The sequence below is a fragment of the Ochlerotatus camptorhynchus genome, unplaced genomic scaffold (assembly GCF_037179485.1).
Source record: "Ochlerotatus camptorhynchus isolate MF236.1 unplaced genomic scaffold, CSIRO-AGI_Acam_v1.1 ptg000328l, whole genome shotgun sequence".
Taxonomy (NCBI): Eukaryota; Metazoa; Arthropoda; class Insecta; order Diptera; family Culicidae; genus Ochlerotatus; species Ochlerotatus camptorhynchus.
Window position 1 is genome coordinate 2309056 of NW_027040816.1, and position 288358 is coordinate 2597413.

The 288358-nt window shown below is 39.9% G+C and overlaps 5 protein-coding genes across 6 annotated transcripts; 2 read left to right on the forward strand and 3 right to left on the reverse strand.

Annotated features, from left to right (window-relative positions):
- Positions 1-453: 453 nt before the first annotated feature.
- On the reverse strand, positions 454-39991 carry LOC135708172 (solute carrier family 25 member 32). The gene is made up of 7 exons (XM_065230173.1): positions 39024-39991; positions 15764-16179; positions 3159-3312; positions 2850-3090; positions 2668-2781; positions 2461-2606; positions 454-1058 (listed from the first exon to the last, which is right to left on the reverse strand). Exons 2-7 carry the CDS (start codon positions 15927-15929, stop codon positions 929-931), a joined length of 951 nt encoding a protein of 316 aa, XP_065086245.1. The 5' UTR covers positions 15930-16179; positions 39024-39991; the 3' UTR covers positions 454-928.
- Positions 39992-50157: 10166 nt separating this feature from the next.
- LOC135708174 (electron transfer flavoprotein beta subunit lysine methyltransferase-like) lies at positions 50158-141622 on the reverse strand. 2 transcript variants are annotated; one of them, XM_065230177.1, is made up of 6 exons: positions 141409-141622; positions 82837-83069; positions 50940-51170; positions 50747-50877; positions 50482-50678; positions 50158-50404 (listed from the first exon to the last, which is right to left on the reverse strand). In XM_065230177.1, exons 2-6 carry the CDS (start codon positions 83013-83015, stop codon positions 50231-50233), a joined length of 912 nt encoding a protein of 303 aa, XP_065086249.1. In that variant the 5' UTR covers positions 83016-83069; positions 141409-141622; the 3' UTR covers positions 50158-50230. The 2 variants fall into 2 exon arrangements, with proteins under 2 accessions (XP_065086249.1, XP_065086248.1); XM_065230176.1 differs by having other exon boundaries at positions 50940-51173.
- Positions 101203-102558, forward strand: LOC135708187 (uncharacterized). The gene is made up of 2 exons (XM_065230194.1): positions 101203-101734; positions 101837-102558. Exons 1-2 carry the CDS (start codon positions 101396-101398, stop codon positions 102026-102028), a joined length of 531 nt encoding a protein of 176 aa, XP_065086266.1. The 5' UTR covers positions 101203-101395; the 3' UTR covers positions 102029-102558.
- Positions 140019-140937, forward strand: LOC135708181 (growth arrest and DNA damage-inducible protein GADD45 alpha-like). Its single transcript, XM_065230187.1, has 2 exons — positions 140019-140583; positions 140678-140937. Exons 1-2 carry the CDS (start codon positions 140305-140307, stop codon positions 140879-140881), a joined length of 483 nt encoding a protein of 160 aa, XP_065086259.1. The 5' UTR covers positions 140019-140304; the 3' UTR covers positions 140882-140937.
- A 10218-nt stretch (positions 141623-151840) lies between the features above and the next one.
- LOC135708142 (protein prickle-like) lies at positions 151841-222055 on the reverse strand. Its single transcript, XM_065230120.1, has 8 exons — positions 221109-222055; positions 188111-188711; positions 160666-160779; positions 160153-160281; positions 159888-160091; positions 159721-159818; positions 158589-159592; positions 151841-152770 (listed from the first exon to the last, which is right to left on the reverse strand). Exons 1-8 carry the CDS (start codon positions 221828-221830, stop codon positions 152271-152273), a joined length of 3372 nt encoding a protein of 1123 aa, XP_065086192.1. The 5' UTR covers positions 221831-222055; the 3' UTR covers positions 151841-152270.
- Positions 222056-288358: the final 66303 nt, after the last annotated feature.

Consider the following 288358-nt stretch of genomic DNA (forward strand, 5'->3'; position numbering starts at 1 on the left):
GCTCGGCACCGACTTTCTGAAATATCGTAAGATAGGAGAAATGGCACTAATGTTGGCCTATGGATCTAAGATTGGGCCCATCGCTATTAAATCTGCTCAATTTTATCTAGATGAACGCGTCATTGGGACGATACTATTGGAAATTTTTGGTCGCTATTGAAAATTTAGTCGATTGCTGAATTTATGTATGGGCCCAAATTAGGGGCATAACATCCTTTTCCCCTATGTGAAAACATACACAACCAATCATCCGACCATAGAGCACGAAGAGCACACGGACTTGCTGAACGCATTTTGAGAAGAGAACGTCGAGTTCTGAGAACCGCACCGCAGAGTTTCAAGTTTCAGAAGGCCCATTTCTGAATTAATCAGCAACCAGAAGTAGAACCGCGTCGCGCGACGAACGAAAGAATCTCATTGACTTTTCGGAATGAAACAATTGAAACCCAAGAATTTTGTAATAGAAACTGACGTGTACTGAATAGCATAAAAGAATTCATTCCAATCCAATCATCTCTTTTGACATGACTGCTCTCGAAACGAGAGCGAACGCTCCAAATAGGCGCGCTTCTGAAGAAGCCGTATTCCACTCGCTAAATCCTCACTTAAGTCTACTAATCTAGAAACTAGGCATCCAATGCCAACAATCGCGTACGATCGTGTGTTTTAAACAAACGCTAAGCTAGATTTTGGTTATTCTAAGCTAATTCTTCGGAAGGGAGTGAAGCTTTTCAAAAGCATAGTTTCACACCATCCTTCCGGATTCCGGATGCGACATGGCTCGGCACCAAGTCTTCTCGGCATCGAGAAGAGCGAAACCATGACGACATTGACTAAGAAAATTTTGATAAAGCTGCACCGCGACTACCTACGTTCTAACTGGTTCTCTTTTTTTTTTTTACTGGCTAATGAATCTCCTCTTCCTAATCTACGACTTTTTGACGGCCAACAGATAGCGCGACACATTCTCGTACGTAACGAACGTAATCATCGTCGCCGGCGTAACGCGCAACAAGTTCGGACCGAGCCCTTTATAGAAGCCACGCCACGATTCAAATCTGAAATGGTTCGGTAGAGAGAGAGAAAGGAGAAGAAGAAGAAAAACGTCTTTATTACTCTTTGATGTTTTTTCGCTTCTTATGTTTTTTGCTAATTTTCTATTTTTGTTTTTTTCTAAAATATATTTTTTTTTATGTTTATTTTTCTTTTGCATTAAAAGGGGTTACAACTAACAGAAATGGAATTCGGGATGTTCTGACTGTGCAGGTTGTACTGAATTGAAAACTAGCTTAAATTATCTATAAACTTTTTGCTTGCTGCTGTTTGCAGATTAAGATAAGTCACTTTTTCTATTCCGTTCTTTTTGCTAATCGAACTTCCTCGAGGGTTGTTTTTTTTTTGCTAGTAATTAACTATTGTTATTGTTAGTAGAGAAAATTAATCTGTTGGTGAGGTTAAATAAAGAGAATTTTGTGTTAGCTGCTGCGCAATTCGGTGATCATTCCAACGAGAGATAAGACCAACAATCACGTATCAACTAACAAAGAGTTGCATAAGGTTTTTTTTTTTTTTTATATAACGTGAAGAAACGGAGACACATTTCTTCTACCAACACCAAAAGCATATTGAGAAATAACCAATTGGGAAAGTAGTAAAGAAACAGTAATCCGATTACAAATTAAATACGCTTTTACCAGAGGTGGTGGACAGCTAAATTATACTTTTCTATATGGTATTTTTTTCTAACTTTGATAATTTCAGATTGAAACGGATTTTCGTACAGAAGTACCTTTGATACCTGGCCATTGAACAGTGGTAATGATTTTGGTTTTTAATTAATTGACCTTGAGTGTCATTAAGCGATTTAGCCGTTAAATTACACTAACTAACATTTTACCACTGGGTAAAAGCCAAATATACAATGCACAACTGTACACAACTTTATTTCAATCTGAAATTATTAACATTAGAAAACATAACGATTCCCCGAAGTATGATTTAGCGGTTAGCGGTTTTAGTGCCCATCTCTGGCTTTAACGTTGAAAATTTCTTTCAACAAGATGCGCACCCCCAAACGGATGACATCCTCTCCGAACACTAATAATAATAGTAATAATTTCTAGCTTCTTGTTTCCGATTTCATCGTACTTAAATAGTGGGTGAAATGATTTTATGAATATCGCGTTGAACACTGACACTTACAAGCTAGTGGCGATGATGGGACGACAATTGGAACAAGAAAAAAACGAATATATCGACAAAATAGCTTCCTAAACAAAACGTACTTAAGTATATAACTACTCAGGACAGCCCAAGAGGAGAGAATCTTTATTTCCTGACTGAGTACTGCACTACTGCTTGGTGAATTGCTCATAGATCAACATCACGAGGCAGATGTTGGGCGTAACGTGGACTAAGTACGGAATAAGGCCCTTGTAAAACCCTGACACTCTTTCGTACCTCCATGTCACCTTGATGCAGTCCCAGGTGCCCTTGTAGCTGTGGTTGTGATCTTGCAGACGGGCCCGTATTACCTGGTACGGGTAAGTGGTAGCCGCAGCAATCAACTTCGAGACGGCGGCGAACGTTAAATACTCTACGGTGGTCTAAAAAAAACAAGAATGCGGTCAGCACATTCCGTCACCGCACAAACCAGACGTCACTTACCAGCTTAGCATCGATGGGCCGCTTCCGGTGTTGGTTGTACCGGTTCTTCATCTCTTCGTACGTCATAAACTGAAGCGCCCCGTGTGACACTCCCAGCATGCCGGGTACGAATCCCTGCAAAACATAAAATCATCCATTCAATAACGCCGATCCGCTCAACTCTCCTCAATGCTCCATCGTACACTATACAACCCCCGGACGCCCTCGGTTCGGTAGATCTTCTTCAGTCCGTCCACCATTCCGTCGTAGCCCTTCTGACCCGGTTCGTTTAGCTGCAAACACAGCCGCGTCTTTACCACCCAAATCGGGTTGGTCATCACCAGGGTCATGACGCCAGCTTCGGCTGCCGCTAGCATGTGCAGGGCCGGTCCCAACGGCTGGGCAGAATTACCATCTTGGATCCACGTTTTGATGGAGTTATAACTGTGTGCAAATAGAACGATTAGAAACTACTTCCTATTACGGACTTACGGTCGGCTGCAAATACTCACAACAAAAAGTAAAATCCCCAAGCGCTGCCCGATCCCCAGATGTTCGGTGTGACTCCCTTGTAGAGACCCTTGAAGCCCTCCTGTCGGAAGATGGTGAGGAATGCTCCGGTGAGGCCTCGGTACTGCGGCAACGTTGCCGTTCGACCATCGTTTACTGGAAAGAGAGTGAATAAAGGGGAAATTAGTCATGATATTTTGACGGTTTCAATTGATTCTTCTACTTCTTCTTTGCTATTATATCCTAACTGAATCAACTACATTGAGTAATACCAGATCAAATTTGCTTAGAAAGAGCCAAGATTGTGCACGACCCTCCCTGAATTGGATGAAACATTTCATTTCCTCAAAAGCCATCACGAACACAACCGTATTCAGGATTTTTGGAAAGCTTCTTAAAAGTAAAGGGAACGTTGTGAAATTTTTAGCAACTTCATAGATGATCAAGAAACATCGTATAACTTTCCAAAACTTTGTAGACTTTTAATTGAACTGCATCAAAATTCTGGAAACTTTTTAGAGGTGCAGTATATTTTATAGAAGTTCAGCAAAGTTTGCAAAAGCTCAGTGAACTTAATCAAACTTCAGTGAATTTTGTAGAACTACTGCTTCAGCAAGTTTTGTAGATGTTCATCAAACCTTGTAGAAACTTTAAAGCGAACTTTAAAGAAATTAAGCGATTTTGTTAGAAATTCCGGGTACTTAGTAGAAGTTCAAGGATGTTTCTTTCACTTCATTAGAATTTTCAAGCTTGAGGAGCTTTGTAGATGTTCAGAGAACATCGTAGTAAAAAAATTAAATTTAATATAAATTCGGGCCACTTTTTCGAGCGTCGGAGTGTTTCGTAGAAATTCAGGGTGCTTTGTAAAAAATCGGACAACTTCGTAGAATTTGGAACCTTATACATGTTTGGGAAACTTCGTTGAAGTTAAGTTTGTATAATTATAAGAAACTAGATAAAAACGTTTTAGCTTCAGGGCACTTCGATAAAGTTCAATGGACTTAAAATAGATCAGGAAAGCCCCTCACCAACTAGGGAGTTTGGTAAAGAGAGATTATCAACCCGATTCGTACGTTCCTCAAAGTTGTCCTTGCTCGCTTTCTACTCTCTATGTACAATTTTCACACTGCCGTACTCTAACTAACCACTTTTAGTCTGTTATTTGAAGCTTAGCATCTTCAACTATGTAAATTTAACACATAAGAAGTTCTGTGGAGAAGGCTCAATTGATCATAAGAGAAAAAAAATATATCTATATAAATTAGATCTGCTATTAACTCTCCTAGAAACCCGCAGTGTTTGTGTGTACAGAGATGTACAGTACCGGACAAAAGTCTATCACCTCGTGATTTTTTAACTCTTCAAAAAAGTTCAAAAAGCTTCAACTTTTTTGGATGGGCATTAACATTTCTGAAACCTTGGTTGCTGGTACATAAACTATTCAAGATATATCGGTATGGTTTTGAGTTTGATTGGCTGAGTTTGTATTGAGCAGTTTAAATGGAAGGCTTCTTATTTGACTTTCCAACTTAACACTAATATTTATTGAAGTACAATGAACCGAATCAGCTGATTTATTTCTCATTGACCTTTGAAACATCGTGAACAGATTTAAGTAAAAAAATCTCAAACTTTTCTAAGATCAATGTTTGTATACAGTTAATTCGGTAATTCAGCCAATCAAGCTATAATAAATCAAGCAAACGAAGCATGGATGCAAAAACGATTTTTCGAGGAAGAGTCGAAATGGATTGAGTCTGTAGAGAAAATACGAAAAAAACATCAGAAGAATAATTGGTTGTGATTTTGATTTGTAGCTGAAACAATCAGAATCATCACCTTATCCTCTCGATAATTCTGCAACATCATCACCATCCGATAGTCGTTCAAGTACGTCCGACAACAACTCTTCCCCAACGGTTTCTGAGAGCACAATGTATCGAGAAGTAGGACGAAAACGACTCCAGTTCAACGATCTTACGGAACAATACAAAGCTAAAAGTTGTCAATGGCTTGCCCGTGATAATCCCTTAGATAAGCTGCTAAGAGCACGCAAACTCGAAAGCCCAGCAGTCACGAAGATTTTGAAATTGTTGAGAAATGGTGGTTAGTCCTGGGTACGTTTAATACGTCAGAGGTGTATCAGAAGATCGAGCCATCTCCCGAATCGTCTTTGATGCTGAAAAACAGACTTGGATTGAGCAAATCAAATTATCAAAGTATTAAAATCAGTGTTTTTTACGTAGGACTACGTCTTTAATTTCTATACTGGGGGTAACATTGAAAAAAAATCAAAATTCAGACATGTAACGAAAAATCCTAAACACGGACGCAACGATAGAGCGCACATGAGCGAGCTCAATTCTCGGTTGAGGGTCAGGGTCACCAATTCAAAAACAGAAAGAGTTAAGAACTAAATGATCAATATATTTGTTCCTTCCACTAGTGGTCCTACGTCAAGCTTCCGTTCGCTCCCCTAGGCACAGACCCTTTTACTTTTTTCAATTAAACACTATGACTTAGCTACTATGAAACAAATTTCTGAATTAAATAGTTTCAAGTATTTGTCACATCTCAAATTGGCAGCCAAATTTAACAAAGTATAATAGCTATTCAAGGTTACTAAACGGCGCCGGTGGTGTAGTGGTAAGCGTGATTACCTCTCACCCCAGCAGGCCTGGGTTCAATCCCAGTCGGCGCCGCCGGGATGTTCTGAGGCATAACATCTCTGATCACGCCTTCCTTCGGATGGGAAGTAAAGCCGTTGGTCCCCGGTTCATGAGTTGATGGGTCGATATGTAGGGTCCAGGTGTGGGAGCTGCCTTCCTGGCACGTCGGTAGCATTGGTGGCTCAGCACGGAAAACAAGATCGACGGAAAAAAAACAAACCAAAGGATTCAAGGTTACATCAAATTTATGAAACACGAATTCGACCTTGGACATTCTACCATTTTCTTCACCAAACTGTGAAGATGGCTATCTGTCGACCTTCAGTTCCGTTTGGCATTTAATAGAGAACGATGTTGAACGGGTCTTCGAACTGGATGACGTAAGATCCAAGATAATTGAGCTCTGTGCCGACCATGCTTGGCATACACAGTTGTACACACCAACTGCTCATTTGTTAATAACTTTTCGCTCAGTTGTTGAAATTTGTTTTTCTTTAAAGTAATTGATAGATGAGGATCATAGTTTACTACTATGCAAGGAGTAGGTGAATCTTAACATTTAAATCAACGACAATGGTTTTTTTACACTTAAAGTCCGAGATGTGCAGCGAGCATTTCTCATTTCATTTTTACCACGCAAAAGCAAATACAGTTTATTACTAGTATTAAAATCTACTTGTTTTTACGTATCTATAACAAGCTTAAACTCTATTCTATTTCCTGCTTCAAAAATAACTATGTTACGTCAACTGTGTGCGAAGTTATTAGCAAATGAGCAGTTCGTGACCAAAACTGTGTATGCCAAGCATGGTGCCTACTACAGAAACGTACCGATTGAGTGTGTGGTGAGGATTTCCGGAGGCCCTGAAGAAGGTTTTCTGATATATTTTGGTATATTTAAAGATAATTAGATATCTCCCTGAACTACGGCAGAACTTCTCTGAACTTCGGCAGGACTTCCCTGAACCCCAAGTCCTACCCTGAGCTTTGGTAGGACTTCCCTGAATTTTGGCAGGCCTTCCCTGAACTACGGCAGGACTTCCCTGAACTTCGGTAGAACTGCCCTGAACTTCGACAGAACTTCCCAGAAACTTCGGAAAAACTTCTCTGAACTTCAGCAGGACTTCCCTGAACTTCAGCAGGCCTTCCCTGAACTACGGCAGGACTTCCCTGAATTTCGGCAGAACTTATCTGAACTACGACAGGACTTCCCTGAACTACGGCAGGACTTCCCTGAATTTCAGCAGGACTTCCCTGAACTTCGGTAGGCCTTCCTTGAACTACGGCAGGACTGCCCTGAGCTTCGGCAGGACTTCTCTGAGCTTCGGCAGGACTTCCCTGAACTACGACAGGACTTCCCTGAACTACGGCAGGACTTTCCTGAACTTCGGCAGAACTTCCCTGCACAACAGCAGGCGTTCCCTGCTGCAGGACTTCTTTGAACTTCAGCAGGACTTCCCTGAACTACGGCAGGACTTCTCTGAACTTCGGCAGACCTTCCCTGAAATTCAACAGGATTTCCCTGAAGTTCGGCAGGCCTTCTCTGAACTACGGCAAGACTTCCCTGAACTTCGGTAGAACTGCCCTGAACTAAGACAGAACTTCCCAGAACTTCGGAAAAACTTCTCTGAACTTCAGCAGGACTTCCCTAAACTTCAGCAGGCCTTCCCTGAACTACGGCAGGACTTCCCTGAATTTCGGCAGAACTTATCTGAACTACGACAGTACTTCCATGAACTTCAGCAGGACTTCCCTGAACTTCGGTAGGCCTTCCTTGAACTACGGCAGGACTTTCTGAGCTTCAGCAGAACTTCCCTGAACTACGACAGGACTTCCCTGAACTACGGCAGGACTTCCTTGAACTACGGCAGGACTGCCCTGAGCTTCGGCAGGACTTCTCTGAGCTTCGGCAGGACTTCCTTGAACTACGACAGGACTTCCATGAACTACGGCAGGACTTTCCTGAACTTCGGCAGAACTTCCCTGCACAACAGCAGGCCTTCCCTGCTGCAGGACTTCTTTGAACTTCAGCAGGACTTCCCTGAACTACAGCAGGACTTCTCTGAACTTCGGCAGAACTTCCCTGAAATTCAACAGGATTTCCCTGAAGTTCGGCAGGCCTTCTCTGAACTACGGCAAGACTTCCCTGAACTTCAGTAGAACTGCCCTGAACTAAGACAGAACTTCCCAGAACTTCGGAAAAACTTCTCTGAACTTCAGCAGGACTTCCCTAAACTTCAGCAGGCCTTCCCTGAACTACGGCAGGACTTCCCTGAATTTCGGCAGAACTTATCTGAACTACGACAGTACTTCCATGAACTTCAGCAGGACTTCCCTGAACTTCGGTAGGCCTTCCTTGAACTACGGCAGGACTTTCTGAGCTTCAGCAGAACTTCCCTGAACTACGACAGGACTTCCCTGAACTACGGCAGGATTTCCTTGAACTACGGCAGGACTGCCCTGAGCTTCGGCAGAACTTCTCTGAGCTTCGGCAGGACTTCCCTGAACTACGACAGGACTTCCCTGAACTACGGCAGGACTTTCCTGAACTTCGGCAGAACTTCCCTGCACAACAGCAGGCCTTCCCTGCTGCAGGACTTCTTTGAACTTCAGCAGGACTTCCCTGAACTACAGCAGGACTTCTCTGAACTTCGGCAGAACTTCCCTGAAATTCAACAGGATTTCCCTGAAGTTCGGCAGGCCTTCTCTGAACTACGGCAAGACTTCCCTGAACTTCGGTAGAACTGCCCTGAACTAAGACAGAACTTCCCAGAACTTCGGAAAAACTTCTCTGAACTTCAGCAGGACTTCCCTAAACTTCAGCAGGCCTTCCCTGAACTACGGCAGGACTTCCCTGAATTTCGGCAGAACTTATCTGAACTACGACAGTACTTCCATGAACTAAGGCAGAACTTCCCTGAACTTCAGCAGGACTTCCCTGAACTTCGGTAGGCCTTCCTTGAACTACGGCAGGACTTTCCTGAGCTTCAGCAGAACTTCCGTGAACAACAGCAGGCCTTCCCTGCTGCAGGACTTCTTTCAACTTCGGCAGGACTTCCCTGAACTACGGCAGGACTTTCCTGAACTTCAGCAGAACTTCCCTGAAATTTAACAGGATTTCCCTGAAGTTCGGCAGGCCTTCCCTGAACGACGGCAAGACTTCCTTGAACTTCAGTAGGACTTTCCTGTCCTTCGGCAGGCTTGGAATCTTGGAATTAAAATTTTCATTTCAGTAGAAGAATTATTATAATTATACAATAATATTATATTTACGAATATGGTCAAAATTTCAATACTTCCCATTTTGCTCATTTGCAATGTTGGTATTAGCGTGGGTTGTTATTGGGTATTAGGTGTGGTTCGAACGGGTGTGGAGTCAATTTCAAAGGAAAAGCATTAACTTTCAACTTAAGGGAAAGTTTACCGGCCCGAAAAAAAAAATCGGTGCGTTTTTATTTCTCCAAATATAGCATGAGCATGAGCATGAGCATGATTGACCGCCCACGGTTGCTACTCTGTTATTGCCAGACCAGCTGTAATTACACAGAGAACCAATAGACGATGCTTGGGACTAGCAATCATCCTCAATGTGTAAAAACTGGTGATCTCAAACTAGGTAATTGACGAATCCAACTTAATCTAATGCGCGCCTGGTGACAGGAATAAGCACTATCCGAAGGTGATCAGATAGTGACAGCCCTTGGAAATTTCATTATTTTTATGGAAATTTGTTAATTTACAGTGCTAGTTCGTGTAAATATGCTGTTAAAATGAATGAATCTTGTACAAAACCTAAAAAACTATTGTGATATGTGTCTATCCTAAAATAAAAATTACTAGTTTTCAAATAAAATTGGAAAAACATGCTAAGGTTATGGGCATGGTTATGTTAACAGCCATACCACATCGATTAATGTTGATATGGAGACGCCATAATACAAATATTATGGTTAATTCGCTTAACGACGTGTTCAAGGTATCATCCAAACCATTTGTGGAATAGTTCAATGATTTGGGTTATCGTTCGTTTATGGTAATTTTTTTATTAGGGCGTGACCAACCAAACTAAATAAAAATAGAAGAGCCCCTTTGTAAAATGTATTCCAATGCAGGCACCCGAGGCTGGTTGTTGGTTTAATACGGTAGGATTGTATTCGGATACGATTTGCAACCATCGATCGAAGCATGCAGTGATTTAGTTGGTTTTATCATGTAGATCGTAGAATCGTAGAACATTTTTTTTATTTCAATGCTATTTCAATAATTTAGCACTTAAATATCTAATTCTACTTATCAGAGAGATTCTATTTATGCCAGAGAAAAAAGGGTTTCCGTTCGGCTATATTCCTTCAGCTATAGGAAAGATTCAGGTTCAGCTATAGAAAAGGTGATGTTCCTGCGGATGGAACAATATATTATTTTGATTGCTTCAATATGTAGAATTGTTCTAACAACTCACCTCAAACAACAAAACTAATTGATTTAATTAAATTTCCGATGGGATAATCCTTCAGTATTGCATTCTTAGTTTGAATACTGTAAGAAAATTGTTAACATTATTTGTTGATGTGTTGCTGGGAGCAACTTATTTTTCAATTTGAAGCAATCTCAATGATTTTGCATTTAAGAATTAGGATTTACTTACCATTCTTACCAGCGCTACTTTTCTGTTCATATTTGCTTTCTGTTATTGAATAAAGCAATTACAATAACACGTAAAACATAGTTTTCTTATCACAAACTTGAAAATATATGCAGTTTGACAGATGATATCAAGTTCATCACCGCTACGATTACAGCGCCGCGGTGGCCGGCATAAACTTGGATTTGTCAATATCAGCGCCGGCCGCGCCCGAACACAGGTCAAGAAAGGAAGGGGTAGGAATGTGTTGACGTGACACTCGCTCTCTAAATATATTGGAAAAAATATCAAAAATCCAAGAAAATCAGTTTTTCCTTAGATTCTTGAGAAAATTTACATGTAAATATTTTTTTTATCTCATCATGGAAAAATATTAGACTTTCTAGAAAACCAAAAAGTTGATGTTTTGTGGTTTTTTGAGTCCAACTTTATGCCATGATAAATTAAACTAAATATGTTTGTACCTGAATTAAAAAATATGACAAAATGTGATTTTTTAAGATTTTTGATATCTTTTTCCAATAATTTTAGAAAAATCGAAACGTAATTTTTTTTTAGCGGTGAGCTTCTCCTTAACATCAAATATCAGTGGTAATTTTTATACGATAGATGAGAAGATGAAATTATAGCACAGAGAACAGACATCTATGTAAGTCAAATTCCTAAAGTGAGTAAGAAATTTTACTGATTGATCAGTGGGTTGAATAGACATTTGAAACTAGCAATATCGTGGTGGCGCTAGTGTCGCTGCCCATCGCCGTCGATGACCGGCATACGTCGTCTTAACGAGAATGTCAAAATTGTTGTGAGCAAAACATTGTTTGTTAAAACCGATCAAAACATGTACGAGTTTTATTGGTGAGCAAATAAACAAGCGAAAATCTTTCACAATTTTCCTGAGGATACTGAATTGCCCGAACTACAGGAGATTTTCTTCTCACGTGGAGTCCAAGTGTTTGCAACGAAAAAGTTATGTTCCGACCACTTGCCCCGAAGGCTTTTCGAATTCCTGCAATAACGGATGCAGGGTAAGCAGTGTTCAAGTCTTACCACATTTTTCTGAATTTAAATTGGAGTTCACACCCTCACTGAACCATTTGAAGATACGCCGCCAGTGAACTCAAGGAAAGCCAGTTTTGCTCCTGACTACTATGCTCAGTTAAAATTGGAACGAAAAACGGTTGTAGATCTACAGGAAACTGTAAAAGAACTTAGTTTTTTATTCGAAAATAATGGTTTCCGCAGAAACTCGATTGATTTCCGTTGTTTTGAACTGATTCGACAGTTCATTTGGATACACGGTTAATAAGATCAACCCACATTTTAGTTCAGTTTACTCATTAATCACAAAAACTGATAAATCGAGTCGCAACATTCCGGACGGCGGCGCTAGTGTTTCTAACGTATTTTAATTTGAAATCTTACACATAATTTTTCGAACAATTTGTTTAAGCTTTGATGTCTGTTCTTTGTGATTATAGAGTTGATAGTTCCGTTAGAGTTCGGCAGTGTGAAAATTGTATATAGAGAGTAGAAAGCGAGCAAAGATCAATTTTGAGGAAGGCACGAATCGGGTTGATCATCTCATTTACCAAACTCCCCTGTTGGAGAGGGATGGTGAGAGGTATCTCTAAATAATGAAAGAAAATAATCTAGGCGTAAGACGGTCATATGAAATATCACATGATCTTGGCCATAAAGAAGGTTGCTGTCTTCGGCAAAATTGCAGAGTAGGTCAAGGCAGATTGGTTAGAAAACTGTAGTACAGAATTTTCTCTCCATTAGTACATTATACTTTTACGCGACGTTCATTGTTTCGATTTGGTCCTTACGTAAGACGAGGACAGAATTCATATAACCTCCATTTTTTTAGGCTACCATACCCATCACAATAAACTTCGACCGAAGCGACGATTGTTCAAGCCCTGGTAAAAGAAGCTATTCAAATCAAACCAATAAATAAGTAAAGACAAAATGATAAACTCCCAAAATTTTATAAAATGAAACGGTCTCACCAAAACGGATGGTTTGCATGACTGTGATCGATCATCACAAACTTTTTCATCTCCTCTCTTTTTCTCTATCAGCCGCTCACTTCCTTGATGATAAGATTCTGTCTGCTTTTATTTTAGTCACCCTTCTACTTGGCAGCGACAACATTTTCTTTTCCAACCCAATCTTTCACAGTTATATTGGTAGCGCTTCGCCATCCGGGTGACACTCTCAACCGGTCCTTTCCCAAATCGATATAACACCAATTGCGGTACTTTCTCAATTAAATCACACGCGCATCAGATTCACTACAATACCAATCAATCGTCCAAATTATTTGAACTTGGATTATCACTCCGCGGAAAAACAAATAAATTCGTGACAGCTCCTGAAAACCCAACCGGCAGTGGGCTGAGCCTACTGCGATTCTTTGTTGCATTTTGGGCATATCGCTGAAACTCAAAATTGAAGATGATGGCCTCTCTCTATCCTAAGCCAACGAGATCATGCAATCCTTCCAATCCCATTTAATAAGAAAGAACAGAACAGAAGTTGCTACAAATCTGAGTATTGGCGATAGGCTCAACATAATAGCCAAGGTCGGGATTGGATCCGGTATCACCACCTGATTAGTATTATTATTTGAATGTCACCTTGAAAAGCATGTTTATTGTTTACCAATCATTCCCAGGCACATGTTGATTTGGTTGAAGCTATCCTCGATCAGTGGTAGTTTTCCATGCCCAAGCGAAAGTAGTCCAGATGTGTTCTGTTATGTTGGACATAAGGGCACGCCAAGCTGTCTACTGTTCACGCACGTTTTGTTGAGTGGAATTTTTCAATATGTCCCCCCATGAATATATAATGGAAAAACTTTCCATGGTGTGCCCGAAAGAGACAGCTGACCGAAAGGGACATCTTTTGCATGCTTCTTCTTATTCTTATTCTAAGATTTTACGCTTCTGTAGCGAATAGCGACTCTCAACTTAGTGTTCTCGATGCACTTCCTCCAGGGAAGTCGAGAAAATTTCCAACCCGAACGATACCATATCAAAAACTTGAAAAGGAGGACATTTCATTTGAGGTTTGGAGATTAAGGAGGACAATGATTCCTTTTCTTAACATTAAAGGAGGACAATGAGTTTTTATCAAACGTTTTAATAATATGTGCGCTATCACAAAATTCATGATTTGCGAAGGTTCAATTGAGATTGTTCATAACTTGTGGTAGATATCAATTTAATTCATCTTCTCGTTTTACTTCTGAAAAATGCATCAAACTAGCCTTCATAATTCATGTTTGATACTTAGAAATGCTCTCGTCTAGCTGATTTGCATGAAAACTGCAGCTTTACAGCCTTAAAACCATCCCAGCCTTTATCATGTACAAACATCAGGAGACATGTCATCGCGATTGAAACCAACATGGAACATCTAAGCAACCTGTTAAATTTACCAGAGAGTTTTTCGAACATTATAATTTATTTTCGAAATGTCAAATTTAAGTAAAAATAGAGAAAAAATTGATGAATTTTCACTGACTCTTCTAAAATAATATATAATGTTGTTGATCGTCCGATTTTCGATAAATTGATTGTCAAAAATGATTCCTGGTTTGTCTGAAATATTCAGGTTTATTTAAAAAATTTCCATCCGTCAAATTTAGATTGAATTCACGAAATGGACAGCAATCTTGACCGCAGTCTAAATGTGGGGAGTTGACAGCTGTAGTATACTCCTAGTCCCACCATCGAATGGCATTTGCTAGATAAGATAAAGTTGCGACATAATTAAACAACCCAACAAACATTGAATGTTGAATAAGAGCTTATTCAGGCAAAAACGAGCTTCTTCAGCTAAAAAATTGCTTATTCAGCTGTTGATCAACTCAAATTGTTTGTTGGGAAATAAGCTCTGCAAACAACGCTTTTTGAAAACAATTTTATTAATATGTTACTGGAAATATGCAAGGATTAAAAAGGAGGACATTTTTGAGCAAAAGGAGGACGTAGAAAAATTGTTGAAAAAGGAGGACATGTCCTCCTTTAGGATACCATACGGTAACCCTACCTCGACCGGACTGGGAATCGAACTGAGGTCCCTAGCTTGAATTGGCTTTAAAATTTTGGCCAATCGTCATAACATTTATCAGCAGTAAGAGCCGGAAAATAGGCTCAAATTGATCAGTGGGTTCAGATCAAATATTTCAAAGTTACATTGAGAGAATCAATGAACCAAATGAAGATAAGGACACGCAGCAAACAACCAGACAGAACTAGCCTCAAATTTGTGGGAGCAACAACAGTTTGCAAACCAAACTAAACGTGATAAACAAATTAACACTTATGCTGCTGATGTCAGGAAAATGCACCGACGTCAGAAACAAAACACACAGAGATCGTTTATTTAGTAGTTGTTGGCGCAAATAGTTCAAATCTGAAGATTGTCGAGCAAATGCCACTGACTATTTTTGTTTACAAACAGTTCCCGAGTAAAGCCCCCTGCTGTTTAAATTAATTTACTCAACGATTGTCCAAGTATTATATGTACGAAACAGCAACAACAATAACAACCTGCGAGTTAAGAAGTGCTATTAGTTTCAGATTGCTTGGTAGACAGTTTTCCTCGCCGCTCTAATCAATGTTTACATCTATCACGTCTAGCAGACCGACCCCCTGGAGGAAAACAGTAGAACACTTCAATAACGAACGTTAACCGCCGTTCTTGGCTATTACGTCCCATCTGGATCTGTGCGTCTGCTCTCAACGGAATAGTATGAGCATTTCCACCGTGAGAGCTCTCTAACGCTATTACAAATGAGGAGGTTAGAAGGAAAGGGGTGTAAGTGACTTTGATCGATTCTCTTCATCGACTTTCTCTTTTGATAGCCACAGCCCTATAAACAAATTTTTCGCTATTTCTGCCACATAGTTTGATAAAGGAGGTTCTCATCTAGCATCCAGAATGGCACACGATGAAGAGAATCGATCAAAGTCACTTACACCCCTTTCCTTCTAACCCCCTCAAATGATAGCCCGTCGAGAAATAGTCCGACCGGAAATTGAACCCACCGCCTCCCATTATTGTTCTGCATTGCAGCCGCGTGTTTACTGACTGAACTAAAGGGAGACCCCACCGCCGTTCACTAAACTCAAATCCTTCCCCACCGATGACGACGTTGGCGACGGCAACGTGAAGCTCAAGGCTAGCACGTGGAAGCAATATCACACATCACCAAATTGCATAAGTTTCCCAACCCATTGAACTTAACCCTATAATTCCCCTTTCGGAACAGAGCACTCACCTGCGAATCGAATTTTGATCAGATCTAGCGGGTGCAGTAATAGCGTGGACGTTACACCACCGAAAACTCCGGCCATCAGATGTTCGTACTTGACGTGGGCCATCCAGCTGAACTTGCCTGCACTTCCTCCGGCCGACGCCGCGGGGTTCTTCAGTGCCGATGCCATTTCTTCTGGCGACGATTTGTTCTGCTGCTGTTGCTTATCTACGTTTGGCGCAATTTTGCCTTATCTTCTTCACCTGTTTCACAGTAACTGAGCTTCTTCTACTGCTCAGCTCTCTTGTTCAATGTCCTCCTTCAACTGACGTTGTGCGATGTCTGCTGACGAGAGTTGCTTCGTCCGATGATGGCTTTCTCTCTGTCGCCACTGGAGCTCTATAGATGTGATGTGTGTGCGTGTTGATATTTTGTGATTTCTGCGTGTTTCGAGAGGGAATAACAAACAAACAAAAGTGTTATGATTACGATTACAAAGTTGAACTAAGGATTGGGACTGTTTGTTTTGATTAGCGTCTGCCAACTGGATTGACGAGCGATGTGCGAATGGTGACAAAATTAAAGGTGTTGGCGAATAAGAATATCAGCAAATCTACCTGTCGGGTAGGTTTTAAGGGCTGACTACCCAGACGATTGGGTACGACAGAAATTTCCACTTGTGGTAAACAAAAGACGGAAATTCCCTAAATGGTGTTTAGTTGCTAATTCGCTTTTGGCGGTTTTACCTCTGCCCGGGGTAAACTAAACTTAAGTGAGTACCTTAAACTTATCTAATAGTTTGATTCAAGCAAACTTATTCCGAACACAATTTCCCCGGAAGTGCATGGACAGCATAGCGGGACTTCGTGATCTACATCCCCAACTGATTGTTGACACAGACAGATGTTTACCGAACCGAAGCACTCATAGCGCATATCAATGAAGAGTAAACAAAAACTTGACCTCGACTTGCAAATTACGTCCACATCTCGGGCACAGTTGATAACTTAAATTTTTGAATTAATTTGTTGAGCCTCAGCAACTGATGGTATAAACAAGTTCCGGATTTTTTTCATCAGCGTGGCAGCAACAGAACTGAAAAATTCCAGGTTTTTCCCGGTTTTCCTGTTCCAATTGAACATTTCGGTGGCAACATTTCATTAGGGCGAAACGGCTTTTGTAAACAATGACTTCAACCGTCGATTCCTTCCAAATAAAAGCTCATTCCTGCAAACAAACGATGGTGGAGGAAACATTCCTCTTTCTGATGGTGTAACTACTTTGTATTGTGAGCGTTAATTCGCGAGAAATCAACGGCTAAGGCCATTGTTTACAAAAGCAATGTTGCCCTGTTGACACGGTGATGAAGATTTGTTGTAAGAATATTTAAATGCTTGTATACATTTTATTGAAAATTTGACTGATTTGAAATGCAAAATGGTTTACCTAACAAAAAATAAAACATAACGGATTTTGCACAATTTGAATCCAAACAGAATTTTAAAACCTGATAAATTTGTCATAGGATTTTAAATCAACTGTTCAAACCACTGCGGGATTATTGAGCCCCACTCTAATGCTCCGGTATGAATGTATTTGTACAAATTTCTGTATAAATTATGAAAATATTCCAAAAATCCTATGCTTGCAAGCAGTGGCGTCGCCTTAACCTCAATCTACCTGTTCAACAACTCTCAAAACGTAAACAAACAAAACAATATTGGTTCAAATGGATACAAATCAGTCAAACTAGAAGACCCTGTGCCCTTTGAAACTGATTGGAATGTAGAGATGACCCTAAATAACGTTTTCAAAAGATGTTGAACAGGTAAAAAGTGAGGTTACGCGACACCACTGCTTGCAAGCCAATCTCGAAGTTTTAAATATTACGCACCATAGAAGGCCACTGCGCCAAATATAATCCCCCAGATTCCTCTCGCTCAGGTCAGTAAAAATTAAGAATTGATTATTTTGAATGTAATATACTGCCTATAATCGCATATCAGTCCCATATAAGTTTTCGTCTATTTTGAGACAACAACGTTATCCACTATCAATTGGCATCTATTTTTATATTGCGTGATAAAACGATAAAACTACGGACTTTGATCATGAAAAATGTGAAAACAATACCAATTCAGTTTGTCCTATCATGCAAAGTAATTGCATATCAGTCCCTTTCTGATATACAAACGTCCAGAGGTCAAGTTACTGTTCTGATTTTTGAGTTGCCATATTTTTCGCTGATATAACAAAACATGCAAGCGCGAATGCAACTTATTTTAACATGGAAAAATTATCAATTAATTTACTATGATTTTCCCTAGGGACAAGCCAGCTGTACTCAGAGTTAATATTTTTGCACCGAGTAAATTTGAGCAACTCCTAATGACTCAACAATGATCTAAGTAGTCTTATGACCTTACATTCATCAACAAATACAAACTAAATACAGTGTGAATAAATATGATGTGACAGACTGGTTTTCTTTTTTTTTATATTCATGTTACAAATCGATAGTAAATCAATTGAATTTATTACATCATGAATTACCCTGATAAGGGGAATCTAAAAACTTTGGTATAAATGTAAACAGGTAGAAAATGCCATATCCAGAGAAGGACCAACATGAAAAACGGATCTGTAACACCCAGCAAGACGTGCTTTATGAGAGTTTGCCGAAATGTGTTCAGCAAATCATAGCTTCTATAATGGATCACATTCCTACCACTCGAACTTTGGCGTGGAGTAGAATTTGAAAAAAAAATCTTCTAGAACCTCGAGAAAATAGGGTCTTATTTGTGGTTGTAGGAGGCCAGTCAAAGTGGACCAAAGAATCCAAACCAACTGTTGGAATGAGTTGACGACAAAATTAACTGATTAACACAATGAAGATGTCAAACTATTAGAATAGGGGAAATGGATGTATGACGGCCTAAATGTCCCTAATTTTTGCCCATACATAAATTCAGCAATCGACTAAACATTCAATAGCAACCAAAAATATCCATTAGTACCGTCTCAATAACGCGTTCATCTAGATAAAATTGATAAATAGCAGATTTTTAGCGATGGGCTTAATATTAGATCCATAGTCCAACATTAGAGCCATTTCCCCTATGTACCTATCTAGAGCGTATGAAATAAACAGCAAATACCACAGAAGACGGTTAAAATGTCTCATTTATTGAATTTGCAAATGCTATGGTCAGCTTCCACCGATAACAGGCTGCATTAGATTCGGATGAAAAAGGCATACGAATAATAGGTACGGTACGAAGAAGTATGATGGTCATGGGATTGAAGGATTTGTTGTTGTTGTTGTTGTTGGAGTTTCGATTTGTTGGCCCGAGGAGCTGTGCCTCATAAACGCCAGTCGCTGTGACGGTTAGTCGTTACCTAGCCATTACGGATTTATTCTTGCCATTCTGATGAATTTTATTATGTTTTTCAACTCTACGTTATTTACTCCTTCTTTGTCACGTACTAGGTCTTGTATACGTCTGTGATCCTCCCAATCAAAGTAGTTTCGAATGTGGGTGTACTTTATACAGTTTAATAGCAAATGTTCCGTTGTGTCAATTTCATCGCAAAGATCACATTCTTCTGATTCTACCAGCCGCATTTTGGCCAGCCAGTAGTTCGAAAAATCGTGACCGGCCATAATCCTGTTGAGTGTTCGCACCTCTTCACCGTTGAATTCCGCGTTCCAGAACCACGGTCTTCCAGGAAAACAGTTGAACAAATCGTAAAATTTCTTCCCTTTATTCTGAGTGAATACGATGTTGGTATACCACTCATTTGTAGCTTCTGCTAGCTGCTTCTTATAGCGAAGTACCACATCGTTCCAGAGGAGCTTGTTGACGATAACCGCATCATTGTTTAGTCCTGCTTTGGCCAAAGTATCTGCTGCTTCATTGCCCTCCAGGCCCACATGGCCAGGGATCCATTGTAGTATAGTGCCCGTTGATTGCAGTTCCTTGCAGATTGCTCCTGTTAGACTGTCCCAAGTTTTGCATTCCTGATGTTTTTCCAATAGCAGACAGGCTGATTGCGAGTCGGTGAGTATCACAGTGTTCACTCTGTCTAATTTTGAAATTTCTTCTAGGCCAATCCGTATGGCAACGAGTTCCGCCGTCATGATGCTGGAGTGTTGTTCTAACTTAAGACTTATGTCCATTCCGGTCTCGCGTTCGTAAACTCCTATTCCGCAAGCGTCCGCTGTTCTCGAGGCGTCCGTATATACCCTTCGCCATAGAGGGTACTCTTTGTTCATGTATTCCAGGGTGATTTGTCGCATAGTAGATGGAGCCATTTTAGTTTTATTGATAGGCATTCCTTCAATTTGGTGCCGAATCGTGACATCATATGCAGTCTCTGCCGTGACTTGCTCGTAGATTCTGCTAACTTCAATCGCGTTTTCAATGTAGACTTTCTCGATGGATGTGAATCTCTTGTTTCCAGCTGTATCGTTGTTTTCTAGTGAAATTAATTGATGATATACTGCATCTTGTTAACGAAAGTGGGATGATATTCTCTTCTTTGTCCAATAGTACCGCTGCAGTTCTAGTGGCTCCTCATTTGCTAGGGCAGCCAAGGTGTTGATCGGTGTAGTCTTAGAACATCCCGTAGCTATGCGTTGACATTGTCGATGTGTTACGTCTAAGTCGTTCCGGTAGGTTTTAGATGTGCTGCCGTAGACCGAGCTGCCAAAGGGATTGAAGGATGATGATCCAGTATAAACCAATATAGTACGTTCAGACTATAGCTGACTATTTTGATGTCAAAAGTCATTCTTACGATTTCCGGTGAAAATTTGAGGTATGAGTGCTCAAGCCTATAATACATGATATCAGCCATAGTCTGAACGTACTATTAAACTAGTCACTTAATCACAAAAAAAAACAGCTTGCTGTGTTACCGTGCATCGCATATTGAGCAACTAGAGTTACTCAGAGTTACTCAAAATTAACTCAAACATTACTCATGATCAAAAGCTGTCTTGCCCCCAGGATTTTCCAAATATGCACATGGGAATTGAATTTCATAACTTCAACTGCCATTTTATGAAAGCCTACTTTTTCCATGTGGGACTGATATGGGATTATACAGCCCATAATCGCATATCAGTCCCATATGGATAGGAAATCAAGCAAAGATGGGACTGATATGCGATTATGGGTAATAGGCAGCATAGTGGTGCATTTTACAATAGAATATCATATGGAACTTTGAAAAATACAGGGTTACTGGTAATTCGTGTTGCACCCGAAAGGAGGTGAAAGTAGACTACAATTACCATTGCCGGCCACGCCCATCTTCATAAGCAATCAAAAATGTTGCACGACCATGTACGGACTATATAGTGTATCGTTGGGTCTTTCATTTTTTGACAACCATAACGAGTTCAAGTGAGAGGCTCAACTCAAAATTAAGTAAAAAGAACTCAAATTTTGGGTAGTATTTTTTTTCGTGCACGGTCGTTGATTGCTTAAGAATACCCGAGCAAAATTAGGCACTTTAATAACACTTCAATAACTCGGTAAGCAATGATTTATCGACGTCACCTGTATAAATATTCGTTCTTTTCTGGCCTGAGCGAAAACAACTCTGTGGGCAGAGCGCAGAAATCCACTTTGGTCTACTTTAGGATCAGAACTTTCACATACTTTAAACTTTTATTAAATGCATGGCTGGCAATGGGTATGTAATGTAAAAATAGTGACTTTGTTCGGAAAAAAAATATGGTTACAATGGGCCGTATGAATAAAAAGAGCTTACTTTACTTTCCAATGCTTTTCTTACGGGAAAAGTAAAGTAAACGCTTTTATTCATACGACCTAATATTTCATTGACTGCAACTCACTTCGAAAAATTTCATAAACTCACAATCGCAACTCATCTTGAGCATTTTAACGGTCCCATAAATTTGAACGATTATTTGTTTAACTATGCAGGGTGACCACTGAACCGGGAAATCAAGAAAACCGGAAATTCTAAAACGCCAGGGAAAAAACGTAAATAAAGGGTGATACGGTCAAAATTTGGTCAAGGGAAAACGCGTGTAAATCGGTGAAATCGTTTATTTAAAAAATCAAATTAAATTTCTTTTTCAAGTTCAATTAGTATAAAATTCAGGAAAAATATTCAGTTAGGCTTCCGCTTTTCCAAATCCGAATTGCCGGGCCTTACGCTTGACCCCTGCCATCAGATTTTGTACAGCCACCTTGTCCACCTTCTTCGCCGCAGAAAGCCAGTTTGCCTTGAACTGCTGCTCGCCCTTAGCAGTTTTTTTGGTCTTCTTTAGGTTCCGCTTGACAATAGCCCAGTATTTCTCAATTGGGCGGAGCTCTGGCGTGTTGGGAGGGTTCTTGTCCTTGGGAACCACCTGCACGTTGTTGGCGGCGTACCACTCCATGGCCTTTTTACCGTAATGGCAAGATGCCAAATCCGGCCAAAACAGTACGGAACAACCGTGTTTCTCCAGGAAAGGCAGCAGACGTTTATTCAAACACTCTTTCACGTAAATTTCTTGGTTGACAGTCCCGGAAGCTATGAAAATGCTGCTTTTCAAGCCACAGGTACAGATGGCTTGCCAAACCAGATATTTCTTTGCGAACTTTGACAGTTTCATGTGCTTGAAAACATCTGCTACCTTTCCCCTTCCTTTTGCCGTATAAAACTCCTGTCCCGGAAGCTGCTTGTAGTCGGCTTTAACGTAGGTTTCGTCGTCCATTACCACGCAGTCAAACTTCGTCAGCATCGTCGTGTACAGCCTCCGGGATCGCGCTTTGGCCGTCGTATTTTGTTTATCATCGCGATTTGGAGTCACTACCTTCTTGTAAGTCGATAGTCCGGCTCGTTTTTTGGCTCGATGCACGGTTGTAGACGATACACCCAGCTTATCTGCGGCATCTCGGAGAGAGAGGTTAGGGTTTCGCTTGAAACTACCGGCAACTCTCTTTGTCGTCTCAGCGGCTTCCGGTTTTCGATTTCCCCCCGATCCAGACTTCCTGGCTGTCGACAAACGTTCCCCAAACACTTTAATTACATTTGTAACGGTTGATTTGGCAACTTTTAGCGATTTTGCCAACTTTGCGTGCGAGTAGCTCGGATTTTCGCGATGCGCGAGCAAAATTTTGATACGCTGCTCTTCTTGCTTGGACGGCATTTTGACAACTGAAGAGTGAATTCCAAAATCAAAATAGGAGCAACATTCTACACACACACACCTTCAAAATGAGGGGTGTTCAGGTTTTTTAAATGCAAAATTGAAAGAAATACGTCATGTTGATATTGACCAAATTTTGACCGTATCACCCTTTAGCCCGTGAATTTCGATGACAAATCGGGAAAAAATAAGGACCTTAAAACAATTTTAAGGCCCCTGAACTGGACACGGTTTTCTTGATACAGTCACTTAGATGAACTGAATATTATAAGAATTTTGAAGAGATTTTATAGAATGAATACTGCAGATAACAGCAATGTTTTCAGAGAGAAATTCCAACAGATTTTTTTTTAAAGAACTCTAAAACAGATTTGACTAGAACTCCAGGTCATTTGTGGAACTTCAGACGTTCAAAGTAGAATCGTTAGGTAGTTCTTTTGGAAAATTCATGGCAATTATGAAGAGGATTCCAGGTCCATTTCTAAGTTCTTAGAAGAATTTTAAAAGAGTTTTTATGGCAATTCGAAGGAAATTCTTAAATTTTAAGATATTTTAAGTTAATTCTAAAGAGAGTTACAAGGATCTCACGATAAATATCAAGAGGATCGAATTTTTTAGGTAACCATTCCAAAGGAATTCTGAAATGAGCTTAATGAGAATTCCAACAGCAGCCCTAGAAGATTTCCAAGCGAATTATCAGAAGAATTTAGTGGAGAGCTCCAAGATAATAATGAGTACCGGTAATCCTACGACCATCATAAATGCGAGTTTCTTGTAGCCCTATTTGCTGTTTTGTTTTGATTCTGCGTTCCGTTTCGCATCGTTCCATTTCGTTTTACTGTATTCCATGTGCTAGACGTCATTTTAGTATTTTTTTTTAGTTTGCACGGCGTGCAGATTAGCGGGGTTCAAGCTAGAAAGTGTTCAGATTAGGAACGGTCAGCTTACCGAGGGTCCACGGTATAGACATTTTAATAAATTTTAGATAAACACTGAAAATAACTCTGTCTTGGGAAATGATTCTAAAGGAAATTCATAAAAACCCAGTAAAACGTTTTAAGCGAACTTTTTCAAGATAGTTAAATAGGGTTAACTACCCCATTTCCGGCCTATTAAGCATAACCCGCACTTAGTCTTTCTTAATCTAGTTCAGTTTAGCACCAAACGGAATGTTATTATTACTGATGGCTTCCAAATTTATTTACCTTTCCGTACGTACCGTAAGATTTGAAAACGAGAAACCAATCGATGAGATATTGTCAAAAGTCTAACACTGCTTCTTGACGCCAAACTCGGCCTACGGATTTTAAACTTGAAACGCAATTGAAACGCCAATGAATTCACTTCGGCCTATCGGATGAAGATAAAAATTGATTCGGTCGAAGCGCTTCTTTTGTTTTTGGGAATAATGGGTGCAAACCTTCATACCACACGTTCTCATTGACTTCGTTCGGTAGCTTATTAACTAAAGTATCGTACCAAACGCATAATGGACTTGTTAACTCAGAAATCATGGATTAATTTGAAGTTTTCTGCTCGATAGGCCCAAAATGGGCGATTAGGCCGAAGTAGTTCTCTACCTTATACATTAGATATACATTTAAATTAAGCATATAACAAGATGCGGTTGAACCGAAGTGATCACTGAACTGTTTCAAACACACAGTTGGTACTTGAGCGGGTCGGTTTTCATCTCTTTTTGCCAGTGGTGGCGGAGGGAGACACCCCTCACCATCCCTCTCCAAAGGGGGAGTTTGGTAAAGAGAGATGAAAAAACCGATTTGTACCTTCCTTAAAAGTTGTCCTAGCTCGCTATTCTAATATCTATATACAATCTTCACACTGCCGTACTCTAACGGAACTATCAACTCTATGCTTTCATCTACTCCATCTATCGTATAAAAATTACCACTACAGTCTGTTATTTGAAATTAGCATCTTCAACTACGAAGTGATCACTTAATGGGATACCCATGGGATATAATAAACAGAAATTTTCCGGGCTCAAATCAACTGGGAAAATCACCAAAATTCCGGGAAAATTTCACATTGAGATTGCTGCCCATAAAAGTATAACTGTCCCATATGAATAGGAAATCAAGCAAAGATGGGACTATGCGAGTATCGGCAGTATGCTGGTCACCATTACCAATTATAGCTGATGCAAATTGATTTTTTGTTATATGTCAACCAAAAATTACAAAATTTAAACCTTTTTAAAATCGACTTTCGCCGTACGATTTATCGTAAAACTACAAACAATATTTTTTAATTATTCATTCATTAATTTATCACTAAATAAGTTGTTAATCCGTAAATATTTTATTCGTCCCATGTTATTTAATATTTGCCCCTCCTCAACCTATTTGAATGACGTCGGACTTAAAATGAAAATATTCCCCCTTATTCTGCGTGTCACGTGACTCTCTGTCACCGGTGAGGTGACAATTATCACCTCGTGTGAGGTGACTCTCCATGTAAATCAAATGGAGAGTCACCTCACATGAGGTGACTATTGTCACCTTACATGAGGTGACTATTGTCACCTCACCGGTGACAGAGAGTCACGTGACTCGCAGAATAGGGGGATTATTTGCATCAGCCTTATTAGGGAATCAAATAATAATTTTATTAATTCAATAAGGAAATGCATGGTCAATTTCCTCACCCTGTTCTCAATTTTCTGACTCAATTTATGACAACAAACAATTCACTAAGATCAGGCAGATCGCAAACTGGTGATTAGAACGAAACATTGAGGCACATAGCAAAACGTTCAAAGTCTCGGGGATTTAGACAAATGTTGACAATTTTTAGACAATCAATTTTAAAGACCTCGGTTATAGAAATTTTTGAAACTAGTCAAATTTCATAACTCTGGGAACTACACAACATTTCTAGGTAGCAGTCCAATGAAAAATCTTATTATTCTGGAACGAGGAAAATTTTCCAAGAAGGAAATATTGTGGACATACACGGCAAATTGATCTGACTCATATTAGAGTCAAGTTCACTTAAATTCGTAAACAGTAACACGTAAGTCACAGGAATGAGTTAATTTTATTAACTCAAATATGCATAAATGTCACTCAAATATGAGTGACATTTACTCAAATGTGAATTTGAGTAAACGGTAGTCACTTATGAGGCAGATTTATTTGCCTTGTAGAAAATTTTGCATGCGTCTAGGACTTAAAATCTGGATCTCGGAAAAAGTGCCGGTAATATTAATATTAGAGATTTTAGACCAATAAATTTTAGATCTATGAATAATTTTCATATTTTGAATAGGGGAAACGTCTGTAATGGGCCTATCGCTAAAAATCTGCTATTTATCAATTTTATCTAGATGAACGCGTCATTGGGACAGTACTAATGGATATTTTTGGTTGCTATTGAAAATTTAGTCGATTACTGAATTGATGCATGGGCCCAAATTAGGGACACTTAGGCCGACATTACCTGCATTTCCCCTATATAGAATGTTAGTTCACTAACATAGAAAAAATTAAATACTTCTGAAACGTCTTGGACATAGATTTTTTTTTCTAAAACCTGATCTTGTACATATTTGGACAAAAAAATTCTAGTCTTTGGAAAAATGTCTGGCGCATGTAAATTTTCCTATACATTATACGACAAGGGAAAAAATAAAAATTTTATAATCTGGTCTGGACAAATTTTGAAGATAACGGACTTGAATGTCTAGATCACGGAGTTGAAAAAAAAATCAAAATATTAGTCATTCCATCAACACCAATTAGACAGTTCTGGTCTGTTCGCAACTCTTCTTTGTCGTTGATTTTTAATTAATCTTTTTAACGCAAATTTGTTACAAAATCAAGCTGAGATTTGATGTGATTTATAAAGGCAAATTATTTACTCTCGACATTATTGGTCGTAAAAAGTGGCTTTAGTGACTTTTGGGAGAACTGACTTGAAAATAGTGGCCTAGCCACTAAAAAGTCACCTGCTCCCAGCCCTGTGATAAAAGATAGCTGCTTGATGCTTGAACGCTAAAAAATAACTGATCGAGTGTTGATGGAGCGATTCTACCATGCAGCTAACTGCCAACAGACACGGAACTGGCAGCAACAGGGAGCGAAACAGGCGAGAAACTGAAAGAATATGAAAAACGTTCTTACCGACTGATCAATAAGATTTAACATCAGTGAGTGAGTCGTTTTTGGCACAGATTCTACACATTTGGATTGATGTTATCTACTAAAACATAGCAATTATCTGCATCTCAATAACAGCGTTACATTTATGTTTAAAGCAGGGATTGATTTGGTCTATCTAGCTACCTGCAAATATAATTAAAAGTGACTCAGCGAAGTACATCAATCCAATTGATTCGAACATAAATTTGGAAAGAACGATAAATACTCACTGCATTAACTATACTCTTACTTGAGGTTAATTCTGAACTACTTGCAGCACACTTTTAGTTGCGTAGAAGTTTGTGTTTTAATATTTTTTAGTTTTGAAGTATGTGCCGATATCACTTACAGTCCTGTTCGCTATAAAAGTGCAGTGCATGCATACAAAATTTACAACTTAGACATTTCGTAACTTTGTTCTCTTAAGATCAATTGAGCTGAAACTTTGAAAATGTATGTACTGCAAATATTTAAACATTTTTAACTATTATGTATGTACATTTGTTAATTGGGTGGGGATTGTTTGAATTCACTTCACTCTCACTATGAAATTGTCCTTAGACCTATGTTGCAATTCTACTCAAAATTAACTTGCGATTCTCTTTAGAATTTACCAGGGGTTTTCCTCTCAATTCCCTGTGAAGTCTTTTCAGAATTACCGTAGAAATCAAATCATAAATTGTTTGGCATTATCACTGTCTTCATTGTAAAACCTTCTTAACAAAAATCACCGGAATTACAAACAAAAATGATTACAAGGATATTAATGAAAAACAAAATTAAATCGGCAATATGCAGAAAAAAATCCAAATCCATAAGCCTTGATCTTTTTTGATCATGGTCGAGTTTAAGTATATTACTTTCTGAAATGGATCAAAGGAAATGCTGAGGTTTTGATAGAACTAAGCTGTGGCTACCACAGTATTTTACATTTTACCGTCCATATACAGCGCCAAAAACATGATCTGCACACTTAGAAATTATCGCCGACTTCGGTAATTTTTACCGAAATCCGAACAGCTGAACCGTTCGGTAAAATTTATGCAATTCAATTCAATTGCTTTTCAGCTACTTTGAAACTAAATCTCCATTAAAATTACAAGATTTGATCCTGTAAATAAGGTTGAACATGTTTTGAATTTTTTTCAAATTCAATAGCCTTTAAAATGAAGGTCAAAGTTTCGATTTCGGTCAAATTTACCGAACACGAAAACAAAATCTTAGTGTGTGGTGGGTTCAAAACTTGACCATCTAGATTGATCAATTCGCAGTTCTGAGATTTTTTAAAAATATATCTTAGTTCAAGAATCTTGAAATTACTCCAACAACAAATCCAAAGTCCGAACGTTATTGTAAACTATCTAAAGCCACAATCTTCAAAGAACCTAAGTCCGATTTTTTTCTTCTAGGTCAGGATTTTTTATTCGAGTAAAGGATTTATTAAACAGTTTTAGTTTCACGCAGTACAGCAACTCAAAAGTGTATATTTTTATTCTCAATTGAATATTTGTAATTTTTTTTTGTCTATATTGATTAAATTATGGAATTAGGAAAATGTCCACAATCTTTAAGCTTAACACATTTTCACGGTAGATGAACTTATAGAAAAAAAAATCAAAATTATGGAGACACGCGCTCTTTCCTGCCTCCCTCTGACTACGTTCATGTCCTTTAAAGTAACAATATATAATATATAATAATATATATTATATAATATTATACACTCATAAATCCATCATGCGCTTCTTTCATGTTTCATAAAACAAAACAAAATAAAATATTTGTTCTCGAAACATAAGAAAGAATTTAATAAGCAAGAACACGGTTCAATTTTAACTTCCATTGCCTCACTCTGCACTCTTTTGTCTGACTCGATTTTTTTTTAAACTAACTATGTTGATATTATATGCAATTCGACACAGAGAAAAATGTCCAAATTGGGTTCTTTAAGGGTATTGAGGTAAATGCATATTCATAATCTGCATTGAAAATGGAACCCAAACCCAAAATTTCATCAATTTTGGTACACTGGAACTATTTTAAATAAGAACGATTACATTTGCAAAAATCACCTTATTAACGTCCTTCGGTGTCACTTTGTATGGGAGCGAGCTGTCATTTAGTTAGTTTAGTGTCAAACAGTGAAGTTATTATTTTGCTTTAAATCTTGATTTAAAAATCGAGATGAAAATGTGTAGATTCGAAAAAATATCGTTGTGCTCAGAAAACGAAGCTCTTTCAGATGATATATAAAAACCGATACATTTTTCAAAATTAAGAACCCAATTGATGGATTTAAACAAATTTTGACAATTTTAGGACATTCAATTTTAATGAACTAGCATATAGATGAAGCGATGCGTTTAGTAACGTAAAGAACTGCAGTCTAAAATTAAATGTAGATCTACGTTAGCCATGAGTATTTCAACACAATTATCGTTCTCTTCTTTGCAGTCGCTCTAACGGACTGGTCATCTCCATTCCTCCCAAGAATAGAATCTTGAAGTTTCAGTGACCCCTAGCCAAGTTAATATGATTTGGTATGCGAGGCTACCGGATTTTATCAGGATTTTCACGACTTGTTGATTGCCTTGGAAATTGAAAGCTTTTACATTTTTACGAACATTATTGAACACTTTGCAAACAATTTTGGTTTTTGCAATTTCATATTCCCATCCAAATGAACCGGGTAAACATTTTGAATAATGTTGCTATGTTGTTGTTTTTGACCGATGTTAATTAAGATCCAATTAAGATTATGACGTCAAAGAATGTGGTAACTTTAATTTTGTTTATTTGTTTATTTATTTACAACTGACGTCAATGCTTTTATGATGCTGTACTTTATTTCGCACCTAGAACAGCTTTTGCGCGTTATTACCATAGAGGTAACTCTAAGACCAGAAGGTCCCGAAGAAACGTGCGCAATTTTTTGGCTCAACTCTGGTACTCTCTTCGGTCCCAAGCTGATCGATGCACCCCTCGAAACATTGAAAAATCCACGAAACCCTCATTTTATCTGTCAAACAAACACAGTGTAGTACTAAAATTTCGACTAGAATGGGGTACGTGTCAAATTTTGACTGACGTAAAATCTGTTCAACCCGATGTCAATTAAACAGTTGGCAGATTATCTTTACAGGTTCAGTAATAAAGCAAAATCCTACAACCAGTGTCAGCGTCTTATCAAAAATGTAAAACAATGTCTAGACAGATTGGAATCAGATATAGATTCTATTTCTATCCTCTTCATAAAGCACACTCTGAGTGAACGCTCACGAATCATAAAATCAATGATTGTAACTCTATGAAAACGAAATTGACAGGTTTTATGAGTCAAACACATACTCTACAACCTCTTCTTCTAACTAACAATTAGGTACAAAATATCATTATCGAATCATCAGCGAATCCAAACACATAAAGCAACCAACGATAAAGACAAAACGCTTGCTACTACTGCCACGATAAACTCAATATTATCGGAAAGACGATTATATCATTATTGCTTTCCATTTCTGACGAAACGTTATCGTTCGGCACGTTTATCGCTTGTCACTTTGTCATTTGGAGATATTTTTCCTTGATAACATCTAATCATTTCATAATTCCAAAAAAAAACACATTTCATAGCGAAGTGAGTGAAAGCAACCCTGCCGCGGATGAGATTTGAACTCGTGGCCCTTAGCGCGAGAGACGTGGAATGCTAACTTCTAAAACATCAAAACAAACTTTGGCAATGTGTGACAATTATGGTGGCGTGATCTATCTCGTCGAAATGCTAAATGCGGCGCAGAAAGCGTCGTTTACCAAATGAATCATAGCATTTTAAAAGCCGTTGATCGATTGGAAACGAAGCTGTGTTGCTCTTCGTAAAGATAATGCAAACATTAAGATTCCGAAACGACAAGTTTGAAGAGCTTTGAGACAGAAAACAGATTTGTCGGTAATTGTCCTACATATCTACATAGTATTGTTTGGCGAATGTCGCCAATTTTTTGCCAAGATTAGCACAACCAAGGTCTCGGTGAATCATTTCTGCTGAAATCTCCGTTGACGTTGAAATGACGTTACCAGTGGTTTCCCACATGTGAATCGAAGAATTTGTATGATAGATTTGCAGATTTTTTAGCCAACTTAATGGAAAATTAAGAGATTATTCCAAGGGAATTTTGAGAAGAGTTTTTACAGAATTTTGAACCAGGTTGGTTCTGGGGAGAAAAACAAGACATTCTAATCAGAATTTCAAGAGAATTGTGAGGAGAATTTCTTGTGAATTCTAGGAAGGATTTCGAATCAGATCGGAATAGAATTTTAAAACTATTCTGAAGAGAACTCACATTGGGAATTGTGAGGAGAATTCCTGGTGAATTATAAGAAAAAAATCTGGTTTGTTCTAAGGAGATTTTCATTTAAAAAAAAAACACTTCTGAGGCGAACTAATTAAAGAGTTCTGAGTGGAGATCCAAGACGGAATTAAATTCTACCGCTATTTAGTAGAGTTCAACTCTCTTTGATTTGTAAATAATTTAAAAAATTCGTTTGAACGTCATCTAATTCCTTTTAAGCATAACTTTGAAGATCTCTTTAGAATCGTTTTGAAATCAACATTAGAATTTCGTTCAGAACTATCCTGGAATTTCTTTCAAAACTATTTTGAAATTTTGATAAGAATTATCCCCAGGATTCTCTAAGTAGAATGCTGAAGAGTATTACAAAATTCGTTGATATTATCCTTCGAGTTTTCCACGAAATTACTTAGGAGTTCTTGGATTCCTCTTTAAATTCTGCTCATAATTCTATCGGAGTTATTTTTTAATTAATTGGGATTATGCCACAGAATCCCCGTTTTTTTCACGTTTTACTTACTCCCGAAATTTAGAAAATTTTCTCGGTTGTAGTATATACATTTAAATTTAGTATAAACCAGAATGACTAAGATAGCAGCAGTTTTACAGGATTATGATTTTTCATGCATCCAAAATCTTCAAAATTTTAATTTATTTTAACTACTTTACTCTGAACTCTTTACAGCATTTCTTTGACACGTTCTCAAGAATTTCCTGAAAATCATTCCTCTTAACTCTTTTCAGAATTCCCTTGCAATAAACATGGGTTTCTTTATAATATCCCCTAGTAATTCTCTTTGCAACAGTCCAAAAATTCTCTGCAGAACAATGATTTTGTTTTTGGAATTACTCTTTGAATTTTTTATGATTCTCCAAAGAATTCGCTAAATCTTCCATTCTTGACTCTACAGAAAAATTGGTTTGAATTCTCCTTAGAATTCTCATGCGATTCGCCTCCGAAATTCAGCTTAGTTTTATCTTAGACTTCTCCTCTGAACTTTTCTAAAAATAAACTTGGAATTCTCCTAGGAACTTCCTAGACATTCGTCTCCATTCTTCTCGAAATTGCCGTAAGATTATCTGTTGAATCCACTTGGAACTATCCTCAAAATTTCCCTGAATTATTTAGAAATTATCCTCAGAATTGAACAGCCCCAATGTTCATCTTGGAGTTTCCTAGGAACCCTCATTCTGCTCAGTACTTATTTGGAAAATTCATTAGAGTTGAATCTAGAATCTTCCTCACAATCGTCTAGAATTCTCCTCAGAGGCACTTAAAAATTCTACCCAGAACTCGTCTTGATTTGCACCTGGAGCTATTCTCACAATTACTTTGGAATTCTTTTCACAATTGCCTTGAAAATCTAGTCAAAATTATCCTGTCGCAACCTTAGTGTTATTCCTGGAATTATTTTGAAATGCTCCTAATTTTTCAAAGTGACAATATCATGAAAATTCAAGGCAATGAAGACAGTCTAAGAACCACAATTTTAATTTTTTTTTTCAGGCGGAATGGCGAAGGCTTTTCGTCCCAAACTCGCGTTATTCAAATGTATAACGAGTCGCTCCGTCTGTCACTTCGTTTGTGCTTTGACGCTTTTAAACAAGCTTATGCATGACTTCAACTTAGTGCTCTTTGATGCAGCTCCACATGTAATACATGGGACGTCTCCTTTTGCTCACCGATATTATTTTCCTATAGGAGGTGCTAATAGCCCAGGTGGCAAAACACCGAGGTTGTGCTGTTCATCACTACATGACAGCTCATTCGTTTGTATTTATCTCCATCAGAGACTTATCTGCCACCGTTAGTATTAGTGAGTGGTTTCACTTAGAGAGGGTCCAGTATAAGAGAGGAGCGGACTGGACGGTTTAAACCCAAACGAACTGTCAAGGCTATAGCCAATCGAGCAGCGCCTATCTTGATTGCATTGGCAGTGTTGCTAGAAAAAACCTAGGCATAATAGGTTGCCAAGCCAGTTTGTTTTGAATCCGCTCCTTTTTAATACTAAACCCTCTCAGTTTCACTAATACATGCGGTTTACTGGTTGAAAATAAACAAATCGACAGTGAGCATGCATAAGGGCGTACACGTGATGATTGATTATCTTCGTCTATTTTCTGGTAATTGCCACAGGTAAGGGAAGCAATATTCTGAAATTTGTTCAATACAGTGCTGTAACAGTTTGTACTGACTATCAAAAGCAACAACAAACGCACCGAGAAATGTTAATCCAAGCGAGTTATTAACAAAAGAGAAATTCGACGAAGAGAATCGATCATCGTGTTTATGCCCTTATGCATGCTCACTGTCGAAATCTATTTTATACGGCTGCACTAGCGAATATATATCAGTGACAACTTGCAAATCAATCACGGATACTACCTACATACCGGGCTCATGGAAGAATGAATGTAGGTATGTACAATCCAACTCCAGGGCTGTTACAAGATTTTCTAAATTTGATCCGCGAAATCCGCGATTTCTCAAAAGAAATCCGCGACTTCAAATACTAATCCGCGACAAAAAAAAAAACTGTTTTCTTTGCCTAAAAATAGCATTTGTATGGCATTTCAAGCCTAACGCTTATATAGTAGCATATTAGATTTTTGCCTGCTCTCAACTTAGTGTTCTTTGAAGTACTTTCACATTTTAATTGAGAGCTTTCTTTGCCTGTACCATCCTATGCCAAAGAAAGTAAAGACATTCTCCAACCCGAAAAATTAATAGACCGGACGGGAATCGAACTCAGTCGCCTCCAGCATGGACTTGCCTTGTAGCTGCGCCTTTACCGACTGAGCTAAAGGAATATTGTTTGTAGCCGTTGATTTTTTTTTAAATAGCATTTATCATATTCAGTTATTTATGTATAGTATAAATTCTGAGTAATTAGTGAACATAATAAAACACCCTTACATTATGAGATTCTATTTAATAAGACCGACCTAGATTTGATGAAACATTATTTAAAAAAAAAATGCATTTTCATTTGCAATGCAATTTTTTTTAAATTTAACCTGACGTATTTTACTGTCTCTGACGTATTTTACTGTCCTAAATGTTTTAGTTAATTTGGCTTTAGTTTTCTCAATTTTGTACCGATTCATACCAAATACTCTGCACATAATCGAGAAATTACCAGAGTTTCATAAGTCACACTTGTTGGTCACGTTGCGGTTGTGTATTTACACGGAAATTGCTTGGGTTCGAAATTGCTTGGGTTCTGTCCAATGGTGAGTCATTTTTATGATTTTTTTTATTTTCAATGTGAACCTAGCACTTTTCGTTGTTAAATAATAACCGAATCGTATACATGTGACTTTATGGATCATGCACGACTTATTACATGTATACAGGAAATTATAGGTTTTCCAAATCGTCCAGGACATCAGTTGATTTGTTCTACTAGATCAACCAAGACTGCAATAATGTCTGTAGATTCAAAGTGTCGATCATGCATGATCTATTTCCGAGTAATCCAGATGTTCAAGGTTCTTCAAATCGCCCTGGAGTTCAGATAATTTGATCTATTAGATCAACGGAGATTGGGACAATGTCTTTACTATCGAAATATTTCCAGACAGATGCACAGTGTCTATGTGGATCGTGCATGAACTATGTTCATGCATACCAGATGTTTTAAGTTCTCCAAATCGTTCTGGAGTTCAGATGTTTTATTCTACAAGATCAACCATGACTGGGATAAAGTATGTAGTATCGAAATATGTCCAAACAGATTCACAGTGTCTATATGGATAATGTTTAATTATTTCCACGTATACCAGATGATCTAGGTTCTCCAAATCGTTCTGCAGTTCAGATTATTTGTTAACTAGATCAACAAAGACTAGGATAATATCTGTAGTATCGAATTATCGATTTGGAAATCCTAGAACATTTGGCATACACGGAAATAGGTTGGCATGATCTACATAGACACTGCAAATTTGTTTGGGCATATTTCGATACTACAGATATTGAATTAGTCTTGGGTGATCTAGTAGAAAAATAATCTTATCTCCAGAATGATTTCAGAACTTATAACGTCTTGTATACGTAGTAATACGTCGGGTACAATCCACATAGACACTTTGAATCTGTTTGGACATATTTCGATACTACAGACATTATTGGAGTCTTGGTTGATATAGTAGAACAAATCAACTGAACTCCAGGACGATTTGGAGAACCTAGAATATCCGGTATACATGGCAATTGTTTATGATGCTATGGTATGTTCATATTGGAAAAAAGGAAAATGTCTCACATTGAACAGACCTCAGGGAATTTCCGTATAAATCCGATGTGACTTATGGAATTGAGATCATTTCTCGATTATTTGCAGGGTGTTTGGTTTGAACCGGTAAAAAATTGAGAGCCAAATGAACAACAAAATTGATGACAGAAAAATAATCCGGGACGGAAAGATTACAATGAATTCCACAATTTTTGTGACAGCACATCAGTCCCTTCGCGATTTCCGCGACATCATTTAATGTTTCCGCGATTTTCGCGACTGAAAATTCAAATCCGCGACAAATCCGCGAAAATAGCGAAATCCGCGAAATTCGCGAAATCCGCGCCTGTTGTAACAGCCCTGCAACTCCCATTGTCTAGCGGTGACATAAAATCTATCTCTAACAATGTTGTATGGCTGCAAAAATCTTGAGCCCGCGAGTTGGAAGGTGATAGCTCTACCGAAGATCCACCGAGCTCACGGAAGAATGGTAGAAAAAACCAATGTTTTCTAAAAAATAATGAAAAGAAAATATGTGCTGGGAAGCAGAGTTGCGACCTATCACAATCACGGTCGTCAAACAGCTGATGGTAGCAACGCTTTGTACATTCCTATCAATGTGCTCGTCGAAGCTCTTTCCATGACCATCCATCAAGTTGACGAAAGAAGTAAAAAGCAACTGGTGAATGTCGTCTTCGGTTGTGATCCATCACCGATCTGATCATTCCCGACAATCACGATACTCAAATGTGCTCGTTTTGAAGCAGTTGCTGCTTTGCTTGCTGATGTGAGTGTGTCGGTGAGTGAGCCCAACAGCTTCCATTTAATGTTGCCTGCTTTGTTTGTAACTCACACAGTCGCGCCTGCCGAGACGAACTTGGAATGCGTAGGCATTGTTTTCATTTTCTTCTGTCGTTTCGCTTTTTCTCATGATCGTACTGCAGAAGTCTTCACTGTTTTCGTTGTGCTTTTCATCATCAGCAGCGAGTGTAACGTTTTACTTGTGAGCAGCGACCATTGCTGGTGATTGTTGTTTGCCATGGCTCTACCTCTCACTGCGTGACAAAACGTTCTGTCAGCGATAGTCGGTTGATGCGTAGACGAGTGTCATGATATTTTGCATCACTGCTGGGAAGAAATACTAATATCTAGTCGGAATACGGCAAATTTCGATTTCACTACCACTGATTTGAGATGAGAGCCATTCAGCCATCTGTTGCAATTGGCAAATCAAAGTTCGCTCTCGTGGAGCATAGAAGAACTACGAAAGTAATGATGATTTAAAATTTACGGTAGCTATGTTAAAATGCTTTTATTTTGCAAATGGAGCATTTTTTTTAAAATATTATTGCTGCTACGGTGGTAGCTGAAATCTATGTTAAGATCTAAAAATTAGAAAAGAAATTATGTTTTCTATTTGATATGTCTATTGAGAAGCCCTTAAGTTTGCTACCAACGTAGCATCAACCAGATTTTATTAAAATAATTTGTTCGCAAAATAAATGCATTTTATGATTGCACAAATTTTGAAAAATGATAATCACTTTCATAGTTCTTCCATTCTCCACAGGGCCAGCTTTGATTTGCCAATTTAACACTTTGGATTTTATCTAGATAGAGCTGAAATTAGGGCGTAACAGCTTTTGTAAACAATAGCTTCTCTCGTGAATTCTCGAAAGTCATGGCTCGCTTTGGCAAATCTATATCACCATCGAGTAGGGGAAGACTTACCCTACTCGATGGATATGTTGGTTTGTGTAGGCGTGCCTTGAATTCCTAGATATCAATAAGAGAAGTAATTGTTTACAAAGGCTGTTACGCCCTAATTCCAGCTCTATCAAGATATCATCTTGAGAGTTTTCCACGCCAAATAATGCATGATTTTTTAAATAGTGTCGCAAACACAATGGTGTTCCATGCCCAAGGATGTCGACAAAATTTTCAATCCGAAAAAAAGGAGTCCGCAAGGCCGTTGAATCCAACTCAAGCTTGAGGCCGCTTAATCAAATTGGCAAAATCGCAGATCACTTACAGACTGAGTAAAATTGTCCTCAAATATCTGCTTGATTAAGGAAAATTTTACTCAGTCTTCGAGTATACTCAAAGATTGAGTAAAATTGTCGTCAATCTTCCTCATAGTCGTGCAGATGTTTGAGGAAATTTACTCAGCCAGAGTGAGCGCACCTTGGTAAAACCTTGCCTTAAATGAGTATCTGAGAACTCGACAGTGAGCATGCATAAGAGCCTATACGCGATGATCGATTCGCTTCGTCGATTTTCTCTTTTGTTAATAACTCGCTAGATTTAACGTTTCTCGGTGCGTTTGCTGTTGCTTTTGATAGTCAATACAACCTGTTACTACTCTGCATTGAACAAATTCTAGAAAATTGTTTCGCTTAGCTGTAGCAATGCAAAGAGAAAATCGATGAAGAGAATCGATCATCGCGTATTCGCCCTTATAGACGAGTGCACGGATGGATTTGAGTTCACTCACTCGGCATAAAGTGACACAACAGCGGGGCCCTGTTTACTAAAAATGAACACATGAATAATACTCGCGTAACATATGAAACGGGTCTATACACTTTTGTACATAAAACTTGTTAAGCCCTTTTCGAGCGAACCGAATACGCCCACGTAAACTAACAACACCATCGGGTAGGGGAAATTCTCCCCTTCCCAATAGTGCTCTTGGTTTGCGTGGGCGTACTTCGCTTCTCGTGAAAAGGACCTAGGAAGTTGTTTACAAAAGATGATAGGCCCTTTTCAAAAGTTGCGCGTGCATTATTCATGTGTTCATTTTTAGTAAACAGGGCCCCGCTACTGTGTCACTTTTTGTCGAGTGAGTGAACTCAAATCCATCCGTGCATTCGTCTATGCATGCTCACTGTCGAACTATACGATTGCAAATTTACCACTCCCAACAATTTGGAATAATGCTTCCTAACAAAAAAAAAATTATAATCGACATACGTTCTAAATGCATCTTCAATTTGATTCCATATTTTTAAAAAACAATTTTCTGATGAAATAGCCATAAATATTTCATCAGACAACCCTGCCATTCACCTGCCGAACAATCGCTCTAAATGAGCTCATAGCTATGTTATTGCTACACACACACACACACACACGCACACTCGTCGTCAATCCGCATTCGCTGTGCAGCAGTTTGGCTACTCTCCAACAGGAGACGCTGCGAGCGTAGCAGCTTCCTTCCTATCATCAAGTAGCGCAGCCCAGCCTCACTCGCACTGTCTCTGTCCCCACCCTCCCGTAGGATTGCTCAATTTGTATCCGGAATTTTCTAGCATCTATCCCAATGAGTGAAATGAAAATTCTACATACTAAAGGCATACTTACTATTACTATTATTATTAGACAATTTTCAACGAAACGATGGGCCTCCTGTGCTCGTGATTTATCTCTTTTTTAGTATGCAGGAATTCCTCTTTTGTTATTATTGTTAGAGAAGGGAAACGATTTCAAGCTCGCATATGTACATTATATACAGAAAAAATCCAAATCGAAGCGAACACGACGACGACGACGACGACTCCCTGCTTGGGTCACGCTGGACAGTTCGTAGGTTGTAGACGACGGTGACGGTGTAACACTTCACGGATTTTCGGACACTTTTCAGCAGCCATTCAGCGACTGATAAGGGCACAGAAATATGACGTAAACGCAGTCTTTTCGCTGACGATTCCGTGGGCAGATATTTCTTCCTCTGCAGTCAGTGGCGTTTTACACATTTTGCGAGCACTTGCACCAGGTCACAAATTTAGATGATTTGACACGGGAATCCCTTTGATTCCGTAAAACCACGAACGACGATGGCGAGCGAACGAGGAAGAAGGAGGCACCGATGCACGAAAATGGCGAATTATTTTGCTTCCCACCAAAGAGACACCACGAACTAAACTCCGCAGCAACACTCGGTATTTTTCAGCGACGATTTCAAGGTTGCTTATCGATTTTCCTTTATGTTGCCTAGCGCCTAGCTACTGAACAACATGGAGGAGCACTACGGTGACGGATGCTGAGATGGTGGTGCGATGTGAATTCTTCCGCAGGAGCAAAAAACTGATGGAACGTGCAACTTCTCTTCACACTTTTACACTAATCTACTACGTCAACTATAGACTAGTTACAGCTTATGCTTTCTGTCTGCTGCCGTCAGCTCTTGGTTGTCCTGTTGTTGGAGTGCTGCTGTTTAAGGTTGTGTGCATGGAATGGAGTTTGCACGTACACAGCCACAGGCACACAACGAGAACGACCGCTGATGAGGTGAGCAGCAAGCAGGCAGTTGGCAACGCAACTGGCTCGTGATCGACTGATGGACCTGATGATGCCTGAAATGGATGAATGAATTCGTGTGACAGTTGTTTGGCGGTGTTTGCTTATGTTGGCAACCAGCGAGCGAAGCCCCTTCGGGAAAAATGGACCTTTTCATGGGTGTTTTCATAGCAGTCGTCGCTCGTCGGGTGGGCGCTATAAAACGACGAATGACGGGGGATTTAAACTAACGGTTTATTGTGTAGGGCCGTGTCGTTGCGTAGTAACACAACGATGAGGACGAGAAAGGCTTGGTGAAAGAAGGGGATTCGGAGTGAAGTGGACCATTAAGAAAATTTAATGTTTTTATTTTAATTAATTTAAAAACTGGAAGCTATTAATTTGAACGGGTAAGAATGTTGGTGCATCAACTCAACTATGCCGAGGAAGGCTTATTTTTTTAATGGAAACGTTTTTCAGTAACAATGATTATCATATAACTACAGTATCCGTTCAATTTTGGCACGGTCATATTTCGGCACGGGTTTCCTTTTCGGCACGATTACGATTTAGGTACCGTGCCAAAATCGAAAAGATTTGTAAAATAATGTATTTTGGCTTCTTGTGATTACAATTTTTAATATTGTCTGTTGCAGTGGTGACTGGATTTTTGGGAATATTTTGAGTCGCACTTTGATGGTATGCGAAAAACAACGAACATTTTGGTTATTTCACGCCTAGAACGCTATTGAGTTTAACACATTTGGAAACAAAAAGGTGAACCATTTGAATTTAAACACGTCTCAAAATCATTTATTTTCAATCTAATTCATACTTGGAAAACCATATTATTGTTCACAAATAAGTAATTTAGAATTGTTTGCAAAATTGCAAATATTTTGCAAAATTATTTTTACACGTGTTTCGAGTAGAATGCAATGACACTGTATGATCTTGAAACCAAAACAGACACTTTGTTGTTGTTTTGATTCCGAACAAAAATCAGTCACTTTGACAACTCCATCTGTCATACGCATGGCCCGCACTTTCAAAGAGCGGAGTCCAGTAATGTGCAAAATGCGCAATAACCGATTAATTATTAATAACGTCTGTGTCATAAAGATGACATACAGTGGTCCAAACCCAACAAACAATTGCCTATTGAAGAAACGACTTCTTGACGATTTTATTCCACTTCATGCTTAATAATACTTGTACTATTTTTAATAATAACTTCTGTTCAGGCTTTGTTCACACAAATCTGGAGAATTTATTCAACCACAACATCGAAATATTTGGTGTTGAATAAGGTATGTCGAGAAGCTTTTATTCGACTTACAAAAGTTTTAACAGAGCTTATTCGATCAAATTTTTGATTATTCAGCGTTTATAAGACCATCTGTACTTCCTTAAACAGCGATGGTATAAAGGTGTATATAGACGCTTGAATCTCATGTGAAATAATGTTTAATTATTACATCATTATACGTTTATTAAACGATTATTCAACTACGGGATAATTAATCCGAAAATAAGAACGGCACGAGAAGGGTTGTTTTTCGTTAGTGATTGTTGTGTCATTATTTCTGTCGAATTTATTACATACATACATACATACATACATACATACATACATACATACATACATACATACATACATACATACATACATACATACATACATACATACATACATACATACATACATACATACATACATACATACATACATACATACATACATACATACATACATACATACATACATACATACATACATACATACATACATACATACATACATACATACATACATACATACATACATACATACATACATACATACATACATACATACATACATACATACATACATACATACATACATACATACATACATACATACATACATACATACATACATACATACATACATACATACATACATACATACATACATACATACATACATACATACATACATACATACATACATACATACATACATACATACATACATACATACATACATACATACATACATACATACATACATACATACATACATACATACATACATACATACATACATACATACATACATACATACATACATACATACATACATACATACATACATACATACATACATACATACATACATACATACATACATACATACATACATACATACATACATACATACATACATACATACATACATACATACATACATACATACATACATACATACATACATACATACATACATACATACATACATACATACATACATACATACATACATACATACATACATACATACATACATACATACATACATACATACATACATACATACATACATACATACATACATACATACATACATACATACATACATACATACATACATACATACATACATACATACATACATACATACATACATACATACATACATACATACATACATACATACATACATACATACATACATACATACATACATACATACATACATACATACATACATACATACATACATACATACATACATACATACATACATACATACATACATACATACATACATACATACATACATACATACATACATACATACATACATACATACATACATACATACATACATACATACATACATACATACATACATACATACATACATACATACATACATACATACATACATACATACATACATACATACATACATACATACATACATACATACATACATACATACATACATACATACATACATACATACATACATACATACATACATACATACATACATACATACATACATACATACATACATACATACATACATACATACATACATACATACATACATACATACATACATACATACATACATACATACATACATACATACATACATACATACATACATACATACATACATACATACATACATACATACATACATACATACATACATACATACATACATACATACATACATACATACATACATACATACATACATACATACATACATACATACATACATACATACATACATACATACATACATACATACATACATACATACATACATACATACATACATACATACATACATACATACATACATACATACATACATACATACATACATACATACATACATACATACATACATACATACATACATACATACATACATACATACATACATACATACATACATACATACATACATACATACATACATACATACATACATACATACATACATACATACATACATACATACATACATACATACATACATACATACATACATACATACATACATACATACATACATACATACATACATACATACATACATACATACATACATACATACATACATACATACATACATACATACATACATACATACATACATACATACATACATACATACATACATACATACATACATACATACATACATACATACATACATACATACATACATACATACATACATACATACATACATACATACATACATACATACATACATACATACATACATACATACATACATACATACATACATACATACATACATACATACATACATACATACATACATACATACATACATACATACATACATACATACATACATACATACATACATACATACATACATACATACATACATACATACATACATACATACATACATACATACATACATACATACATACATACATACATACATACATACATACATACATACATACATACATACATACATACATACATACATACATACATACATACATACATACATACATACATACATACATACATACATACATACATACATACATACATACATACATACATACATACATACATACATACATACATACATACATACATACATACATACATACATACATACATACATACATACATACATACATACATACATACATACATACACACACATGTCCGTTAAATGGGATTCGAACCATGACCTTCCGATCACCAGTCGCTTGCCTTGCCATCTGAGCTATCCTAGAATACATCATATGAACAACTAAATAAGCAATAGAAGCTTGAATCTGAAAACATATCAGCACTTCCAGCCGTAACTCTAGCTAATTCAAGGAGATGTGAGAATGATTAATTCATTCATAGTTGTTTAACATTAGGCCAACGTTACCTCTCCATCTATCTAATTTCGATGGAAAGAATGCTATTCTTTTCAATAGATCTATGAATTGGTTGTCGTTAGTGATACGATTTATGATTACGATTTAAGTTAATTAGGAGTAGAACATAAATAAAAAAAAGGGTTGAGGCTGGGATTGAACTCGCGACCTTCTACTTGGAAAGCGGAATCGGTAACCACTATGCTACCAATTTCGTTTTGTTGTTAGCCTGAATCACTGTTGTGGAATAATGAATAAATACGCCGTTTGTAAAGCATTTATAAAGCATGAAATTAAAACATGGACGCATAGTGGAATAAGAGCTATTATGCTGACTGTATTCACCTTTATTCAGCAATATTGTTAAGCAATGCAATGGAATCTAGTAATGGAGCTAGAAAAAAATTATTAGACGTATAATAAAGCATGTTATTAAATCAATTGAAACATTATTAAATCAATTAAAGCGCCAATGTATGTGCAAATTATACTTATTCAGTATGTTATTAGATCAAACTTCTGGTGTTGAATCAGGAAGACAGTCATCGTTTGTTTAGATTTTAATAAGTATATTAATCAAATCAGAGCAATCAGCGAAATAAAGGCGCATCATCGATCTCAATGAGGTTTTCTGAGCACATTATTTGACAACCCGTTTTATTCAGCATTGTACACTGTTATAAAGCATTTATTCAATCTAAATGCTTATTTGTGACTCTGAATTGTTTTTTGATCAGTGTTGTGGAATAATGAATCTAATACGTCGCCTATAAAGCATTTACAAAGCATTCAACTAAAACATGGACGCATAGTGGTATAAGAGCTATTTTGCTGACTGTATTCACCTTTATACAGCAATATTGTAAAGCAATGCAATGAAATCTAATAATGGAGCTAGAAAACATTTATAAGACGTCTAATAAAGCATTTTATTAAAGCAATTGAAAACAGTCGAATTAAAGCGACAATGTATGTGAAAATTACACTTATTCTGTTTGTTATTACATCTTCTGAATCAGGAAGAAAGTCAACGTTTATAAAGCTTTTAATAAGTAAATTAATCATATCAGAGCAAACGGCGGAATAAAGGCGCATCTATCGATCTCAATAAGCTTTTTTCAGCACATAATTCGACATCTTGTTTTATTCAGCATTGTACACTGTTATACAGCATTTATTCAATGTGTATGCTTATTTGTGACTGTGAATTGTTTGTTGGGAAATCAACTGAATCATTAATTAAATTTCAAAATAAAACCGTTCGATTTATCAACACTAAATTTTGTTGCACGGGTACTGTATTTGGTAAAGTTAAAACAACTTTCAGAAAATGAAATAATGAAATTATGTTGTTAGCGGAATGCTTAAATAAAACAGCGAAAAAGGGTTATCTTCCATTTAATTTCACTTAAATAATTTTGGTATCCATGACAGATACGTATTTCGACTACAATGTGCAGTCTTATCAGTGTCATTCCCACTAAAGACTTATCAAAAACCTAACCCCCTAAGTACTCATCCCAAAGGTAAAAATGTCAAGATCACAGGTATAAAAATGAAAGTACGAAGCATGGGTCACTGGAAACCGGCAAGCGCATTCCTCGATTGGACTTCTTCTGGAAGACAGTCAATTGCATCTTATAAAGAAGTCAAAAACTGCAAAGCAAACCTGGAAGGCGCTCCGGGACCACTACGAGAAGCCGACGCTAACTTCCAAAGTGTCATTGCTGAAACAACTATGCGACAAGCGGTATGCTGATGACGATTACATCGGGCAGCACGTTTGCGAGATGGAAGACCTCTTCGCGCGACTATCGTTTTCGGGCCATGCATTGGACCGTAATTTGCAGGTAGCAATGGTGCTACGAAGCTTACCCGAATCCTTCAACACACTCACGACGGCGTTGGAGACTAGGTCCGACGACGACTTGAGCCTCGAGCTGATCAAGTTCAAGCTAACGGACGAGGTGGCCAAACGGGGAAACGGAGGATGCGGCGAATCCGTGCTCAGGGCTGATTCTGCGAAGAAGAAGACGCTGGTTTGTAACTACTGCCAGAAACCGGGTCACAAACATAAACAGTGCAGGGCTCTAATGGAAAATCGCAGCGACAAGGTGAAATCGAGTAAGCTGCACGAAAAGCGCCGTAATCCAAAAGCGAAGACGGCTCGTCAAGACTCCAAGGACAATGCGTCGCAGAATTTTACATTCTTGGCGTTGCATAAGGCGAGTGGACGTGATGCGTAGATCATCGACTCTGGCGCGACGTCCCACATGTGCGTCGATGCGGACAGTTTAATCGAGCTGGATGGCTGTAATGTACGTCCCGCAGTTCGAGACCAACCTTCTCATATCGGTGAAGAAACTTGCAGCCAAGGGAGCCAAGTTCTTGTTCGACGCGGATGGGTGTCGTATCCTTAAGGTGATTCCAGGCACAACCACTTCAGGAGGACTGTACAAACTGCGGACTGAGCATGCTGCGCTGGAGGTGAGTGAGTCCAACCACAATCCAGAGTGTTTGCACACTTGGCATCGTATCCATGGGCATCGTGAGCCAGATGCGATTTGTGATTTGGAGACGGAAGGACTAGCATCGGGAATCCACATCGAAGATTGCAGGTGTTACGTTACTTGCGAGTATTTCCTGGAAGGGAAACTGGCCCGTCTACCATTTCCAAAGAAGTCCAAGAAGAAATCCAAGCAGCCGCTGGACATTATCCATACGGAAGTCCAGTCCATAGAATTTATAAGCCAGCAGTTTACCACAGCGTACACCCCGCAGCAGAAAGGGGTCTCGGAGCGTAAGAATCGTTCTTTGGTGGAGATGACCCGCTGCATGATTCTGGAAGCGCAGCTGCCGTATTAGTATTGGGCTGAAGCAGTGAATACGGCCACATACCTTCAAAATCGTTTGCCAACCAAGCTCTGGACTGGAGAGAAGCCTGATCTCAGCCACCTCAAGATTTTCGGTTCGTGGGCTTACGTGTGGATTCCATCCGAGAAGCGCTGCACCATAATGCCTACCGTTTCATTGACCCCGAGACGCACAAGATGATCACGAGTAGAGATTGTCGCTTTCTGACATATCGGGAGGTTCGGAAAACCGAACCTTCGCAGGGAAGTATCGTTTCATATCCTTTTACTGAAATTTCTCCGACAATGGTCCCGCTTTTACAGCACCTGAGGAAGACGATGATGGATGATGCTCCCATAGCAACGGACTCCGAGGTCGATGATGATCAAGACAACGGTGAATCCAGCGACTTCAACGGTTTTGACGACACAATCCGTCCGGGTGACGCAGTACCACAGGCAACCGAGCACACTGCCATAGAGGTAACTCTAAGACTAGAAGGTCCCGAAATAACGTGTTGAACTTTTTGGCTCAGCTCTGGTACTCTCTTCGGTCCTAAGCTAATCGATTCACCCCTCGAAACATAGGAAAAACCAATAACCCCTCATTTTATCTGTCAAACTTTCATAGCGAATCAAAACAAACATTGCGTAGTACTAGAATTTCGACTAGAATGGGGTACGTTAATCGTTTGCTTGGGACCAATCGGCTAGTCAAGTAGTGAGCCAATTTAAAATCGTTAGTTTCGTATTGATTGTTGACACTACCGAGGGACAGGAGGAGTTTGGCACTACCACAAACGATCGCCAATCCAGCCCGCGCCACAGAGGTTCTTGACTGTCCAGGAGTACTGCGAGCCCCGTTCGTTCGAAGACACGATGAAGTGCTCGGAGCAAGATTTGTGGAAGCGCACTATGGAGGAGGAGATCCAATCCTTGCACGAGAATGGCACTTGACAGGTCGTTCCTTTGCCCAACGATTGCAGACCTGTTGGCTGCAAATGGGTGTATAAAATGAAGATGGACGGTGACGGTAATGTCACCCAATACAAGGCAAGACTTGTCGCACAAGGATTCAGCCACGATACGGTACCGATTATGACGAGGTTTTACCCCCGTCGCGAAGCAGACTACCTTTCGCACGCTGTTGTCGATTGCCGCCAGGAGGATGCTACTCCTGGAGCATGTGGACGTAAAATCGGCCTACCTGTACGGGGACCTAGCCGAAACCATCTACATGAGGCAGCCACCTGGATTCTCGACCGGTACGAAGAACGACGTGCGCCTGCTACGAAAAAGTTTGTACGGGCTGAAGCAGGCAGGACGAGTATGGAATCAGCGAATCACCGAAGTACATACTGCAAAGCTTGGGGTACGTGCCATCGGAAGCAGATCCTTGTCTGTTCTTGAGGAAGAAGCATGGTCGTTCGTCATTTGTACTGCTTTACGTGGACGACATGCTTACAGCTAGCCAGGATGAAGTGAAGTACTTCAAGATAACCACCCTCGGAGATGTCAGCAACCACCTTGGTATTCGTATTGAACGAGGACAGGATGGACGACTCCTGCTGGATCAAGCCTCGTATATCCGTAGAAACGCTGCAATATTAGGACGAGCAGACGCCAAACCATCCCGTATACCAATGAACCCAGGTTACCCGAAGCAACAGCAAAAGGAGGAGAAACCACTGCCACGGAAGGACGATTTCTAGTGCTTAGTGGGTGCTTTGCTGTATGTTGCGGTAAACACGCGGCCCGGTAAGTAACCCTAGCTGGGGCACACGGTAAGCAACCCTAGCCAGGCTGACTGGACCGAAGCCAAGCGGACTCTGCGGCACCTGATGTCGACTGCGGATTTAAAGCTGGAGCTCGGTGGACCTGGCCAACTGCAAGCATACGTGGATGCTGTCTGGGCCGGAGATCAACAAGACAGCAAATCAAACTCGGGCTTTGTTCTGCATCTGGGCGGACCGATTTCCTGGGCTGCTCGGAAGCAATAGTGTGTAACCCTTTCGTCGACCGAGGCGAAATACGTTACCCTAGCCGAAACTTACCGGGAATTGCTCTGGTTGCAGAAGCTAATGAAGGATGTTGGTGAGAAAGCTGCCGGGCTGATCGTTGTCCGCGAAAATAATCAGAGCTGCATAGTAATGCTGCGAGCTGAAGGAGGAAGTCGAAGAACCAAGCACATCGACACGCGGTTCAACTTCATCCGAGACTTGGTAAGCAGTAACGTAATCCAGGTTGTATACTGCCCTACCGAGTCCATGATCGCCGACGCCTTAACCAAGCCGCTGGCGACAGTGAAGCTAGAAACCTGCCGGAAGGAGATGGGACTTCAATCGATCCATTTTTCATTCTTCCTTATTTCCTCCATTTTCCTTCCTTGTGGTTTATAACAGCCCATCCATATCCATCTCCTTATTCCATGCAATTTTCCTACCATAGTTGATTTTTTACACCCTTTCGGACTTGTTTCACACAAATGACCCTATTTAGTTTATATATGTACATCAATTTCTGACTAATTCAACTAACAATAAACTTTAACATTTTTACTTTTCAATGGTTTAACTAAAAATTCTACAGATACTACTAACCCAACACAGACTAAAAAACACTACAGTTTGTAAACACCATGCACATATTGAAATCATGGACACTGTAACTCGACGGTTACAGGAGTCTTACCAAATAAACAAATTGAAAAAAAACCTTAGGTAAAACAAATCTTCAAAAGTTCAGAAATTTGCCTGTTTGCATGAAAATCAAATTTTTTTTTCCAGTTTTCTTCCAGGTTTTTACCATGTGAAACTGTTGGCAATCCTGACTATGACTGAAATTTCATTCGGTTAAACAACTCAAAAAATTAGGCGTGAGTCAAAATGGCCGAATTCCTGCATAAACTTCGTTCACTGCTCCCGGTTAATGATTTTGTGCAATTTCATGGATTTCGGAGAGGGAAAAATAAAATCGTTTCGTCAGTTGGCATGGAACTGCTTAAAAGCAAAATTATTCTAAGCAATCGATAAGCGAAGATCAGCAGCTAAATTCCGAGCATACATTTCACCAAGAAATTTCTACATAAACCTAATATGTAAAAATTTCATTCTCTTCGACGAAAATGTACACCCGGAATTCAGCTGGAGATCAGATCACTGATCGACCTTGTCCGCATTAATCATCACGCATACAAACATACTCCCTTAGTAGGCAATCAAATTTAGTGCTAACTCATCCGTTCAAATTCGCCGGCATCAGCAACAAATTTCCAAACATTGGCATGAGAAAATCCGTTATTCTCCAAGCAAACATTAGGCGGCAGCTCGAAGCGGGCAAGGTGAATCATGTTTCTCATTCGCGTCTCCGTCAGTCCGTGTCTCCCCGGATCGCCTATGTAGATCTACAATGACGAATTGAAGTAGAAAAAAAAAATTGAATAGTAAATCGAGATCGAGTTTATGAATGAATTCCGCTCACATCTTTTCCCGCGATTGCCAACTTGTTCAACCACGGCATTAGCACGTCAGCGATTTCGGCATCGTAGAAAAGGTCGCCAATCAGTATGACGTCATAGCGATCACATGGCGCTCCGATTAGGTTGGTCCCGTCCAGCTCCAACCGCAGCTGCTCGACGATGTTAAGTTCCGCGTTGAGAAGCGTGGCCTGAAGGGCAACTGTCGAATTAGATCAATTGATTAGCTACGTTCGAAATTAACACCTCTCGGTTTGGGGAGTTACAAACCCGTATCGATGTCATTGGCAGTGACGAAACTGGCACCCGATAGGAGCGCTGCAATGGAAGAAGCTCCACAGCCACAACCGACGTCCAGAACGGCTTTCCCGGAGAACAATCGCCCGTTATCTAGAATGAATCTGCGGGTACAAGTACGCTATCATACCGGTATTGATATTGTTGTAAGAAATTCAGTTCGCACCTGGTCAATGCTTGTCCGCCGGGCCAGAAAAATCCCCAGAACGGTTCGGCAGCGAAGCAAAAGCTGTCGTCGATGGGTCTGTGGTAGATGGTGCACTCTTCGGTGATAAGGTGCAGCGTCAACTGGGGTGTCAGGTGCTGGCGAGAGGTTTTCGTGTTTTGCAGTATCTTGCTGCGATCCGAGGGGTCTACGCGATTGGCGGCCGACGACGATGCGGGAGGGGTGGAATACCTGCTGGAAGAGATAACGTTCTAAATTACTCTGGCAAAAATTATTACTTAAGGTATTTTCATTAAACTATATAAATTCGTTTGACGTATTAGCAGTAAGTTACTAACACAATTGGTTTCTTTAATTTTGAGAAATCTCAAAAGCTCAAGTTGGTACACCACCTGTGGTCGATGTTACCGATTTGAGCCAAACTTGGTCAAAACGCTTATTTTGGCATTGTGAACAAACGCCTTTTTTGATTTTGCTCTGAATTGCCTAGATTTCGTTAGGCTACAACCCTGGATTTTCGTGATTTTCAAAAACTTTCATCTTTCAGAAGAGATAACCAGATAAGCTATTCGTGATCTTAGAACGATAATTTGAAGTTTTTTTAACGTAAATTCTTATAGATGTACCCAAATTTTGTTTTTGTTATAGCAACTACAGTAAACAGGCTCATTACCGGCAGGACTTGACTTTTTTTTTACTTTAAATGATCTTTATTTCTTGAATTTGTGTGGTTAACATGTATTACTTATCAAGTGACACAGATGCGTCTTTACAACTTTAGTTATTTTGAAATTTCAGGCCTGTTTTAAGAATGACCACCTTGGTGGGATTGGTTTGTCGATTACAGACAGGTATCGAAATTGTAAAAAATTGCCTATTTGCACCATGGGCGGGATTTTTTATTGTCTAATATTTTAGGCTCAAATTTTCACTACACTTTGGAAAACTCTTCTACTTGATGAGTTTCCACAACAAAAACAAAATGTGGGTACACCAATAAGAACCTACATGAAAAAAAATTGACGTTCTAAGACCACAAAAGATTCTGAAGGATGAAATTTTGAAAAATCTCAAAAATCCACGGTTGTAGCCCAGAAGGATCTGGGCACTTTAGAGCAAAATCAAAAAAGGCGTTTGTTTAGAATCTTAAAATAAGCGTTTTGGCCAAGTTTGGCTCAAATCGGTGACATCGACCACAACTTTTTTTAAATTCTGTACCCACTTGAGCTGACATAACTTCGTTTTCTGAGCACAACGATATTTTTTTTTTGAACCTATAGACTTTTATCCAGAGTTGTGACCTATCACAATCACGATCGTCAAATAGCTGATGGTAGTAACGCTTGGTACATTCCTATCAATGTGCTTGTCGAAGCACTCTCCAGGACCATCCATCAAGTTGACGAAAGAAGTAAAAATCAACTGGTGAATGTCGTCTTCGGTGGTGAACCATCATTCCTGACAATCACGACACTCAAATGTGCTCGTTTTTAAGCAGTTGCTGCTTTGCTTGCTGATGTGAGTGTGTTGGTGAGTAAGCCCAACAGCTTCCGTTTAATTTTGCCAGCTTCGTTTGTAACTCACACAGTCGCGCGTGCCGAGACGAAATTTGAATGTGTGGGCTTTGTTTTCATTTTCTTCTGTCATCACTGTTTTCGTTGTGCTTCACATCATCAGCAGCGAGTGTTGCGTTTTGGCTGTGAGCAGCGACCATTACTGGTGATTGTTGTTTATCATGGTCTAGCTCTCACTGCGTGACAAAACGTTCTGTCAGCGATAGTCAGTTGATGCGTTGACGACTGTCGAGTGAGTGTCATGATATTTTACATCACTGCGTTCATCTCGATTTTTGATTCCAGACTTTAAACAAAATAATAACTTCACTGTTTGACACTAAGCTCTGAGCACTCGCTTCCATAAAAAGTTTTATAATAATAGCTAATATGGTGATTTTTGCTAATATAATCGCACTTATTTGAAATAGGTCCAAAGTTGATGAAATTTTTGGATTTTAGTTTCATTTGTCATGCAGGACGCATTTCGCGCCAAATCGTATTCGGAGCTGGCAGCACCCTCTCAGATTTCAATGAAACTTTCTGGATGTGTGGACCTTGACTAAATATGCCACTTTGCATACTTAGTTTTTCCAAAATTTATCTAGACTAACATTTGAGAAGGGCCAAACTTTTTCTGCCGATTTTTTTTCAAAAAAATATTAATGAAAAATGATAACTCCGACAAAAATGTGTTGTATGGATGACTTTTAGGAAATTGTCCAAGTTATCGAAAGAAAATACTGGAAAAAAAATTTCATTTGAGACCTACACTGAAAAAATCGATTTTTAAAATTTAAAGTCGATTTAAAAAAATGGCCATGTTTGATTTGGATAAAACTTTGCCTCAAGATAGGTAATTTTGTTTACTATCAACCGTCCATACATCGCGAGATGGGCACTTTTAAGGAAAAAAAGTTTTTCTTACAAAAACTTTTTCATGTCTGAACTGATTTTTTTTTTGATTTGCCATTTTCACACAAAACTAAACCAGTGAAGCTCAAAATCATCTCAGAATCCAATGAAGCTCAATTTGCGATTCAATTTTGTCTAGAACCGTTTTGAAGGCCTTTATTAAAAAATTGGGTTGTTCAGGAGTATTGAAGTAAATACATATTCGAAATCTGCTTCAAAAATGGAACTGAATTCCAAAATTTTCAAAATTTTGGTGCGCTGTAACTAAAGATTGTACTTGACAAAAATGCAACACTTTCTCTTGTGTATAGCTTTTATTGCATGAATAAAAATTTATGAAATTTTGAGTAAAACTAGTTTAGAGTGTAATCTGTCAAACGGTTATCGAGATGGCTTCCAAGCAAGAAGTGCTTCGACAACAATTAATGGGAGCGGTCGTGGAAAATCCAGGCCAGTCCCACAGATGGATCGCAAAACAGTTTGGAATCGACAATTCGACCGTGTCCCGTGCGGTAAAATCGTTCAAGGAGACCCAGATGACCCAGCGGCGAGCTGACAGCGGAAGAAAAGCGAAGACGACCGACCCCGTGAACGTAAGGAAGGTGAGGGATTACTTCAAGCGCAATCCGAATCTTTCGATTCGGGACGTGGCCAAGAAGGCCAATTCGTCCAGCAGAAAATGAAGCAGGCCGGACTTCATGCCTTCAAGATAAGGAAGGTGCCTAAGCGAACCGATAAACAGAATAGTGGTTGGTGCCGCCGAAATGCATCGTAATGGACGTGAGGCGTACATGAAATCAAATGCCAAGCAGATCCCCGGCCTGGAGTTTTTTGTCGGCAAGTCCCACCTGGATGTTCCGGAGAAGTTCCGGAAGAAGAAGGTCGACAAATTTGCCAAGAAGTATTGCCAGTTCACAGAAATATTAGCATTCATTTTTTTTTTTCAGAAACAAGAAGACACAACCGCAGCTGTTATACATTCCAAACACTGACACAAAACATACTATGAATTGTAGACTCCAAACTTTCATAAAATTCAGATCTAGTCTAAACAAATTCTTCTGAGATACGGTCTGGCGCAGGTTCGGGCATATTTGACACTACTATGTAATCACAACCGGATCAATTATATCTGATTCTTAAACCTCATATATATTAAAAAGCATTTAATCAGCTCAAATTGTTTGTTGGGCTGTTTGTCCGAGAAATAAATTTTGGAAGTTTGAGAATAACAAATATCATTTATTTCCCGTTTACGGACAAACTGAACTGTTTTCCGCTGAACCGCTAGATGGCTTGGTTGACGGCTTCGAACGTGATGAGTATAGCTGGATCGCTCAAGGATCGTTATAAAAACTTTTCCGGTTTACCTAACTTAACTAGATTACAGGCTAGAATGCATGATGAACTTCTGCAGCGAATCCAAACACATAAAGCAACCAACGATACATACAAAACGGTTGCTACGACTACCATGACAAACTCTCTGGGTAACATAGCTCAATCGGAGTGGTAGAAGGATAATGCTATATTGCTTGCCTGCTTTGTTGAAATACACACGAATGAGCTGTGTTGCACGGAGTGAGCTGTGTTGTACGCCCCGAGTGAGCTGTGTTGCACGGACTGGTTGTTATGAAAAAAAGGAAGAAGATTATATCTAGACCAACAATTGAAAAAAGCCGGAACAACCAAACGTAAACAATGGCTTTAAACACAAAATTCTCGAGAATCAAAACACTCCCACACAAGCTAACAATGCCATTCGATAAAGGAAGTTTGCTCTATCAGATGATGATGTTAGATTTCTTGGATGTGCTTTGATTCTCGAGGAATTTACCTTTAAAGCCATTGTTTACGTTTGGTTGTTCCACCTATTTCAATTGTTGGTCTAGATATCATTAGTGCTTTCCACTTCTGGCATAGCGTTAACATTCGGTTCGTTGATCGCTTGTCATTTTGTCATTTATAGATATTTTTGATTCCTTGAATTTCCGGTATATTTGTATGCGGCTGCTGGATTTTCAGCTCGTTTATCGACTGCATTTTGTACTTCAAATAATCTTTATTTTCTTCTATCTAAATCATGCAAATCGGAGATGGCACAGCTGTAACGCTATAAATCCGCACACAAACTTAATTTTTCTTCGATTTTTACTCTGAATTTTCATTTGTTTAATCTAGGGGCATCCCACTCTAAGCCTTAGTTGCGATATTTATTGAATATTTTTCAATATTTTGCAAGTATTCTTAAACATTTTTTAAGTATTTTAAATCATGGTTTTATTTTCATTGTAGTAACGTTTGATTTATGTTCGGTTTCTAGTGCTGTATTTGTTGTTTTTTTCAATAAATTTCGTCACGTAAAAGAATAGTTTATTTGAAATGAAGTGTGGATTCGTTGTAAGGGGTATGTATTTCAAATTTGTCTACGTAATGATATAACAAAATGTCTGATTTTCAGTGATCAAGAATGTAAGAATGAAGTGAAGCAAGGTTGCAAAGACTCATTTCAGCTAAAATAATGTTTTTCGGAATAATAAAACCAAAAGATGGTATGATGGCATGTTTTACTTGTAACTTACAAGCAGAGGTTACAAAGTATGCGTTGGAAACATAAAACCTGTAAATGTTGCTTTCTATGAGTCACAATCAGCGATTTGCTGATCGCTGAGTGAGTGAGTGAGTGAGTGAGTGAGTTTGTGAAAAATCGCTGATTGTGACTCTCATGAAGTGAAATAAACAGGTTTAATATGTCAAACACATTCTTTGCAACCTCTTCTTGTATTCTATCAATTCAAAATTTGATCATGGCATCTAATTATTTCATAATTTAGAAAAACATTGTTTTAGCTGAAATGAGTCTTTGCAACCTTGAAGTGAAGTGATCAAAAAGAATGCAACCCGGGAAAATAATTGTAGAAATTACGAAAGAGTTTTAAAAGTATACAGTCCCCTATACTTCAAGAACACTTAATTACCGTATAGTCAGTCCAGCGTGTTAATCATATGAGAGTGTTACATAATTGTGGAAGACTGTGTGTTGTTGTAATGAAATGTACAGTGAACTCTCTACAAAACCATTGAAGAACCAAGGATGCTGGTGGAACGAAAGCACTAACAGCTTTAAAGTTATGGGACAATATGTAGAAGTCCCAAGTAGCATTTCTTGTTTTATTGCACTCTATTAGTGGTTATTGAGATCAATTTCATAAAACCGCCAATAAAATTAATAGCTCCAGCACAACCTTTTGATAACCGCTATAAGATCGTCATACAGCTTAGTGGACCACTCTTGATAAGGTTTATAAAGCATGTTTGAGAATCACAATAAAGCTGTCTTAAAACCTTTTGTCAGGAAGCCTCATACTCTACAAAAGGTTCTGATAGCCTCTATAAGAGTAATATTGTATCCAAGCAGTTTTATTACGCTTTGGTGAAAATCAGTTATAAAGCCAATTTAATTTTTATTGGCTTCAAAGCAACCGCCATAAATTAGCTTGTTGTTGTTCTGTTCTGCTGAAACTTTTTTTCCAAATGGAAATCTTTAGCGGTAAAAATATGTTTAAGTGTTGGTGTCAAGATCACCATGCCATCAATTTTGTTTCATGGCGACATTAGTGAAAATTTTAAAGAAAATATATGACTTTTTAGAAGTTCCAAAACATATGCGCTTGAAATGTTATCGTATATATTGAGATAATATGAGCGTTAAATAAATGCGCCTCCAAAATAAATCAAGTTATCAAAAAAGATTGTTTCAGAAATCAAATGAATTTGATGGAATTACCTTAATTTTACAGAAAATTGATCTCAATACATAAATTCATACCAATGCACACTGGAAATCATTTCGGATCTCTTATTTAGCCATTATTTTATTGAAATTTCTTGGATTTTATTCCAAGGCTAATGGCATTTTCATAATGACAATATGGCGACAGAGGACAGCAGGCAAGAAAAACACCAAGCGCAATTTCTTAAAATGTCTAATGCTTACATTGCACACTGGGTCAGGAATGCAACCTAGCGGATCAAAATTAATAACTCCGAAACGAAGCATTTCCGCGACTTGGTGTCTTCGGCAAAATTTCTCGTCATAATAAGGACCATCTATTGACATAAACAAATAGTTCAAAACTCTTCCGCAAAGATGGTGCCACAATCTAACTTCTTTCTCTGACGTTTTGGAGACTTGATGTTTTGGGCAAAGTTGTTTATCTTGACAAAATAAACAGCTATTTCAAAGACGTTAAATTTCCACTGTCTACTGGTTCCAAGTTATATGGAGTTAAAGAAAAAAATGTCGAAAATATGGTTTTTTTCTGTTTTGGTTTTTTTGCTTACAGCTTTATAATGTTTTATTATTCTCTTATGCAAATACACTAAATAAATAGCTTTTGTGAAGAAACATACTGGATTAAGCTTCAAATTTCAAAGATATTGTTGAAAAAACGAGAAAAAAAACACAATTTTTGAACATTAATATCTCCCAAAGCGCAAAAAATCGCAACTTTCTCTTTCGTTGATAACTTATTCACAGAACCGTTTCTTGATGTGTTTGTCGTATTGGATGCTAGATAAAAACTTCTTTTATCGATTTATGTGCTGAAAATACCTGGGAATGTCTTTACATGACCGTGGGGATGCAAAGAGAAAGTTGACGAAGCGAATCTGTCAATATTACTTAGAACCTAATGCAATGTTCAGCTTGAATTCATTTTTTTATTTGAGGGCAAATGTATATTTCTATTCTACGGGTGCAACCGATGAATTTTACAAACATTTAGAAAAGTTTTGAATGGTACATTAACCTTTATGAAAAGTTATGCGTGATTTCAACCTTTTTGCCCTAGGACTGTCACCATTTCGACCAAGATTCGACCGTGTCACCCCATGTATATGCGAGCGAGACGTATACACGAAATGTTTTCATGCTCATGCTAACAATTTTGTTGATTTTCTTTGCGCTCCGCTTGGAAGTACCGGAAAGTTTTGATTATTTTCTATGTTGTAAAAATAAACCACCTATTTACATTTCTGACAAGTCGCAACTGAATGCTTATAATTGTTTTAAAATAACTGTTTCATGGCCAACTAGTTTTATTGCGCTTATTTATAAAGCAACGAAAGGATTAATTTTTTGGTTTTATAAGGGCAATTTATATTACTTTTTTGTATACTTCAAAGCAATCATAAAACCTTTCATAAGTGAAAATAGCATAAGCATCAGTTGGTTTTTTAATTAGCTTTATAGGGGTTTTGTAGATAGCTATAAGAATGTTTCATGACTTGCATTGTATATGACCGTCATAAAGCTGTAGGTAATGGTTGCAGCTGCAATAAAACCTTTATAAATTTGGAATATAACCAAGCAGCTCTAGATTTGTTACTTGGGGTCGGTGTACCCTCAAGAATACCAACAACAACATTGTAATGTACATAGTCACAAATGTACACAAACAGGTAGTTTCATACTAACTTTATCAATTTTATTGTATACATAATGTATTCCAACTAGCCAATTTAAGTTTCAGCTATTTACGTTCCGGCACCATCCCACCCCCCTCCCCCCTCCCACCTATTTTTTTCCCTGTGGCAGCTAATTCACGAATGGCGATTTGGGTGATTTGTCGAAATGTTGCCCTAGCGGTGGCGTTACTGCAGCTCGCCTTGTTGCACATTCGTGAATTACACAGAACTTATTTAGCCTGCTGGTAAAGATACTGTGATGCCAACCCCCTGTCTATTGGTATAGCATGGATGGTGTCTAAACACACCAGAGACCTGGCCCTTGACCCCCTTCTATACTGCAAAATGAAAATGAAAATGAAAGACTACTCAACATTTAACAGACTAAGGAGCTGTTCATAGACGTTGAAGACCAATTTTGAGAGGTTTCAGGTTCCCCCTTCCCCTTTGTAAACAATCGTCGTTTGAAAATGAAATGAAAAGGACCGTGGACAAAGTGTCTACGTGGATTATAAACAGCCCCCATCCATACTTTACCAAACCATGGAATCAATAGTTTACAATAAATAAAAAAAAAACAATATAGTTTTTTAAATAGTCAAATGAAAAATGGAAAATGGAGCATTTTTGTAAGGTTATCATTCTGCTCATTAACCTATTTAATGAGCATGCCTCCAATATCGACACAATTTTTATAATCTGTGGCGCAAAATTAATTAAACTAACCACTAGGAGCAAGCTAAGTCGGTTTCTTTAGGGTGAAATAATGATTCTCGGTATTACATAATCTTTTTCCAACGAATCAATACCTGTAGGACCATAATATCCACTTGGGAGTGTTCAAAGTAAGCGTGTGTAAGAAAAATATCAGGTTAATTGAATGTTGTCATAGTCAAATTTAATATCCTTCCAAATTTTGTTTTGAACGGATTTTTCGTTTAGAAGGTTTTCAACTGGGCGAGTATGAGCTTCAAGTAGAAGGTGAAATCCGTGGATATGTTGTTCATTTCTGCGGCTATTAAGCTACGGATGCTACAAGACGCAGCTCTCTGGATGCCACAAGTATGATTCGAATGGTTTTAAAACCCTCAGTTAAAATCCCGATTCAGCTCCCAACAGCTTAAATGTCCGTTGTCATTATCACACGATCCAGATCCTAGTGGGTGAAAACTATACTTATACCACGGGAGTAATTTCCAGATCCAAACGATAAATTGGTCGAGCAATAGTCGAAAAGTTTCAATGTCCATTAGTATGGCTTTTTCCTGGAACTGTAGCCACGACTCACGCTGGAATCGTCCACACGTCAGATAAGCAAACTACTGAAATTTGTCTAGCAACCGAGCAAACATACCTAGATATCTATTTCTAAAGTATTTCTTAAGTATTTATAAATATTCCAGGTATCAATAAGTATATCGAGAGAAATACAAAGTTTAGACTGGGATGCCCCTAGGGTTTAATAGATGTTTTGTGATGCTTTTCGCGTTGTTATGAGGACATAGCCTTCTGCGAATAGTTTTGATTCAGTGCTTCAAAGTTTCATTGGCATTGGCTGTCAGTGACGATTGTCAATTTCGGTTGTCAAATCTAACGCCAAATGCTAACTTTCTCTGAGCTGGCAATACTTAGTGTGGCGGTGATCTGTGGGTGCGGCAAATTCAACAAGCCGTAAATAACGACCGGCACCATCAACGGCCAAATATATGAAGAAGAATGCCTCCAGAAGCGCCTGCTGCCCTTCCTCCGGTCCCACGAAGGTGACACTGCGCGAAACCGGTGGTACCATAGAGGTAACTCTATGACTAGAAGGTCCCGAAGAAACGTGCTCAACTTTTTGGCTCAGCTCTGGTACTATCTTCGGTCCAAAGCTAATCGATTCACCCCTCAAAGCATAAGAAAATACACGAACCCCTCATTTTATCTGTCAAACTTTCATAGCGGTCAAGATCCGAGGGAAGGTCTTCAAAAACGACAAGGATTCGAAGAAAGAGTGGATAAAAGCGTGTAAGAAAGATGGCGCAAGTGTTAGGATAGGAGGTTGAATAAACCAACTTTGAAAAAACATAGCTAATACAGTTCCCTGAGAGTTTCGAAAATAACCTTAAAATTAATTTTTGGTGATCATTTTTGACCGTTGCATTTTTTTTTCGAGTAAAGTCTTTATTTTAAATAAAAGCGATGACATTTGCAAAAATCACCATATTAGCGCCCCTCGGTGGAACTTTGTATGGGAGTGAGCTGTCAACTAATAGATTTAGTGTCAACAATTAAAATCTTGATTTAAAACTTGAGATAAATGTCTAAGGGACCGATACAAATATCGTTGTGTTCAGATAACGAAGCTCTTTCAGATGATGTATAAAAAAGGGTATATTTTAAGAAATTAAACAATCAAATTGATGTAATAAGAGCAGTACATACAATGATACCAATTCAAAGGATTGATTCAGAAGCTTGTGGCAAAGATTACAACTTTCACCAATCCAATCGTGAATCATTCTGCCACCAGCTGCTGTAATCGACCAAGTTTAACCTACTTTCGAAAATCACACGATATGATCATATGATCATATCGTACTAGCAGTAAGATAACGTCGCTGCCCACACTGCGCAATTCACTAATGGCACTTTTCAAACGCATTAAGCATTAAACAGCAAGTGGTTAACCTTCTTTCTAGAACCGAACTAATTTTCTCACCGTACAGAGAAAGCAAGGTAAACACAAATCGCATTCGCAACGACGATCATAACGGTCACCACGTTTGGAAATGCGATCACCCGTCAACTTTCTTGCCCCTACGCAATACGACCAAGGTCCAAGAGCCCAAACTGCGATTAAACCTGACCTAGTACCTAGTTATAATGGTTATAATATGACACCCTCGGTTCGTTGGAAAATAAACAAACAAACAAATTACCTACCTACTGCGATCGATGGCAGTGTGATTTATTTTCGGTTTTGCAATTCACCACCAACGACGCACAGAGACAGCCAGGTGACATAACTGTAAATGGCAGTTTCACTTTTCGGTAACAGGAGAATTCCCAACGAACGGGCAACGGAAGCGTGCATCAGCATCTTGGCCGTTTTATTTTCAGGGCCGGTCAATCGGTTCAAAGTCACCATCCACCGTTGCATGTATCCAAATTTGGCACGTAGGCTCCCCTGCTCCGCTGGCCTTTGCGCAGAAAGGAAAAGTGCGAATCGGGCAAATTGATCCGATCGATAGACGTGATCGCCAAAACGTAGTCGGTATGATTTGCGAAGCAGCCTTTTTCGAGGGTCACTTCACATGTAGTAGGACAAATCGGTGATTTTTGGTTATCCATCCCTGATTCCGAAGCCAACAGCAGCAGATAAGCGTTCCTCGTGATTGGATTGTGCTGTTATCTCATTGGGACGAATTCTCGGAATTGTTTGCTCGGTTGGTTATCACCGTACTCATTCATGAAAAAATGAGCTGCCCAGTTTGGCAATTTTGTTCTTCGTCAGCCGGTCCGTCGGTCGGAAGTACTTACTGGATCAAATGCAACCAAACGTGTGCGGAGATAATGCGATGGCTTATAAGCGTGAAATCTAATGAACTGGCGACAAATGTATGATTACTGTTCTTATCGGTGGAGTGTTCTCTGCTGGTTTGAACAGTGATAGAGGCGCGATCAATGCTCATTGTTATCAACAACAACATTGTAATTGCTCAACAGCTATAGGGTAGATGAACCAGTCATGGCTATACGTTCCTATTATGGTGTGTTACAATTATGGCCTATGGATTTCCCAGGAACGTATAGCCATGGCTGGTGCACCTAACCTACATGAGTTTAAGATGAATTGGGATCTTTAGGGGTATTGAGGTAAATGCATATTCGTAACCTGCTTTAAAAATGGACAAGAAATCCGAAATGTCATAAATTTTGGTACAGTGGAACTATTTTAAATAAGTTCGATTACATTAGCAAAAATCAGCACCTTAGTTTCCCTCGATGGGGATTTGTATTTAAATCTTTAATGGTGGTAAGCTCCAGCCGGTATTATGCTCGGATTAAATCCCGATCAAGAATGTCTGGCTGTTTTGATGTCGACATCAGAGTTATTCGATACGACTCTAAGCAAACATTTTGTAAACATAAATGCTGCATTCAATCAAAGTGTTTTGTTACTTCATACGTGACGTTTACGATTTTCAGAGTTGTGAGGAAATGCTATACAAATATCAACATGAAGCTTTAGTGCGATAATTTATTAGCTAGATAAAGTTCTGAAGAGGCTAGATTGATAGTTCCGTTGGAGTATGGCAGTGTGAAAATTGAACATAAGTTGAAATTGGGCGAAGGGCCATTAATCAAGGGGGGAGGTGCCTGTCCAATACCGGCAATCATCGCCTACCTCGCTTAACTGGTTCCAAACGAAAACAAGCCGTAAGCAACCGTGGTTTGTTGATGTTTGGAACCAAATTCACATATGGAAAATCAATGAGCGTAAAAAGATGAGGCCCAGTTGCCGGCGCCGGTGGTATAGTGGTAAGCGTGACTGCTTTCTAACACCCCAATGGGTCTGGGTTCAATCCCAGCCGAGGTCAGTGGGATTTTTCTGAGGCATAAAAATCTCTGGTCACGTCTTTCTTCGGAAGGGAAGTAAAGCCGTTGGTCCCGGCCCATGTGTGATATCCTACGCAGGTGTGGAAGCTGCCTTCCTGCACATTCGATTGCCGTCAATTGATGGCAATCGATGTCCGTCGGTGATTGGCACTAGATTGCGGAACAGAGACCGACGTTAAATAAAGGAAAGAAGTAGAGATGAGGCCCAGTGAATTTGTCATCTCTTTCGTTTTTCGGCTTCAACACTTGTATCACCAACAAACCAACAAGAATGATCATACAAATTACAAAGAAATTTCTGATCAAAGCACAAAACTGACATCTGCCACCGTGTTCGCGGAGAATATTTATCCTAGCCACGAACACGCGTACAAAATGTATGAGTTGGTTCGTGTTTAATCTATTTCGGACAAATTATTTTGATCAAGATAAAACATTTCTATGGTTTTGACAGATGGGATCGCTGTACATTTGAATTGGCCGTTATGGATTCTCGATCAAGAGTTAAGTTTAAGTTTCATGTCGGTTTGTCGGTGCTTGTATAACCATTTAAAAAGCGGGAGAATGAAAGAGACGGCAAATTCACTACGCCTTACCTATTTACATATCGTGGATGGATAATCAGTAGGTGGATTTCACAGCAAATCCCGCCCCTGCCATTAATGTGACAAAACTAATCAAATGTGCAAACCTTTGCCTAGTTCATACCTTGATGGATGAGGGAATTTGAGGTATGTATATTGATCCTTTGATTAGTATTGCCGCACTAATGGCCCTTCGCTCAATTTCAAGTTTTGTTCAATTTTCACACTGCCCTACTCTAGTGGAACTATCAATCTATCCTCTTCAGAACTTTCTCTAGCTAATAAATTATCGCACTAAAGCTTCATGTTGATATTTGTATAGCATTTCTTCCCAACTCTTTAAATCTTGATTTAAAAATCGAGATGAAAGTCTATGGGATCGAAAAACATATCGCTGTGCTCATATAACGAAGCCCTTCCAGATGATGTACAGTAACCGATATATTTTCCAAAACTAAAGAACCCAATTGAGGTTCAAATAGTCCTGACCTATACCAAAGTTTAAATTTTAGCTCATCATTCTTTCAAACCCGATTCACGATAATACAAATTGATAATGCCAAATCAGAGAAAAATTTAGTGTCAGCTTGGATAATCAGATCGTCACTAGCGACCACAACGACAGAAGACCACGGAATCCTAATAATAATTACAAATACAGTAAATGTATACATGTTAATATCCAAACAAGAAAGTTCAGTGGTTCTCAAACTTATGTCGATTGCGACCCACTTGCTAATATTTCATAAGCTCGTGACTCACCAATATTGAATCCACATGAGCAGTTCGAGGCTAAAAAGTCCTGAAACAACGCATAATTGTTCACTAGGGGCAAATAACCAAGTTTGTACTGGAGTTCAGCCATTTTGACCCACGCCTAATTTTTAGAAATGACGTATCTATTAGTTTTTTTTTTAAATAAATCATAGCACGAGAACGGCTCATCTAATCGAAATAACGTCTGAGACCAAGTTGTAGGAACTGCCATTCGGAAAAAAATTGTCCCAGCTTTGCCAATCAACAGAAAACGGCCTTAACAAAACCGAAGTAATGGATACGGAAACCCACCTAGGTAAGTGTCTTAACAAAGTTCCAGCTCAATAAAACCGGAGGAACCCCACAGTATCGACGTCACTCTGTCGTTTCTGATGCCGATCCCTGTATCATCCTCCTCCACAAGTGACGTCGGAAAACGAAAATCCGAAATGGATTTGAATCTGATCCGGATCCTCCAGCCCTCCCCCCCTTGCCCCCTCCTCCAACACCGAACATAGAAAGAGGCAGGTATGAGGACCAGCGTTAGAAACGACTAAACAACGCTAATATCACAAAGTTTCACTGGTTTTACTGAACTGGAACTTCCGGACACTCACCTCGACGGGTCCCCGCATCTCGGACCATGACCCCAATATCCACAGCCCACCCTTAATCACACCCGAAAAAGAGCAGGAGTTTAGATGCCCTGTCTGCAGATCGTTTTTTCATCTCTTTGAAATCCATTTTTTGCTTTATCCTACATTCAAATGCTTACATAATTTAAAATTAAGTATGTTTCTTTCAAACATAAGAAGCATGTTTAAAATAAACACATTTATTTTTGTTCGCGTAGTTGTCAAACCAAACAAAAACATTCACGTTTATTTTCAACACGAATATTTTTAAAATAAACGTAACATTATTTTTATTTTAAACCTTAATATCACATGACTTCAAGCATGGAATAAGTTTGAAATAAACCTTGTTTATTTTTGTGGCCCGAACAAACTGAGTTTAAATTTACCTCGAATATTTTTGTTTCAAAGATAAAATTTTCTGCGTGTAATAGCGAAGACATCATATCAAGAAGAAAACTTTGCCAGAATCCAAGCGACAGATACAAAAGCGCTGCGCTTGAGTGAAGATGGAAGCAACGCATAGAAAAATGAACAAATACACAAACCTTTCTTCTGAGGATGTAATCTTTGCTATCAAATTCGTTCGAAGCATTTACCATTGAGCGGCAGATGTCGCGATTGTACCTGTCTCATGGCGTTCGTATGAGAAAATGGAAAAGTTTCCCGTCTTCTTGATTTGTTGTCTTCGCTAGTAGTCAATGGGACCTTCCTTCGCTTCGATCACCAACTGCAATCGCTTTGGCATGCTTTCCACCATGTTTTTGAGGTGCTGCCAAATCGTCCCCAGGTTTTTTGCAATGCTGCAAACTCTGTTTGTCTGTTTATAACACAATTATCCATCAGGCTCTGGGGTGGCCATTCCATGGGATTTATGCTACAGGACCGGAAAAAAGTGCGCGTTTTCTTTGCTGTGTGCTTGGGATCGTAATTCTGCTTGTTATCTTCCAGTCCCATTTTCAGCATGGACTCTTCCAAATTTCCACAAAGAATATCGATATACCCATCCGCGGTCATTATGCCATGGATTTGGGTCAGATACCCAACAGAAATAGCCCGGAACATTTCCTACGCCGCGATTCACGGCTGTTGGAGATGTCTGTCCTGTAGCGCTTCCGTCATACCATAGAGGTAACTCTAATACCAGAAGGTCCCGATGAAACGAGCTCAACTTGTTGGCTCAGCTCTGGTACTATCTTCGGTCCCAAGCTAATCGATACACCCCTCAAAACATATGAAAATCCACGAACCCCTCATTTTGGCTGTCAAACTTTCATAGCGAATCAAAACAAACATAGTGTAGTACTGGAATTTACACTAGAATGGGGTACTTTAGTCGATTTGCTTGGGACCAATAGGCTAGTCAAATAGTGAGCCAATTTAAAATTGTTAGTTTCGTATTGATTGTTGGTCATACTCTTAGACGTCGTTTCTTCTTGAACAGCTCGAACTTTGATTCATCCAACCAAACAAAACATTTCCAGAACTTCAGCGGCTTGTTAATGTGTTTCCTTGCGAATATCTGCCGTTTTGTCCTGTTGGCCTTGCTCTTAAATGGTAGTTTCCGAGCAAAATGGCTCTTCAAACCACGTTCAGCACTACGTCGTCGAATGTTTGGTCAAAAATGAACAGATTCAGCCTTTCTTTTACATTCCGGATGGTGATTCGCGGATCTATTTTAATCTCACGGATTATTCTGGTGTCTGTTCGGGAATCACTTTTTCGTTAGATCTTTTGAACTGCACCACGGATTATCCCATACTTTCCGGCTATTTTGCTTTGCGATTCGATTCTTTGGCAATCACGCACAATGATACTTCGATGCTGCTTCAAAAATACTTCACTTAGCACAACAGGTCAACTTCAGAGTTCTACCAACAATCAATACGAAACTACCGATTTTAAATTGGCTCACTACTTGACTAGCCTATTGGTCCCAAGCAAATCGATTACGTACCCCATTCTAGTCAAAATTCTAGTACTACACTATGTTTGTTTTGATTCGCTATGAAAGTTTGACAGATAAAATGAGGGGTTATTCGATTTTCCTATGTTTCGAGGGGTGAATCGATTAGCTTGGGACCGAAGATAGTACCAGAGCTGAGCAAAAAAGTTGAGCACGTTTCTTCGGGACCTACTAGTCTTAGAGTTACCTCTATGGTTCTACAGTAGACTGTTGGGATGCATATAAACAATGAAATGTCAAAACCATGAAATCTCGCGCTACACGGGAAAAGGGCCTGTTCTCTATCCTACTGCAAGCTGAGCGAATTTCCATCAGCGATAGCCTTCCGGTCCTGCAGAAGACCAGTCTGGGTTATATCATCGCTGGGAAGGTACCCGCCAGCGCACCAGCTCCACTCGCGTGTCTGCATTCAACTTTTGACAGCTTGGACGCTTAAGTGAGGACATTCTGGGAAGTCGAAAATTTCGACCACGGCAAGACATTTACGGCCGAAGAACAACAATGTGAGGCTCACTTTGCTAGAACTCACACCCGAAACACTGACGGACGGTATGTGGTTCGTCTACCAATACGCCAAGAGATGTTACCTCTTATCGGAGAGACATGGTCAATGGCCGCTCGACGATTCACAACAGTGGAAAAACGCTTCCGGACCAACGAGGCTCTTCGCTCTAGCTACGTGCAGTTTATGGAAGAATATAATGAACTTGGCCCCATGGAGGAGGTGAAGACTCGCGTCGCGTTGCCCCAGTTTTTTCTACCTCATCTTGCAGTTCATCGTCCTGATTCATCTACTAAAATCAGAGTTGTATTCGATGGCTCAGCAAAGAGCAGCAATAGCATTTCTCTCAACGGATCTACTTCTTTGTGGACCAACAGTTCAACACCCGCTGCAAGCTACCCTGCTGAGCTTCCGCTTGCATCGATACGTCATGAAGGCAGACGTAGAAAAAATGTACCGACCGGTCATTCTTGGAGGTCGTATGGCGTGAAAACGAATCAGAACCATTGAAAACTTACCAGCTGAACACGGTTACATATGGTACATCATGTGCTCCATATTTGGCAACAAGAGCGCTCAATCAACTAGCGGATGACGATGGTGAAATGTTCCCTCTGGCAGCACCAGTAGTAAAGAAGGATTTTTATGTGGACGATGTACTCACCGATACCTGATACTATTGAAGAACTTGTAGAAGTAAATCAACAACTCACCAGTCTGCTTAACAGAGGCAATTTTCCGCTTCGCAAATGGAGTGCAAATCATCCAGCAATTCTAGAACATGTTTATGAAGCTCACAAGGAGACAACTACGGAATTGGAGCTTGATACTTCAGCCACAATCAAAACTCTTGGACTTTTGTGGTTTCCGTCAGAGGATCAATTTGGATTCAAAGTTTCAAATCTGCCAGCTTTGGACAGGGTGACCAAGCGGATGGCACTTTTGGAGGTTTCGCAACTCTTCGACCCATAGGGTCTCGTCGGGGCAATCAGGGCCAGTGCCAAGATGTTGGGACGATCAACTTCCAGAAAGGTTACAAGCATGGTGGCTATCCTTCCGAGCATCGATTGAAGAGATACGAAGCTTTCGAGTACTTAGATGGGTTCTCAGTTTCACATCAACTAACTATGAACTTCATTGCTTCACGAACGCTTCTGAAAAGGGATATGGGTGTTGTATATACGCAGTGTCAACAGGTGTAGGAACCGTCAATACCAGCAACCTACTTGTAGCAAAATCTCGTGTAGCTCTAGCTGGTGGCCTCACCATCCCTCGTTTGGAGCTCTGCGCTGCTGTCCTGGGAAGCCAACTAGCAGACACTGTGCTCCATTCGACCAAATTCTCCGGAAGCACAACATTCTGGACTGTCTCATCTATCGTTCTTCATTAGATCACCTCTCCTCCTACAACGTGGAAGGTGTTCGTGTCAAACCGGATTGCAGAAATTTAACAGCTTAATCACGGTTGCCAGTGGCGACAAGTCCCTACCAAGGATAATCCCGCCGACCGCATTTCGAGAGGAGTAGAGACCCGCCATTTTCGACATGGCCAGCTCTGGTGGCATGGGCCTCATTACTTGTCGCTCGCACAGGAAGATTGGCCAGCACAGGTCGTTACTTTATCTCCGTCGATGGTTTCGCACCAAGCGATGGAACGAAAGGCAACAGTAGCACTTCATGCTCTCGCTCCAGATGATTCGTTGATCCGATCTTACTCGGAACTCTCTCCCCTCCTCAAGGCAACTGCATACTGCCGAAGATTCGCAACAAACTGCAGATCATCGAAATCAATAAGAAGGGAAGGCAGACTGACGGTAACGGAATATGACGATGCGCTGAAATCCCTTGCTCGTCTTTCTCAGCGCATAGCCTTCCAATCCGAAATACAGTACCTGGAAGCTAAACCTCGAGGACAAAGCGTGCTGAAGGATGCTCTGTTCAAGTCACCAATTAAGAATCTTGGTCTAATACTTGACTCTGTGGGGCTGTTGCGTCTGAACGGTCGACTCGCTAAGCTGCCAGGATCGTATGGCAGTCGTTTGCCAATGGTTCTGCCGGCTGGCCATCATTTAAGTCAACTGATTGCCAAATCAATTCACCATCAAACTCTTCATGCCGGACCTACTCAACTGCACGCGACGATGAAGCAGCGTTTTTGGCCTGTACGTGGTAGGGATCTCACTCGAAGGACAGTTTGTTCATCGTTGCTTGACATGTTTCCGCTGCCGTACAACACCAAGTAACCAGTACATGGCACCGTTGCCGGTTGAGCGTAGCACACCAGCAAAGGTCTTTGAACAAAAGCCGTTATGCTGGAAATCGTCGCCGGAATGCCAGCTGCTGCGTGCGTCAACTCGTTGAAGCGCTTCGTAAGTCATGTCGGTCGTGTTCGGGTTATACACTGCGACAACAGCACCTCGTTCATCGGCGCGTTTCGCGAGATGAAGGAGATGCGCCAGCAACTCTTCCAGCAGCTGAAGTCAAATGAATCGGCTACCGAGTGCCTGGAAGGAGGAATCGATTTCCAGTTTATTCCTCCAAGAGCACCACATTGCGGTGGCCTGTGGGAAGCCGCGGTGGAGAGCTTTAAGCACCATCTCGTCAGGATAATTGGTTCATCACCCTACCACTTTGACGATCTTCGCACGGCAGTCGCTCAAGCGGAAGGAATCATGAATTCCCGACCTTTAATTCCGCTCTCCAATCATCCAGAAGACCTCTCTTACACTTTCTTCTAGGCGAACCAACCTTCTGGCTTCCCGAGTCAGATTATTCAAGCATTCTTATTAATCGCCTATCACATTTCCAGATGACACAGCGAGCCATGAATGAACTGTGGAAACGCTGGTCTAAGGAATACATCGGCCTACTGCATCAGCGTCCAGCAAAGTGGAGGAAGATTCCTACCGACTTTAGAGTCGGTGCAATGGTGTTGGTGAAAACTGACAATGCTCCGCCCCGGCAATGGCCTCTCGGACCCATTGTTTCCGTGTATCCAAACAAGGATGACATCGTACGAGTAGCGGACGTACGCACGTAAGCCGGAATTCGTCGTCGTGCAACAACTGAGCTCTGTCTGCTACCGATTGACAACACAGGTGGCACAACAGCGAAGTCGAACGGTTTATCTCAACTGACCAATATACCTACCTCATCTTTGGTCGGTTGAATGCTGCGCGTCAACGGGGGCCGTGATGTTGCGGATCTTTACTTCACGGAAATACTTACCCGATACACTTGCCTGGAATACCTGTCATTTTAAACGAAACTGAAAACAATGTTTGTTAAATTATACTTACCTTGGATACAAGCTACTTTGAATTCACTTATTGGACTGACAGCTAACACTGAAATGTAAAACACACACACACATACACATATATATATACTAACCATACAATGTATCCAACATACATAAAAACGAACAAGAATTGAAATCACGATCAGTTCCCTACAAGCTATCCAGCGAAGAACATTTCTTTGTGTCATCCGAACAAACCACAGTTTAATTTCACGTGAAACGGTCTTCCACTGTCAGCTAGAATAATTTCTCCACCGCCTTTTCATTGGAAAGTGTCTGCCGATGGATTCAGCAAAGTATTCAAACAGGGCCTATCATTGTTGATCGATTCTCTTCATCGATTTTCTCTTTCGCAAATAACCCGACTGCAAATTTCCCATTGAATGTGTTGATTCAGGCGCAACCTTACATCATCTTCTGTCGAACTGTGCTGCGAGCTTAGAGAGAAATTCGTTTATGTTGCCGTGGTAAACCAAAGAGAAAATCGATGAAGAGAATCGATCAACGAGGATAGGCCCTTTTCAAATGTTACGCGGGAAATACGATTTTGTTAGAGAGCATTTCAGCCGTAGGCTGGTTCGTTTTTTTTTTGTGGCTCCAGAAGGGAGCCTCCCTAGTTGCAGAGTTGAGCATGGAAGGGGCTCCAGCGCCTAATTACAGAGTTTTTGTCAGTGCTGCGTGCTGTCAACGATGTCAATTGACGTAAGCTATTGGTCTAAGCACTGAATTTCACTTCCGATACTGATATTCTTGGTTAGCATAATATCAGGCGGTACGGTACGGCTCTGATATTACTATACATATGAATAGCACTGGGGGATAGTAGAAAATCGTATTTTAATCGCAATAAATCAACTGTTTGGTAAAACCGTTGCATCGTTTCAATATTACTGATGAGTTGTCTAAAGATCGGTACTCAATAAGCGGCACATTTGCGACAGAACTTTGAATACCAGTGGTCCCTTTACGATGTCAATGTCATTTGCGCACTGACATTGAGGTGAATGATATTGATATTTTAACAGTGTGAACTGATACTGACATCAGGTGGCTAGTGAAATTTAGCATTTTGTAGGTATTGATCTTGATATTTTGCAGCACTGGTTTTTAAATGCGGAGTTGTTGTAGGTTCTGTCGATACTTATCTTGGTCCTTAGTCGTTTACCGTAGGTCCTTTTCTATAGTATTTGAGCTTTACAATAGTTTTCCTGTGTGTTAATTGGGTGTAGTCGTTCGTCCGTTTCCGAGTCAGTGTGCGTTGCCGGGGTAGAGTTAGGGTGTTGAGGTTCATTCTGGTTGTTGTTGGTTATCATCTGGGACGGGACTTGACAATCGGGTAGCAATTTCAAGCCAATTTACTGTCAAATCCGAGCCAGTTGCTGATTGGTCGATTTGACAGTACACTGAACGAAAACATCCGCAATACTTCGACTGATTATTGTATTGCTCGAGCCCTTTAACAATATGCTGTCGAATTTCGGATGATTTCCTTATGGCTGAATTCGTCATCAAGTGATGAGCATCCATATGACTGTCCTCTAAATAAAGGATATTTATTTGAAAATTGGCTGTAAAACATACAGGGACAACATTTCAAGGATAGGATGATTTGCAAATGCTTTAGAATAGATTATCAATTCGATTGTTTACATTTCCTTATTGAATAGCCAGGAACAGCCATTCATCAAGGATACAGAGATTCCTTGTTGTTTGGTAGAGGAAACTTCCTCAACTACAAAATAGACAATTTTTTTTTTTTTTTTTTTGCATTTAAATGATCTTTATTTCTTGTGATTGTGTGGTTTACATGTATGAATTTGTTAAGTGACACAGATTCGTCTTTTCAACTTTGGTACATTTGAGATTTTAATTATTATTTACAGTTCCTAGTCCTATCAGGCCTATTTTAAAGTATGACCACCTTGGTGGGATTGGTTTGATTTGAATTGGAAAAAGGAGACTACTTATAACTACTATTTACAACTACAACTAACCTACAACTACTATATGCACCTAACCTACTATATACAAGTTGCTTATCAAAGCATGTTCTGATAAATTACATTTTTCTGCAAATTTAGTCTTAATTTCGTTAATTCTTGAATCTATTTTGGCAATTCCTGCCTCTTCGTGTAAATTTGTTATTCTAGTGTCGAAAGGACGATCAAGAACCATCCTCAGCACTCTATTTTGTGCGACCTGAATTTTGTTCCTGTGAGTCTGTGCACATGATTCCCACACCGGAGCTGCGTAGAGGATCGCAGGTGCTATGATTTGTTTGTAGACGGCCAGTTTGTTAACCCTTGAGAGGCGAGATCTGCGGCAAATCAGCGGATACAGACACCTAACCAAGGCAGAACACTTGACTACTGTTTTCTCTACATGCGAACGGTGTTGGGCACAGCCAACAGACACGAACGAACACGATTTTTCTTGTTGGCTCACTGCCAACGAGATCGACGGACAGACTGATTGTTGGCCACTGCCAACGATGAACACGAACTATGCTTCGTTGACCCACTGTCAACGCCAAGCGATGGAACGGATTGCTGCTCCCGGAACGGAGTGGGCACTAGTTCTGCTGGTGAAGCCACTTACCACACGATATCGGAAGTTCTGAAAAGAACTCCGATGAAATAAACTCTTTTGGAAAAGTGATAATGTGGAAACACGCAGCAGACAACTAGTTGGACCATGTCAGAGCAGGAAGCTGACGACCGGAACTTCAAACAGCAAGCAGACGAAACCAATCAACAGCAGGAGCAAGCAAACTGGAAGACGTTTCTTCTTGAAATAATACTGCGAGAAACCTTTTTACTTGTTGTGGTTGCTTTATTCTTCAGGATGCAAGAAAGACTGACAAAGTTTTTGGTGCGTACTCTACTTTTAAACATTTTAATATTTGATCAGCCACTGCTGATTGGCTGTTACTGCGCAACGCAAAAAGGATAGAAAAGTGTACTATAAAATACAATCTTGATTGTGATTGGTTGTTGTCATGTTAGTAGGGAGGCCGTTTTCCCGCGGCTATCTCGGGGTTAGTAAAAAAAAAGGATGAGGAGGAAGGAAGGGAGATTTTTTCTGCTGCTGATGCGTTGACGGTCGGTAAACTCAGGACGTTTACAGTGCCAGCGGCGGTGCAGGGTCGTCTCGAAACTTATTCGCTGTTGCGAACAAACGGAAGAGGAGCTTTTCATCAAACAACATCCCGAGATAGGTTACTTCGGCGGACCACTCAACCCTTGTGCCATCCATGATTACAGTACAAGATGGAGCCGGTTTCAGTTTGGGCGATTGCCGATGGAGGAACATGATCGCTTGTGTTTTGGAGGCATTGATTTTGATTTTCCACATGGTGGCATAATCAGCAAAGGCGTTAAGGCATCGTTGAAGTTTGTTCGTTATTTCGCGAGGCATCCTTCCTTTGACGGCTATTGCGGTATCATCTGCGAACAGGAAAAACACGCAACCGTCACCGAGGGGAGGAATGTCGGAAGTGTAAATGCTGTAAAGCAAGGGGCCCAGCAGACTGCCTTGCGGGACTCCTGCTGGGATGGAAAACGTGTCTGAAAGACAACCATTCAACGATACCTTAAACGACCTTTGCTGAAGGTAGTTTCGGGTGATTTTAACCAGATGTAATGGGAAGTTGAAGTTACAAAGCTTGTACACAAGTCCGTCATGCCAAACATTGTCAAACGCCTTTTCAACGTCTAACAAGGCCATGGCTGTGGACTTGGATACAGCTTTGTTACTTCGGATGTTATTCATCACCCGTACTAGCTGATGATTGGTAGAGTGCCCCTTTCTGAATCCAAACTGTTCCGGAAGGAGAATGTTGCTTTCCTCCACAAACTTGAGCAAACGATTGAGAATGAGTTTCTCGAACAATTTGCTCAGCGCTGAAAGGAGGCTGATTGGTCTGTAGCTTGAAGACAATGTTGGATCCTTACCGGGTTTGCGGATTGGTATGATTTTTGCTACTTTCCAGATGTTTGGAAAGTAGTGCAGTTCCAAACATCTGTTGAAGATAGCGGTTAGAAGAGGCTGCACTTTCATGCTGAGTCTCTTCAAGATCAAGTTGAATATGCCGTCAAACCCGGGGGCCTTCATGTTCTTGGTGCATTTCAGCGCTGAGCAAATTTGTTGTACTGTAATCATATCCACCGGAGGCACGACACAAGGGGAGGCATCTAGGTTTTGAACGCATTGCGCAACCTGATCTTCGAGCGGACTTTGGATAGACGAGCCAAGCAAATGCGATGAAGCGACATGCTCACCGATCGCATTTGCTTTCTCCTGTGGGGTGATTAAAAGCCGATCGTCATCATTTTCGACTCTGAGAGGTGGAACGGGTTTGGGATGAGTTTTCAGCACCTTGGCTACCTTCCAGAATGGACGGAAGCGGTCATCCAGATTCTGGACAACACGCCCGAAACTTTCATTTCGGAGTGAGTCCATTCTGGAAGCAATCTGCCTGTTCAGATCGGCCATTTCACGTTTCCTCGCTAGATCTCCAGTCCTCTGAAACTGGCGTCTACGCACATTTCTCAAGCGAATCAGTAATTGGGTGTGGGAATCAATGGAAACAAACTTACCCCTCACAGGAACTTGTCGAACACACGTCTCGTCAGCCACGGATATGGCCTGGTGGAGCCCTTCCAGTGCCCGGTCGATGTCCTCTACGGTGTCAAGTGGCGGATTTTCATCGATGTTTCTGTCGACCACATGCCCAAACTGCACCCAGTTGACATGATGGTAGTCTTTGCGCAGGCTTTGAGCAGGTTCCACGTGGGTGCCGACTTCAGCCACCACCGGTTGATGGTCGGAACTGAGATCGTTGATCGCCATCGGTTTGGATAGTCCAATGTTCGATAGAAAAAAGTCCAACGTGGAAGGGTTTCCCGCCGGAGAGATGAATGTCGGTTCATCAGGGAATTTCACTGTATACAGCCCATGCTGCGAGTGGTCGAAGAGCAGACGTCCGTTCTGATTCCGCTGATAGTTCCGCCATGCTTCGTGGCGGGCATTTAAATCGCCCCCAATGACGAATCGTGAGCTCGTGCGAGTGATGGTGGTCAGATCATGCTTGAATTGGATGCCTAATCCATTACTGGCAGCACACTGACGAGGGCAGTATACGGCGACGAACCGGACGTTTCCGGTTGGTGATTCCACCTCGACACTAAGGGCCTCGATGATAGAAGTGCGAATATGCGGCAGCGTGTAGAACTTGATTCCTTTCTTGATGATGATCGCAACACCACCCCCCCTGGAGTCAATACGATCAAGCCGGATAATGTGGTGATCAGGCAACCAAAAGCTGTCACCGGATTTAAGATGGGTCTCTGTTAGGAGGCCCACGTCGATACTATGCTTGCGGAGGAAGTCAGCAAGCTCGAGTCTTTTTGCTCTTACAGAGCATGCGTTCCATGTGACGACAGTTATCGGTTTAGACACCATACTGAATAATAAACTTACCGAGCACTTGGATCTGTTCGGGCTTGCTGCGGCACTGGCGAAGAGCGCTGGTCATGTCGACGAAAATCTTCATCAGCTCATCCGCAGAGAAGAGATCGGGATTGGCGTTTTGTGCTGGTGGTTGTCTCCAGAATCCAGGGGGGGATGGAGAGCTTTGTCCAGCTGAGGCACCAGACGTTTCTTGGCGGGGGCCGGATTGCACCCGTGGATTTGCTTGATCGTGTTGCGTAGCAGGAAGAGGCGGGAAATCCTCCAGTCTGAATGCCGGCGTATTTTCCTTCTTTCGTCCTGGTTGATTTCTTGTGGACGCCTGCTTTCGGATCCGTTTGAAATCTTCGCGTTTGGGGCACTGTTTGTCGGACCCTTGATGAGCGCCATTACAGTTGACGCATTTGGCCGCTTCCGACTCGTCGACAACACACTCGGAGGAGATATGGTTTTGGGCGCATTTTCCACAGCGCGGCTTGACGAAGCAGTTTCGGGTGCCGTGCCCGAAATTCAGGCAACGTTGACACTGGGTGACGTCGTGACGGCCGCCACGGTATGGCTCCCATCGGACAATGATGGAATTGATGGAGCGGATAGCCTTCAACGCATTGAGCGTCACCGTTCCCTTCTGGAAATGCACCAGGAAAAGACAATCTGGATACCTTTTGACGTTCTCGTCCCTCCTTGTCATCCGGAAGACGGCAGTTGGGGCCAGCTTGTAGCAGTTCTTGATTTCCGCTTCAATCAGCTTCGGGTCAAAATTCGGTAGACCCCTGATGACGACCTTGAATGGTTTCTCGCCGGGAATGTCGTGGGTGAAAAATTCCACCTTGGTAGTCCTCAGGTGGGCAACGACCAAGTCATACTCCGCTTTCGTGCAGAGCATAACCTTGGTGCCGACTCTGCCCAACTTGAATTCGGCTTTAACGCCCAGCGAAGCCAGATCTGCGATGAGATCGTTAAGATGGGCATTTTTTACTACCAACGGAGGTAGCTTTACTTTTGCCGTGCTTGTGTCGGCAACGTCACCGAAATCTCCGACATCACTACCGTTTGCCGCAGTAGCATCGCCGCAAGAAATCGTGCAATCGGACTGGCTCCGATTCTTCTTCCTCTTCTTGCTGCGCTTTCCTTTTGCAGCTGGCTGGGTATGCTCATCGATGGGAAGAACAGCAAACCTGTTCGATGTGGACACACCGGAGCTACCTTCACCGGCGTCCTGGTCCTTCACCGGGCTTCGCGAGCGATGCTTCCCCATATCGGGGCACACACACACGCACGACAAACCACGAAAGAAAGAGCGCGACACACTAACTCACAAAAATATTTTAATTTTTTTATTTTATTTTTTTTTTTTTTTATATTTTTTTTTTTTACAATTTACGGTTTCCACGCTTTATCAATGCTCCTACCACCTCTGATAGCGATAGATATGCTTCCACCTCGTTTGTCTGCTCAGAGCAATAATTTTTGCGTTAAGAGGCTGAGCCAATACGAAATTAATTTCAATTTAAGATGACTATCATTCTGCATTGAGTATTACGCATTCCAACTGAAGGCCCTATCCCTTTTCATAACAATGTTCATTCTGTATTCGAGAGGAAAATCATCTAATTTCAAAGCAATCCGTCATCCGGTTGCGGCTATCATTCGGAAAGGCGATTTCGATGTTTCGATTTGAATGGTCATTCGAACAGAGGACGGTGGTTTGATAAAGTGTAGCAATCGTGGAATGAAAAGAACAGAACCATTTTGCAATCCTGGCATCATTGGTCAACTCCATCAAACACCATGCACTAATTTTCGACGGGCATTCATCTAAAACATTAAGAACAGTGAGAAGCTGAATTGTCAAGTCCCGACCCGGGTTATCATTGGTTATCGTTCGTTGAGTCAGATTTGCTTGAGCAGTCCTGCCTCCCGCAGAAACCCAAAGAGTGCAGCAATGCTGGACTGGTCGTACTGGGGGCAGTTACTAACAGAATGTTCTACCGTGTTTGGATTATTGCACACCTCGTTTTCTTGAATCGACCCCCACCTCACAATGTTGTGAATGGCTTTAGTATGTCCGGTTCGTAACCGAGATAGGACAACATTATGCCGGTGCTGTGGTGGGTCTTCCCATCTCCGGGTGTCCCCTTTTAGATTGAAACCATTCGGTGGTCCGGCAGTTCCACATTGTGGTAGAAAACCATCGTTTTAGATTAATTTAAAATGTTTCTATGTTACTTCCGCGATTTTCAGAGTTGGTTAATGCTATTTAACATGAATCTTTAGTGTGATAATTTATTAGCTAGATAATGATCTTATAAGAGGGTAAGTGGATAGTTCCGTTAGAGTACGACAGTCTGAAAAATTAATAGAAGTTGAAAATGAGCGAAGGGCCATTAATGCGACAGTACAAAGACAAACGCACACATCTTGCCTAACCCGTACGATGTACGCGGAGATTTGAAGTATGTCTTCAAATCTACAGGCTCTTGGCAACGTGGGGCTTTAGGTAGTAATGAAACGTCGCTAGAACTATTCCACAGCCCCAGCCGCAAACAGTCATGAGCAAAGGCGGGCGCACACTTTTTGCCTGTAGATTTGAAGACATACTTCAAATCTCCGCGTAAATCGTACGGGTTAGGCAAAAGGTGTGCGTTTGACTTTGTACTGTCGCATTAAGCCCCTTCGCTCATTTTCAACTTCTATTCAATTTTCATACCGCCGTACTCTAACAGAACTATCCACCTACCCTCTTCTAAGATCATTCTCTAGCTAATAAATTATTACAATAAAACTTCATGTTAGATAGCATTTCCAACCAACATCGTTTTAGGTTTTCCGCAGGGATCTTCCGGGTGTAAAGACTGGACTGCCTTCCTGAAGGTGCAAGGTGGTCAGCCTCCTCATTTCATTGCACTCCAAAGTGCCCAGAGATACAAACGAAAGTTGTTCCCTTGGGAACGAATTTCTGGATTCCCTGGATTCATGGGTGTTTGGCCATGTCGGAACGGAGCGTGGTTAGTACGCTGGCGGAATCAGAGAACTGACGCGATTGGTCAAAGCGACGATGGATCGAGTGAGGACACTCTCGAGTCCCTTTGAATCTCGAAGGGGGTTACGGTAAGGTGATGGACTTTCGTGTCTGTTATTCAACATCGCGTTAGAAGGTGTGATCAGAAGAGCTGCGATAGACACGAGTGGCACGATCTTCAGAAAGTCCATCCAGCTTCTTGGCATCGCCGATGACACCGACATCATGGCACGGAACTTTGAGACGATGGCGGAAACGTACATCAGACTGAAGGCTGAAGCTAGGCGAATTGGACTTGCCATCAAAGACAAAATACATGAAAGGAAGAGGTTCTAGGGAAGACAATGTTAGCCTCCCACCCCGAGCTCAGATTGACGGTGACGGTGACGTGTATTTGGGCTCACTGGTGACCGTCGAAAATGATACCAGCAGAGAAATTCAAAGACGCATTATGGCAGGGAATCGTGCCTATTTTGGACTCCGGAGGACGCTCCGGTCGAATTAAATTCGCCGCCGCACGAAGTTGGCTATCTCCAAGACGCTGATTAGACCGGTGGTGCTCTACGGCCACGAGACCTGGACTATGCTCGCGGAGGACCAACGCGCCCTTAGTGTTTTCGAGTGGTGGAGTGCAGATGGATGACGGAAGGTGGAGGAAGCGAATGAACCACGAATTGGACCAGCTGCTGGGAGAACCATCCATCGTCCACATTGCAAAAATTGGGCAACTACGGTGGGCTGGGCACGTCGTAAGATTGTCGCACGACGACCCAGTGAAAATGGTTCTCGAAAGCGACCCAACAGGAACAAGAAGAAGAGGCGCGCAGCGACCTGCGGACCCTTCGCAGCCTACGAGGCTGGCGAAGTGTGGCCATGGATCGAGTAGAGTGGAGACGACTTCTTCGGACTGCAGATGAACAACAAGGCCTTAGCCTGATTTGTAAGGTAAGTAAGATAGCGGCTGCTTCTGCAGAGAATATGATGCAGGGATCCGGGAGTTGGTGGAAGTTTGAGTTCCGTATCTGAGATTCCAATACCAGCTCTTCCGCTAGCTCATCCGTGTATCTTATCTCTTGGTTTCTGTATTTGGTTTGCTGTAGTTCGATGACTGATCTCACAAGTTCGAGGGAGTTTGTTCCCGCGCGGAGCTTGTTCTTGATCGAGAAATCGGTAGATATTCCGTGCAATTTCCAACCCCTGGCTCCACACCGGTGGATCCTGGCTACCGGGAGAGCTCCTGGCCGATGGGGTTCTTCAGGAGTCTGTCCGGCTCCACAAGGAGAGAGACTCCGTCATCTGTCCCAGTGTTTTTTTCCGCGAAGCCAACCGCTCTTTTTTGCATGTGCTCTCAACGCAGGCAGCCTGCGAGTGGAAGGGAGAAGGTATGATGGTACACTGATGCCAGTTTGGAAATAATAATATCATCTGCCAGGCAAGTCAGTAGGATGCCGTATGTTAGCCTAGTATGCTACCACAAGTCGCTTATCAGTGCACTCGAGTGAGCTGATTGTAGGTACTCAACCTAAAAATCTAGTTCAAACTGGATGGTCAACTTATTACAGTATGATATTTTCAGTCTTGATAAATGGAATACGACACATTTGAACAGGTATGATTCCAACAACAACAACAACAACCATGAAACAAATTATTGAAGTGCAACGAGTACCTACAGAAGAGTCCAAAGCGTCAACCTAGCAACAAACTATCCAAGCGTTGAGGCACAGAAGCTGATGACGATTATTAGCTATACGTGGCATAAGTAGATCGACCAACTGGTTGAGCAGAAATGCAAAAATTCAGCATCAACTTGATTTATTAATAAGTAGACTAACAAAAAATATCATGAATAAATGCATCCCATTTCTTCAAAACAAGCCTGAACTCAGCCGTCGTTTATCTAAATCTATCAGAAACCCCTCACTCCATACCACGTGTTAAAGACTCCAATCGAACTGGTATTGTCCCGAAATAGACGCTTCTAGATTGCTCTAGTTCTCGTTCCCAATCACTGCGATCCAGTTTATTGGAGTAAATTATCCGTCAACATTGTTCGTGATCGATCCGTTTCTCACGTCTCTCCAAAGTGTTCAAGAGAACCCTGAAATAGCTAAGACTTGTACCATGGCACGTTCACGGAAACCAGCCCCCATTATTAAAATTAACATCATAGAGGTTTGCTGTTTCAATTTTCCGCTTAATTGTTGCGGATCGATCAAACGAAGATTCCCAAATTTGCTGCTGCGCCAAAGTTTTGCTGTTGGAAATTGATACAGGAAAGTTTTTCGCAATGTTAACTATAGTGAAAATTTAGTCCAAAAATATGCCGGCAAATACTTGCAGATTCAATAAATACTGGAATAGTACTCCGGCACTACGGGTTATTTCGACAAATTTGATTGCTTTTAATGTTAGCTTCGATCTGGCGGATCTATTTTGGAGAATGGGTGGGGATCGTGGTGACAATCAATCATTCCATCAATAAACGGATGGTACGATCTTCGAACTGCAATGGGATCAATTATCGGTTCAGTGTATTTTTAGAGAGTGTAAATTGATTGAATGGTCCGAGCAGTCAAGTAAAAATGTTTATGTTATTCTGATACTGAAATTCCGTTAACTTTTACGTTGTTAACAAATAGGAACTGTACACAAACAACAAAACACTTTCAAAAAATAAACACAGTTCACGTGAGGCAAACAGATTGTTTTTCTACCATATTACGATCATAACATAATGAAACATTTATACATTTAAACATTCTTCGTGTTAAACTGGAACGATCAACAAACGCCATCCCCCGCCGCGCGGTTCGGAGAAGATCAGGAAAATACTTGTTTTGACTTTTCTCTGCTCTAACCGGTCTCTCTAGGCAACAGGGGAGATTCCCGAGAATGAGCGTTGATAACGCGTTTCTACGTGCGGCAATTTGTTGACTTTATAACACATATTATTATTGTTGTTTTTCTTCGTCTTATAATTCACATACAATTAGCGAAATGCGACCCAAATGCCGCCGATTTCGCCTGCTTCCTTATCAACAACACCCATGGCAGCAGGGCGGAAAAAACGTTGTTGTTGTTATTGTTACTGAAAATATTCGCACCGTCTTCATCAACTTACGTTTTAGCTGGAATGTTTTCACTGCCGCGCGGATCTAGTGATCTGTTTTTCTCGTCGCCACCGTCGCCATGATAACGGGCTGCGTGATGGCTGCTACGTCGTGGAAGGACGCCCATCGCCGTCGACGTCGCCGCATTTACGAGAATTCTCTGCTGATAATACGCTAATCTCCGGAGCATGCTTTCACACTTCACACTGTGCTCGATATTGAACTTGCGACTGTCGAGTGGCTCCTGTAAATTAAAGATCAATGGATTAACACGTGAGTAAGATGGGTTAATATACTCTCACTGTCTTAACTGATCACGCAGAGCAATTGTGATCGATAATGATGATTCGGCAGTTTTATGGCTTGCTTGTTTGACAAGTGACTGCGAGACACGCGAATCCGCCTACTTGGACTTTGCTCTCAGCACATCTCGACAAGCCAGTGCAAATATTTAGCTAATGGCTTTGTATCTCGCTACGTCACATGACAAGTTACCACGCAGTGCATCCGCCTCCCAAGAACTTCAAAATTCCCCAACAGCTGGAAACAAGAAGAGAGCGAACCATCCAAGGTAAGCAGCATATCCGCCTTTCCATCCATAGGACGGTCGGTGCGTATATCTCTTAATGCTCTCCATGCAGTTTTAGTTCATCGAGCTGTACAAAACCCAGGTATTCTAGATCTACCCGTAAACACGGATTTTCGTGTCGGATAGCATTGGGGCTGGGATTTTCCCAATCGCTTTGCGCTTTACTGCTAAATAGAGACGTTCGAGAGAATCGGACCGCAAAACTGGTTTTCATTCAGAAAGCGCGCAAAAAAGGGGGCAGGGTTGAGAACTGCTTCGGCATAGGCGCCCATTTCCGTCATATCGCGTAGAAATATCAAAAACATATGTATCGATAATGTCGGCGTTAACGAACGTGAACTGGTTCAAAAGCTGCAAAACAAAGTCTGTAAGAACGCTCTCGAAAACAAAAGAAGCGCTCCTAGCGAATCAAATGACGGAATCAAAAACCAGTGTTAGATTTTTAACAATATCTGAACAATTTGAAATCCTTTATCAAATATATTCAGAAGTCATGTTTGATTGAAACATTCCATGTTCTATTCAAACCCGTTCGAAAAAGAAAGGTAAAGATCGGGTTGTTCGAAAATTAAAACTTAACCCTACCTACCACGCGAGCTAGGAGAGATGGATTCCACGAACGATCGCAATGGCACAAGGTTTGCCATGTTATTCCGTGTAAGTTTCCCTGCTTCGGGGATATACAAACGAGAGCGAAAATAACAAACCGAGTGGGGTATCCGAATGGGGTACAGTGTTGCCATTTTTTGAGTTGATCTAATGCTGAAGCACTCATTTGGTCTTGCCTTTCTTAAATAGTTCAACCTCATCTAATTATTTTCATCAATTGATAGCCCAAGCAAAATTTTCGGGTTTATTGTGGTCTTCAAGTTCGTTCTAAGCCTTGAAAACCTTTTCAGAACCATAAGAAATCCAAAATTGTTAAGCAGGAGCTGGTGTGTTGGTGTAGACATTCTCGTCCCCTAAAATTCAAAATATTAAAACTTTAGAAACCGATTGGCAGATTGCAGTGAAACTTTTGTGAGCTCGAAATGAGAACAGTTATAAGGATAATGGTTGCGATATTCCCCAAGGGAAATAGGCGACTCTTGGGGAATATCGCTCCATAAACCCGGTAATACTGTTGCTCGAATCGCGTGACAACTGGCCTTTTTGGCAACGAACTGTTCTTCTTTCGGTGTCGTTCTGTGATGTTTTCATGGTAAATTAGTCACAGGGTTGCCAGATTTGACGACATGTCTGCATTTTGTAGATATTTGAAATCCTGTGAAGGCAAAAAATTCTACAGAAATTTGAAAACGTTTCATGGGTTGTGAAGACTTTTGAAAATTGAAGAATATTCTAGTATCATATTTTAAGCAGTTTCTAGAAAATGGTAATAATGAGCAAGGGCGTAATCAGGTTTCAAAATAGGCGAGCCAAACCTCGAATGAAGTAATCATATGTTAAAGGAAGAGAAATCTGCCATGAAAAATCATTTTATAGTCTGGGAGTCTTGAAAAAAATATCTTCAAGTTTGCGATTTTAGATGTGTTCAAATTTTGAAACATCACACATTGTTTTAAATCTCAGATCTCAACAATTTCAAGTGGTCTAGACATTTGAAAATTCCATAGACTTCCGTATTTTCAAAATTATCAAACTTCAAGAACCAAGCATGAGAAAAATCGTGTCATTTTGCATTTACTACTCACTCACACGCATGCAACATCAGAAACGAGCAGTTGCTTGTGCGAGCCTCACTGATTTCTTTCGTATTTATTGCTTCTATTCTTCTCAATGAACGCAGAATTGAGCAAAACAGACAGCTGAGCGTAACATGAATGATTTTAAGTGTAGTAGTGTGGATGATTCCTCACTTATTATTTTTGCATTGCATTGTGAAGAACGAACCACTTTTGACGTAGGACTACGTCTGTAATTTCTATATGGGGGTACACTTTGTGAAAACCGAAAATGGAACATGTAACAGAATTATGAAAGATTTTGATCGTTAATAACTCAGCTGCCCCTGGACCAATTTCAATAATTTTATCACCAATCGATCAGAAATATTCCTACGCATCTGTGTAAAGTAAAGTCTTAATTCTATTATTTAAAATGTCACATTTGAAAAATGCACGAATGTGCAATTGTTGCTATGACAATTAAAATTATCACCAATTGCCTGTGAAAAGCGATTTCCCTAACACAGATTTCAAAGTTGAATTCCATCCGGTCTCACCAAACCGTGTTTATTCAATCACCGCGTGGTGAGTGGTGGTATTATCCGGTATACAACGAAAGGCTCTCGGCAAGCAGCTAGCGATCAAGGCTGACCTCAACCGCTGATCGGATTCAGTTACAATGTGTGTGGTGATATCCGGTCGTCGGCATCAGCAACAGCAGCAGCATTGCTTTCGGCACGTGGCGTTGAACATTGTTCTCCAGTACACAACGAAAGGCTGCCTGCAAGCAGCGAGATGCAGCCCACATGAGCATCCATAGAAGGAGGAAGAAGCCGCACCGCTATTGATCGGAATCAGTAGCTCTTCGCGAGTTTCTGTGGGCCATCTATGTCAAGCGCGTCATACTAAAGAGTATAAACAGAGAGAACCCCGCTCAAATTCCTATTCCTACACAAAACACAAGCTCATGGTGCAGTTAACAAATAGGATTTATTATATAAGACCACGTAGTCCTTCGTCGCCATTGCGTACAACCCCATAGGGCTGTCCCTTGTAGTTTTTATTTTCTAGCTTTAAACATAAAATTAAATTGGTATTAACATAGAGACAAGTATTATACTGTAACACATAAAGAATCCGACTAAACTGATTTAAATCACTGAGCCAAATCTTTAGCGTTCGGTTTTTACGCATTCAATCGGGTTCTCCCTCGGTCCTAATATCGGCGTTGAGTTCGTTCAGTGTATACTGCTGATTTAGATTTTGCAGTTTTTTTTTTTGTCACCTCGCTCTCTCGTAGTTTCTTCAAACAGAATATTCTCAAACTGCGGGTTTTATTTCCGGGATGTTTTTCGGAACAAAAACCTGTTAGTACCACGAGTAAGCGTTCCAAAAAGACGTGTAATCAAACCAGCAACACCCGGCTGGGCAGAGCGCGGACGAAGAATTGAGATTGCCGGAACGGAGGCAACCTTGATGAAATGAACCGCGCGAAAACCGTTCCGGAGCTTTTGTTTTGGAATGCTGGGAGTCATCGACTGGAAGACGAAATCATCGACAGGCCGGCAAACGGGATCAAGCCAAAGGATCAGCAACCTACGCTGAGATAACTTTGCCTAACAAACACTATACGACTGTGCAGTAGAAGAAGGCCATTGATTTCGGTGAAGTTCAGTTTTCGGACAGGGCTGGACGAGAGAAAAGTCTTCTCGGAGAAATCCATTTCAAGTAAGTTGGACTTGGGTACTCTAATTGTGGAATTAGCTTTTGCAATTTTCTGGTCACCTCAACAGCTCCCATCTCGATCAATTGACGTTTGACGAAGCCAAATCCGCTGACATCGCCCATGGGGATCACCTCGGAAAACAGTTCCCTCTTACGTGAGGAAGTCCGGTGAAATAGATCGCGTCGGATTCCATGACAACGCTGCAAATTTATACCAATCCAAATCACTCGCCTGCCTGATCCAGGAATGCAGAAAACGGAACATGGACTGTGTGTGGTACCTTACAAAGCGGATGTTCAGCTGGCTTACCTAAAAACCTGAACCTTTTTGAAAGCGAATGCAAGCTGTGGAAGACAAAACCAACTTAACGAACCGAAACAAATGGGATCTTCTTCCCAGGGAGTGTCGGCCATGCTTGTAGTATAAAGGTGCGATGAGCGAATAAAATAAATAAATGAAATAAATAAGAAAATAATAATTGTGTTTCAATATCCAGAGTAGAAAATACGGAACTATTAACGAAGTCATGTCCCCATTAATCAACAGGTAATCGACGTTACTAATTATAATAATAATAATAGTAATAAGAATATTTGAACTTCCCTAATGAGATTGAATTCCCCTTCGCAATCTCTGATTGGTTGAAGTGTAAAAGCCTTCAATTATTTAAAGAGGGTGTACTGTCCATGTGGGTCATTCTCCATTCTGACGCTGAAAAGGTAGCATCTACTTCGAAAGCAGGAAGGAACAGCAGCTAGATAGCCAACCGACAGAACGACGGTAGCCAAGGCAATCCGGCAGAACCAGCAAATCAACCAAGCAACTGTAGAAAACCGACCGAACGACGAGCGAGAGTTCCCAAGCGAGCCCTCTGTCGTTCGACGGTAGCCAAGGCAACCCGGCAGCACCAGCAAATCAGCCAAGCAACCAACCGACCAAACGACGAGCAAGCGAGCCCTCTCCTTCTTCTGGAAGCGAGAGTTCCCAAAGGAGCCCTCTGTCGACGGTAACCAAGGCAACCACCGAGTACCGATCAGCAAACACCAGCAGCCTACTACGATCGAGAACTTGGCACGGAAAGTCCTCTTATTTAAATAAGTAGCGCAATCCAGCCAAATCTCAAATAGTATGATGCCCAGTTACGACAATGCCAACCTTCATCTTGTATCTGTACTACTTAGGGTGAGTTTTGTGAGATTCCGTGAATTTTCCACTACAGGTGATTTTTATTCCATATGAAAATGGGTGTCGATGTCAACGGTTGGGAAGCAAATATCCAAAAGCACTACGTTTTCAGCGTCGATAAATCCAGAGAGACTACGGACATGGCTTGGTAACATTATGTACAAATTCGAAACTGTAGTCTTAATCAATTTGTATTACTTCGTATGTAGCTGGATCCAACCCTTCATCCAGAACCATTGTGAACAATTGAACGGATGACCATCCAATGGCAAACACTCTCAAAATGCCCAAGAATGTTCAGTCTCGTCACAGACAAACAGACGTAACTCTTTGAAAAACTTGTTCTTGAAAACATAGTATCTTAAAACATATGACCTCAGTAACGACATCTATCTGGCTTCTCGCGGAAAACAAGCTTGCTCGCTAACTCGTAAACAATATTGCATAAAAGTTCTATAGAATATATAGAAACGTCAAAGTGATCCGATGCCAGCGCTGCGGCGAGTAGTTCGCGCAACTGATAATATTCAAATCAAACGTTAAATGCATGAACGAAGATACACAATGAAGAGTTACGTCTGTTTGTCTGTGGTCTCGTGTTCAGCTGTTCATCAACCATCTAGCTATATGGCGTTTTGGTCCAGGATCAGGTAGTGGATCAGAAGAATCTGGAATCGGGAAGATTGCCGATTCAGCTGAGATTTATCAAGTTCCAGAATGTGCAGAACATTCCGCTGTTTACGAAGGACATTAAGTCGATTAAAGATAGTTTGGCCTTCATCTGATCACCGATTGCAACCACGAAGATGTACAACTTTCAGCGGGTTGCCAGCAAGAAGGGCGATCAAGTAGGACGTAGCACGGAGGGCTTAATTTAACGAACCGATCCCGGGAATCTACTGGAAGATGCAACTGCGTCCCAAGTTGTCTTGAGTAATTTGGATCCGTTCTCCTAGAGGCGGTTGGATAACTGGCATCCGGACGATCCTTCAGCAAAAAGAGGATATAGTTTCGAGATGTTGGGCAATGGTTTTGTGGATAAATTATAATTCAATGTTATTACTATTTATTATTTAATAGCAGCAAAACTAAATTTTACCAAGCGATGCGTCGGTCAAGAGAGTTGCTATTTAGCATAACTTTTAAACTATTTAGATTTTAATATTTTTTGAGTGGGCCTTTCAGTTTATCCTTCATTCCTTCTACTGCTGTCAGTTCCAACTATACGTGCAGAATTACTTGGTTGGAAACATTTACTCTCGCTCGGCACTCTATTTGTAGGTGATGATGGGCTATTTTGTTTCTGTGGTGTCCTTTCTCGGCCCCAAAAATCCCCGCAAACAAATTTTCACGTCGATCGGTTCAGTAGTTTCCGAGTCTATAAGGGTCAAGGGCCACCCACATTAGATCCGTTTGCGTTGCGTTGACGTAAATTTGACAGTTAGACAATAGATTTAGCTGTTCCTTTGCCGCAACGAGTCCGATCCGGATCTAATGTGCGTGGGCCTACAGGCAGACAGACAGACAGAATTGTTTTGCTGTGTAAAATGATGCGGTATAACCGATTAAACCTGTAACAAAATCTCTAGATTTGGTTTAAACGGTTCACTGGTTTCGAATGTCAAGTACCGTTTTACCGCTAATTGCAGAACCATCCGGTTAAAACCAACCCTGAGCGATGCTGATAACGCTTACCATCTCTAACCACAATACAAATCTAAAACAAGTTTGGCGATTTTGCCAGTCTGTTCGCACCTAAAACGCAAACAGATGTAAAGTGCGTCACGTGAAGTGGATTTCCCTGCGTTTATTAACGATTCTAATTTAAAAACTGCTAATGCAACCTGTACCCAAGATGCGCTGGATTTGCGTCATCATTTTAACGTCACACGACAAATTACTGGTTTTTCAAAATTTCCTATGTGCCTAGTGCTAGTAGAACACTGCAAACGATCACGCTATTTCAAAACTACTCAAATTTGAGTAAGATCTACTCATAGCGGTCAAAAGTGATGCTACTTAAAAGTGAGCAAACTAGGTTGGAACAAATGAACAACATCGATCGAATTCAGGCCGATATTGTCCATTGGTCAACTTTGTACTCCCAGCGAAGTTTAATCGTTTTTGAGTAGCCTAACTTTTGACCGATATGAGTAGATCCTACTCAGGTTTGGATGGTTTAGAAATAGCGTGATGGGTGCTAGCATCATGTGGTTTGCTGCTGCATGTTGAGAAACAGGTTATTTGTGCAGTAGAGCTCTTCAGGTAGAGTGTTATATACTAATCGACTCAGTACGACGAGATCGGATTAAAGCCCTACAGTAAACGTATGGACGACTCCCAACAAACAATTTTAGCTGCAGATTAGCTTATACAGCCAAAATTTGCCTAATGCAGCTAATTTTTGCCTGTATAAGCTAAGTTGCAGCTAAAATTGTTTGTTGGGCTGTCACCACAAAACTGAGAAAAGTTGTTCCAATCGAGCAAAGCGATGAATTTTGACGGTTCGATTGGAACAACTTTTGACAGACGTCCATACTTTTACTGTAGGGCTTTAGATCGGATCACATTGGATATACAGTCAAGTCTCCACAACTCGATATTTGCGCAAGCACTTTTCGAAGACTTTTAAAAAAAAGCTTCTTTAAGGTTTGTTTTACAGTTTGGAAGCATTTGCTCTGATGCCACTATCAGCTAAACCTAAAACCTGCGAAATTCTGACAATTCAACCGCATCGAAATTCTGGATCCAAGTCGAGGGGGGCGACACATCTAAATCTCAAGTTTAGATGGTCAACAAATCTCACACTAGCGAATCAATCTTCGAACAATCTTCTTTCATTTGTCGCATCTACTTGCATCGCTCATCAATTTTTTGCAGGAAATCTTCAGAATCGTCATCAATCTTCTTTCTATCTACTCAGCGTGTGCGCAGCTAGCCACAGCAAAACACAATCTTTTTGCATCGTAGATAGAGTCGTCCCCCTCGATCCAAGTGCTGATATCGCTGAAGGTGCACTCGAGGATCAGTTCGAGGTCGTTCAGAACGATCTTCCACCGGTCATACGCACGTTGCATAAGCTAAACCAACTCATCGATAAGCTAGGTTAAATTCAGTTGGACATGAAATAGGTTGTTCAAACTTCATGGTCCTGAAGGTGGTCATCAATAGCAGCTTTTTTCGATGTTCCGCTAATGTTGCCTTTTCATCTTTATCCGGGGCTTCTTCCATCTGTTTACAGATTTCTACTCCAAACACTTAATTTGTGCCTACTTTTTCCAGTGTGCGGCAGTGCCGAGAGTGCCTTTGATGAAAGAGCCTGAATTTATAAAGAAGAGTTCCGTGTTTAGTGTGTGCAAATCGTTTGACCAGTGCTTAATTGTGGATCGAAAGGTTGGAAGCGCAACAAATCGAAAAGTATGCTCTCGACAAATGGACCAGAAGATGGTAGCTAAGGTTGGAAAATCAAAATCATATGTACAAAAAGTGAAGCAGAGGCATGGGCTGAAGGCGTACAAAGTGAAAAAGGGGCTAATCGTAATTTTTTTTTTTTTTTTGTTAATTACTTTATTTGTACAGGCTCATTCGAATAAACTTTACAGAGCCAAGTTATCATTTTCTTTATACATTATAAATGTCTTAAATCTAAAATTAAAGGATTGGAACCGATTACTCGCGGTCTTCTCGAGGTTAGTGGATGACAATTGTTTGGATCGGGAGAGGGAAAAGGAGATTTGGAATATGATTTATGATTAAAAAATTTCACTATTTCTAAAACAAATACTTAATCCTATGGACGTTATATCAAGTCTGTAATTATACAATTATTACAGAAACAAATCTACAAAAAAAAATACACACACACAAACAAAACACAAACTAAACACAAGGTTAATCAAACTTACAATCTATGGTTAATATTCTTCAAGAAAACATATATGAGTTGCATAAACTCCAGATCGCGTCTAGCCAAAATATCCCGAACTGGAACATTAGGTTGTCTACCTCGAGCCCGAAGGGAATCGTACAACTCGGATCTGACTCCACGGTGCTCAGCACATGACCAAATAATGTGATCTGCGTCCTGGTAACCTTGTCCACATTCACAGAGATTACTGTCCCCCAGCCCAACACGGAACAAGTGAGCGCTTAGTGAATAGTGATTGGACATGAGGCGAGACATCACACGAATGAAGTCTCGACCCACCTCCAAACCTTTGAACCAAGGACACTTCGACACCTTAGGGATAATTGAATACAACCATCGTCCCAAACTCCCTTCACTCCATTTATTTTGCCAGCTGGCGAGTGACTGTTGACGATAAATGAAGAAAAATTCGTCGTAGGCGATTTGTCGATCGTAAATATCGCCTTGCATAGCGCCCACCTTTGCAAGCGAGTCCGCCTTCTCATTGCCCGGAATCGAGCAATGAGATGGGACCCATGCAAAGGTGATGACAAAAGATCTTAAAGATAAAGCACTTAGAAGCTCTCGTATTTTCATGAGAAAATACGAGGAGTGCTTTACCGGCCTCATGGAGCGAATAGCCTCGATAGAACTGAGACTATCCGTAAAAATAAAATAATGCTCTGGTGCAAGTGAGGCGATCGTTTCTAGCGTATAATGTATTGCCGCCAGCTTCGCAACATATACGGAACAAGGAGCATGAAGCATTCGAGAGGCGCTATGAAATTCGTTAAAAATACCAAAACCAGCGGACGCCTCTATTAGTGATCCATCTGTGAAGAACGATCTTGCGGAATCAACTTGGCCAAACTTTGCAGCGAAAATTGACGGAGCAATCATGGAACGATGATGCTCTGGGATTCCGCGAATCTCTTGCGTCATTGATAAATCAAAATGAACAGAACTGTCGAAGTCGGAGAAGCAAACACGATAGGGATTATGCTGCGAAGGGCTGACATCCTGTGTTATGTACACGTAGTACAATGACATAAAACGAGTTTGAGGGTTTAGCTCAAGAAGCTTCTCAAAGTTTGCAATCACCAGTGGGTTCATAATTTCACAACGGGTGAGGAGCCTGAGGGATAATTCCGAAAACCGATCAGAGAGTGGCAACATGCCCGCTAACACTTCGAGACTCATCGTATGAGTCGAGTGCATGCATCCTAACGCGATACGAAGACAGCGATACTGGATCCGTTCCAGTTTGATGATGTGAGTTTTAGCCGCCGACTGGAAACAAAAACTACCGTACTCTAAAACCGATAAAATCGTTGTCCGGTACAACGTTAGAAGATCTTGCGGATGGGCTCCCCACCACGTTCCGGTAATTGTTCGGAGAAAATTGATCCTTTGTTGGCATTTCCGCTTCAGATACTCAATGTGGGATCTCCAGGTGCATTTTGAATCGAACCAGACCCCAAGATATTTGAAGGACATAGAATGAGTGATCGGTTTACCCAAAAGTTGAAGCTTTGGTTGTGCTGGGCTATGCTTCCTAGAAAAAACGACCAACTCAGTTTTCTCCGTGGAGAATTCGATACCTAGCTGGATAGCCCAAGTAGACAAATTGTCTAAGGTATCCTGTAAGGGTCCTTGCAGGTCGGCCTCTCTGGGTCCTGTCATAGACACTACTCCGTCATCTGCAAGTTGTCTCAGCGTGCAGTTGTCCCTTAGACAATTGTCAATTTCTCTGACGTAGAAATTATACAGAAGGGGGCTTAAACATGAGCCCTGGGGGAGACCCATGTAGCTAAATCGTGAAGCTGTAGAGTTTCCATGAGAAAAGCTCATATGTTTCTCTGACAGCAAATTGTACAAAAAGTTATTAATTAATGGAGAAAGGCCACAAGCGTGGAGTTTGTCTGAAAGGACTTCAACCGATACTGAATCAAAAGCCAAGAAGACAGAAGCCATTTGCTCTTTATTAGCAAAAGCCAACTGAATTTCAGTGGAAAGCAACGCGAGACAGTCGTTCGTTCCCTTGCCCCTACGGAAACCAAATTGAGTATCTGAGAGTAGGTGGTTCAACTCAACCCATTTGTCCAGGCGAAAAAGGATCATTTTCTCCAACAATTTTCGAATACACGATAGCATCGCAATGGGACGATACGAGTTGTGATCTGACGCGGGTTTTCCAGGCTTTTTAATGGCTATAACTCTCACCCGCCTCCAATCATCCGGAACAATATTAAGCTCCAGGAACTGACCAAACAAGTTCAACATGCGCCTCTTAGCGACGTCTGGGAGGTTCTTCAACAAGTTGAACTTGATTCTATCAGCCCCCGGAGCCGAATTGCCACACGAAAGGAGCGCGAGTGAGAGCTCCAGCATTGAAAAAGGCTGGCTGATCTCGTCTACCGAATTCGTCGTTTCGCGAGGAATCATCTGTGCCGGCACAGAATCAGGACATACTTTTCGCGCGAACTTGAGAATCCAACTATCGGAGTACTCCTCGCTCTCGTTGTTTGAAGACCGGTTACGCATCCTTCGCGCCGCATTCCAAAGCGTATTCATCGACGTTTCGCGCGATAATCCGTCCACGAATTGCCGCCAGTATCCGCGTTTCTTGGCTTTGATGAGGCTCTTGAGTTCGCGTTCAAGAGCCGAGTACGCTTCGAAATGTACGGGTGTTCCACGTTTCCGGAAAAGCTTAAACGCGTCGGACTTTTTACGATAAACCTCAGTGCATTGCTGGTCCCACCAAGGGGAAGGAGGTTTCCTACGGAAAGACGTTCCTGGAACCGGCCGAGTTTGAGCTTGAAGCGCGCTGTCCAAGATCAGATTGGAGAGGAAGTTATATTCCTCCAACGGTGGAAGCCCTTCTACCGACGTTAGGGCATCTTCTATCACATTCTTGAACTTTGTCCAATCGATATTACGGGTAAGATCGTACGCGACGTTAACGGGTTCCGACGGATTGAACCCACTGGCAACTGAAACTTTGATCGGCAAGTGATCACTACCGTGGGGATCTTGGATCACATTCCACGTGCAATCCAACGATAATGAGTTAGAGCAAAGTGTGAGGTCTAATCTACTTCCATTCGAGGATGGGCCAGCCAAACGTGTTACTTCTCCATTGTTAAGAATTGTCATATTAAAGCTGTCGCAGAGGTCATATATCAAAGTAGAACGGTTGTCATCATACAGTTCCCCCCAGCCTGTACCGTGGGAATTCAAATCTCCCATAATCAACCGTGGAGCAGGAAGTACCGAACAGATATCTGAAAGTTGTTTGCGATTAACAACGGCTCTAGGAGGAATATAAACAGAAGCAATACAAAGGCTCTTACCTTTAATAATAGCCTGACATGCAACAACTTCAATACCTGGAAATTGTGGAAGATTCACTCTATAGAAGGAATGGCACTTTTTGATCCCCAAAAGTACCCCTCCTCCACGCGAATCCTCACGATCCAGTCGAATAATGTTAAAATCATAAAAAGGAAGATCGATATCTGAAGAGAGCCAAGTTTCACAAACAGCAAATGCATCACAATCATTATTGTGAATTAAAAACTTAAAAGAATCTAATTTAGGAATGAGACTTCGACAATTCCACTGTAGAACAGTGATCAAATCCCCGACCTCATTTGGAAAATTATCCATCGAAGGAAATGATTGCTGCAATGAGGGGCCACTTCAATGTCAATTGCTTCAAGAGGGTCTTCACAGAAGGAAGCATTGCCAGAACAATGCTTTTGAGAGGATCAGAAATATTGAGGTACTTGAGAATATCGTCCACAATTTTATCAAATGAGAACAACCCGGATGAAGAAGGGGCTTCTGTTCTTAAAAATGGGCCATCAGGGGTTTTTGATGTCCCCGGGAGAGATGGAAAGTTCTGGTTATAGTCAGTTCTGCGGAAACCAGGAGGAGTTGAAACTTCCTTTTTTCCATCACTCCTTGATTTGGGCAAGCTGATTTGGGGTTCCTTATCTGCAACTTTCCGCGAACGGATGCGTTTTCGTTTCCGTGCAGAACCTTCCGGAAAACTGAAAGAAACTCCCTCCTCAGCCAAGTCAGAGTCAGACTCGTCATCAGACAAAACAGCAAAGGGATTTTTGTCGTTGGTTGATGGTGTGGCTGTTTTTAGCATTGCTGCAAAAGACTGCCTGGAACGCTCCTTAAGAGAGCGTTCTAGTTTCTCCCCGCGTTGTTTGTACGCCGGGCACGATGAGAGACCATGAGGAGTTCCCTTACAGTACACGCATTTTGGTGCAGTGACTGTGCAGGCGCCATCCTCGTGCTTCTCCCCGCATTTAGAACAGCGTGCCTTGCTGCCACAGTGAGAGGCCGTATGTCCCAACTGTTTGCAGTTTTGGCTGTTCATGACCCGAGGAACAAACAAACGCACAGGTAGCCGAAGTTTTCCCAACTCGATGTAGTGAGGAAGGGCTGAACCAGAAAAGGTCACTCGAAACGAGTCTGTGGGGGTAAAGCTCTTTTTACCCTCGCTGAAAGATACTGAGTTCAGCTTCTGGACTTCCAGTATCTCAACCGTGGGAAGCAAGGGGTTTTTGAAACGGCCAACCGCTTGCTTCGCCAAGATCTCGGGGGTCAGACTCGCTTCGGTGACCACACCTTCGATCTCCACATTACGAGCTGGGATGTACACTCTATACTCGAGTGTAAAGAGCTGGGAGGCAGCAATCTCGTTAGCTTGTTTCAGGTTAGAGACGACAACGCGAAGTTTATTGTACCTCACCTTTGAGATTTCGGTCACGGCCGAGAACCGCTTCGTCAGATCATTAGTAATTTGCATTACATTCAAAGGTTTCTTTTTGGGCTGAAAGTAAACAACCCATGGGCCAGTCGAGTCTTCTGGGTAGGCTCGCGATCGGGGGCTTATCTGTCCCTGCCCATTACCAGACTGAGATGACGAACCAGGGATGACATCATCTGATTTCTGGGATGACAGACGTTTTCGACCCTTCTTGCTATCGCGTGGCAAAGTGGTGTCATCTTCCGACAAAACGTCCATTTCGTCTTCCGACAAAATGTCCATTTTGCCGTACTAGTGGGAGCGAAAAACGCTCTACCACTGCAACGATAATCAAAATTACTCGGACACAATACACGAGAAAAAAAAAATACAAACACAGAAACACAAACTTAAAATTTAACTGATGGGAGAGAGAAAGAAACAAGAACAAAAACTTATCTGATAATCCTATACTACTACCACCGAGCGTTTACACAGCAGCAGCGGAGCGACGCGCAGCTTTGATGATCTTCGATCCGCGTGTGCGGGCGGTCTTCGTTGGTGTGTGCTTGTATGAAGCTCGGCACTCAGCTGAACACACGAGATGGATGAGCGGTTTGAATGTGGAGGCAGATGCTGACACTCGATGACGATGATCCGTGTGCACAGGTATGCGTGACCACGCACCGATGGTGCGCAAAATGGTTGGCGAATTGGCAATCGCAAAAACAATTTTCCTTCCGATGATGCCGAAAACACACTTTCGTCTCAGAAAAAAAACTCACTTTTTGATAAATTTATCGGGAATTATGCCAGGAATCACTAAGCGAGAAAAAACTGATTATTTACGTCAGATAATAGCGAGAAAACTTCCAAATTAACGGAGCGCGAAACAAGTCAACCGTTCTTCTTGCTAGGACGCAGTGAGATGCGGGCTAATCGTAATGATAAGCAAAATTTCACTGCAAAAAGTCGTGCTAAAGTCTTAATCATCAAGTCAATGTTATTCACTGAATCGTATGCTCTAACGTGATCAGCATTAGGCCGTGGCCAGGGTAGACGCGACACGAGACGCGATGCGAATCACGCTAGGAATAATAATAAATAATAAGATTCTTTTGAATTGGTCGCGTCGCGTCACGAATCGCGTCTTTCCTGGTCGTACCCTTAGAATCTTATTATTTATTATTATTCCTTGCGTGAGTCGCATCGCGTCGCGTCGTGTGTCGCCTCTACCCTGGCCGTGGCCTTAGAGTTGCGAGTTTGAGTGACATTGTGTGTAGTCTTTCTTGTCATTGACCTTGTCTGTATTGGTAGAACGGAGATTGTTTTAAGTTCATCTGAGTCAACGATTATAGGGGAAACGCTCCTATAGTTGCGGTACGTTAGAAGCGTTAGGTTCCTATAGTTGTGTATGGAGTCTCCATACACAACTATAGGAACCTAACGCTTCTAACGTACCGCAACTATAGGAGCGTTTACCCTACGTGAAAGAGCATCAGCACTGGTATTTAGCTTTCCTTCCATGTGTTCTATGTTGAAATCAAATTCTTCTAAATCTACTCAAATTCTAGTCAATCTAGACGAGGGGTTTTTCATTGTAAATAGGCCGGTGATCAGTTTTCACTGTTAACCGTCTCCCGTATAAATATGGTCGAAAATAGGTAATTGCCCAGTGGATTGCGATCAGTTCTTGTTCTATGGTGGACTTATTTCGTTTACCTTTAGTAAAGGGTGATACGGTCAAAATTTGGTCAAGGGAAAACGCGTGTAAATCGGTGAAATCGTTTATTTAAAAAATCAAATTAAATTTCTTTTTCAAGTTCAATTAGTATAAAATTCAGGAAAAATATTCAGTTAGGCTTCCGCTTTTCCAAATCCGAATTGCCGGGCCTTACGCTTGACCCCTGCCATCAGATTTTGTACAGCCACCTTGTCCACCTTCTTCGCCGCAGAAAGCCAGTTTGCCTTGAACTGCTGCTCGCCCTTAGCAGTTTTTTTTGGTCTTCTTTTATTTATCTTTTATCATCGCGATTTGGAGTCACTACCTTCTTGTAAGTCGATAGTCCGGCTCGTTTTTTGGCTCGATGCACGGTTGTAGACGATACACCCAGCTTATTTGCGGCATCTCGGAGAGAGAGGTTAGGGTTTCGCTTGAAACTACCGGCAACTCTCTTTGTCGTCTCAGCGGCTTCCGGTTTTCGATTTCCCCCCGATCCAGACTTCCTGGCTGTCGACAAACGTTCCCCAAACACTTTAATTACATTTGTAACGGTTGATTTGGCAACTTTTAGCGATTTTGCCAACTTTGCGTGCGAGTAGCTCGGATTTTCGCGATGCGCGAGCAAAATTTTGATACGCTGCTCTTCTTGCTTGGACGGCATTTTGACAACTGAAGAGTGAATTCCAAAATCAAAATAGGAGCAACATTCTACACACACACACCTACAAAATGAGGGGTGTTCAGGTTTTTTAAATGCAAAATTGAAAGAAATACGTCAAGTTGATATTGACCAAATTTTGACCGTATCACCCTTTAAAAGACTTACTTGCAAATGCTACTGGCAAGTAAATGTCTCCATAGGGTTAAGTTAGCATTGCGCCACAAGCTATTTTAGACGCATCAGTGCTCAAAATGAAAGGTTTTTTGAAATCTGGAAATTTCAAAATTTGTGGGGAAATTAATTTGTGTTTCAAAATTTCAAAAGAATTTTTACAATCTTCAGACCAATCATATTTAACATTTTTTCGCAGTAAATTGTTCAAAGTGTGTACTAATTCTGCAAAATAGGGTATAAAACGCCTGTATTATTTACAAAATGCGACGAACCTTCTAACGTCGTCTGCATTTTTGGGTGTTCGAAAATTTATAATTGCTGAAAATTTAGATGCATCGGGTTGTATCCCTTCATTATAAATATAGTGACCAAAATATGTCACATCGGAACATTGCATTGTTGATCACATTGCAAAAAGTCATGTGTGGGACACATAAAAATAATCTTTGAAATTGTATACTTAACTGAAATAGTGATGACTTTTTTCCCGGCATTATCTTCATGTCCGAAATTCAACGTGGACAGGCTTCAGATACTTAGTCAGATGGCGATTTGAGTGTGTCACAATCGATAGAACCGTTTCCGCACTCGGAGGTATAGGGATTTTGATCTAATTTCCGTCATACTAAGCACAACCCGCGCTTTACCTTTCTTTTCTGAACAAGTTCAAACAAAAAATAGAGTATTTCTGTCAAAGATGACTTCTAAATTTATTCACCTTTCCATATGTACCGTTGGATTTGATAAAGAGAGTCACAAATTGTTGAGATATTGTTTGATTATAAATTCGTTCTACAAGTTTCAATTCCGCCCTAACGTATTGAATCCCATTAGATTTTCTTCGTTCTACGGATAAACGTAGAAAAAGGGGATTCGCTAGGAGCGCTTCTTTTGTTTTGAGAACAATGAGCGTAAATATTCATACGATGCGCTTTAACAGGATTTATGTTGTAGGTAATGAACTACCGCATCGAAACGAACCTATTATTGATTTGTGCACGATGAAATCATTGGTATTATTGATTTTTTTTCTGATCGATAGAACGGAAATAGGCTATTAAGACGAAGTAGCGCTGTACCCTATGAGCGAATCGGAGATCATTCCTTTTGCTCTTGAAATACCCATCACCAACAGGTGAGTTTGCTAAAGGGAATGCTCAATCCGAATCGTACCTTCATCAAATTGTCCTTGGCTTGCTTTTTACTTTCTATTTATACTTGGAACACTGCCGTACTATAACGAAACTATCAATTCTAAACTTTCATCTTATCGTATAAAAATTTCACTTTAAGTCTGACATTGACGATATGCATCTCCAACTATTTGAATAATATTTATCCTTTATGCGAATACAACAATGGCTTAAATCTATGTGGTTTGAATACATTCAAAATGATTTTTTTTTATTTTCGTACGGTCCATACAAATTTCCAAAAATCTGTATGGATGACTTTCTATGCAGGGGAAGGCGGAGACTAAAACCTCTCAAAACCAGTCTACGTAGTTTATGAACAGCCCCTAGCTCCTGCTGAGAAGGTTTATTAAAACGTAATTTTATTATTTGGGCGGTATTTAAACTTCCTGGAAATAATGTAGTCTCTTCGTTAACGAAATTTTAAGATGCTAAATATTCTAAAAAACAAACAAAAGCATTACTATTCTAGGGTTTGTTTTGATTTAATACGCATCAGGAATTTCCAATATCTACGAGCTTAAACACGTTCAATTGATATGCTTTCAAAAGATGGAATGAGAAGAACATTCACCCAACCAGCGCCAAAAACAAGATCAAAATATTGTTGTTTACAATTAGCAAAAATAAATTACCAAATTAGCATAATGAGCTACTAATTTACAAACTAAAATAAGCTCCGCTACGTGAAAATCATCTGGCAGCACCGCATGTGCTGAAACCCGAACCGCTCGCGCACGACGCACGAGTCGCAAAGTCGCTCATCTATAAGAGGCCTCCCGTCGGCCGATCGGACAATCATTTCGTGTTTTACAACTGACCAGTTCGCGTCGTCACATACAAGTATAACAACAAAGTTTCACGCTTTGTGTTCAACGGATTTATCAACAAGCAAACAAATACAAACCTTGGATTACGCAATATTTCGCGGATCGCAATCATCCCCTAGTGACACAAGGAATACCAACAGCAACAGCAACATGGTGATTGCCGCGGTTAGAGAATCGGTGAGCCTGTGCTCGCAAGTGCCATCGTTCGAGTACAAGAAGAGCAGCTCCAGCGTCGCCGCCGCCGCCGCCAGCAGTGATAGCCTCAGTGAAGTGGAAGCGGGATTGGCGGCAAAGCACGCGCTGCTACTCGCTAAAATCGAAAACCGTCTGATTATGGGCTTATCGGATGCGATTAGCAATTTCGCCAAGACACCGGAGGACTTTCTGTTTTGCTTTATGGCGCCACCCAAACCTGGCGACAGTGCCACCCATATGCACGAGGTCCTACTGCAGGCGTTCTGCTTCGAGCACGACATTTACATAATCAAGGTAGGTTGATTTTCCGCGAAGCGGTTTCATCAGATTTTCCCTTCAACCCGCATTAGTGCAAGTTATTAATAAAAGTTTATTTTTCTCTCCTTGTCCCACCAGGTCGACAGTGCGGAGAAGCTCAGCCGGCTGTTGGGCTCCAGCACGGTGCAATCGTGCGCCCTGATCCAGAAGATGTGGTCCCCGGACCATCAGACCGAGGTGCTATCCAAGGTCGAAGACAAACTCGTGGACTACTGCGAGGAGCACTGGGAGGCGTCTGTCAAGCCAATTATCAAGCTACCGGAGAAGTAGGCCATGCACCCGCGGGGCCGAAGTCAGTGACAACCTGATGAAATTTAACGCTGGAGTTTTAGTCTTCGTTTGCGGAATAAAAAGTGTGGAAGATTTTCCTTGCTCAATTTCGCAAATACACACGCGCTCGCGCTCGGTGATTCGATGTGCAAATTCGAACAACTGGTTGCTTGCCAAGTGAGAGATCAAGGGTGCTAACCACTCTTGCCATCACCACCAACAGTTCGTGCTCAGCTTTAATCATAGTGGGATTTCCCAAGACAGAAAAAGTGATCGTCGTTTCACTCATCCGGACTTAAAAAGCTGCAGTGGAATAGTTTGGTGCAAAACGTATAATTGAAAATTTAATTAGTGTTTTTTTCTGTTTGATGATTTGTGTGGACGTGAAGTACAGACATTTAAGTCAAGAAACTTTGAAGAGTTTCCAGTGAATGCCAAACAAAAGCTGTTATTTTAAATAGAATTTGTTGAAAGTATTAATGAAAATGAATTTTGTAAATGCTTTATATTAAAGTGGAAAAAATAGTTGCAAAATAGAATCAACCAATTGAAACAAAAACTACTCATAAATAATTGAATATCACAGCCGGTGGGAATCCCTAGCAGCAAACAGGTGGTTGAACGGTTCTAATTTAGGAGCTAATTTCAGTCACAATCAAGTTGTTGCGACAGAAGTTAGGGTTTTCCGTCCAATTAAAAATTATGTTTTTGATAGTATGACCAAATCAACCGACAAGTTTGCCTTGCCTTCAATGTTTGCTGAACCGTACCATTGCTTGGATTTTCGTCAGCTCTCAGTTGTAAAGAACATGCATTGCATTGATGGTCATGGGGCGATGGTATCGGTATGTTTTATTTGTTCGTGCCAGCCAGGCTCGCAGTTAGGTCTCTAACCTGCCAGGGTTTGTTGTTGTTTACACTTTCATGAGCGTCGACTTCGGAATCGATGGTTTAATGTTGAACTAGAAATAGAAGGCTGCTGTCTGAATAATTGACCGAATGATGTGTTTTGGTTGATTACAGGAAATGACGTGGGCGTAGCCAGAGAGGCGAATGTCCACCTACTGATTCAGTAGCAAATTATGTGTGTTCAAGAATCTTGAACAATCATATGTTTAAATTGATTGATGAGCGCTTAGTAGTTATTACGTTGTTTTCCCTTCTAATCCTACTACTATTCCCCCCTATTCTGCGAGTCACGTGACTCTCTCTCACCGGTGAGGTGACAATAGTCACCTCGTGTGAGGTGACTCTCCATTTGATTTACATGGATAGTCACCTCACACGAGGTGACAATTGTCACCTCACCGGTGACAGAGAGTCACGTGACTCGCAGAATAAGGGGGATTGTATCACTTTCACTTTAACCACTGTTCACTTTCACTATCATTAAAAAAAACTATAACAATTACGTATTTCATTTACTACTGGCAAATTACTTCAGTGTCTAGTCATATAGTAGACACTATATACTAAAGAAGTTTGTAAGTAGTAATCGAAATACGTACCTATTATAGTTTTTTTTTTAAAGTGATAGTGAAAGTAAATAGTGAATTAATGAGAGTGAAAATTATACAATAGTAGTAAAATTAAAAAAAAAAAACAACGTAATAAGTCGATTGTATGGTTTTACGAACACAACTTATTTCCCAAGTCCCGAAATTTTCATAATTCATTAAAAGACGAAATAACGAAAGGTTTTAAAAGACAGAGAATTTTCTGTTTTTTTTTTCAAGACACTGCAACACACTTTTCGAAGGTCACTGTGTCAATGCTTTTGGGAAGAATTGGTCAAAAAGGCAGAATTTTAGAAACAATTTGAACTTGAAGTGAGAAATCGATAGCTTAAAGATGAAAATAAATTGAGATACAATTTCATTTTAAGATTGCATTGCACTGTGGCAGTGTTCGGAAAATCATTCTCAAATCTCATTCATTGAGCCTCCTTGCGAGAGTAAACTCGCGTGCGAATGCGGCAAACAAAATTCACGCTTGAGATCCTCATGCATATTCACGCACTCACACTCACAACGCCGAAAAATCATTCCAGCTTTAAGCTCATAAAATCCTCTCAACAGTCAATTGATAGCATGCTTATGCATGTTGTGTCAGTTTTCCAACCCCTGATGCACAAACAATAGTAATAACAATTATTAGCGCCAACATACACAGAAATGAATTTTTGAACCTGAAAACTCATCGGTGATTTTTGCGACGTTGAATTTTGGAAGGCAAAACTCATAGGCGCATAAACTCATGCATGAGATTTGAGTTTTTGAGTGGTCAGTGGTCCAGGAATGCAATCCAGAGGAACAAAATTAATAACTCCAAAACGAGTCATTTAAGTGATTTAGTAACTTCGGCTATGTTTTTTTTTAATGAAAAGGGACATCTCCAGGTTGAAAATAAAACCACAGACAAACAGACATAACACATTGAATATTTCACACTGTAAAACATCGTCGCTAAAACATTACCGCCATCTGTTGAGTACACTGTGGTGGGCACTACACTGAACAGATGGCGGTAGTGTGTAAAGGTCAAACGCAAGGGAATTGACTATGCGCGCCACAGGTGGCGGTACTACCAACTACGATACTTTTAAATTGTCCGTTAAATGCTTTTTCAACTAACGTCTTTCGAGTGATATGTCTGTTTGTCTGTGATAAAAATGCTGTTTGAAATATAACTTTTTAATAATTAATGCTGGATAGATGGTGTCTTCTACAAAGTTGTTTATCAGTCAAGATATTTATATTTGCTTTAATTTAAAAGGTAAATTAATCGATTATTTACACTTCAATATATTTATTTATCATAAATATTAGAAGTTTTTTGCATAGTAATTCAACAAAACTTTAACTTTGTCGAAGATACCATCCTGTGTTGCCGCTTAATTTTAAAGATACTAACCCATAAAAGCCCAGGACAAACCTTTTATTTTCAAAAAAAATGTATCTCATAGATGCCAGTGCCGATTAAATTGAAAATTTGTAAACATCATTCCGGTGAGTGGTTATTACATCTGTAATTTGGTACTCCCCCCAAGCCCCCTCCCTCTTTGTTATATATTCAAGAATGTGTTGGCACGGGGGTGTTTTTTGCAATCTTTATCATATATCTTACTTATCATTGCGACAACATATTATTTTTTTCGTGGAACTTCCGGAAATGGTAGATAACAATCATAAGACCACATGCCTACCATGGTTGATAGGTCATATGGTCAAATTTATTATCTCAGATAACCATATCAAAGAAGAGGGTTAGAAGGAAAGGGGTGTAAGTGACTTTGATCGATTCTCTTGACCAACTTTCTCTTTTGATATCCACAGCTTTATAAACAGATTTTGCACTATTTCTGCCACATAGTTTGATAAAGGAGGTTCTCATCTAGCACCCAGAATGGCACACGAATCAAGGAATGTGTTTGCAGCTGAATTATTAACGAAAGAGAAAGTCGATGAAGAGAATCGATCAAAGTCACTTACACCCCTTTCCTTCAAACCCCCTCAAATCACATCTACTCGGCGAAATATGACCAATGGCACTCAAAATGATAACCGTAGAGCCATATGGCTAGGGTTACCATATCAAAAACTTGAAAAGAGGAACATTTCATTTGAGGTTTAAAGATAAAGCAGGAGAATATTTCCATTTCTTAACATTAAAGAATGACAATGAGTTTTTATCAAACGGGTTAATAATATGTGCGCTATCACAAAATTTATGATTTTCAAAGGTTCTATTGAGATTGTTAATATGTAGTAGTCGTTATCAATTATCATTAGCAGCTTCTCGTTATACTTTTGAAATATGCATCAAACTAGCCTTCATAATTCATTGTTGATGCTTGGAAATGATCTAGTCTATCTGTTATCCATATAAACTACAGCTTTACAGCCTCAAAATCATCCCAACTTTTATCATGTACAGAAATCAGGATACACGTCATTGGTGATTGAAACCAACATGAAAAAGGAACTTCTAGGCTACTTATTAATTTTACCATTCATTCAGCATAGGACTTTAAACCAAAACCTAAAATCCCATTGAACCAGAATGTCAAAATCGAAACACATGCTGGATTCAATCTAAGGCTGTGTTCCATTTGGTTAATTTTCACCTACATTTTAAAGATAGGAAATTGTCATATAACCCTGGTCTTGCATCAGAGTTATTTCTGACAGACAAGTAATCGATTTGGACAAACACCTGCTCGAAAATTGACCAATCAATTAGTATAAGATATTCTCGAAATGTCAAAATTAAGTGAAAATTCCCCAATTGGATTACAGTTTAATAGTACGTTCAGACTATAGCTGATATCATGTAATATAGGCTATCTTGCATACATAGGATTTCCATCATTGCAAGATAGCCTATGGCCATATATAACCATAGTTTGTACGGGGTATAAGCATAGAGATAACTCTAAGACCACTGGGTCCCGAAGAAAATCGTTATTATTTTTGGCTCACTCAGTACCAGAACAACGGTCCCAAGCAGTCCCAAGCTATTTCACTCACCCCTGCATGTTATGCATTAATCCACACACCCCTGATGTTATCTGTCAAACTTTCATAGCGAATCAAAACAAACATATTGTAGTAATAGAATTTCAACTAGAATAGGGTACGTTAATCGTTTGCTTGGGACCAATAGGCTACTAAAGTGGTGAGCCAATTTAAAATCGTTAGTTTCGTATTGATTGTTGGTATAAGGCTGTGTTCCATTTGTGATTTTTCACTGAAATTTGACTCTTCGAAAATAAATTAAAATGATCGAAAATCCCTCTATTGTTGATCGCTCGATTTTTGAGAAATAGTTTGTCAAAATTGATTCCTGGTCTGTCAGAAATAAGACTAGTAGAATGGGAGGTTTATTTGAAAATTTTCCATTTGTCAAATTTAAGTGAAAATACATCAAATATGCCACAGCCTAAATGTAGGCCTGTCGACAGCTGTAGTATAGTGCTGGTCCCACTATCGAATGGCATTTGTTAGATAAGACTTGGTTGCGACATAATTAGAAACATAACATAACAGAACATAACTCTTTGAAAACAATTTTATAAATATCCCAAGTAACAATTTTGGTTATATGATGGTTCTGTAGACTATAATTTAGACTTGTAGAATGCTTTAAAACCTCGATAAAACTTACAATGTTACTTGGGATGTTACTGGAAAAAATACAAGGACTAAAAGAGAGGACATTTTCGGGCAAAGGGAAGATGTAGACAAAATATTGAAAAAGAAGGACATGTCCTTCTTTAGGATACCATATGGTAACCCTACATATGGCGGCCGGTGTGGTAAAATTTGATATCTTTAATAACCATATCCAGCGACATATCAAATCAGATCTACTCTACGAAATATGATAAGGGGCATGCAAAACGACATCCATAGAGTAATATGGCCAACGTTGAGAACCGGTCCCGGATGTTCTGGTTTATGGTTCTATATGGTCAAATTTGATATATCTCAACCATATAAAGCGACATATCACATCACATCTACTCGACGAAAAATGATCAATGGCACTCAAAACAACAATCATAGAGCCATTTGGCCACCGTAGAACCGGTTTTGAATATTCCGGATTACAATTCCGTATGGTCATATGTGATATGACTCATAACCATATCAAGCGACATATTAAATCACATCTAGTCAACGAAATATAGTAACTAACGACAAGCATATAGCAATGTGGCCACCTTAGAACCGATTCCGAATATTCTTCATTATGGTTCCATATGGTTAAATTTGATATCTCTCATAAACATATCAATCCACATATCAAATCACATCTACTCGACGAAATATGACCAATGAAACTCAAAACAACAACCATGGAACCATATGGTTACCGTAGAACCAGTTCCGGATATTCCGGATCATGGTGCCACATGGTTAAATGTTATATCTCTGATAACCATATCAAGCGACATATCAAATCCAGCGAATCCAAACACATAAAGCAACCAACGATACAGACAAAACGGTTGCTACGACTACCATGACAAACTCGCTCTGTAACAAAGCTCGATCCGAGTGGTAGAAGGATAATGATATATTGCTTGCCTGCTTTGTTGCAATATACACGGATGAGGACATAGCTTGATATGAATCGGGAAAAGACATAACAAAAAAATTCCCATTAACACACGTGTATCATCTTCGGCTTTACTTCGTGAAGCAGCTTGCCAACAATTTGCTCGTTTCCTTCTACCGCCCCGAATGAGTTGGGTCGCACGAGCTGCTTATCATGAAAAAGAACGGTGAAGATTATATCATTATTGTTTTCCACTTCTGACATAGCGTTATTATTCGGTTCGTTGATCGCTTGTTATTTTGTCATTTGGAGATATTTTTGATTCCTTGATCAAATCACATCTTTTCGACGAAATATAACCAATGGCTTTAAAAATGGAAACCATAGACCCATATGGCCATCGGTTCCGGATATTCCGGATTATGGTTCCGTACGGTAAAATTTCGTTATCTTTTGGAATCATCAAGCGACATATCAAATTACATCTATTCGACGAAATATGATCAATGGCACTCAAATAACAACCACCGTAGAAAAGGTTCCAGATATTCAGGATCATGGTTAATTTGGATCATGGATAAATTTGTTATTTATCTCAACCATATCAAGCGACTTGTCAAATTACATCTACCCTACAAAATATGATCCATAGCTCTAACAATTAATAACAGAACCATATGGCCACCGTAGAAACGCTTCCGGATATCCAGAATTATGACTCCACATGGTCAAATTCGTTATCTATTATTGCCATATCTAATCGAGGGGGGCGACTCTATCTACGATGCAGGAATGATTGTGTTTTGCTTTGGCTATCTGCGCGCACGCTGAGTAGATAGAAAGAAGATTGATGACGATTGTGTAGATTTCCTGCAAAATATGATGAAAGGAGATTTTTCGAAGATTGATTCGCTAGTGTGAGATTTTCTGAACATCTAGAATTGAGATTAGAGATGTGTCGCCCCTTTCGTATCAAATCTCATCTACTCAACGAAATATGGCCAGAAGGGTGAAAGTCAATTCTCTTCATCGATTTCCCCTTTTGAAGACCATGGCTTCCCTAACCTATTCCGCACTATTTCTGCTATGCTCTTCTATCATCCAGAACAACAAACGTATCAATGCATGTGTTTGCCGTCAAGTTATTAACAAAACAGAAAGTCGATGAAGAGAATCGATCAAAATCACTAACACCCCTGCTTCCAAGTTTGGATACAAGATTACAACTCTGGAGAGCATTTTGTGTGGTCCTTGGGGGCGTGTGGTTCTGCATATGGAGATGAGTGTGCAAAATGTTACGCAATTTCATCCTCCCTATTCGCACACGCCCGAAGATCGGAGGCGAATGCCAGTTCGACTTGTTCCGTCTACTAACGACTCTCTGATGACAGTGTTGGGGAAGCAGTAATGCTACATCGACATGTTTCCTCTAGAAACGATTCTCTGATGACTGTGTTGGGGAAGCAGCATATGCATGTACGGAATTGGTGGATTTGTTAGTTATTTCGACACTTTTATGCAATGCTTGACATTTAGCCCCTTTTCAATAGCTTCTTGTTGAAAATCAACATATTTCTGATCGATTGGTGATAAAATGATTGAAATTGGTCCAGGGGCAGCTGAGTTAATAATGTTCAAAATCTTTCAAAATTTCGTTAAATGTTCCATTTTCAGTTTTCACAAAGTGTACCCCCAAATATAAATCACAGACGTAGTCCTACGTCAATAAATTGCCCACTACTTTGAAATGGATTACAATTAATATCGAAGTAAATCACAGCTTCTATCGACATTTATAAAAACTTTCAGCCTGATTGATCTCAATCTATATATACAGGGTGTTCGGTTCCTTAGTGCAAATAATTTAAGAAGATCATATTTGAAGTTCAAAATTGTTCTACGCATATGATCAAATCTCAAAGATTACTGAGTTATTAAATTGGCTCTAACTTGAAAACTATGCCATTTAGCAAAAAACTCTTGCCTCCATTGGACAGTTTGATAAATTTCCTACTTAATAGTGTCATTTATACTTTAGGTAAGCTGCATTTAGGCACATTTTAAGGATAAACGAGTCTAAAACTTGTGTTTTCCTACGGGTTTTCCCTTATTATTTCAAAAAATATGTAATAAAGTGTATTGTTTTGTCTAACCAAAAGATGCCTCTCAATGCGTTCTATAACTCTCTCTTTGACATCATTTTTCTATCTTGTTTAGTTTTGTCGCAATTTCGTACTAAACACATCATGTGGGGTCGTTAATTAACAGTTGCGTAAAACACGAATTCAACCCCACCGTGCGTTGCTGGCTGTTGACGTCTGTTTGGAGCACGCATAGCACACTTGATCGTCACGTGGAGTGACGGTCAGATAAAAAACTAGAAAATGAGCTTCCAATCCTGCTGGAGGATGTCCCACTTGCTGCGAGACGGCGCTCCCTCATTCCACAAATGCGGTAAGACATTTTCTGAACGCCAACTATTGGTAACCGTGGATCGGGTGGAATGGGCCGATTGCCCCCAAGGAGTCCGGATTTGACTCCCATGGAAATTTTTTATGGGGGTGCGTAAAGGAATAGGTGTATTCGGTGACAATCAACACGCGCGAATAGCTAGTTGACCGAATTTTTCTTGCTGCTTGAAAGATACAAGAGAAGATGAATAATATTAACCCTGTGGAAGCGACCGGAAGGAGGTTCCGGTACTGCATCCAAGAAAATAGAGGACACATAGAGCAACTATTGAAATACATTTATGAAAGAAACGAAGATCAGTGTTTCAATTTGATAAACCCAATCAGTTCAATGAACGGATCTACATTGGTATCGAGAAAAAAAAACAGAACGTTTTCAATTTTCATTATGCGTTCAATTGAACCGTCCGCAGCATTGTTTTTCTTGTCATACTTTTCATACCGTCACTCCACGTGACGATCAAGTGTGCTATGCGCGCTGCAAACAGACGTCAACAGCAAGTTGGGTTGAATTCGTGTTTTACACAACTGTTAATTAACGACCCCACATGATGTGTTTAGTACGAAATTGCAACAAAACTAAACAAGATAGAAAATTGGTGTCAAAGAGAGAGTTGTAGTAGAGCGCATTGAGAGGCATCTTTTGGGTGGACAAAACAATACACTTTATAACGTATTATTGAAATAATAAGGGAAAACCCGTAGGAAAACACAAGTTTTAGACTCGTTTATCCTTAAAATGTGTCTAAACGCAGTAGAAATGACACCAGGAACAGGAAATTTACCAAGCTGTTCAATGGAGGCAGGAGTTTTGTGCTAAATGGCATAGTTTTTTTTTTAGTGAGAGCCAATTTATGGCAAGCATAGACCAAAACAGAAAAAGTTCAATAACTCAGTAATTGCAATTGCAACAGCATTTTTTTACTTGAAATATGATCTTCTATCGCCCCTTAAATTATTTGCACTAAGGAACCGAACACACTGTTTATAAAAATGAATTTCTGTCTTATAGACTTATAGACCCTTATAGACTCGGAAACTACTGAACCGATCGGTTTGAAATATTGTATGCAGGGGTTTTTGGGGCCGGGAAAGGTTCTTATGATGGTTTGGGACCCTCCCTCCTCTGTAAGAGAGGGCTCCCATACAAATGAAACAGAAATTACTGCATAACTATTTTATTAAATTTTCGTTCATTTAGTTGCAACCACAGCATCGCTCGCACGGGGTTCAGCTGTAACCGTTCGCGAAGAATGCTTGAGATTCAAGTGAAACTCGGTGGCTAAAGCGCCACTATCTTTAAAAGAGACCACCGTTCGTGTTTTCCTTGCCCGACTTAGAGACTTAACCTCAGAGGACCACTCGAACGTTAGTATTTGTAACCCTTCCTCAATGAAATTCGAAACTTATGACGGCAACTAATATTTATCGAAATAACACCTCTATCCGATCCATTTACCATCAGGGAAACCCGCAATCTCAAAGAAATCCGCAATTTTTAGTCAAAATTTTCATTAAACCTAGCGAACCAAGCTAGAATGAATGTGTCTGATACGAATCCAAGACGAGCCCAAGAACTCCATGACGAGCGAGCCAGCTAAAAAACCGTGACGGAAAATTTAGTAACAACGAAAAATTCAAATTTTATCATTCTTCTACATTCATTCGGGTTGGACTAAACTCGCGGCAATGGCGACCGGTGACCTTACCAAGGTCCTGACGATGGTGACTGTCGACCTTCCGACGACCTGTGATGATGGCGGTGGTCTCGGAATGGCGCCGAAGTAGCTGCGGTAATGGCGTGCAGCGACGAAAAGTGGCCCACGTGCGGTATGGCCGAAATTAGAGGTGCGGAGGTAGTGGCGGCTGGACGGAAGGCTTCCGATTTATTTTCGAGAGAGCTGAGCATCGACGGAGTCAAGATTTTCCTGGGAGATTCGCTCCGCGGAGGAGAGAGACCAACGTACCGTCACACGGCTTTGCATACTATGTTTCCGCTATGACCGCCCGAGATGAAATGAAATATCCCCCCTCTTTGGTTAAAATCCAAACCGAGGTACGCAATTGGCTTCGTACTTCTGCGATCCGAGCTCTCGAGTATCACGGTCCCCGGGGTTGTAGCGTAATGGGGACTCTACCAACGGCTTTTGGCGACCGTCGGAAAAAAATTCGCCTAATCAAACTAGCGACTTCACGACACTCCGTTTAACTACCTACTAAAGGTGGGCCTTCGCAATGCACACGGGTCTTTGTCGGAATCCAACGGACGAAAATGGCGGCCAAGTTGACGCCACGAGAAACCAGACGGTTCGGCGACGATGGATGCCGAACTCGCCGAAAAATTCCAGCCCGTTGAACGAGCTGTCCAACGCGAAATCACAAAATTACTCAGCTAATATTTAAATTAACAAAATTAATCAAAAATTACCTTTTTGTATTTAGAAACACTATTTACACAGCGGTTTGAAACGCGAACTACTTGCTTCAGGCAAGCAAAATCTAAATGCACTAAAAGAACTGTTGAATTAATTAACTGACTCGAACACTTCTTTGAAATTAATCACTGAGTTCACACTTGACTGTCGAACTTGACAACCGCGTCAAACACTACTGCTCTCCAGCCGATTTGTTAGGGAAATGGCAGAGACTATATTTTATTTTCCCCGAGAAACCACGGAATTTCTTAGGGAAAACTAGCCTTTTATGGTCCTTTTCCTATGTACACACTTAATTCAAATCACCGAAGTCAGTAGAGTTTTACCGGGTTTTCGAACAGCAGATCAAGTCGGTAAAATTGACAAATTTTATTTTTTTACAGCTAAATGGGGTAAACTAAACAAAGTCTGTACAAGTTCGGAATACATTTGCTTAACTATTCAAACTTTTACTGAACAGTTCTGTAGTTCAAAATTTACCGATCGTCAGAGGCCTGGATTAGTGTGTAGTGGAGCACTTACGGATCAATTGAATTTTACATAAAAATTGGAGTGATTTTCCTGTAAATTCCATCGGAAGACATCTTTTACAACTCATCCGGCATCGGATTCATGGAAAACATTGGTCAAATACTAATTAAGGGGAAGGATATACGGAGAAAATTCATTTCAATGTAAAGCACGGCAAAAGCTGTCAAATAGGCAAAGGGTCCCAATTAGAGCACGTAATTTGAATGTGGACCATTAGTAATCACAATTTAATTTGATTTAATTTAATTCTTATGTTAAATATGATTTTATTATAGAAGAACCATCATAAGGACTGTTCATTAAAGAAAGTGGGCACCTGTTTATCAATGGTTTAGGGTTAAAACGTAACGAAAAATTGTGAATTTTCGCTCAGTGTGTAAAAACATTGTTTGTTTTGGCAACACACCTGAAAAATAAAAAAAAAGGTGAGAAATTTCGAACGATGGGTCGGATCAGTTTATCAACTCGCAGATTAATTGTGCACAAATGGTTTTCCGAAAAGTTGTCGTTTCGAGAATTGGCAAAAAGCGTGAAGTGCAGTAAATCTACAGTGTTCAAGATTGTTAAGAAGTTTGGAAAAACGTGTTCTTTTAAATATTTACCGAAATCTGGGCGCAAAAAGGGGGCATCGGACCAGCAAAAGGAGCTGGCTGCAGTACGCCCTTGGAAATCGCATAAACCGTGTTCCGTTCGTGAAATTACCAAAAAATTTAATATTAGCGTCGGAACTGTGCAGAATATCAAAAAACGTAACAATATCAGAACCTACAAGAAGCAAAAAGCACCCAAAAGGACGGATTCACAGAAAGCTTCTTCGAAAATACGGTCACGGAACTTGTATGACGTTCTCCTTCAAAAGCCGACCCTGTGCATTTTGATGGACGACGAGACGTACGTCAAATTGGATTCCAGTACACTTCCCGAGCCGCAATTTTTCAACGCTGAGCAGAGGACAGATGTGCCTGATGATGTGCGATACATCCGAACCGAAAAATTTGGAAAAAAAGGTTTTGGTGTGGCAAGACATTTGCTCCTGTGGCTTGAAGAGTTCTTCGTATTTCACAACGGGCACAATTAATGGTGAAAATTACAGAAAATAATGCATCAAAAAACGGCTTCTACCCATCTACCGAAAGCATACGGATCCTCCATTGTTTTGGCCGGATCTGGCATCTGCTCATTATGCTTCTGCTACGTTGGAGATGCTCAAGAAGGAAAGGGTCGATTTTGTCGAAAAATTCCAAAATCCCCCAAACCGCCCTGAAGTGCGTCTTATCGAAAGATACTGGGCAATAATTAAACTACATCTTAAGAAAGATGGAAGAGAAACAAGCTCTGTTGACTGCTTCAAGAAAATTTGGTCTACAGCACTATAAAAAGTTAAGAAGAAAGTTGTGCAGGATCTAATGGGCGGTATCAAGAGAAAATTCCGAGTGTTCTTCAGAAATGAGAAGTAAACATTCAAACTCACGTGAAATCGGTCATATGTATGTTGCTTTTCATTTATATAAAGTAAACTTATGAATTTGTTCGAAAATACATATTTTCTTTGAGAAAGAGGTGTCTACCCAAGTAACCAAAAGTTCCGCATTCAACACTTTCAAGTTCCATAAAGTTCAAATAAAGTTCCGACAGAACTTGCAAGCCACATGAAGCAATCCGCACAAATATTTTTTTGTAACAAAATTTAATGTACGTAAATATGAAATAATCATTGGCCCGAATAAATCATAATTCTTATATTTATGCAACATTCTATAAAAAAAAAAATAATAAAAATAAAAGGTAATTTCCTGTATTCGAACCCTTTGTATTCGGCATGTGATCTACGATTGCTAACCACTGCGCCAAAAGTGTGTTGGAATACCATGCGGGCAAACACCAATTTAAAATTCATCAAGGTGTTGTGTTTCGTATTCAAGTCAGTCAGCTGGCTCAGAAACTCCAACAATAGGCGGGACAACAGCTCACTTTAATATATTTCAGATGACGTAGTGGTTCGTGCTGAGACTCTCACGCAGAAGGACTGGGTTTAATTCTTCCAACAGCTCCATTACTACTACTAATGCTGATAAATCAATACACATTAATACCTGCCTTTAGAAATAACTTTCATAAAAGTGCGAACTAAATATAGAATTGGTGTAGAGGACAAAAACCTTTTTTAATTTATTTTCTAAAAGTTTCGTTCAAGTTCCGCCAGAGGCTGCTTAGAATGCTCTTCAGTTATGGTACCGGAACTTTCAAGTTCTTATAACGACTTAAAAATGAGGCTGCTTAGAATTCTATAGACCACCTTCAACCAAGGTGCTTAAGCCATAAATAGCCTTTTATCAGAACTTTTGGTTACTTGGGTACTTTCATTAATTAACAGTCCTTAGGATGTGGACATTTCTATACGTAGATTATCATGTGTAAAATAAAGTAATGTATCTGTTTTACGCATCAGTCACACTAAGTAATGGATAAACTTACAACTTATTGAAAAATATTGTGTTAATAATAATTAGAAGGTCATTATTTAAGCGAAAATGGTTAAAACAGCTAATAGAGGATCCTTAATAGATCAATTTACAATAATTTCTCTCAACTGTTACTATTATTTTCGAAGGTGAACCGAACACTATCATTGAAATTTACGAAACTGTGAACAACAGTTGCAATGAACACTGCATGACCATGGCTGCAAATAAAAATTAAATTAAATTTAAGTCCTATATATGATTCTCTATTGTTTTGCAATTAAATTTGTTTTATTTTTCAGAAGTCCCTTGAATTTTTTTTTGTTTTACATTCCAGGGAACTTATGTTAAAACTCTGATTATTTTTATTCGACTTCATCGAGAGTCTTTATATACGTCCCAATTCCATGTTGTGCCACAAAGATCAGTGACAAAAATACATTAACTGTCATTGTTTTGTGCCCTGTAAAATAGTAAAAGTTATACAGTTACATCATGCCGAATAAAACTTTTAAAAAATAAACAAAAATTTCAAACCATACAGCTACGACCTGTGAGGAAGTGGTTTGCTAGATCGAAATCAAGTGGTTCATTTTTATGAAACACACTCAAATCCAGTCGATTCCAGTATGAGCCAAAAAAGTCGAACATGGAAAAAAATTCGACAAGCTCTAGTTTCAAATTGGGTTCTTTAATTTTGACCAATATATCGGTTTTTATACATCATCTGAAAGAGCTTCGTTTTCTGAGCACAGCGATATTTTTTTCGAACCCACATACTTTCATCTCGATTTTAAAATCAAGATTTAAAGCAAAATAATAACTTCACTGTTTGACACTAAACTGACACACTGACAGTTCGCTCCCATACAAAGTGACACCGAGGGGCGCTAATAAGGTGATTTTTGCAAATGTAATCGTTCTGATTTAAATAGTTCCAGTGAACCAAAATTAATGAAATTTTGGATTTGGGTTCCATTTTTCATGCATTTACCTCTATACCCTTAAAGAACCCAATTATGATCCAGCAGGCGTCGGAGTAGCAGTCGGTACTTTTTCTTCGACTCCGACACCAAAAATGCATCCGTATCCGACTCAGTCTCTCACGGCCCTGATTTTCTGTTGTAAACCTTTAACAATTTATGCAACATTGAATCAGCACTGTCGTCAGCCATAGCCAATGATTGGAAGTTGGAATTTTACAATCATTAGCAGCGTAACTCGAACACAGCTGAGATAACCAGATTCGGTTAGCTATAATTAGCAATAATTTGCGAAAAATTTCAGCTGTGATAAGATTGTATCGGCGGTGATTTTTGGCACTTATCGTCTCTGCTCGGAAACGTTCACAGCGCTGAAGGTGATTGATAGACACTCTTTGTGCGGTACTGGTGTAAACTGAGTAATACCGATGTGGGTCGCATAATTTTGGAAGTAAATTAAAAAAAAAAAGATTGGTTGGAAATGCTATCTAACATGAAGCTTTAGTGTGATAATCTATTAGCTAGAGAAAGTTCCTCATACATTGTACGGTATAATTCCACCGACTCCGACCTTTAAGTTCGATAAATTTTTCTCGACTCTGATTCCAACTTCCACAGCCCTGCTCAGTGCTGGTAAATGTTGACATTTTTTCATAACCATCATCCGATGTGACATTTTACAGTGTACGGCACGGCTGCAAGTGGACAGGTACATAGGCGTAGCCAGATAGGGGCAGGGGGGGCGACTGCCCCCCCCCCCCCCTAAACTCGGCAACACAAAGGCTTTCGAGGAAATGGCGTTCGGTGAAATGGCATTCGGCCAAATTTTCCATGGTAATTTTTTTTCGCCCCTCCCTAGCTCGAAACCTGGCTACGCCCTTGGACAGGTACACGGCGGATGAGAACGGACCCAAATTTGAGTTTAGTCAACTCATAAGTCACATAAAGTGCAGGAACTTAGCGATGAGTAAATTTGCCTCATGTTTTCCCGGTTTGTCCAGGAAAAACCTCCCGAAGATGAGAAAAGTGAAGATTGGATTCACTCAGTCTATTGGCATTACTTCTACACAGAAAAAAAAAGTTGTTGAATATTACATCCAAACTGCTGCAACCAGGCCAATCCATCGGTTGTGTAATAACCTAAAGAAGACCAAAAAAACTGCTAAGGGCGAGCAGCAGTTCAAGGCAAACTGGCTTTCTGCGGCGAAGAAGGTGGACAAGGTGGCTGTACAAAATCTGATGGCAGGGGTCAAGCGTAAGGCCCGGCAATTCGGATTTGGAAAAGCGGAAGCCTAACTGAATATTTTTCCTGAATTTTATACTAATTGAACTTGAAAAAGAAATTTAATTTGATTTTTTAAATAAACGATTTCACCGATTTACACGCGTTTTCCCTTGACCAAATTTTGACCGTATCACCCTTTATAACGTTGTACGATGTACATCGATTTTGCGAACAAAATTATATACATTGATGTAATATTGTATCTGCTTTTTGCTATTACATGATTATTTAATACATCAGCTTGAATTACATTGATCGATATTACATTTTTTTGCTGTATAGACTGCGTAAAATTTTCGTCAATTTTCCCCATTTTCCGGCATATTCTAGGGGTTTTCCACAGGAAACCATGAGGCAAATTTACTCATCACTGTGTTCCTGCATTTTTGGCGATTCTGGGTGAACTAACCTCAAATTTGGGTCGTTCTCACCTTTTGATTTTTGCGTGTATTTTTGAAGTTTCAAATATTAGAAGGTCCATCCAAATGAAAAATAAGTGAACCACCTTAGTGAAATATCTCGAAATGCTAGTAATGGTTTGAAATTATATTCAAGTGGTTTTGTGATAGTTGTGAATAGTTTTCCATATGAGTGGTCAACTGGATTACAATTGATTTGGATGTGAAAACAGGTTGTTAGTGGAAATGTTAAGTTTTTGATTTCATATTTTATTGAAAATACATAACATAAATGCACTCAGTAGCTATTGAAAATGTGTCAAAGCGGTAACTTATTCAGTGAAGTTTTGGAAGTAAGTAGTTAAAGATTTTTTAATATTTGAACTGTTTTCCATTTCTTGTATATCGGTTGGTTGATTGTCTGGAGTAAGAACAGTGTATTCGTTATGACCTGACATATGCGGATTCGGTAGCAAAAACATGAAGGGCTGCTGGTAACCAGTGATGGGCAAAACACCGGTACAGCACCGGTACGGTTTTCTAAAGCATAACCAATGTGCTGATCTGTTGTACCGAGTGTATGGTGCTGCTGTCGGTTCGGTTTGGTAGTTGCAAGTAACACCGCACCGTGTTCACCAGTTCGCTGCACACGGTGCGGTTCTGATTTTCCAGTACCGGTGTTCTGTGTTCACAAGGATGATGTTTTGAATTCAAGAACCGATCCGGTACTGTTGTGTGTTTATGTGCGTGGTGCGCATTATTCAGAATTGCCAGTGATGGCAGATAACTAAACAGAAATTGTATTTGATGAATAATATTATGCAGTGTCAAGTCGAAATAGCGGTTTTTGAATACAGAAAAACTGTGAATTCAAATGATGTATTACGCAATGTGAGTATTTCCAGAATCGGTGTGACGTGGAGATCGGAAATCGTCAACCAACGCCACCTTGAAATCCAAGATAACGGCTTCCGGTTATAGAAAAAAATTTAAACACCTTTAAACACCTGTCAAATACCTTTCAAAATGGGTATTTCCGGAATCAGGGTGACGTCTTGAGACCGGAAATCAATGTCTGACGCCATTTTGAAATCCAAGATGGCGGCTTCGGGTTGTAGAAAAACTGGGATATAACGCCAAATATCCTTCACTATGGGTATTTTTGAAATCAGGATGACGTATATATACCGGATATCAAAGTCTGACGCCATTTTGAAATCCAAGGTGACGGCTTCCAGTTGTAGGAAAACTGTGCAATAATGCCAAATATCCTTCAATATGGGTATTTTTGAAATCAGGATGACGTATAAATACCGGAAATCAATGTCTGACGCCATTTTGAAATCCAAGATGGCGGCTTCCGGTTGTAGCAAAGCTGGGATATAAAGCCAAATATCCTCCAATATGTCTATTTTTGGAATCAGGATGACGTCTTGAGACCGGAAATCAATGTCTGACGCCATTTTGAAATCCAAGATGGCGGCTTCTGGTTAGATTAAAACTGGGAAATAATGCCAAATATCCTTCAATATGGGTATTTTTGAAATCATGGAATGGGGAAGACTTATACAGACTGGATATCAATGGCAGACGCCATCTTGAAATCCAATATGGCAGCTTCTGGTTGTAAAAAAACGGAGAAATACTGTCAAATACCCTTCAATATAGTTATCGACGTGTATTGGACGGAAATCGATGGGTGACGTCATTTTGGAATCCAAGATGGTGACTTCCGGTTTGTGAAAAACTGTCAAATAGCCAACAATATGGATATTTTCGGAACAAGAACGATGATTGACGTAATTTTGGAATCCTTTTCGAAACGGAAACGTCGTGTAGAGGATGGAAATCAATTAACAACACCATTTTGGAATCAAGATGGCGAATTCCAGTTTGTGAAAAACTATCAAATACGTTACAATGTAGGTACGAGATCGACTTGTAGAGGCCGTAAATCGATGTTTGATGTCATTTTGGAATCCAAGATGGTGACTTCCGGTTTGTGATGAAATTTCGAATACCCTACAACAAGATTTATTCGGACTTGGTTGTGGAATGCAGGTAGTACTAGAGGTTTTCTAACAAATGTTAATGGTCTCAACTAGCATACCTGGAACTGGAACTCACCTAACATAAAGGGAACTGGAACATAACTAAACCATGTTCTCTAATGAAACAGCGGAATTTAATTTGAAGCTTCATTTAAAGAGTCTACTTCAAGACATACCGCGGACTGCTAGTTACAGTTGAAAAACATAACGTACACTATGTCCTATTGGCTTAAAACCGATTTCAGTAACAAGAATTCTTCCTTCATTAGGTTTGATTACCCCTTAATATTTGAGCAGCAACAATTTAAATTCCAGTTTCAGTTATGTTGAGGGCATTCCCACTTTTTTTTTTAATCTCTAGTATTTTAATATCACATCAAAGGGAATGCACTTCAATCATGGCGAAAATATGATGTTATATTAGTTGCTGAAAAGGACAATTTTTTTATTAATACAGTACATGAACTGACATTACGCTGCTTTTACTGCATTTGTTTATTTTTGTGGCCATAAAAATTACATGAAGTGCATTCTGAGTTTCATCTTAGTATTCATCTTTGCTACAACCATCTGTTGAGTGTATTGCCCATCAAAGTATATACGACAGATGGCGGTAGGGTTTACAATTATAAATGTTCAATGTGTTGTGTCTACTTGTCTGTGATATAACATTGAGGTAACGTTAGGATAAATTCAAAACATTGAGAAATATTACGCATCACTTTCAGAAATACTTCACTTCGCAACCGATGAACCATTCTGACGGCCATATGAGTACCCAAGTAACCATATAGTCGGAATATAGCTTGTATATTCTTACTTTGCTTGAGTATGGTTAGCTGATCCCTTTCGTATTTCTTTCTTTCATTCTCCTTTCGCAAACGGAGCGCTCGATGGACCAGTGACTTTGGACGTGAGCCTCGTCCCAGATCACCATGGCAATTCAATAACATATGGTGGACATCAAACCGACCAAAAAAGGCGGAATCATATTAGAACCAACCAACCAAGGACGGTCTACGGAAGGAAATTGCCGGTGAAGCACGGAATGAAATACGAAGCGTTAGAGAAAAAGTCCAAGGGATTCCAAAAGAAGCAAATAACGACGGCGGAAGAGCAGAATATGGTGAGAGCTTTCCATTTATTTAAAAAAAAAAAAAATATCAAAATTGAACTAAATACATGCCAGCAAGGTTGCAAAGACTCATTTCAGCTAAAATAATGTTTTTCGGAATAATAAAACCAAAAGATGGTATGATGGCATGTTTTACTTGTAACTTACAAGAAGAGGTTACAAAGTATGCGTTGGAAACATAAAACCTGTAAATTTTGCTTTCTATGAGTCACAATCAGCGATTTGCTGATCGCTGAGTGAGTGAGTGAGTGAGTGAGTGAGTTTGTGAAAAATCGCTGATTGTGACTCTCATGAAGTGAAATAAACAGGTTTAATATGTCAAACACATTCTTTGCAACCTCTTCTTGTATCCTACCAATTCAAAATTTGATCATGGCATCTAATTATTTCATAATTTAGAAAAACATTGTTTTAGCTGAAATGAGTCTTTGCAACCTTGCATGCCAGGGTTGAAAAGAATATTTTCGAACCTGGAAGTGTGCATGTATCACCAATATCCATTTGATAACGGTGATGCATACATGCGGGGCTTATTGTGAGTGAAAGTAACCTCGGAATGGGCGTGACTCTCCAGACATTCTGAAATGGACTAAAGCTGTCTACAATGACCATAAATGCGACATTGTAGAGAGAGTTCTTCCATAATAACACTGCCGGCCAGTGGGGGTTAGAGGGAATACACACACCTACACACACACACACACACACAGTTGTGAATAGTTTTCCATATCATGGGTTCCAGAAAGTCGACTTTTAACAAAACATTTTTTTTCCTAGATTACACACGATTTCGACGTTTCATACATTTTAAAGTCATTTTACATCAAGCAAAATTTCATGTGCCACTCCTAAACCATGTCCGACTGAGCTAAAATTGTGCACAAGGTCTTATTTTCGAGACTATGAACATTTTATACATGGTCGGTTTTGGAAATGCAAGATGACCATTTTCATGGGCCCCTACTGTACATACCTATTTACTTAGTATTGGAATACACCTTTCTGTGGGTATGAATCAGCCTTTGGGTGAGTAATACGTTGGGAAAGCCTTTGATTTTTTTTTATTATTGCGTTGGGGATTCACATTGTGCTTTTAATTTAGAGCGGGAACGCGCGCTCGCCCTGATAAAAATGTAAGACCCAAACCAACCTAGATGTAATTATCAACAGTCGTCGTCGTCGTGCGGTTGGGTTGATTCATTCGTTCCGCGAAGCAAACAGAACAATTGATGTGCCGTTCAAAATGAAAAAAAAAAAAACATCAAATTTCATTTGGGGAACTCGAGAACGTGCCAATTGAGTGCATAACAATCCATTGTCGCCTCCGCCGTCATTCCGTTTTGCTTTAACGACGCAATCGTGCAAAGTCTAACCAGGGAAACATGGTTTTGCGTTTTGAGAGCTACTAATTTTTCGCCCCAGTTATGACGACAATCGAGAGTGATGATGATGGCGCGCAAAACATCGGATCATTGGAGCAAATATGTTTGCGCACCCGCAGTCGCGTTGAGCTACTGATACTGCTCACTTGAGTTAATTGGATCAACACCTACGGGCCCGGCTCTATTAGTATGACCCACGAGTGGAGCAAACGGATTGATTGATCGAAATCGAGGGGGGCGTGGTCCGTCTACTGATGGCTGGCGTGACTTGGATCAAATAGCATCTAACCGAGCCGAGAAGCCGGGAGCGATCATCAAGGGCAATCGCAGTAGTTGAATGTTCTTAATATAAAAGTTGATTTGTAGGAAATTTTGATACGTGACTGACGAACGGTTAAAAGTGGATTCCAATGGAAGAAAGAACAATGACGTAGGAACGATCACGATTGGATGGTTCGTGACGCAACTTGGCGCGATAAGGGCTAGTAAACTGACGGGGCTGAGTTTTAAAAATAGTTCATGTGGGGGTACGAGATGCTGGAAGCTGATTGCTAACAGAGGAAATTCCTTCTCTCTGTGTAATGAAAATCGACACATGCTCTTGAAAACTTTTGAATTGCAGTTTATCTGTTGCATTTCATTGCCACCTACAAGTTTCCTTATGCGGTAATCGTCCGTGAGACTTGATAATCAATTTGGCAGACCGGGACGTGAATCTTTTCTGCTCACGAGGATGATTGGCAAAAGTTGTAGAATTTCACAACTAATGGAAATATTTTCAATAGATTAACAGCATGGTTTTGTTGTTTTTTAAATCTTCATTTGTTTTAAATTCAAATTAAATTACATTTCAGTTTAACCACACAGAACAAACACCCAAGCTTAAACAAATTGTTCGAAAAATTATGTGTAAAAGTTCAAATTAAAATACGTTAGAAACACATACGGAATGTTGTGACTCGAGTTATCACTTATTTGGGTTGATCTTATTGACCGTGTATCCAAATGAACTGTCAAATCAGTTCAAAGCAAACAAGACAAAACAACGGAAATCAATCGAGTTTCTGCGGAACCATTATTTTCGAATAAAAACAGGGTGTCTACTCAATCCAAGGAATCAAATTCCCTGAGTTTTCCAGGTTTTTCCAGGCCGGATGAAAAAAATTCCAGGTGCATACAAATTATACACATTATTATTTTATATATTTATCCATCTAGAATTCCTTTTATGTACTTATTAATTTATGTTATTTTCGATTGTTCAAACTTGGGCGTTGGTACTTATAAGTCGGCACAGCAAATAAGCTATTGAATATTATAGCAGAACAGATGCACATAGGTTGTTTAATGTTAATTTGTACAATTTATGTTTAGTAAATGCACCAATAGTGGAGGTACGTTAGTACAATGTACTTCTATAGCGGCTTAGGGAGACTCTATAAGCCACCATAGGAACACATTGCACTAAAGTACCTCCACTATTGGTGCATTTATCCTACACATAATTCGCGAAAAGAAATTATATCCATGTTGTATTGTATTGTATTGTATTTGGGTTTTGCAATCACATTAGTTATTCATACAGTAGCATGCATTACGTCAATCAATATTACATTCTTTTTTGGTATTTGTCTAGTATTTTTTTAATTCAAGAATATAAATACAAGTAAGAAACCTGTCTATACTATTTCGATAAAACGATATATCAAAATTTGATAACAATATGCTTTCAAAAACAAAATATCATTTTGATAACATGTTTGAATCCAACTCTGTTTGGAAGATCAAGATAGAATAAATCATGGTTTCACAAGTCTAAAACCTCTTAAGGTCCGTTTAGACTATCTGATTTCTTGGTCTGATTTTGACCGCCGCCATAATGAAAAATCTGCTTGAATTTACTTTCGACACACTTTGTCGAACCCCCCTGTTTGCTGGTGTTCACACTGCTTGCACATGTCGAGAGAACTGTCAATTTAGATTTCAAAACAAAATTGTATCAGTAATCAAAAGTAAATACTTCCATCATGAATTACCGGAAAACTGCTCTAGTTTCGGCAGACGTATTTGCTTTTATTATTTTAAATAAAATAAGAAAAAGAAGGTGAACTTTGTGGAGCAGGGAATGGTTGCTCAAGAGGAACACCGGCAGGGATTTGGCTCATCTTGTCCATCAAGAGCTGCGATATGAAGATGAAAATGGATTTCAAAACTTCGCCAGAATGTCGATACCAACTTTAGACAAGCTAGTGGGAAAAGTTCTCACTAGATATACATGATTCCTTGAGTTCTGAAAATTTCTGTTAACAACTGAATTCTGCAAGGTCTTCAAACCTTTTGACGTCCCTAAAGTTTTGTTTCTGTTCTCCGGTAAAATTTCTTTAAAGATCAACAATCTTTCCTGACAATCTGCAAATGTCTCGGTAGTTCTACAGATTTCTTGGAAGTTCTGTGTGTTCTTCAGAAGTTCAGCAAATTTTCCTAAAAACCTACAAAGTTCCTGAATCCCTGAAGATTTAAGATCCTTGAAGATCAACAATTATCTGATGTTCACAAAATTTCTCATAATCTACAAACTTCTCGAAAGTTCTGTAATTTTCTCTGCAGATTTTCATGATTCAATGAATATCTGCAAATATCTCTGAACATCTATACAATTTTCTAAAGAATTGAAAGATTATCTAGAAATTTTTGAGCTTACCGGAAGTTTTTTTTCTGCTCTAAAAATCTACGAACTGCCCTGAAGCTCAATAAATTTCACAGTAGATCTCCGAACTTTTCTAAAGTTCTTTAAATTTCTTTGTGGATTCTTGATCTAAAGATCGGCGAACTTTCCCGAAGATCTGTGAGTTTTGCTGAAGTTTTGCAAATTTTTCTAAGAACGTACGAACTTTCTGACGTTCTACAGACTTCTCTTAAGGTCTACGGACTTCTCTGAAGTTCTTTAGATCTATCTATTTCCGACTACCATGGAGTTCTGCAAAATCTTGTACTTTTGTACTTCGCTGCGATTTGTTTCTGGAATTGAGGTGCTTTTCTGACATTTAACGACTTTTTCTGAAGATCTCACATTTGTGTGAAACTGTGAAACTTTCTGTCAAATTCCTGCAAATATCTTTGAAGTTCTGTAAAGTTGTCTTAAGCTCCGTAACTCTATTCCCAAGATCTTCAAAAAAAACTTGAGGCTCAATAAATTTCTCAGTAGATCTGCAAACTTCTCTGATGTTTTGTAAATTCCTCTAGGGTTACCCTGAAGATTTGAAAATTTCCTTGAAGATTACCTAAAGTTGTAAAAATTTATCTGAAAATATTTGAGCTTCTTTGAAGTTTTAAATGTCTCTCTCAAGATCTACAAATTTTCCTGAAATCGTGTATATATTTTTTTTAAATCGCTGAACTTCCCTGAAGTTCTGCAATTTTTACTGAACATCCATTAACATTTCTGAGATTCTTGTCATTTTTTCTGAAGTCCTGTAATTTTTTTCAAAGTTATGTAGCTTTGTTCTGAAGATGTACGAACTTTTCTGATGTTGAATAATGTTTCGAGGATCTTCAAACTTCTGTCAAATACTTAATATTTCACTGTAGATTCTTGGACTTGTCTGAAGTTATGCGAATTTCCCTGAAGATTTGTAAAATTTCGCTTATAGTTTTACAAATTGATTTGAAATTAATTTGGTTGCTTGAAGTTTTGAAATTTTTTTTGAACATTTATCTGAAGATCTACGACCTCTCCTATGATTTTGTTTTTATGAATTTCTGTTAATAACTTTTAATTTGTTTGTAGTTCTGTTCTCAAGATCTACGAACTACCCTGAAGCTCAACAAATTTCTCAGTAGATCTCCAACCCTCTCTGAAGCTCAAAAAAAATTCTATGTTGGGTCTCAGACCTGCTGTCTGGCATGCTTATTCTTATACAATACATGCTTCGTATGCTTCCTTTTGACGGTTGCCAGTCTCTCTTTTTCGGCTGTTTCCTTTTTACGACGATTTTGATCCTCCACATACAAATCAGCGAAGAGCGAGCGTGACAAGACTCTCTGAATGAACTTGTCTCGTTCGCACACGTTGTCTTAGCTGTCAGATGCTTGTCAAGTTCAGTGTCCTTAAGAAACGTTTCGAGAAACTGAACGAAAAACTTCTTTTGAATTACGAATGAAGTGATAATTGGAAAATTTCCTGAGTGGAACCAAAATTCCCTGAATATTCCAGATTTTTCCAGAAAAAAAATAAAATTCCCTGTAAATTCCCGGTTTTACAGGTTTTTACAGGTAGCAGACACCCTGAAAAAACTAAGTTTCCTGTAGATATACAACCGTTTTTCGTTCCAATTTAAACTGGGCATAGTAGTCAGGAGCAAAACTCACTTTTCTTGAGTTCACTGGCAGTGTATCTTCAAATGATTCAGTGAGGTTGTGAACTCCAATTAGCCCTCATTTAAATTCAGAAAAATGTGGGAAGATTTGAACACTGCTTGCCCTGCATCCGTTCTTCCAGGAAATCGAAAAGCATCCGGGGGAAATGGGCGGAACATAACCTTTTCGTTGCAAGCGCTCGGACTCCACGTGAGAAGAAAATGTCCTGTAGTTCGGGCAATTCAGAATCCTTAGGAAAATTGTGAAAAGATTTTCGCTTGGTAACACCTTGTCTATTTGCGCACCAATAAAACTCGCACTTGCGGCCCATGTTTTGATCGGTTTTTAACAAACTATGTTTTGCTCACAACAATTTTGACATCATGTTAAGATGACGTCTGCCGGTCATCGACGTCGATGGACAGTGACACTAGCGCCACCACGATATTGCTAGTTTCAAATGTCTAAATTTCTTACACACTTTAGGAATTTTACTTGGATGTCTGTTCTCTGTGTTTTAAGCTAGGTGCTCCGAAAGTGTGCAAGTGCTAAGTGTGTTTCATTTTTTTTTCCTTTATTAGAGAGACTTTCAGCCGTGGGCTGGTTCGTCTCTGAAACCTCCAGAAAGAGGTTTACCTAGTTAGTGGTAGGTAGTGGTTCTTTTATAGAGTTTGAAATGTTTGTTTGCTGTCAATGTTGTAGTAGGGTGTCCCAAAATTGCACTATGTCTGCAAATCTGGGGGCTCACCCTCCAAATGATAGCTAAGGATGTTACAAACAAACTTTTGTATGGCGACAACTCTGGGAAATGTTTTTTAGAGGTCGCGCCGACGAGATTTTTGAAAAAAGTCCATTTTTCATAGCTATTATCAAATAAATATTTTTAGTACTTTAAATTTCAGTGAAACCTCACCCTTTTATATTTTTTGCAGATTCCCGAAGGGTCAAAACTATAAGAGAAAAAATTGCTACGACATGTTCTGTGTCCAATTTGTTAGTTACAATTTTCAAATTCTCTAAAATGATGTTTTTTTGGTACAACACTGAATTCAACCCTTAAAAGTGGGTGTTAAAAATAGCGCTATTATCAATCAATTGCAGCAGAAAGATTGAAAATTTCATGGGCAAAACAAATCACCTACTTTGTTGCAAATCACTTGATAAAATTTGTTTCGAAGTTTCTAGAATTCAATAGGAGGATATATGAGCGGAGAGCAAGCAGAACCAAAAAAGAAAATCATGCCACCAAAAACCAAGCTCAAGTCGGATCTCATCACCGGTATTGCGAGGAAGCATTTGCCCAGAAACCGTTTGCCGTCGGAGTTGGCCGTCATCACGTACTTTCGATTCAAGCATGAAACCCAACAACTTTCAATCGGAAAAAAAACCATTCAAGTTGTGGCTACCGAAGCTGCTTGCATATCAATGGTACACTGCTTGAGAAGTTTTTCGGAAACTCAACCGGAACTTTGTTTGTCACCTGCTGGCTCCAGAATTCTGCACGGACAGTACCGTTTCGTAGCTCTTCATTGATGTGGTTCACGCTTATGTTGAAGAAGTAACTCAACCGCATCCTACACATCTTCAAAGCTGGCAATAGCTCTGATTTTTCTTCTTGAAGGCCTTACTTTGGCATTGCCATGTCACAACGAGCTAGGCAACCCTCCTAACAACGTTTCGCTTGTCTGATTGAAAGTTGAACCAGAGTTGCCGCCATACAAAAGTTTGTTTGTAACACCCTTAGCTATCATTTGGAGGGTGAGCCCCCAGATTTCCAGACATAATGCAATTTTGGGACACCCTAATGTTGTAGTCTTCTTGTTGTCTATGTAGTAGTCTCCTTAATCGCGTCCTTCTGTGAGATATTCGAGAGTTGTTGTGTGGTTACTGGGAGTCATTGTGATGTTTTGCGGAAGGTCCTGTTTTGTTGCGGTAAAGCAGCGTACCGTATGCGTGATAATGTTTGCACCATTAAGTAAAGTCAAAATTTAAAAAAAATCTAAAAATTTCGTTTTCGATTTTTTTTATTTATTCAAAGGGGGGATGTTTGTCAGAGTCTTAAACTATGTTAATCATCGATCGAGTTTCCACTTGCTGCAATTACGGCCTCCATACGCTTCCGGAATGCGTGGCAGGTTCTAATAATGTAGTCTGGATCCATTTCTCTCCAGGTACGGGTCAATGTTTGTCTGAGGCTTGCTGTACTCGGGTGGCGTTTAGAACAGGCCTTGGCCTTCATAACGCGCCATATTGAGTAATCCAACGGATTAAGATCGGGGCTGGATGGCGGCCACATATCCTTCGCCCAGAACGGAAAATGTTCCTGCAGCCACTTCTGAGTGCGGTTCGAGGTGTGGCACGGAGCCCCATCTAGTTGAAATACCACATTTGGCTTCGTACCGGACTGTTCTTCGATCCACGGGAGAACATACTTTCTTAAAATCCCGATGTAGACCTGTGTGTTGACCTTATCGCCTTCTGGAATGAACACCGGGTCCATTTTCTTGCCATCGGAAGCCACCAATCCAAACACCTAACGCTAGCAGAATGCTTGGTCAGATACACGTTCTTGTGCTCGTCGGCCACGTCTTTTACCGGAAGAGAACTAATATACCGGTCGGTTCTGGAATTTGATACGGGATCGACGGTAAACATGCTCTCGTCGGTGAACAGGATTACCGGATTTTTTCGCTTAAGGAAGTTCAAGATTTTCTTGCAACGTTCGACTCGTAGCTCCCGGATGCGGTTGGTAATCATGTGAGTTTTTTTTCCGTGCCCTCGATTTTGCTCCGCAATCTTCCTTTACGATCTTCCAAGCCGTAAAGTCACTGATCGCGTTTTCCTTTGCCATTTTCCTTATTGAACGCACTGGATTCACCTGAATCTTCCTTTTGATAGCAGCGATAACCCTCGGAACCCAAGCTGACCTCGGACGACCTGTGGCCACCTTCGTGGATAGTTGTCCTTTCTTTTTTCGGTCTAAAACCTTTTTGACGGTCCACCGCGACACTCCCACGGCGATTGAAATGTCTTTTTGCGACATTTGCGCGTGGGACAAATCACGAATACGCTGCCACTTCGTCATGGTGCAACTGTCAAACTAATGTCGTTTTCGTTTTTGCGGTGTAGCACTGGTGTAGTGTAAGCAGGAATAAGCGCGAGTCTTTGACAGCTCAACATCATTTGTTTGTAAACAAAGGTGCATCCTACACGGAAATAGAAAACTACCTAATATTAAGTTCAAAAGAACCTAAAATTGGCTTCTTCCGGTAGAACTAAACGATTGGGTAAATATCGCTTTCGTTATTAGGTTCTTTTTACCTAACGTTTAGGTACTTTCAAAAGAACTCATTAATAGGTTTAAAAAAACTTTGATTTGACAGAAAAATGTTAATGATCGTAAATATCCTGCAAAATATAACTAGGTATCACTCATGTTCATTTTCACGTTCGAATAGTATTCCACACTTAACACGAACGTTGGTGTATTGATTTGAACTTTTTGTAAAACGTTTCCTGCAAATCTGCTCCATAATGTTGTTGGATTCCGCACAATACATTCGCGAAACTCAACTGTTCTTTTTTAATTTTAAACAATTAAATGCAAATTAAATTAAACCCCTTATTAACTGAGATAATCATTTTCTCTATCTTGCATTCACGTCCAATTCAAATCGGATCCCTGATCAAATCTCAAAAAAAAAATTTCAAGTTTCAAATAACTCAAAATTACGTAGAAATTACTCAACGTGTTGTTTACTTGAGCGAACTTGACGTTGGGTAGTTTAAACTTAATTTTGGATGAAAAAATTGTGCCCGCTCAGTTGACAGCAAACTTTCGTTGAAGTCGGTCGCGTCGCGTTTTCAGTCGAAGTTGTCGAAGTGTTTCCGTGTTCAATTATAATAGTAATTTATATTGGTGAAAGGTACTTTGTGTGTGGCAGGATTTTTACCTTGTTCCGTGAGGCCGCTCTCAATATTCCGTAACTAAAATCTTCTTCGTTATATGGTATTCCCCCCATCAGCAAAATCGGCGTTCCAACTAATTTGAAGGTTATGTTTTTCCTCATTTCTTTGCAGGATCCGGGTTTCCCGATCAGAGCCAGATATCACTGTCCCTCGAAATCGGTCCAACGGCATATCCCGCCCGTGAAGTTTTCGGACTTGTCGTGACTGCATCCAGAAATACAGTGAAACTACCGGTTGGTCGGTGGTAGTTGTGCGGCTCCGTCGAACGTATAAAGACCACACACTTAAACAGAGACCCTGAGTTCGGTAAATAAAATTACCGTCTTAGATCGGTAATCCTAAAAATTACAGATGTTTCGGTATTTTCTCGCTATATTGCTGAAAACTGTAAATAAAATTACCGAATTTCGGTGATTTCATTTCAATTCAACGAAAACGGTAAAAAAAAATACCGGCAGATCTGTAAATCAGCTTAATCACTGACTTCGGTGAAATATTTTACTGACGTTTCGGTAAACAAAGCGTTCCATTACCGAGTTCGGTAGCTTTCACAGCGAGAAACGTCAAATCCGCCGTAATGTGTTTTCGACCTTTAAAAAAAAGTGTGTAAGTGGAAAATGTTATGAAAAACAAAAGTGAAATGATGGAGGCTTTTATGGACCAGCTGCAACGCATAAAGATGATCAAATCGTAGATATTTTCCGTAAGTAATGGTATTTCGTTATCTAAAAAACACCTATTGTTACAGATGGCCGATGTTGTTGCTTGTTTTTTCTGTCGGTCGCAAGTACCAGGCTATGTTACCGGACTGCACCGACATATCAATGACCATATAAGAAGAGAAATTTTATACCGGCAGCAATTTTCAACTTTAATACATTGACCACAACTGGAGCCAAATATTTGCATGGATTGCAGTGACCGCCAGCGCTACGAGTAAGTTTTGGGTTTTTAGATTTACGAAAAGCATATCCGTAAGAATAAAATAAAATAAAGGATAAGGAAAAATTATTTAATTCAATTGATAAAACCAAGAAAATACCTTGAAACAATATTTAAGCGAATTAAAGTTAAGTCGGTAACCTTTTAAAAAACTACAGATCTTTCGGTAAATTTTATTTTCCATATCGACTTCAAAATTACAGTTCTCCGGTAAAGTCGATTACAAATCATGCTTATTTTTTCGGTAAACGTTACCGATCGTTCGGTAAATTTGACAGCTAATTTTGCTGATTCAGTTTACAGATTTTTCGGTAATGTTCTCGATTACCGAAAACATTACCGACCGTTCAGCTGTTGAGAATTCGGTAAATGAATTACCGAAGTCGGTAATTTTTTCTTAGTGTGCAGAACGAGGTGAAGCAGTGTGGCTCCATCGAGCGTTACCAGCAGTTCCGTAATCCGTGCTGATTTCATATCCCGTCCGCGGAGCACCCGGAGTGCGTATTCGAGACCACGTTCAAAGTAAAGTGCCACCAACGACGAAGTGCCTCGTCGATATCCGGTCAGCAGAAAGAGGAGTACCAGTGCGGCTTCGGCGGAAGAAAATTGCAGGGGGAAGATTAACCGTGGTGATTTCAGTGGTTGTTTGGATACGTTTACACTACGGAGGTGGCACGCAATCGTAAGTTTGTACTGATATTTTTTAGTTAATTAAATGCTCAATGGTTTTGTTTTTGATTGCAGAAGTTGAACGTGATTGAACGAATCGTACTTGACGGTCCGTCGTACGCTGCATACAGTCAGTCACAGTTGAACCAACGGTGTATCCCATTTGTGGAGCGTCAGGAGTGCGTAGTCGTGATCACGCCTAGAAGTCAGAAGAAAAAGCTCCGATTTTTACAACCGAGTACACCTTAGTTTATTTGTCGGGTGTGTCCGTTGTTACGATCCGCTCACCAGAACGAGGTGTGGTTGTTTGGCTTTATCAAGCGTTAAGAGGAGTAGCCAGATCCGTGCTGATTTTAGCGGTTGCGTAAGTTTGTTCGGGTATTTGAGTGTAAATTCAGTGTAAAATGTTATTTTTTCCATTGCAGAAATTGAATGAACCGAACTTAACAGTTCGTCGAACGTAGCACGCAGAATCACAGTCGCAGTCGAACCAACAACGTATCCTGTCCGTGGACCGTTCGGAGTGCGTAGTCGAGACTTCATCCGAAGTAAATTGTCACCAACGACGAAGTGCCTCGTTGTTGTCCGCTCACTGGAAAGAGGTGGACCAGTGCGGCTCCGTCGGGAGTAGAGAGCAGTTGGCAGATTAACCTTGTTGAGTTCAGTGGTTGTTTGGATACGTTTTCACGTGTTGAACGTGGTTTAACAAACCAAAGTTGATAGTCCGTCGAACGCCGTATAAGCTAAGTCCGAGTCGAACCAACGGTGTATCCCGTCCGTGGAGCGTCAGGATTGCGAAGTCGAGACCACATCCAAAGTGCCACGTTGCTTTTCGCTCACCGATACGAGGTGTAGCAGTGCGGCGTAAAGAGCGGTTGTTTTCATTCGTTTTCCCTACGGAGGTTGCATGCAATCGTAAGTTTGCAAGAATATTTTTCCTTAAATTCAGTTCTAAATAGATTTTTCATTGCAGAACTTGAACGAACCAAACTCGACAGAAAAGGGAGAAGCTCCGAGAGGATCCGATTTGTACAACCTTGTACAGCTTATTGGACTTGTCTAGTGTATCTGTCGAGTGTCCCGAGTGCGTAGTTCCTTGCAGGTGCTGTTTTCCGACCAGAACCGGGAAAATGGAAGGACTTGGACGGAAATTGGACGGCGATGTTTACGCCAAACTAACAGGTGAGTTTTGATTATGAGATCTTAGACTTGAAAAAGTTAAGGAATCTTGGATACTTGCATTGCATAAAATACCAATCAGATTCCTAAAATTTATCAAGATCTTAAAAGCTCATTAGTATTTTAAAAGTGCTGGTTTTGATGAACTTATGAAAATGTTAATTAGGAAAAATAATTGTTTGCTAAACGTATGCCTGGGCTAAAACAAATCGGTAGCTTCAATGTTCTTGATTCTTCAAATTATGCAAAAATCCAAGAAGGATGAAAACATCAAGTTTCAACTTTTTCAAGTAATTTCAAACTTTTGAGGTCTGTTTCATAACATTTTAAAGTGATTTCATACTTTTTTACCTGATTCACTTCATGTTCAAGCGGCTCCAAACTTTTAAAGTCTGATTCACTTGATATTCAAGTAATTCCAAACTTTTTATGAGTGATTAAAACAAACAATTGTAAACATGTAATTGTAAAACAATTGTAGTTCGAATCCATATCATTTTAAAGTGGTTCTTTACTGTTCAGGTCTGTTATACTTCATAGGGAAGTTTAATAAATTACGTCACGCAAAAATGGCCAATTTTCAAACCCTCTCACCTCCCCCTGTGCTGCATTTTTAAATGAACATTTTTTTGTATGGAACGTCACGGATTCCAAAACTTCCCTCCCCCTAATAGCGTAAGATAATTAATAGACGCACCCATACTCAAATGAATCCAAACTTTTAAGGTCTGTTTCACTTTATATTCAAGCGATTCCAAACTTTTCAGGTCTGATTTACTACATTTCCATGTGATTCTAGACTTTTTAGGCCAGATTCACTTCTTTATTCAAACGGTTCCAAACTTTTGAGATCTAATTCACTCTATCCTTAACTGATTCCAAACCTTTTATGAGAGATTCATTTTATAATCAAGCGATTCACTTTCAAGCGATTCCAAACTTTTCAGGTCTGATTCACTTTATATTGACGTGCTTTCAAACTTTGTAGGTCTGATTTACCTGATATTCTAAACTTTCAAAGTCTGATTCACTATATATTCAAGCAATTCCAAATATTTCTGCTCGAATTCTCTTCATTTTCAAGCAATTTCAAAGGTCCGAGACTTGATTCATTTTATATTCAAGTGATTGCAATTTTTTATGAGTGTTTCACTTCATATGCAAGTGATTCCAAACATTTCAGTTCGAATTCAAACGTTCAATTATTTTTCAAGAATTTTTAGAGACTTTTCAGGTTTGATTCACTTTATAGGTACAAAAATGTTAACTTTACAAATCTGATTCGATTCACTTCCACTGGCGGAGACAAGGGGGGCACGTGCTCCCCATCTCCGAAGTCACGGATACCCCAAGCACCCTTCTGAAGCAGTTGTTTCAGGGTGCTTTGAAATTTTCAAAGTGAAATCTGGTGCCCATTGTGAAAATTTTCAAATTCCATATAAAATGTGGCGCTCCCAGGAAAATTTTGAAATTTTCCAAGTGAAATCTGGTGCTCACTGTGAGAATTTTCAAGTTCCATATTAAATCTGGCGCTCCCAGGAAAACTCTTAAATTTTCGAAGTGAAACCTGGTGCCCACTGGGAGAATTCTCAAATTCCATTTAAAATGTGGCACTCCCATAATGTCACTTCAGAACATATTAAAAAATTATTTATCTTTCTTTGTCTTATGATGGATTTATTAATCAGTGTTTTATTTTGCAGTGTGAATCCGACGATACTGACATCAACGTATTGAATATACACGCCAGTAAAACAGATCTCCCACCGCACATTGTATGCATTGGAGATCTGTTCAAGCACGGGTCATACCACATATTTTTTGAAGGAAACGTGATTTTATGTGGTGGATCTTCAGCACAAGTCGTCGATGTATTTTTCAAGATGTTTGCAGTATTTGGCGTTCCCGTACCCGTGCTTCTTCGAAAAATACATGAGCTTATTTCGCTCCGAGTTTTCAAAACGATTGAGAGTTGACGCAGCCAAACGGTCATCAACTTGGCGAAGAGGTTTGAAGAACATGAAAATTAAAACAGAAAAAGAAACATAAAATTTGTTACATGACTATTTGTTTATTGGATTCGGTCCATATGTTTACATTTGCCTATTTTGTATTTTACTTTTTGACAGAAGCTGATATTTCAAAAAATAAGCAAGTTGTTTCGAAATGAATAAAAATAAACAAAAATGTTAATAAAACTTCCTGTGGAAGAAAATAACTAAAAGATAAATAAAAAGATTAACAGCGGGTTTTTGTTTCATTTTGTTTCCCCCTTATGCACACTTCATTCCAAACTGGGTAAATGTATGCGTTTTCATTTAGGGTGAGTGAGCCAGTTTTGGCACTTCTTAAAATATGTACCAGTTTTGGCATTAGCCCGTGTAATTTGTATGAAGTAGGGCCAAAATAGGAACCATTACGCTTATGGGATTGTGCCAAAACTGGAACACTTACCCTATTAAAAATTTAAGTAAAAGTGCCAGTTTCCGTCAAATCTTCTTGGTGTCTTCAGTGTACTTATTCCTTATGATGCAAGCAATAAGTGCTCCGAAGACACCAAAACGATTTGGCGACAACTTGCATTTTTATCGCACTTTTTGGGGTAGCCTAGTTTTAGTTGCAGTCATCAATATTTCCTGTATTCTATTTTTTTGGAAACTACCTAATTTTAAGTTTTTTTAACCTAATTTTATTATTTTTAACGTTAGGTAAAAACTACCCATCCAATACTTTAGGTGCAGGAACTTATTTTTGGGTTCAATGGGTAGAACTCAATTTTAACTTCCCGCACGGAACTAGGTAGTTGGGTAGATTGAACTTAATATTAGGTAGTTTTCTATTTCCGTGTAGTGTTCTGGATGCACTTCCACAGTTATTAATTGAGAGCTTTCGATGTCTGTACCATTTTTGTATTAGTATAATTGTGTGGTAAGTACAATCATACTCTCCCAGGGAAGTCGAAAAATTTTCAACCCGAAAAATTCCTAGACCGGACCCAGTCACCTCCAGCATGATCTTGGTTTGTAGCTGTGCCTTTACCGACTGAGCTAAGGGAGGCCCCATATTTTTTTCGTTTGGGACCATGAGGTTGACCATGAATTCCAGATAGCGCTTTAAACCAATTTTTTTAGATCCCCCGCTGGGATCTCCCGAGTGCATAGTGCCGCTTTTCTTCCGGAGGCCGCTCCTCGTTTACGCGAATGCCAACGTATCCAGCGATACAGACAAAGGTGATGTTTCTGGGTGCGTATTTTTGGATGGCTTGAATCCACAGGTGTTTGGCTAGATCAGAGTCGAGGGCTTGTACTACGCTCGCGGAGTCAGTGAATACGACAAACGGCTTATTTGAAGGAGTAGTGGCGGCGATGAAGGCAGCGGCAGCTTCCGCCGAGATGATGGAGTATTGATTAGCTAGTCGATAGCATACGGACCGAGATTCCAATGCCGACACCACCACACGAGACTGAGCCATCGGAGTACCGGATGGTGTAATTATTATACCTGGTTCTCTGGAGCTCTGCGACCGATCTCATAAGCGTAGGTGAATTGGTACCTGCTTTGAAGTTCCTCTTCATCGTCAAGTCGGTAGTGGTTCCAACCTCTGGCTCCGCACCAGTGAACCTTGGACACCGGAGGGAGCTCCAGGTTGGTGGTATCTGAGAGGAGCTGTTTAACCTCGGTGAGGAGGAATGCTCTCCCATCTAAGCCTTCTGTCTTCTCCTCGAAGCTGATCGATCGGTTGCAGATAGTCTGAATAATTAGTCGTTCAAACCGTAGTACCATAGAGGTAACTCTAAGACCAGAAGGTCCCGAAGAAACGTGCTCAACTTTTGGGCTCAGCTCTGGTACTCTCTTCGGTCCGAAACTAATTGATGCACCTTTCGAAACATATGAAAATCCACTAACCCCTCATTTTATCTGTCATTTTTTCATAGCGAATCAAAACAAACATAGTGTAGTACTAGAATTTCGTCTAGAATTGGGTACGTTAATCGATTTGCTTGGGACCAATAGCCTAGTCAAGTAGTGAGCCGAATTAAAATCGTCAGTTCCCACCGGTTGGTAATTTTTATACCAAACATTTGCAGCCAGAGAAGGTTAGGCTCTTTGTTTAAGTAATTTTCCGCTGAACTTTCATAAATACCACATCAAGCCATTAAAATAATTCATTTGAGCACCCACAAACTCACGATTCTATTGAAGATTTTATTAATTTACAATAATCCTTAAACTACACCGAGTAATGAAATTGTATGAGACTAGCGAGATCAATAATTTTTTTTCAGAGAATATTAAAAAATATCTCCATAATTTAAAAAAAAATCCGTGAGTTCCCCTGATTTTCCAGTTTTTCCAGGTAGTCGACACCCTGTCATGCTCAAATAATGTTTCCACTTCACCTCTTCGATGCAACGATTTCAGTCACCTGTTCCACGGGTTGTGAATAGATTGCATGAGAAATCCTTGCTGATGAAAAGAGGACCTCAAGTTGCACATCCCCTACCATGTCATTATCATGGAAACCGGTTTGCCGTGAATGTTTGGGACTTTCCCCTTGTGGACAAAATCTGAAAATAATTTTCTTCGAAAGATCCTCCGTGTGCAGCGAAACCGCCAACAGATAATGTTCAATCCTCACATTCGACAGTAGGCAAGTGCCGAGTAAACAAATTCCCAGAACGCGACCTAGGGAAAAGCAAAAATACCAAACTACCCCGCAGCTGATCCGATCGGATGAACGGCGAGGAATTCCCAACCGTTTGTTATTTATTCAAACAGCGCAACAGGCAGACGTCCGCCGTCTGTTCTTATGTACATGTAGGTATAGCTATAGCAGGCATATATACAAAGGTAGTTTGCGCTCGCGCCACCATAATCTAATCAAGGTGAGGGAGGAACGGCCTCTGCGCAGCGTCGTTGTCGTCGCCGTCGGAAGGGTGGGGAGGGGGGCAAGCGCGTGAAGCAAAACAAACATGTTCTTTGCAGGCATCTACTGAATCATAGTGACTATAATTGGGACGGTTGCGCGGCGAAGCAGGCCTGGGTCACGAGTTTGAAGAAGCACTAACTACATACTGCTAACTGTTTCAGCTGTGTAAGATACCTAGATAGGGGTTTGTACTTGTTTCTCGTAGGAGGGTCACCCAGGAATGCAATAATCGTCATCCTCATCACGTGCAAATGTTGCAGATTTGTGGATCGCAGTTGGCTTCTTTGCTCTGCCGCACCAAAGGTCAGTTTGCGGATTGCATCATGCATTTGACCGTAGCACACGCCTCCCTTGATTATTGGCCTCCAACCAAACGAAGCGTCGTCACCCGCCGTACCGCTGTAATCACATTCTTTCACCGCCACGCTGTTAATGGGTGATTTGTATTCAGGTGACGTTCGCTTATCGGATTCACCTGCAATCTGAGCAATTCCGCGCGCAATGTTTGATGAAGCGATTAGAGCACGGCTCTCTCGACATAGTTCAAACAAATGAACACCGCGCGGTTGAATGGCGCCGAATGAACTTTCTCCCTAGCGATCACGATGATATTGCGAATTTCCAACGCGCGGTCAGGTTCTAACGTGAAGCTCCGTGTGGAGCGACGTCGACGCCCTCGTGCTTGCGAGGGGGCCAACCTGGGGGTGTGTGTGGAGGAGCTCTCAGTTATAAGTATAACTAACCGACGAGTGAACCAAGCGGTATTATTCGGTGGGGAACCGTCGTCCAGTGAACAACTAAGTACGCGATACGCAAGTCAACGGAAGCTCCCCAATTGAAGAGAGGGTAATTTCACAACGTCGCTCAATCGTTTGCACTGTGAAAGCAGAAGGTGTGCAAAAGTGATCCTACACTGAAGGGCTCTCGAGCGAAGTGCAGAGCAAACAAACGACGCCTTATCTTAAGGTGCAACCGGTTCCGAAATCGTCCAACCTGGCTAAGTTCTACTACGGATCATACTACGGACAGTCAAAAATGGTGATTGCTAAAACAAGCGACTCATACATGATGGCCAGCAAAGCTGGCTTCAAAACAGTTGGAATCGGACAGAACGTCCGATCGACACTGGTCAAGGCCCACGCGGAATCACGAGTCGTAGTGGGGATGGCCAATGCCATCCGAAGCCTCACAGAAAACCCGAACAACTACCAGTTCTGCTTCATGGTTCCACCACAGCACAACGACAGTGGTGCTCACATGCAGGAAGTTCTTCTGGAGGCGTTCTGCTTCGAGAACGACATCTACATAATCAAAGTAAGTTATAATTTTCAAAAGCTAGATTTATTCGACATTTCACAATCAAAGTAACCCCCATTTTCCCTACCATCTTTTCCTCGTTCAACACCAGGTGGACAGTGCAGAAAAACTCAGCCGGCTACTGGGCTCGTCCGACTTGGCCTCCTGCGCTTTGGTGAACAAACCAATCAACCACTCCACAACCAACGCCGGATCGGAGCTGCAATTCTCACGCAGTGAAAACATTCTCATCGACCATTGCGAGCTGCACTGGGACGAGCCGGTGAAACCGATTATCAAATTACCGGAAAAGTGAACTCCTCCCACGGCAGATGGTCAATATTGTTTGAACAGTGTTACCACAATGTGAAACGACAAAACAAAAAAACAAACAAACAGCAATCTCATTGCGTGAAAAACTGTGTTATCCTCATATGGAGTGTAGTGAAACGAGATGCATCCGAGAAGGGTGCAGCAAAGGCATCCCATATTAGAAAGTGTATTAAAATTGTGACAATGTAGGCATGTAGGTCGGTGGAATCGAATACGGTACTTATATGATAGGCACTTGAAGGTGCAATATTCTTAACCCTAGTGATTGACGATACGATATAGTCAGGTATCTTAGATTGAACGATTCCAGCGCGATGAACATTGTCAGTGAGTTAGTTCATTGTTATAGTGAACTACGATTTATTTACTCTCCTCGATAAGTTCTAATCAATTATTATTGTACAGTTATATATTTTCTGTACGAAAGATATACAGCTTTAATAAAAAGAAAAAGAATGAATGAACAAGCGTGTGAATAGTTATATGTAACAGCTGATTTAATCACATTACCTTAGCGGAAGAATGTTGGAAATGTCCTAACAACAGATGATTACACAAACAAATAAAAATCAACTTGACATAGAGCAGTGCACGGTCCCTAACCTCACTTTTTGATTCCAATCATTTTGTCTCTGAGTAAAAGAGATGGCAACGAATGGGAGCCAAAACAAACCACCCAAAACTGTCAAAATTTACGGGTTAGAGAAGAGTGCAGCAAATCTTCGTGCACTGATCTATTGAACACTGGCGCACACTCGGGTTGACGTTTGAAAAGAACGGCAAAAGAAACATCCCTGCTGTAGTTTTCTGATTTCTGTGTGTACGTCGTTCACTGTGGTGAGGTGACTGCTGCTTCAGTGTGTCTCTGGTATAAGATTGTGTGTGGTATGATTGGTGGTATGAATGAAATGTGGTTGGAATCTTGAATGAGTGCTATAAATACAGAAGGTTGCAAAGGCAACACGTACAACATTACACAGTAAAAAACATAACAGAATAAAAACAAAAGCGAACAAATCAAATCAGCGTACTGTACTGCTAATCAACACCTCCACTGGATCTTCATGTCCACCATCTGTCACTGTCTGCAAAAATATCTAATAGCAATTACTTGTGTTGTGATACTTCTTTCAACGAAAAAAAAAAAGTCTTGCATTGCCATGGTCATCTGGGATGAGGCTGGTCCACCGAGCAATCGGAATGAGCTCTCCGTACATCATTGAATCAATGTAGAGATTGGTGTTAGATGCAAAGTGCGAAAAGAGAATGAAACAAATACGAAAGGGATTAGTTTCAAGAAGTGATAGGTTCATCGAATTCCCCAACTAAAAGTTTGCGTTGGTTCTTTTTGGTAGAAAGCCGTTAGCTTTCAAAACGAAAGTCAGCTAACTGTCAAATCAAAAGTTGCCCGCTCGCTACTTTTAAAAGTTGAATCTTTCGAAATGCATTGTTTAACTGTCAAATGAAAAGCATGGTTATTTTAAAATTAATTTTGTTTCAAAACAAACTTTCGATTTGAAATCTTTGTACAGTTGAAATGACATGTGTCATTTTGAATTAAAAAAAAATAATTTGAAGGCAAGCATTTTCATTTTAAAGTCTTCTCATTATTAAATTAATAACAGTTATTTATTATTCTAAAGGGCAAAACATACATTTTTTTTGTAAGGCTTGGATCAAATTTTGGGCCTACTAAGCACAACCCGCCTTTTGCCTCTATATTTCAAGTGGATTTTTTTTTTTCACAAAATGGAATGTTTTCACTGCAGATGACTTCTAAATTTATTTATCTCGATTTGCTTAAGAGAAACAAATTGTTGAGATATTGTTTATTTGTTTATTTGTTATGTTTGCATCAACAGACTAGAAATAGTCCCAATGATGCGTTGTAAAAAAAAGTACAGATTATACAGACGACATGTACTACAGTTACTACAGTTCCTAAAAATTTATAAGTCTTAAATTTTACACTTAGCTGTTGGGCATCAAGCGCCTTCGGTCAGCAAAAAAGGCAGAGAATCTTCGGCGAAGCATATTCCGTGTCAAGTGGAAATCAAACCACCGACAAACCGACATGACATTGACATGATCCGAACTGTCAGAACCATAAGATTTTCTGATCTAGATAAAAATAATTTGTCCAGAATAGATCAGACACGAACCAATTCATAACTTTTGCATGCGGGCTCATGGTTTAGCTAAAAATTTCCCGTGAACTCGGAGCCAGATGTCATTGGTGTGCTTGGGTCAGACATTTTATTGTTTTTGCCATGGTCATTCATGTCGGTTTGTCGGTGATCGAACATCGACGCTACTCGGTTGAACACTCGCTGCAAGCCGTAAATAGCGCTCCCTAAGCTATAATTAGTTTGCGTAGTGACATTAATGTTCACTTGTTGTAGAATTGCTTCGCAGTCGATTCTTCCTTGCAAAGTATCGGCGACGGTTAAGGCTCTGACAACATCTCTTCGGATACGTATGGGCTCGATATTGATCAATTGGCAGCGATTCTTGTAGCTTGGAAGACGAAGTGGGTATCTCCAAGGCAGCTTACGGAGCGCGAAGCGAAGAAAACGTCGTTGAACAGATTCAATTCGCTCGGCCCCATTTTTTTCCAATTTATTCCAACGTAGATCGTACGAGAGAGCAATAGAGCGATTTCAAGCAGTAAATGTCTGTGAAGTTCTTAGTAATCTTGAAGACAAAGCCAAGCGTTCTGGATGCTTTGTCGACGACATACGATATATGGTGTGAGTATGTCAGCTTTGAAGCTAGAAAAACGCCTATAGATGTCTTTTACGCAATGCACCCGTTCGATAGTCGTGCATAGTAGTTTGTAGTTGACATCGGTTGTTTCTTGCGTGAGAAAGTAATAACTGTACACTTAGCTGGGTTGACCCGAGGGGGACGACTCTATCTACGATGCAGGAAAGATTGTGGTTTGCTGTGACTAGCTGCGCGTACGCTGAGTAGATAGAAAGAGGGTTGATGGCGATTCTGAAGCTTTCCTGTAAAAAGATGATGCGCGGTGTAAGTAGATGCGAGAAATGAAAGAAGATTTTTAGAAGATTGATTCGCTAGTGTGAGCTTTTTCGAGCATCTAGAATTGAGATTTAGATGTGTCGCCCCCCTCGGGTTGACCATCAGTCGGTTTAGACTACACCAGTCAGCAAAGATGTCAATCTGATTTTGGAGAGAACAGCAGTCGGCGAACTTTCAGATCGTCTGCAAACGATAATCGTGGCCCTGTGATAACATGGTGAACGTTGTCGAAGTAAAGGAAGGTCCCAGATGGCTACCCTGAGGTATACCGGACTTTGCGCAGAAGCTTGCTGAGCGACAAGTACCCAAAGTTACTGTCAGTTGGCGCTCCGTGAGGTATGAACGAAACCATCTGAAAAGATTTCCATCGATCTCTAGCCTATCAAGCTTAGCGATCGCAATTTCGTGGAACGCCCAGTTATCAATCCGTGTTGATCTGTGCTTAGATATTGCTTGCAATGCGCATTTAGGGACGCTATGACAACCAATTCAAAAAGTTTTGATACAGCACTCAGCGACGTGATTCCCCGGTAGTTGTTTACGTCGCGTTTGGTTCCCTTATTATGAACAGGAAACATATCCGCAGTCTTCCAGCAAGACGGAAAGATGCCGCTGGAAAGAGAGAGCTGGAATATGCGGCGCAGTGGATCTAAAAGACAAGTGATGTTCTTTTTAAGAATAATCGACGGAACACCATCGGGTCCAACCTTAGTTGAAGTCTTAAGTTTAGATGCTGCTCTAGAAATCGTATCTGTAGTGGCTTCGACCATGCTGAGCGTTTGGTTGATCAAAGGAACATTACTGGCCGCGGAAGTAATGATATTAGCGGAGAGTTGCTCGTCTTCAAACACACTAGCAAATTTGGCTGGGAACAGGTTGCAAATGTCTTGTTGATTGCCAGCAGTTTCACCATTAAAAATCATGGAAGAGGGTAAGCCGACTTCCCTGCGTTGCTCATTTACGAAGTTCCAGAAGGATGTCGGGTGTGATTTTAGCCGCCGTTGAATCCTCTTTGATAGCATTGAAAACAGAGACGACTTAACCGCTTATACTCGTGGTTGAGTCTGACATAGTAGCATTTCACGAGAGAGTCGATATGGATGATCTTTTTGGAAACGTGTCTGTCAATGACATATGCCAAGACGTGAGAAAAGGTTTGTGCAGCAATGTTGACGTCTACACGATCTATCTAGGTTGGATGCTCCCAATCTAGGTTAGACAGCACATGGACGATACTGCGATTGTCAGCTCTACGGAAGTCATATGACACAGCGTTTGGAGTGCCGGTCATGGACAATTTTATTTTCGATCACGATAACTAAAGCAGGGTGATGATGCACTTCCTTGACCTAAGCTTCGGGTGCCGTGGAGAGGAAAGGAGCGGTATCACGAGCACTCACAAAGCAGATATCCAGGGTGCGGTTGTTTTCATTCAACAGGCCATTGATTTGTGACAGAATTGCGGTACTATAACTGTCCAGGAGCTGGATGGTTCCTACGTGGAAATATGAACGCTCGTGATCAGGACAAAAGAAACCACTATGGGTTGGAGTCCATGCAATGTCCGGTAGGTTAAAATCGCCAAGAACAATAGGAAGGACTTTGTCTGAAGCAGCCAAGATGGATCGACAATGTGCGTTCAGTTCTAAGCCATGGGTTCGATCTGTAGGGATGTACACTACACAGAGAAGCAATTGACGATCACCAAGTTGAATAGCTACCCACACTTGTTCAACCGTGTTCCAGGAATCGTCCTCGATAACTTCTGCTTTCAGCTTGGAATTAACTGCAATAAGGACGCCTCTCCCAGTAGTTTTCCTACTGGTATTCGTGTTTCGATCGCAGCGAAATATTTCGTAGCCAGCACCAAAGACATACACCCCTATTCTGTATTTCGTTTCGAAAGAAATTCTCATACAAAAAAATATTTTTTTGTATGAGAATTTCGTTCGAAACGAAATACAGAATAGGGGTGATTGTTTGAAATGGTTCGATAATTGACCAAGTTTCGGTCAAAACTAAAATGTCGTAACAGTGATCCATGACGACCAGATGATAATCTTCCACGAGGCCGTTCATACCGCCAACGTTCTGATAGTAAATCGTTATGTCCGACCTCCGCTGTTCGGGAACAATGGAAGGTTAAGCGTGTAGTTGCATTTGGGAGCTGGTAGATGTCACTTGACGGAGGAAGGATGTTCGAGTAGGGCCGCTGGAAACCAAGATACTTTCAGGCGATAATATATTCGTCGGTTGATCGTACTTTCCAATAACAGGAATGTGGAATACCCCTTCTCCCATCTCACACGCAGGGCCGGGACGACTGCTGGTCGCTGGCAGGAGGGGATCGACTGTGATGAGCGGAATAGGGGCTTCCTCAGGGCGGACGGCAAGAATGCGTCCCGGAGTGCAGTTGACTGTGGTGGCTCCATGTTGCCGACTGGCAGATGTTTGAGGTGAGTTGAAGGCACTGGAATTATGATCATCATCAGGCAGTGAAAGTTCGCTAGTAAGTGTGTACTTGCCTAATATAGCAAGCTGAGAGACCCTTAATCCACATCTGTTAAAAATCTAACACTGCTTCTTGAACCCAAACTCGGCCTACGGATTCTAAATAAGGCCTAATGCATTGAAACGCAATTGAATTCACTTCGGCCTATCGGATGAAGATGAAAATTGATTCGGTCGGAGCGCTTCTTTTGTTTTTGAGAAAAATGGGTGTAAACATTCATATCATCGGTAGCTTTTAAACTAAAGTATCGTACCAAACGAATAACCTGTTAACTCTGAAACAATGGATTTATTTGATGTTTTCTGCTCGAAAAGCCCAAAATGGGCGATTAGGCCGAAGTAGTGTTTTACCCTATTTGTTTTCTTTTTATCTCGATTTGTGTCACGCGATCGTCTGTTTACTCGGCACCAGCCACTGTGTGGTCCTCCTTATTGTTCTTCATCAGCAGTTCTTTCGGTTGATGCGTCGTCGACTTTGTAAAGCAACCAATTCGTGATGAGTGTGTGAGTGCTGACCACGTTTTGCGTCCATTGCTGCAATGGAAGCGCTTTGCCCCCCGTTGGCGATACTGCCATGCAATAACATCACTGGAAGCGGCTTCCGTTCTGATGGAGCAGGCTTATTGGATAGCGGAAGATAACGTGTTTATTGTGCTGTACTCGAGGGGCACGCAATACAAAGAACAAGTTAAGTTAAAATTTAATTAAAAGTACTTAAAGTAATTAATGCGTTTTGAAGTAGTACTGACGGTAATTAAAATTATCTATCCGTAATTAATGTAATTAAAAGTATTGAAAATGTAATTAATGTACTTTAATTACGAAATATCGACTGTTATTAATGGAGTTAAAAAGTGTATAATGTTCTACATTGTGTAATTAATGTAATTAAAGCAGTAGTTAATGGAATTAATTTAATTACAGCCGTTCCCTGCGTTAGAGTTAAAGGTTATTGCGTACCCTAGGCTGTACCTATTTACTATAGTTTTAAGATGTATTTTATAGTGAACAAGAATCCTCGGCTCTGTAAAGTTAATTCAATTGAGCCTTATCAAATAAATAAATAATTGAACAGATGCGTAAGTAAATTTCTTTTAAAAGTTAAAACTATGGTAATGATGCCACTCACAATGATGGTGGGACCTTCCTCGATCAGAATTATCTTCCACTTTTCCTAAGCCCTTTAGTGATGCATTTATGAGCATTCGTAGGGTGCATTAGTAAAATGCATGCCCGTTCCGCATGGCTTTGGCACCTGGCAACAGCGGGGGGAGTTAAGTTGTGACGCTCGGCAACTTGGCACAGTACTCGCTGACCATTTGAATGTCACTAGCCAATCCGACACTGTTGTTATCATTCTCTGGAAGGGGTCGGTCGATTCCAAGAAATGGTTAAATATACTATCCGGTGGTTCCATCACCGACAAACCGACATGAATGACCATAGCAAAAGCAATAAAATTACTGACTACTGACATCTGGCTCCGTGTTCGCGGGAAATATTTAGCTAAGCCATGAACCCGCATGCAAAAGTAATGAATTGGTTCGTGTCTGATCTATAATGGACAAATTATTTTTATCTAGATCAAAAAATCCTATGGTTCTAACAGTTCGGATCACTGCACATATAAATCGACCGTTTACGATTTTCGGGCATAAGTCAGAATTAAGTGTCATGTCGGTTTGTCGGTGGTTAAATTAGAAAAAATATTCTTTATCAATACGTACCGTTTGGGATTGTAGTCCTTCAACCTTTCATTTTCATTTTCTCCAACATTAGATCCTGCTACGCCTTCCGTTGGATCGTGATGTAGGTGCAGGATCTTTCTTCTTTTTGAATCCTTGAATTTTCAGCAGCTTTCAAATGACGGTAGTTCACTCAACGGAGGGGGAAGCTGCCAACGTACACAAGTAAAAGTTACTTTCACTAGGTATCGATCCGAGTTTCAATCCTCTACTTGATTCACCATGACAAGTTTTTCGGTTTGGAGTTGGAAAACCACCGGCTTGCTGTGATTAGGATAGAAATTGCCGTGAAATTTTGCAGAGCGAAACAAAAACAACAACGAGTACCGTGTAATGATTATTCATTTCGGTGACATTAGGTCACACACACAGTCACTGTTAATGAGCAGTCTCACTAGCACTTGTGCTTCAATGTTCCACCTTTGATTGTTAGAGGCGCCGTTATCAGTGACGTTTGATATTTGTATGGGAGAAGGGAACAGTTGCCAGTCTTTTTGATTAGTAGTTTTCGATATTGTGAAGCTCTGTTAGGGCATCCTTCAACTGATAAAAAATTACAATGCTTCCATAGCGTTTGTTCACACGAGCTTAGCCGGCCTTACTTTCCTTCCGAAGGAAGGCGGGATCAGAGATTTTATGCGTTAGAAAATCCCAGCTGCACCGACTGGGATTGAACCCAGACCCTTTGGTTTGAGAGGCAATCACGCTTACCACTACACCACCAGCGCCACTTTTGAAGAACTTCTAAAAGTTTATCGAAATTTACTGAATTTATCGAAACTAATCTTTACAGATCATTAGACATCCCCAAAAGTCCTAAAGTTCTTGGAACTGCCCTTAAGATTTCTGAACTTGCCTGAAGATCTTTAGGCCTAGCTTGTCTGAGGTTTTTGGAGTTTCTACAAAAGTATCCACAATTTTTTTCAAGATCTTCTCTAGTATTTTTTTGATTTAACACTTCTTAAAAGATTCGGCAGTTTCCTTGAAGCAGATGCAACCACCTGGGCAAAGATGAATACTAAGATGAAACTGTCGGATGAAAAACTTTCTATTTTAGTGTCCTCTTTCACGGTCCCTTTCATCCAATGAATACCCCCCGTATTCATGGTAATTTTGTGGTTTTGCTGCCCCCTCGGTAGAGATGAAATTTTGCGCGCTTTTTTATCAAAACAATCACACCAAAATCAGAGATGTCGCATTTTTTAATAACTCGATTAACAACTTATCGAACATTTTTTTTTCGCTGTGCTGTCATGTTTCCATCAATGAGAGTGCAAAACTTGTTTGAAACGATCGGTGATGATCCTCTGCAGAAGTTAATGTTTCTATCGGCATGATATAACCGATTACAAATATTTTACTGTTCGGTTCGTTAATCGATTAATCGATTGTTCGAATGAAAATCGGCCATCACTAGATGAATGTGAAACGTCATTTCAAATATAAGGACCGTACATAAATAATGATACAATTTGAAAGGGACCGGGGCTAATCACAAATTACGTCCCCACGGTAACTGAAATAAACACGAGTGTTCACCGGTTGACCTGGGAGTCCCTGGTGCTTCCAGGAAGTGACCGGAATTTTAACGAAGTTCTCAGAACTTAGCTTATTATTCCGCAATCAGGTCAAGAAACTTCCCCGAGATCTTCGGTATTTTGTCATTCCTCGGAACGTCATTGAGGCTCCTAAACATATTGTGCACCACCCTGAAGTTCCCTAATCGTTCCTGAAGCTCCTGTCATTCTTCTCAGGATGTGACCTTGAACTGAAATTAACGAAACTTCCGTGAAGATCTATTAAATTGAACACGTATTCTGCACTTCCTTGAATTTACCTGATTCTCAGGGAAGATTAAAAAAAATCTTAAATTCTCTGAACTTTCTTGATCTTCTCTGAATTATCTTTAACTTTTGGAGCATCTTGAAAATTCTTGATATTTTTTCTGAATTAAATTATTGAGATTTATCTTAAGCTCTCCGTACTTCCCTGAAGATTTCGCAATTTTCCTGATATTCATGGGACTGCTTTAAAGTTCTCAGAACTGACCCAAAATTCACGGAACTTTCTTTCAGATCTGTAAATTAAATTCAAGATTTGCTAACAACTGTAAAGTTCCTGCAATTTTTCTTTAATAATTTAATGGAACAGTTTCGTTTGATAATTTTGTAATAATTTGAAGCTGAATTGAAAATTTATGAAAATTATGATTCAACAATTTCAATTTGGGAGTGTTAGGAATGTGTATGGCTGGGAACCGTAGGTGTACAGTCTTCAACAATTACTAAATTAGAAGGGGTAACTTCCCTTTACCTTTAGCATGGCTTCAAAAATATTGATAAATGGAAAAGAGTGTTTAAATACAATCGTATAATCATAGACAAACAGACACAACACTCCGAAGATTTTCATCGAACAAGCATTTAGCGGTTAATTTAAAAGTATCGTAGTTGTTAGTACCGCCACCTGTGATGCGCATAGTCAATTCCCTAGCGTTTGACATTTACACACTACTGCCATCTGTTCAGCGTACTGCCCACCACAGTGTACTCAACAGATGGCGGTAATGTTTTAACGACGATGTTTTACAGTGAGTCTGTTTATCTGTGGTATAATTATAAGTACCCTTTTTGTAGTAAACAAAAATGCTTTACAGTAAGGGGGTAAACTCAAACCATCCGCCCTGTATCACCGAGTCAGAAGTCTCAAAAGTGTTATCAATTTTCAGATACTTCAGAATCACGAATTTTCCAAGCCATGCAATTTTATCGTTACCACACGGCCGTAGAGTCTGACTCATATTTAATTTCCGTTGCCCCAAATTCACAACAACGTATAGGTCACTCATAGACTATGTAAAATTTTACTCAAATATGAGTAAATGTCACTCAGATTTGAGAGACATTTACATTTAATCTTATATTAGTTTCATTTACTCAGTCTATGAGCGGCATACATTTTTGCGAATTTGAGTAAAAGGAAATCAGATATCAGTCAGATTCAATGGCCGTGCATTTTTGGAAACTTGAAATATTCCGCAGCCCAAAATTGCATAATCCCAAAATCTTCATTTTAGTTTCGATGTCCGTGATCTACAACTTTTCAACTGTTTTCATGAATTGAATTGAAATTAAATTTGCATTGACATTTAATCAATTATTAAAGCCAGCTTGCAAGATATTCTAATGATTTAGGAGAACTTCAACGCCCAAAAGCTGCAATGATCAAAGTCAACAAAAGTACATGTACCATACGTTCCTATTATGGTGTGTTCCAATTATTAAATCCAGTTACACACCGAACGAATAGCCATAACTGCACTAGAAACGAAGTTACTTACTTGGAATTTGATGAACAGCGATCAAATACAGCTCAATGCGCGCCGCCCGATTTCACTCCGATCTTGGTCCTGATGCAATCACTTCGAGTTGCAATGTCCATGCACTTTAACCGACCGAATGTCCTATCCAATTGCGAAAAGTCAGCGGATTGAAGCGGATGAGTCCACCCGGGTTCTCTGCTAAATATGATCTTCACTGTACTCTCTTTCTCTTCTGCAGGCAACATCCGTTCTGCAGGCTCAAAACATATTTAAAAAAGGATGTGATATCAATCACTTGTGCAGTACAAATCTACCTCGCCCGTTTCTCTTTCAACTTTTCGATAAAAATTTAATCCTATCAAACTCTAATGTGTATAAAAATATTCTTACACTTACGATATGAGCATCGGAAAACGTTCCATGCTTAAACGTATCGGTCTATGTTGCGATATGAATACTTGAATCTCACAGTTCCTATAATTTCCTCAAGAGTATTTCGTTCAGTTAAATATTCAATCCGTAATCTAAAATGTCAACCCGAAAAAAATGAATAATCAAAATACATGCAAACTTTCGATTCAAACCGAGCTATCTCTGTCCCTAAAACTCTTTTTTTGATTATAAATCAATGATTTGATTCACATTGTGGTTGTATCACTACCTGAAACTGCAACTATTTACTACTGGGTCCAAAAAATATACACTTCTACACATTGTACCTACTTCACAAATAACGGTTCACTCCTCCCACTTCACGATATGATACAATTCTTATTGTCTTTCTCATAAGGATGGCTACTCTGCAGTTGCTTCCGCTTGCGGGCACAGGCAAGCGAATTGTTTGGCATATAGTGGACTCGCGTTCCGCCGTAGGTCCGCCTCGTGGGCAGCTCGTATACGGTATCGTCCGCGCTGGACGAACTCGACGAACAGGTCGAGCAAACGCTTCGGGTGTCCGAATCGTCGTCGGCCGGGTCGGCCTGCTGTTCGATGATTTCCACGTCCGGGACGCGTCTCCGGCGCGGCGATCGCTTGTTGGACGAGGAGGAAGACGACGAGTGATGGCGATCGTAGCCGTAGCTGCTGCTCTCACCGGACGACCGATGGCTACCGTGGTGTTGGTGGTGGTGCGACGACCGGCGCTTGGATTTGGAGGAACGCGTCCGCGAACCACCGGAACGGGTGCAGTAGCTCTTGGAGCGGGGCAACGAGTCCTGGAAGTCACCCTCGAAGCGGACTTCTTTCTTAATTACTGAAATGGAGAAGGGGTGGGGGTGGATGTAGTGATTGATTTATGTTTAACGTTTAGAAATGTGAGAATTTGAAGATCTACATAATCAGCAATATACGATGTTCTCAGTATTGAAAAATATCCAGTTATATTTCTAGATGTATGATGCATCATTTAGGAAGCAAACCAATGTTAATTAGACGACCCAACCAGGAAATGTAAGATTCTAAAGATTAAAAAAGAAACAATTTGGACAAATTAAAAATGGCAGCGCTCAAGACATAATAATAATTAAATTTTTCAATATTTCTCTTAAGAGTGTATAGAATCACAGTAGGCATTGGTTGCACGCTCGAAACAAAAATCCCGTTCTATCCGCTTCTGGCAGTTTTCGATCAAAGTCCTGGGCAGGAATTTTATACCTCAGTTGATCGGAAGAGTTTTACTATTACATAGCTACAGCTAACAACGCTCACAGCGTCGCATGCTTTGCTACGGGTGTGTAAAAATCTTCAAAATCAACGCCGTACTTTTGGCCAAAGCCCTTCGCAACAAGGCGTGCTTTGTACTTAGCTGCATCTCCGTTCTCGTTGCGCTTCACTTTATATACCCATCGGCTACCCAACGATCCGGTGGAAGTTCCATCAGCTTCCATTTTCCCAACACTCGGTGTGACGTTACTCTTTGTTCATCGCCCTCAAACAAAGATGCTTTTGCGGACACTGCATTGCCTCTTGGTACGATGACGGTTCAAACTCGTGCTAGCAGCTTTGATGTCTTTGAATAAACGGGCCGGTGGATTCCCATTGTTCACCCGCTCCGAACAACGACGAATCTCGTGCTCAGGAAATCCTTCGCAAGCTGACTCTACACTTCCATGCTTCATTGAAAGAAACTCTTCCTCGGCGACCGTTGTCGAATCAACTTCGATTTGCTTCTTGGACATCACTTCCTTCTGATCACTTTTGGCACCTTGCCGAACTGCGTACGAACCTGATGGATGTATTCTTCGATCTTCTCCTCCGCTTGTGATTTCCGTTGCAACAGGTACACAACACAATAGAAGCTGCAATCATCAATCATAGTCATGATAAAACGATTGCCGCTCGGCGTCGGAACTTCCAACTGTCCGCACAAATCGGTATGAATAATGTCCAGCACTTCCTTCGACTTTTCCTGTGTGCCGGCGCCGGTGGTGTAGTGGTAAGTGTGACTGCTTTCTCACCCCAATGGGTCTGGGTTCAATCCCAGTCGAGGTCGGTGGGATTTTTCTGAGGCATAAAAATCTCTGGTCACGTCTTCCTTCGGAAGGGAAGTAAAGCCGTTGGTCCCGGCCCATGTGTGTTGATGAATGGGTGCGATATCCTACGCAGGTGTGGAAGCTGCCTTCCTGCACATTCGATTGCCGTCAATGGATGGAAATCGATGTCCGTCGGTGATTGGCACTAGATTGCAGAATAGAGACCGACGTTAAATAAAGGAAAGAAGAAGAAGAAGACGAAGACTTTTCCTGTGACTTCTTGGGAAAGGGCAAACACGACAGCTTCCCTTAACAGGACGCCGAGCACATCGACCGGATACTGCAGTCGACCAGCGTCAAGTCCCTTCCGAGTTCCTCACGCACAATCTTGCTAATGTCCTTGGGGTTGCGGTGGCTCAAGCGACGGTGCCACATGTGCTGGCAATCTTCCCGATGGCTCGCTGTTACTTGCAAAGATTGTTCATTATGGAGCTTTCGTTGGTACAGGTTCCCGTTGCGAACTCCAACGACGACATTTTCGCCATTAGTCTGGATCCGCTCCGATCAAACACCACCCCGAACCCTTCGTCGGCGAACTTGCTGATGGACAGCAGATTGTTTGTCAAAACTGGTACGTGCAGAACATTCCTCTGCTTCAGATCAACGGAACGACCCTTTCCGTTATCCGCATCCAGGCGCCTTCGTAGAATACAGTCTTCACATCAGCCAGGCTAATGTGTTCACGGTGCGACGAATCAGCCATCAGCGGTGAGCCATGAGCCAGTTTCATTCCTCTGCTGATCCTGCTTGTGCTTCCGGCAATCGCGCTTGTAGTGTCCTTCCTTTCCACAGTAGTGGCACTTGAACTTCGTTTTACCCGCTTGCAGCACTTTTTCCTCGTGTGGAGACTGCTGATGCTGCCCGTGCTCGCTTCGTCGTCGCCATTCCTCCAGCAAACGACCCTTCACAAATCCAAAGTTAATAAATATAGCCGACGTTGTAGGACACCGGCAGGCTCGATAATAAGATTGCGATCAACCAGTGATCCGAAAACCTTTCTCCGATTCAAGCGAGGCGATTGACCAGCATGGTAATGAGCGACAGATGATCAGCCATGTCCGTCAAACGCAGGGATATCAACCGACGGAGCAGGTAAACATTTCCCGACATCGACTTCCGCTCGTGATACTGGTGGAGAGTCGTGATTTCCCTAACACATGGTACAACTGGGAGTCTTCCAGTGCCAGCCCAATGACTGATTGAGCGATCCATCACGAAACAGCCAGTCCTTCATTGGGATCGCCGTAACCTCCGCTTTAACTATGTCTGCTAGGCCTTTCTCTCCGAGCACCAGAGTAATCTTGTACTTCCATAGGGCCCAGTTATGATCCCCCAGATTTTCCATCGTCACTCTCTCTGACATTTCTAGATAGAGCTGGAATTAGGGCAATCAGCTTTTGTAAACAAGGGTTTCTCTCGTTGATTTCTAGGAATTCATAGCACGCCTACACATACCAACATATCCATCGGGTAGGGGAAGTCTTCTCCTACTCGATGGTGACGTCGATTTGCCAGGGCGAGCGTTGACTTCTGGTGGAAAATTCGCAACACTGTGGTGAATGTAGAAGCAAGGTTTATTGATTTTTCTGGTGCATAATTTGCATCGTTCTGATGTATGCAAGCTTCATACATGGAAAATTTGCATGAAGAGGCAAAGCCAGAAAATTGCACCACGAAGGTGCATGGTGAAACAAACTTCACTGACAAATTTTGGTGCACAGTTCTGGTGAAAAAAATGGAGGAGCATGCTTTATTGAAAGTTTCTGGTGCAAAATTTGCATCGCTCTGATAAATGAAATGAACAAAATATTTCTGGTGGAAAACTTGCACTGGTATGGTAAATGAGGGCACAAGCTGCATTTTAAATTAAGCTACATTGAAAATTTCTGGTGGAAAATCTGCACAGTTCTGGTGAAAGGATGGGCAAGCTTTTCGGAAAATTTTTGGTCTTAATTTTGCATTCTTTAGCTGAATAGAGAAACAAATTTTAATAATAATTTCTGGTGTAAAATTTGCACCATTCTGATGATTGGAGGGAAGCTGCTTTACTGTAGATTTATGATGAACAATCTGAAAATAGGGGCCATCTTTATTTAGTGGAAAAGCTGCAACATTCTGATGATAGGAGAAGCAATCTATATTGAAAATGTCTGGTGGAAAATGGAAAAAGGATATCTACACCAATCAGAAGATTGGAGAAGCAATTTTTATTGAACATTAACGGTGGAAAATTTGCATCGTTCTGGTCAATTGAAATTGTCTGGATTGAAAATTCCTTTTTAAAAATTGCACAGTTCTGGTGAATGGAGGGGCTAGCTTTATTGAACATTTCCGAGAAGAACCTTAAGGGTATTGCATTCTGAGGACAGTTTCAGAAGAAAAGATTTCTGGGGATGATTTCATGAAAATTGTGCGAATAATTTCTAGTGAATCCTGCAGATATTTAGTTCCATGATAATTTTTATAAAGAATACCGAGAGAATCAAATTTTGAATGAAATTCCAAAGGGATGTTGAGGAAAATTTCAAGGAAATTCCAAGGGTAATTTCAAGCTCATTCTGGAAAGAATTTCTGGAGAATACAGAGGAAATTCTTCTGAAACATTAAGGGAATTTCAGTTCCAAGGCGTTCTGAAAAAAAAAAGTTCAAAAATATTCCGAAAAGAACCTCAAAGATATTGAATTTTTAGGACAGTTCCAAAATATTTCTGGGGAGAATTCAAAGAAAATTCTGTGGATAATTTCTAGAGCATCCTGCAGATAGTTCCAAGATAATTTCGAAAAGAATACCGAGAAAATCAATGTTGGAGTGAAATTCCAAACGGATTTTAAGCAAAATTTCAAGTGAATTCCGAGGATAATTTCTAGCTCATTCCGGGAAAAAAATCTGAAACTCTAAAGGAATTTCAGTTCCAAGGTGTTCTGAGAAAAAATCCTGAAGAGTTTTAAGTATAATTCCAGTTGAGCTCTGAGAAGAATTTCAAAAGAGCTCTTAGGAGAGTTCTAAAAAAAAATCGAGAAGAACCTCAAGGATATTGAATTCTGAGAACAGTTCCAATGGATTTCTGGGGAGTATTCCAAAAAACTCTGTGAATAATTTCTAGTGAATCCTGCTGATAGTTCCAAGATAATACCAAAAAGAATACCGAGAAAATTAAATTTAGAGTGAAATTCCAAAGGGATTTTGAGGAAAATTTCTAGCTCATTCCGGGAATAATTTCTGGATAATACTGAGAAAATTCTTCTGAAACTCTTAGGGAATTTTAGTTCCAAGGTATTGTGAGTAAAAATAAGTTCTAAAAATAATTTCAGATTGAGAAGTATTTCAAAAGAGCTCATAGAGTTCTAAAACTTTCGAAAAGAATCTCAAGGAATTCTGAGGTTGGACTTTTTTGCAACTGTTTAAAGACAGCTTTTGGATTCCCTAATTGTAAAGTGGGTATTAGTTTGCCATTGAACCTTGGTCTATTGTTGTCTTACTAAAAATTCATCTGAAAATTTCAAGCCATTTGTTACTGTGGTCAAAAAGTTACAACTGTTTATGTACGTTGCAGTAAATTCGGGTTTGTCCTTTGTATCATCTTTAATACATGTTGAATATGTTCGGCATCATTTTCTGTCACCCCGACTGGCGGTACTTTGGGACGGTTCATCATCGACATAGTCGATGGGATTAAATTGCCAATTTCCATTGGTTGTCTGAAAGCAGTTTGCTTTGAAGAAGATAAACCACCACCGAAGCAAAAATTAAATAAAATTATCTAAATTAATCAATAGGGACACAGAAGTGGTTGGACAGCACCATCTCCCACGCACTTTGGAGTACTTCTCATCCCCAGATTAAATGCACAATGCACCATAGAAAAAAAAATGCCCCTCCTTAACAAGATTCCTGTGCACGCTAGTGGTGTATCCTATGGCTTACCTTCCCTACTAACATAATTCCTAAATTCCCGTGGCATTTATGAGGGGTCGTAGAGTTCTCTGCATCGCTCTTAAGTAAATGTTTGAGTAACATACCTTTCCTATCCCTATATAGCAGTTGCAAGGACGTGGCCAGGACAATCCTTAACTGTTGGAGAGGAATATGTCTTTATCTGGAAGGTAGTAATTATTTCCTGCTTACTATCTGTCCAGTGATACACATCCGTCTTGCTCTTAATAGTTTTGAATTCGTACCACCTACGATATTGTGCAACTTGATCGATGATAATGATAATGCTAATACAAAATCCAAGAGAATTCTGATGACAATTTAAAGGGATTTCTAAGGGTTAAAAGGAATACTAACGAGAATTGGTATAAGTAACCTTAATCGGGTTAAAACTCATAAACAAATGGAGGCTTCCAAATGAATAGAATTATGATGGTTATTCCAAAGGATTATCGAGGAAAGCTTTAAGAAATTTCTTCAATGCTGGTGTATTAATTTTTCAATAATTATTTTCTTCCATATGTTAATTCAAAAAGAATGTTTTTCCCTTGTCCCAACAAAGGGTTCTAACTACTAGAATCACAATTTCAAATAAATGATCCTTACCTATCGGTGGCGGGGTGGGCAGCTCGACAATGGAATGCGAAGCATCATCCGAGGCGTTCTGGATGGCGTCATCCGGATCGGTTATTGCACTGGCTTTGTCCAACGGGCTTATATCATCGTAGGGTAGCGATTGCTGCTGTTGTTGTTGTTGTTGCTGGAACTGTAGCGACTGACTCAACTCCGGCATCGACGACGTTAGGGACGGGTTGATTGTGGCTATACTGGGACCGGGGAGGATCGTCGAGTTGTGATCCGCTTGCCAGTTGTCCAGGCTGAGACTGAGGTCGGTGAGGTCCAACGGTTGTCGACTTCGATCTTTGTGCAGCAGTCGATCGAGTTCGGGGGAGTATTGCGGTATTCGACGATGGGATGGGATGATGGGGGGAAGGGATTGGTGCTGGTGGTCGACGTAGTCACTGGGTTCGGTGCAGGGAAGCGTTCGGGAGGAGATGGGAGAGGTAGCACCACTTCCGGTGTAGGTTTGTACATCGTTTTCCGCTGATACGGAGTAGGTCTGGTCGTTGAATTCGGTAGGAATCGGACTGGAGATGTTGGTGGACATTTCCGTGTGCGAGTGTTTGGCAGGGCTGGAGTAAGGGGTGCTTCGTTCGCTGATTGGACTCTGCAGAGGTTCGGGTGACTTTGGCAAATTTGGTACGTACTCAGTAGGTGCGTCTTCGAAGGTCCGCTGCCCGGGGGCTCGCAGCCGAGTTCGAGAGGGCATAACAGTTGGCATTGATCCATCGGATGGCGTAGGTGGTTCACCTTTGCTGCAGGCTATAGAGCAATAAATTTCACCCCGTCGAGGCAAGAACGGCCGACCGAGCAGCGAACAGCGACAGGTACTGCAGGCGAAGCAACTGTCCGTCGCATGCCAATGCTGACCATCGTGGCTCATTTGACCCTGATCCACACCAATCGGCTCGCTACAGAAATCACAGTACTCGGCAAACATCGCGTCGAAGCAGTGCAAACAGTATGGCTTGCCGTCGCGCATTATGTACCTGGGGAAAACGGAACGATAATTGGTTGTACAAATACATTCTTCTCATTTGCGTAATCTTTAGGTCAACTAAAGAGGACACCCTACGCACGCTCCCGGTTCATTCCGTGGTTGTGAGAGAAAACTTACCGTTGACCACCCAGTTGCTTGTCGCACTCGAAACAGGCAAAGTGTTTGATATGCCACGCCCGACCCTCAGCTTCCGTACACTCGTCGGCCAGTATAATCTGTGGGAAAAGACGGTCCATAAAAAACTGCCCCGGACAAATTCCAGACCATACCGGCCAGATACATACCTCGTCGCACGCTGAGCATCTCGGTTTCAGCGTCTCGGCGTGGTGTCTTCCGCAGTAGAGTCGAGCCTCTCGGTGGAAGTAGATCAGATCTACGAGCAGTTCCTTGCAGACGGAGCACACGAAACAGGCCGGGTGCCAGCACGTACCCGGATCGAACCGTGAAGCGTAAACTCCCATGTCACCGGAAGAAATACATTCGCCACACTGAAAATCGAAAATTATTTAATTTAAATCCAACCAGACGTCGATCGGCCGGAGCACATACCCCGTCGCAAATCTGATTCGTAGCCAGCTGTTTCACGGTGCCCCTGCCGAGGGCTTCCCGCTTCCGTTGCGCCGAGAAGAGCTTCAGCTCTTTGCGCTCTTCATCGGTCAGTGAATGGCAATATCGCACCTGCAGGGGAGAGTGGAAAATCGAAAAGCAAACCAAACCCCAACGATTAGATCAAATATTTACTTTTACACGGTGCTGTTTGTTTGTTTGTTTGCTTGTTTGCTTGCTTGCTTGTCCGATGGTTATTTCTACGCTGCGCTGTTGTTGCACCCCGCTGCGCTGCTCTGTGCTGAGCGCGGACTTAACGGACGTACTCGCTCTCTCGCTGCCTTCAATAAGAAAGCTGTGCCCGGGCAGCGAAGGCGGTCGGCGGTGGTGTGCAATAACAAGAACTGAATAAATTATATTTTTATTATTTCTACCCCAATTATAAATGTAGCAGCAGCAGCAGCACAAACAACCAGCGAGCAAAATGGACTTTAAGAGCACACGACGGACTTATACCTCATTATCGTGGGGAGGAAGCTGCTGGAGCAACTGACGGACGCGGTGTCGCTCGCCGATGCTGTTGACGTACGGGACCTTATCTTCGGGGATGGCCGAGAAGTACAGGTGGACCTGTTCGGAAGAGAGCAAGCAGAGTAATTGTTGCGTGATTAGAAAATGATGTTGAAAGAATTTAGCGCCTTTAAGCTGAATGGTATGGCTCGCTGCTGATGCTGATGCCTGTCCGGTCTGGTCTGGTTGGGTGAGCTATGCAGCGAAGAAAGATGCGACCGACCACTGACTGGATTTGCATTATGCAGCCGGTGACAAATGAGGTTATGGGATGATATAACTACCTATATGTGGCGTGGAAACAGACATGAGGTGTCTGCTATGCAAATGACCTGACGGGACGGCGATGCGACTATGTTTGTCTATCTATGTGTGTCACGGAACCGTAACAGATTGGCGTTATGACTGCAAAACTGTTACTTCAAATCATGCTTCGATAAATGGGAAAACAAGTCCATCATCACTTTGATCTTCGTTGTATGATTCAAGTCAAGTTGGTTTTAAGATGGATTGCTGATAGAATTCAAAAACTAGAATACCTTGAATTTATTGTACAATCACTTCTGTAAGCCTTTTTATTTAAACATGCTAAAAATTGTCCTCAACTAAAAGTCAACAATTCACATTATCTTTCTAACCGTGATAACAAATGACTTTAAATTTTCACACTTTAGTCCATATTGCACATGTGATGTGATGTGAAAAATGCTTTACCCCTATTGATAGTTGCACAGTTTCAAATTTGAAATCAGCCATTATGAAAGTTTTTTTTTTTTAATTTTTAACTCAGCAATAAAATAAAATAATTTTTTTTTTCATAAGCTCTAGATTTTTGAAAAAAATTCAAACTTCAAGCTAATTTGCTAAGTTTCACAGATATTATTTTTTATCTCGTTCTCCTGAACCTCAACATTTGCATGAAGTTTTTCGAAATCCAATCGATCGAACGATATTGGGCTGCTCTGATCATGATACTCAAATGATGATCAGTAAAGATTTTTCTAAGATTTGAACCATTGAGTTTAAACAAAAAAGTTCCTCGGAAAGCGCGACACAGAATCGCAGACATAGAAAAAAAACTTGACTATTGCAGACAAAATCTGCAAGATTCCGTCATTTCTAGAATCTAACAAAGGATTTACATTTGGCTATATGTTTTTGTATTAGTTCTGCGTGAAGTCAACGATTTACATAGTTGAAGATGCTAATTTCAAATAACAGACTAAAGTGGTAATTTTTATATGATTGATAAGGAGATGAAAGTATAGAATTGATAGTTCCGTTTAGAGTACGGCAGTGTGAAAATTGTATATAGAGAGTAGAAAGTGAGCAAGGAGAACTTTAGGAAGGCACAAATCGGTTTGATCATCTCTCTTTACCAAACTCCCCCTTTGGAGAGGGATGGTGAGGGGGTATTTCAATCTAGTAAATATTTTTATGAGACATTTTCAATCTAGTAAAATTTTCAAACTGGCATATTTAATTTTATTCAAAAAGTTGTAGCATGAAAATGGCACTACGGATCGAAATGCCGTCTGAGACAAAGTTGAAGAGGAAAATATTGTTTTGACGTAAAATTACGTGTTTTGGCAACATATTGGGGGTGCAATTTCAAAAAAACAAAATCGACCGCGTTACGAAAAGTGGTCAGGATTTGACCACTTATAACACTGTCAAAAGCGGATGGATATTAATTCTAAACAAGCCAATCGATTGGAATGTCATCTACGAACCTACTAAAATGAAAACTTCATCAATTTTCAAAAGGTCACTATTGAAAATTGCACGAAAATGCAACTGTTGCTATAATAATGAAAATTATTACCGATTGTCTGCGAAAAGAGCTTTCCCTACCACAGATTTAAAAATCGAATTCACTCCGGTCTCACCGCGTGGTGTCCAGTGGTCATCATCAGCAGCAGCAGCAGTGTTTTCGGCGCGTGGCGTTGTAGATTGTTCACCAGTACACGACGAAAGGCTGCCCGCAAGCGCGAACTGCAGCCCTCTGAGCGGTCCATTCGCCGAAGAAGGAGGAAGAAGTTGTACCGCTACTGATCGGATTTCAGTTGCTCGTCGTGAGCCGCTGTGGGCCATCTATGCCAAGCGCGTCACCGTTCCAAACAACATACAGCTCGCCAGCCTTATCCGTGTAAAACACCTTGATAGCTCAGCATTACTCAACCATCACGACAAAACGGTCCTAATACGCTTAATAGTAGTTTCTGTTTCTGACCATGTAGAAAAATTAGCCCGGAATATGAATGCAGCTAAGTTATCAACGAAAGAGAGAGTCGATGAAGAGAATCGGTCAATGTAGATTGGTCTATTTGAATGTTCAAATCATTAATCTAAGTTACCGGCCGCGAATGGAAACCTTGACAAGTCTCGCGTTACTGTTCAGTAACGCGAGACTTGTCAAGGTTTCCATTCGCGGCCGGTAACTTAGATGAATCTACAGCTGTTCTTAATAACGCTTTGAAAACGTGTACCAATCAACTAGTTGAGCAAAAGTTTGTTTCTTTGAAAAACTCGAACAGCTGGTACAATTTGGATCTTTTGCGTCTTAAACGGAAAAGGGACAAATTGTACAAAAAGTTTTGTAGATCTAATAATGACAATCATTGGACTAGGTACACAATCGCGCGTAATAAGTATTCACAATCGATAAAGAAAACTCGTTGTGAATATGTTCAAAGGAAGATTGATCAGCATCAAAACAACAGCAAAGAGTTATGGAAAATTTTGAAATCTTTATTAAAACCTAGTAATTGCAAACCGCGGTCCATAACTTTTAATGGCACATTAGAACAGTCAGAACAAGTAATTGCAGCTAAGTTTAATGATTATTTCGTAGATAGCGTTTCATTGATTGATCAATCTATTGAATTGGTCGATGAACCTGACGAAATAAAACAGCCAGTTAATAGTAGTTGTAGATTTGAAGTTTTTCACCCAATCACATTAGATGAACTTAGAGTTATTTGTTTTTCATTAGGAAAATCGGCTGGAGTAGATAATGTTAATGCTAGAGTTATTCAAGATTGCTTTCATGTCATTGGCCACATCTTGCTGGACCTTATTAATGAATCATTACAAACTGGACATGTGCCACAAATTTGGAAGGAATCCTTAGTGGTCCCTATTCAAAAAGTTGCTGGAACGATTAAAGCCGAAGAGTTTCGTCCCATCAACATGTTGCATACATTAGAGAAAATTTTAGAACTTGTTGTTAAAGGTCAGCTGTTGGGGTATTTAAATAGTAATAGTTTGTTGATACCAGAACAATTGGAATATCGGAAAGGTCATTCTTGTGAAACCGCGTTGAATTTGGTATTAGCGAAGTGGAAAGACAATTTGGAGTGTAAAGATACGATTGTTGCTGTTTTTTTTTGATCTAAAACGTGCTTTTGAAACAATTTCTAGGCCCTTATTGTTAAGATCAATCAAGCGCTTTGGAATTACGAGTACTGCATATAAATGGTTTGAAAGCTATTTGTCTGACAGAACTCAACGGACTGTTTTTAATGATTCTATTTCCAGTCCCGTGGGGAATACCCTTGGAGTGCCCCAGGGAAGTGTATTAGGGCCCCTGTTATTTATTATGTATATTAATGACTTGCGACGTGTTTTACGATTTTGCGACATTAATCTTTTTGCAGATGATACTGTGTTATTCATTGCAGCTAAGGATTTAGATGATGCCGTTTTACACTTGAATGAAGATTTGCGTTCTCTAAGTAGATGGTTGAAGTATAAGCAGTTGAAATTGAATACAAGTAAAACTAAATTTATGGTTATTTCGCGGAATCGAGTAAATAAGAACGTCTCTGTTGTAATTGATGATGAGACTATTGATCGCGTTCGGGAGATTAAATATCTTGGCGTGATTATTGATGACACACTTAAGTTCAACTCTCACATTGACAATGTCATCAAGAAAATTGCCAAGAAGTATGGAATTCTATGTCGAATGAAAAACGATTTAACTATTGCCAGTAAAATACAGCTATACAAATCAATCATCTCTCCTCATCTTGACTTTTGCCCTTCCATTTTATTTCTGGCCAATGCAACACAAATATCGAGATTACAGCGCTTGCAGAATAAAATAATGCGTTTGATTTTGAGATGTAGTAGATTCACTTCCTCAACTTTGATGTTAGACGCCTTACAATGGTTGTCGGTGAAGCAAAGAATTGTATATTTGACTATGGTGTTCATTTTTAAAGTAGTTAACGGTTTGCTGCCTCGATATTTGTGTGATCGAATTGAAAGAGGAAGTGACTTTCATAGATATAATACTAAAAACGCGGTTGAAATAAGAACACCACATTTCTTGACTTGTGCTTCACAAAATTCATTATATTATAAAGGAATAAATGTTTTCAATTCGATGCCTAGACATATCAAACGTTTAGCAACACTTACAGAATTTAAGAGACACTGCATTTCACACGTTAAAACTGTCTTTTGAACAGTTATCCAGTGATTTTTTTTATGAATTGACAAATTATGTATCTTGACGAAGTTATCTCTAACGGATTATTTTATATGGATAGCTGTCATAACGACTTTTTAATAATTATTGTAGCACTGCAAAAACTATTTCTGTTCGCCACGAGGGTGATGATGGATTTTTAATATATGATTTTATAGTAGATTAATTAAAAAAAAAAAGTAGTCTACAAAGGTTTGAGCCTCGCGCGCGTATTACGGATATAGAGGACTGAATTTAACATTTGATAAAAAAAAATGCAATTTTGAAGCTTATTTGGAAGATACTTTGAGTTAGTAGTAAGTTTTCTGGCAAATGTTGGGGGTTTGTGAGCATTCCTGACATTGCTGAAAATTATGATAGCATCAGATTGCGGGGTTACTAGTGTAATAGGATGCTTTGTTGATTGTTCATTAACTCTTGATTGCTTGTAATACTTATGAATATTTTAGGTGGACAAAAAGGCGAACTAAGAGGTGGACGCCTGAGCTTTTCCACATTTATATCGCTGTGAAGCAACTGTAAACTTTAGAGGGAATCTATATCTGTAACTGAAACCAGTTCGATTTTGTTTGCCAACCTGGTTAAAATGTCATATTCAATTATCTTAAAGATAAATCGTCCAGCTCAAACCTTTGTAGGGGTAAGAGGTGGGACCATCATCATCATCATTAATCGGATGTCATTTCCCATGAGTATAAATCTAAAATACCATGTATTTTTAAGGCAACAATGCAATTTCAAAAATCAAAGTCGGTCGCGGCATGAAAGTGGTCTGATTTTGATCCAGAGCCAATGGATAAGAATTTTTTCCATGAATCTGTTAAAATTAAGACTTTATCACTTTTCAAAATGTCTATTGAAAATTTCACGAATTTGCAGCTTTTGCTATAGTAAATAAAATGATCACCGATTGTCTGCGAAAAGCGCTTTCTCTAACACAGATTTCAACATTGAATTTCATCCGGGTTCACCGAACGGTGTTCATTCAATCACCGCGTGCGATGACTGGTGGTGTTCTCCAGTACACATCGAAAGGCTCCCAGCAAGCAGCTAGCTATCAAGGTTGCCCTCAACCGCTGAGCGGTTTCAGTTGCTCGTCGTGAGCTGTTGTGGGCCATCTATACCAACGCGTCACCCTCTTTCCAAACAACCCAATTGAAAATTCATTCTCAAAATTCGAGTTTTTACCCTATTATCATCAAATTTTCAGGGAGTAAAAAGAAACAATTGAATTCAGGACTTTGAAAATTCCTCTAGATTCTAGGGTGTTTATAATTGAAACAGTTTTAAAGATGCGAAAATTTTGATGATTTTGGAATTGGGTTGGGAATTAGGACCTCATCACATCATATGGGACATATGTTTTTAGTCAAGGAAAATTTCAAAATTTCCCGACTTTCTCATTTTTGCGTTCTAAAGCCTAAAAAAAATAATATTCTGGTGCTTCAATTTCATACTGATCATGATGATGATGATGATGATGATGATGATGATGATGATGATGATGATGATGATGATGATGATGGCTTACCACTAACCCCCGTACATGGGAATTTGTTTGAGTTTATTTATCTATTTAGATAATTGTAAAAAGGTTTTTCAATTACCATTTACGTCCTTATTTTTGTTTGCCAATTTTGGAAACAGTACTGAAAACATCTGGGTCCTGGAACTACATTTTTTCTAAGCCGGACCCAACAAATAATTTGAGCTAATTAAGAGCTGAATAAGCACATTTTTCCCTGACGAAGCATAGTTTTGCATGAATAAGCTCTTATTCAGCTTTCACAGTTTGTTGGGGAGTGCTCCCTGGATCACTTTAATGTCACGCGGCATATAAAGTGTTATTGAAAAAAAGTATTTTAGGTTCTCCAAATTAACCTGCAGCTAAAATCATGATGCTCAATAAAGTGTTGAATGATCTCCTGACTTAATGCACGAATCCGTAGAGCTAGGGACCTCATCACATCATATGGGACATACGTTATATTAGCAAAATATCGTAGGTTTTCCAAATCATTCTCGACTTCAGATCTTGTTGTTCTACAAACTTAACGAGGTCCCGACTACTTTTTTGGAACTCATTTATCGTGGAGCCCCATAGTATCATGCGGGATGCATAGTTGTAATGACAATGTACTTCGGGTTCTCCAAATTATCCAGATGTTTGGATCTTGATAAATTAAAGTAAAACAAAAACAAAATCCTAAAACTTTCACTATTCCAAACAGCAAACTTTTCCTGTCATTATGAGACTATTTACATGCAAACGTCAAAATGGTTAATTTTCATTAGCAGGGATACCAGATTTGAAGACACATCTTCATTTTGAAGACATTTTAAATTCTATTAAGATATTTTTCCCCACAACTATTTTGCAGATATGTTATGAAGATGTCTGAAGTATTTGAAGATATGCGGAAATTGAAGAAGCCATCCGATAAGTTTTTTGAATTTTAAGCAGCCACGTGACGATAATGACTGTTGAAATGATTATTTTGACTTAATATTTTGAGCTCTGTCTTGAACATGTTGATTATGAATAACGTAACCAATTTTGTTTTGATTCGAAACAATACTCGATTGACCTAAATATCCGTAGGACTTTATAATGATCTAGAATTAGCTGGAGAGGATTTAATACTTCCTGATCAACGTGGCAACGAATATTTAAGGGACGACATTTGAATCCTCGATAATTTTGTTATGAATCATCAGCATTAAAGAAAGTACTATTTGTTTGCGAAGGATAGTTCAAAACTATAAGAGATGAACTAGCCTCAGGCTAAAAATCTCTATAATAAAGAAAAAAAAAAAAAAAAAAAGTTCAAAACTATAAATATTATAAGCATAGTCGAAAAAATGGTAACGTGACTGTCACTTTTGACTCTCATCGCTGATTTCTTTCAAGCGAAGTAATGATTCCATCCAGAGCTTAAAATTATTGACTGCCTAGGCTGAGTGTGAAAGCACTGCACTATTCAATCCATTGCTCTGTGCAGACCGTTTGTACCAAACGGTAAAGGACGAGGCAATGAAAGAGCCAACAAAAACATTCAGTCACTCACGAGCAGGCGACGCACACCGCTTGCCTTCGCTCACACAGCATGTAATTGAGTCATTTTTCCATAGAAAATGTACGCTCAGTCATTCAAAACAAATATTGGGTACCATCACGGCAGAATAAACGTGTTGACTGAGCTACTGACTGAGTGCTCGGCTGTCAGTGACTCGTTTACCTCTGAATCATTCAGACTCTCACGAGGCAGTGAATTATGAGGCAGATGGCAGTTCATATTCATATCAAAATGACTCAATGAACCTGACTGTTTTGCGCACTGATTCCATCGGAAAATCGAGACAAACCTCCATCTACTGGTAATGTTGATTTATATGATTGAATTGTTATTTGATAGATATCGACGATGACGGTCAAAAGTGACATTTACGTTATATCGAGGTATACCTGTACTATACATCACTAATCATATTTCAGTTATCATCGTAAGGCTTTAATATAAAATCACAGAATTAACAGTTATCAAGATGTTTGCAGTGATAACAAAATTAAACATGTCGACCTTATGTCGGATAAGATTGCGTAAATGTAAAGACCATGTCAACTGGTCAAGTGAATGTCAACTTTGAGTCAGAAAAATGTCAGAATTAGCTATGTTTTCGTTTAATTACAAGGTTCTCGGAATCCCTCCACTTCTCGTTATCACTGGCACTAATCACGCTATCCAGAAGTCTTACAGATCTGAAAACTAAACGCGTTTTTTGCTTTTCTGCAGCAAACATGTAGATTCATTTTGAACTTTGTACATTCTCGTGAAAATGCGACGTGGTAAAACAAATTGTATGGAAAAAGGATTTCGTCAATCGTGTCCTTAAACGTTTATCATTTGAGAATTATTCCAAAGACCTTGTTATTCAGGTATTATTTTGAAAATGTACATCTGATCAACAATTAAAATATCACTTCAGATATTCTCAAATGATACCAGTGGCATTTACTCAATCTACCTGTGCACCTACTCTCAAATCATAAACAATTATCAATGGATTGCAATGGATCGATATCGAGTAAGCTAGAAGATTAGGTGTATTTTTCAACCGATTCAAGTATGAATAAGGCATTAAATCTGGTTTTGAAAGTTGGTGCACAGGTAAAAAGTGAGGTTACGGGACGCCACTGTATTATAGTAAGGTATACTGGAGATATCTTGCTAACCATCAATCCTGAAATGATGATCAAATTTTCTCATACCAGCTAACTCAAACATTATTCCAAAGACTTTCAATTAATCGAGAATATTGATTAGGATCGCTAGATACAAAACTCCAGGATGATCAGGTATTATTCTGAAGATCGTCAACTGTCCAACATTTCAGTTAACACCTCTTGGATATTCTCTCGTGATTCCAGGTCATTAGGATCATTAGGAAATATTCCTAAATCTTCAGTGGATCAAACTTCTCCATATTGTTTTCTGGATCATTTCTCAAGACTTCAGGTTGATGAGGAATTATTCTGAAGATTTCCAATTGTTCGACAGATCAAATAATGTCTCTGATTGAAAAATAGCAGAATATTCTGATTATTCTGAAGATTTCTAATTGTTTAATAAAACAAATCATGTTTCTAAGATATTCTCGCAAGAAAGAAGCGGATCTGGAATTTCTCCAAAGACCTTCATAATGTTCTCTGGATAATGTGGCGATTCAAATGGTTAATAAAATATTTTTTCTGAAGATCTAACTATTCAATAAATCATGTATGTAAGATATTCTCGTACCATAGCAGGTTGATCTGGAATTATCCTAGAGACTATCAACTAGTATTTTGTAGATCTCCAACTATTCATTTCTTTCAGAAAACAGATCCAGAATAATTCCTAAAACCTTTAATTGATCAAAGAAGTGAATAAAGTCTTCTGTATATTTAGTGAACACATCAGGTTGGTTAGGAATTATTTTAAAGAACTTCAGTTAATCTTTCATCTCCAAAAGGTTCTTTTGACAGTTTGTGAAAACTTTTCGTTGTTCTGGCATTATTCTGGATATCTCCAATTGATCAATAAAATAATTAATATTTCTTAGATATTCTCTCAAGATAGAAGGATCATTAGGAAATCTTCCTAAATCTTCAGTGGATCAAAGTTCTCCATATTGTTTTCTGGATCATTTCTCAAGACTTCAGGTTGATAAGCAATTATTCTGAAGAATTCCAATTGTTCAACAAATCAAATAATGTCTCTGATTGCAAAATAGCAGACAAGTCAGAAATTATTCCAAAAACCTTCAATTTTTCAAAGACCAGCGTAAAGTTCTTTGAATATTTAACCAGGTATTATTCTGGAGATTTATAACTGGTAACTGGAATAATTCGAATCATGTTTCTCGCACAATTTCTCAGTACTGTAGGTTCATCAGCAATCTTTTCACAGACTTTCAGTTGATCCAAGACCTGCATAAAGTCCTTTGGATATGTTGTGAAGACATTTTGTTGATGATGTTTTATTCTAAAGATCTTGAATTATACAACATATCAAATCATGCCTCTTAAAGGGTGTCCACGATGAAATTGCCACACTACGAAATTGCTCTAACTTTTTAACCGTTGGGTAGAATTTAATGAAAATTTGGGTGGATTTAGTTCATAGTGCATTATTTACATCCTGCAAGTTTTAAAGTTCTGTGATCAAAACTCGCGGAAATGGAGTCGAAAGAACAGCTCGTGCGTGATAAAATCTTGCGCATTCATCACGAGAACAAGGATCTCTCGCATCGTTCCATCGCTAAAACGTTGGGAATCGCGAATTCCACGGTAGTATCGCAAGATAGCAGGATAATCAGGAATTATTTCTAAAACTTTCAATTGATTAAAGACCTCCAAAAAAGTCCTATTATTCTAAAGATCTCGAACCGTCCAGTTTCAAGTTCTCAAGACATTTCTTTCCGAAAGCAGGTTGATCAGGATTTTGATTGCACAAACCAACTTTTCATCAAAAACCTTTATTAAGTCCTCTAGATATTATGACAGGCAAAATTTCATGTTGATCAGACAATTGATCAAGAATTATTTTAGAGACGTTTATTTGATCGACCATTTCCATACAGTCCTTTGGATAATTACAGAATTCAGATTGATAACATATTATTCGGAAGATCTAGATCTATACAGTTATTCAAATCATGTATCTGAAATATTATGCCAAGATAGTGGGTTGATCAGGAGTTATTCCAATGGCCTCTAGTTGATCAAAGATCTCTATAATGTAGTAAAGTCTAGAAAGATCACGTTGCATTGTGCATTTCAAATGTAGTCTCTCAGATATTCTTACAATATGACAGGCTGATAAGGAAGTAATGAAAAACAAAAATAATCTGGTCGAAGAGTTCAGTAAAGTCCATAGGGATATTTTTAAAATCTTTATGTTGATCTAGTACTTTTCTGAAGATCTTCAATTGATCGAAATTAAAATAAAAAACTTTAAGATATTCTTCTTCGGCGACAAAAACACTACAGACAGCGAATCGAAAGCGAATGGAAGAAAAATACTCCAAAAACTAATGAACAACGTCGTTTTGCCGCGTTGGTTTTAGCACGCCTATAAGCTCCTATGCTGCCGATAAATGAACCGGCGCACAGGTCTAGTTTCAGGTAAAATCATCCTCCGCAGCGAATGGTATTAGTTAGCCATTCAGATGATGTAATGATTTTTTTTTTCTTTTCCTATTTCGTGTTCTGTCTACGCTTTTGACTATACAAGCAAGCATTCTAAGTATGACATTGTAGAACGATGCACACACTTGCCACGATTCTCTCCAATTCCCGTTCAATAGAAAAAGCATACTAAATTGAGTTTGCGAGTAAATGAGCGCTTGTTATTCGCTTTTTGCCTATCCGTATTACAAAGCATCGAGAGAGAGAAATAACAGGTCTGATAACCGCAACGTTCGCGGTTCGAGTCCAGTTGGTAACCTTTTTTTCTATTTTTTTGACATGATTCATTTCACTCACTAATACACCCCACAATTTTCTTTCTCCATATTCTTGCATTGGACAGCAGCTCGGTATACATCTTCTTTCATTCAAGCCGTCTCCTACCATGGTGAATCCCTCATTATTGTAAGCAAATCTTCATTTCGCCGGTTGAGTGTAGTTTTTAGATTTGTTTTAGCCAATCGTTTGGTGTAAGTGAAGTTGCGGGGGTCCCTATATAACCTTCCCAAGAAACAATCGGTGCTGATTAAAGGCTGCATAAGCCATTTTTAAGTTGAAGAAGCATATTTTTGTCTGAATAAGCTCTTATTCAGCTTCCAATGTTTGTTGGGTTATAACCTTTTTAGTTCTAATAATATGACCTTTTTAGTTTTTTGAGCTAGTCTAGCATGAAGTATGGCAACATTTAAGATCAATCAATTTGTAGCAACTTTGCTTAAGAAACCAATTTTCTATCTATTTTCTATCGGTTTTTGGATACTGGTTATTTTGAACGTGATTTAGGCCATACGATGCATTTCAGGAGCACTGCCCAAACAACATTTTCGGGTCTATTACGATCTTCAAGTCATTCTAATCCTAATAAACCTCTTCAAAACCTTAATAAAACCAAAATTGTTACGTGGATAGTAGAGTGATGCAAAATTTGAAATTTTTGCTCCACAATACTCCAACGGTTCCAAATCTGATCCTGACTAACCTCTCAAAATTTGAACCCATTTGGTGAGAAACTGAGATGGCACAAACCATTTGAAGTTTGTATGGGAATTACTATGGTAAAACCAAGATTTTTGTTCATGTCTATCTAATAATTCACCATATCGGTTTGCTTCAAAAACTTTCAACTGTACTTGTAGGAAATTTTCCCAGATACAACTTTGCTGAGAATCATTTTTTGATTAAATGCAAGGATCGAAAGTTATCAATTGTTAAATGCGCTGATGTCTTATGATCATGCTCAATCAACTGATCAGCAGGCAACATTGGTGTTTCTGGGGCGTTGAATAGGACACAAAAATCATGGCTACTATGTCACACTGCAAAATACAGTGTTGCCTACAGAGCAGCTGCTTGATCATGTCATAAGTTTACCAATCTCTTAAATAATTAATAACTTTTTTCTGTCTCGTTTTACCTAGAAACGATTTTCAGCAAAGTTGTAGCTGAGAAAATTTTCTGTAAGAATTGCTATCGAACTGTTTCGCAGCTCAATATGGAAAGAGACTAGAAGGCAATGAACAAAAAGTTGAGATTTCCCATAGTAATTTACATGTAAACTTCAAATGGTTTGTGCGAAGTCTGTTTCTAACCAAATGAGTTGTAACTTTTGGAGGCTAATCAGGACCCGATTTGAAACCATTTAAGCACTGTGGAGCGAAAAACTCAAATTTTGCATCAGTCTAGTGGATAGTGTCATAACTGGTGCACATCTTCTACAACAATGTATGTTAATCCATGCTATGGTTTGCTAAGACTAATCTCAAAACAAATTTGTGAAATTTCTTCCTTCCATCTAAATTGAACATTTCAGATTCCAAGCGGTAAAATCTAACCGTCTTACACATTGTCACAATTTGACCGGTATCATTTGAATTTTAACTGCCGCAAACTTTGTAATTAATTGGCCATTAAAATTTCCACCGATTGGCCGGGCTCACTGTTAAGCGAATGCATCGGCAGACAAAGTTACAATTAAAACATCTATTCCTACGCACATATCGGACCGAGGTGTTGCAGACGGAGCAGGTCCTCGGCAAGGCATGTAAAAGCAATAACCTTCCGCAGTTGTTCAGTAAAAACAACCCGCACCGAGCCGATGGTTGTTAATAACTATTACGTACGATCCCCGCCACCCTTTGCTTCCGCTGAAATCACCCATCTGCATCCATGGGATCGGTCAGTTTCCATGTAAGCTAGATCTCACGTGGCCCTCGCGCTACTGGACGCGATTGGACCGCAACTGCGCTGCCTGCACTGCACGTTTGCAACTATCAATTGCACTCGCGCCAACCAACCCGACCGACGAACGGAACGCAAATTATAATACCAGTTTCAGGCTAAAATGACCGCTAATGACTCCTTACGCCACGGCTCAAGATCGGACATGGGGCAGACGGGAAGCCCAGAAGCTCCCATCGACATCGCCATCGCCATCATCATCATCATCATCATCATCGTCCAGGGAGCATCTGGACTGGATGGAAGACAAAAGAAGGCAGATTGCCCTTTTCCCCCCTGGGAGGCTTCTTCTGAAGAGGTAACTCTCCTCGGAGCGAGGCAGGAAGGTTATTCATATCGGATCGGGGAACCAGGGGACATTTTTATGCGCACATCACATCAGCAATAACAACGGCAAGAAGGAATTTTAATTATCGGCTTTGGTACAACTGTATCATCATTCATATGCAAATTGCTGGGACGGTTGGTCGGAAGGTTGTGGAGCTTGCCAGCCGTCTGATGCTTCCATTGGGTTGGGTCAGAAGCTATCGTTGTTTTATCGTCTTTTTGTTGTTGTTGACTTGTCTTATGGTTAGCTTCCTCCACGGGCAGATGAGACAGTTAATTGCACAATGTAGATGGGTGGGAAACACCGGTGAGGTATGTCGATGGTATGCAGCCGGGGCTACATGATTCCCAATGTTTCACTACGGGGAAGAGTTAGTAGCGCTTAGACGGAATGATTTACAAACCTAGAGCTCTAGTTATGAGTTTTTACGCATTGGAATGATTGAAAGTGGGGGTTTATGGTTTTCTAGAAGAATAGATCAATGGCTTTGATTTGCCGGAAGATTCAAGAATAGAAGATGAGGTACAATTCTTCTATAGGTTCACAAGAAAAATAAATTTATATTGAATATCTGATTAATCTGATCTGCTGGATGGCTTTTCAGAGAATTTATGTTTACACGGCTAAACTAATTGTACACGTGTATTCAAATTTTATAGCTTGAGTATACTTGCAGTGGTCCAACGAAGTGAAATTAGGAAGGAAGCAGAATAGTTTAAAAATGGAGGAAAAGGGCGACAGGCTGTGGGCAAAATGTGAATAGCAACAAGGTCGAATTTGTTGCTAGGTTAAATGATAATCGAACAATTAGTCATACTTCTTCTCCCCTGATCCTATCCTACGACTCCCCTTTGACCTTTAGTACGCCACGAGTATTCAGCCCAACTCCTACTAGACCTAGAATTATCTAAATTTCGTTACGAAACAATGAATCATCGGCTCCGTAAAACTATCGCGATTGAGCCTTTCAAATAAACGAACTAAATAACAAAAAATACTCTTAATCCATTATACTATATCAGGCATAACATTTGATAACGGCACAAAAGCATTCGTAAACAAACTTTCTAAGGCCCTTTACACGCGAACCAAAGTACGCCCACGCAAACCAATACCACTTTCGGAAAGGTGATAGTTGCCCCTATCCGATGATGTTGTTGGTTTGCGTGGGCGTACTTTGGTTCACGTGTAAAGGGCCTTAGAAAGTTTGTTTACAAATGCTTTTGTGCCGTTATCAAATGTTATGCCTGATATGACAATAAAATTAGGCAAAACAGTGTTGATGCATAACTAATGTACGATGCAGCAAGAACAAGAACTAGAACCCAAATGTGCTCATAATTAAAAAATTGGTAGGGTTGTGTACAAGACACGACCGCATGGTTGACGTAGACTACGTTGAGATGTTTCTAGTGAACTTCTCGTGCATTTGTCTTGATATTGATTTTAAATACAGTAGAATAACTTATTTCCTCAATTTACTCCATTTCCTCTCCTTGACATGTCAATTTCCTTACCCTTATTAGTTATTTTTCTGACTGCTTCTGGACTTTCCGTTAGGGATATTTCCGCATATGAAACACTTGTCTTTACTTCTCCGTTATAAAATATATTCCCCGTGCACACTTCAATGCCCATCCCATCTCCGTTGAACATTTGTTATGGATAACACGTTTAACCAAACGCTTGATCGCACCTCCGGTGAGAAATCGTTCACAAGTATGTATTGAACATCCCAGCCCAAGTAACATTGTAAGTTTTATTGAAGTTTTAAAGCACACTACAATTCTAAATCATGGTCTACAGTACCCTCATAAAACCCAAATTGTTACTTGGGAGGTAACCAAGAAGCCCACTAATTTGGATTGATTTTATTATATAAAGCTAACATATTGCTAATACAGGGCTTTGGCGCATTATTCGTCGGATTATTACGAAGCAGGCTTGTTGGTTACTTGGGATTGCCCCCTCACTTTCTTTCCATCAGCATAATCGAAAATTTGATATTCAGAGTTGTGCTTTCACAAAATTAGAAAGTTTGGTCCATGTTCAATATTTAATCATAATTTGCTACTTCAAGCAATCTAAAATTCGTCCATCCAATCAGGATCATAATTCTTAATGTTCATTGGATAGCTTAACGTAGGAATTAATCCACCTGTTAACCTCATAATGAGGAGCTAGAACTACAAGTATTCAGAAATAAATCTCTTAAATTTTTGCCATTCTTGCATTTACGCAAAACGCTCCAACCCATTTTCAGAGGTTTAATTTTTTGTTGGACCGAACTAAACACAGCACCATCCAGAAACTCGCTAATCCACTTGGTGCATGAATTTTGTAACAAACAACAATGTAAAGCTCTACTTAAAGATGTAAATGAATTTTTACCGTCCCTCTGGACCCCACTTCAACTCAGGGACGGCCCAAAATCATCAAAATTCAGTTCGCCAAGCAGAATTTCACGAACACTAGCGTGTAAATTCATAGCATTTTGACAGTTCTTACAGAAATGCATCTCTAATTTGTGTACAACATCCGAAGTCTCTCCTTTTTGACATATTCTTCACAAAAACTACTTTCTTTAGGCCCACCCTGACAGGATAACCGGCCTTTTTTTATGAATGGGGCGTGACAGAAAGTATCTTTTGTGCAGAATATGTAAAAAAGGATGGGCTTCAGATGTTAATATAACTGCATATAAAGAGGTACCAGGCATGTTTCACACTATTTTGTAGCTGTGAGAGGTACAGCATACATGACATGCAAACTTTCTCTCAACTTGAATTTTTGGCTCTTTTGGCGGGTGAAAAAATTAACGTCAATTCTTTTTAGGTTTGTTATATAAAAATAACATTTGTCGCGTTTCATATTTTTTGAGCGTCTCAATAACTCTTTCTGTAAAATATGTGTGGTCCTGAGAAGGACCAATTGTTCGATCTCCATAAATTCCACATCCTCTCCATCCCATCATTGGTTGTCATCAAGCTGACTGCTGATATTTTACCACACCGTCCAAAATGAGCGGATTCACAACAGCAGCGCTCTAGCCTGACTGCGGTAATGTTCAGCAGTAGCAGAGGGAAAATTCCACATTTTCTTGATTTGCTCCTGCTTCTGCTTGTACCACGCCGTCCAAAGCTTTAATGAGCGGAGGAACGACAGCAGAGGTTTTATATAGTTTTACAGGTTCAAGCAAAACGATGCGCAACCAAATGGTACTCGATTATGACGGCTTGGTTTGGGGAGAACGTTTATTTCATTGAAACAGTGATAAAATTATCACTTTTTTGCACATTTTCCAACGATTTTGTTTGAAAAAAAAATCCATTTATTGTACCAGATTGTGAGAGTTATTTCCTATCGATTGGTGTATTTGGATTTTAATTTAATCTATAAATGACAAAGTTATAAGCGTTCAAAATCTTACACCTTTTCGTGACGGTCGCAATTTTAGATTTTCGATTTACCCCCAGTACCTTCCCGTAAGACGTAGTCTACGTCAAAAATGGTCTGCCCCGATCATTTTGTCTATCATCCCCTGTACATGAACTTGAGGAAAAATGGACGTGACAATGCTCAGAAACAGCAGCCACCAGTATTCCATGCATATCCCTTGTATTGCTTCCACCGTAGACTGGGCGGTGACAGAGCGGAAAAAGGAGGAAGAGGTAGCCTAGCGGCTGGCACTGATAAAGAAACTACGGATGGAAGAATTGGAGAAGTGGCTAGCATAGCCCAAATAACATTTTTGGTTTTATCATGGTTTTGAAGAGGTGTATAGCGTTTGGAATGCACTTGATGTTCATAATCAATCCGGAAAAGTTACTTGGGTGGAGAAAGCGCACCGCAAATCACTACCCATGAAATATCAGAAGAACTTTTAACGACTCCCCTATGACAGTGCTTCGAAATAGTGTTTGAATTGTTTGTAAAATTGTTTTTAAAGATTTTCGTCTCTGTAAAGTTTATTAATACTAAAGGGAGGTTGGAATTTTTGCTTATTTGCTTTGCTTTCGCAATTATTTATAAGCAAAAAAACCAATATCGATACAGTGTACGTTGAACCACGATTTTAAATGAAATTGCAAAATGATGGTATAATTTTCGATGCTTACTTTACGATTTATGAAACAACCGATATGTAAAGCAATCGATTATAAATAAATGGATTATTGCAAAAACAAAATTGATGGGATTTCGTTACACACTTAGAAAAATTCATGTAAATTTAGGTGCTCTGAGAGTGACATATACGAGCGTCAATTTTGACATAAATTTGAGTCATAATAGACGCGAAATATAGCTCAATCAAACGTACTTTTCGTTGAGCAACGTACTTTTATGTCTCGAAGCACTTAAGATGTTTGTTTACGTCTCATCTTTTATGTCAAAGACGGATTGTGTGTAGTATAATTGGTTGAATTGCAAATGAATATAAGCTGGGTCTGGTGGAGACGTAATGATTTCTTAAGCAACATGTGAAAAGGGCCTACAAACCAAACGTAGAAATGACTTCGAGACACAAGTTCTATAACAGTTTATAAAGGTTGAACTCGCAAAAATTCGGACATATTAAAAATGCTGACATCAAGAGCACCCGTACCAATGAGTAAATAAGGCACATTTACCAACCTCTACCATAACGCTACTTGCGTACCGGGGGTTGCTATTCAGGTGGGGGAAATAGCAATCCGCACCTTGGAAAGTAGTGAGTTCATAAATTTAGCAACGCATCAGACGGTTGTTATTTTGAATAAACGTCAAAAGTTTGTTTTGCCGGTGTGGAAAACGGTAACTTAAATTATGACTCTGATAGCAACGACCGGTGTGGAGAGGAGTGATTAAGCCAAAATGGAAACGCTGTGCGTTAGTAAAATAGTACCGCAAATGGCAACGACTGGTACGGTTGCTCTAAGACATTTGTTCAGTAAGATTTATCAAAATTTCACTGAATCAAACTAAGAGTGTATAGAATCCCAGTAGGCAATGGTTGTCAAAATAAATTTATTTGTTAACATCATGGCTTCTTCACTGGAGCAAGCACTTCGCGATTCGATCATGTACGCTCTAAACGAAAATGCAGGCGCTCATGGCAGTTTTCGATCAAATTTCTTGGCAGGAATTTTATTCCTCGGTTGATCGGAAGAGTGCCCCTGAAGTATGGAAACTCAAAGAGAAGTCGAAATTCCCCAAAAAGTTCCTTGTATGGCAAGCAATCTGCAGTTGTGGGCTGAAAAGCGAAACTTTCGTTACTTCTGGGGCAATGAACCAGCAAATTTACTAGGAGTGCCTACTACTGCCTTTTCTGGAGCAGCATGAGTTGGATTGCCTATTCTGGCTGGACTTGGCGTGTTTACAGGATATCGCTGATACATAACACATTAAGTTCGATGTTGTTGAACGTAAGTCCTGACTGTTGGAGATGATCGGTGCAGCAGCTCTGTACAAAACTGTGTGGATAAGTTTCTCAAATATCTTACTGAGACTACAAAGTATGGATACGCCTCGATAATTGGTGACACACTTGTAGCTTCCGGATTTAGGAATCCGTACTATGAACGCCGTTTTCCATTCATTTGGGAACGTTCTGTCTTGGAGCGAACGGTTGAAAACAGCAGCGATGGACGTCGCCAGCGTAGCGGCGCAGTTCTTCAAAAACACAGGAGGCAAGCTGTCTGTTCCGGGTCCTTTCGTTGAATCAAGCTCATCGAACTTCGTCTGAAGAAAACTGTGTACACGGTAGATTAATGTTATGGCACGGTATCTGCTCAAAACAGTTTTGACGTTGTACAACACGCTTTCGAAGAAAGTAGCGAAGAGATTGGCTGCTTCTGAGCTTGAGCGAGAATTTGTTGACCGTTGACCGAACCAGGGATTCTGTTTCCAGCCTTCCGTTTCTCGATGAAGTCCCAGAAGCGTGAAGGATTTTGCTTGACGGTTGACTGAATACTGAGCAAATAGTTTTCATGTGTTGCAGAAAGAATGACTTTGTACTCCATCTCAAGCTCACGGAGTCTAGCTTTGTCGGACCCTATTTTTGTAAGAAAACATCGGTTGCGCATCTTACGTACATTGTTACGAAGGTTGCATAGCTCAGGAGTCTACCACGGTTGGTTGAAAACAGATATCGATTTTTGTCTTTTTCCAGGTTTCAGAGATTGATCAAAAGCTGATAGCATCTGATCTACCGTACCATTATCCGATAATCGGTCCCACTCAATATCCATAAAAATAGAGTTCAACAAGTCAAAGTCGCATGCTGAATAGTCAAAATTGAAACATTGATCATGATCGTCAAGTAGTGTTGGTGCGTCACTCTCGTGAAGTAGTAAAATGACTGGTGTGTGGTACAGGTAAAAGCGGAGAAGATGGTACAATCAAGTCAAGATATTCCGGTAGATTGGTAAATACAAGGTCCAGCATTCTGCCATTTGTGTTGACGAAAGTATTAATCTACCTCAAGCCGGTGGCAAACATTGCTTCTGTAAAGTTCATCTCAGTATCAGTAGAGACATTCGAAGGAAAGAATCCATTAATGTCCTCGTCAAGATGCTATTGCAAATTAGGAAGATGGAAATCGACAACCGACAAGATTATGTCAGACTCCGATAGACGATCTGCAACAAGTTGTACTGCATTAGCATGAGCAGTATTTAACGCGGTACTCGAATTAGGTGGGAGATAAATAGCAACTACTGATTTAATTAAAAAAAAAATGGCCAATAATGACATTTAGGTGATAGGAAAGATATGGTTCCAATCTTTCGTTGATTGCGACCCACTTTGAAAAAATTGTATGACAATTTTTCATGCTATTTTCAAATAACACAAATCGTTAAAGGATCCCATAAATTTGTTCTCGAAAAATCTCGTTCTCGTGCTCGTTCGATTTCAAGCAAAAGAAATTCAAGGGCGTAATTTATAATTTTTTGTGATCGAGATATCACAAATTGTTAAGTGGCAAAAAACTGAGATATCCAAAATTTACTATATCCTAGAGCGTCAAAGCATTTGCGAAGTTCCAGTTGCTTGATTTATGATAAGTTGGTAATCTTCGAAGTTCAGCATTTCTTAAATGTGTCTGTTTTGAATAATTAACGGTAAAAATCATACCCGGGATATTTATCTAACATCACTTTTTTAGGACCGTTGAACAAACTTCCATATTCCAGAATATTTTTTCACCAATCGAGATCTTGATATGTTTTCAAATAATGATATCTAAAAGAAAAATAGTCATTTAAAACTGTTTTCAGATTTGCCTTGGAATAATCCTTAAACGCCCTTTGATTTCATCTTCATAGTTCTCTTCAATTTCTTATGGAATTCTGCTCAGAACTACGTAGAAGTTCTCCTTGCAGTTTTAATAGAATTCTCCTCAAAATTACTATGGAATTGTAGTCGGAATTCCCTTTAAATTTGCCTTAAAGCTATCCTGTAATTCTCCGTACAATAAGGGCCAGTGTTGGAAAAGTTCGCGATATTTCACGAAGTTCACAAAGGGAAAAGTTCGCGAGTCATAGTGAGTTTTCACGAACTTTTCCATCACTGATCAGGACTCTACATGTTCGAAACTCTTAAATGAATGTGTTAATCGGTTTATTTTAATAACGCCTAGCTAGAATATCAGCACAAAACGGAAATGAAAATGAAGCACGCTTAGAACGAAAGGCTAGCTGTGGATTTTTTCGTCGTTGCTTTGCTCATCGCTTCCAATGAAAGTAACGTCAATTATCGAGTTGAAATTGAAACCTCATTATGGGTTTCAATCTCTTTCACTGACACTGTCAACTGCTTTGTCATTTTTTTAAATATGCGTTATATTCCATTTTTGTTTCTTTTTTCAGATAAATATGTGAGTGGAAGATAAATTAATTATATTGCAAGAAATCTTCAAATGTTTTCACGTGAGAATTGAATATATATTTTCATTTTCCGTCATATGCGGCATGAAATCTCTGTTAATGTCTTTCATGAAAGACGATACTATCAAAGTCAAGCGCTGTTTCACTCGTCCGCTTCAGCTTGAAAGCAAAAAGACGAATGAAGCGACGGGAGAAAGAGAGGCAAATTTGTTTGTAGACGCCAACTGAGGTGCTCGAATGCTGCGAACCCGAGCAAATGTCGCGACATAAGTCTGATATCATATTGTGCTTTCATTATGCAGTCAAGACTTTCTAAATGAAAGCAACTTAACTTGAAGTTATGCTGTTAACGTCTTGTTTAAAATTTAATTTAAGTTCATCTGTCGTTGAACTAATGATTATTGTTTATTGTTTTGTTTAACACATTTTAGGTCATTCGTGACTTGCTCGGGGTGAATCCTACCATTTACGTCAAGCCTATATTCAGTTAAAAATTATGAATGCAAAATCAGTAATCAAATTGATTTCATTGAAAGTGCTTTAACCGTTAAGTCAACCGTTTGCTTTAACCGTTAAGTCAACCGTTTGCTTTAACCGTTAAGTCAACCAAAATGAGGTAAACTGGAGTGTTCAAAATAAGTTACATCATAACAACAAATTTTGATTTCTATTTGATCTCCAGCTTTGCTCGGGAAGCTGCTCGACATCAACAGAAAAAGAAAGCTAGCTGTCTCCTCGTCACATCGATTTTGTCTAAGCCGATATCGTAACGCCCTGCTCACAATCCTCTTAACTCTCATTCTTTCTACCTAAATTTGACGCTTTTATACAAGAAACTAAAAGGCCAAGCGCAATGTGGGTGGAAGCGGAACTGAAACGGAAAGTTTGACAGTTGTCACAAATGACATCAAAAAGCCTAACCGAAGTCGATTTGGTTCTAACTAGTTTTCAATCCGACAAGTAGGCTTACTCAGATCGGGCTTTTCCGCAGCCGCTGCCGTTCCACTGACGTTCCGCTGCCGCTGCCGTTCCGCTGCCGCTGCCGTTCCGCTGCCGCTGCCGTTCCGCTGCCGCTGCCGTTCCGCTGCCGTTCCGCTGCCGTTCCGCTGCCGCTGCCGTTCCGCAGCCGCTGCCGTTCCGCTGCCGCTGTCGTTCCGCTGCCGTTCCGCTGCCGCTGCCGTTCCGCTGCCGCTGCCGTTCCGCTGCCGCTGCCGTTCCGCTTCCGCTGCCGCTGCCGTTCCACTTCCGCTGTCATTGCGCTTGAGCCTTAAATCATATGGTAGAGCGCTACTTCGTCGTAATCGGCCATATCCGTTCCATCGATCAGAAAAGATCAATAATATCAATGATTTCACCGTGCACAAATCAATAATAGGTTTGTTCCGATGCGTTAGTTCATTAGCTACAACATAAATCCTATTAGAGCGCATTGTATGAATATTTACGCTCATTGTTCTCAAAACAAAAGAAGCACCCCTAGCGAATCCTCTTTTTCTACGTTTATCCGTAGGACGAAAAAAATCTAATGGCGTTTCAATGCGTTAGGACGGAATTGAAACTCGTAGAACGAATTTAGAATCAAGAAGCAGTATTAGATTTTAAACAATATCTCAACAATTTGTGATTCTTTATCAAATCCAACGGTACGTATCGAAAGGTGAATAAATTTAGAAGTCATCTTTGACAGAAATAAGTGCGGTAAAGTGCGGGTTGTGCTTAGTAGGAAGGAAATTAGATCAAAAACCCTATTTAGATGTTCAAGACTTTTTAAATTTGATTTCATAGGAAAGATACTGCAAGCACCGAATATACTGCCAGTACCAAAAATACCGCTAATCAACCATAGGTGCTGTCCTTTGACGGATGAAATCTTTTGAAAACCAACTGACTCCTTCTTTCTTGCATGAGTTTTTTTTTTCGACTGATAAATGTTTTATAATCCAACTCGAAATGTAGGATATTGAGTCGTTCAGGGTAATGAATATGTTGAAGATATAACATCTACTCACACAAAAATCAGAATTTTACTGGTGATGTAAGCATCCATTCATGCATGTAAAGTTCCTTTTAACGTAAACTAGCACTTGCAGGAAATGTTGCTTACAAAGATGAACAGTTGCATGCAATAAATGGAATATATCATGATATGTCACATAAATTTACACGATCTATAATATAAAATTGTACTGCGCATTTTGAACCTTAGTAGACTCCTGAGCTGAAATTATTTTCTCAGTCACGATCCCTCACCTCACTGTGCATGCTTTGATCGTTTTTCTTGATTTGTTTTGATTATTTTCCACTTACGCGCTTGTCAGATTGTATTCAATTGTTCTGTTCCACTTTTTTCCTATCGGCATCATTCCGGAATAAATAGTCTAAGGAAAAGTTTATGGTGTACATTCATCGATAGGTGGGTATTTTCAAATATCAGTAGTGGAATAATTAATTAATCAATCAGATTGCAGAGCATGGAGAAAAACCAAAAACGGTGTCACTTGGAAGCTTCGGAAAATTCGGAAACAGAAAATCTGTCGCGTCTTTCCAAACCCGATGACGAGATGGAATATCCCAAAGATGGCCAAGGAGGAGCTTGATCTCTGATTGTGATGATGACCCGGCCGTGACTGTAGATTATGAGTTGAATTTAACCGGTGAAAATTGTGGCTACGCTCAATCTATGCTGCCTAGTGGCTTGTATGGCTGTTGGCTGCTGGTATCGGTTCGTGAGTTTAAGGGTCAGAGTTCAGGAAAAGATGCAGGTAAATGGGGAGTTTCAGGAGACTCTCCCGCGGAGTTTGTGAAAAACTGTCGGTTGTTGTCCCAACAGTTTCTCAAACGTGAGATCGTCTTCGTCTGCGAGGAAATGCATTAATTCGCATTAATTAACGACAAATCTTGTCACAGCCTAAGTAACAATTTGGGTTTTATAAGGGTTCTGTAGACCATGATTTAGACTTGTAGAGTGCTTTAAAACCTTAATAAAACTTGCAATGCTACTTTGGAGGTTACATACCGTTGACAAAATCACAGCAACAATTTTGCAAAACTGGAAGAACAAAGAGATTGAAAAAAGGGTAGTACACACTAAAAAAATCTGAATTTTACTGGTGATGTAAACATCCATGCATGCAAATATTCATGCATGTAAACTTCCTTTTCACGTAAACTAGCAGCTTGCAAGAAATGTTGCAAACAAAGGTGGAAAGTTGCATACAATATATGGAATATTGCATGACATGTCTCATAAATTTACACGATTTATAATGAAAAAATTTGTATGATTTATGACGCTCCATTTATGTGCATCATAGTAACGGAAATTTACACTACTTTTTTTTAGCTGTGTAGGATGGCAGGAATATGGCATAAATGCCCAATGAACGGAGATAGGAAAACTATCGCAGCATCGCAATGAATTCTAGCACCATCAAGAATCCAAACAGAATGGAACCCAGGGTAGCACTGAACAAAGCAAATGTTCTACAACATTCGAAAAATTTTGCTCTGTTAAAAGTCCCTTCTGTCATGAATGCTTCAGTTAACCCTTCTTGTCCAATGAAGCTATACAGTGACATTCTGGGTTTTTTGATAAACTCACCCTTACAACTAAAACGTTCACCTCTTACTCCGTATCCTCTAGATCTGAGCATTGACCTTTTATCAAAACTAACTTCATCCAGGAAGATAATCCCATTTGATGCTTCCCAGCTAAACCCATCCGAAGGATTCGACAAATTGATGATGCAGAAATGGCGATCCGGAACGTGTCTTCAGACAACCGCTTTGCTTCGTCCAAATAAAGAGCCGGTTTGCAGCGATACAATTCAACCAGCCATGTCCGGTTATCTGCAACAAAAATTTTCACGTCACGTTCGTATTCCTTTCGGGGAAAAACCGTTCTGTTGATACGTGGACATCCATTTGGAAATGGTTGACTTATACTTCCGATAGATGATTGCAAGCTTAGCTTTGATTAGACCAAGGGAAAAGTATCCATAAAGCGCATGATATGCTGTATTCACCGATGCCCGCTTCTGCGAAACTTACAGGAAGATATCAGACATGGTGATCAGTGTTGGCAAAATCAGAAATCAATTGATATTTTTCCGCTCTCATGCGCTCGCAATATCACGCGTGATATTGGAACAAAATATCATGCTTGATATTGATTTTACAAGCTCCTTTGATATTGCGAGACTATTCACAATGTGCAAAAATCAAGCAAGCAAAAATGAATCCATTGCACATCGTTTTTTTAGAAAGAGAAAGCATAGTTTGCTATCTCTTTTTAATCTTCACCGATGGCAGACGCGAAGGGACTGCTGCAAGCCGTTATGGAAATTTCGGTTGCATTCGGGTGTAAAGCAAAAATCATTAAACTCAATCTCACCACAGTTTGGTGAGATTTGCAGTTGGTGAGTTTTGTTATCTTAAAATTCCTTCACAGCTTGCAAAATCAACCGCAATAGTTTGCTTGATGATTTTTGTCTACGAAAATCTAGCGTGATCTTGGGCATTGGTGAGATTTGATTTTTTGATATTTTCCCAACACTGATGGTGGTACAGATAATCAATAGACCTGATACAAAATACAAGATACATTCATTTTATGATAGCTCTCGTGTCAAAATGTTTCAATAATTACCTGCGTATTGATGGGATATTGTTGTGTTTTTTTGCAATTTCACTGAGACGATGATTGAGGAAAAAATACCTGTCAACTACGATCGTCACAGTAGTCTAAAAATTCATGGCATGAGCAATATGACATATGAAGCTCTTTTTATGTGCATTATAGTAACGGAAATTTACACTACTTTTTAACTGTGTAGAATTATCATCATTATCATAGGAAGTTTTCAGAATTAAATAGAATCTCAGATAAAAAGGTAACAGTGAATTGTTGGAAAAATTGATTTCTGTTGGCTGATGTTTTTCCAGAAAACAATGGATTGCTAGTTCATGTGGAGCACACAGTCAAATTATGTTATGTGGATTTGTCAATTCTCATTGACTTTTTCTTGAGTATTGAATTTTCTCAAAGCGATTGTTCTTCATTTTCGCACTTCTTTTCCCCAATTTCTCCCAGTCACAAAATAATGATAAACCATGAATTATGGCAAACGTCCATGAGTCAAATAGACAATTCGTATTACAAATAAATTATTTAACTCGAATTTACAGGCTTATTGCACCCATGATGTTGATAATTTATGTACTTTTAAACTGGCCTATTTCAAAAAGGTAAGTTTGCAAAATTTAATAAGCTGACAATGCGGTAAAGGCACGCATATCAAAACTTAAACACATCACTTGGTACGTCTGCTAAATCGGAAAAATTTAAACCTCCAAGCAAAATGCAATACTCTTCTATTCACACCGAAAAACGTACCCATGTAGGTAGCCATCAAAGCGATGTTACACTGTGGCGCACTGAGCCGTATAATATCGCTATCATCGTTTCGGTATCAGGAAAGAAAACAACCTCACAAACGACACACCGAGATAAACATGTTCCTTTCCATGGACTGACTGGTCGGTACGAGAAGCACCTTCGGAAGCTACCGACGACGTTCATCAGAGCTCTGCAACCTGCAGCCTGCTCCTCGGACCGACAACGAACGAGCACGCGCACACGCCGTATAATTAAATTGGAATTTTCCGATAGTTAATTGTCGCGCGCACATACAAGCGATAGCGAGGCCAACTTCGATCGACTCTCTTACCTGATCCGGTCGGAGTCCGGGTGGAACCCAAGTGTACTCCTCTAGTGCACAGCCGCTGTCATCGTCGGACTGGGAATAATTGTGACCACCGCCGCCGCCGCCGACGACTCCTCCTCCTACTCCTCCTCCTCCACCGGGACCTCCCCCGGGAATGGGTTGCTGCGGGTTGGGAGGGAAATTCGGTGGAAATGTCTGCTGCTGAGGGTGATGGCCTGCTGATCCTCCTCCTGCGCCCCGGGGTGAGTGATGATACAGAGCTGGTGATGGCGATCCCATCGAAGGTGGTGGTGGTGGTGGATGACCGTATGGTCCAGGATGATGCTGGAGATGCTGCAGGTGCTGAGGATGAAGGTTGTTCGCTTGGGAAAGGGCGTGGGCACTATAAATTGATCGCGATCCTCCGGCATCCTGATGCGGCTGCGGCTGGAGCGGTGGCAGGAAGTCACCCACCGAAGGGGACGGCGATGGACGCTGCAGCGGTGGCTTGGGGTACGGAGGCTGCTGCGGCTGGTGGTGGGGACTCAGCGGCACTCGATTCACGTCGTACTCGAAGGAAGGTTTTTGGTATGGGTACGACATTTGTACTGACTGCGGCGGAATTCTGCAAAGAGTGGAAAAATGTAAACGAATTAGAGAAATTGATTAACAGGTGGAGATAATCTAATAGATTTCAACGCCTGGAACTAATTGGCAGAGAATGGTCGGGGATGACTTTCAAAAATAAAAGATCGGCCAATAACAGTATATGGCGGTGCTCGTTCATGTGTGAGAATGCTTCAGCATCTTTCTTTCTGTGCTCTCAAGTATCGAAAATCAAGCAAAATGTATTACGCAAAGTACTGGTTTCATACATGCGGGCGCTCTCTCTCTCTCTCTCGCTCGGTGTGTCTGAGTTAGGCCATATTTTAACCTTTTTCATGCACCTACGAACCAGCGCAGCGAGGAAGGTAATAAGTGATCTCCGTGGGTTGACCTACAAAAGAACCTCCGTACGAACGTACGTGCATGACGAAAGGCGAATATTAACTACAAAGCCCACAATCAGAGCGCCCATAATTAGGTTAAACTTGATCTCGATGGAAAATAGCATGGGCACGGGCAGAACTGAATCGAAACGGAGATGCATTTGCCACGGCCTGACTGGAGGTTCTTGATTTGAAAGGACGGGATATTTGGACTGGGTATCAAGACACGGAAAAAGCGAAAGCACGTGGTTAAGTAATCCATAACCGATGCGATCTAGCACGCAAACGGCGGCCGAGGTGGTGCCACAAGATAAGTACCAACAACAGTCACGCACATTTTCCAGTTGATTATATCGAATGCTGCCAGCGGAGCGACGGGATGATTTATTGAGATCTGATTTTTTTGTTTGCTAATCAATACGAAATTCATTTAATCCATTGAAGGAAGGCTTTATTGCTCGAAACTGGTCGTGCTGACGACGTGTTAAAATTAGCAGGATCTGGATCCCCTGCCAAGGACGCGCAATCAACTGGTTATTGTTGATCCCTTTATTTGCACTTAATCAGAGGCTCAGATGACAGTGGAAAAAAACGAGATGGTCCTGCTGTCATCGGAAAGTAACTTGAACGGCTGTGATGAGTGGGAAACGACGAACGTTAATGTGTTTGCTTTAATTAAATGAAATGAGAATTGAACAGGCATCTGTCCAAAACAGTGAAAGAGAATTCTACAATATTTTTAAGATCAACAATTAAGATAACCATTGCAATTAATCAAGCAAACAGCGTAATCTAACGGCCTCCCTTAGCTCAGTCGGTAAAGGTCCAGCTACAAAGCAAGACCATGAAAATCATCATGAATCAAAAATAGGGTGCATAGAACGAATTACCGTGCATTAAATTTAATGTGAGTTTTTAATTTTCAAGAAAATAATACTGCTTAGGAGTATTTTAGAAAAGTTTTGATGAAAGTTTTTAAGGTAATTCCAACTAAAATTCCATCAAAAATAAATTTGGAATTCTGAGGATACCTCTAACAACTAGAGATTGGCGATCCGCTCCCGAGCCGTTCTAAAGACCCGATTCACTAAAGTGAGCTGATGACCCGCGGTTCATTTTTTCAGGAACCGCAGCTCATCAGCACACTGTTATCACAAATCTTAACCATTCACTCTGTCACTTATAGCGGAATTTTTCAAAAAAGCACGCATTGCTTTTTTACGCGTTCAACAGTCACCGCGTAAACCAAGATGAAGGCGTAATTAGTTCCTACGATTATACGATCTTAAATTTCTACTGGTATTATCCAATGCTATCCAATGTATATGTGCTCGTACCTCTCCTCCCATCATTCATTCCAGCTTATCAGTTCAGCTCCGGATCCGAATCATCGGCCCGAATCATTATTCACTAACATGACAGCTCTCGGACCCGTCCAGCTCTTCGGATCTATTTTCTCCCGATTCTTCACAATTCAGCTCCAGATTAAGAACTGAGCTGATGATCTGGAGCTGAAGCCAAGAATAGTGGGAGCAATTGTGCTGGAGAATCAAGGTGGATTCCGTCCAGAGCGATATTCCACGCACGGGGCGAGATTTTGCGAATGTACGAGAGGGAGAGAAGTACTAGTTGTCTCTCTCATTCCAACGCAAATTCTACTCCGCTCCGCTAATGCACGCTCAGATCTGAATACTCCATTAGACTTATGATATCAGTGAACCGCAGGTCATCAGCTGACTTTAATGAATCGGGTCTATAGAACAGCTCGGGAGCCAATCTCTAGATTTGAGCTGATGATCTGGAGCTGAAGCCGAGAATAGTGGGAGCAATTGTGCTGAAGAATTAACATCTGAAATAAAAGCTGTATGTAGAATGGATTGCATAGCTTGAGAAAAGGTGTAACATCGAGTAACACGATGTCGATCATATCATCGCGTGTGACATTTGTGTTAAAATTTCTATAGTTTAAAGGTGAGCTAAAGAGCTGTTCGAAAGAATCGACTCCCTTTAATGAGCTGAACGGGTCTGATCCGCTTTGCCAGATGAGTTATTTTGTCCACCTCTAAGAACATCCTTTTGGTTTGTTTTTTCCGTCGATCTTGTTTTCCGTGCTGAGCACCAATGCTACCGATTTCCTTTTGAATCTTTTCTCAGCGGATATTTCAGAACTCTTCTAAAATAAGATTGAGATTCTCTATGAGAGTCCCAAAAATATATATATAATAGTATAGAAATTCTCTGCAGATTCATCCAAAGTAAAAGATTCCTGCTAAACTTCTGCTCAAAGTTCGCAAACAATTCACTTCAGAATTGTCTTGAAATTTCGTTCAGAATTATTTTGGACTTCTCCTCTAAATTCTTCTGCAATTTTCCTTGGAAGATTCCTTAAAATTCTCTAGAAATTCATTTCGTGATGCTCCGTGATGCCCTGCCTCGTGATGCCTGATCTTTAGAAATTTTACGCTCAAAATTAGATTCACTTGGTATTTTTCACAGATCCTGGGATCCTCTTCACAATTGATTTGGAATTTTCCACTGATCTATTTTCCTTTATTATAGAGATTTTTAGCCATATGGCTAGTTCATCTCTTAAGATAGTATAAAAAAGGAGTTAAAAATTGGGTTCTCAGAAGGAGATTCCCAATCTTGGCAGTGGTACATTTATCTTGCCATAAATGTTAAAAGGGCCAACAAAACGGAAATACAAACAAGGAACACTCAGATATTGTGGTAAAGGTTCGCCTCCTTTAGGAAGGTGATGAGGGCGGCTGCTGCCAGGAACTCGTCGCCCAACAGGTTCCGAATGCTGATTGACTGCAAGCCGAAGGTCCTCCAACTCCGCGCAGTTCACGAGGATGTGCAGGGTGGGCTGGCACTCCGCAGGTTTCGCAGGTCCTCCGAAGTTGTGGGAGACTCTGCTGTGCCCGGTGCGCAGCCTTGACACCACTCGTTGTTCTCTTAGGTTTGGTCGATCCTTCCAGGTTCCGGTGGTCGCCTTGATCTTCCGAAGGTGGTGTGTCCTGTTGTTCCTCCACTCGGTGTCCCAGGCTCTCCGAATCGTCCGCTTGATCCACTTTTTGACATCTTGGAGTGGTACATTGCCGGTGGACCTGGGTCCGTTGTGGCCAGAGCCGGCGAGGTCGTCGGCTATTACGTTCCCTTGGATCCCGCATTGACCGGGTACCCACATGAATACTGTGTTGGGCAGCGCGTGCTTTACCGTCCCTTGGATCCACGGATGCTTCGGTGTTTCTGTTGTTAGGGCCAATATCACGCTGTGTGAGTCAGTTACGACTAATATCGGCCGGTTGGCCGGTAACTTAACCGCGTGGAGAATGGCTGCTGCCTCAGCTGAGAACACCGAGCATTGGGGCGGAAGCGATCTGCTCACAAGCAGACCATCTCCGGAGACCCCCATTCCCACTTCGCTCCTGGAGAAAGAGCCGTCGGTGTACCTGTGCGCCCCGAGAATTTCGACAACTGTCCGGCATAAAGCCAGCTAGTTGTCTCCTGCCCTGAAGCGGTCCTTGATTCGGCTGTCAATTTTGATCTTGTGCGATTGCCAACTTTTGTCTCCGTGCCAGTGGACCCTGGCCACTGGAGGGAGATCTACGTTGGCGGCCGTGCGGAGGAGTCGGTTCGCCTCGTCGAGGAGAACGATCCTGTTGTTTACCGACGTTTTAGCGAGAAAGGCAGCGGCTGTGGTAGCAGTAGCTGCGGTGAAAACGAGCCGAAAAGGTAGGATACCGGCTTCAACGCATGCAGCGTCGGCCGGGGTAGAGGCCAGCAGACCGGAGACTGTTCGAACGTAGCCGTTGTACCAGTGTTGGAAAAGTTTGCGATATTTCACGAAGTTCACCAAGGGAAAAGTTCGCGAGTCGTAGTGATTTTTTGCGAACTTTTCCATCACTGCGTTGTACACCGGTTCCAGAATCTGGACGGCTTTCTCGGCGGCAAGACATGTAATCTCTACACCGTACAGTAGGCGACTGTCGATGATGGCTCGAGCTACGCGGAAGCGGATTTCGCGATTGTTGTATCGGTGAGGGTGGGAGATGGATTTAATCAGGTTGGACCGACTGCGACAGTCCTTCTTTACTTGTTGGAAGTGCGACTCAAAGGATAAATTCCGATCGAGGAGCACCCTCAAGACCCTCACGGTGTTTTTGGTCGGTATTGTTTGTTTTTTAATCCGTTGTTGCGATGCCTGGTGGTACATATATGGCAGCGCACGCTCTTGCCGGCGGAAAGCTGGAAACCAACAGAGTCAGCCCATCTGACCACCGAGGAGACTGCCGATTGCGCTCTCAGTTTCGTCCTCTGCAGGGTGGGACCCACCGTTACAATGAGGACGTCATCCGCGTAGACGAAGATGTAAACGTTCTTGGGTAGTTGGTCTAAGACCCCATTCATGGTCACCAGGTTTCCTCACTGAAACTTCCGGATTGCACGTTTCCGACCGAAAGAAAGTTCCGGACGAAGTGAAGGATGTATCCTTTCAGGCCTCAATCAGCAAGCTTCTTCAATACAGCTGGTGTCCGTGTTCGGTTGAACGCTTTGGAGATGTCCAGCGAGACGATCTCCGCGTGAAGACCTTGGTCCTTTGCCTCCTTCAGGACTTCCCCAAGAGTGGCGAAGTAGGTGGAGGTGCCATACCCTTGCCTGAAGGCGTGCTGCCGATGGTGAAGCAGCCCCTTGGCCTCAAGATATTGCTTCAGCCTCCTGTTGACCATCCGTTCCAGGCAGTGGCGTCGCGTCCACATGTGCAACCTGTGCACGACACAGGTGTAAATAATTAAAAAAAATGCGTCTAGATTTTTATATATTTTATGGCCACATTATAGCTGTACTTCTTTACTCCAGACCAAAAGTGACCATGAATATATTTTATAGTTTGGTTCAATTAAATCCTCGACCTTGGTTTGCTTCAAAAGATTAAATTCAGTTCAGATGGTCTTCCTAATTCCTAATGCATGTCGATAACACTACCATGACAAAACTCGTTCAATAGTGCACCTAAAAGCGAGTTTTTTCTTTGGTGGCAGGTGGCAAGTTTGTGAATGGTCAAATCGACAGTGAGCATGCATAAGGGCCTATACGCGATGATCGATTCTCTTCGTCGATTTTCTCTTTTGTTAATAACTCGCTAGATTTAACGTTTCTCGGTGCGTTTGCTGTTGCTTTTGATAGCCAATACAACCTGTTACTACTCTGCATTGAACAAATTCTAGAAAATGGTTTCGCTTAGCTGTAGCAATGCAAAGAGAAAATCGATGAAGAGAATCGATCATCGCGTATTCGCCCTTATGAATGCTTACTGTCGAAATGCCTGATGTAAGCCAAGCAGACTTTCTATCACCTCTTGAAACATACCACAAATTTTCCACAATACATGGCGGTTTACACCACTAGTTGTAATTGAAACCTTCAGCAGTCACGCGTCAAACGGAAGCAACATGGAAACAGCAGTCTGGTACGCTTTGGACGTGCATCATACTTGCAGACCGGTTTGAATGTGTGAGTTTAAATTAGAAGGACATTTGTGATGTATGGGTGCCTAACGCGTGCATTTCTCGCTGTGCACTGGGATATCTGATTGCATGCAAAGAGAGTAATAGAGAAAGAGAGCGCAAAAGCTCGCTCCCACTCTCTTGTCAGTTGTAAATCTCTCAATCAAATCTCTCCGATGGTTGCGCCGGTGCGCCTGTCAAAACTTATGAGCTTCCATTGGTCTGATAGTGTTGTTCTGATGAATAAAGAGTTGATTAATTCAAGTATGCTACCCAGGGGACTTCATGAATTTTCTCTAGATTTTGACACTGTTTTGTATAAAAAAATGTTTTCGAAAGTGTTTAACTGATAGTGTTCATTACGCTTCAGTTGAAAGATAACTCTTCGACTTCCTTGTGATAACGAGATTTAGTTAAGTTTTGCAATTCCTCCTACTTCGGTTAACGTGAAAAGAGCCATACAAGTTTTGTTTACACAAGGTGATAGGCCCTTTCAAATGTTACGTTAGGTAGTGATTAATATAAAGGGTGATACGGTCAAAATTTGGTCAGTATCAACTTGACGTATTTCTTTCAATTTTGCATTTAAAAAACCTGAACACCCCTCATTTTGAAGGTGTGTGTGTGTAGAATGTTGCTCCTATTTTGATTTTGGAATTCACTCTTCAGTTGTCAAAATGCCGTCCAAGCAAGAAGAGCAGCGTATCAAAATTTTGCTCGCGCATCGCGAAAATCCGAGCTACTCGCACGCAAAGTTGGCAAAATCGCTAAAAGTTGCCAAATCAACCGTTACAAATGTAATTAAAGTGTTTGGGGAACGTTTGTCGACAGCCAGGAAGTCTGGATCGGGGGGAAATCGAAAACCGGAAGCCGCTGAGACGACAAAGAGAGTTGCCGGTAGTTTCAAGCGAAACCCTAACCTCTCTCTCCGAGATGCCGCAAATAAGCTGGGTGTATCGTCTACAACCGTGCATCGAGCCAAAAAACGAGCCGGACTATCGACTTACAAGAAGGTAGTGACTCCAAATCGCGATGATAAACAAAATACGACGGCCAAAGCGCGATCCCGGAGGCTGTACACGACGATGCTGACGAAGTTTGACTGCGTGGTAATGGACGACGAAACCTACGTCAAAGCCGACTACAAGCAGCTTCCGGGACAGGAGTTTTATACGGCAAAAGGAAGGGGAAAGGTAGCACATGTTTTCAAGCACATGAAACTGTCAAAGTTCGCAAAGAAATATCTGGTTTGGCAAGCCATCTATACCTGTGGCTTGAAAAGCAGCATTTTCATAGCTTCCGGGACTGTCAACCAAGAAATTTACGTGATAGAGTGTTTGAATAAACGTCTGCTGCCTTTCCTGAAGAAACACGGTTGTTCCGTACTGTTTTGGCCGGATTTGGCATCTTGCCATTACGGTAAAAAGGCCATGGAGTGGTACGCCGCCAACAACGTGCAGGTGGTTCCCAAGGACAAGAACCCTCCCAACACGCCAGAGCTCCGCCCAATTGAGAAATACTGGGCTATTGTCAAGCGGAACCTAAAGAAGACCAAAAAAACTGCTAAGGGCGAGCAGCAGTTCAAGGCAAACTGGCTTTCTGCGGCGAAGAAGGTGGACAAGGTGGCTGTACAAAATCTGATGGCAGGGGTCAAGCGTAAGGCCCGGCAATTCGGATTTGGAAAAGCGGAAGCCTAACTGAATATTTTTCCTGAATTTTATACTAATTGAACTTGAAAAAGAAATTTAATTTGATTTTTTAAATAAACGATTTCACCGATTTACACGCATTTTCCCTTGACCAAATTTTGACCGTATCACCCTTTAAGAAGAGAAAATATCTAAACTTTTCTCCAGTCTGCTGCAAATAACACGAAGACTTCTTCCTTTAGCGGAAATGCCTGTGTCATCAGTCAACAAAGATTTGTGGCAACCCTGAGGCAAATCAGGGAGGTCCGAAGTGAAAATGTTATACAATATAGGCCCAAGAATGCTACCCTTAGGAACTCCTGCTCTAACAGGTAGTCGATTGGATTTGGAATTTTGATAATTTACCTCCAGAGTTCTGTCAGTTAAATAATTCTGAACTAATTTCATAATATAAAGTGGAAAATTAAACTTTTTCAATTTAGCAATCAAACCTTCATGCCAAACACTGTCGAATGCTTTTTCTATGTCTAGAAGAGCAACTCCAGTTGAGTAGCCGTCAGATTTGTTTGAACGAATTAAATTGGTAACTCTTAAGAGTTGATGAGTAGTTGAATGCTCATGGCGAAATCCAAACTGCTCATTTGCAAAAATTGAGTTCGTATTCGCATCATTCTATTTAAAATTATCTTTTCAAAAAGTTTACTTATTGAAGAAAGCAAACTTATTGGACGGTAGCTAGAAGCTTCAGTTGGATTTTTATCCGGCTTCAAAATTGGAACAACTTTTGCATTTTTCCATTCATCAGAAAAGTATGCCAAATGGAAACATCTGTTAAATAATTTTACCAAGAAAGACAAGGTACTCTCTGGGAGTTTTTTTGTGAGGATATAGAAAATTCCATCATCACCTGGAGCTTTCATATTTTGAAACTTTTTAGTTATAGATCTTACTTCGTCCAAATCAGTCCCCCAGGAATCATCAAAAATATTTTCCCGAGAGAAAATATTCAGATAATCCCGACCAACCTGATTCTCAATAGGACTAGTAAGACCCAAACTGAAATTATGGGAACTCTCGAATTGCTTAGCAAGTTTCTGAGCTTTTTCCAAATTTGTGATCAAAATTTTACCACCTTCTTTAAGCGCTGGAATAGGCTTTTGAGGTTTTTTCAAAATTTTTGTGAGTTTCCAAAAGGGTTTGGAACTCGGGTCTAATTTAGAAACATTATTTTCAAAAGTTTTGTTCCTCAGGGCAGAGAATCGCGTTTTAATTCGTTTTTGCAAATCCCGTCAGATGACTTTCATGGCAGGATCGCGTGTTCTTTGATATTGTCTTCTACGGACATTTTTAAGACGGATCAAGAGCCGAAGATCGTCGTTTATTATAATTGAATCGAATTTAACCTCGCATTTTGGAACTGAGGCAGCTCTTGCTTCAACTATAGAAGTAGTCAGAGATTCAAGAGCATAATTAATTTCATCTTTGGTTTGCAAAGGAATGTTTGGATCGAAGTTATATTCCATAAATGTTCGATATTGCTCCCAATCAGCTCTATGGTAATTGAAAGTAGAGCTGTTGGGATTACAAATTATTTCTTGGGATATTTCAAAAGTTACTGGAAGGTGATCAGAACCGAAGTCAGCATGGGTAACCAATTGGCTACAAAGTTGACATGAATCAGTTAAGACCAAATCAATAGCTGAGGGATTTCTTGCAGAAGAAAAGCATGTTGGACTGTTTGGATATTGAATAGTGTAATAACCTGCAGAACAATCATCAAACAGAATATTACCATTGGAATTGCTTTGAGCATTATTCCATGAGCGGTGTTTTGCATTAAAATCACCAATAATAAAGAATTTAGACCTATGACGGGTAAGTTTCTGAAGGTCATCCTTGAGAAAATTCTTTTGCTGGCCTACGCATTGGAATGGCAAATAGGCAGCTATAAACGTAAGTTGTCCAAATTTTGTTTCAACAGAAAGACCCAAAGTTTCAAAAACTTTGGTTTCAAATGAAGAAAGAATTTTATGTTTGATTCGTCTATGAACAATGATGGCAACGCCACCACAGGGTCCATCAAGACGATCATTTCTATAAATTAAATAATTTGAGTCCTTCTTAACCTTATAGCCAGGTTTATGGAACGTTTCTGTTATAACGGCAATATGCACGTTATGAACTCTCAAAAAGTTAAATAGCTCGTCTTCATTATCTTTAAGAGATCGAGCATTCCAATTTAAAATGTTTAAAGCTTTAAAAACCATTACTGAATTTTAAAGTCATGACAATATTATTTGCAAATTTTACCCCAGCATATCAGAAATCATGTCAATTAATGATTCCTGTAAAAATTCCATTTTAGGGGCAGTAATGCTTCCTAAGTCAAAATTGTCAAAATTTCCGTTAGAACGTTGGTTAGTATTTTAATTTCTACCCGCTGCAATAGCAGGATATGTAGCTCCATTAACTCGCTGAACATTGTTAGCAGCGAGGGGAGTAGGTACAGATGAAACATTTGAAGCAGGGTTGATATTTGTACCTACAGGTACGAATGTAGAATTTGTTCCTTGCTGACCGTTGTTAACAGCAGAGGAATTTGTACCTGGTCGGAAACGTGGAGCGTTTCCTACCTGGCGGTTAGAACGAGATTGTAGGATCGCTTTGCGAGTCTTACATTCCCAAAAATTGGATTTGTGGTTTTCACCACAATTTGAACATTTAAATTTCTTAGGATCTTCCTTCACAGGACCGTCAGGAGTCGTCCTTTGCGTGAGAGGAATCACCACAATTCATGCATTTAGCTGGCATGTAGCAATTTTTAGTTCCGTGACCCCATCCCTGGCACTTACGGCACTGAGTGAGGTTTTGGAAATTTCCTCCAGTCTTCCTGAAGTGTTCCCACTTCACTCGGACATGGAGCATAAGGCTAGCTTTTTCTAAGGCCTTAAGGTTGTTTAGTTCACTAGACTTGAAGTGAACTAAATAAAAATCATTAGAAATCCCGTTGCGCGAATTGCCAGGACGGGATTTCATTTTCATTTTGATTACTTGGAGTGCCAGTTCATCTTTGATCTGATCCAGGGATTCACCACTGGGCAGTCCTTTCATGACAACCTTGAACACACGTTCAGTTTTGGTGTCGTAAGTAAAAAATTTATGCTGCTTCTCAGTAAGATACTTGAGAAGACATTTAAATCCGTCCAAGGTTTCAGCCAATACACGGCATTCACCCCGACGTCCAATTTGTAGTGAAAACTTAACTTTCACGAAATTCAAAAGTTCCATGCGAAGATGGCTATCACAATAGGGGGAATATTTTCCTTCTTGGCATTAAGCCGGGAAAGTTTACTAGAATTTTTCTTGGATGATGGATCATTCTCATCATCCGTGAGCAAATCAAATTGATTACTCAAATTAATTTCATCAGAAGGGGGGTCAAGAGTTTGCCCCTTTCTTTTGCGTTTAGGCGCCATGGCGGCAGTAAATTTTATCCAAATCGACTTCCAAGCAGATTACTATAAGAATCTGAAGGATCGAAGAGGAATTTTTCAAATCGATATCCAAGAAGGATTACCTCGGGTAGGGTCCAAACAAGGATCGAAGAAGAGTTGAACAAGGTAGAAAATGTTTTACAGGTTGAGCACTGAAAAGTGCTGTTTAAATTTGTTGTAACTTTAGGTAGTAGTAACACTTCCTTCAGCAAAAAGGAAATAGATCTGCACGGCAAGAGAGCACGATGCGGACTGAAGCTGACTGCTGCTATTATACCACACCGTTTGCCCGATGGGAAAATGAGCGGATTCACAACAGCAGCGCCCTCCTGACTGCGGTAATGTTCAGCAGTAGCAGAAGGAAAAATTTCACCTTTTCCTGATTTGCTCCTGCTTCTGCTTGCCACGCCGTCCGGAGCATTAATGAGCGGAGGAACGACGGTAGAGCTCTTATATAGTTTTATAGGCTGAAGCAAAGTGAGGCGCAACCAAATGGTACTCGATAATGACTGACTTGGTTTGGAGAGAACGTTTATTTCATTGAAACAGTGATAAAATTATCATTTTTTTTGCATATTTTTCAACGATTTTGTTTGGGTCACAGTGTTCACTCGGCTGTCGAAAAAAGCAGGCCACTCTCGATGTGTGTCACGCGATCGTCTGTTTACTCGACAGCAGCCATTGTGTGGCCCTCCTCATTGTTCTTCGTCAGCAGTTCTTTCGGTCGATGCGTCGTCGAATTTGGAAAGCAACCGTTTCGTGATGAGTGTGTGAGTGTTGACCACGTTTTGCGTCCATTGCTGCAATGGAAGCGCTTTGCCCCACGATGGCGTAACTGCCATACAATGAAACCACTGGAGGCGGCTCCAGTTCTGATGGAGTAGGCTTTTTGGATAGCGGAAGATAAAATGTTTATTGTGTTGTACCTTTTGACTTTAGTTTTAAGATGTGTTGTATAGTGACCTAGAATCCTCGGCTCTGTACAGTTAATTCGGTTGAGTCTTATCAAATAAATTAATGAACAAAAAAAAAACGATTATTTTTGAGAAAATTGACAAAACATTGATTGTATCAAATTGTGAGAGTTATTTCGTATGGATTGGTGTATTTGGATTTTAATTTCATCTATAAATGACTAAGTTATAAGCGTTCAAAACCTTACACCTTTCGTGACGGTCTCAATTTTAGATTTTCGATTTACCCCCAGTACCTTCCCGTAAGACGTAGTCTACGTCAAAATCACTTAACAACAGAATGGAGTGCAATCATTTTCTTAATTTCTGTCTAATTCAGATAACAAGCCCAAATTAGTTCAGCAAAGGGTTCGACCATAGAGGTAGCTCTAAGACCAGAAGGTCCCGAAGAAACGAGCTCAACTTTTTGGCTCAACTCTGGTACTATTTTCGGTCCCAAGCTAATCGATTCACCCCTCGAAACATAGGAAAATCCACTAACCCCTCATTTTATCTGGCAAACTTTCATAGCGAATCAAACTAAACATAGTGTAGTACTAGAATTTTCACTAGAATGGGATACGTTAATCGATTTGCTTGGGACCAATAGGCTAGTCAAGTAGTGAGCCAATATAAAATCGTTAGTTTCGTATTGATTGTTGGTTCTACTAAGTGTTTTCGAACAAATCTCGAAACTCAACATCATTTCAGCGTAGGCTGAAATTCATGACACAACAAATCAACAAAAAATTATCCACACTAAATTGACGTGATGCAGTTGTTTATTCGGCCAATCGTCCATTCGGTAAAACGACTTTTCGGCCAAACGTCTATATGACAATCGGGATAGCAGTAAGTTATAGACTATCGACTACACTGTTCCAAAACATCATCCTCTGTTTGAATGAAGCCTCAGACCATTCAAATCGAAACATCGAAATCGTTTTTTTCGAATGATAACTGCAACCGAATGACAGTTGTTTTGAAATTCAGATGATGCTCCTCTCGAATACAGGATGAACATTGATACGAGAAGCGAACGGACCTCAGTTGAAATACATAATGCTCTCTGTGGAATTGTTGTCATCCCAAATTGAAATGCATATGGTATTGGTTCAGCCCCATAACGAAAATCATCCAACATGATGATGTAAATAATTCTATCGAACGTCACTTGCTGATCCGAGCTGACAAACGAAGTTCAAACATAGTCATCGTTATCAGAGATGGTACAAACATTGGTAACGCGTGAAAACTGAAGTTTGTCTATTTCGTGGTGGAGGAAGTTTCCTCTACCAACAACGATTTTTGTTCATGGCATTCAATATGGAAATGTAAACAATAGAATTACAAATCTAATATAATGCATTTTCACTTCCTATTCCTAAATTGTAATCCTCTGAGCGCTGTATAATTTATAGCCAATTTTTAAATAAATATCATGCTTTATTTGGATGACAGTCATATAGATGCTCATCAGCTGATGACGAATTCAACCATAACGCAATCATCAGAAATTCTAAAGCATATTGTTAAGGTGACATATTTATTTTTGGAACCACTTCGAAACTTTAAGTGCACAAATATCAACTTCTACGACACGTGCAACAACTTTTTGCACAGAAATCGGATTGATTTGCGGTCTTGACCGAATATGTTCTGATTAGTTGTCTAAATCTCGATACTAAGTTTGGTAAGAATTGCGCGATTTTTGAATTTTTGGCTAGCAAATAAATAGCTTTGTTAGTTAGTTAGTTCGTTTCGTTTCCCACACATTTTCCCATACAAACTCCCGCAAATCCAGATCGCAACCGAATTCGTTCAAATTTGGCTCAGTTGCTGGGGGCCTCAATACGAATCGAAAGAGCTGTGTAGTTCCGAGGGTTGAGATCCGCGATATAAACTTGACCCACCCTGCCGGGCACTGGATGCAATCATTTCAAAAAGTTCGGTCCAAAAAAAACCATCCCATCGGAAATCCAACCAACGACCAACGACTGTCAATTTAGGCTGGAAACCGTCGTCGCATGGAAATGAGGTCGTCGCTTTTCGGACGACGACGACGAAGACGACTCACATTAACATACAAAAATATTAGCCAAATCCACCCCGTTCGTTCTCATTTGCTTTAAAGCATAGGCAGTTGGACATAAGAATAAGAAGAAGAAGCAGCAAAACGACGAAGGTAGTCATTTAGTGGACGAGCTGGGCTTGTTTTATTTATTTTTCGGGGGCTGTGTGTCATCTAGCAAAATTACACCCGAGGAAGATGAGCTGCCCACTTGTACAAGATGCCCATCCGATTGGGAGTCGTGGCTCCTCGGGTTCAGCCCAGGCCGGGTGGGGGGGATGAAGCAGCCAAATTATTGGTGGGAAGATTGATGGGCTGCAGTGTTCCTAAGCAGCACTAATTAAGTGATTAGCGGTGATGTATTTTGTCATAGGCGAGAGCGGCTTGGCCACTCGCACACGGGGGAAATTGATGGCTCCAATGTGGGTAAATTGTTTGCACGGAATGGTGTTTTTAGGAAATTCCACAAGAGAAGAGAAGGGCCGGCGCGCTCCGGGTTCCTAAGTGGCACATGGATGTGGCACGGGCAGCGTAGCTTGATTTGCCTGTGTGGGGACGAGCAATCATTATGCAGATGATCTATTGAATTATGGGTTCCGAATGTTGGTTTTGGATTTGAACTAGAAAGTTTTGATTTATTGGTGAGTGTACCCAAAAACAGCCCAGTCATTTCTTAATCGACTTTGATTTACGAAACAAAAGGCTGACCCCACGACTTTTGACTATCGGATTTCTTTTATCTCTAGAGATGATGAGTTATTAAGCTTTTGTTAATCTATGCGAAATCAAGTGATCCATTGATGGAAGCTTTATTGTCCGAAACTGGTTGGGCTGACAACGTACCAAAATTGGCAGGAACTAGACCCCCTGCCAAGGACGCTCAATCAAGTGCTGTTTGTTTATCCTTACATTCTCACAAGAGCCGATGGCGTAGGCAACAGCGAAAAAGAGAGGGTCTGGCAGTCATCAGCAAGCAAACCCGAGCATAGTAAAATAACAATCCGATATCATCGAGATAACAGGTTTTGTTATTCCAGATATCATTTTGTTTTCAGTTGTTATCGCATTTTTAATTTAGTTATCAACCTTGAATAATTTTGTTTTGTTATTGTTATGAGAAAAAAGTACTATTTGTTTAGGCACGGTTGGTTCAATTCTCTAGATATTATCCACAAGGTAAAAAAATGTGCTTTTCACCGCTAATGATACTTCAATTATCAGTATAAGGCTTGAATATCAAACCGATAACATAATTTGAAATCGGTTGAAAAAAATGGCCTCGATCACTGGCTTTGTTATCAAGATGTTTTCAATTATAAAATTTTTTGTGATATCCAACGAGAATTTTTTGTTATAGAGTTGTTTGTGTTGGTTGTGAATTCAACCACAATGATAACATATTCAGTTATCAAACCTTGATAACCGAGTATCAGAACTTGTTATAAATTTGATTGCTCAAGAATTACGCTCCTCTGAAGAACAAGAATCGATGCTTCGTTTACTTCAAATCATATGGTCATCCCGAGTAAAGTTTTATAACAAATTGATAACTAGTTCTTGACAAGATTGACGCACCTTTCTTTACAAACCATCCTGTAGGAAGCTAAATAAGTATTGCGAATTGCGTTATTCGAATTGTTAGATCGTATCTTTGGAAGGAGATTCTTAAATTCCCGTGGATTTCGCGTAAGTGTCTCTGCTTACGGGTCCGAACCTCCGTTTTTGGCCCTTCATACAGCGATATTGTGAATTCAGATCGGTAGCTTAAATTGATTTTGCTATTAAGTGGAGCTGCATACAAGACAAGATCTTCGAAGGGATGGTGGCTTACATACATACAACTGAAAACTAGTTCTGATACCCAGTTATCAAGGTTCGATTACTGAATATGTTATCATTATTGTTGAAAATCTCGCAGGATATCACAAATACAACTGATTTTGTTATGATTGAAAGCATCTGGATAACAAATCCTGTGATCAATGTATTTTTTTTTTTTCAACCAAATCAACGACGAATGGGCACTTGGAAGAGTCTCGGCCCGACAACTGCTGGACACAGGTTTACCCGTTGGTTGGAAAGGCGCAGCAACGATACCTCTCGAACGGCGAGTCATAGTTGAGGTCTTCAAAATTTGATCTGATAATAATGACGATGAAATGTGATTCACCTGAGAGAAGCAAAGATACTACAGGGAAAGCCAGTGATGTGATTAAATAAATAATACGGCACTGGACGTAGAACGAAAGACTAGATGCTAACGACACCACCAAATGGGAGGAGCTTTGGTCAGCTACTGTATGGAAGAAAGCAACAACTAAGGTTATATCAGCTGAAGCTCCTCCTCTTGTTACGGTTTTGTCGCTTGTCAATCGGACATGAAAAAATAATCATTTTTCGAAAGCTAGAAAATCATGTACCACCCATTTTGGGTATTTTATCACACACTTCATCTGCTGTGCCTTTCTACACTAAATTATGCGTTGTATAGAAACAGCCGGTAGAAAATTCGATAAATATTTAATCGAATGGCTGGAAAAATCTTTAAGATAAATCGTTAATCGAGTAATTGGACTTTTAGGCATCCATTGAAAATAGATTAATTTCTGGTTTTTGGTGGTCCTTCGAAAATGTCCAACAGCAGAATTGCAATCAGCAAATGTAGCCCAATAACCAAAAGCGGTGCGATTCTAGTTTTCATTGCTAGGACGACGATTGAATTAAGGGGCTTGAAAGCAGAGGGGTGAAAGCCAATTCTTTTCATCGACTTTCTCTTTTGATGACCATGGCTTCACCAACCTATTTCGCACTTTTTTTTGCTATGCTCTTCTATCATCCAGAACAACAAACGTATCAATGAATGTGTTTGCCGTCGAGACAACGAAACAGAAAGTGGATGAAGAGAATCGATTAAAATCACTTGCACCCCTGCTTCCAAGTTTGGTTGCAAGATTACAACACTGGAGAGCATTTTGTGTGGTCGTTGAAGGCGTGTGGTGTGGAAGGGTGATACGGTCAAAATTTGGTCAATATCAACTTGACGTATTTCTTTCAATTTTGCATTTAAAAAACCTGAACACCCCTCATTTTGAAGGTGTGTGTGTGTAGAATGTTGCTCCTATTTTGATTTTGGAATTCACTCTTCAGTTGTCAAAATGCCGTCCAAGCAAGAAGAGCAGCGTATCAAAATTTTGCTCGCGCATCGCGAAAATCCGAGCTACTCGCACGCAAAGTTGGCAAAATCGCTAAAAGTTGCCAAATCAACCGTTACAAATGTAATTAAAGTGTTTGGGGAACGTTTGTCGACAGCCAGGAAGTCTGGATCGGGGAGAAATCGAAAACCGGAAACCGCTGAGACGACAAAGAGAGTTGCCGGTAGTTTCAAGCGAAACCCTAACCTCTCTCTCCGAGATGCCGCAAATAAGCTGGGTGTATCGTCTACAACCGTGCATCGAGCCAAAAAACGAGCCGGACTATCGACTTACAAGAAGGTAGTGACTCCAAATCGCGATGATAAACAAAATACGACGGCCAAAGCGCGATCCCGGAGGCTGTACACGACGATGCTGACGAAGTTTGACTGCGTGGTAATGGACGACGAAACCTACGTCAAAGCCGACTACAAGCAGCTTCCGGGACAGGAGTTTTATACGGCAAAAGGAAGGGGAAAGGTAGCAGATGTTTTCAAGCACATGAAACTGTCAAAGTTCGCATAGAAATATCTGGTTTGGCAAGCCATCTGTACCTGTGGCTTGAAAAGCAGCATTTTCATAGCTTCCGGGACTGTCAACCAAGAAATTAACGTGAAAGAGTGTTTGAATAAACGTCTGCTGCCTTTCCTGAAGAAACACGGTTGTTCCGTACTGTTTTGGCCGGATTTGGCATCTTGCCATTACGGTAAAAAGGCCATGGAGTGGTACGCCGCCAACAACGTGCAGGTGGTTCCCAAGGACAAGAACCCTCCCAACACGCCAGAGCTCCGCCCAATTGAGAAATACTGGGCTATTGTCAAGCGGAACCTAAAGAAGACCAAAAAAACTGCTAAGGGCGAGCAGCAGTTCAAGGCAAACTGGCTTTCTGCGGCGAAGAAGGTGGACAAGGTGGCTGTACAAAATCTGATGGCAGGGGTCAAGCGTAAGGCCCGGCAATTCGGATTTGGAAAAGCGGAAGCCTAACTGAATATTTTTCCTGAATTTTATACTAATTGAACTTGAAAAAGAAATTTAATTTGATTTTTTAAATAAACGATTTCACCGATTTACACGCGTTTTCCCTTGACCAAATTTTGACCGTATACCCCTTTATGGCGATGAGTGTGCAAAATGTTACGCAATCGAATCCTCCCTATTTGCACACGCTCGAAGATCGGAGGCGAATGCCACTTCGACTTGTTTCGTCTACTAACGACTCCCTGATGACTTTGTTGGGGAAGCAGCATATGCATGTACGTAATTGGAGGATTTGTTAGGTATTTCAATGCTTTTGGACAATGCTTGACAATAGTTTTTTGTTGTCTGTACAAATAAATTAATTAATAAAAAAATAGTTGTTTGTTGATAATCAACAGATAACAGCATGCTATCGATGCGTAGAAATATGTCTGATCGTTTGGTGATAAAATTATTGAAATTGATCCAGGGACAGTTGAGTTATTAACGTTCAAAATCTTTCATAATGTCGTTACATGTTCCATTTTTGGTTTTCACAAAGTGTACCCGCATATAGAAATCACACACGTAGTCCAACGCCAAAAAAACGGTTCAAAAAGCACAAGGTAAAATGATATGTCTCTATATGTTTGGCTGCTAAGTCATCATACATTTATCAATTATTGGTAAAGTAAATATTGGTCATTTTCGATTGATGTTATAAAAAGTTAGAGCTATTTTAGAAAAACGCCTTTTCCTTGAAAATCCTTATTTTCTTGATATTAAATGAACCTAACTTTTAGAAATTTTGCTCTTTTTTAGTGCTATTAAAGATCATTCATATGCCACTAATTTTACTAAAATTCGTTCACCTGCACCTGTGAAGAAAATAAATAGAACAACAGTAAATAGTTGAAAATCGAGCGTTTAACTAAAATACATTTAACTTCATACCGGCTCTTCCAATAAAGTCCTAAACTATAGCGATATATCTATTCACCATGTTTCAAAAAATGTTCCACTAGGGTGCATGCTCAATTGTGCGATACACTGTAGTTCCACACCAAAAGACGCATCGGAAAAATTCGACCATCTTAGATTTGATACTGAATACTGAAATATGATAAGCGGTATAAGCACAATTTGTATTACCAGTTTTGATAATATTTAAAGCTTTGAACTAAACCGTGCATCGTTCGTGAACAAATAGTACTTTCATGATAACAACTGATAACAAAATTAGTCAAGGTTGATAACTAAACCTCCCTTAATTCAGTCGGTAGAGGCGCAGCTACAAAGCAAGACCATGCTTGGTTCGATTCTCGGGCCGGTCTAGGAATTTTTCGGGTTGGAAAATTTCTCGACTTCCCTGGGCATAGAGTATGATCGTACTTGCCACACAATTACCAATACCAATGCAAAAATGGTACCGGCATCGAAAGCTCTCAACTAATAACTGTGGAAGGATGCACCCCCTCCTTTCCCGTAATTTACCTACGCCCATGATCAGTACCAGCCCGACTAAATGGACGTTCAACAATCTACATCGGGCCACAACTAAGCATCGTCCACCACTTTGGATAGCTGTTGTTCCGCATTTTAAGCTTTTTTTATTACCCTGCCAGACAGTAAGTATTTAGGACTATGGAGAGGATAAAGCCACCTGTTTGTCCCACCATGGTCGGTCGTCGTACAAACTGGACTATATTGATGAAGCACATTTGTATCGAATCCGAAGACCGGTGTGTGTTGCGTCGTGAACCAATATGTGTGACCTGGTCCAAAGCGTGGCCTGTGCAATAAAACGTTGCTCTGCGGGATTTCACTACGCCCCGAGCGTAAATAGAAGAGCCTGGAATGGACAGCGACGCCGCCGGACGCACAATCAGTCTCTGATCTGCTTAATTTTATGGCCCTTTTAAGTTTGTATTTCAATCAAATCCGAGCGAGTGGAATGCGAAGAAACCAGTTCCATTACCGCGCCGTTTGCCCGTTTTTCTATTTTTATGCAAATCCGCATTTTTAATTTCATTTCTCATTGATACATCTCCGGTAAAATGTAACTACAGAAAACAGCACTTCTCGAAATGAGGGGAAATCTGGGACATCCACGAGCGCGGTGTTGTTGTTATTGTTGTAGTGAATTATCATTCGAAGGAAATATTTCCAAAATCAGCGAAAAATGGTCAAACATTGGGGTCGTCTAATTGGCAACGCGTGAGAATCGCCGTCATTCGTTGGTCATTAGAAAATGACGCAGGCCATCATCGATGGAAACTGCAGCACGAAGGGGGAGGGGGGGTCAAGCAGCTTAAGCCCTCCAAAAGCCAAGGTGGTGGCAGCTGCTGTGGGAAGAAACCGTGCACCGGTGGCTTTGTAATTAAAAGAACAAAAGCTACAACCTGTTGCGACATCCGTCATTAAAGGTGTTGTGTTCGCTTTCTCCTAACATGAACAGCTACTCTGGTGGCAGCCGCCGAAAAATTACTAGTTTTACCCGTTGTTTCGTTTTCTTCGCGGGTTGTTTTCGAGCTGTTTATCATCAAACAATTCAACTACCGAATTGAAAGCGATAGCGATTCACCTGAAAGGGTTGCGTAATGCCCGTCATCAGCCATGTTGGGCGCTGGGATGACTTTCGAAAAGCTCCTTCTGCGATCTTGATTGTGTACTGCAGGCACATTGTGTGTTGCAAACCCAACTTCCAACCATGATAAATGGGTGAAAAATGCGTCATGGAATTTCAGTAAGCTCATAGAAGATTTAGCGATCTCATGATTTCGGTTGTTGCCTCTACTTTTGATTGAAAGGGAAATTGCGTGTTTATGCATGGGTCGTGACTGTGAAGCACGGCGTTTCCTAGGGCCATTCAAACTAATCTAGTTTCATGTTCCAGGTGATTCTTTTGCTCAGCTGGTTGCAATTCTGCACTGAAATCAACATTTAATTTACAATTTGAAATTACCCCAATTTGACTTTCTCCTGTTTACTCATTTCTGTTTAGCCCCACGGAAGCACCGAGTTAGGTGAAAGTAACTTGAAATTGAGTTTATTTTTTAACTGTATCTGTTGCGAATAATTGATAATGACGACCACCATGGTTGAACCTGGACTACTCCCGAAACTATCACCTGATACGTTCACATTAATCACCTACCCAAGCAACAAACATCCATCAAAATAGGTTGCTGCAACTTGAATATGACTGAAATAAGGTGCATACCAGTATCCACAACAGTTAAATGACAAGTGTGCTGCTATGGTAGACTACCCAAGTAACCATAGACGCGTTAATTCACCTGCTTGGCTTATGCATTTGAACAACGGTTAAACCAGTGTTTGTAAGTTCCAGCAAACCCGGAATTTGAAAATTTGCCGGGAAAACCAGGAGAAAGCCGGAAATTCGATGGGAGAACCGGTTAAAATTAATAAACCTTGACACACCCCAACAAACATTGAAAGCTGAAGAGTATTCTAATGCAAACATATGCTTCTTCAGCAAAAAATTAGCTTATTCAGCTCTTAGTCAGTACAAATTGTTTGTTGCCACGGTTTTATTGTTTTCATCATTAATTAAGAGGTAACGTTGCAGTTATTAGTGTTTTAGTCATCCACATCGCGAACTGATCTTTTGGTAATGATTTGCCAAAATAATATAAATATTACATGTTCAGAAGTTTCAGATCCTTTCAAACACAAATCTAAATCATCATGGTAAAAAGATGATCTTAAAATAATGAAATGGGTAGCATATTTTAGGGCATATGAAGAAACCTGTGCGTCGTGGCCCGTATTGATATACAGTACTTTTATCTAAAATTCGGAAGTATGTAACTTCGAAATATTTCAATTTCTGTAGCAAAACTTTAAAAATACCTTACAGTTCTTAAAATATTTAAATCTTTCCTGCTCCAATGCAGATGTAATGTGCATCGCCCTTAGGAACATATTCAAGAAACCGGACTTTGAAAAAACAGCTGAAATTCAGATCGTAAATATTGTTTTCCGATAAGCAGAGGCGTCGCGTGCCTTATTTTGTTTTTATCTGTGCACCAAACTGTAATCGATACCGATTTACTACCACATAGTAGTTCTTGATTTGTTGCACAATGCTCCAAGAACTCGAGAGATATGTTTTCAATGACTGTGTGTACAAAATCTAGACGCAGCATAAGCCACTTTAGACTTTTTTTTTTCCTTGATTTGTTTTCCGTGCTGAGCACCAATGCTACCGACGCCAGGAAGACAGCTCCCACACCTGGACCCTATCTATCGACTCATCAACTCATGAACCGGGGACCAACGGCTTTACTTCTCTTCCGAAGGAAGGCGTGATCAGAGATGTTATGCCTCAGAACATCCCGGCGGCGCTGACTGGGATTGAACCCAGGCCTGCTGGGGTGAGAGGTAATCACGCTTACCCCTACACCACCGCTTTCAACATCGGGGCTGGGGTTCCACAAAAAAGCATCCTTGGCCCTATTCTGTTCAACCTATTCACCTCCGATATGCCGGCTCTTCCTGATGGTGGATCGTTGTCTCTGTTCGCAGATGACACATCCATCGTCTACAAGGGTAGAGTCATCGGAGCTCTGACTGCCAAACTTCAGAGAGGCCTGGACGTCATGTCTGAATATTTCAACAGCTGGAAGATCCGTATCAACACGGCAAAGACCCAGGTCATCATCTTTCCACACTCAAAATCTCCCAGACTTGTTCCGTCGGTGAATAATAAGATCTGCCTGAACGGCACACAGTGGTGGAATGGTCGGTGCACCGGCGTCGCTTGTACCAAATCTTATTTAACAAAAAATCCGAGTAGTCAACCGGGAAATCGGGAAAACCGGGAAAAGCTAGGAATTCTAAGTCACCGAATTTCGATGTCAAATCGGGAAATAATTGTAGGTTGTTCCTAGAGGCGAAGTCGTCATTAGTAAAACGAGAAAAGTCATTTCAATTCTCGAAATAACCCCCATTTACTTAATATTTATTTCACATAAAATGAGATTTTGGACCTTCAAAAAATTTCAAGATTCTTGGACTAAACTAGATTTTTTTTTTGAAGGAATAATAATTGATATTATTTTTGAATGGATAACTCCAAGGTTTTTTTTAAGCGAAGATCAATGGGAGTTTTGGAAAGAGCTTTTAATGATTGTCACTGCAGAATAAAATTTTAAATAACTCAGTCCGCCCCTCTCTGTCCTCTGTGTCTGCCTTCAGAATTCCACCAGACAACGACGACCTACCGATCAACAGCCCACTCTCATGGGAAGAACTCGTGTTCGCTCTCAGTCGGAGCAACGGGAACTCGGCCGGAGCGGACGAAATCGTCTACCCGCTGCTAAAGCACCTTCCACCCCAAGGCAAAACGAAACTTCTCGACCTTTACAACCAACTCTGGACCGCTGAAGAATACCCGAAAAACTGGAAAGAAAGCCTCGTTATACCGTTACCGAAAACCAATGTCGGCGCCAAGGACATCATTGGGTTCCGTCCCATTGCACTGACCTGCTGCATGGCCGAAGTCCTAGAGGCGTCGCGTGCCTCATTTGTTTACCTGTGCACCAAACTTTGTTTGTGATAGTTTACCACCACATATTAGTTTTTTTTTTCAATGCTCCATGAATTCGAAGGACATATTCTCTATTACTATATTAATCACTACCTAACGTAACATTTGAAGGGCCTATCACTTTGTGTAAACAAAACTTGTATGGCCCTTTTCACGCTAACCGAAGTAGTAGGAATTGCAAAACTTAATTAAATCTCGTTATCACAAGGAAGTCGAAGAGTTATCTTTCAACTGAAGCGTAATGAAGACTATCAGTTAAACACTATCGAAAACATTTTTTGATTCAAAACAGTGTCAAAATCTAGAGAAAATTCATGAAGTCCCCTGGGTAGCATACTTGAATTAATCAACTCTTTATTCATCAGAACAACACTATCAGAATGGACCAGGGAAGCTCATAAGTTTTGACAGGCGCACCGGCGCAAGCATCGGAAAGATTTGATTGAGAGATTTACAACTGACAAGAGAGTGGGAGCGAGCTTTTGCGCTCTCTTTCTCCATTACTCTCTTTGCATGCAATCAGATATCCCAGTGCACAGCGAGAAATGCACGCGTTAGGCACCCATACATCACAAATGTTCTTCTAATTTAAACTCACACATTCATACCGGTCTGCAAGTATGATGCACGTCCAAAGCGTACCAGACTGCTGTTTCCGTGCCGTTTGACGCGTGACTGCTGAAGGTTTCAATTACAACTAGTGGTGCAAACCGCCATGTATTGTGGAAAATTTGTGATATGTTTCAAGAGGTGATAGAAAGTCTGCTTGGCTTGCATCAGGCATTTGACCATTCACAAACTTGCCACCTGCCACCAAAAAAAAACTCGCTTTTAGGTGCACTATTGAACGAGTTTTGTCATAGTAGTGTTATCGACATGCATTAGGAATTAGGAAGACCATCTGAACTGAATTTAATCTTTTAAAGCAAACCAAGGTCGAGGATTTAATTGAACCACACTATAAAATATATTCATGGTCACTTGTGGTCTGGAGTAAAGAAGTACAGCTATAATGTGGCCATAAAATATATAAAAATCTAAACGCTTTTTTTTATATTATTTACACCTGTGTCGTGCACAGGTTGCACATGTGGACGCGACGCCACTTCCTGGAACGGATGGTCAACAGGAGGCTGAAGCACGCCTTCGGCAGCACGCCTTCAGACAAGGGTATGGCACCTCCACCTACTTCGCCAGTCTTGGGGAAGTCCTGAAGGAGGCACAAGACCAAGGTCATCATCTCGTGGAGATCATCTCGCTGGACATCTCCAAAGCGTTCAACCGAACACGGACACCAGCTGTATTGAAGAAGCTTGCTGATTGAGGCCTGAAAGGATACATCCTTCCCTTCGTCCGGAACTTTCTTTCGGTCGGAAACGTGCAATCCGGAAGTTTCAGTGAGGAATCCTGGTGGCCATGAATGGGGTCTTTGACCAACTACCCAAGAACGTTTACATCTTCATCTACCCGGATGACGTCCTCATTGTAACGGTGGGTCCCACCCTGCAGAGGACGAAACTGAGAGCGCAAGCGGCAGTCTCCTCGGTGGTCAGACTCTATTGATTTCCAGCTTTCCGCCGGCAAGAGCGTGCGCTGCCATATATGTACCACCAGGCATCGCAACAACGGACAGCCCGTCATGATTAAAAACAAGCAATACCGACCAAAAACACCGTGAGGGTCTTGGGAGTGCTCATCGATCGGAATTTATCCTTTGAGCCGCACTTCCAACAAGTAAAGAAGGACTGTCGCAGTCGGTCCAACCTGATTAAGACCATCTCCCGCCCGCACCGATCCAACAATCGCGAAATCCGCTTCCGCGTAGCTCGAGCCGCCGAGAAAGTCGTCCAGATTCTGGAACCAGTGTACAACGGCAACGTTCGAACAGTCTCCGGTCTCCTGCCCTCTACCCCGGCCGACGCTGCATGCGTTGATGCCGGTATCCTACCTTTTCGGCTCGTTTTCACCGCAGCTACTGCTACCAAAGCCGCTGCCTTTCTCGCTAAAACGTCGGTAAACAACAGGATCGTTCTCCTCGACGAGTCGGTTCACACTCCTCCGCACGGCCGCCGACGTAGATCTCCCTCCAGTGGTCAGGGTCCACTGGCACGGAGACAAAAGTTGGCAATCGCACAAGATCAAAATTGACAGCCGAATCAAGGACCGCTTAAGGGCAGGAGACAACTAGCTGGCTTTACGCCGGACAGTTGCCGAAACTCTCGGGGCGCACAGGTACACCGACGGCTCTCTCTCCAGGAGCGGAGTGGGAATGGGGGTCTCCGGAGATGGTCTACTTGTGACCAGATCGCTCCCGACTCAATGCTCGGTGTTCTCAGCTGAGGCAGCGGCCACTCTCCACGGGGTTAAGTTACCAGCCAACCGGCCAATATTAGTCGTAACTGACTCACACAGCGTGATATTGGCCCTAACAACAGAAACACCGAAGCATCCGTGGATCCAAGGGACGGTAAAGCACGCGCCACCCAACACAGTATTCATGTGGGTACCCGGTCACTGCGGGATCCAAGGGAACGTAATAGCCGACTTTCTCACCGGCTCAGGCCACACCGGACCCAGATCCACCGGCAATGTACCGCTCCAAGATGTCAAAAAGTGGATCAAGCGGACGATTCGGAGAGCCTGGGACACCGAGTGGAGGAACAACAGGAAACACCACCTTTGGAAGATCAAGGTGACCACCGGAACCTGGAAGGATCGACCAAACATAAGAGAACAACGGGTGGGACACCGGGCACAGCAGAGTCTCCCACAACTTCGGAGGACCTGCGAAACCTGCGGAGTGCCAGCCACCGTGGAGCACATCCTCGTGAACTGCGTGGAGCTGGAGGACCTTCGGGCTGCCTTCGGCTTGGAGTCAATCAGCATTCGGAACCTGTTGGGCGACGAGCCCCCGGCAGCAGCCGCCTTCATCACCTTCCTAAAGGAGGCGAACCTTTACCACAATAGCTGAGTGTTCCTTGTTTGTATTTCCGTTTTGTTGGCCCTTTTGGCAGTTTTCTACACCTTTTCATTATGGCAAGATAAATGTACCACAGCCAAGATTGGGAACTCCTTTTTTATACTACCTTAAGAGATGAACTAGCCATATGGCTAAAAATCTCTATAATAAAGAAAAATAGCTCAGTGGAAAATTCCAAATCAATTGTGAAGAGGATCCCAGGATCCGTAAAAAATACCAAGTGAATCTAATTTTGAGCGTAAAATTTCTAAAGAAATTCTGATGATAATTTAAAGAAAATTCCGTAGATAATTCCAAGGGCATCACGAAATGAATTTCTAGAGAATTTTAAGGAATCTTCCAAGAAAAATTGCAGAAGAATTTAGAGGAGAAGTGCAAAATAATTCTGAACGAAATTTCAAGACAATTCTGAAGTGAATTGTTTGCGAACTTTGAGCAGAAGTTTAGCAGGAATATTTTACTTTGGATTAATCTGCAGGGAATTTCTAGACTGTTATATATATTTTTTGGGACTCTCATAGAGAATCTCAATCTTATTTTAGAAGAGTTCTGAAATAACCGCTGAGAAAAGATTCAAAAGGAAATGTTTGAGAATATTCTAATAAAATTTTGTAAAGTTTTTTTGCGCTTCAGGGAAGTTAAACTATAGACAAATTATGAAGAATTCTTAGTAATGACCCTTTAACCTAGAGATCCTTTTGGTTTTTGGGTTTATGCTTAATTTTAGTGCAGATTGCAAAATCGGAAACATTTCCAAATTTACGGGTCAACATCGGGAAAAAAACGGAAAATTGCTTATCGGAATCCAATAGTCACCATGAGATCTAGAAACTTTTCAAAGTTTCAAAGTCCCAGAATTAGAAGAATGAAGTCTCAGTCATTTGATTTATTTCAAGCGCGCAACCTTAAATTGCAAATTTCGGCATTTCAGATATTTTTGAACACTTTTCACGTTCCCTAATCTGCTCCCTAATCCCCCATCCATGTCCGGAATATTTAATTTTAAATAAAACATCCTGAACCATGAATCTTTTTCTAAATCCAGGATCATATAATTTTCCAAGCATGAAATCTTTAAAAATCTAAGCCTCTGGATTTCATTATACAATTATGGAAAATTGAGTTCTTTAATAATTTCCTCCACAATACACTTGAAAATATTCTGCAGTACACTCTCTGAATTCACTCTGAAAAATTGTATTAATGATTCTTGCAATTTCCTGAAAAAAATCACTCGAAGTTCTCCTTTCGCAAAGGAGTTTATTTTTAGTCCTGCTCAGAATTTCTCATAATTTCCTTGGGAATCTCTTTTACATTTCCTTTAAAAATTTCACCGGAATATAATTGGAATACTGCTCAAAATTCTTCAGAAATGATCCTCAAGATGTTGTTAGTAGAGGTGGGCAAAATAGCTCATCTGGCAAAGCGGATCAGACCCGTCCAGCTCATTAAAGGAAGTCGATTCTTTCGAACAGCTCTTTAGCTCACCTTTAAATTATAGAAATTTTAACACAAATGATACACACGCGATGATATGATCGACATCGTGTTACTCGATGTTACACCTTTTCTCAAGCTATGCAATCCATTCTACATACAGATTTTATTTCTGATGTTAATTCTTCAGCACAATTGCTCCCACTGTTCTCGGCTTCTGCTCCAGATCATCAGCTCAAATCTAGAGATTGGCTCCCGAGCTGTTCTATAGACCCGATTCATTAAAGTCAGCTGATGACCTGCGGTTCATTTTTAGGAACCGCAGCTCATCAGCTCACTGATATCATAAGTCTAATGGTGTATTCAGATCTGAGCGTGCATTAGCGGAGCGGAGCAGAATTTGCGTTGGAATGAGAGAGACAACTAGTACTTCTCTCCCTCTCGTACATTCGCAAAATCTCGCCCCGTGCGTGGAATATCGCTCTGGACGGAATCCACCTTGATTCTCCAGCACAATTGCTCCCACTATTCTTGGCTTCAGCTTAGTTCTGAATCTGGAGCTGAATCGTGAAGAATCGGGAGAAAATAGATCCGAAGAGCTGGACGGGTCCGAGAGCTGTCATGTTAGTGAATAATGATTCGGGTCGACGATTCGGATCCGGAGCTGAGCTGATAAGCTGGAGAGAATGATGGGTAAGAGCACATATGCATTGGATAGCATTGGATAATACCAGTAGAAATTTAAGATCGTATAATCGTAGGAACTCGTTCAATTACGCCTTCACCTTGGTTTACGCGGTGACTGTTCAACGCGTAAAGGAGCAATGCGTGCTTTTTTTGAAAAATTCCGCTATAAGTGACAGATTGAATGGTTAAAATTTATGATAACAGTGTGCTGATTAGCTGCGGTTCCTGAAAAAAATGAACCCGAGTCCGCATCGTGCTCTCTTGCCGTGCGGATCTATTTGCTTTTTGCTTAAGGAAGTGTTACTACTACCTAAAGCTACAACAAATTTAAACAGCACTTTTCAGTGCTCAACCTGTAAAATTAGTCTACCTTGTTCAACTCTTATTCCTCTTCGATCCTTGTTTGGACCCCACCCGAGGTAATCCTTCTTGGATATCGATTTGGAAAATTCCTCTTCGATCCTTCAGATTCTTATAGTAATCTGCTTGGAAGTCGAATTGGATACAAATTTACTGCCGCCATGGCGCCTAAACGCAAAAGAAAGGGGCAAACTCTTGACCCCCCTTCTGATGAAATTAATTTGAGTAATCAATTTGATTTGCTCACGGATGATGAGAATGATCCATCATCCAAGAAAAATTCTAGTAAACTTTCCCGGCTTAATGCCAAGAAGGAAAAGATTCCCCCTATTGTGATAGCCATCTTCGCATGGAACTTTTGAACTTCGTAAAAGTTAAGTTTTCTCTACAAATTGGACGTCGGGGTGAATGCCGTGTATTGGCTGAAACCTTGGACGGATTTAAATGTCTTCTCAAGTATCTTACTGAGAAGCAGCATAAATTTTTTACTTACGACACCAAAACTGAACGTGTGTTCAAGGTTGTCATGAAAGGACTGCCCAGTGGTGAATCCCTGGATCAGATCAAAGATGAACTGGCACTCCAAGTAATCAAAATGAAAATGAAATCCCGTCCTGGCAATTCGCGCAACGGGATTTCTAATGATTTTTATTTAGTTCACTTCAAGTCTAGTGAACTAAACAACCTTAAGGCCTTGGAAAAAGCTAGCCTTATGCTCCATGTCCGAGTGAAGTGGGAACACTTCAGGAAGACTGAAGGTAATTTCCAAAACCTCACCCAGTGCCGTAAGTGTCAGGGATGGGGTCACGGAACTAAACATTGCTACATGCCAGCTAAATGCATGAATTGTGGTGATTCCTCTCACGCAAAGGACGACTCCTGACGGTCCTGTGAAGGAAGATCCTAAGAAATTTAAATGTTCAAATTGTGGTGAAAACCACAAATCCAATTTTTGGGAATGTAAGACTCGCAAAGCGATCCTACAATCTCGTTCTAACCGTCAGGTAGGAAATGCTCCACGTTTTCGAACAAGTACAAATTCCTCTGCTGTTAACAACGGTCAGCGAGGAACAAATTCTACATTCGTACCTGTAGGTACAAATAGGTAGAAATTAAAATACTAACCAACGTTCTAACGGAAATTTTGACAATTTTGACTTAGGAAGCATTACTGCCCCTAAAATGGAATTTTTACAGAATTCATTAATTGATATATATTTTTGATATGCTTAAATCTAACTCCATGTTTGATGCTGTTCAAACTGGAGTAAAAATTGCTAATAATATTGTCATGACTTTAAAATTCAGTAATGGATTTTAAAGCTTTAAATATTTTAAATTGGAATGCTCGATCTCTTAAAGATAATGAAGACGAGCTATTTAACTTTTTGAGAGTTCATAACGTGCATATTGCCGTTATAACTGAAACGTTCCTTAAACCTGGCCATAAGGTTAAGAAGGACTCAAATTATTTAATTTATAGAAATGATCGTCTTGACAGGGGGTCCGTGGTGGCGTTGCCATCATTGTTCATAGACGAATCAAACATAAAATTCTTTCTTCATTTGAAACCAAAGTTTTTGAAACTTTGAGAGTTTCTGTTGAAACAAAATTTGGACAACTTACGTTTACAGCTGCCTATTTGCCATTCCAATGCGTAGGCCAGCAAAAGAATTTTCTCAAGGGTGACCTTCAGAAACTTACCCGTCATAGGTCTAAATTCTTTATTATTGGTGATTTTAATGCAAAACACCGCTCATGGAATAATGCTCAAAGCAATTCCAATGGTAATATTCTGTTTGATGATTGTTCTACAGGTTATTACACTATTCAATATCCAAACAGCCCAACATGCTTTTCTTCTGCAAGAAATCCCTCCACTATTGATTTGGTCTTAACTGATTCATGTCAACTTTGTAGCCAACTGGTTACCCATGCTGACTTCGGTTCTGATCACCTTCCAGTAACTTTTGAAATATCCCAAGAAATAATTTGTAATCCCAACAGTTCTATTTTCAATTACCATAGAGCTGATTGGGAGCAATATCGAACATTTATGGAATATAACTTCGATCCAAACATTCCTTTGCAAACCAAAGATGAAATTAATTATGCTCTTGAATCTCTGACTACTTCTATAGTTGAAGCAGGAGCTGCCTCAGTACCAAAATGCGAGGTTAAATTCGATTCAATTATAATAGACGACGATCTTCAGCTCTTGATCCGTCTTAAAAATGTCCGTAGGAGACAATATCAAAGAACACGCGATCCTGCCATGAAAGTTATCTGGCGGGATTTGCAAAAACAAATTAAAACCCGATTCTCTGCCCTGAGGAACAAAACTTTTGAAAATAATGTTTCTAAATTAGACCCGAGTTCCAAACCCTTTTGGAAACTCACAAAAATTTTGAAAAAACCTCAAAAGCCTATTCCAGCGCTTAAAGAAGGTGGTAAAATTTTGATCACAAATTTGGAAAAAGCTCAGAAACTTGCTAAGCAATTCGAGAGTTCCCACAATTTCAGTTTGGGTCTTACTAGTCCTATTGAGAATCAGGTTGCTCGGGATTATCTGAATATTTTCTCTCTTTAGTTTTTAGTTTTAAGATATCAATTGTTATACTGACATGCAGGTTTAAAAAACCTGTTTAAAATACTGAATTGCCAAGACAGGAACAATGTAAAAACACTTAGCTATATATCATAACAATTAAGGCTGGTAAGTTACTGTAGTAACTGGAGCACCTAGGTTAAAATGAAATGTAATTTATTTTGAATTTGGAACAAATAAAGAGTTACAAAAAAAAATCTTAAATGAAGGTAAAATCGAAAACTTTATAATTTCGTAAAAACAGAATTAAGTGGATATGCAATTTGGTGGTCGCATAACGTATATAAAAAAATGACAGTACATTCTCTGGGAAGCAATCAAAATAAAACTGATCAACTCCGGCCCATTTACGGTCCACGCTGTTTTTTTTTTGTGTGTGTCGACTTGTGCTGGAAACCGTCATCATTTGCCTGAAAACTGCGAGAGAAATTAAAGATTGCCTGCGCTCGCTTTTGTTTGCCCACATCCAGCCTTTCTCCATGGGCTGGTTTGCATGAGAAAGAAGAAAAGAAAACAACGAACAAAAACCTAAAGTTGAGATTATTGCAAATATTTACTCACTTATTGCTCGGGTTGGTTGGAACCAGAACGTCCGGACGGGGAGAATCCGCCATTGCCGTTGGTGATGATGATGATGGTGGTGATGAATTACGTGCAATTTGTGAGTTCCCACTGGAGCCGGTTGGGTTCATCACAATGGGAGATGGATTTGGTGCCGCCGCCATCACCCCGGGAGTGGTTGGAACTGGAGGCGTAGACGATTGTGCAAAGTGTCCCCCGCTGAGCAGCGGTTTGTCCGAGTTCAACAATCGCAACTCTTCGCTGCTCAGGTGGAAATTACGACGCATCCCACGGTTGGCCACCGCCGGGGGTTCATCGGGTTGGTTCGAGGCATCGATGTTGATGCCACTGTCCGACCGTTGCTCGTCTTCGCTGACCCCCAGAAGAAACGAATCATCCAGGACTGTTACGCGCTTCTTGACCGCCGGAGCAGGTCGGTCCGTATCCGAGTCTTTCTTTTGGCCTCCACCGTTCAGCAGAATGGGACGGTGCTGTTTGGTCGGGAAGATGATCGCCGATTTACGCTGAGTCGGTCCACTTCCATTCTGCTGATGCTGGGACTGAGCTATCCTTTCCGAAGCCGCCTTCGCGTAGATCTGCCGATAGTACTTCTCCTGGTTCCCATACAGGAAGCATACTTTCCACCACTGTTTACCGACCTGGACTTGCTGGTGATTGCTGGAAGCAGACTTTGCCACTGCCGCCGAATCATTTGTACTCATTTCACACCTAGGAATCCCACCGATTCTTCTTCTCCTTCACCACTGATTTGAAACACTTTTGAAATTCTAGTCAACTGGTCGCCCCTTCTAGTTAGCAATTCGCCGCCGTTCGGCGAAACAATGTAACATTAGTCCGCCCACCTTGTTATCTCTCAGGGGGGTGCAACACTCGGATTTCTCTGTTCTGCTTTTTTTTGTTTCTTCAAGCCTACCTGCTGCAAGTGTCTGGTGATGATTATTTTAATTAAGCCAAGTGATATAAAATTAAACTAGCTTCCTCCCTCCCTCCCCCAACCCGCTTCACCGCTGATTCCCGTGCATCTCAATTTGTTGCGACTCGGTGCGATGATGTTGAACATTGAATAAATCGTTACGTTTAATGTTATGCTCATCGCCGCCGTTGTCGCCGTTGGAGTTTTATGCGAAGAAGATCTTATTTACCGCTGGAACAACTGTTGGAATGTGCGCAGCGCAAACATATTTTCGAGTAAGCGCAGCAAGGTAAGGCAGGTTTTAATTATGTAAAAAAATATAATCAGCTACTTCTCGTCTGCTCCTTCTTGTTTCTCGGCACTCGCTCGAGGAGGGGGGAAACGACTCGTGTACGGCCAACAAAATAGACAAATGGGCAGCAAAACAGGTTCACGAGTTGTGCCTGCCCGCTGCCCCTTTAAAAACTTCGCATTCAGTTTTGGATGATCCTTATAAGCTGATAGGCAGAGCGAAAGGTGGAGGGGAATTTGAATTTCTCCATTTGCAGAAATGCCCGGTTAGCACCATTCAAATGCAGATGATCGGATTTTTTGTTTTTTGTTCGAAGCTGGTAGCAGACTGATGGCACGATGACTGCTAATGAGGTAGATGGTGATGGGATGGCCTATTACTAACATAAGCAAATGGATACAATAACATGGTGTTTTTACGTGATATTTCCTGTGATCTTAATTTATTCAGCAGTAAGTTTGGCATGCTGATTGTGATTTAAAGGAAATTTTGGAGGGGAAATTTTTGATTGATCAAAATATCTGCAGGGAGAGTTTGCCTTACGAAGAATTCCATCAATAGGCAAAACGATACATATATTTAATGATATTCAGAGCCTTCAAAAGATCCCATCTTAGATGTTTTACCATTGCCAGGTGATATTGATCAAATTACCAGTCAGTTAGTATTTAGTAAGTCAAACTTATTTCAACTAGGGCCGAATTCTAGCACAAACTTGGTTCATTGCCCTTAGCGAACAGTTATGCGAAATTTCATGGAATTCTTAGAGGTAATATCAAAAATTTGTTTATTTTAGGTATTTTCTTAATGTATGCTAACAAATACCTTTCGCTTCGAATCTCTTAAAATATCATGTCTGTTAATTAGTGTTAATTTTTGCCATAGGATTTAGAAAATGCGATAGAACTGAAAAAAAAAATCGATAACTTTCCAAAAAAAATTATTTATCTCTCAAACTTAGTTCATGGTTGTGAAAATGCGTCAGCTTCATACCTTTTGTGAGTTGAGAATTGAGAGTTGAGAATTTCAGCAAATAAATGGTGGAAACGTAAACATATCATAATGTCTCCGAAAAGCTTGATACTCATCTATTTCGTCGTGATGGTTTCAATTTCTTATGTATCTCAACTAGTAACACACATGTTCTATAACTGTTTATATAACCTTTGTATTACTAATTTTTGTTGTATAACAGTTTACTCAACATAATTCTATTAATTTGTTTTACTTGTACCATCCACTTCTTTGAAGTATCCGTTTTCTTCTTTGATTAAATTTGACATAGATCATAGTTCCTTTCTTACATCCTCTGCATGTTTTCTAACAACAAATCTAAAAGTGTAGAAGCTCAGAGAGCTTCTTACATGTTCAGGGAATTTTATAGAAGCTCAGGAAGTATTGTAAAAGGTCAGCATGCATTTTAGAGCTTCAGTGATTTGGGAACTTGTTTCACTCTGATGTTTAGGGAAATTCATAGAAAAGGTTCAAGGTTTTTCCTGAAGTTTGGAGAACGCCATGGATGTTTTGAGATCTTGGTCGAATTGAGAAAACTTCGTAAATTACCGAAAACATGTCGGATCGGGTTCAAACGGACGTTATTAATTCAGATCTAGTTGAACCATGCAATTGCGATTGCTACACTTGGCAGGCTCGGTGTATGCGTTAATCTTCTTCGATCGTATCTTACCGGTCATCACCAACTAAAGGTTGCCATAGGAAATTGCTCCTCCCTAGTATGGCGAACAAAGAACAAAGTTGAGTTGGGCTGTGAAAATAAATTCATAATTTCGTGTGAAATAGTGCCGTGTGCCGCGAAAGGATTATTCCAACGCGTGCCCGTTGTGTCCTTTTTTTTTAAACAGGATACGTAAAGGAAAGGTTGCCAAGCAACTCGTTCTTGTTTAATTTTGTATTTTCCCCCGGCGCGCTATTGATTCTGTATAGTGGCGGTAAACTTTTATTTTGTTTTCTCCTCCCCTGTATATGTCTGCTGCCAACAGTGTTAGCATTTAATTTAGTAAAATGGATGTGTGTAATGTCTGTGAGCTGTCTATTGCTATGAGTGGGCTCCTAGTTACATGTCATGTGTAGGTCCGTGAAATGGAACGTTCCACTTCGCTTGTGCGGCACTCAATAAGATTGCGGCGAGGCTTACAGCAGATAATGCAAATGTTCTGTTCAAGTGTGATAGTTGTCTATCAGATCAGAGTTGTGACGAGCAGAATGATCTGATCTCGCGCGTCAAAATGATAGAGGAACAGATGAAGACTCGGACTCGATCACTGGCATGCGAGATCACATTGCTGCTCAGGTGGACATCGCGGTTAAAAGCGGGATGGCAGACATTAGACTAAATGTAAATGGTCTTGAAAATTTAATTTGTGAGCAATTGGATAATATGAAAAGTTCATTTTTTGAAATTGATGCGGAAAACCAATTAACTGTAATGAATGATCAGCGCAGTTCATCTAGGACGATTCAGTCAGAATCGGACCAAAATGCCAGACGCAAAAAACGTAAAATACAAAATAGTGATAATGATGATGTTGTTTTTAAAGAAAATGCGAGTGCTAGTCAAAGTAAAACTAACAGTAACAGTAACAGTAAAAGTAACAAACCAGATAATCGTAAGACTCGTCCGGTCATTGTGATTAAACCGAAAGAGTCCAAACAAGCTTGCGAAGATACTCGTAAGTTTTTGAAAACTCAGTGGGATCCAAAAACACACAAAATCAGTAATTTTAGAAATGGTAAAGATGGCTCTATTATTGTTGAGTGTGCAACAGGAGCTAATCTAAATGATGTAAAAACTGGTATTGAAAGCAATCTGGGTGAAAAATATAGTGATGTTGTTCCCACTTTGGTGCCAACATTGACTACTTAAAAAGTCAAAATGAAGACATCGCTATAAATGATGTTAAAGTAGTGAACATGTTTGAAAATCCACGCTTCACTTATAACAAGTTTAGTGTTGTAATTGAAGTCGATGTCGATACTTATAAATGTTTGTTATGTGCGAAAAAAGTAAATGTAGGGTTTGATCGGTGCTCGATAGTTCCCGCGATTAATGTGTTGAGATGCTTCAAATGTGGAGAATTTGGGCACAAGAACATGGATTGCAAAAATTATGAGAGATGCTCTAGGTGCAGCCAACAACACAAAACGTCGGATATACGTCAACTGTATTGAAATGTATTAATTGTTTGAAAATGTATAAAGAACGTAAAATGGACTTGGACGTCAACCATGCCGCATTTAACTCGGAATGTTTGCTCATAAAAGACTTTTTGATCAGAAAAATAGCAGCCAAGTTCCAGGAATGTGAATCAATTCGATTTTTTGTATTTTAATATTGCGGGATTGTCAACAAGCTACGTAGCGTTACGTCAGAATGTTAAGGAAAACGTCCTCTTTTAGTTTTATTATCTGAAACTCATATTGTAGAAACCGAAGCTTTTGATAAATATAGTATTTCGGGATATATTGTTGCTGCTTGTTTGTCACATTCTAGACACACTGGCTGTGTTGCTATTTATGGCAAAGAATCAGTTCAATTTAACCTTCGCATCAATGAAGTTATCGATGGTAACTGGTTCTTGGCCATTACAGTTGTACGTGGCATGAAGATGGGTAGTTATGGTGTTTTGTATCATTCTCCCAGTTCTAGTGACCAGCGTTTTGTTGAAGTTTTAGAGAACTGGCTTGAGACATTCCTTGATTCTAGTAAATTAAATATATTGGCTGGTGATTTTAATATTAATTGGCGTAATAACCATAATTCGAATCATTTTAAGCGTTTAGCTGAGTTTTTTTTAATTTAAAGCAAACGGTAAATGAGTATACGCGAATTTCCAGGCACAGTAGAACTTTAATTGACCACGTTTATTCCAATTTTCATTCCATTTGTTCAGTAACGCAGGGCTGGTAGCGATCACTGCTGTCAAAAATAGTTATTTTAGTGACCATGTTTAAGAAATAAGTGCAAAATAGTGACTTATAGTGGTAAGAATAGTGACTAAAAAGTGACCTAAGAGAAGAAAAGAAGTTGTTCTGATGACACACCATATAAATGTTTGATGTTTTAGACTTATTCAATATATATCTCATTAACACTTCTGTACGATATGAACCTTTAAAGCGAAAGATTCAATAGAAAGTTTATGAGCAAACCCACGGTATTAGTCAGGGTGTCTAATAACTGCAAAAACCGGGAATCCTCAGAAAATTTTATTTTTACTTAAAATACCTGGAAGGTTTAGAGAATTTAATAATTTTATTACTAAGGATATTCCAAAGAAAATAGTTAATTTTAAAATACAATCATTTAATATTTCTCGTTATTTTCATTCACACTTTCAACGTGGACTAATCTTCAGCAAAAAATAAATTAAAAAAAACTAAGACTTGAAATGTTTTTATTTTGATTTTGAGCATGTATATCTTCTAGAAATTTTAAATTTGGACTAGTTTTGGACTTAAAAGCGCAATTTTATTATAATCTCTTAGGACCTCATTTTGAGGAAGCTCTGGGAAAAAATCTTTCAGAAAAACATCAAATGCAATCTGCTTTCAAGGTAGTTCTGAGGAATTAAAGATTTCTTGTGAAACCTGATAGTTTTAAGTAGAATTTCAAGAAACCCTGATTTGAATTGAAAGAAAAATTTAATGAAAACTCTTAGTAATTTCTGAGGAGCACAACTCCATCAGAGGAAAATTTCAAGGGTCTTCTAAGGATAATTTCATAAAGTTTGTGGGAGAAAACGAATCCGCGGCATAAGTCCTTGGAATCTAAAAAGAGGATTACAATTAAATCTGAGAATAACTCCAGAACATCTTCAAAGGAATTCGGAAAATAAATTCAGGAGAGTTTGCCTAACAAATTATGAGAAGAAATTTAAGGAATTTGTAAAGAGAAATGCCAATGAGTTCTTAGGAGACTTTCAATATGAGTAGAATTCCAAGGGAAGAAGTAAGATTCAAAAAGAAATCTGAAATGAATTCAATGAATATCAGGAGAATCTTTCCAAAGGGTTTCTTACTGTGATAAATTTCAAGATATTTCCGAGGAAAACTAAAAGAAAATTGAATTCGAAGCTTCATCGAAATGTTGAGGTATATTTCAATGGAAATCAGAATGAACTATTCTGAGGTCTTCAGAATTACTTGAAAGTTCCCAAATTTGTCATGGAGTTAATGAAACTGCTTTGCAGTTCTTTTTTGTTTGAGAAACTAGCCTGATGCTCACAATACTTCTCATTAAATTCTTAAACTTCCCTGAACTTTATAGGACTTCCTAAAGTTTCCTCAATTTTTCTAACGATCATAGATCTCTTCTAAAGGTTTAACACCCAAGTAATATTGCAAGCTTTAAAGAGGTTTTATAGCAAGCTACAAGTGGTCTACAGAACCTTCATAAAACCTTAATTGTTACTAGGGCCGTTCGCTGAGATTATCTAAACTTCTTTAAAATTTATGTGACTTCTGTAATGTTAACGGAACTGTTCAGAGGTTCTCTGTTCTTTTCTGAAATTCTCAAAACTTCTCTAAGGTTTTTGCAGTTTTCATGAAGCTTCTATTGCACAGAATTTATTGAACCATCATAAAAATGTTTAAGCTTCACTGAACTTCTAAACTCATGGGAAGACCTCAATTAAATTTTTAACGTATCTGAAGTTATCTGAAAATCTGGGAACTGTTATAAATTTTCAGTAATTTTCTGAAATTAATGAAACTGACCTTCCACTGAAATTTCTTCCAATTTTCGAAGCTTACTAAACTTCTCTTAAATGCTCCCGCATTTTGCTAATGTCCATACAAATTCCTGAAGTTCGAGGATCTCCTCTTAAGCTTCATAGATTTCTATGAAGTCCTCGAAATGTTTCTGAAGATCACTGTCCTGTCTTTTAAGATTTCAAAGTTTTTCTATATTTCTGGAGCTTTTGTGCTATTCATGGAATTAGAACGACATAATTAATATAGTTCTATGATTTTCTCTGAAGTTCTCAAGATTTTTTTGAAGTTCAGGAAACTTCATGTAAATTATTGGCACTAATTTAACACTTTTTTAATAGTCTAGACTTTCCTGGTGGCATTAAAACTACCTAAACGATTATTGAATTTCCTCAAAGTTCTCTGGACTGCCCTGGATGTATCAGTATTTGTTAAGAACCCGCAACTTTACTGAAATTAAATGATTTTCCTTGAGTTTCGACAATTTTCCTTAAGTATTATAATAATTATAAACGCTCACTAATTTTCCCTGAACTTATCTATGCTTACCTGAAGTTCTCTAAATTTGTTTGATAATCCTTCAAATTTTCTGATATATATTCATAATGCCCTGACGCTTCTGGCGTATTCGGATCAATCATAGAATTCTTGGAATACCCCATAATTCCACGGAACTCCATCGCTTAAAATTTGCTTAAGATAATGGGATTATTCTGAAGCTATCTGATCGTCTTTGAAGTACTCGGAACTTCACTGAATATCAAGAAACCATCTAAAAATATCTAAATGTATTAGAAGTTCTTCGGATTTCTGAATATTTCATAATTTCTCTGAACGCCTCTGTACATCCCTGAATGGAAATATCTTAAGGGTTATCGATTTTTTAGCACATCATCGAACTATCCTGAATTTTTCTAAAATTACGATTAGATAGATCTTTAAACTGCTCCAAAAGTCTGGACTAAACCTACGGAAACTGCGCTTAATGACATTGACATAATGAATGACACTGATGAAGACTGCACATTGTAGTCGAAATACGTATCTGTCATGGATACCAAAATTAAGTGGAATTAAATGGAAGATAACCCTTTTTTGCTGTTTTATTTAGTATTCCGCTAACAACCCAATTTCATTACTTCAAACTCAGGAAGTTTTATTTTGAAAAATGAGTAGACACCCTGTAGATAGAGAAAAACTATTAAACGTCACAAAGCAAAAAATGATCAATCTTAAAATAAATTCACGCTAAAAAGTTGAAAATAGTGACTGATTACAAGAAAAAGTTACTTTTACTACTTTTACTACTTTTTAGTGACTGGCTTGAAAAAAGTGACCAAGTCACTAAAAAGTGACTCGCTACCAACCCTGGTAACGGATACTGATTTAAAAGTAACCGATCATGAGACCTTAGTGATTACTGTAGTAGATAATATCAATAACAACGATGAATTAGTAAAATTGAAGTGCTGGAGGAAATATTCGAAACATGCTGTTTCGAATCTTGTTGAGAGGAGCGTGGATTTTCCATTCGCGGTCGGTAGCTTAGATTAATCTACAGCTGTTCTTAATAACGCTTTGAAAACGTTACTACATTAAACTAGTTGAGCAAAAGTTTATTTCGATCTTTTGCGTCTTAAACGGAAAAGGGACAAATGGTACAAAAAGTTTTGCAGATCAAATAATGATAATCATTGGAATAAGTACACAATCGCGCGTAATAAGTATACACAATCTATAATAAAAAACTCAGTTGTGAATATGTACAAAGGAAGATTGATCAGCATCAAAACAACATCAAAGAGTTATGGAAAGTTTTGAAATCTATATTAAAACCTAGTAATTTCGAACCGAGGTCCATAACTTTTAATGGCATATAAGAACAGTCATAATTACTTAATTGCACTTTTAATTTGATGATTATTTTGTCGACAGTGTTTCTTTGATATAAAACAGCCAGTTAATAGTAGTTGTAGATTTGAAGGTTTTCACCCAATTACATTAGATGAACTGAGAGATATTTGCTTTTTATTAGGAAAATCGGCTGGAGTAGATATTGTTAATGCTAGAATTATTCAAGATTGCTTTCATGTCATTGGCCACACCTTTCTGGACCTTATTAATGAATCAATGCAAACTGGACATGTGCCACACATTTTGAAGGAATCCTTAGTGGTCCCTATTCAAAAAGTTGCTGGAACGATTAAAGCCGAAGAGTTTCGACCCATGAACATGTTGCACACATTAGAGAAAATTTTAGAACTTGTTGTTAAAGGTCAGCTGTTGGGGTATTTAAATAGTAATAGTTTGTTGATACCAGAACAATTGGAATATTGGAAAGGTCATTCTTGTGAAACCGCGTTGAATTTGGTATTAGCGAAGTGGAAAGAAAATTTGGAGTGTAAAGGTACGATTGTTGCTGTTTTTTTTGGATCTAAAACGTGCTTTTGAAACAATTTCTAGGCTCTTATTGTTAAGATCAATCAAGCGCTTTGGAATTACGAGTACTGCATATAAATGGTTTGAAAGCTATTTATCTGACAGAAATCAACGGACTGTTTTTAATGATTCTGTTTCCAGTCCCGTGGGGAATAACCTTGGAGTGCCACAGGGAAGTGTATTAGGGCCACTGTTATTTATTATGTATATTAATGACTTTGCGACATTAATCTTATTGAAGATAATACTGTGTTATTCATTGCAGTTAAGGATTTAGATGATGCCGTTATACACTTGAATGAAGATTTGCGTTCTTTAAGTAGATGGTTGAATTATAAGCAGTTGAAATTGAATACAAGTAAAACTAAATTTATGGTAATTTCGCGGAATCGATTAAATGAGAACGTCTCTGTTGTAATTGATGATGAGACTATTGAACGTGTTCGGGAGGTTAAATATTTTGGCGTGATTGTTGATGACAAACTAAAGTTCAACTCTCACATTGACAATGTCATCAAGAAAATTGTTAAGAAGTATGGAATGCCGACTGAAAAACGATTTAACTATTGCCAGTAAAATACAGCTATGCAAATCAATCATCTCTCCTTATCTAGACTTTTGCCCTTCCATTTAATTTTTGGCCAATGCAACACAAATATCAAGATTACAGCGCTTGCAGAATCAAATAAAGCGTTTGATTTTGAGATGTAATAGATTCACTTCCTCAACTTTGATGCTAGACGCCTTACAATGGTTGTCGGTGAAGCAAAGAATTGTATATTTGACTATGGTGTTCATTTTTAAAGTAGTTAACGGTTTGCTGCCTCTATATTTGTGTGATCGAATTGAAAAAGGAAGTGACTACCATAGATATAATACTGGAAACGCGGTTGAAATAAGAGCACCACATTTCTTGACTTGTGCTTCACTAAATTCATTATATTATAAAGGAATAAATGTTTTCAATTCGATGCCTAGTGATATAAAACGTTCAGCAACACTAACATAATTTAAAAGATACTGTATTTCTTACATTAAAACTGTCTCTTTTACAGTTATCAAATTTTGTTTTTATGAATTGACAAATTATGTATCTTGACGAAGTTATCTATAACGGATTATTTTGTATGGATAGCTGTCATAATGACTTTTTAATAATTATTGTAGCAATGCAAAAACTATTTTTGTTCGCCATGATGGTGATGATGGATCTTTAATCTTTGATTTAATAGTAGTAGATTTAAAAAAAAAAGAGTAGTCTACAAAGGTTTGATCGTATTACGGATATAGATTACTGAATTTAACATTTGATAAAAAAAAATGCAAATTTGAAGCTTATTTGGAAGATACCTTGAGTTGGTAATAAGTTGTCTGGCAAATGTTGAGGGTTCGTGAGCATTCCTGAAATTGCTGAAAATTATGATAGCATCAGATTGCGGGTCTGCTAGTGTAATGGATGCTTTGTTGATTGTTCATTAACTCTTGATTGCTTGTAATACTTATGAATATTTTAGGTGGACAAAAAGGCGAACTAAGAGGTGGACGCTTGAGCTTTTCCACATTTATATCGCTGCGAAGCAACTGTAAACTCTGGAGGGAATTTATATCTATAACTGTAACCAGTTTGATTTTGTTTGCAAACCTGGTTAAATTGTCATATGATAAATCGTCCAGCTCAAACCTTTGTAGGGCTAAGAGGTGGGACCATCATCATCATCATCATCATCATCATCATCATCATCATCATCATCATCATCATCAAATTTTCTTAGTTTGGGAAACCAAAACTTAAAAGTTTCAAAATTGTCCACCATATTGCAAATAAACGACGGCGTGCTTAGGAAAGTTATTTACGACTTGGGAAATTTAGAATTATAAATGTTATAATTAGTTGGACATTTTCAAGCAGCCCGTCAATTTCTGGCAAGCGCTTTCAATAATTTAATATTCAGCATATTGTAGTTCTGTGTCAAAATTTCAGCTCAATTGATCTTAACAAAACTTAGTTGCAACATGCCAAAGTTGGCTAGTTTGTATGAAAATCGGCCTATTGTGCTGTACGTAGCGTGCACCGAAGGCTTATCAGCATTCGCCACCAGTGCACGGCTACAGACAAGAACATTTTAGAGCCACTTAACCGACATAAATCACTCAACAAAGTTTTCAAAACCTAAAACATCTCAACAACTCTTACTACGCATGATAGGAAGCTCACACTTCAACAAAGCAACAAAGCCTCCGCAAAAAAAAAACTCACTTGACTGCGGACCTATCGAAGTTAACTTATTTAGATCCCACCGTGTTTCTTGGAACCCACCCATCATAGCAAGACCCATTTATCTCTTTACGCAACGACACCATCATACTGAGTAAAGTCATCAAGCATCATTTTAGGCGAGCACGAGGGCGCAAAAACAGCCGCACTTTTCGTCACATTTGGAGATTTAAGCCCATTTGGCGGCGCACAGGCCTTTGGTGTATCTTCCAGGGCCGGTCGTCGGTACCATTACACTTGTTGCTCTCTGAATGATGGCAGGGCCACTTACGATCGTCACTGGGGAAATGACCACCGTCATTAAAGAAAAACGCAATACGATGCCATCACAATGGTGGGAAACCCATTCAACCATTCAAATCCGATGGGATCGAAGCTAGTTAGTCATGGATTGAGGGCCGCATCGATCGGCTGGATTGACTGACTACCGTATTCAAACGAGAAGAGAACGCTCGAAATTGATTAGCACAAATTTCGATCCGACTAATTGGAATACAAAACGCTTTAATCGCTTCTTGAAGCGAGCTCATCTTCAGCGTGTTAGGCCGATGGGAGAAAGAGAGAAGGTTGCAAAGCACGGCCAATTTAACAAACTAGCAGAAAGCATTTCTCGGAACAGAGTGCGGTGCGGCCATAAAAAGGTGATTTTCTCCCCTTCCGCTCCACCACCGCCCACCGACCGTCCATTCGTGTGGAGTTTCTCCCCAACAAACGCCACCTTGAGAGCAAGAGACGTTTGCTGATTGTGCGCGATGCGGCGCTCTTCGGCTCAAGCCGATATTGTTATTTTCGAGCGGCTGGCCTGGTGAGATGTTTGAATGTGGTTATTCAGATAATGGTTCGAATATCTCCGGTCTCGCTCGCACTATGTGTGCAATAAGCCCCCATTTAAGCCCTCGGCTTATGCTTATTACGCCCTAACGAACGAACCTCGCACCCACCCGACGAAGGGGCGACATGCAATTGCGTGCACGCTAACAGTTTCGGGATACTAGAGAGAGAGAGAGGCCCGCCTGCCGGGGACCCCCTGTCTGCCATGGGCCATTAAATTTCGGTTCGAGGGGACCCCAGAAATGAAAGTCTCGATCCAAGTGTGGAGCTGGAGAGTGCATGTGATTGCTGTTTTGGGAATTTTTTCCTCCACCCATTTATTGTGCTCGGCTTTCGGGCTGCTCAGCGGCGCGCACGATGGTGATCGTAAAGTCATTAAATCGAAATCGGCCGGGTGGTTGGTGGTTGGTGGACGGAGATGGGTTGGGGTCGGGGGGTGCAAAGCCAGCATGTTTGGGCTTCTTGCGCTTGTCGATGGGACACTTTGGTCACGTAAACGCACTTCACTTGATGGGAGCATTTTGTTAGACAAGTCGAGCGGTTTTTCGGGAGTTATGCAATGTTGTTATGTTGAAAAGAGTCGATGAGAAAACTTGCATATTACATATCGCGGCCAGTATTCAACGTATCAGCGTAATAAAAATTTGCTTTTTATGATGTGATTTTCAACATCGGCTGCCATTATGAAAGTGTCATTAAAATTTTGCGGAAAGCCGACTGGTTTTTCGGCTGCGGAGATAACAGGGGATAATTTTATTGATTGGAAAGTTTTCCTGTGATTAAGCGAAAATGGTCGGTATCGGAAATTAGGTTAATTTGAACATTCCATCCAATCTTTTAAATGCATTCGAATTTACTTTCACTACCGGTATTTGAGAATTGAAGGCTTCGAAAGAACTTCTTTGTTTCAACGTTGAAATTCGACTGCAGTGGAATTTTAGTATGATCAAGATTATCCTTTTTTGCTCTACGATTAGGTATTTCGAAACAACAAAACATGGCAGAGGCAGCACACAGGTGGTTAACATCCATACCTCTCACGACAAAGTTAGAATGACTATTAAGAAAAGACAATTAGCCTTGGATAGAGCACTTCAATCGGTCTTTCAAGAGCCCCTTAGAAATTACATTACATCAGTGACGTCGCGTAACCTCACTTTTTACCTGTTCAACCACTTTTAAAACGTTATTTAGAGAAATAGTTACATTCAAATCAGTTTCAAAAGGTACAGGGTCTTCTGGTTTCACTGACTCGTATCCATTGGAAGCATTTTTTAAAAATTTATTTTAGTTTTGATAGTTTTTGAACAGGTAGATTGAGGTTAGGGCGACGCCACTGCATTACATTAGTCGAAAGCAACGGTTTCGATGCCAAAATGTTTGATGTAACTTCATTGGGCTTCAAGCAAGCCATTGCAGGAAATGGGCTCCATATAACGAAAAATGGCACGCTATCACATTTTCCAACAGCACCCTACTAAATTTACCAACAGCAAACGGCCTACTAAGCACAATCCACACCTTACCTCTCTTTTTCAAGTGGATTACGAATCGATCTGACGTGACCTTCTCTGATTTGCATAATTATTTGTTATGGTCAAATTTCAATCTAGATTCCAGGAGCAGTGTGACTCTTTACACCTCTTATTTTGACATTTTGAATTCCGCAAAATAGTTCAACATAGTTCCGCAAAGTATTTCATATTTTTCAAAAAATCGTAAGTCCTTTCTAATCGAAAAGACGTCTGAGACAATGTTATAGAAAAAAATTAATTCCTTTTCAAGAAAAAAATGCACGGTAAATTTTTTGGAGCAATTTTTTGTTAACAATTCGAAACAGCCCCAACGAACAATTCAAAGTCACAAATAAGCATATATATTGAATAAATGCTGTATTACAGTGTACAATGCTGAATAAAACGAGCTGTCGAATTATGTGCTGAAGAAAGCTCATTGAGATCGATAGATGCACATTTATTCCACTGCTTGCTCTGATCTGATTAATTTTCTTATTAAAAGCTGTACAAACGCTGACTGTCTTCACAATTCAACGCCAGAAGTTTGATCTAATAACAAACTGAATAAGAGTAATTTGCACATTCATTGACGCTTTAATTCGACAGTTTTCAATTGATTTAAGGTTCAATTTACTTTAATGCTTTTTGGATTCGATTCCTTTTGATATTTTACACAAAATGACGCGAGCTTTTTGCAATCTAAAATAATGCGTCGAAAAAAACTGCTTTTTTATTTTTAAAAAAATGCATCAAAGTAAATAGAACCTTAATAACATACTTTATTAGATGTCTAATAAATATTTTCTAGCTCCATTATTATATTTCATTCCATTGCTCTACAATATTGGTGAATAAAGGTGGATACAGTCAGCATAATAGCTCTTATACCACTATGCGTCCATGTTTTAATCGCATGCCTTGTAAATGCTTTATAAACGACGTATTAGATTTATTATTCTACAACACTGGCTCAGTCTAACAACAAGACAAAATCAGTAGAGTAGTGGTTACGGTTTCCACTTTACAAGAAGAAGGTTGTGAGTTCAATCCCAAGCTAAACCCTTTTTTTAATTGTGTTCTACGCCTAGTTAATTTAAATAGTAATCATCGATCACATGACTTACGACAATGAATGCATTGGTGTAATTTTAAAAATAACCGAGCATTTTTTCCTTGGAATTGGAGAGGTGAAGAGGTAGCATTGGTCTCCCGTAAAACAACGATGAATGAATTAATCATTCCCACCATCATTCATCATTATGATGAATTCTAGGATAGGTCAGATGACAAGGCAAGCGGCTGGTGATCGGAAGGTCCATGGTTCGAATCCCATGCAACGACATGTATATATGTATGTAGTTCATTTTCTTATATCTGTGTAGTACGTGCCACGTCAGAAATAATGAAAACAATCACTACTAAAGAATAACTAACACCCATCCCTGTCCCCCGTCTATCTTATTTTCGGGTTAATTTCCCACAGCTGTGAATAATCGTTTGATAAATGTATAATAACGTCTAATTAAACGTTACTTTACATGAGAATCAAGCGTATACAGAGCATCACTGTTTTAATTAAGGGGAAGCAGTGATGTCTAATAAACACTGAATAATCAAAAATGTTATCGAATAAGCGCTGTTACAACTCATATAAGTCGAATAACAGCTTTTCGACATACCTTATACAACACCAATAGTTCAATGTGTTGTGGTTGAAGAAATTCTCCAGATTTGTGTGATGAACAAAGCAAACAAAATCTAACTGGTTACAGTTGCAGACATAAATTCCCTCTAGATTTTACAGTGTGAAAAAAACTAAGGCGTCCACCTCTTAATTCGCCTTTTTTAAACCCAAAACATTAATGTGACTAGGCTTAAAATTGAAAACATTTATTCCTTTAAATACAATGAATTCTGTGAAACACAAGTCAAGAAATGTGGTGTTCTTATTTCATCTGAGTTTTTCAAAATCAAACGCATTATTTTACTCTGCAAGCGCTGTAATCTCGATATTTGTGTTTCATTGGCCAGAAATAAAATGGAAGGGCAAAAGTCTAGATGCGAAGAGATGATTGATTTATATAGTTGTATTTTACTGGAAATAGGCATAGAATACCATACTTCTTGGCAATTTTCTTGATGACATTGTCAATGTGAGTCAATGTTAATATACATAATAAATAACAGGGGGCCTAATACGCTTCCCTGGGGCACCCCAAGATTAATCTCCATGGGATTGGAAACAGATTCATTCAACACAGTCCGTTGAGTCCTGTCACACAAATAGCTTTCAAAAGATTTATATGCAGTACTCATAATTCCAAAGCGCTTGATTGTACTTAACAATAAAGGCCTAGTTCTTTTTAGAATTCTTCTAAAATATAATTGAGATTCTCTCTGGGAGTCCCTTGAACATTTATTTTAAACAGTTCAGAAATTCATGCAGAGCATTCCACAAAAAACCTGAAATTCATCCTTTCATTTTCTTACATTGGTTTAAAATCTTCTTAGTTTCTTAATTCAAATGCAATTCACATCAGAACTATCATCAAATATTACTCAGAATAATCTAGGAGTTCCCCTTTAAATTCTTCCGACAATTCACATGGAACTCCCATTATCTAGAAATTCTTTTCCAGTACCCTTGAAATTATCCTCGGAATTTCATTAAAACTCTTCGCATAATTCCTTTGGAATTGTACTCACAAAATTTGATTCCCTTGCTATTTTTCACGGATACGGGAATCCTCCATCCTTTCTTTGGAATAAACCATTAAATCAAGGCTTTTTCACATAGATTCCGCTTCGTTTCTTTTTAATATAGAATGCCTACGTTAAATCCAATTGAATTTTCCGCTAACCCATCTTTAAATAGATAGTTTAATGCTATTAATCTCCCGATCAAAATTCAAAATATCCGCACCGTAGAGCCACACTCTGTGTTTTCACTGAAGGTACACTTGAGAGTGTAGTCAAGTGTAGCTTCAGTGAAAACACAGAGTGTGGCTCTACGGTGCGATTATTTTGAATTTTGATATGGAGGCTACCCAATCAGAAGGGCATAACAAATTTATAACACATTTATATAATTTGTTGATATTTATATGCGAGGGGCCTCATAGCCTAGTCAGTAAAGGCACGGTATTACCAAGCCGGAGGCGGCGGGTTCCATTCCCGGTCCGGTCGAGGGAATCTTTCGGGTTGGAAATTTTCTCGACTCCCTGGGCATAGAGTATCAATGTGCTTGCCACACAATATACAAATTCATGCAATGGTATTGGCATCGAAAGCTCTCAATTAATAACTGTGGAAGTGCATTTAGTAGAACACTAAGTTGAGAGCACGCAATAAGCTGATATGCCCTAAGCAATAAGCTTGAAATGCGAATAAGAAGAAGAAGAAGATATTTATATCAACGTGTGTTATATTTTGATGTATTAGTGAAAAGTGGCTTGTGCGAAGTTTCGCATCATATTTGAATTATAACAAAGTCAGTTATAATTACTATCAATACATAAAATATGTATTAATGATTCCAAAATATAAGTTTATTCACTATTTTCTGTTTCTAAGTTCACTATTTTCTGTTTCACAGATACCTCTAGTGAATAAATAGAAAGAAATGATAAAATTTTCGAATGGTTGTCAAAGATTTTTTAAACCATATACCTCAAGTAACATTTCAAGTTTTATAATGGTTTTAAAGCATGCCTCATTGCACTGCACTGTCCTCTGTGAACAATTAACGGAAAACAGACAATGCGTAGATTCCGATAGATGTCACTGCAAACAACAGCAGTGACATCGGATGGGAAATGAATGCAGAAGCTTGACAAAATGGTCAATTGTTTTTTTTTTCATAAAATGTTCGTAATAGTTCTTCAGTAACTGTTCCCGAAAATCTAGTCTCGTCCAAAAGTCTTGGTTTTTTTTCGAGGTTCAAAATCTAATTTTTCTGGAGAAAAGGACGAATTACATTTCCCCCGATTTGTCATCGAAATTCACGGCTTTTTCCCGGTAAATTCGAATTTTCGGCTTTATGTCGATTTCCCAATTCACTTGTCACCTTGAGTGATGCCTCATAGCTTCGACCATCTTGACTGTCTGGCTGAACAAGTGGAAGCGATTTGACAGACAGTATGGATGCAGATTTCTGTTACTCTTCCTCTCCCTCTGTTAAGTGTTTTCACCGAGCTTCGACTTGCTTCACTGCCGAGCGGGATAATTTGAATGATCTCGAATATAGAAACTTCTGTAAAACCTGCAGGCAAATTCCATAATTTTGGGACCTAGACAACTTTTGTAGATCGCAGTCTAAGAAAAATTCTCATTTTTCTGGTTCGAGAAAAATTATCCACGATTTTCACATATGAAGAGATCACAAACAGTGAACCTTTTTTACATGCGTCTAGGATTTGAAATCTAAATCGATCTTGAAAAAAGTTGTGTGATTCTGGGATAAATTTTAGAGATATTTGACATTTTTTTGCAAATGCTGGGACTTAGAAATTCGCGAGCTTAAGGACAACCACATTAAGAAATTTGTACGACCTGCGACAATTTTCGATAGAATGTAAGATCACAGTCTAAGAAAAATTCAAATGCTTCTGAAACATAGAAAACTAGAAAACATAGAAAACATTTCATGATCTTGGACATACAAGCGTACCGTAAAACGGGGTAGCTTTGTTAGTTTTTTAAAGTATATTCTAAATATTTTTTACAGCAATGATTGTTTCTCAAATTTTATATTTTTAAAACAAGTACTGAGGATCCAAGAGTTAATTCGTTAGTAATATGTTGAACGAAAATTAAAGCCTTTTTCCCCATTTTTTTTTAGTTTTGTAACCGATCTTCAGTATTTTGATTTGGGGGTACTTTGATAATGCTCGATGAATGTAGAAAAAATGAGTGAAACTCACACAATTTAGTTCTTTAAATGTGAAACTTTGAATGAGTATATAATCAGAAAACTTCATAAGCAATAAGAATAGAACATTAAATTTGTGATGGCTGTATCGGAAATACATTTCATACGTGATGGTTTGAGTGCTTTTTCAAAAAGGCGAAAAACACGAAAATGGTTTTTTTTTTAATTTTTTTAAATATGTAACACATACTATATACAAGCTATATACAATATCAACGGAATACCCAAAGCTACAATATGGAACCAATGTTTCTTATTTGGAAAAAGCACAGCGAGTAGATTTGTTCTTTATATTATACCAGCAAATTTACCCGCATTATCATAGATACCCCGTTTTACGGTACCTCAAAATTGAGCCTACATGTGAATGGACAATTTTTGAAACACTGTAAATAGATAGATTTTTGAAATCTTGGTTGGTAGTTCAACAACTATTTGGTGACTTAGCAATTCAAATGCGGTTTGATATTGAAATTTACTTTTTATGTCATAGAACTTTAAATCACAGTTCATAAATTCCTCTAATCATATCTAGCCAATCTCACAACGGAATCTCCTATGAAGAGCATTTGAAGGGATTTGAATAAGCAAATAGCATTTTTTACCCGGAAATTTTTGAATTTTACAGTTTGTTCGAATGAATGTATAACCAATTAAGCTGCTAGCTTAAATAGGGTTAAATAAATCATTACAGCGACAGCATTTTTCATCCTACGCTCGAAATCTTTAAAATGTTGATATATCTAGGTAGCTAACTAATTTATAAGTTTATCTCATGAACCTTTTAAGAATCATTCTCCTTCTCTAAAACATGCCTCTAAAATAAGCTAAACAAAAATAATATTGCATTCTTGAAATTCTGTGCAGAACAATCAACTAAATTCTTGGAAATATATTATTTTCGTAGTTGGAGATGCTTAACGTCAAATATCTCACTTAAAGAGGTCATGAGGAGATGAAAGTATAGAGTTGATAGTTCCCTTCGTAGTACGGCAGTATGAAAATTTAGAAAGTAGAAAGCGAGCAAAGGACAATTTTGAGGAAGGTACGAATCGGGTCGAGCATCCCCTTTACCAAACTCATCCGTTGATGAGGGATGGCGAGGGGTTTCCTCCCGCCATCAGTGGCTAAAGGGATGATCTCAGTTCTATCGATTGTTTCACACTCAATTCACCATCAGACGTAAGCATCTAACCGATTGCTCTCCTAAAAAATGTCCTTTGCTCGCTTTCTACAATCGACAACGACAACTGTCGTACTACAACGTAACTATCAACTTTATACTTCCATCTCCCCTCATCTATCGTATAAATTGTCAATTTTAAGGCTGATATTTGACGTTGAGCATCTCCAACTATGTAAACCGTAAATTATATTCGATTTGTTATGATGCTTCCAGGAATTCCATGAAGGTTTCTTCCATAAATCCATTTTAAATTTACTTGACTTCTCTTTAGGATTCCCATACAATTAACCTCAGAAATGTCTTAAATTTCTGCTTAGAATAATCATGAACTTCTCCCCTGAATTCTATTGGAAATTCAATTTGCATTCTCGTCAGAATTCCCATGGTATTTCATCAGAATTCTTAAAACAAAAATTCATCTCAAAATACCCTTGAAACTCTTCTCTGAGTTCCTTTGAGATTGAACCCTTAAAATTCGATTCCATTGGAATTCTTCTCAGAATTTATTTCGAACTCTTGGAAATATCCTCAGAAATCACCCCAAAATTCTTTTAGAACTATGCGAAGCGATCATCTTTGGAGTTAACGGGATTCCATGAAATTCTTATCAGCGCTCTCTTAAAAAAATGTCAGAACTAATTATGATTTCTTATTAGAATCGGACCTAGAATCCTCACCCAATCATCATAGAATTCTTCTCAGAACATTCGGAGGTCTTCTCTTAATTATATTGAATTTTTTTTCCAAAATTGTTTCGGAGTGTCAGTCTCAGTTTTTTCACCTTCGCTTAAGCCTTACACCTGGTTTAAGATGTTGAGCGGGGATGGAGAAAGCGGCCCTCTGATTACTTAATTTTACATGAGACTTTGGAATTCTTCTCTGAAATATCTTGATGTCATCCCTAAGACTCCTATATCATTCTAAATTGATTGATGAGCTTTTTAGTAGAATAAGTGTATACCTTATTACGTTGTTTTTCTTTTTAATTGCACTATTATTGTATCACTTGGTAAAAGTGAAAACGATACAATAGTAGTAGAATTGAAATAAAAAACAACGATATGGGGTATTTAAAATTCTCTTCAAAATTGTCCTTTGGATTTTTTGACGTAGTACTACGTCTGTGACTTCTATATGGGGGTAGACTTGTTGAAAACCGAAAATGGAACATGTAACAAAATTATGAAAGATTTTGAACGTTAATAACTCAGCTGTCCCTGGACCAATTTTAATAATTTTTATCACCAATCGATCAGAATTATTTCTACGCATCTACAAATTTAAGACCTTATCATTTTTCAAAATGTTACTACTGAAAATTGCACGAATGTGCAATTGTTGCAATGATAATTAAAACTATCACCGATTGCCTGCGAAAAGCGATTTCCCTAACACAGATTTCAAAGTTGAATTCCATCCGGTCTCACCAAACGGTGTTTATTCGATCACCTTGTGGTGAGAGGTGGTGTTCTCCAGTCCACAACGAAAGGCTCCCCGCAAGCAGCTAGCTATCAAGGCTGGCCTCAACCGCTGATCGGATTCAGTGCCAATCACCGTGTGTGGTAGTGTCTGGTCGTTGGCATCAGCAGCAGTGCTTTCGACGCGTGGCGTTCAACATTGTTCTCCAGTATACAACGAAAGGCTGCCTGCAGGCAGCGAGCTGCAGCCCACATGGGCATGCATAGAAGGAGGAAGAAGCCGCACCGCTATTGATCGGAATCAGTAGCTATTCGTAAGTTGCTGTGGGCCATCTATGCCAAGCGCGTCACACTAAAGAGTATAAACCGGGAGAACTCCGTTCAAATTCCTATTCCTACACAAAACACAAGCTCTTGCTGCAGTTAACAAATAAGATTTATTATATAAGACCACGTAGTCCTATGTCACTATTGCGTGCAACCCCAAAGGGCTGTCCCTTGTAGTTTTTACAGTTAACGGTTTGCTGCCTCGATATGTGTGTGATCGAATTGAAAGAGGAAGTGACTTTCATAGATATAATACTAGAAACGCGGTTGAAATAAGAACACCACATTTCTTGACTTGTGCTTCACAAAATTCATTATATTATAAAGGAATAAATGTTTTCAATTCGATGCCTAGACATATCAAACGTTTAGCAACACTTAAAGAATTTAAAAGAAACTGCATTTCACACGTTAAAACTGTTTTTGAACAGTTATCCAGTGATTTTTTTATGAATTGACAAATTATGTATCTTGATGAAATTATCTCTAACGGATTATTTTAGATGGATAGCTGTCATAACGACTTTTTAATAATTATTGTAGCACTGCAAAAACTATATCTGTTCGACACGATGGTGATGATGGATTTTTGATATTTGATTTAATAGTAGTAGTAAATTTTGAAGCTTATTTGCAAGAAACCTTGAATTAGTAGTAAGTTTCTGGTAAATGTTGGGGGTTCGTGAGCATTCCTGACATTGCTGAAAATTATGATAGCATCAGATTGCGGGGTTACTAGTGTAATAGGATGCTTTGTTGATTGTTCATTAACTCTTGATCGCTTGTAATACTTATGAATATTTTAGGTGGACAAAAAGGCGAACTAAGAGGTGGACGCCTGAGCTTTTCCACATTTATATCGCTGTGAAGCAACTGTAAACTCTAGAGGGAATTTATACCTGTAACTGTAACCAGTTCGATTTTGTTTGCAAACCTGGTAAAATTGTCATATTTAATTATCTTAAAGATAAATCGTCCAGCTCAAACCTTTGTAGGGGTAAGAGGTGGGACCATCATCATCATCATATTCAAAGACCCTTGAAAAGTTAACAAGGTTTAGAATCTATTTTCGGGGAAAGGAGGTATATTTTCCCCGATTTGCAATCGAAATTGAAGGTATTTCTAGTATTTCTCCTGGTGTTTTAAAGTTCCTTGATTGTTTGTGGTTCACTGATCACCCTGGTTAAAATTGCTAACTTTGTAAAAGATTATTTTGGTTGTAAAAAGTAACTTTACTGACTATTATTAGGGAAATAGTAACTTAAGTGACTTTTTGGTTTAAAATGTTACTTATTAATGATTGACTTCAAATTAGTGACAAAGTCACTAAAAAGTGACCTGCAACCAGCCACTAAAAAAAAATGCTGAATAAATTCTCCGTCGAATGACATATTGCATGACATCTTTACCATAAATGGTTTTGAGAAATATGCATTTGAAAACTTCCCTCATTTCCGTTACATGCCTCATTTTCGATTTCGTAATGTGACTCCCCGTCAGTCCTGTGAGCGGTCACCGTAGTCGACGCATTTTCTGTGATAAGCGACTGCCTTTGTTTTCGTCACTTGCAAAACAAGCTATCGAATTACAGTACCAAACTAAAATGTCATATGACAGGCTCTGTCATACGACACCGTCGCCGAAGACAGTCATGAGTGTATGTATTTTAGTTTGTCCTATAACGAGAGCTGCTGATGTTGTGCTTGCGTGAATTCTGAAAATAGCAAGCAACGATGTCATAGTAATAACATTTCTGATCAGAAATGGTTTAATTTACACCAAATTGAAGCGACGCCGGTGGTGTAGTGGTAAGCGTGATTGCCTCTCACCCCAGCAGGCCTGGGTTCAATCCCAGTCGGCGCCGCCGGGATGTTCTGAGGCATAACATCTCTGATCACGCCTTCCTTCGGATGGGAAGTAAAGCCGTTGGTCCCCGGTTCATGAGTTTGATGGGTCGATAGGTAGGGTCCAGGTGTGGGAGCTGCTTTCCTGGCGTCGGTAGCATTGGTGCTCAGCACGGAAAACAAGATCGACGGAAAACAGATCAAGGAAAAAAAAATACACCAAATTGAGGAATTAGAACGAAATCACACATGTCATATGTTAGTTATTTGATAATTTTTTTTGCGCGAATCTTGTTCTACCGTTTGTGTTGTGTAAGCGAGACGACAGTAGAGCATGAGAGTACGAATACAAACAGACGCGAGTGTACGAATACAAACAAAGCAAGTGTAGTAAAAAACGCGAGGAAAATTGACGAAAATTTTACCAAGTCTGGGAGTAGTGCCAAACCTGGAAAAACATGAGGTAAATTTACTAATCGCTGAGATCCTGCACTTCATGTGCTTTATGAGTTAACTAAACTCAAATTTGGGTCGTTCTCATTTGCCGTGTGCAGGACTACTTGCATATGCAGCACATGCTAATTTTTGAAAAAATAACCTGTCCTGTAGCAAACATTGTTAGAAGGGATAGTCTATTCGACAGTCTGCACTATCAAACTAAGAACCATTTTATAATTAATTACCAGAATTGTTTTCTAACTAGAATATACCTGCAATCAATCATGTAAAAAAATAAAGCCCTCATCTACTTGGCGGCATCAGCACTGCATTATAAAAAACAAACCTACGGCGGACAATTCCATTATGCATTAAATTTATAGCAAACATTAAATTTAATTGCTCACGCGACACATTCACCATTTATGTATTGCTATTTTTTACGACCAAGATTCATTGCTAGCAGTTTCACCTCAAAAATGCTAAACAGCTTTTAACATTAGCACGACCTCCTTCCTTCGCCGCGACAAAACGCTCCATTTTCAATTATCTAACTGTTTCTCCGAGAGAAAGAGGGGCTGGAAAAAAATGTAACAACTCATAAATGAGTACCATGTTAATTCCTTAATTGAGTGTATCATTAGATCTACGCGGTGATAAATTACCCCGCGCTGGAGCCCAATGGTCATGAGCATGAAATCGTATATCGCAAAAGCCAAACGCTCTCGGGTTTCAATTAGATAGTTCAACTTCTTGTTCCCCTCGCTCTCCACCTCAAAAACAACTGGACCGGACTTCAACCGTGTGTGTGTGTGTGTGCTACCTACCACATCAACACCATCCATATTAAATTTCATAAGCTACCAGGCTTAAACGGAGTTCGCCTCCGACGTTCGACCGGCCACAAATTAGTTATCGCATTTGAAAATGAGCTCGTGAAACTCTCCATCATCGACGTCGGGGGGGCTACCAGGTAACGACTTGGCCGCCAAAGACCCGCTCGTTTGTAGAATGTTAATAAAAGCCATTAATCGATTTCGGCAGGAACCGGTTCGTCGCCTCCCTGATGGGGCCGGCCTGAGCTTCAAATCTCCAACCCGTCCGACACGACGTCGACGAACTAACATGTCAACAACTAGACAACAACAACAACAACAACAAGAACGATGACGACGACGAGTGTCTGTTCCGCGTTCCCGTCCATTTAGGAAACCCACGGAGCACTATTAGGAATCGAGACAAGTCAGATAATGAGATGTATGTAGAAGAGTTGCCTCCACTCCCCTCAGCTCCGGCTTCGGGGCGGTGGGCTTCGATTTGTTTCAACAGCTCGTAAAAAAATCGACCCCCGAGGCTAAAAATTGTTTTTCTGGCAATCCCCACACGGCACGGCCCCTGCGAGTGTGGCGTCGTAAAAGTAATCAACTCTCGGGTGAGTGGGGCGTTGCTTTGCCCCGTTTGACGTCCTCCTCGCCATGGGAAAACAAAACGGAATTCTTGCTGGCATACCTCTGCTATGGGTGAACTCGGGGCTGGCCCTTCACACAGGTCGTGAAGGGTGGGGGAGGGGGGAATGATGGGGCCACTTTGCCGGGTCGCACTTGATTGACGTTGAATGGATGTTCAAGTCGAAATTATTGAAATCAAGATTGTTGAGCACTGGCTGGGGCTTTTGGAATATATGTTATAATCTGATAATCGATGGCTCCCGCTGCTCAGTCCGGACTGGAAGGTCTTTCTTTCCTTCGGAGTTGTCGATCGAACTTACTTTAGAGTGAAAGATGACAGATCGGGTTCGAGTGGATGGTGGTGGTCGAAGCGAACGGGTCAGGTGCCATTTATTGACGCGACGCTCAAGCAAGGCTAGTAGGCCAGTCAATTCGATAAAAGTGATTGGAGGGGAGTGGCGGAGCAAGAGGATGTCAGTGTCCGGCAGATTGGAGGTCTAGTTGTGAAATTTTCCCATCATTATCCTTTTATTCAACAAAATTGAAGGCAATTTCATGATTTTCAATTTTCCGCGATTCCAATTCAAAACATTTCTGATCACGTCATTAACGGCATTACTCCCCCAAGTTTCCCTCTCCCACGATAATCGCTCACACACGTCGTCCTCGACTAGCTCTGTTCATTCCAGCTCAATCAACTGCACGGCAAACCAATCCGATTTGTTGCCGATTATAATTTGACTACCTTCGCTTCTGTGCTGTGTGGCGATCGGAAAACGCTCTAATCACCGCACGTCACGGCGGAGCTAATAAAACCATTCGGTGGACGGTGATTAGAGCATTAGAGCATCCGAGCAGGGTGGCATCCAAACCGTATCACCCACTGACTGTTCCACAATAAGCCTACTACTGCTCTGCCAGTCGAAGCCGCGGGCTTTCCCATTGATGGCGATAATCCCTTCAGCAGCTCAGCGTGCTTGGATGTCAGACCCAGACTCTGACGACGACGTTGTAATTTATTAATACATTGTGTTCCTCACCGGGGTCGCCTCCATCGATGTCGCGTCGGTCTTCTTCAGCTGGGTGTAACTCGAGCCCTAATTTAGGGGGATGCGATCGTGCACTGCACACAGCCGCACAAGGTGAAATAAAATGATACACTTTATAACGTGCATTGTGCCTTCATTATCGGGAACGACAGCCGGAGAGGAGAGGGCAGCAGGTGCCTGATGCGTGTGGCATTTTCTACTCCCTTGATGCAGAAAGTCGCTTCCTTTCCTACCGTGTTCCATTGTGGTAAGCTTGATCGTGCATCGATACTTTTATTTTATTTTTTGCTATGATGCGATTTTTTCTTTAATGAAAGCAGTAACCTAGTAACTGAACTCTCATCTGGTACCCACTTCAGCAAACTCCAGGGCGGAGGTAGCACGGGAAAAACTGATCATCCAACTCTCTTCTTCCGACGTCGTTATCTTTCTTCGTCGTAATCGTCGTCGCCGTCGTCGTCGGCTGTAGAGAGTTTGCTACTTTGGTGGGGTGTGCGATTTTTTGTTGTTATTATTACCCCAATCGAACTCTTTCGAATCTATGTTAATTACCCTCCGGATTGACTGACTGGTGGTTGTGTAAAATTGCACTCTTCTCTTTTGGCGAGTAGTTTGTATAACCCCGAAAAAAAAGCGCCTGTACATAAGGAAGAGGAATGAGCGAGAGAAGTACCCCGAGCAAAGGATTATACCAAATTGAAAACAAGTTCTGATTCCCGGTTGTCGATATTTGATGAATGAACATGTTATTATTGTGGTTTGAATTTAGTTATCACTGGAAACATCTTGATAATAAATCCTGTGATCCATGCAAATTTTGCCTACGAATTTCAAATTACTTTATCGATTTGGTATTTAAATCTTACACTGATAACCGAAATGTGATTGGCAGTATTTTCCTTTCAAACCGTATAACGGCAAACCAAATGATATCTGGAATAACAAGACTAGTTTTCAAAATGATATCAAGTTTGTTATTTTACTTTGCTCGGGACAGGGCAGTTATCGAAGAAGGCTATGAATAGTGCCACGGCGGCAAAAGGCGTGATCCTCTTCTCTGTGGAAGCGTGTAATTGTGGCGTAAATATCGTGTAATTTGGGGAATTAGTTTTTCTCTGGCGTTGTTGCGAGCGATGTGGGGTATTTTAGTTCCCAGAACAGAGGGAAACTAGCTCATGATCCAGAGAGAAAAAAAAGTTCAATTCTCTGTTTGGTGGACATTCCGTTCACAAGTAATCGGTATTGCAAAAAAAACACATGCTACGCGAAAGGAATTTCCCTTCCATTTATTGGATCGAATCTAAGAGCATGGAAATTATTACCTTTATGTTTCTATTTCGCTTTTCTTCAGACACACTACACGCATCGATTTGCATACGAGAAAATTAAATTTCAAACAGCTCCCTTTTGATTGAAAGAACGCATTAAAAGGCGGTGCGAATGAGTAATTGCTCAGTTTACCTTTAGTTATCTTAACGGTTACAATTGGATTAATGTTGGATCCGTTGCCTACGGTAATTTTAAATCTACGGAAATAGGTTAGGACACACACTCTGAATAGCAGAATTCTTTAAGCAATTTGAATTTGGACAATGTGATCAGATTAGCCTCCGCAACACCTGCCCCTCTTTACAGCAGGGTGATTCAGAATAACGGTCACCGATTTCACAAATATGCAATTCTCAATGGGTCAAATGAGTAAATGTTCAAGAATTTTTGTTTTTTTTTAGTGTGTAAAAATATCAGCTTGTATTGATAGGAGGATTTGAAATTTCATTCGTTTTCGATTTCAAGCAGCCATGGACGTGAAAATGGAGCATGTCATAAATCTGTGTAAATTCGTGTGTTACCTTTTAGAAACTGAAATCTCTTCGAAAGAAATGAAATATTTCTTTTTCACATCATTATAGAGGTAAAAATGAAGGAGACGATCGTGGTAGGCCGCGGAGAAAAGTTGACGTGTTTTGTTTTTGCAGCTATATTTTTTTTTCGAATGAAGTTTTATGATTTTATGCAATTTTCAAACGCGAGTGATGATTTCAAAAGTGTTTTTAAGTGTTCGTGATTCAGACAAAAATCTTTTGAAGTGTGTCCTTGTCAAGTGGAACCCGTTCCGAAAAAAAATTTTTTTTTAAGCATGCTGCTTGTGTGTGTCGAGCAGAAAACGTTATTTCTCTGAGGGAATCTTCCGGAACCGATTCGAAAAACCTGGGTGAAGCGCCTTAAGAAATTTGAGAAGAAGAGTAAAAATAGCGCATACTTGCAAATAATGAGAGAAGGAAGTTTGGTGAAGGCTTTGGATAATATTGAGCAACTGGTGGAGTCTGGGGAGACTTTTCCATTTGGATTTCTATACAATTTTTGAAACAATTTTAATGAACTGAAATCGAATACGGGGATTCAAGAAGAGATACGAAAAACATCGAAAAGTGATAGAGAAAGAGAAAGAAGAGTATTCCACTACAGATGCCGATTATTCAACAGGACTCAACGAGAATCGAGATGACAAAGAGTCAGCAGCAAGGACACAATACATAAGCGGTGAGATCTAACTGATTACAACTAGATATAAAAATATGAAATGCATCCTACTAAATACGTGTCATCTACAAATCAGGAATTGCTGATTTTCACGTAGTACCGTAGTCACGTAGTACCAATATACATTTTATATCGGTACTACGTGTATGCGAGGCTTGTTGTAAGTGAAAGTAACCTCGGAATGGGCGTGAGTGACCAGGTATTCTGAAATGGGTTACTGAATCTCAACAGAGCTATCACTTTTCAACTTCCAGGCTAAAATTGTTTGCAATGGGATCAGTATAAGATAATAATAGATTATATTGCAAACATTTTTCTTCCATAAAAACACTGCCGGATAGTGGAAGTTGGATTGTACATACATACATACACATACAGGGTGCGTGACGAATTTTTGCAGTAAATTTCAAATAGTAATTTCTCATGCTTGTGCATCATGATTTAGATATATTTGGCAGCACTGGATAGCTTATACTGTTAGGTGTAAGATTTAAACAAACAATGTTGAGTAAACGTAAAGATGTCGAAACAAGAGAGCAATCTGTCAGCCGTTGTCGCTTTGTTGCGTGCCGGAGTATGCATGAAAGAAATAATTCGGTCGGTAAATGTGTCTGAAAGAACAGTGTATAATATTAAAAAAGGCTTGGGAAAGTGATAAGACGGAGCACCTGCTCATACTGCTAATAAAGCACAGAAATGGCTTACGGAAAATATTTCGTAAATTTGGGAGGAAGAAATTTGGCCCCCAAGCAGTCCCGATATCAATCTGTTGGATTATTTTGTATAGGGCGTCGTCCAACGGGATACCAATAGAACCCCTCACACCACACTTAAGTCGCTAAAAGCTAAAATCAAGGCAGTGATGACATCTATGGATCGAAACATTTTAAAACGTGCATACTGCAGTTTCCGGAATCGTCTAACTACAGTCGTCGAAAGGGAAGGCAATTTTTTTGTATAAATTTACTTACAACTTCCATATGTTGCAAAAGAAAATAAATTGCACAAAATTCATTGCTAGAATAACTAACTGGTGTATTTTTTCTCAAATATGCCATTTACTGCAAAAATTCGTCACGCACCCTGTACATACATTAGAGTATGTAAAACTAAGGTGTAAGGTAAAACTGCGTGGAGGAACCAGGAAGGAACCATGCGTGGAAAATCCGTTCAATATCAGAGCTTAGCATGCCAGCTGTAGTTCATTTTCGTGACAAATGTTGTTGGTAATTAAGGTAACGGGAGAGAGATTCGAATTAAAGTATGCTAAGTTGAAGGTTATATATGTAGTACATCTGGAATCTACTGATATCGAAAAATCATGCAAGGGCTCAATCGTTATGACCATGACACGTTATGACCATGAGTGTCTGATGATAGATCTCCTTTATAAATGTTCAGACTAAGAATAACTCATTTGACTTTTACAGGATTTTGCGAACTCTAATGTAATGTATAAGTTTGTATTTCTTACATCCTTCGTATATACAGGCTTGTTACAGAAATCTCTATGGTTTAATTTTTAAAATCCGGGTCATGACATGTCATTGCTTCTTCAAACAAGCATTGGAGCTATATTAAGCCTGTTAATGTTGACAAACAAAAACTATAAATAAATCAATAAATAAAAATCTACTTATGATCTTGCCCCATCTGGCTCCACCTTACCTTACAAATTCACACATTGGTTGGCATAGAAGGCTCTTAATTAATAACTGTGCAACTGCTTCAAACAAACGATTTTGATTAACCACTTTCTATTCGATCAAGATATTATCCCATAGGATTGGTGGATTATAATTAAATAATGTATGAAAGGGACACAGGAGGAGCCAGATTTTGAAATAATGGTTAATCCTAAATTCCTGAGTGATGCGAGTCGAGCGTCATTTTGCTTGAAAAATACGTATTTTCATGTCTTTGTTTACATCCCCTCAACACCGCTCACAAATTGGCGCCTTTTTTCCAGTGCAAAAATGAAAAATCTTTCGTGACTTTCTCATTATTTGTTTACAATTGCTTGGCTTGATTGAACCAATATTTTGTAAAGATAGGAATAAGTTTTAAAATGGATATCAGGCAAGAAACTGATCAAACTTGAGTCAAACTATCGAATATGCATTTGCTGATTCCCCTCAGATCTCAGATCATATTGGGGGTTCAATTTAAAAAAAAAAACAAAAATCGACCGCGTTACGAAAAGTGGTCAGGTTTTGGCCACTTATAACTCTGTCAATAGCGGATGGATTTTAATTCTAAACAAGCAAATCGATTGGAAATTTTTCTACGAATCTGCTGAAACGAACCCCTTATCAATTTTCAATAGGTCACTGTTGAAAATTACATCGATTATCATCGATTGCCTGCGGAAAGCGCTTTCCCGAACACAGATTCCGAAATCGAATTCCTTACGGCCTTACCGAACGGTGCTTATTAAATCACCTTTTGTGGTGGGGTGGCCAGTCGGTTGTCATCAGCAGTAGCAGCAGCAGTGCTTTCGGCACGAGGCATTGTACATAGTTCTTCAGTACACAACGAAAGGCTGCCCGCAAGCAGCGAACTGCAGCCCACATGAGCGGCCCTTCACCGAAGAAGGAGGAAGAAGCCGCACCGCTACTGATCTGATTCAGTTGCTCGTCGTGAGCCGCTGTGGGCCATCTATGCCAAGCGCGTCACCCTCGTTCCAAACAACATACAGCTCTCCAGCCTCAGCTGTGTTGAACACCCTAATAGCTCAACATTACTCAACCATCACGACAAAACGATCCTTTTCAGGACCACCATAAATTTGTTGAGGAGTATTTTCTGGACGTTTGTCAAGGATGTCAGTTCCCATAAGTTTAATCTCTGATTTTTATCCAGAGATGATGGATTTTAATTCTTAATACGCCAATCGATGGGGCATTTTTCTATTAAACTGTTGAAATTAATGCTTTATCAATTTTCAAAATTTCACGCATGTGCAACTGCTGCTATGATAGTTAAAATTATCACCGATTGCCTGCGAAAAGTGCTTTCCCTAACACAGATTTCAAAATCGAATTCCATCCAGTCTCGCCGAACGGTGTTTATTCAATCACCGCGTGTGGGGAGTGGTGGTGTCCGGTCGTCATCAGCAGCTAGCTATCAAGGCTGCCCCTAAAAAGCCCTCGATTCACCGAAGAAGGAGGAAGAAGCCGCACCGCTACTGATCGGATTCAGTTGCACGTCATGAGCCGCTGTGGGCCATCTAGACAGCTTGCCAGTCTCATCCGCGTTGAACACCCTAATAGCTCAGCATTACTCAACCCTTCACGACAAAACGGTTCTCTTCAGGTCCACCATAAATTATTGTTGTTTAACAGTTAATTTTCATTGAACTTCGCTAGACCTAAAAAGCTTAATAATGTACCCAGCAACCAAACGTTTGGGGTCAAATGCGTAACAGTATTGAAGTGGTACATCAAAATTCTCGCAATGACCGAATACCACACGAGCTTGTCAAATAACCAGAGATTCGAATTAAGGTAAGGTAGAAAAATGCAAAAAAATCTCAAATGTATATGATTGATCTCGAATAACTCGCGATTGGAAAATTTAAGCAAAAAATTCCTCTAATCAATTTTTGCTATAGAATGAACCAAAAATCTGCTAAGCCACAAGTAATTTATGTTACACATATTTTTATCCATTTTTTGTTCCTATCAGAAATTTGACTAAATCACTTGTCAAATTACATTTTTAAGGAATCAATTATTAAATTATCAACACAGATTTTCTAGACAAAAACTGAGATGAAAAGATTTTTTGGATAAAAACACAGATTCACTTTTGGCAACCCTGATCGACGGTCGTTTATTGGATACAACCTCTTACTTTATTGATAATCATTTGACACGGCACCACTCGGCTGAATTTCTTAGAAATATTCCGTCTTTTGTTTAAGTCCATGATCTTTAATTTTTTTTTCTAAATGCCACAATAAAAAAAAAAAAGTCTTGGGCAATTGACTTATGTCATGTTCGGGATCCTTTTTATTTTAAATCCGAAGTCCATCTAGAATGTTTCTATTCATTTTGAACCTTGAAAACATCTCAGAGTCTTGAAGATTTTTCTTAGTGTGGGATCTTGAAATCTTTACCAACCGGTGGAAACTAACTCTTTTAAATTGGCTCACTACTTGACTAGCCTATTGGTCCCAGGCAAATCGATTAACGTAGCCCATTCTAGTCAAAGTTCTAGTACTACACTATGTTTGCTTTGATTCACTATGAAAGTTTGACAGATAAAAAGAGGGGTTCGTGGATTTTCCCATGTTTCGAGGGGTGCATCGATTAGCTTGGAACCGAAGAGATTAGCAGAGCTGAGCCAAGAAGTTGAGCACGTTTCTTCGGGACCTTCTGGTCTTAGAGTTACCTCTTTGTCTTATCTAAGCTCGAGATCTCAAAAATCTGTCGATGACTCAAAATCTTTAATTTTATTCCACACCCAGGATCCTCACTTTTGTCTGTGTCTTGAATCTAGATAATGTTCTGCGTGACGGATCTTGATAGTTCCAAGGTGGCTAGGGATTTTTAAGATTTCCGTTTCATTCCCGGTTCTCTTGGCGCAAATCTAAAAGAAAAAAAAAGTCCCGGTTTTTAGTATTTAGTAAAACAAGAAATTGAAAACATTGTCTCAGACGGCGTTATTTCGATCAGAAATGTCATTTTCGTTGCTTCAATTGTTGCCAAATTTCAAGGAAGCCATTTTGAAAATTTTACACATTTTTGTGAGCAAAAATGTGAATCATTGCTCACAACAAGCAATTGTTAAAAACTCTGCAATTTGTTACAATATTTTTTGAAATATTTGGTAGAAGGTCGTCTCAAAACTGCTCGACTATGTGGATAATCCGATTAATGTTTATATGTGAATAATTGTTTTCAAAGCCTTTAACTTGATTTCAAATGACATCTAGGGAAAATTCTAGGAGACCACGAAGCAAGGAAAATTTTTAGCACTCCATAGTAGTTCCATATCATGCCGCTGAGATGACGCTGAAGGCTATTTTCCCTAAATAAAGTCTTAGAGAGTTGCCGTCCTTGGCAGAGTCTCTATCTTTGATAGAGAGCTGGCGTCTTCAACAAAGTTGTTCAATAAGTGAAATGTTTTCATTTGACATCTATCAAATACATACTTATTTAAAAAAAAATGGGTTTTAAGAAAAAAAAATCCAACACTCTGAGACTACTGAGCATATAGAACACTTAGTTGAGAGCACACAATAAGCTATACACAGCAAGTTCGAAGGAGTTCGGGAAATAATTCAAAGAGAGTTTGCCAGTGATATTATAAGAAGAAATCTAAGGAATTTGTGAGGAGAACTGCAAATTAACTCTTAGGAAACTTTCAATGTAAGTAGAATAAGAAAATAAGGGGTGAATTTCAAAGGGAATTCTAAAATGAATTCAATGAAAATTCTGAGAATTATTCCAAAGGTATCCTTACTGAGAAAAAAAAATTAAGGCATTTCCGAGGAAAATTTAAATAAAATTTAATTTGTAGGATAGTTCCAACGTTTTGAGGAATATTTTAATGGAATTCGGAGAAATATTCCAGAGATATTTTTAAAGAATTCAAAGAAGCGTTCGAAGTTAATTCTGATTAGAATTTTAGAAAATTTATGGAATTTCTAGAGTAACTCCATGGGAACTTCGCGAGAATACAAAGTGAAAAAATCTCCTGTTCTATTTAGAGGTCTTCAGAACTACTAAAAAGCTCCTAAAACTTCCCTTAAGTTAATTAAACTGTACTTTGAGTAACCAGCATGATGCCTACAATACGTATCTCCACAATTTTTAAATTTCTCTGGACTTTTTTGGACTTCCCTAAAGTTCCTCAATTTTCCGAACGGTCATGGATCTTTTCAAACAGCCGTGAGATGAAAATGTGGCGTAAGTCCATTAAGTGAATTGTTCAGAACCAGGCATGGAAAATCATTTGCATTCATTCCGTGCATTCATTTACATTCATTTGCCTCTAACTTTTTTATACAACAGCATTCTACAAAATAATGTATAGAGCTTTTGTAGGTTTTGTTATTAACTACAACTTTTGATAACAAGTCAAATCCGTATCTCTTATGCATGACGAAGCAGAACGAACCGAAGCCACTACTGTTTTTAAGTGAATGTATTTTACATTCACTGAAAAACAGTAACAAGTTCTGCCCGCTCTAGTTCGTGATGCATAAGAGATACAGATTTGAGTTATTAGCAAAACTTGTAGCTTATAACAAAACCTACAAATGTTCTCTACATCATTTTGGAGAATGCTGTTGATGAAAAAAGTTAAAGGCAAATGAATGTAAATGAATGTATGAAATGAATGCAAATGATTTTCCATGCCTGGTTCAGAACACAGATACTTTTTTAAACCTCGATTTTTCGATTGCGAAAATTATCTAAATTATTACTGGAATATGACCTAATCAAGATTAAAAATTTTATTTTCAGCACTTATGTATGGCGGACGTCACTTATGTGTAAAAACAGTGAACATTTTTCAATGATTCTCCGGACATGTATGGCTAACGTCACATTGACACTTTGCTTCAAAATAAAATGAAATACTAAGTGTTTTTGGGGTGTCACTAAGGATGCAGATCTCGAATATAGTGAAAAGCGAAAATTGAGCATGTTGGCGCTTGCGTCACTTTTTCATCTCACGGCAGTGAAGTTTTCGCAATTTTTATAGAATTCTAGAAAACTCCTGATGTTTGACGATTCACTGAAGTTCTTGAAACATTTTTTTAATTTATGTTATACCAAAGACTATGGAACTACCCTGTTTCTGATCCATTCTTTCCTGAAATTCTAGAAACTTCTCAAAGATTTTTGAAGTTCTCGTGAAGCATGTAGTACCACCATGAATTTAATTAAAACGTCCTAAAAATGTTTGAGCTTCCGTGAAGTTCACTGAACTTATGTGAATAACTCATAGATTTTCTAAACATCTCTGAAGTTCTTGAAAAATCTAGGAACTTCGCTGAGAATTTGGTAGCTTCACAAAATCGCCCGTTAATTTTTTAAAAATTTATGGATCTTTCCTGGAGTTCCAGAATTCTTCGAAACTTCTTTGACATCTTCCCACATTTTTCTAATGTTCATGAAACATTCGTGGAGTTCTAGGATCTCCCCTAAAATTCCATTCACTTGAAGTTCTCGAAGATTTTCTTAAGACCTCTGGACTTTTGTGAAGCATTTGAAGTTTTTCTGAAATGTTTTTACAACCCTGAAATTTCTGAAACTGTGTTAAGCTCTTCCGATTTTTCTGGAATCGCAATGAAATAATTAATATAGACCTAAACGAAGTGCTCATATCAATCGCTTTCTGCATTTGAGACTTGGTCTTCATTAGACCCCCTTCTGTCCAGCAAAAAAAAAACAAACAGAGATTTTCCTGAAGCTCATGAAATTGTGGACACTAATTCATAACTTTTCCAATAATGTAGACTTTCCTGATGTTATTAAAACTGACCAATAGATTTCTGAATTTCTTTAAAGTCTTCTAAACGCTCCTGAATTTATTATGTAGGGGAAATGGATTTAATGTCGGCCTAAATGCCACTAATGTGGGCCCATACATAAATTCAGCAATCGACTAAATTTTCAATAGCGACCAAAACTATCCATAAGTACCATCCCAATGACGCGTTCATCTAGATAAAATTGATAAATAGCATATTTTAAGCGATAGGCCCAATCTTAGATCCATAGGCCAACATAAGAGCCATTTCCCCTATCTTAATTTATTTTTATAAGTACCCTCATTTTTACTGAAGGTAATTGATAATATTCCATGCTTTTCCAAAAGTTTTGTAAACTTCATAATCGCTCGAGGAACTTTGCCTTTAGTCACTAATTTTCAGTGAACTTCTCTGGACATCCCTGAAGTTTTCTCTGCTTCACTGAAGTTGCCTAAGTATTCTTAATTCCTGCGTATGAAGGATTCGGATTATTGATAGAATTCTATGAATACCCCATAATTCCACGGAACTTGCTGTGTCTTCACAAGTTTCCTTAATTTAATGGGATTGCCCTGAAGCTATCTGATCGTCCACGATGTACTCAGGGCTTCACTGAATATCATGAAACTATCTTAAAGTTTCAAAATTTCTTTGAAGATCTCTCGAATTTCTTGAAGTAATCACATTTTTTTTAAATTAATGGAACTGCTTTGATGTTCTATAATTAACATAGGTAAATTTTCGCGAATTTAAGTTCTTAAAATTATTAAAACACTCTCCCTAATTTATAATGTCAATATTACTTCCCATACGTTCTAGCAATTCTCTCGGAGCTTTGCTAAAGATTCCGGAATTTCCCTGTATTTCTCGAAACTTCTGTAAGCGTTCTGCAATTTCCTTGAGATTATTTGAACTGCTCAGACAGGACCGATCAGAGAAGCTTCCCTGAAGCTCACAATTCTACAATCTGAAATAAGCAGAACTCTCCTAAACACTGTTAAACTTTCCTTAAGTTTTCTGGACGTCTGTGAAGGTCCCGAATTATTCCTGAAGTTTCTCTGAAGTTTTCATGAGTTCTCTTAAGGTCTCGTAAGGCCTCTACTTCCTTGAAATTGTTGGCACATCTTAAAGGGTTCTCCTATTTTTTTAACTCCTCCAAAAGTTTGGTTCTGCAGTTACGGGATCTCTGAAATGCACCAAAAATCTCTAGATTTAGCTTTTCTGAATTGCTTTTTTTCAAATTCTCTTCACATCTCGGATTATTGTTTTGCCTTACGTTAAGTTCTCTCAATATTGCTAAAATTCCAAGAGCTTCTTAAAAGTTCCTGCAGCTTTTTTGAAGCTAGTGGAACCCCTTTGAAGTTTTTAAGGCTTCCATGAATACTTGGGATCTTGACAATTTTACCTAGGGGATAAGTACTTAAGGGGGTTAGGTTTTGATAAGTTCTTTAGTGGGAATGACACTGATGAAGACTGCACATTGTAGTCGAAATACGTATCTGTCATGGATGCCAACATTAATTAAGTGGAATTAAATGGAACGTAACCTTTTTTTAGCTGTTTTATTCAAAGCATTCCGCTAACAACCCAATTTCATTGCTTCCATGAAGTTCCTCTTATTTTCAGGATGTTAGCTTTCCCTATGTTCCCGCAGTTCCCTTTCATTCCTCCGAATTTCCTTTATCTCCTCAGAACTTCTGTAAAGTTCCTACCATTCATTTTAAGTTGATGGGATTTCACTGACCATCTCTTATGTTTCATGAAGTTAAATTCAAACTTGAAATAAATCGATTATTTGTTTCTTCATAACTATGGCATTTTCAATAACTTGAACTTGTACTTGAAATACGAAATTTCAAGACATTGAATATTTTGAAATCATTGACTTATTAATTAAGCTAAATTAAGTAAATGTTAAAGTTCAACGTTTAATTCATTTTACTGTAAAGCTGATTTTTTTAAACTGATTTTTAGGTCTTTAAAACGATTACGTTCATTGTCGTTGTGGTTGTTTTGTCAAAAATATTATATTTTAATGGCATTTAAAAAAATAGCTATCTTATTGCAAACCTCCGTTAAACAGATAATTTATTTGTTTTAATGGTTATAAGTCAATGATTTAGGATTTGTTCCTATAGTCTCCACAATGTGGCAGGCTATAGATTGAGAAACGCTGAGAGAGTCAACTAGATTTCTTCATAGTCGGGCCTTAAAGGTTTTGGGGACGATTCCTAAGACTTTGATATGAGTAAAGGGTTCTTCTGTTGAGCGTCTCGAGTTGTCTAGAGGACTTCAAAACTGAGAGACCAAGACTTCAACTTAAAGTTCAGTGTTAACTGAATAGCTTCTGTAGCCATTACCAAGAATTTCAACTCGTGGGTTGGAGTACGGTTTCCAGTACTGACACTGAATATTTGAATAGTGGGTTCGTAGAACATCGGATGTCATTCCGGAAGACCTCAAAGAGTATTGGGTGCGAGTTTCAGGGCAGGTCAGTATATCATTTGAAACAAGTTAAGCTGGTTTCGAATAAATAGCTAATGTTAAGTTTAACTATGGTGTCTACGCTAAGACTTTGAAGAGGATTGGGATGTTGAGCCTTTTCAAGTCAGTTTCAGAAATATTTGATAACAAGTTTTATAGATTTCTATCTCGTTGCCATAGCATATAGGGAGTGAGCTCCAAACAGAGCGTACATCCTTACTCAATAATTTTATTATTCTTGTCTTCAAGCGGCTGCTTCTGGAGCTTAACAGGATTTGACATTGAAGCTTTATTTAGCTAAATTAAGTAAAGTCTAAAGCAGAGTCCGACAACCTCGCTCACGACTCTATCACATAGATGGACAACATTTCGCTAACCAACCGACAAATCCCAGCAATACACTTCATTCCAACCCTGGCAGCCATTTAAATTCCCCCGCCTCAAGGTGCCAGACATCATGTTCATTTTTTACTGCTTCTCGCTCATTTTTCGACACGTACGATTTGTGTGAATTTGCATCGGATCGGTGGAGCCTTCCGAAAAAAAGGCAGCTCTGGAGGCCCGGAGCCTCTCAGGAAGCCACCGACCGCCACCGATCGTTTAATCGCTTCGCTTTGCACCACAACAGAAGATCCCAATCCCTTGAGACTTTGGGGTTTGCCGTGCTCATCCAGCACGGTCTCGAGAGGAAAGATCATCTTCATCGAAGGAACGAAGGAAGCTGCTACCCAACTTTGGCAGTCTGGGCTGGAAGGCACACACCGAACGAACGAACGAACGAATGGACGACGGTCGGTGGGGCTCAATAATTCTTTTGCCACTTTCGAGTGAGACAAGATTCGCTTAGCTCTGCAGGATGAATTATAACTTTTAAAAGTACCACTGAAGAAGTTGTTGGTGATTTTGTTTTGTTTTTTTTTTTATGAATTCTCAAGAATCAGTTGCCTAGGGCAATTGAGTCTGCGCCTCCTGTTCGTTTATATACTTATAGGCAGCGAAGATCTCGATGAGCATAAATACAAGTACAGCGTCTGGAACTCTCGGCTCGAGTAGAGCCTCCTTGAGGGTATGTGCATTTGTATTCAGCGGAGATGAGTTTTTGAACGGCTCCGACGACTCCAACGACGATCGAAGACGGCGATGCGCATTCACAATAAACAGTCCATCTTCTGCTCCAGGAGGCGCAAAAAAAAATGCACCGCCGACGACGACCCCAAGAGAGAACTGCTCGGGATGGATGGTTAGATGGCGTGCGCACACGAAAGACAAACACTCTTCAGACAAATCCACAGGGAGGGGGAAGCACTAGTTTCCGCATAATTTCTGCTCTATGGGATGTTTTCTTTTCTTCTCATTCTGCAATAATAATTATTCCACATAATGGCACACTCATTTCTAGCGCTGCTGTCTTTTGCGTCAATAACCATTTCCATGAAACTGTTTCAACGACAATTTAAACCATTCTTAATGCTTCTCGTCTTCTTCTTCGTTTCAAGTACACTGCGCGTCGTATTCCTCGACTTTTCAACTGTCACACGCACATTTGCGTCTGTCAAAGGCCGCCGCCGCCGTCGCTCATTGATGAATCCAACGACCCACCACACCGCCGCACATGCTTCGGAATCGTGTTGAAAACCTTCTTCCACCGGAGGTATTCTCCCATTTAGCAAACCAAGTTACAACTATTAATCATAATCATCCAAACACCAACACTCGGAACGGACGACGGACGGACGACAAACGTAGCAGGCGCACTCTCGAAGGGAGATAATTTCCCATCCTTTTTCTCTGCCACAACTATTATGAAAAGCAAAATTGTGAAAGAAAAGAAAACGCAAAACGAGTTTTCGATTGGAATTTTTCGAATTCATACACAAAAACGACCATCACTGAGCGAGCATACAACAACAGCACAGCACTCCTGATCGATGCGGCGCACTAAAGCAAAAGGTATGCTCTTTTCTCCCGCGCGCAACAACGGCCAACTGCGACGATCACCACCAGCGAGGAGGTTCGTCGTGTCCGCCGTGGTCGTTGAGCTCACTCAAATGCACCTGAGCAGCACCGGTCTAAAGAACACAGCACTAACTTTTCACTTTGACCAAGACGCCGCCGACTACGATCGCAAGAAGGAGAGTGGAAAACGCAACCGTTCACGTTCGCGGTACCTGTACTACTGAAAGTCAACTTATCGAAACAATCAAAGAGAGCGCGAGAGACTGTCTGAAGACGACGACGACGACGACGACCAGGTGAGTTCCGTCGTCTCCAACGCTCGCTGCTGGTGGCCGGTGGCATGAATGGCGGGCGACCCACAGATAGCCAAAGTGACAACGGCTTTTACGGCATAGTCTTCGGGCAGCTCACTTTGGGCTTTTCTCGCAGAAGGCTCACTTTCTCACCTGCTGAGTAAAGGAATGCAGGGGTGTAGGGTGTGGGTGGTTCCAATACGGACTGAAATGTAAAGGCTGGAACAAGTGACTATTCTAGATCAGCATTTTAAATAGGCGGATCAACCGCCTGCAGATCTTTGATAATGTACCCAGCAACCAAACATTTGTGGTCAAATGTGTAACAGTATTGAAGTAGTTCATACAAATCCTCGCAATGACCGAATACCACATGACCTTGTCAATCAATCAGAAATACTTCGAATTGAGGTAAGGTTTTCTCCGGACGCTAGAAAAAAGCAAAAAAATCTCGAATTTATATTATTAATCGCGAAGCAATTGGAAAATTTTAGCAAGAAATTCCTCCAATCAATTTTCGCTTTTTTTATTATCTATTGAAAAAACCAAAAAATCCGTGTGTTTTGTGCATGAAAATGCGTAACTTTGACATCATAAAACGGAGGCGATTCCATGATGGGAAAAAGTGGTTTCCCTAACACAGTCAGAAATATTGATACCGAGCACGTCAAATCTACGGTCGTGTCTTGGATACACCACAATTCATTACTACTGCATATCCAGAGCAGCATCCCGGATGGTGAAAACAGTCAGCCATCATCCGTGTGCTTTTTAGCCAGAGCTCCAATCACATAAAAAAGTCCGCTCTGCCAAGGAATCTTATCGCCGAGTTCTCGGGCACCGGATTCTCTCAGCGTCCAATCCCAATTGAGGACCCTTTCCCTGTTGGATGCTTTTGAGGATGGCAGTGATGGCACCCTAGATGAGAGAACAGTCCAGCTTCTAAAGGTGTCCCAAATTCGAGGGGGGCGACACATCCAAATCTTAATTCTAGATGATCAACAAATCTCACACTAGCGAATCAAACTTCGAAATTTTTTCTTTGATTTCTCGCATCTACTTGCAGGGAATCTTCAAAATCGTCATCAATCAGTTCCATATCTACTCAGCGTGCGCGCAGCTAACCACAGTAAAACACAATTTTTCCTGCATCGTAGATAGAGTCACCCCCCTCGCACTAATTCGTGTCGTCCGGAGCTTTCTATTGCCGAAATTCCTTACACTGATGAATATCGTACCGCCTGGACCCCAAATCTCAAGGAAAAGGCCACTTGTCTGCCCAGATGAGGCATCTCGCCAGTCAGATGGTTTCGACAATGAAGATAACGACTCATACCGCAGCAAGTATTTCGATTTGTTGGAGAGATTCAAGAAGAAATCGAAGGCACATAAAGAGATAAAGATGAAATAGGGGAAGCTGAAGCACCGACAAACCGACACGAATGACCATACAAAGTACCATGAAATTTCTGATCAAGGCACAAAACTGACAGATGTCGTAGTGTTCGCGGAAAATGCTTATCCTAGCCACTAACATGCGTGCAGAATTTATGAGTTGGTTCGAGTCCAATCTATCATCAAATTATTTTTATCTAGATACAAAATTTTTATGGTTTTGACAGATGGGATCGCTGCACACTTTAATCGACCGTTACGGATTCTGGATCAAGAGTTAAGTTTATGTTGCATGTCGGTTTGTCGGTGACTGAAGCTGAGTTTGATAACCTTCTACAAGAGGTATTGAAACAGATTTATTGTTATTATAAAGCATGCTTTAAAACCTTATGAAGAGTGGTCCACTTAGTCGGAAGACAATCTTATAGTAGTTACCCAAGTATGACAAATTCATAGAATTATGATGTGTAAACTGCTTTACATTCAAAACCAGTCAAGTAAAGGATATGTAAATTTTTGCTATTGGTTATCAGGAGGATTTAGTGGAGTTATTAGTTTTATCAAATTGATCTTAAGACCCGCTAATAGGCTATAACAAAACAAAAAAAAAAATACTTGGGCTAGCTCGAGGATAAGTCCCATAATCTAGAACAGTTTTCTAAGATCTTGAAATATGCATATGAATAACTGTATACGAAATCTAAACCATAATAAATTTTTGTTCTAAATTTATCTTGAATATTTATGCAAATTTCTTTACGATCTATTCAATAGCCTTCAGAATTACTTTTACTTTCAATAATTCCCCTCAGTAATTTTATGATTATGAGCGGTATTCTGGTGAACTCTTAAAATTTATTCTACGTTTATCTTTGTATTCTTAGACATTTTCACGAGATTTAGCTTTCATTTCTGTCAATCAAATTCGTTACAGTTCGCTTGGAATATTTCTGGAAATCTCCTGGTTTGGCATTTAAAATTTAGAAAAGCGTTATCGAAAACATTCTCATCATTTCACCACATAATTGCAACGAAGTTTTTCTCAGAAGTTCTATGAAATGCTTCTTAAAATGCTCTTACAATGACGTCATGTAACCTCATTTTTCACCTGTGCTCCAACTTTGAAAGCCTAGTTTATGGGCATATTTATGCTCAAAACGATGGCAAAATGCATAGAAACATCTAGTTGTACTGTTATCTATCCATAAACATATCCAAAATATATATTTAAAAAAAAAACAAATCTCACCAATGCCCAGCATCACGCTTGATTTTCGTAGGCAAAATCAACAAGCAAATCGCTCTCGCTGTGATAAATATCGTAGCTACGAAAATCAAGCTAACAAAACTCACCAGCTACAATTCTAACCAAGCCGTTGAGCTGGGTTTAGACAGGGCAAGTCAATTGATCAAGTCAGTTGAATTCAACTGACTTGAACGCAAATTGAACGTGTAAACCATGCCATTAAACTGACTTGATCAACTCACTTGAATTGAAAAAAAAGTTGAACCAGGGTCAACATTTCAAGCCAATTGAATTCGACTGTGTTGATCATTTGACTTGCCTAGTCTAAACCCAGCTTCATGAGTTGGAGTTTTATTATTTTTCCATTACATCCGAACGCGACCCGAAACTTACGTCACTGCTGGTAGCAGTAGCTTCGTGTCTGCCATCGGTGAAGAGCAAATAGAGATAGCAAACTATTCCTTCCCTTTCTAAGAAAACGATGTGTAACGGAATCATTATTGTGCCGAGTTAGCTCTCAGCTTAATTTTTACATGTTGTGAATAGTCTCGCAATGTCGAAGGAGCTTGTAAAATATCAAGTGTGATATTGAGAGCGTAGGAGTGTGGAACAATATAATTTGAGTGATGATTGAGTCAACACTGATATCAAGCAATATTTTGAGATTTTGTAACGTTTTGAAAGATGGTGCACAGGTAGATTCAGGTTAGAGCGAAGCCATTGTGCTCTTGAAAAGGATCTCTTGGAATTTTCTACGAATTCTCCTGAAACTCTCCATGGAAATTTCATCAGAATCTCCTGGAACACTACTCAGAGTTTCGTTGGAAATATGTAAGAAATTTCCTACCAAACCCTGTCAAATGAAGGGCAAAAGTAGACAATTGCCATGGAGCAAAATAATAGTCAGACGCGTTAACTGTTGCAAGACAAAGATATTGTTGCTGACACATAAATTGTTGCCAATATTGTATAACAAAAGTTATATTTTGTGCATAATAATTTATAATTGTATGGACAATACCTAGGGGTAAGACAACTGTACTCAGAGTTAATATATTTGCAGAGAGTAAATTTGAGTTACTCATATTCACTGAAAAATAAACAAAGTAGTCTCATATGTTTAATCAAATAATGTTCGAACAATCCCCGTCTGACAGAATGTTTTGATTTCAAGATTTAGTTTTCATTCATTAAAAGATCCAAGTTAGATGGCTCTTGTCCAGGCCAGGGAATGTTTTGGTCTCTTTTGCTTTCTAGGATGGATGGCTAAAGTGTAATGTCTTTGAAGTTTTGGTGATGTGGTGGTGTTCTTCTTCTTCTTATTCGCATTTCAAGCTTATTCCTTAGTGCATATTAGCTAATTGCGTGCTCTCAACATAGTGTTCTAAATGCCCTTCCACAGTTATTGATTGAGAGCTTTCGATGCCAATACCAATACCGATGCCATACCAAAAAACTGCTTCTCGGGAAGCCAAACTAGTTTCCTGAGAATCGGGAAATGATAATTCTGGTAAATAGCCCGGGCAGAAAACACAGTCATGAATCCCCCTCAATATTGAGTGAAATTATTCCTGTGATTGTCCGGAAACCTCCCTGGGATAGTTCATATTCCTTCTTTGGATTTTCCGAAGTTACCTTTGATATTGTTGGGAAGCCGAGCTAGGATTGTCTGAAATTCCCCCTAAGCTTGTTCGGAATCTCTTCTGAGACTGTCATAAATCCCCTTTGCGATTGACTGGAACCCTCCTAGCGATTGTACAAAATCCCCCTGTAATAGAACGTCACGTACACGTGCAATTGCCCTTTCATTGCTGAAATATCTTCCCAGTAAAGCATTTCAAACGCACCGTTTAAAATGTTTTTGCTTTGCTTTGCTTGACAGTATCGGTTACTATGTTTGTTTTATGTTGAGCAGCGCGATTTACTCAGAGTTACTCAAAATTAACTCCGGTTTTACTCATGATCAAAAGCTGTCTTGCCCAAGGACAAAACAGTAGTTCTCAATTATTTGAGCGAGCTTGTTGCCGGTGTGTTAATTGGAGTCCTCAGTTCGCTGCGAGTCTGTTTTTGGAACGAAGGAGTAACCATTTTCTAAAAAGGAAACACATCGTAAGGCCTGGTCAACCCTGGCAGACACAGTTTGCCTTATTTAATGTACTGTTAATCCCGTTCCGAATTCCATTGGGATGATCCTTAAAATTCCATCCGATTTGCTTTAAATAGAATACTGTAGAATATTTTGTATAATCCCTATAAAAGCCTCTACATAACTACCTTAGTATTAGAGACGATTAAGAAACAATAAATCCCGGCGTACACACTTCGAAACGATTAATGATTTCGGTAATGTTTACCGATCTTTCAACAGCTTTTTAATTCATTAGATTTAAAGCTTCAAAACAAAGAAAATTTCACCGCAATGGCGTTAGTGAAACAGCTTTTTAAATAAGCGTTAGTTTTACCGAACGTTCAGCTGTTGAAAGTTTGATAAAAAATTACAGAAGTCGGTAGTAGTTTTTTAGTGTGTAGTGGTTAGCAAAACTAAAATAATAAATTTAAAAAATCTGAATTCAGAAAACAACCATACCTCGGTGGATTTTAAGGCTACACCTTTTATGACGCAAAATTTGCATTAGAAAACTATAAACTTGTTTTCAAACTTCTTAATCAAATAAAATTAGAGAGATTTGTGCTAACAATCCATTGTTTCAATTAAATGTTCTGCTTACGACTTTTGTCGTTAGTTCTACATTAAGACAATACAAGATTCTTCACATTTCCAAACACACCCCTGCCTTTAACCGTGCATCCAGAAGATTCCAGACGAAAATCCATCTCACTAAAGATTGCCCTCACATTGGCAACACCATCGACGAATTCATCTCTCACCTCACCAACAACAAATGAGACAGAGAGCGAGAGCACGACGATGGTCGTTCACTCAATCTCAAATTTCCCCGCAGAGACCCACCTCCCCGTCCTTTAGCCAACCCAACCGATTACACCAACCCAACCACTGATCATTGCACATGTTGCTCTTCGCTTCGCACTCCGTTTGCACTCACCAACGACTCCTTTCGTTCGTCCCTTCTTTTATGCTCAGCCATTCCCTTTTGCTCGATTCCAGTTTTTCCCCCTTCGTTCAATTTAAATTATAAACGCTCCATAATTGCCTCCGTACGACAGGTACTTTCTGATACTGCTGGTGGCGTCGAACGGATGCGCTCGGTTCCGTGTTTGATAATAAAAAAATAGCGCGAATAACAAAAACAAGGAAATTCATCGAAAATAAGGGTAGGTGAATGATGTTCCCCTTGCGCCCAGCGTGTGCCGGTCCAGCGATTTTCTAGAATAAAACTTTGTACCACCATTCACAACCGAGTGCGGTAATGATAGGTTCTAGCTCTTTAACTTCTGCCAGCGTGAAAATTAACTGCAGCAAGCGGAGATCCAAATAATTACCGGGACCCGGTAATTCAATCATTTGGCAGCACTGGCACCTTGCTCTCTCACTTTCGCTCATTTTCTCTCTTCATCGAAACCGGTTGGAGCCGAGCCCCACTTACCTACCTACACATTTTGATCGATCAACGTTGGAGCTGCCTCATCGGCCAAACGATCGTCCGTCGCTGATCTCCGCCAAGAAGCGATCAAAAAGAGTGCAGAAAATTAATGTTTATTCAATTTTTATCGCAACAGCCTTAATGGCCGAATTTGCTGCCACTTGGTCGTCGGTCGCTCCGAAATGGAATGTTTTGAAATTCAAATCGGCGGCCAAATTGATATGGCCGGTGAATTATCATATTTTTGAAGATATACATTTTTTTCTCTTACGGATTAGTGGAAAGAGAAGAGACGACGGTAGAAAGTAGGTAGGCGATAAACAGAAGAATGGACCAAGTCGGTGGAAGAATGTTCTGTCCGCAGGTTGTAAATCTTGTCGGGTGGCTCTCATTGTTGTCTTATGGTTTGTGAATGATTCAAGCGCCTCTCTCTATCCGGTAGTGCTTCTGCTGGCGGTCATAAAGCTGTTCTCGTTCAGTGGGTGGTGGACAAATGAGGGACTGCCATTTTCGGAGCCGGCAAAGTGTGCCGGAATGCCGCCAATGAAAGTGATGACGAAAATGAGTAGTTGGCGGAAATGGGGAATTTTGGGCAGCTTTGTTGGATTATGGATTAGATGCAAGCTTACAGGAAAAAAATCGGATGTATTGAAATACTTGCAAGGATGTACATGGCTGTATTTCATTGTAAAATATTGCTCGTCTGAGTACTTCACTAACAACCCAATGGATCATATTTATGGAAAAAAAGGCTAAAATAGATTCTCATGAACAAAAATGCTTAAACAAATCGCTGATCTACACACTTAAAAGTAACGAATTTTACACGGAACGTAATCTAGCTTTGACAAAAATAATGAGACGTAAACAAACATGTAATGTAAAATTAAGTGATTGAGCTCAATTTTGCATCTATTTTATTGTTAATTACTTTATTTGTACAGGCTCAATCGAATAAACTTTACAGAGCCAAGTTATCAGTTGCGTTATACATTATTGATGTCTTAAATCTAAAAATTAAAGGATTTGAACCGATTACTCGCAGTCTTCTCGAGGTTAGTGGATGACAATTGTATGGATGGGGAGAGCATTTCAAATGGAAAGGTTGCCGAAGAAAAATTGTAATATTTATTTCACCCTCACGGCCTTCTGGTGGTTCCTCAAATCCATTTTTGTTCCGCTTCTCGTATCCCTCGTGCTTGCAGGAAATCCAAGCTTTTTGGCAAGTTTTTTTTTTTATTGAGATCCGAATTTTTATTGCAGCCAATTGTTTTTCGAACTTACTCTTCTTTAGACACAGGTTGGATTTTCAGAAAGAAGAAACATACGTCCACCACTCTGCGAAATATTTCACTCATAGATGTGTTTAGGGGTGTCCAGCTTTTCCCTTACTCAGGGAATGTTGGATAATGATAGTTCATAGGGAAGCTACAGGAAAATTCTGAGGATAATTTCAAGATAGTTCTGCGGAGAATCTTATTATTATCCTGATTGAAATTCTGATGATTATTTCAAGGAAATATAAAAGGCAAAATTTGAGCATATACTTGTGAGAATTATTAACCTAAGATATTAAGAAAGGCTTTATTTCTTTATTTAACGACAGTATTTGTTCCACAATCTAGTGCCAATCACCGACGGACATCAAACGCCATCCAATGGCGGGAATCAAATGGCACGGGATGTGACTTTCACACCTGGGTAAATACCGTACCCCATGGGCCGGAACCAACGGCTTTACTTTCCTTCCGAAAGAAGACGTGACCAGAGATTTTTTGGAAAAATCTCAACGACCTCGGCTGGGATTAAACCCAGACACACAGGGATGAGATCGCAGTCACTTTTATCACTGCACCACCGGTGCCATCATTGCAAGACAGTCGTAGAGTGAATTTCAAGAGTTAACTAAAGTGGTATGGAGTAAAATTTGAAGCATTCTAGAAAAACTATGACAAAATTGACGCATCAAACCATATGAGTATTCTTGAGCAAGAACGTTAAACCTGGTGCACCCGGAGAAGTGGTCAGAATCTGACGTGAGCCAAATGCATTATATTACCCATCAAATCAAATTATTCACCACAAGCTGACCCGCCAAACGACGTACTGCTCATCGGGGCCCAAGACGAACCAAAACAGAGTTGAGGGTTGTGTCCAAAGCACGACCGCATTGTTGACGTAGAACTACGAGATTGTTTGGCTGTTCCATTAATTAATATATAAATGACAAAATAAATGGTTTAGAAATTTGATTAAAAATTCGAAACCCTCGATATTTTTCACGGATTTCTCTTGGAACTTTCATTAGGATTCACTTGAAATTATCTTTCTAATTCCCTCAGAATTCAATACTCTCGGAATTTGTTTGAAGTTCTCATAAGAACTCTCTTTACATTCTTCTCGGAATTTTTTAAGAATATTCATTAGAAATTAACCTGTAATCCTCTTTACATTGAATTCGGATATTACTCAAAGAATGAGTATCATTTACTGATTCGTATGGCGATTTTTTTTTTTTCAAATCGTAAGTTTCTCATGCGTTTAATAACCTACGCTTTAAGAAAATGTTTCATACGAATGAGTCACAGTTATTCACTCTCTGAGTTAGTTTCGTTTTCAGTATACAACGCAACGAACACCCCTGATTATCACTTGGCAGCCAAACGCTAATTGCAGTCAAACCTTCTACGATTCGCTTACTTAAGCATTTGGATTATCATTCTATGTCCCTTCTTTTTCTGTATTAAGCGGCATCGGCTTGTGTCGTTAGGGACCAACTTTCTGATGGCTGTGTGCTCACCCCACCTTGCGGTCGAAAAAAATGTATGTTTCCATATTTCTTAATTTTTAGCTATTTAAATATTTAACAATTATAATGTGTGATATACCACACAAATCTTATAACACTGGTGAATCGATCCATACACAAATCATCAAAATCCATTGATTGTTGGCCAAGTTATCAGCATTTAAAGTCTGACCAATTTTCGTTGCATTTCCCTGGATTGGCACCCTTCCTGAAAGACGTAGTCCTCGTCGAAAAGAATCTTGCAAATCCGTCAATCTGTTCTTGGGTTATAGCGTGACATATGAACACCTTTTAATTTTTATTTATATAAGAAGAAGAAGATTGACTAAATGGTTTCTTATTGATATCATTTAAACATTGTCTGACTTTGATACCTGAATGCAGATTGGAGCATTTTTGACTGAACTTTAATTCGTAAGAAGTGTCAGATTTCACCGTAGGTGGATTATACTGCTGTTAAGAATTTTCTGGAGGATTCCTCTTGGTCCTCAGAATCCATATTTTCTGAGGACAGATCTAAAAATGTTTTTAAAAAATTCTGAAATGAGGTATTTTTATTTACTGCTCCCAATTTCAACATTGAGGTAAAACAAATCCCATCTACCAGGGGCCATCTTACCACCAATACAAGTCAAGCTGTAGCAGCTTCAATGATGCTTTATGATTCAAGAAAAACTTGCCATTCTTTTCTGTAAATGTAATAGCTGCAAAACCTTACATTTTATAAGCACAAAATAACAAGCAGCACTCACCGCCATGCACAATATTTGTTTAGGCTAAAATGTGTTTCACAACATTTTTAGTAACAAAGAACTGTGTGGTGTTTCAAAAGTTGATTATTTCAATTTTCAATAATCTAGAAGGAGGCCGTCTCACCCTGCTTGGCTGACTTCCTCCGTCCTCCTCTAATGCTTTCAAATTTTAATTGTATTATCACTATCTGATTATTATATTCATAGCTGCTAGAAATAACTAGAGGTTGAACACGAAACAATTCGGGCAGATTAAAAACGTTAATGGCAGCATTTGTTAACAATTTTTTTTTCAAAATTTTACTGGATCAAGCTAAGAGTGTATAGAATCACAGTAGGCATTGGTTGTCAGGATAAGTTCATTTGTTTACATCATGGCTTCACTGGAGCAAGCACGTCGTGAGTTGATCCTGCACGCTGGAAACGAAAATGCCGGTCTATCCGCTCCTGTCAGCTTTTGATCAAATTCCTGGGCCGGTTCCTCGGTTGATCGGAAGAGTGCCCCGGAAGAATGTAAAATCAAAACAGAAGTCAGAAGTTCCTTGTCTAGCAAGCAATCTGCAGTTGTGGGGTGAAAAGCAAAACTTTCGTTACTTCTGGGACCATGAACCAGCAAAGTTTCCAGAAGGAGTGCCTACGGAAGAGAATACTGCCTTTTCTGGAGCAGCATTAGGTGGATTGGTTATTCTGGCCGGATTTGGCAAGTTGCCACTACGCAAATTCTACCCAACAGTGGTACAGCGAAAATGGCGTCACAGTGGTTCCCAAGGAGATGAATCCGGAAAACGCTCCGGAACTAAGGCCAATTGAGGAATACTGGTCAGTTGTGAAGCACATACTGAAGAAAATCAGAAGGATTTCAAACGGAAACGGAATTTGGCAGCCAAACGGGAACAGGGCTCCTGTAAAAGATGATGGGGCGTGTACGAAGAAAAGTTCGATAAATGGCCTATGTTAAGAAGGAAGACTGAAACAATGGTCTCACAATAAGCATAATATCTACAAATATATAGTTGTTACATTGAACTATGAAAAAAATAAACTCATTTATTAAACTTAACTAGATTTTCGAGTCCGGATTTTTTCGTGTTCAACCTTTATACGTGTCAAAAATCATCTTTGACGTACAGACTTCAACGTGAACAAACATTTTATGTAAAATTAATAACGTTTGATTAAGCTGAATTTTACTTCATTCGTAATTTGATTTTATGTGTGACGTTCAGTCTCTCTCAGAGCAATGACAATTTCATGAGATTTTCGTAGTGTGTACAAAGAATAATTATTTTGTTTTTAAATTGTAATTTGTTTTCGGTTAAGTTCACAGAAGCAAACAGTAAGATTTATCGTCATGAAAATAAACAATATATTTGCATACAGTTAAATTCGGGATGAACTGGTCAACAGTCTAAAATAATCAAAATATGTTATGAACAACAAAACACAACTTTTCGATAATTGGGATGATAAAAATAATATTATTCTTAAGATTAAGTTAGGGTAATTGACGACTTCGGCAATACCTTATTCTATTATCGTACAACATCCTTGAGAGCTCAATTTTGGCATGTAGATACATTGTGTTTCAGAGCTTCTATTGGACAAATTTGAGTTTTCTAGGACTTTGTTTACCCCCTGACGATAATAGGTTAAGGTATTGCCGAAACCGACATTTCCCCTACATACGCTTTCTTCAAAACAACGAACAAAAGAAGTTATTGGAAAAATTTCTCAGCTCAAAACAAATCAATAAGTTCAAAACTAGATTCGTATGACAGTTTTGGGACAGTTAAACATATTCGACTGATGCACGCTATGTCTGAAGGCACTTTTTTTGCAACATTCATGTACCTCAGTTTTTTCTTCACAGGATGTTTGTATTGATCCTAACAAACAAATCTGTGCTGGTTTTAAAATATTCCATCTTGGGTTTTTTGAGAAAGACTGTTTTGAAGTTTACAATGCCGATTATGAAAGCGTATATTGACTATTGCCGATACCAAACTATTACGAATTGAACAAATGCAGTCGGGCAAGGTTCAAAAGTTGATTTAATTAATGCAAATGGCGTTAAAGAGCTCTCTTTGACTCGCAAGTAAGATCCGTGTTGGTTATGACGAGTTAGCACAAAATCAATTAATATTTGTTGCTAGAACAACTTCTTGTTTAATTTCTCTTCCCTCATAAGAGTAAAAGAAAAAAACCGAGCAGGACAATCCAAGACAACCACGTAATCATAGTAGGCATTGATTTTCGTCCTGTGTCGAGTGTTTTTTTTTTTGTAGATTTATCGCGTAGAAAACCTGGAAAAATTAAAAAGAGCTCACGAAGAAAATAGAGAATTCGCTTTTTGTACTTTGGAAAAGCGACTCCGTCAAAAAAAAATCATGCCGCTTAGTAACGATCGTCGAAAGATTTTTATCGGAGCTCAATAAAGGAGATAGTAAGTATCCGAAATTTTTGTGTCCCGTATTCAGTAGGTGGCGACAGCGGCGTTTGCAATCCTGACGGGTGGAAAATTTGTTTAGTTTTTTTTTTTTTAAATAAATAGAGGTGTTTGACTCAACGGCGAGATCGAAAATAGATTCTGGTAACCATGACAAATTTATTTGAAATCGTTTAACCGATAATGCCCATAATATAGGAATGAAACCCACACGAGGTTAGCTACTTTTGCTCAGTATCCCTTATGCCCTTATCTTGAATTACTACAGAATTTTTAAAGCTTCTTGCAGTTCCCTTATTTTGTCTAAGGAAACTTTCAGGAAGGTTCAGCCACTTTCTAGGAAACTCCGCGAACTATAGGGAACTATAGTGAATTTAAGGAAAGTTCTGCAAACTTTAAAGACGCTCCTCCAAAGAATCAGAGCAATTTTCAGAGAAGTTCTATGAACTTCAGGAAAATTCTGCCAAATTCAGGGACGTTTTGTGAGCTTCAGGCGAGTTTTTTGTACTCCTGGTAAGTTCTACGAATACCCCGTAACGTGGGTAGACCACCTTTTCGTGGTACGTTACGGGATGTAAGATCTACCACTGATTCCTAGTCCTGACTAATTTAAACTAGGGGAACAGGGTTTTTCAGTAATCAAAGGAACACATCTGAGTCCTTGTTACTTTTTATGCCTTGTTGATAGTGACAAGACTCGGCTTTGTCTACCGAGGATGATCTTAAAACAAGGAAAACAACTAGTTTATTAGTCTTCATCTATGTGATTCCTAATCTTCCATTCGTTGTTCCCTAGTTTGAAGTGGTTAAGACTAGGGTTCTGATGCATGGTCATTATGAGTGTTATTCCTTAATTTTATTGCTCAGGAATCCGATTTTGACTGACAAGGAGACGTGCCTTTGGAGGGTGTTCCAACACTCCGAAGGGTATAAATAGCGAGACCTTTCAATTAGATTCGGATTCTTGCGATAAATCCAAGAATAACAACTGTAAAAATATCATCATTTCTCAATATTGATGGAGTAATACGTGAACTGTAGCAACATTATATGAATTTTAATGATGCTCTGCAAAAAGTTCTTTAAACGCCAGGAAATTTTTGCAAACTTCAGGATGGTCTGTGAACCACAGGAAAAATTTACTTACATTAGGAAAGTACTGTGAACTTTAAGAAATATCTGAGATATCCAGGAAAAAAATGACAAACTCACACAACACACAAGTTCTAAGATCATCAGGAAAGTTTGAAGAATTTCATCGAAGTTCATCGAAGTTCATCGAAATCAAGGAAAAACTTCTGAATAGGGATTTGAATTTGAATGTAGCTTCAATAAACTGTCTCATCGGGAACAACTTCCACTCAATGTCTTTGAAAACAGGTATAATAGAGAGAATTTGTTGCGATATATATATCTTTCTCTTTTACGCTTTCCTTATGAAATGTGATCAACGACATGAGCAGGGTGGAAGGGTGTAAAAAATGAGAGTTCACCACCTAAAAAAATATCGTGATTCGGCTCACGCATGTTACATTGCCGTTCACCTGTATAAACAATAAGTTTATGAAAATTGAGGTTCACAAATATCGAGAAGAAAGATGTTCACGAAGTTCAAACCATTTTAACTGCGGAGGTGTGTAGAAATTTGCAAATCATGTCTGACACACGTTTCTCCTAAGAAACGTCATGCATGTAGTGAAAACCGGAAGCTTTAGAATCTCTCCGAATTGGCTGACGAAATTAACGATAACTTTGCATTATAGCAGCATTTCTCAATCTATGGGTAGCGACCCATCAGTGGGTCGCAAGCTACACTCAGGTGGGTCGCAGAAATTCAGATTGTTGATCATAGGTTTTTAACAAGCATGTAGAATAATTTTGATTTTAAAATTATGCAGGGGTAATCAATCTAAAAGCCATTTTGGCATAATACAGCCAGTTTGGAAAGTCTAGGCCATTTTGACTTATTTGGACCATTTTTAGGTATTTTAACGTGTCATGATTAGTATAGGAGTTGTCATTTTCAGGCTGTTGATAAGATTTGTAGACCAATTAAGCGTTTATGATGCAATTCTAGATCGTTTTGATCTAATTTAGCGATTGTGAGGCTTTGTTGGTGTTCTGATGTTTCTAAGTCATGTTAGAGTTTTGAGGCCTTTTTCGCGATTTAAAGCCTTTATTCTGGCTTTTTTTTTAAATAATCAGTCTGAAACTTAAAGTAGGTCTTGACTCTGTTTTTAAACATCGCTTTGAGGTGGTTTTCTAAATACATTGAACTTTCTACAGCTCGATATTCAAGGGACCATCAAGTTGTAGAATTATCGAGTTATAGAATAACAATGCCATCAGCGAATCCAAACACATAAAGCAACCAACGATACAGACAAAATGGTTGCTACGACTACCATGACAAACTCGCTCTGTAACATGGCTCGATCCGAGTAGTAGAAGGATAATGATATATTGCTTGCCTGCTTTGTTGCAATATACACGGATGAGGACATAGCTTGATATGAATCGAGAAAAGATATAACAAAAAAATTCCCGTTAACACACGTGTATCATGTTCAGCTTTACTTCGTGAAGCAGCTTGCCAACAATTTGCTCGTTTCCTTCTACCGCCCCGAGTGAGTTGTGTCGCACGAGCTGCTTGTCATGAAAAAGAAGGAAGAAGATTATATCATTATTGCTTTGCACTTCTGACAAAGCGTTATTATTCGGTTCGTTGATCGCTTGTCATTTTGTCATTTGGTGATATTTTTGATTCCTTGAATGCCATACAAAATCGCTATTACAGTAGCCATGACATTAATGTTTACTATGGTTCTAAAACTCAATATCGAGTTAGTGGACATCGAGTTGTGGAGAGTTGACTGTAGTTTTATACTTATTATATACTATATGTTACTCATGCGTTTAGACAGCTCTTTCAGAGTCTTCATATAATGTTTGGATGGTTTTACCGATTTACCACAAATTTGTCGATTCTAGTCATTTTATCTCATGGATTTTAAGCATCATTTTGGCCTAATAACATCTCCATCTAGTATTGGTGGGTTGCAAGCTTATACAATTTATAAAAGTGGGTCGCAATCGAAAAGAGCTTGAGAACCACTGCAGTTATCAGGCAAAAAACAAGCCGAGGCTAGTTTTTCAAACGTTGCAGGAAGACCAGTGGGTTTAAATTTGAAACAGTCAGATTTTTGTTTTAGATTTCTCACGAAGAATTCCTCAGCTATACTTAAGATCTTAATCTGAGTGTTAATAAGGTCAGCATTTAATAACTATCCAGCCAGGCCTCAAATCAGCTATGAGGATAGATAACGCGGCCAAAAATGATCCCAATAACGCTTCAAATTGGGTGGCTGCCACAAATGCAACTCGGCATGCGCAATTTGGATTCGCTGGTTGCCATTGAAGGTACTTGATAAACGCCATTGCTTGATAAATGTGTAGTTTTGGAAGGATGCAATTTTGATCATCAGCTAAAGGTTTTGGACAATATGGATGCTAATATGCGACATTGTTTCGGTGATAAACTCATGGACGAGTGCATAGGTTTTTTTTTGTGAAAGTTGATCTATCGAAACCTCCGGTTGCCCCGAAATTCCATATTGTAATATATGAAATCATCGATTTTTGCAAGAGTTTAATTTTTTTTATTAACTTAAACATGAGATCATAACAAGTCTACGATATCTTATGGTACCGAAAAAGGAATCTTACTATACCGTTGTAACATAGTATTTCGACTACTTTAATCTCTTTTGAATCATTTTTAGCTGAATTTGTTTCGATACGTAACAGTTTTGTATAGTCAATAGTCCATATACACCTTAATAAACGGCTAAGTGTACTTCAAAACACTTTTTTCTCAAAAAACCCAAGATGAAATATTTTAAAACCTTCACAGATTTGATTGTTATGATCAAAACTAAATTCCTGTGAAGAAAAAACTGAGGTACATAAAAGTTGCAAAACAAGTGCTTTCAGACATAGCGTGTGATGTTTGTGGGAGATTGTTATATGGGGTTCTTGTGGATGCATAATTTAGTTTCGATGGTTTGCGTAGCACAATATGGTTACCTGATTTTGACAACATTATGTTTTGTGTTAGTCAGCGCATCGGCTTGTGACCACCACGCGAATACAACAAATTCCTTTATGAACTTGACCATGCTAGTCATCCTCGACGTTATTAATCAAAAAATAATATTAGTAATCGGTAGCACTTACAAGTTGAAGAACTGAAGTTTCACAATGTCCTTGGCATGATCTGAAAAATATTGAAAAAATAAAGTCATTAATTTCAAGAATATAATGCATCCGAAGAATAGTCAAACAAGAATCAAAACACCTTGGAGGCCACAGGTTGGAATTCCAATCTAGTTCAGGCTATTTGCTCGATTCTCTTGGGCACAGTAATTGTGAAAATACTCAACGCTCCCATAGTTAAGAAAAAAGACGGTGCAAAGTCCCAGCCACGAAGAAGAAGGTTCATTGTGCTCCCCTGACCGAAGCCCCATAAATCCGGCTAATTGCTTTTCCATGTGTCCAATTAAATCCTTCTCACTGCAACTTTTAACCTAATTGGAACAAGACGCGTTAAATCGAAACCCAAAACGAGAACAAAACATGATTCACACATGCGCTCCCTCTGGCCTCTGCTCCCATAAAGCAGAACAATATGCTTCCGACAAGCGTTAAAATCGAAGAGAATGGAACGTAAAAATAAAAACAAACGGATCGTCAAAACAAATTAAGGGGAGGCAATTGCACCGGAATTACACCACCAACCGTACGCAATCCGGGCAGCAGTGCAGTGTGTGTAGAGAGCCGTCTATTCACGTGGGGCACGAGCTTCGAGGAGATGAAAACAAACCGAAACGAACACCACCCACCGCCTCTACCGCCGGATCAAGATCCTCCAAGAACCAGAAACTGAGTCTGAGCAAATGAGGAACACATAACTGTCTGCTGCCCGAGAGCACATGTTGCGCTTTTTAACCAAATTGTTCTTCTCTTGGCTTGTTGTTCGCGCTGCGGCTGTTATTATTGGCATTGAAAGAACACTCAAGCAGACCGAGGTGAACCGCCGATTTCTGGTCTCTTCCGTTTAAAAGTCGATCTAATGTAGGCCATTATTCAAGCCTTTCTTCCTGATGAACTCCGCCAGACAGTTTCTTCTTGTACTTGTAGGTTGTTTACGCTTCTTTTGCGAGTGTTTTGCCAGCTCTCAACTTAGTGTTCTAGATGCTTCGTACTATGCCAATCAATGCATGCAATTGTTAACTCTATGCCCAGGGAAGTCGCGAAAATTTCCAACCCGAAAGATTTCCTCGACCGAACCAGGGAATCGAACCCGCCGCCGCCGCCGCCTCCGGCTTGGTAATACCGTGCCTATACCGACTAGGCTATCTGCAGCTCTTCGCCAGACATGCACAATCTTAATAACCGAGCTGCCCAACGAACCGACGGCGATTGAATAATTCAGCATTGTCGTCGTAAAACAAAACGGTAACAAGAGGTAGGTAGTTATGACAAGCCGTAAAGCAGGCATGTTTGAGTTGTGCTGGTCTTCTCCGGTCAGCATGTTTCATTTTGGGGGGGAATGTCGGAGGAACATCGGGATATGATACATGTGTTTAAACAACACATGCAATCGTTAAAAACAGCCATGCATGTTTGACTCCGGAATTCACAAACCTCATTCTTCACAAACAAACGCCAGCTCCCCATAAGCTACTGGTTTCTTTTTTGTTTGGTTTTACAACTGACCACTGATACCTAGTATAGGGGAAAGTGGGGAAATTTTGCCAATGGAGCAATGTGGACAACCGCATATGTTACAAACAATCTGGCTTACTGCTTGAAGCCTACTTGAACAATCCATTTAATTTTAGGCTAAAAAATTACGTTTCTCTTGTGCGAATATTCAAAAAATGTTAGACTACCTCAAAATGTAAAATTGTTAAGATTTCTGACTCAGAAAATAAGGTCTATCAGTAGTTTCTTATAACTTATCGTTAGTATTCCTTAAGCAGTGAAATAAATGGTCATTGGTTTCAATAATGTTTTTGACGTAGTACTAAGTCTGTGTTTTCTATATGAGGGTAAACTTAGTGAAAACCGAAAATGGAACATGTAACAAAATTATGAAAGATTTTGAACGCTAATAACTCAGCTGCCCCCGGCCCAATTGCAATAATTTTATCACCAATCGATCAGATATATTTCTACGCATCTGTGAAATTTAAGACTTTATCATTTTTCAAAATGTCACTATTGAAAATTGCACGGATGTGCAACTGTTGCTATGATAATTAAAATTATGACCAATTGCCTTCGGAAAACGATTTCCCTAACACAGATTTCAAAGTTGAATTCCATCCGGGCTCACCAAACGGTGTTTCTTCAATCACCGCGTGGTGAGTGGTGGTGTTCTCCAGTACACAACGAAAGACTGCCTGCAAGCAGCGAGCTGCAGCCTACATGAGCTTCCATAGAAGGAGGAAGAAGCCGCACCGCTATTGATCGGAATCAGTAGCTCTCCGTGAGTCGCTGTGGGCCATCTATGCCAAGTGCGTAACCCTAATTCCAAACAACAAAACAGCTCGCCAGCCTCATCTGTGTTTAACACCCTAATAGCTCAGCATTACTCAACCTTCACGACAAAACGGTCCTTTTAAGGACCACCATCAATTTGTAAAAGAGTATTTTTCTCAAAGTGGCCAAACTGCTCCACTTTCCCCTACGGCTGATATTTGAATAACGATGTGGAAGGGAAAATGGGAAAAATGCGATGGGGGATAATTTATCAAAAGGACTTTTAAACTCATCAAATGTCCTTCGTTCTCCGCTTTTGGGTGTGCAAGCTGAGCTGCTTTAACGGTGGGGCTTTAGGGATGATTAGTTTAAACATTGCTTCACAAATACAGTCGAACAGCAGAGGCATCATTTGGACAGTGGGATTTTCGAAAACTGTCAACTTTCAGAACAGGGACTTTTGGACTGGGAACCAACCGATGCACTTGGTTAATCTAGATTTGGAAACATCGAGGGCTGTAATTGAAATCCCAATCAGGGTGTCGACTCAATGAAGAAAACCAAATTGCCAGATATTCCAGCAGTTTTCAGGAAAAAAAAACCAAATACAGAAAATTCAACATGCCACACACTTAAAAATTATCGCCGCCTTCGGTAATTTTTACCGAAATCTGAACAGCTGAACTGTTCGGTAAAATTTATGCAATTCAATTAAACAACTGTTCAACTACTTTGAAACTAAATCACCACTAAAATGACAAGACTTGATCATTTAAACAAGGTTGAACATGATTTGAAATTATTTTCAAATTCATTTTTAAAATGAAGGTTAAAGTTTTACCGAACGTTCAGCTGTTCTGATTTCGGTACATTTACCGAAAACGAAAAAAAATCTTAGTGTGCAAGGCACAGTTCACAGTGTACTGTGGTCCGAAATGGCAATTTAGAAGGGAAACAAGATTTACTCAGATGATATTCATTTTAGTGTCTTCGGAGAAGTTGTTTAGATTGAACTGGACTTTCTTTTCGTGAAAATAATGATTAGGGTTGACCTCATTTTTTTTTAAATCAGAAATCTATTAGAAGACCAAATATATCCAATCTTTAAACGAACGCAATATATCAAGATCAAATATCAATATGACAATTCTCAACCTTTTTCATGCTTAACCAGACAAAATCTCATCAGTCGCGAAGGACATTAAAAGTATTAAATGAACTCTAATAAAATTACATCAAGACCAAATCTCAACATCTATCGCTAAAACGTTAAACCTCCAAAGTCGATAGCAAGGATGCCAACCTCAAAATTAATATTAGATAAGATTACTTTATTAAAGAGATTTTCAGCCTCGGGCTGGTTCGACTCTCCAACCTCAAAAGAGAGGTTTCCGAGTATGCAATTTTGACGAAGGATTATATCTTTGTGAATTATACTGGGGTGTAAACTAAAAAAAAAAAAATGTGTGACAAAATAGTGTCAGGTTTTAAACGCTTATAACTTCACCATTTATGGGTGGATTTAAATTTGTATCACACCATTTGATTCAAATTTGATATAAGATTTGTTTGGTTTAAAATTGATTGAAAATTATTGGAAATTGATCAATCTTTGTGGCCGCAATCAACCAATCTCGTGCTTGCTTGCTATGACTATCAAGAGAACAGAGAGAGACGATCCGATTGAGAGGTTATGAAAGACCGTATCTGTACGTCTCGTTTCAGTTCGTCTGTGGAGGTGGCGGTTGTCGCATCGGTCGACGCCATAAATACATAGACGATTACAAAATCTTTTGAATGGTGGACTGTTCAACTGAGGACTACAAAATGGTGAGTGACAATCTGGAAGGAGCGATATACCTAGCTCCGGTCCTCACAAGTTCCTATCTCACGCCTCCACGAGTCATATGATCACAAAAGACTGCCAGCTGAAACATGGACACAGCTGGTTGGCGTAGCCTGGACAATGTTGTCAATCCGACAATAGCAGAGTGAGGAGGTGCGACCCGAACACTGGCGCGGTAACCATAGCACGGCGATAGAGGAAATGCTTCGCCAACCCAAGCGTCTGGGTTGGCGAAGCATTTGGAGGTGCGGCTCAAACAGCGTCCGACTGGCATCCAGCGGCTGAATAAGAAATGCTCTTCCCCGGAAGCTACACCTAAGATGGCAGCCCCATCACGGCGGATAGGAGACCTTAGGCCAACCACCTACTGTCTCTGAAACCTTTACAATTGTTACAGAAACCAACAGAGAAAGACATCGACCTGATTTAACGGCAACGACTTATAGCGCAAAACAACGGACACGAATTGGATCATGGAATGTATTGACGTTAGCCCAGCATGGTAAACTGGCACAACTCACCAACGAGGCGCGACGCATGAAGCTAGAAATCCTGGGACTGAATGAAGTTCGCAAACTTTGGAGAACACAAACTGCCGTCGGGACAGGTACTACTATACTCTGGTATTCGAGGTGAAAACGCTCCCCGCCAACGTGGAGTTGGTCTCCTACTTCGCGTCCAAGCAAGTGCTGCGCGCATCAAGTGGGAGCCTGTTAATGAGAGGATAATCGTTGCCAGATTTAGAACACGGGTTCGTAACCTTACCATAATCCAATGTTATGCGCCAACCGATACTGCCGAGCTACAGGACAAGGAGAATTTTTACAGGCAACTGAATGCCGTCGTGGATAAGGTTCCAAAGGGTGACATCAAGATCTACACTGGCGACTTCAATGCGAAGATCGGCTCCGACAACACGCCATGGTCTCGGCGAAATGAGCGAGAACGGTGAGCTGTTTGCAGAATTTTGTGGCAATAACGACATGGTGATTGGGGGCTCGCTCTTCCCCAATCGGCCAGTGCACAAAGTCACGTGGGTTTCCCGTGATGGACATACCGAAAATCAGATCGACCACATCTGCATTAGCCGAAAATGGAGACGGAGCCTTCTTGATGTCCGGAATAAACGCAGCGCCGACATCGCGTCTGACCATCACCTTCTAATCGGTGAAATCCGCCTACGCATGGCGCGGATTCAGCGACGGGAGGAGAGACTCGGGCGGCGGTTCAACACACGCCGACTTGAAAATCCAGCGGTAAAAAGGTCTTTTGTTGAAGAACTTGAGACTTGAGCTGCGGACGTTCCAGAAGGTGGGAGTGTAGAAGAACAATGGACGGCCATCAAGAATGCCTTTATAGAAACAAGCGAGAACAACTTGGGTGAGCTGCGCACCCAGAGGAAAGAGTGGATCACAGATGAAACCTGGCGGAAGATTGAGGAGCGTAGAGAAGCAAAAGCCGCGATAGAGGGGGCGAGTACCAGAGGAGCCAAGAACGAAGCCCGTCAACGGTACTCGGCTCTAGAGAAGGAAGTCAAGCGCTCTTGCAGACGGGACAAGCGAGCGTGGGTGAACTCCCTGGCCGACCAAGGGGAGAAAGCCGCAAACACTGGTGATATACGCATCCTCTACGAGATCTCACGACGTCTGAGTGGAGCAAGGATGAACCCGAGGATGCCAGTGAAGGACAGGACTGGACAATTGCTTACCGACCCCACTGACCAGCTGAAACACTGGTTTGAGCACTTCGAACGACTTCTTCAAGGTTCGACGGCCAACCAGCCATCAACATCTCGGCATGATCCACCTAGGGTGCGGTGCATCAATTCCGAGGCCCCATCACTGCAGGAGATTGAAGCAGCTATCCGAAGCATGAAATCTAACAAGGCTCCAGGGGTCGATCGCATATCAGCAGAGATGCTCAAAGCTGACCCCATGCTATCCGCACAAATGTTGCATCAACTATTCTGTAATATCTGCGACACCGCGACTTTTCCGGCCGACTGGATGCAGGGCATCTTAGTTAAGGTCCCAATGAAAGGGGATCTGACTGTGTGCGACAATTGGCGAGGCATCATGTTACTGTGTATTGTTCTCAAAGTTCTGTACAAAGTTATCCTGAATCGGATACAGGAGAAGATCGACGCGACTCTCCGAACGGCAGCAGGCAGGATTCCGTGCCGGAAGATCTTGTGTGGACCTTATTGTCACGCTCCGCATCATCCTGGAGCAGGTCAATGAATTCCAAGAGTCCCTTTATTTGGTATTCATTGACTACAAAAAAGCTTTCGACCGTCTCAATCACGAGAATCTGTGGGGCGCCCTAAGACGCAAGGGAGTCCCGGATAAAATCGTCAACCTCATCGAAGCGCAGTATGAGGCTTTCACTTGCAGAGTTCTGCATAACGGAGCCTTGTCCGACCCTATCCGGGTAGTCGCTGGCGTGAAACAAGGATGTATACTATCACCGCTACTGTTTCTCATCGTAATCGACGAGATCATGGTAGGTGCAATTGACCGTGTACCGAACCGTGGGCTGCTTTGGCAGCCTATCACCATGGAGCATCTCAACGACTTCGATTTGGCTGATGATGTTGCTCTACTAGTACAACGGCGCTCTGATATGCAGAGTAAGCTCAATGACCTAGCCGAACGCTCCTCTGCGGCGGGTCTCACCATCAACGTCAAAAAGACCAAATCGTTGGATATCAACACGGACAACCCTTCCAACTTTACGGTAGCGAGGCAAGCAGTGGAGAAGGTCGAAAGTTTCCAATATCTTGGCAGCCAAATAGCGTTGGACAGCGGGACCAAGAACGACATAGGTGCACGAATTAAGAAGGCTAGGGCTACCTTTGCGAGTTTACGAAACGTATGGAGATCCAACCAGATCCACCAAAATCCGAATTTTCAACTCGAACGTGAAATTTGTGTTGTTATACGCCAGCGAGACGTGGTGTATATCAGCGGAGAGCACTCAAAAGCTGCAGGTCTTCATCAATCGATGCCTGGGTATATAATTCGTGCCTGGTGGCCTCACAACTGGATCTCGAATGCCGAGCTCCATCGTCGATGTTATCAGAAGCCGATAGCAACAGAAATTCGAGAGCGAAAGTGGAGGTGGGTCGGCCACACACTTCGACGGGGCGGAAACGAAATCTGCAAGCAAGCCCTGGATTGGTATCCGGCAGGACATCGCAGCAGAGCAGGCCCAGGGGCTCATGGCAGCGGAGCCTCAATAAGGAAATTAAGCAAATCGATAGGCGGCATTTGACTGGCGGCATTTGAATGCATCGTACCTACAGCTTCTGACAGCTTTCACCACTAGCGAATGAGCCACTTTTAAATGTAATGGCTGATGGAAAACCGATTTGAGAATGTATGGCCAAATTAACTTTTTATTAAAATATCAATAATTGTGCATTTTTTCCGTACACACTTAGAAATACCAAATCTTACACGTGACGGAATGCATCTTTGACATAAAGGATGAGACGTACACAAACATGTCATGTAAAATTAAGTGCTCCGAGACTGAAAAGTTCGAAAGTACGTTCTGAGTAGAAAGTGCGTTTAAGATCCTGTAAATAATTCCTTTTCGGAAAAGCTAATTTTGGAATAAATAAAAAAGTGATAAGAACTTCAGTACCAAAACATGACCCTGTTCAATATTTTCTGATTACTATTTTGATAATAAGCAGAGTATAAAACTTATACATTTGACGTAAATATGTGAAAAAAAAGTAAAAACGCAATTTTAGAGGTTAGTTTTTGTAATTGCCCGATATCTCGCTTAATGTGAGTCATAGAGTTTTGATGTCTTCGACAACATTTCTCAACACTTCAAATTACACAACTTTGCCGGAAAAACCATCCGGCTAGGATGCTCCGTTCAAACGATACACTCGAGCGCCATCTATGTGGCGTAAAAATGAACCAATATGAAACTTGCAAAAGATGGCGCTTTTAATATTGAGCAATTTTGTAGAATATTGTATCGCTGTAGAAAGCAAACCAACGGCGCTAGAGGTTTTGGCCACGCGAATGGCTTCGCTGCCCCACTGTGCGCCGTCCGAAGCGGTAATGAGCAGAGGCACGGCAGCAGCGCTTCCAAGTGCAACCAAGTGGCATTCGATTATGGCGACTGGGTTTGGGAAAAACGTTCATTTCATGAAAACAGAAATAAAATTATCATTTGGGCATTTAAAAAAAAAAAAATTATGGAAAATTGAAAAAGTAGGGGAATTTACGTATTCTCGGCAACCTAAGCAGCGACCTTCTTTCTATAGCCTTTTTCTCTAAGGAACGCACACATATGCAGTATTGGTTTGTTTACAATCTTTTGCTGCCAGCTGTTCTAACAATTTCAGTCGAAAGAATTGTCAAAAACTGTTTTGAAACGCTTTTACAAAGCTCCAATCTTCTCTAGTGAGAGCGAGTATTGTCGGCAACCAGTTTTTCTTCGGCAACCGTTCCATTTGAACTGCATGTAAATCTGCTGTTCTATTATCGGCAACTCAAAATCAGCTACAATTTGTAGTGCGTGTGTTGCATTTCAAGAAAACCTTGTTAGATTGCTTATTTCAGTGGTAAAAATATAGTCAAATTGAAGCTGAAAGCATAAAGAATCGTTTGCATACATTGAGCGAAGTGTTTTCGTAAGAAAATCAAGTGCAAATAGTGTTTCAATTTGGGTTGTCGAAAATAGTCTGTCATGCCGAAGCCGTCATTTCCCCTATTTATTTTAGCAGATTTGTAAAGTAATATCCTATCGATTGGCGAATTTGAATTTTAATTTAATCTATAAATGACTAGGTTACAAGCGTTCAAAACCTTACACTATTTCACCACACATATATATTGATTTGCACCCCAGTATAGTCGACAAAGACGCAGTTATACGTCAAAACTTATGAAAAATACAATTTTCTTGACCAGCACAAACAATTATGCAAAGTTTCATGCAAATCGGATTAGGTCAAGTCTGAATTTTTTTTTTGCTATTTAACCAGAAAATTCTCAAGAATGAATTTTGAAAAAACCGTATCAGCTTTTGTAAACAAAAATTCAAACGTCAGTTTGCCGATACTCTTAGCCACACGCTATGTCTGAAGGCACTTTTTTTGCAACATTCATGTACCTCAGATTTTCCTTGACAGGATGTTAGTATTGATCCTAACAATCAAATCTGTGATGGTTTTAAAATATTTCATCTTGGGTTTTTTTA

What these genes read in the sequence shown, in the direction of transcription:
- LOC135708142 (XM_065230120.1), bottom strand. Translation starts at nt 221,830, where the DNA reads ATGAGTACAAATGATTCGGCGGCAGTGGCAAAGTCTGCTTCCAGCAAT. An exon ending in GATGCTCAGCGTGCGACGAG is followed by an intron (nt 159,819 to 159,887) that starts GTATGTATCTGG and finishes CTTTTCCCACAG; the next exon opens with ATTATACTGGCCGACGAGTG. An exon ending in GCCCACCCCGCCACCGATAG is followed by an intron (nt 152,771 to 158,588) that starts GTAAGGATCATT and finishes TCTCCATTTCAG; the next exon opens with TAATTAAGAAAGAAGTCCGC.
- LOC135708174 (XM_065230176.1), bottom strand. Translation starts at nt 83,015, where the DNA reads ATGCTCCGGAGATTAGCGTATTATCAGCAGAGAATTCTCGTAAATGCG. An exon ending in TGCCAATGACATCGATACGG is followed by an intron (nt 50,679 to 50,746) that starts GTTTGTAACTCC and finishes CTAATTCGACAG; the next exon opens with TTGCCCTTCAGGCCACGCTT. An exon ending in TGGCAATCGCGGGAAAAGAT is followed by an intron (nt 50,405 to 50,481) that starts GTGAGCGGAATT and finishes TCGTCATTGTAG; the next exon opens with ATCTACATAGGCGATCCGGG.
- LOC135708187 (XM_065230194.1), top strand. Translation starts at nt 101,396, where the DNA reads ATGGTGATTGCCGCGGTTAGAGAATCGGTGAGCCTGTGCTCGCAAGTG. An exon ending in ACGACATTTACATAATCAAG is followed by an intron (nt 101,735 to 101,836) that starts GTAGGTTGATTT and finishes TTGTCCCACCAG; the next exon opens with GTCGACAGTGCGGAGAAGCT.
- LOC135708172 (XM_065230173.1), bottom strand. Translation starts at nt 15,929, where the DNA reads ATGGCATCGGCACTGAAGAACCCCGCGGCGTCGGCCGGAGGAAGTGCA. An exon ending in GATCAAAATTCGATTCGCAG is followed by an intron (nt 3,313 to 15,763) that starts GTGAGTGCTCTG and finishes CTCTCTTTCCAG; the next exon opens with TAAACGATGGTCGAACGGCA. An exon ending in TGGGGATTTTACTTTTTGTT is followed by an intron (nt 3,091 to 3,158) that starts GTGAGTATTTGC and finishes ATTTGCACACAG; the next exon opens with TTATAACTCCATCAAAACGT.
- LOC135708181 (XM_065230187.1), top strand. Translation starts at nt 140,305, where the DNA reads ATGGTGATTGCTAAAACAAGCGACTCATACATGATGGCCAGCAAAGCT. An exon ending in ACGACATCTACATAATCAAA is followed by an intron (nt 140,584 to 140,677) that starts GTAAGTTATAAT and finishes GTTCAACACCAG; the next exon opens with GTGGACAGTGCAGAAAAACT.